General features: G+C 47.4%; 23 protein-coding genes and 1 long non-coding RNA gene across 49 annotated transcripts in view; 11 read left to right on the plus strand and 13 right to left on the minus strand.

Annotated features, from left to right (window-relative positions):
• The first annotated feature begins 6 nt into the window (after positions 1-6).
• Positions 7-28,279, plus strand: LOC116720614 (equilibrative nucleoside transporter 1-like). Of its 3 annotated transcripts, none has more exons than XM_032563975.1 (13): positions 7-144; positions 3,229-3,362; positions 3,630-3,711; positions 4,642-4,814; positions 8,636-8,775; positions 11,474-11,608; positions 11,749-11,846; positions 13,916-13,997; positions 14,066-14,130; positions 27,240-27,348; positions 27,473-27,558; positions 27,633-27,832; positions 27,917-28,279. In XM_032563975.1, the coding sequence occupies exons 2-13, from the start codon at positions 3,337-3,339 to the stop codon at positions 28,026-28,028; spliced, it is 1,308 nt and encodes a 435-aa protein (XP_032419866.1). In that variant the 5' UTR covers positions 7-144; positions 3,229-3,336; the 3' UTR covers positions 28,029-28,279. The 3 variants fall into 3 exon arrangements, with proteins under 3 accessions (XP_032419866.1, XP_032419865.1, XP_032419867.1); XM_032563974.1 differs by having other exon boundaries at positions 27,637-27,832; XM_032563976.1 differs by lacking the exon at positions 8,636-8,775 and having other exon boundaries at positions 11,474-11,604; positions 27,637-27,832.
• A 2,183-nt stretch (positions 28,280-30,462) lies between these two features.
• On the plus strand, positions 30,463-34,341 carry acyp2 (acylphosphatase 2, muscle type). Of its 2 annotated transcripts, XM_032562522.1 has the most exons (4): positions 30,463-30,654; positions 30,734-30,750; positions 32,241-32,350; positions 34,094-34,341. In XM_032562522.1, the coding sequence occupies exons 1-4, from the start codon at positions 30,555-30,557 to the stop codon at positions 34,206-34,208; spliced, it is 342 nt and encodes a 113-aa protein (XP_032418413.1). In that variant the 5' UTR covers positions 30,463-30,554; the 3' UTR covers positions 34,209-34,341. The 2 variants fall into 2 exon arrangements, with proteins under 2 accessions (XP_032418413.1, XP_032418414.1); XM_032562523.1 differs by lacking the exon at positions 30,734-30,750 and having other exon boundaries at positions 30,518-30,654.
• Positions 34,342-34,771: 430 nt separating this feature from the next.
• Positions 34,772-49,731, minus strand: LOC116719805 (signal-induced proliferation-associated 1-like protein 2). The gene is made up of 19 exons (XM_032562512.1): positions 49,423-49,731; positions 47,190-48,315; positions 46,963-47,090; positions 46,702-46,890; positions 46,151-46,304; positions 44,522-44,625; positions 44,294-44,448; positions 43,637-44,222; positions 43,280-43,554; positions 41,067-41,201; positions 40,788-40,900; positions 40,587-40,666; positions 40,269-40,516; positions 39,773-39,946; positions 39,078-39,108; positions 37,055-37,232; positions 36,768-36,846; positions 36,606-36,684; positions 34,772-36,529 (listed from the first exon to the last, which is right to left on the minus strand). The coding sequence occupies exons 2-19, from the start codon at positions 48,148-48,150 to the stop codon at positions 36,386-36,388; spliced, it is 3,813 nt and encodes a 1,270-aa protein (XP_032418403.1). The 5' UTR covers positions 48,151-48,315; positions 49,423-49,731; the 3' UTR covers positions 34,772-36,385.
• Positions 49,732-49,967: 236 nt separating this feature from the next.
• Positions 49,968-71,026, minus strand: cdk15 (cyclin-dependent kinase 15). 2 transcript variants are annotated; one of them, XM_032562513.1, is made up of 13 exons: positions 70,814-71,026; positions 59,740-59,880; positions 59,558-59,652; positions 59,277-59,356; positions 59,075-59,169; positions 58,749-58,896; positions 58,557-58,680; positions 56,458-56,631; positions 56,287-56,380; positions 56,117-56,180; positions 55,995-56,043; positions 51,277-51,419; positions 49,968-50,859 (listed from the first exon to the last, which is right to left on the minus strand). In XM_032562513.1, exons 1-13 carry the CDS (start codon positions 71,006-71,008, stop codon positions 50,747-50,749), a joined length of 1,515 nt encoding a protein of 504 aa, XP_032418404.1. In that variant the 5' UTR covers positions 71,009-71,026; the 3' UTR covers positions 49,968-50,746. The 2 variants fall into 2 exon arrangements, with proteins under 2 accessions (XP_032418404.1, XP_032418405.1); XM_032562514.1 differs by having other exon boundaries at positions 56,458-56,578; positions 58,749-58,811; positions 70,814-71,023.
• A 655-nt stretch (positions 71,027-71,681) lies between these two features.
• Positions 71,682-73,711, minus strand: LOC116719808 (reticulon-3-like). 2 transcript variants are annotated; one of them, XM_032562517.1, is made up of 8 exons: positions 73,523-73,711; positions 72,670-72,820; positions 72,544-72,600; positions 72,338-72,476; positions 72,185-72,254; positions 71,977-72,023; positions 71,846-71,904; positions 71,682-71,779 (listed from the first exon to the last, which is right to left on the minus strand). In XM_032562517.1, the coding sequence occupies exons 1-8, from the start codon at positions 73,581-73,583 to the stop codon at positions 71,731-71,733; spliced, it is 633 nt and encodes a 210-aa protein (XP_032418408.1). In that variant the 5' UTR covers positions 73,584-73,711; the 3' UTR covers positions 71,682-71,730. The 2 variants fall into 2 exon arrangements, with proteins under 2 accessions (XP_032418408.1, XP_032418410.1); XM_032562519.1 differs by lacking the exon at positions 72,544-72,600.
• Positions 73,712-73,825: 114 nt separating this feature from the next.
• On the minus strand, positions 73,826-77,509 carry srsf7b (serine and arginine rich splicing factor 7b). Of its 2 annotated transcripts, XM_032562515.1 has the most exons (7): positions 77,359-77,495; positions 76,551-76,731; positions 76,301-76,480; positions 76,141-76,227; positions 75,923-76,075; positions 75,811-75,855; positions 73,826-74,023 (listed from the first exon to the last, which is right to left on the minus strand). In XM_032562515.1, the coding sequence occupies exons 1-7, from the start codon at positions 77,384-77,386 to the stop codon at positions 73,990-73,992; spliced, it is 708 nt and encodes a 235-aa protein (XP_032418406.1). In that variant the 5' UTR covers positions 77,387-77,495; the 3' UTR covers positions 73,826-73,989. The 2 variants fall into 2 exon arrangements, with proteins under 2 accessions (XP_032418406.1, XP_032418407.1); XM_032562516.1 differs by lacking the exons at positions 75,923-76,075; positions 76,141-76,227 and having other exon boundaries at positions 77,359-77,509.
• gemin6 (gem (nuclear organelle) associated protein 6) lies at positions 77,042-83,029 on the plus strand. 2 transcript variants are annotated; one of them, XM_032562521.1, is made up of 3 exons: positions 77,042-77,210; positions 81,809-82,072; positions 82,215-83,029. In XM_032562521.1, the coding sequence occupies exons 2-3, from the start codon at positions 81,939-81,941 to the stop codon at positions 82,654-82,656; spliced, it is 576 nt and encodes a 191-aa protein (XP_032418412.1). In that variant the 5' UTR covers positions 77,042-77,210; positions 81,809-81,938; the 3' UTR covers positions 82,657-83,029. The 2 variants fall into 2 exon arrangements, with proteins under 2 accessions (XP_032418412.1, XP_032418411.1); XM_032562520.1 differs by lacking the exon at positions 77,042-77,210 and adding an exon at positions 81,348-81,424.
• Positions 83,030-83,445: 416 nt separating this feature from the next.
• Positions 83,446-98,588, minus strand: sos1 (son of sevenless homolog 1 (Drosophila)). 5 transcript variants are annotated; one of them, XM_032562509.1, is made up of 23 exons: positions 98,471-98,588; positions 97,446-97,571; positions 96,606-96,737; positions 96,376-96,540; positions 95,431-95,640; positions 95,211-95,354; positions 95,032-95,142; positions 94,650-94,748; positions 94,220-94,347; positions 91,779-92,434; positions 91,167-91,248; positions 89,943-90,059; positions 89,758-89,861; positions 88,993-89,221; positions 88,803-88,922; positions 86,818-86,980; positions 86,459-86,576; positions 86,213-86,385; positions 86,023-86,139; positions 85,678-85,951; positions 85,219-85,263; positions 84,448-84,569; positions 83,446-84,215 (listed from the first exon to the last, which is right to left on the minus strand). In XM_032562509.1, exons 1-23 carry the CDS (start codon positions 98,555-98,557, stop codon positions 83,751-83,753), a joined length of 3,987 nt encoding a protein of 1,328 aa, XP_032418400.1. In that variant the 5' UTR covers positions 98,558-98,588; the 3' UTR covers positions 83,446-83,750. The 5 variants fall into 5 exon arrangements, with proteins under 5 accessions (XP_032418400.1, XP_032418398.1, XP_032418401.1 ...); XM_032562507.1 differs by lacking the exon at positions 98,471-98,588 and adding an exon at positions 97,664-98,427; XM_032562511.1 differs by lacking the exons at positions 83,446-84,215; positions 98,471-98,588 and adding exons at positions 84,223-84,380; positions 97,664-98,430 and having other exon boundaries at positions 84,426-84,569.
• Positions 98,589-101,187: 2,599 nt separating this feature from the next.
• tmem178a (transmembrane protein 178a) lies at positions 101,188-112,465 on the minus strand. Its single transcript, XM_032563860.1, has 4 exons — positions 109,773-112,465; positions 108,705-108,818; positions 102,826-102,963; positions 101,188-102,518 (listed from the first exon to the last, which is right to left on the minus strand). The coding sequence occupies exons 1-4, from the start codon at positions 110,260-110,262 to the stop codon at positions 102,277-102,279; spliced, it is 984 nt and encodes a 327-aa protein (XP_032419751.1). The 5' UTR covers positions 110,263-112,465; the 3' UTR covers positions 101,188-102,276.
• A 7,524-nt stretch (positions 112,466-119,989) lies between these two features.
• Positions 119,990-122,203, plus strand: soul4 (heme-binding protein soul4). 2 transcript variants are annotated; one of them, XM_032563308.1, is made up of 6 exons: positions 119,990-120,126; positions 120,757-120,928; positions 121,004-121,113; positions 121,183-121,324; positions 121,393-121,576; positions 121,643-122,203. In XM_032563308.1, exons 2-6 carry the CDS (start codon positions 120,775-120,777, stop codon positions 121,818-121,820), a joined length of 768 nt encoding a protein of 255 aa, XP_032419199.1. In that variant the 5' UTR covers positions 119,990-120,126; positions 120,757-120,774; the 3' UTR covers positions 121,821-122,203. The 2 variants fall into 2 exon arrangements, with proteins under 2 accessions (XP_032419199.1, XP_032419200.1); XM_032563309.1 differs by having other exon boundaries at positions 121,028-121,113.
• Positions 122,204-122,341: 138 nt separating this feature from the next.
• eif4a3 (eukaryotic translation initiation factor 4A3) lies at positions 122,342-126,817 on the minus strand. Its single transcript, XM_032563307.1, has 12 exons — positions 126,546-126,817; positions 125,833-125,905; positions 125,695-125,761; positions 125,555-125,617; positions 125,344-125,476; positions 125,194-125,274; positions 124,780-124,921; positions 124,025-124,163; positions 123,024-123,139; positions 122,815-122,922; positions 122,579-122,706; positions 122,342-122,492 (listed from the first exon to the last, which is right to left on the minus strand). The coding sequence occupies exons 1-12, from the start codon at positions 126,697-126,699 to the stop codon at positions 122,476-122,478; spliced, it is 1,221 nt and encodes a 406-aa protein (XP_032419198.1). The 5' UTR covers positions 126,700-126,817; the 3' UTR covers positions 122,342-122,475.
• A 9,296-nt stretch (positions 126,818-136,113) lies between these two features.
• On the minus strand, positions 136,114-140,010 carry LOC116720110 (serum response factor-like). Its single transcript, XM_032563192.1, has 8 exons — positions 139,280-140,010; positions 138,684-138,953; positions 138,442-138,601; positions 138,128-138,256; positions 137,178-137,282; positions 136,917-137,087; positions 136,760-136,839; positions 136,114-136,670 (listed from the first exon to the last, which is right to left on the minus strand). Exons 1-8 carry the CDS (start codon positions 139,685-139,687, stop codon positions 136,584-136,586), a joined length of 1,410 nt encoding a protein of 469 aa, XP_032419083.1. The 5' UTR covers positions 139,688-140,010; the 3' UTR covers positions 136,114-136,583.
• Positions 140,011-140,866: 856 nt separating this feature from the next.
• On the plus strand, positions 140,867-145,515 carry opn6a (opsin 6, group member a). Of its 4 annotated transcripts, none has more exons than XM_032563209.1 (7): positions 140,867-141,416; positions 142,516-142,989; positions 143,129-143,334; positions 143,409-143,508; positions 143,583-143,687; positions 143,752-143,975; positions 144,044-145,515. In XM_032563209.1, the coding sequence occupies exons 2-7, from the start codon at positions 142,848-142,850 to the stop codon at positions 144,527-144,529; spliced, it is 1,263 nt and encodes a 420-aa protein (XP_032419100.1). In that variant the 5' UTR covers positions 140,867-141,416; positions 142,516-142,847; the 3' UTR covers positions 144,530-145,515. The 4 variants fall into 4 exon arrangements, with proteins under 4 accessions (XP_032419100.1, XP_032419102.1, XP_032419103.1 ...); XM_032563211.1 differs by having other exon boundaries at positions 142,647-142,989; XM_032563212.1 differs by having other exon boundaries at positions 142,662-142,989.
• Positions 145,516-145,636: 121 nt separating this feature from the next.
• On the plus strand, positions 145,637-148,286 carry LOC116720133 (wiskott-Aldrich syndrome protein family member 2-like). The gene is made up of 3 exons (XM_032563238.1): positions 145,637-145,931; positions 146,007-146,334; positions 148,126-148,286. The coding sequence occupies exons 1-2, from the start codon at positions 145,748-145,750 to the stop codon at positions 146,177-146,179; spliced, it is 357 nt and encodes a 118-aa protein (XP_032419129.1). The 5' UTR covers positions 145,637-145,747; the 3' UTR covers positions 146,180-146,334; positions 148,126-148,286.
• A 4,373-nt stretch (positions 148,287-152,659) lies between these two features.
• LOC116720130 (protein CXorf40A) lies at positions 152,660-156,902 on the plus strand. Its single transcript, XM_032563232.1, has 2 exons — positions 152,660-154,115; positions 156,479-156,902. The coding sequence occupies exons 1-2, from the start codon at positions 153,839-153,841 to the stop codon at positions 156,685-156,687; spliced, it is 486 nt and encodes a 161-aa protein (XP_032419123.1). The 5' UTR covers positions 152,660-153,838; the 3' UTR covers positions 156,688-156,902.
• A 1,066-nt stretch (positions 156,903-157,968) lies between these two features.
• On the minus strand, positions 157,969-165,218 carry alg13 (ALG13 UDP-N-acetylglucosaminyltransferase subunit). The gene is made up of 22 exons (XM_032563161.1): positions 164,813-165,218; positions 164,615-164,698; positions 164,224-164,396; positions 164,083-164,155; positions 163,927-164,008; positions 163,691-163,856; positions 163,576-163,615; positions 163,027-163,144; positions 162,334-162,398; positions 162,102-162,202; positions 161,916-162,001; positions 161,578-161,845; positions 161,349-161,453; positions 161,132-161,279; positions 160,571-160,736; positions 160,464-160,499; positions 160,341-160,396; positions 159,842-159,910; positions 158,546-158,690; positions 158,359-158,478; positions 158,249-158,289; positions 157,969-158,178 (listed from the first exon to the last, which is right to left on the minus strand). Exons 1-22 carry the CDS (start codon positions 164,930-164,932, stop codon positions 157,984-157,986), a joined length of 2,457 nt encoding a protein of 818 aa, XP_032419052.1. The 5' UTR covers positions 164,933-165,218; the 3' UTR covers positions 157,969-157,983.
• On the plus strand, positions 163,066-187,525 carry aars2 (alanyl-tRNA synthetase 2, mitochondrial (putative)). Of its 4 annotated transcripts, XM_032563143.1 has the most exons (22): positions 168,113-168,620; positions 172,680-172,868; positions 172,946-173,091; positions 173,164-173,355; positions 173,434-173,578; positions 173,674-173,819; positions 173,884-173,992; positions 174,066-174,104; positions 174,180-174,288; positions 174,363-174,490; positions 174,635-174,773; positions 174,844-175,013; positions 175,080-175,193; positions 185,723-185,863; positions 185,932-186,069; positions 186,134-186,237; positions 186,313-186,421; positions 186,509-186,634; positions 186,703-186,813; positions 186,887-186,970; positions 187,084-187,197; positions 187,269-187,525. In XM_032563143.1, exons 1-22 carry the CDS (start codon positions 168,420-168,422, stop codon positions 187,434-187,436), a joined length of 2,922 nt encoding a protein of 973 aa, XP_032419034.1. In that variant the 5' UTR covers positions 168,113-168,419; the 3' UTR covers positions 187,437-187,525. The 4 variants fall into 4 exon arrangements, with proteins under 4 accessions (XP_032419035.1, XP_032419033.1, XP_032419032.1 ...); XM_032563144.1 differs by lacking the exon at positions 168,113-168,620 and adding an exon at positions 163,066-163,175 and having other exon boundaries at positions 174,844-175,193; positions 187,269-187,520; XM_032563142.1 differs by having other exon boundaries at positions 168,111-168,620; positions 174,231-174,288; positions 174,844-175,193.
• Positions 171,527-172,497, minus strand: LOC116720139 (uncharacterized). Its single transcript, XR_004339326.1, has 2 exons — positions 172,351-172,497; positions 171,527-172,308 (listed from the first exon to the last, which is right to left on the minus strand). It is a non-coding gene; the product is annotated as an uncharacterized LOC116720139 (long non-coding RNA).
• A 1,939-nt stretch (positions 187,526-189,464) lies between the features above and the next one.
• On the minus strand, positions 189,465-195,560 carry LOC116720690 (uncharacterized). Its single transcript, XM_032564081.1, has 8 exons — positions 195,479-195,560; positions 194,457-194,665; positions 193,972-194,158; positions 193,918-193,939; positions 193,284-193,433; positions 190,462-190,576; positions 190,256-190,386; positions 189,465-189,977 (listed from the first exon to the last, which is right to left on the minus strand). Exons 1-8 carry the CDS (start codon positions 195,558-195,560, stop codon positions 189,941-189,943), a joined length of 933 nt encoding a protein of 310 aa, XP_032419972.1. The 3' UTR covers positions 189,465-189,940.
• Positions 195,457-206,600, plus strand: LOC116720104 (calpain-2 catalytic subunit-like). 2 transcript variants are annotated; one of them, XM_032563177.1, is made up of 21 exons: positions 195,459-195,798; positions 197,039-197,108; positions 197,973-198,091; positions 198,170-198,303; positions 198,498-198,666; positions 198,792-198,875; positions 198,946-199,031; positions 199,248-199,313; positions 199,388-199,548; positions 199,788-199,957; positions 200,029-200,040; positions 200,613-200,824; positions 201,016-201,052; positions 203,101-203,166; positions 203,237-203,294; positions 203,377-203,441; positions 203,742-203,810; positions 203,896-203,974; positions 206,009-206,125; positions 206,250-206,308; positions 206,377-206,600. In XM_032563177.1, exons 1-21 carry the CDS (start codon positions 195,562-195,564, stop codon positions 206,398-206,400), a joined length of 2,094 nt encoding a protein of 697 aa, XP_032419068.1. In that variant the 5' UTR covers positions 195,459-195,561; the 3' UTR covers positions 206,401-206,600. The 2 variants fall into 2 exon arrangements, with proteins under 2 accessions (XP_032419069.1, XP_032419068.1); XM_032563178.1 differs by lacking the exons at positions 206,250-206,308; positions 206,377-206,600 and adding an exon at positions 205,175-205,190 and having other exon boundaries at positions 195,457-195,798; positions 206,009-206,123.
• A 1,593-nt stretch (positions 206,601-208,193) lies between these two features.
• LOC116720100 (calpain-1 catalytic subunit-like) lies at positions 208,194-226,933 on the plus strand. Of its 2 annotated transcripts, XM_032563171.1 has the most exons (21): positions 208,194-208,433; positions 208,511-208,580; positions 212,093-212,211; positions 212,452-212,585; positions 212,667-212,835; positions 212,965-213,048; positions 213,156-213,241; positions 213,312-213,386; positions 213,460-213,620; positions 213,711-213,880; positions 214,714-214,725; positions 214,802-215,013; positions 215,105-215,144; positions 222,559-222,624; positions 222,712-222,769; positions 224,355-224,419; positions 224,531-224,599; positions 224,702-224,780; positions 225,332-225,445; positions 225,522-225,580; positions 226,194-226,933. In XM_032563171.1, exons 1-21 carry the CDS (start codon positions 208,194-208,196, stop codon positions 226,218-226,220), a joined length of 2,109 nt encoding a protein of 702 aa, XP_032419062.1. In that variant the 3' UTR covers positions 226,221-226,933. The 2 variants fall into 2 exon arrangements, with proteins under 2 accessions (XP_032419062.1, XP_032419061.1); XM_032563170.1 differs by having other exon boundaries at positions 224,531-224,780.
• Positions 226,934-229,056: 2,123 nt separating this feature from the next.
• On the minus strand, positions 229,057-229,771 carry mrps28 (mitochondrial ribosomal protein S28). Of its 2 annotated transcripts, none has more exons than XM_032563229.1 (2): positions 229,206-229,769; positions 229,057-229,169 (listed from the first exon to the last, which is right to left on the minus strand). In XM_032563229.1, exons 1-2 carry the CDS (start codon positions 229,715-229,717, stop codon positions 229,130-229,132), a joined length of 552 nt encoding a protein of 183 aa, XP_032419120.1. In that variant the 5' UTR covers positions 229,718-229,769; the 3' UTR covers positions 229,057-229,129. The 2 variants fall into 2 exon arrangements, with proteins under 2 accessions (XP_032419120.1, XP_032419121.1); XM_032563230.1 differs by having other exon boundaries at positions 229,062-229,178; positions 229,215-229,771.
• Positions 229,772-230,003: 232 nt separating this feature from the next.
• On the plus strand, positions 230,004-234,161 carry sde2 (SDE2 telomere maintenance homolog (S. pombe)). 2 transcript variants are annotated; one of them, XM_032563204.1, is made up of 8 exons: positions 230,004-230,148; positions 231,904-232,006; positions 232,166-232,277; positions 232,353-232,522; positions 232,601-232,706; positions 232,779-232,898; positions 233,356-233,752; positions 233,835-234,161. In XM_032563204.1, exons 1-8 carry the CDS (start codon positions 230,047-230,049, stop codon positions 234,030-234,032), a joined length of 1,308 nt encoding a protein of 435 aa, XP_032419095.1. In that variant the 5' UTR covers positions 230,004-230,046; the 3' UTR covers positions 234,033-234,161. The 2 variants fall into 2 exon arrangements, with proteins under 2 accessions (XP_032419095.1, XP_032419096.1); XM_032563205.1 differs by lacking the exon at positions 230,004-230,148 and having other exon boundaries at positions 231,975-232,041; positions 232,073-232,277.
• The window catches only part of mtif2 (mitochondrial translational initiation factor 2), a 4,329-nt gene continuing 901 nt past the window's right edge, over positions 234,073-237,500 (minus strand). For 2 of the 4 annotated variants that reach the window (XM_032563175.1, XM_032563176.1), the window contains exons 2-14: positions 237,376-237,476; positions 237,192-237,303; positions 236,952-237,123; positions 236,706-236,866; positions 236,444-236,620; positions 236,232-236,371; positions 236,031-236,155; positions 235,758-235,962; positions 235,379-235,631; positions 235,174-235,314; positions 234,922-235,086; positions 234,692-234,832; positions 234,073-234,365 (exon numbers count right to left, since the gene is read on the minus strand). In XM_032563175.1, coding sequence (XP_032419066.1) covers positions 234,196-234,365; positions 234,692-234,832; positions 234,922-235,086; positions 235,174-235,314; positions 235,379-235,631; positions 235,758-235,962; positions 236,031-236,155; positions 236,232-236,371; positions 236,444-236,620; positions 236,706-236,866; positions 236,952-237,123; positions 237,192-237,303; positions 237,376-237,474 — 2,061 coding nt within the window. In that variant the 5' untranslated portion in view covers positions 237,475-237,476 and the 3' untranslated portion in view covers positions 234,073-234,195. Of the gene's footprint in view, positions 234,366-234,691; positions 234,833-234,921; positions 235,087-235,173; positions 235,315-235,378; positions 235,632-235,757; positions 235,963-236,030; positions 236,156-236,231; positions 236,372-236,443; positions 236,621-236,705; positions 236,867-236,951; positions 237,124-237,191; positions 237,304-237,375 lie in introns of all 4 variants that reach the window. The other 2 variants (XM_032563174.1, XM_032563173.1) reach the window with 2 other exon arrangements.

Raw genomic sequence — 237,500 nt, forward strand, 5'->3', positions numbered from 1 at the left:
GCTGAGACGGCACCAAACCATGAGGAAGACCTCGAAGACAGGAAGGTAACAGAGGACGAAGGATTTCACAAGCAGCTGTGCGCACAGAACGATCAACAATATCTGCTGTGATAACGACTGAATGGCTGCTGTCAAACACTGAAGGTAAAACCTGAACCTGGTTTCAGCCTTTTATCCTTTCTGGGTTTCTTCAATCATCTGATAGCTGCTGATCGTGACGGGATACATCGTGTCTAATGAGTTTGATTTGGATTTTCTGGGCAAAGAACTTCCTCTGTGAGGTGGGCCACTAAACGGGCCACAACATTGACAGAATTTTGATTCCCAATATCTGTGACATCAGATGGTGCATTCAGGCACACTCAGGAAATTCAGGTAGCAGGCTCTGCAGACTACATGAAACAATATGAGGCTTGAGATGGTTATTTCTCTTTTCAAGTAATTTCACAAGACTGAATTATCTTTCCTGATAAACACAGGAACCTACTGACAACAATATACTCGCTCTTCAACAGTTAAAATGTCTGATTGAAAATAGGAAGTAGCCCCTTTGCTCCCCAAATGTTCGTTCTCAGGCATCAATCTGTTTTCATAGCTGTGAAGCTGAGTAGATCAACACTGGATCCGATCGATCGTAATGCCTTCCCTGTTGGTTCCAAATGTCTGCCTGTCACAGTGAGGCCTCAAAAGAGGGCAGAAAAACACTTTACAGTTCTACTTCCTGTTGAGTCTCTAACTTCAACTTAGATTTTCCTCGCCTCAGTAGGAATATGAGGATGTTTCATTTTCAGTCCTTTAGAGGACAAATAAGTTTTCACTTGGAGTTTTAACAGAAAAAAATGGCCTTATGAAAGAGCAAAAATCCTTCCTACATGTTCCCACTGTCAGGATGCGATCTGCTGAATAACCTTTGATAAAAATGTTTTTTAGCTAACTTAAATAAACTGAATTTGCATTTTTTGATAACAAATCAATTGGAATGGATCAAAGTGGCTTGCAATCTAGTTCTTGGATTGAATTGACCTTTTTTTTAAATGGATTGAAATTACATGTTATGAATTGGTGCTAGAAAATCAACTGAATCGAAACTATAATCAGATTAAAGGCCACATTTAGGTTGTCACGTTCAGTGCTAATATGAATGTTATGGGTTAGGGTTAACCACTATAATGACCATAACCTCTGGAGATTCTAGGCTGCCCAAAATTGGATGTCCTGCTTTGCCACTTTTGTTGATTCTCAATATCTGAGTCAGATTTATTGAAACTTGGCCAGGACTTAAAATGTTTTTGTCCTTTTGATTGTATGGTATGTAGAACAAAAGATACGCTCTTTGTGTACTTTGAAGGCCTTCTGTCCCATTTTGTGTCATGAAATGGGTTGATTGTGGTGAGGATGGACTGGGCTCAGGTAGTAGTTGGCAAAAATGAATGGCGATCTCAAAAGGGTGAAAAAGTCCAGGCAGCACAGGTGAGCAATGAGAGAAGGTACTCAGACGCTGGTAGCGCTGGCAAACACAACAAAATGACAAACCAAAAAACACAAGGTAAAATACATGGAGGGCAATCAGGGGACCGGAGGGACAGCTGGAAACAATCAAGGGGTAGAAGCAACAACACAGGGACTAATGAACACTCAGAAAACCAAATCCTCACATTTGGGTCCCATTGGTTTCCATTAGAACCACATATTTTGGATGGACAGTTATCCTAGCATTTTAAAATAACATTCCCATGAAAACAAGACTAATCTAAACTTCTGCCTTCAAAATGCTAGAAAAACTAGTTTTAGATGTGATGACCCCCTAAAGTTACCACAGAGCCAGACCCTTTATTTAATCAAGTTTCATTGGGTAAATGGTGCGATTATCTTCCAAAATGCATGACAATGAAAATATTGAACACCACAAAATAGTCCTGTCGTGTTGGCAGTGGCGTAAAGGAGTGGTGTGAATGTGATTGAGAAAATATTTTTATCTGTATGTGTGTGGTCATTTGAAGAAGCTTTTGAGAAAAGCTGATGTGCGGCAAAGCATTTTTTTTTTTATCTGTGCAGCTGGCACTCAAAATTAAAGTTGTTTTGTTTATGTTTCTTTATCAAGGGAACAAGATTCTCCTCTTGGATGAGAGGAACAGCCTGGTGCATCTGCAGTTGGGCCAGTTTGCAGCAGTGCTTTCTAAAATAAGCCATAAAATCTGACTTGTTGTGAGAGACAAATACAAGTCAGACTAGACAAACCGACAACTATATGAACAGCATCACTGACATAGCAAATAGCCAGTCATAGGCGACTAATCAAAAACTGATTTACCTCATGACCAATGCCCCTCATGACGCAGGGCTTGTTGGGGTTAGCGCGGCGACTCACACATCCAACAGCCTAACAGCCGGCGCCCTGGAGAATCCATCGCTCGTTCACACCCGGTGCTTTTATATCTAATGAGCAAGGCAGTACTGCAAACTGGAAGTGAAGGTGGGGAAAAGGGGCACAGGTGTGTTCATGGGCCCAATACAGGTGGGAATTTACAGCCACTTTTACATAAACGCCATTTCAAAACTAATAAACTGCCCGGTTACATAAAAATTTAGAGTAAGTCTGGAAATGTTCTTAAGCTCATAGAAGGCCGACTTTGTAACTGTCTTTATATGTCTCTGAAGGTTCAGGTCAGAGGTCATCCTGTTCTCTAGTTTCCAGCTGGAATAACGAAGTGGAGACACAAGCAGCCCCTCCCAACTGGAAAATGAAAAGGCAGGAAGAAAGAGGAGCAGGTTGAATTCGTCAAAAGGAAAGGAAATGGAGGACAGGAGAGAAAAAAATAGAAAATAAAGAGAAAGTTATTGCAGGATAAAGCCAGAAGAACCAAATGAATAATTTCTGTAATGAGGGGTCAAAGGTGAGTGACAGTATGAGATAAAGCAGCAGGACTACAGCAGGTTAGCAGCCGTGCTACCTGGCTCTATCATCCCGACCCCCACTGGGAATTAGGATGCGTTGAGGGGCCACAGAGCTTTAAAGGCAGCCTGTCAGCAACTTTACACCTCTGATGAATCAACAATTGACCTGCTTGATCGATTAAAATCAATTCATACTGAGCAGGAAAAGGCGCACGTCTTTATTCCAAAATACAACTTTTTAGGAGAAAAACTGAGTTAAAAATAGAAAAGATGGCTCAATACACAGACTAGTTCTCCTCTTTTGTCTCAACATTAATATATATTTTATTCCAGCTCAAGAAACACCCGGAGGTTGTTCTGATCCTCCTCATTTTGCTCCAGTCCAATCCGGATCTCCAGTCCAGCTGCGCCGTCCTTCAGCCAGTTGGTTTCTCTGTGACGATGGCTACCACCTCACCCAAAGACAAGTAATCCAGAGAATGACTTTATTTAGACTTCTTTAAGTAAGATGCTGGAACATGAACAATGCAATCATCAATACTTAGCAAAGATTTGCAAACAATGTGAATGTTTCTATAATTAAGAGAAAAACTATTGTCAAAACGATACATAACCTGACTTGATTAACTAGCCAAACTCAGGATAAATCAGTTTTAACTTTCAGTGATGTAGCAGACCATGTCGAGCTCTCACTGACGGCCATTGATTGAATCATTTAATGTTATTTCTTGCAGATATTTGGCCGTGTGGGTGATCTTCTTCATGCTTGGTCTGGGAACATTGCTGCCCTGGAACTTCTTCATGACTGCTACCATGGTGAAACATCATCTGCTTTTTCTCCACAGCTCCTGTTTCTCTGCACAGTCTTGTTCTGACAGTAGCAAAACCAGGGAACCTGAAACATTGTGGCTGGGTTCTGAATAAATGTCAATGAATGTGACAGAATATAACAAAATCATTTTTCACTCTTCACTGCCATTGTTGCTTTGCCTGAACCCCCAGTTTGGACCTGCAGTGAATCATGGGATATTGTGGACCATGAAAAGAAGAAGACATTTGGAGGAGTCTTTGAATTTGGACTGGCCTTGTTGCCATGCTATGATGTATCACCCTACAAGTGCCACCTTTGAAGGATGCAGCACCTGAATTCAGACTCAGGAGAGACTGGCTGAGTAGAAAGGATGTTGGCATCAAGCTGAGAGCCTGATGCAAACACCTCCTGCCACATGTCGATGTGCCCTTTAGCAAGACACTTAACCCCAAGTTGCCTTTCAATCTGCCCATCGATACATGAATGTGAGTGGGATTGGGCAAATGTGGTTGGAGAGTAAAGCACTTTGAGTGGTTTGTATGCTGAGTGTATTTACTTTTCCATTTAAAGTGGAGCTGGAACATCAAATGACCAACAGAGGTCAGTGCTGTTGTGTGAGCAGCTTTTTGTCATCCCTAAAAGGTCAGGCTGGGATGGATGCAGAGGGTTGAGACTTCCTGTTGCTTTACCACAAGTTACCTGGCGATGTGTGGGAGTTTGTGAGTGTGAATGGCTGAATGTGGCTCTGGTGTAAAGTGCTTTCAGGAGTCAGTATGGCTGGATAATAGCAATTTAAGTTCAGGCCATTTAACATCTGGGTTCACAAGTCCAGTAAAGGTTCTGTTACTGAATCCAAATTCACTTATTTTCCTACTAACAGTCTTCTTTTGATAAAAGCTCTTTGTACGTGAACAGAGGTTTTATTATCCTTGCAGTACTTCAGGAATCGTCTGAAGGACCCTTTGCCCACTGAGGTTTCAGCCAATCAGACTGAAGCAGCAGGTCAACATCAAAGTGTTCTACAGACCAAATTCAACAATGTGATGACGCTCTGCGCCATGTTGCCTCTGCTGCTGTGCACCTGCCTCACCTCCTTCCTGCACGCCCTGTGAGTACTACACAGGTACTACGCCAGTAGTGCACAAAGTACTAGACCAGTACTACACAGGTACTACGCCAGTAGGGCACAAAGTACTAGACCAGTACAACACAGGTACTACACCGGTATGGCACAAAGTACTAGACCAGTACAACACAGGTACTACACCAGTTTCTAGGTCAGAGATGTGTGGTAGTTTAATTCTGTCATGCTATCAGATTCACGTTCAGTTGGACGTTCAAGTTGCTCCAGTTGCAGAAGCAAAGGAAACTCACCATCAGTCACCAACGACTACGGACTTGTAGCCATGACAACTCCCATCATGGAGGTCCTGGAGAGACTCCTGCTGGCCCACCTGAGGAAGCAGGACCCCCTGCAGTCTGCTTATCGCCACGGAGACGCCATCATCCACCTGCTCCATCAAAGCCGCTGCCACCAGGACGGAGCAGCAGCTCTGAAGATCAGCTGATCTGCAGCAGGTGGAGCTTCAGCCTCACCTGGTTCTAGAAATAAATCTGATCTACCTGATCTATATCTATGGCTGCCTCTCTAACAGACTGGGGTCGAGCCAGGAGGCAGCAGGAGAACCTTCTATCATCTACAGAAATACTCAGATTACTCTGTACTCAGATTACTCTGCAGCTGCTGGAGGACCAGAGATGGACACCAGGACAGAGAGCTGCTGGACACACGGAGGGAACAATCAAATCATCTGGAATGAAAACAAAACAAAGGAGATTATTGCTTTTTTCAGGGGAAATCAATCAATCAATCAAATTTTATTTGTATAGCACATTTCAGCAGCAAGGCATTTCAAAGTGCTTTACATCATTACAAACACAGAATCACAATGCAATATAGAATCAATCATTAAGTCAAGTTCCATCCATAAATTTGTAATTGATTACATTTCAAATAGAATCCTAAACAGGTGGGTTTTTAGTTGAGATTTAAAAGAAGTCAGTGTTTCAGCTGTTTTACAGTTTTCTGGAAGTTTGTTCCAAATTTGTGGTGCATAGATGCTGAAAGCTGCTTCTCCTTGTTTGGTTCTGGTTCTGGGGATGCAGAGCAGACCAGAACCGGAAGACCTGAAAGGTCTGGAAGGTTGATACAACAACAGCAGATCTTTAATGTATTGTGGTGCTAAGCCGTTCAGTGATTTATAAACTAACAACAGTATTTTAAAGTCTATTCTTTGAGCTACAGGGAGCCAGTGGAGGGACTTTAAAACTGGTGTTATGTGCTCTATCTTCCTGGTTTTAGTCAGAACGCCAGCAGCAGCAGCATTCTGGATCAGCTGCAGCTGTTTGATTAATTTGTTGGACAGACCTGTGAAGACGCTGTTGCAATAATCAATACGACTGAAGATGAAGGCATGGATGAGTTTCTCTAGATCTGGCTGAGACATTAGTCCTTTAATCCTGGAAATGTTCTTCAGGTGATAGAAGGCCGACTTTGTAACTGTCTTTATGTGGCTCTGGAGGTTCAGGTCAGAGTCCATCACTACTCCCAGGTCTCGGGCTGATCGTTGGTTTTCAGTTGTAATAACTGAAGCTGTGCATTAACTCTAGATCTATAACTCTAGATCTATAACTCTAGATCGTTCCTCTTTAGGTCCAAAAATAATAACTTCAGTTTTGTTTCTGTTCAGCTGGAGAAAGTTTTGGCACATCCACACATTTATCTGTTCTAAGCATCTGTTCAGTGATTGGATGGGCTCTGAGTCACCTGGTGACATCGTAATGTAGAGCTGTGCGTCATCTGCATAGTTATGGTAGCTAATATTATTTCCTGTTATAACCTGAGCTAGTGGGAGCATATAAATATTGAATAAAAGGGGTCCTAGGATTGAACCTTGGGGTACCCCACATGTGACCTTTGACCTCTTTGATGAAAAGTTTTCAATTGAAACAAAGAAATCCCTGTTCTTTATGTAGGATTTAAACCAGTTAAGCACTGGACCGGAGAGTCCGACCCAACTCTCCAGTCGATTCAGTAATATGTCATGGTCAACAGTGTCAAAAGCTGCACTGAGGTCCAACAGAACCAGCACTGTGGTTCTGCCACAGTCCGTATTTATATGGATGTCATTGAACACTTTTATGAGGCCAGTCTCTCTGCTGTGGTGAGCACGAAAACCAGACTGGAAGGAGTCAAAGCGGTTGGTTATAGTTAGGAAGCTAGTTAATTGTTTACACACAGCTTTTTCAATAACTTTGCTGATGAATCAGAGGTCAGAGGTCAGAGGTCGGCCTGTAATTCTGCAGTAGTGATTTGTCCAGATTGTTCTTTTTTATAAGTGGTTTGATTACTGCTGTTTTCAGAGCCTGGGGGAAAACGCCTGATGAGAGCGATGAGTTACTATCTGGATCAGATCAGCAGCAATAACAGGCAGGACTTTCTTAAAGAAATGTTCTAGAGTTATAGATCTAGGACATCCAGACAGCAGGAACTGGAGCTTAGTTGACTTATAATTTCCTCTAAGGTTTTAAAATTAAGTAGTTGAAATTGGGTCATTTTTCCTGTATTTGTTTTGTTTGGGCTCAGCATTGGTTCTGACTTTATAGTGGATGTTCAGATTAATCCTCTGATTTTATGAATTTTCTCTGAAAAGAAGCTGGAAAACTGGTTGCAGGCGGCAATACATTGGAATTCAGGCGGTAACGTCACAGGAGGGTTTGTGATTCTGTCAACTGTTGCAAATAAAGCTGGAGCATTGTTAATGTTTTTGTTTATGACATCTGCAAAGAAAGCCTCTCTTGCATGTTTTAGTGTTAAATGATAGTTACGTAGTCTTTCTTTATAGATGTCACAATGAACGTGGAGTTGAGTTTTACGCCATTTTCGTTCTGCCCTACGGCAGAGTTGTCTTGCAGATTGAACTGTTTGTGCATTTCTCCATGGAGATTTCTTTTTACCAGACACAACCTTCATTTTAATTGGGGCAATGGAATCAACAATATCTGAGACTTTAGACTGAAAATCATTTACCAACTTATCTACATCATTACAGCTTAAGGGTGAGGAAGAAGAGTAGATTTGATTAAAAGTTTCTGCTGTGTTTTCAGTGAGATAACGTTTTGTGATGGTTGCTGTTTGTCCAAGTGGGTTATCAACAATAATTGACAGTAAAGCACTTTGAATAAGGGTCAAAGGTAAAACACCATTTCCATCATCTGTTCTGGTTCTGACTGGAAAATCTGGAGGTGACTATTACAAAGATGGATTCTTCATAAAATCAAGAAAATTCTCTTGAAAACATCCTCTTCCTCAGCCTGGCCTGGAGAGACAGAGGGTCTTCAGTCAGAAGCTTCTTCACTCGCTGTAAAACAGACTGCTACAGGAGATGGATCCTGCTAACACCCATCAGCATCTATTTCAACTCTTTAGAGAACAGTGGATAACATAAGTTACAACAACATTTCATTTCTCTTTGGATTGGATTGAGTCGTACAGAAGCTGTTCAATAAAACTAAATTAAGCCAGATATGTTGTAGAAACCCAGCAATCATCATACCAATATGTATAAATCAAATGAATGTTTTTTATACAACAGGACAAAGGAAGGAATTGTTATAAAAATGTGAACCTAAAAATTAATTAGTGATGAGTTAAAGGAACTGTGATGAAAAATCAGGTCCAAAACAAGTGACAGAAAAGACTGAAGGAACCAAACAGGAACAGGAAAAACATCATGACTTAAAAATCCTTCTGTTCTTTTTATTCCAGAATACTTCACATCTAAGCAGTTTAGTGTCAGCGTTTCATCTACAGAACGTTAGTCCTGCTTCACAAACAAAGCTGGATTTAATTTGTTCTCGTTCTGTCAGCGTTCCTCAGCGCCTGCGTGTGATGGGAAGCCTCTTCATCATCATGTTTGTCTTCATCATCACTGCTGTCCTTGTCAAAGTTCCTCTGGAGCCGCTGCCTTTCTTCTCCATAACCATGGTGAAGATAATCATCATCAACTGTGAGATATTTATTTTATAATCATTTGATGTCGTGTAGCCAATATCTCAATGTTAAACTCTGAGCGTCTAAAAGCGTAAGGTCGTTTCTCGTTGATATTCAGGTACTACACCGGTACTACACCAGTACTACACCGGTACTACAGCGTCAGGTCGTTTCTCCTTAATGTTCAGGATAAAATATGAGTCTTGCAACAAACCCAAGGAAGTGAATGAAGCGAGATCAGCACAGAAATTATGATCTAGTTCTCAAAGTTGAGTGACATGATTGGTGCAAACTGCAAGACAAATATAATTTATAGTTCCTAGTTAGGTCAAAGGCCCCTGGGGAGCATCAGCACATAGTCAGAGTCTTGCCGCCATGGTGGTTTGGTGGTCTTTCCACCTGGATTTGCTTGCTGCAACGCTGCACCATCATTTTAAGGCATTAAGGCTGGGAGAGGGTAAGATGAAGGCTACGTTCACACTGCAGCCTGAAGTGACCCCAATCTGACTTTTGTGATCTGTAGCTGATTTTTTGATGACAGAATGATGATGGAAAGCCAATCACAGCGAGGTGAGCGCCTGGGCGTTGGGTCTGCTGTGGGGATTGGTTGGGTCCATTTGGCCTGGAGGTTCTGAACCTCCCGTAACCATCGGCTCCCATCTTCTTCCACTGCTCCTCTCTCCTGTGGAGTCCCAAAAGGTTCCATCATTGGTTCCTTATTTTTTCTCTTTATTTTCTGCCAGTTTGGTCATTCATCATGAAACACTATTTTTATAGCTTTGTTTGTTTTTGCTATTTTTCTTCCTTTATTATCCATATTGTATTTTAACTTGCTTTTGATATCTTTACTTTTCATTTGCAACACTGTGTCCTGCCAGTGTTGGCCAGATCTCTCTTGAAAAATACTTTTTTAATATATATAAAGATCACACAATAACATAGTTTTCCTTTTACTGCTATTCAGAGGACACACAAATTGGTCTGCCAGTAAAGTAATGAAGCCATTTCTTCTCAGATATTAAGCAGTGATTGGCTGAAAATCTTTTACAATCAATCAAGGATGAAACTGAATGTAAAGTGTTTGTGAAAAGTGGAGTAGCTGGCCTTGATGCTTCTTTCTTCTGCAGTCAGAAATTTTGGTGCACTTTGATTTAAATGTTAAACTTGACAAACAACAAATGTAACTAAGACGAGTTTCTTTTACTTTTGGCTCCTGGCCACAACTAAAATGATTTTTAAATGACAATGACGTTCAAAAGGCTGTCTGTGCTTTTATAACTTTGCATTTGGACCAACTTGCAGTTTGCTTTATTATGGCATAAACAAGTGTTAATTAAGTCAGAATGCAGCTGCTTGTCTCCGAACAAGCTGTCAGAAACCCAATCAAATCACACAGATACATAAATATAAATAAAGATTATTTGAAGCTTTTGCTTGTTTCAGTGTGTAGAAAGTCGAGGAATAAGTGTTTTTAAAAGAGATTTAAAAAGAGGACTTGTCTGACTTGTTCCAGAACTTGGAGCAAACGCTCTGCACTCGGAGTTCTTCTCACTCTTCTTACAACTTTGCACCTGCAGACCCGTTTCAGAAACTGGGATGAGTGAAAATCCTGAGTTAGTTTTGGGCTAAATAGAGTATACGTCTTGGGTTTTCAGTTTCAGAACGATTCCCTCCGTGAATCAGCGCTGCTCTGCAGACGGCCTGTTGCAGCGAATCCTGAGTTTGTTCTGTCGTTTAGCCGAGGCCTGAAACACGGAAAGTGCCAGAAATGGCTTTTCCTTTTCTGGGGGAGCCTGCAGATGTTGGGAAGTAATACTCTGCAGGGTGATCACACTCGATTAGTAGATATTGATTTTTGGTTCAGAAAAACAAAATTATCAACATTTTTTGGATGTTAAATAAATGTAGTGACAACAATTTTACAAATTTTATGCTAACTTGCTAATTTGGCAGCAGCAACAGTGTTGCTGATTTTTGTCATATGTATTGATACTCTTTTCCCCCGTTGCCATGGTGAATTGCGTGATCTGCATTCAGGGCTTCTTCTATTCTCACACTTAACTCAGGGTAACTTGACTCAGAGTTAGTTAACCAGTTGATTTCCCTGAGTGTCACAGAGCTGGATAGGGTTAATCAGAGTCACTGCTTATAGTCAGAGTTAGTTAACCCTGCTTTCTGAAACAACAAACAAATCAGAATATTTGTTGAACTGCAACTTGTGGCATTTCTTACCAGGTGAGAAATGCTAAAACACCCTGACCTGAATATGAATAATGAGAATGACAGAAGGTCACACAAATACAAGTTCCTTCTTCATGTGAGCAGCCTGCTGTGAAGCCAGATGCAGATTTGATTTCAAAGTCAGTCGCAGGAATAAGAAACTCTCCAGATATTGTTTTTGCAGACCAAAGCCGCCGGGCACCTGCTGAACTCATTTAGCACCAACTACTCCAACAGCCACACCCACCCTGCCAGGCTCCCAAATGCAGGCACATTTATCCACCAGTATGCAGATCAGAAGCTAACTTTGGGTTAAAGTGCCTTGCTCAATGACGCACTGACAAGAAGCAGGAATGAAAGCTGGGATCAAACACATAACACTGTGAATAGTACTAGAGCCCCAGAAAACCCAGGGTTAACAAACTCAGAGTTTTCACAGACACTGAAATCCCCGGCGTGCTAATCAGCTTGTTGAACTGTTGGTTATTTTCCAGCGTTTGGGGCGGTGCTGCAGGGCAGTCTGTTTGGGATGGCCGGTTTGCTTCCAGCTTCGTACACCACTCCCATCATGAGCGGCCAAGGACTCGCCGGAACCTTCGCTGCCACTTCTATGATCTGTGCCATTGCAAGTCTGTCAGATAAGCTTTCAATAACTGATTTGCAATATAGCCTTCATTTGAAATAAGTCTTGGTTGATCAAAATGTTGACAATAGGATGAATACATCACAAATGATCAACATTTTTATTGTGTCACTTCCTCCGCTGCAGGTGGTTCTGAGCTGGAGGACGCAGCATTCGGTTATTTCATCGTGGCCTGTGTTGTCATTTTCCTGTCCATCTTGTCCTACGTCTTACTGCCCAAACTGGTAAAGTCAAACCGGAACATCAAACTCTCAGCAATATTCTTTATCAGTTTATTTCAGAGCAGACTTTAAGGGTTTGTCAAACATATTTAGGCGTTTTTCACATGGCAAAAGTATATATAGCCAGAAGTCTTCTGGCTATATATAATTCGGAAACATTTAAAGCAGGCTATGCTTTCACCCTCCTGTGAAAGCATAGCCTGCCCTAGACAAATTCTGAAAAAGTGGGTGGAGCTAAGGGGCCCGGAGGGGTGTGGCTGCGTCACTGACTGGCTTAGTGATTTTCTCGCTAAATTTACTGACTTTTTTAACAACTAGCCACAAATCTAGAGACTTTTCTCTGAGTTAGAGATTTTCACGGTGAAAGCAGGATGACCACAACCTGATCTGTGCACACGCTTAAAGAAACTCTTCCACTACTTTTGTTTCGGTTTGTATTTCATTGCAATTGAAATAGTGCATGATTTAAGGAGAACAAGTTCAATTGCATTTCGCTGCACTTTGACCATTATTTCCTTGAAATAAAAATAACTTATTGCATATGTGCTTGTGTACAATAAGTAATAAAGATGGAGTAATACATTTGATTCCCAAGATCACATGGGCTTTAGTGTTGTAAAAAATGTGTATTATAAAGTTATTCTCTGGTCGGTGTGAACGCGGTACAGTCCAATCAGTCTATATATAATTTTGTACTGAAGTATAATATTTGAACTAAGGTTTTAAGAAACTTATTATAAAAGGACCTAATTATTATTACAATTAGGTTCTTTTATAGCAAGTACTTTTTGCAATCACAGTAATAAATAAATGCTTTGCTTGTTAGAGCAACATTTTAAGAATAATCCAGAAGGAGCAGTAAGATGGTTTCAGGCCAAATATTAAAGGGGAAGTTATCTAACAATCCTAAGTTTTGAACTTTAAAACATGTTCTGTAACTACCTGGAGTGTTTCCTTGGTTCTTTCATGAACATTTGAGAAACGATTAAGGGTTGCCCAAACGCCTACTCTAACAAAGCTCCTCCTCAGAGCAGCAATCCTACTCAGTTCCTCAAGACTAGCAGCAGCAATTACCAAACACCTGGTGGAACTGTGCATCTGCTGAACTCTTTAAACAAACTCCTTCTCAGTTTAAAGCTGGCAACAAAATGCAAACAGCATCACAGAGGAGTGTTGATGTGAAGAAGCATTGAAGGCAAAGTCCCGGACAGAGTAGGAGTTTCTTAAAAAAGCAGAGGCCCAATTTGAAGGCATTAATTGTGAAAATTTTATTTTAAGTTATGTTTGATATATAAAGCATTTTCATAGGAACTGAAGGTAACATAGTTACTAGCCTGGTAGAAACCGGTTCCTTGTTTTACGCTTTGCTTCGTCCAGCGGATCTGGACTCTCATTGAGAAATGATTACTTCCTGGAGGCGTGGCCTCTGCTGAGGTATTAAATTTTACCCAATCGCTAACGTTTCCCTGTGAAGTATGTAGTTCAATGCTAAGAAGCTAACCGGAAATGAACTACACTGTAAACCACCGTCCTCCACTGAACATGGCGGCTTGAACGGCTCCGTTCCTCCGCTGCTAAAACTACAGGCAGACTATGATTACAGATCAGCAGAAAATCAATGTCATCGTTAACACATTTTCCTTCACCTCTGATTGGCTGGCAGATTTTCTGCCAGCCAATCAGAGTGAATGGGAGAAACCCAAACGGTGCTAGAAAAGAGAACTTTATTCGAGTGGAGTTACAGCCACACAGTTACTGACTGTGGTATGAAACTGTGTGCCTGGAAAACTCATAATACTGCAACTGTAAACACATAAGTAGCACCATCAGGTCAATTCACAGATACCCTTCAGAAACAAGTCGATGTGGGGTTTAGTTCCTCTTGAAGCCAAACTCGATGAAGATGAAGGAGATCAGGTTGGTAATAGAAGATCTGTATTAAAAGAAAAACTCAATTTATCATAAGAACTCAAATCTGTTTGTGTCTGACCGTGGATCATAAGTCAAGATGCAATAATGTGAAACTGCTTCTATGGTTGATGATTAATATGTGAAAGAAACTTTCATTTCAGACATTTTTCCAGTTTTATCAAGAAAGGAACAGAAAACAAAGATCAGATGATGAGCAGAATGCCGTCACTCTGATGAACGCAGGTATGGAGCTGAGATTATTGCTATTATTCAGATTATTGTAAGTCACATATGTTGTTGTTTTTGTTCAGAGAATAAAGATGCTGCAGCAGATGAGAAACAACAAAGCATCTCCATGATGAAGATCTTTCAGAAGGTCAGACACTAAATCCACATGAATCTGTTTTAAAGTTCATCAGATTATTATTACCGTATTTTCCAGACTATAGAGCTCACCTCACTATAACCCTCATCCACAGAGATATTTTTAAAAACTGGAAACTTACGTATATAAGCCTCACCGGGCTATAAGCCGCTAATATCCCAGCCACTCTCTGTTTTTCATAAATCTGCTGAATTTATTAGCCCTTATGTTGACAAATTTGTGACGGATTGGGCCGACTAGCGAACACTCAGACTGAGATGCTGTGGGACAGAGACGCAAGTTGGATGCGATTCTTGTTGAGACTCGCAGTCCAGCTGCAGACTAAAACTCTCTAGCAGGAAGGAATCGATCCTGGAGAAGTTGCTAGTTTCGGTTCAGTGGAACGGCCACACTAATTTGGATGATTGGAATTAACAGGGATGTATTGGTGAGACTTTAGGGCAGATTAAAATTTGAAATCTACCCGACATAAAGCTCTCTGTATCTGAACTGGCTCCCCTGTGTTGGCCTCGGCTGGCTGGATATCTCAAATCTCCTGGAAGACATGTGAACATGACGCTCCTGCTCTCCTCACTCCCTTCTGAAATCATCCATGTGACTGTGGAGCAGAGCGCTCCCAAGGACTTCCTCCTAGATAACACCATCATATCAGACTGTTGCCTGGGAGACCGAGTTGCATGGTTTCATGGTCATACACATGCAGCACACAAACACAGCAAACAGATACACTCCGTGATGTCACCGTCTGTCACTCATGTCTTTGTTTTATCTCAATGTAGCTACATGTGCATAGATAGATAGATAGATAGATAGATAGCATTTATTGTCAGTGAACAGAACTTCCCTGATGCATCTCTTCCTTGCCCTGTCTGTCTAGTTTATTTTATTACTTTTAAAAATTGTGGAGTACTCACTATTTAGACCAATACTATACTTTTTAGATTATTATGCAGAGAAACTTCTATTAATTTTTCCAGAAAAACTCCTTCTAGCTTATAATTATGGAGTACTTCTAATTATCTTGTAACTCAGAAAAGGAATTAGAATAAATCTTGAATCCTTGAATCTACTCGTTACCTTAGATCCTCATTTAGGACCATCTACTTTATAGAATCAAACATGGAGAATCAACATTTAGTTTTATGCCTCATAAATTATGGAGTACTTGCATTTACCTAGCAACACAGAACAGAGCATCTAGTTTATATACTTTTTAAACTGTGGAGTACTTATTACTTTAGACCAATATTTAGCTTATTATCATCCAGAGAAACTCCTTCTACCTTATACATTATGGAGTACTCATAACAGAAGATCTAGTTTAAATGTTCAGTACTGTACTGTACTGGTCTGGACTGGTTTTATTTGGGAAACATGGAATGTGGGATGGATGTGGAGAGAAGACAGAAGGCGGAGTCGGACTGCAGATGGACTAATAACTGATTCTATTTCATAAGGGCCAATGAACCTGGGAGAAAGTTTCTTTGACATGGATTTCAAAGGGGTATCTCGAGCAGAAAGCAAAACCTTTTGTCCAGGAGTGTATTGTGGAGCAGGTGTTCTCTTCCGATCAGCATAGTGTTTATTCTGTTCAGCAGTTCAGTTGAGTGCGGAGATGGTCCTATTCCAGATGTTTCTGCAGCCGTGAATGTGATGTTGGACTGAAGTGACTGCGATCTCTCTTTCATCAGATGGAAATAGTGGAGGTTGGTAACCTAAAGAGATTTCAAATGGAGACAAACCAGTAGCAGCAGAAATGTGAGTATTGTGAGCGTATTCTACCCATGGTAGAAACTGACTCCAGTCAGATGGATTGATGGAAGAAAAACAATAGAGGGTGGATTCGAGTTCTTGACTCATCCTTTCTGTTTGGCCGTTTGACTGAGGATGATAACCAGAAGTTAATGTAACCTTTGCTTCTAGGGCTGAACAGAAATGTTTCCAAACCTGTGACGTGAACTGAGGACCTCTGTCATTAAGGATTTCTTGAGGGATTCCATGTAAGCGGAAAACATGTTTGATGAGTAGTTGCGCTGTTTGAAAGGCTGTGGGGAGTTTCCTGAGAGGGATCAGTTGGCAGGTCTTGGAAAAACAGTCAATGATTGTGAAAATAGTTATCATACCTCTTGAGACGGGAAGTCTGGTAACGAAGTCGATAGCGATATGTAACCAGGGACGGTTTGGTATGGATAGTGGTTGAAGAAGACCAGCCAGAGGTTGATGACATGATTTGTTATGAGCACAGGTAGGACAGGTGAGTACGTATCCTTTTACATCCCTGTGAACAGAGGGCAGAAACGACTTAATCAGGAAAGATGATTAAGGTGATTATGGTGCAACTTGTACTGGGATAAGCAGAGAACTTGGCGGTGTGAATCCAATGGATGAGACAGGCTCGGACGGAGGGAGGAACATAAAGTCGATTGGTTGGTCCATTTCCAGGGTCGGGTTCTGACTGCTGAGCTTGGTGAATGATGTCCTCGATTTCCCAGGTTACTGCAGCTACAGTACAGCTGGGAGGAAGGATGGATTCATCTGGTGAGTACACTCTGGAAAGCGCATCAGGCTTGATGTTTCTGGATCTGGGGAGATAGGAAATGGAGAGGTTAAACCGAGAAAAACAATGACAAGCGGGATTGACGGGGGTTAAGTCTCTTGGCGGACTGGAAATATGACAAGTTTTTATGATCTGTCCAGACCAGCACCGGATGTTCAACGCGCTCCAACCAATGCTGCCACTCCTGAAAGGTCAGCTTTATAGCCAACAGTTTACGATCGCCCACATCATAGTTTCGTTCTGCAGAGGACAATCTAAAGGAGAAAAAGGCACATGGATGAGTTTTATTATCTGATTCAGAAATTTCAGATAACACTGCTCCAAACCCCATTTCTGAAGAGTCCACTTCAACAATAAACTGCTTGTTGGGGTCAGGTTGGATGAGAACCGGAGCGTGGGTGAAAAGAGAGTTGAGACGGATGCCGCGTCAGCTTCAGCTGACCACTTGAAGGAAGTTTTAGTGGATGTCAGGGATGTGAGAGGCAGTGCTGTTTGGCTGTAGTTGCATATAAAGCATCGGTAAAAATTGGCAAGCCCCAGAAATCTCTGTAATTGCTTGCGAGTCTGTGGAACCGGCCAATCCAAAACTGCTTGTATCTTTTCTGAAGTAGGCCTTACCTGTCAGCCCTCAAGGATGAAACCCAGGAAAGTTACAAATGACTGATGGAACTCAGATTTCTCGGCTTCGACGTAGAGTTTTGTTTTCAAGGAGGCGTTGTAGAACCAGACGGACGTGTTTCTTGTGTTCTGTGATATTTTTTGAGTAGATGAGAATATCATCCAAATAGACAAACACAAAAACGTTTAAGAAGTCTCGGAGAACATCATTAACCACAGTTTGAAAAAAATGCTGGGGCATTGGAAAGACCGAACAGCATGACCAAGTATTCAAAGTGACCTATGGGAGTTTTGAATTAGGTTTTCCACTCATCCCCCTGGCGGATGCGGAGCAGATGGTAAGCATTACGTAAGTTGTGCCAAGAAAAAACAGTTGCGCCATGAACAGGTTCTAATGCTGAAGAAAGAAGAGGTAAGGGATATTTATTCTTAATGATTTAGACCTCTATAATCGATACAAGGTCTGGAGGAACCATCTTTCTTCCACACAAAAAAAGAACCCCACCCCTAAGGGAGAAGAGGAAGGACGGATGATGCCAGCTGCCAGGGAATCCTTGATATATCCTTCCATTGCCTCACATTCAGGTCGCAAAATGATATGTAGGCGACTCGAAGGTAATGGAGTGCCAGGCAGAAGGTCAATTGTCCAGTCGTAAGGGCGATGGGGTGGAAGTGAGAGAACCTTTGATTTGCTGAAGACGGGAGCCAGATCATGATAATCAGGGGGAATGAGAGTTAAATCAGGTGGATGAGCCTCCCGATGAACAGCCGGTGGTGGACTTGGGGGAACTGCGGAGCGAAGACAAGAAGAATAACGTTCATGTGACCAGGATTCAATGTGCAGCTCAGAACAGTTGACGTGGGGATTATGTTTTTGCAACCACTCGAAACCTAGAACTAAGGAAGAGTTAGCGGTTGGGTAAATGTAGAATGAGATCAGTTTCTGATTGCTGGAAATGAGTAACTGTAGCGGTTTAGTCATGTGAGTGACTTGAGGCAAAGATTTACCATCCAAGGCAGTTACACGGAGAGGAGTTGGGAGTTGAATGGTTTCTAGTGACATCTGCTGTACGAAGGCTGAATCAATGAGACTATATTCACACCCCGAATCAATCAACACAGACAGACTGAGGGAATCGTTAACAAATAGTGTCGTGGGGAGGAAAAGTCGAGAAGAAGTCTTGTCTTTTCTCAACTGGCCCGCCAGCCTCCTCGTTTCTACTGGCGGGCCGGGGTTTTTGGCCAAACAGGACAAGTGGCGATGAAGTGGCCAATGGATCCACAATACAGGCACAAGTGAGAATTCATTCTTTTCTGTTGCTCCTCAGGTGACCACCGGATACGACCAATCTGCATAGGTTCAGGATCTGACTGAGTCTGTGAAGGAGAGGGCAGTTGAGAAGGAGATGGACCCAGAGAGAAGGTAACTTTAACAAATGGACTCCTTCTAGTTTTGTCTTTATTTCTCTTTCTAATTCAATTATCCAAGCGAATAGCAACTGAGACAAGTTCGCTCAGTGTTCTGGGTTCGTCTTGAGTTGCTAATTTATCGTTAAGTGAATCATTAAGGGCGTGGAAAAACATGCTCTTTAAAGATGATTCGTTCCACCCGGATGCCGCCACTTTAATTCTGAAATCCACTGCAAAATCTGCTACCGATCTCTGTCCCTGTTTTATTGTCAAAAGGTTTCTTGAATTTGATGTCTTGTCTGACTCTTGGCTGAGTGTCTGCTTGAATTCAGTGAGGAATGCATCAAAGGTGCATCTCAAATCTGACAGATCTTTAAATCTGGCTTCAGCCCATTCTAGAGCCATTCCCTTCAGGTGTGAAATTATAGAAGAAATCTTAGTACCATTACAAGAGAAACTTTGAGGTGAATGATTGAAGGCGAGGGTGTATTGTAAGAGGAATTCACCACAGCGATTTACAGTACTTCACCTGAGTATTTTTCTGGGTTTGGTGGACGGACTTCCGAACACACGGAAGTCCTCCGGAGCGGACTGGAGGAGCCGGAACGGGATCAGGAGAAGAAGCCTGATGAAGGGTCCTTTGTAAAAGGTTAACCAATTCATCCAATCGCTGGTTAGTTTCTCTTTGTTGGTTACCCAGAATTCTTAATGCTCATTCATGGGACTGAATGAGAGTGTTGTTCAGCTGTGGCTCCCCTGAGTGCTTCAGCTGGGTCAGTTTGTTGGCTTGAGTGATCCGACATGTTGGGAGCAACTCGCTTGACCCACGTGCAAAAACACATACAGGAGAATGAGAATCAGTTAAATAAAAGTTTATTTTGGAGCTAAACAATGAATGTGTGTGGAGAGTTTTCTTGCTGTGGAACCACAGGATCTGGATCGTCTTTGTTCTGGAGGCTGAGAAGGAGGTGAGGTAAGAAGACTGTTTTCAAAGAGAATGACTGACAACGGGTTCCGCTTACTGAGTGTGATGAGGATGTTCCGTCAGGGGGGAGTAGTTGGTTCACTGGAGCTTGGGTTGCTTGTGGGAGTTAGAGGTGCCCAGTCCAGAATCAGATGATTATAGGAGAAGGAGGTCACTGGAGATAGACGGTGGTAGTATGTTGGAGGACGGACAGGTAATCGGCAGACTGGAGGATGGAGGAGCAGGTATTCGCCAGTATGGATTGGATGAACAAGCAGAGGGATCTTCTTGAGGTGGTCTTTGGTCACCGGATTGAGGGACTCAGGCAACTCTGGGTATCTACCAAGGAGCCACGAGGGAATCCTGCAAGGAGGTCAGAGGAAAAGGTCAGAATCAAAATACTGAGAACAGACTCAAAAAGCTTAGAGGGGCTCCGAGTACCAGTGCTGGAGAACTGGCTGCCCGCTCCAATTATGCTCAAGTAGATGACACCGATTACATGCAGGTGTGCAGGGAACAGGCCCTCCAGGCGGCAACCTACTGGCTCCTCCTGGTGGAAAAACAGCAGAAACACACCCCATCAGGTCAAGACTCCAGTTTCCAACAGTTATACTTTTTTCTTCTTTTGCTCCTTTGGTTTCTTGTTTTGTTCTTATTTCCTTCTAATTCATGTAAAGCACTTTGAAAATGTGCTATATAAATAAAACTTCCTTATCATACCTTATGGACCAGTATGGACCCAGTTAAACTCAGGGACAAAGTGTGGAAGAACTTAGTGATTGGCTAAGCCTTTTGGGGATGTTAGCTTTCTCACGCTGTTCAGTTTGCAAAGTTCTCTCAATAATAGTAATAATAAGGAGGACATCACAAAATTCAAGGACGAATTCATAGAGGAGGTGAGTTGAGAATTTATCGGTTTTAAAGAAGAAATTGAGAGAAAAGTGGCACGAAATGATGCGGAAATGCAGAAACAACAAGAAGACATCACCGATGTGCAGGGTCGTATAGCAGAGCCGGAAGAGTGGAACGTGGAAGTGAAGGACGCCATTCTGAGTAAAAGAGGACCCTAACAGCAAAGAAAACTACAAGAGAAGCTAACTGAAGTGGAAGGGCACGATAGGCGCTGTAAAATAAGAATTTACAACGTGGCCGAACAAGACAACGAATCAGTTCGAGAAATGGTGGAGGGGCTCCTGCACCGAAAGCTAGCTCTGCCGGACGGAACCAAGCTAGAGATCCAACGGGCTCAAAGAAGCCTTGGAAAGAAACCACCACCGGGGGCTAATCCCAGGTCCATAGTGGTGAATTTTCTTAAACACAAAACCAAAGAAGACATTCTGGTAAAAGTGTGGAAAAAGAAAATCTAAGTCGAGGGGAGATGGATATTTTTTGACCATGTTTACCCCACCGAGGTAATGGAAAAACGCAAATCCTACTCTGGGATAAAAAAGGCTCTGAAAGATCAAAAGATCTGCTTCCAGACGCCAATGACTAAAATATGGATTCCCTGGTTGGATGGTGCCAAGATTTACAACAATGCGGAGGAAGCTGCAATAGACGCGAGGTGACAAGGGCTGGAGATACAGAGCAAGAACGGCACCGGATCTTCACCCAAGGAGAGGATCCAGAGAGCGCTGCCATGGCAACGGGTCGGGAAGAAGCAGAAGACGAACAGCGGACCTCCGCTACAGATCCTGGCCAGAACGCGGGGAGTCGAGCGAGGGAAAGGCTGCAGGAGTTTCACAGAAGAGTACATTAAGGACACGATGGTAACGGGGGCATAAATGGACCACTAAAGAAGGCTCAAACTTCGCCTGCCTTCAACTTAAAAGTTTAAGAAATTTGAAGACGTTTATTAGGGCAGATGCATCGTTATAATCCCTGTCCCGCCTTCTTTGGTATACAGGGCGGGATGGAAGAGACTATAGACTTCTCTAAAGTTTAAACAAGATTGGACAGTGACTGTTGGACTTACCTAGCAGGTTGGGAAAACTTACCATAGGTTTGTTCATAAAAGGTCACCCCCTCCCTTTCCAGCAGGGGGACTCGGCCTCTTGGGAAAATGACCCAGATTTAGTTGGGAGTTCAGATTTTTTGTTAGTTTAGTTCTTGTTAGTAGTTTGTTGTTCAGTGAAGAAGGTGAAAATCAAACCACGATATATAAATAATGTCTAATGATATAACTGTGGTTCATTGAATGTTAATGGTTTAAATAATATTAAAAAGAGGAATAAGGTCTTAAGAAAAAGTATAGGTTATTCTCTTGCAGGAGACACATTTATCGAAAGAAGGATATGAAAAGTATACAAAATTGGGTTATGACATTGATTTCAAATAATGTAAAGTTTGAAATGTTGAACAAAATTGGGGACAAAGAAGGAAGATACCCAACATAAAGGGCAAATTGGGAAATCAGCTAATAACACTATTATATGCTCCCCCAGAAAGTGACAAGGTACTTTTTAAGAAAATATGTGATCTCATTCATTTGGAAGCAGAAGGAATATTGATATGTGGCGGAGACTTTAATGTTGTATCAAATTATAGGATTGATACAACAAGCAAAAAAAAAAGGAGTAAAAAACCAATCAGTAGGTATATGAACACCATGATGTCACAAATGGTTATACTGGATGTATATACAGGATTATACCCACTATTAAATACTATATGCTGTTTATTCCAGAACTGATTATATACTAATGACTAAGACAGAAAGAATGCAAGATAGGAGTGACATACACTCCTGATCAAAATCTTAAGACCAGTCCAAAAATTGCAAGAATTAGCATTTTGCACCATTGAATCTTAAGAAGGTTCTAAGTAGAGCTTCACAATGTTAAAAGGACAAATCAGTGCAAGAGACAAGAACATTTGAGCAGGGAATTGTCTGAAAACTGCATTTACACTCAAACATGATTTTTTCAGCTGATCAAAAGTTTAAGACCATAGTCTTTAAAAGCCAAAAGCTGTGCAAACATCTGGATTCCATGTCATTTTCTGTGAAGTCTTTACACTGTCAAGACCTCCTGATGGCAAAAGCAAAAAAGCTCACCGACTTTGAACGTGGTAGGATTGTTGAGCTGCATAAGCAAGGCCTCTCACAACGTGCCATCGCTGCTGAGGTTGGACGCAGTAAGAGAGTCATTTTGCATTTTTTAAACGATCCTGAGGGTTATGGAACAAAAAAGTCAAGTGGTAGACCCAAAAAAATTTCACCAGCTCTGAGCCGCAGGATCCGATTGGCTGTCCGTCAAGACACGGGACGATCCTCTACCCAAATTAAGGCCATTACTGGTGCTGACTGCAGCCCAATAACCATCAGACGGCATCTGCGAGAGAAGGGCTTCAGAAACAAAAAACCTCTTCAAAGGCCACGTCTTCTTCAACGCCACAGAATTGCCCGTTTGGACTTTGCAAGGGTGCACCAAACATGGGACATTGAAAGGTGGAAGAAAGTTGTCTTCTCTGATGAGAAAAAATTTAACCTTGATGGTCCTGATGGCTTCCAACGTTACTGGCATGACAGGGAGATCCCACCTGAGATGTTTTCTACACGGCACAGTGGTGGGGGCGCCATCATGATTTGGGGTGCGTTTTCCTTCAATGGAACAATGGAGCTTCAGGTTGTGCAGGGGCGTCAAACAGCAGCTGGCTATGTGGAGATGTTGCAGCGGGCATCCCTCATGACTGAGGGCCCTCGTCTGTGTGGTAATGATTGGGTTTCTCAACAGGACAATGCTGCAGTTCACAATGCCCGCCTGACAAAGGAGTTCTTCCAAGGGAATAACATCACTCTTTTGGACCATCCTGCATGTTCCCCGGATCTAAACCCAATTGAGAACATTTGGGGATGGATGGCAAGGGAAGTTTACAAAAATGGACATCAGTTCCAGACAGTGGATGCCCTTCGTGAAGCCATCTTCAACACTTGGAGCAACGTTCCCACTAGCCTCCTGGAAACACTGGCATCAAGCATGCCTAAACGATTGTTTGAAGTCATCAACAAGAATGGTGGAGCTACTCATTACTGAGTCCTTTTTTTTGACACTTTGTTTCTGTTTTGGGGGGTTTTCGGGGTTTTTTGAGCTATGGTCTTAAACTTTTGATCAGCTGAAAAAATCATGTTTGAGTATAAATGCAGTTTTCAATTAATTCCCCGCTCAAAAGGTTTTGTCTCTTACGCTGATTTCTTCTTTTAACATTGTGAAGCTCTACTTAGGACCTTCTTAAGATCCAATAGTGCAAAATGCAAATTCTTGCAATTTTTTGACTGGTCTTAAGATTTTGATCAGGAGTGTATGTCTCATATCAGTGCAATTTAAGATCCACCTGAAAAGGAAAAGTACTTTGTGGAGACTGAATGAAAGAATTTTAAACAACAGGGGACTAATTGGTCAAGTAAAAGAGGAAATAGTCGGATATAGAGAGGAAAATGATAATGGTGAAGTAGATCCATTAATACTATGGGATGCCCTGAAAGCAGTAATACGAGGGAAGATGAGTTCTTACACAGCATTTATTAACAAAGCTAGATAAGCAAACAAGCAGGATAAGGGATTTGGAACAGCAACATAAAGAAATGACCCAGACATATTTAATTTGATTAAAGAAACCAGTATAGAAATGGATGAGAGTTTATGGGAGAAAGTAGAAAAGATTAGATCTACTAAACAAACATACTAGGAGGGATGGCCTAAAGCTACAAAGAAATCAGCTAGACATATTAAAAAACATTAGGTAACATACATAAAATAAGACAACCACTAACTAATACAATTTTATGTGAACAAGAAGAAATACAAAGAATATTTGAGAAATACTACAAAAATTGATATGCACAGCAATCTTCGGCAGGGGAAGAGGAGGTGAGAAACTTTTTGGATAAATTGGACTTCCCAGCAATGGGCACAAAGCAAAATGCAATACTGACTTCTCAAATTACAGTGGAAGAGAAAACAAAGGCAATAGGTAGGACTAAAACAGAATAATCACCAGGGTCTGATAGAGTAGGAGCTTCTTTTTAGAAAACCTTTAAATGTCATGAATTGTGGTTGTTTGGTGGTGAGGATGGAAGCGGAGGACCCAGGTTATGGTGGATAATGGTTGTTTAATGGAGACAACGAGGAGGCAGCACAGGAGAGCATTAAGGCAAGGAACTAACAAACTGGAACTGAAATAAACCAACGAGGACAGAGACACGACAGTACAGACAAGGATCCGACAAGGAGCAGGAAACGCAGGTGGGATTAAATGCACAAGGGCTAATCAGGGACCACGAGACACAGCTGGGAGCAATCAAGGGCACAGGAGACAGGAACTAAATTGACACACAGAAAAGCAAATCCTCACATTGAAGAGGAATTAAGCAAAAGAAAATCAAGGTTTATATGGAACAGGAAAAAATCTGCGGTCAGATATAAAACACTTCAAAAGACAGAGGAGGTCTGAGTTTACCAGGCCTAAGCGAATATTTCTGGGCCGCACAAATTAGACCTCTGCTCTGTTGGTGCAATGATGATTCAAAATGGAAGAATCTGGAGATAGGTAGGAAAGACAGAAGCTAGAAATTGAATAGCACACAAAAGACTTTTAGGCTAGATTCAATAACAAAGACTACAATTGAAATATGGAACACAGTAATTGATCATTAAAAATTAGACAAGGAAACAATGAGTTTGGTTGGGACTCAAAGTTCAGACTAGGTATTTATGATAAAGGTTTGAAACAGTGGGCAGATAAAGGTATTACAGCAATGTGTAAATTGGTAGAAAAGTTTAAACTGCTGAGTTTTAATAACTTAAAAACAACATTTGGACTGGACGATCAAGATCAGTATCGATCCTTGCAGATAAGAGATTATGAGAAAGAAATAAAAACCAACATAAGTAAAGTAATTGAGATATTTCACAAGGCCTAGGAGGGAAAGAGATTTTGAGTTATGTCAGCACTGTACCGGGGACTGGTGGCAGGCAGGAAGTCATTTACTATGAATATTCAAGAAAAATGGGAAGAGGAACTGAAGGAACATATAAGCGAGGAAGAAAGGTTTAAAATCTGCAAAACGCGGCGCACAGTTGCCTGCTCCCTTTATGGAGAGAATTTAATTGGAAAAATATGGTTAGATTTTTCATAACCCCAAAGATTAGGAACAGGAAGGTGTCCAGCCCACTGGAGACTTTGTGGTCAGAATGGTGTTGGTCACAACTGCATACTGGGATAACATGTCTTACTTTGAAAACCATAACAGGATATGGAATACCCCGATCATGTAAAACGTTGCAGCTTAATGAACAGTTTATGGTTTAACTCTGTCAGAAGCTTCAGATGCTTCTAAAAACTCAATGTTCTGTATCTTATATTTATTATGATTTCTTTCAGTGAATAAAGTCATAAATCATCACTGAGCTTTTGCTTAAAACCAAACTGATCATCAGTTGTTGTTGTTCTCTTGACGTCTTTCTGGACTGGTCTGGATTTCTTCCCAGTTTGTTCTTTTACTGCTGGCACTAAAAGTACTGATGGTATGAAATCAGTAAGATGTCATGTTTGTAGAAAACCTCAAAGCACAATCAAAGTAACACCTGAGCTCTTTGACCCCCAGATGACCCCTGATTGATTTATTTAATGGCATTTCTCAACAGCAACACTTTGTCTGCTCCAACAATCACAACATTATTGAAGTAAATGTTGCAACACTGAACCTCTGACTGTCTGCAGTTAAAACGTTCACAGCAACGCTTCCTCCATAGTTCTGCAATATTCTTATCACCAGTAAACCTTCAACAGCTGCTGGCAGCAGCAGAGACTTACTGCTATTAACGAACTTTATCTCCTAAAACTCAGAAACATGGTTGTACTGGAGTTTATTTTCCAGGGCGTTTGCCCAAATTCTCTGATCATTCCTTTAATATAACGGACAGCGTTCTTAAATCCAGTGGTTCCAGATCTTGAGTTTCCTGCAGCAACCTGGTGCTTCCAGGCCGTTCCAGTCTCAGCACGTGTAACAGTGTGTAGGTTGGAGAATCCCACTTGCTTTGTGTATCAGTGCAATGGGGAAATAGCGCCCCCTTTTTTGTTATGGTGCATTTTTGGCCTGTAGGGCCCAGAGATCCCAAGATCATCGTCTTCAGAACTTGGATGGGCGAGCCCAGGCCCAGAGGACAGAGTGAACCGGTAGATGGTGACCCGATGGTCACTAACCCTGAGACATTGAATGAACATTTGACAGGCACATCGAAAAGACTAAAAAAATACCATTTTTTTAAGCGTGCAATTTTTGTGTATTTGTAAATGTGAATCCACAATATTCACCATCTTAAATTCTACTCTTTCTTATAGACATTGTGTGCTTCAGAATCTTCTGATCAGGCTCAACTTCCTTTACACTTGTTATTAGTCACTGAAGTAAATTAACTTACCTGCCATCTACTATGATCAAGGATATTTGAAGAGACGTTTCTTGTGGGTCACATGTTTCACTGATATGGCTGCCAGCTTCTCTTTAGATAAACCAGTAGCTAAAACCCAACGTCTTTCCTCAAACCTCAGATTTGGATCCTGGCATCGTCGGTCTGCTTCATCTTCACCGTCACCATCGGCACTTTTCCCGCCATCACTGCCGACACGCGATCCACGCTGGCCGACGGAGGGACCTGGGGTCAGTCTTCCATGTTGGCTGCATGACCTCCACATGACCTTCTGGCGTCAGTCCTCCATGTTGGTCACATGAGGTCTGTCTGGCTCTGATGACTCTCCGTGTTTTCTCCGTGTTTCCCGCTCAGAGCGCTACTTCGTCCCCGTCAGCTGCTTCCTGCTCTTCAACCTGAGCGACTGGACTGGGCGGAGCCTGACCGCCGTCTGCATGTGGGTGAGTTTCTGATTGGCCGCCGATTTCCGGTCGGAGAGCGGCGGCCGGTCGGATCTGACGAGGCGTTTGTGCAGCCAGGTAAAGACAGCCGGGTGCTGCCGGCGGCCATCTTGGCTCGCGTTGTCTTCGTACCTCTCTTCATGCTGTGCAACGTTCAGCCCCGCCTCCATCTGCCCGTCTTCTTCCATCACGACGGCTTCTTCATCGCCTTCATGCTCCTCTTCGCCTTCAGCAACGGCTACCTGGCCAGCCTCTGCATGTGCTACGGACCGAAGTAAGAAAGCAGCAAAACACACTAGCCGACGCAGGCGCTCCGTTTCCATGACAACAGACTGTATTTAATTCTGTCGTTCTGCAGGAACGTCCTTCCTCACGAAGCAGAAACCGCTGGAGCCATCATGGCGTTCTTCCTGGCTCTGGGATTGGCTGCCGGAGCCGCCATCTCCTTCCTGTTCAGAGCACTGGTCTGACTGGGACCCTGTACTGGTCTGACTGGGACCCCTTCATTTTAGCATCTAAAGAGTAGCACATATTTAAATCTACTGGAGTTTACTAAGTGTTTTAAATGGAAATAAAATGTAAAAAATCAGATTAAAAACTAAAAATGAATCAAATCCATGAAACTGACAGGACGTTTGGACAAGAGTTGAGACGGTTCTAGTTATAAAGAATTTAATTTCATGTCAGTGTAACCCCCATAAACTCTGCTGGTCTGTCTCTATGTTTAATGTGTTTGTTTTGTTAGTTCTTAGAATGTCCTGTAGAGGGCACTAGACCCACATTTCTCCTGTGTCGGTACGAGAAAAGGAGTAAAGAGAGGGGAGAAGAAAAAAAAGATTACCTAGACCAGTGGTCCCCAACCTCGTTAGTGGCGCGGACCGGTCAGCATTCTGCTGCAAGTTGGCTCAATTTTGACGCGCAAGACGTAACCGGTAATATCCGGTTTATGATTTTCAAAATAAAAGATCCGGAAGTAGTCCATTATTTCTTGCGCGCCCTGGTACCAATTGGTCCGCAGACCAGTACCGGTCCACGGCCCAGTGGTTGGGGACCACTGATCTAGACCACAGGTGTCAAACTCCAGTCCTCAAGGGCCGCAGTCCTGCAGTTTTTAGATGAGCTACAGATACAAAACACTGGAATGAAATGGCTTAATTACCTCCTCCTTGTGTAGATCAGTTCTCCAGAGCCTTAATGACCTAATTATTCTATTCAGGTGGTGCAGCAGAGGCTCATCTAAAAGTTGCAGGACAGCGGGCCTCCAGGACTGGAGTTTGACACCCCTGACCTAGACTAAGCACATTTCACAGAAGCAGAGAAGTTACTACTCATAAGTGCTGCTGGGATACGAAAGAAATCTGTTTATTTTGAACTGGATCATGTACATTCTGTATTGGGATTTCTCCAGTGAGTCTGTTTTATTTTCAGCTGCTTACTTACGCAGAATGGCTACCTAGCTGGAGCTAACGTTGCTCAGTTTTTAAGAACTGCAAAAAAAACAAAAATAACCGGAGTATAAAGTGTCTCTCTGTAAGTAGCATAGCTCTGCGAAATGAGATTGTTTTATGGTGATGTTTTTTAAGTAAGTTATTTATTACTGGGCGTTTTTGGTTTATTTTAAACGCTAATTTGGTTTTCACTGAGAAGTAACTGAAAGATCTTTCTGATTTCCGTATACCTGCATGATCGGTTAACGCTCTGCATGCAGGTTGTTTTTTTGGACGGCCGACATCTGAACGAGCCAGTGGATCCAGAAGCAGGAGTTTCTCGCCGCCATCTCTGTGACTCGGACTGAAGCCCGGAGAGACGGAGGGACTGGAGCTGCTGGAGCCGATATGAAGCTTATTGAACAAGAAAGGGCCCCAATTCTTTGCATTAGTTTTCATTCCACAAACTATTTGTTCATGAACATTTTCAAAACTGACTGACTGAACTGTTATATTGAAGGACTAACTGGAATATGTAATTTCTTTGTTGAAATGAGCTTTAAAGCTACAGTTTAGAAACCCTACCCTTAATTTTCCAAATATTAGATTTTTTTATAAGGGTGGACAATTTAAGTTTTATTCTTAATTTTATTAAGGTAATTAGTGTTACCTGGATTTTTTTTTGTTGTTGTGGGGAAAGAAAAATAAACTTAAATTGTTAAAACTTATATGCTTACCATCCTCCTTTGTGACCCTAGAACAAAAATAACTTTCCTAATGAATTTATTGCTAATTAAATTAAGTAGTGGTTACATCAGATCTTATAAAATCAGTTGTTTGTCTAACAGGAGCCCAGATCGGTTCTTTACCTCGCCGACCAGACTAGAAATCGGAGCATGAATTCCTCATCCAACGACTCGACAGCTGAAATGGGAAATCTGACCCAAGGTCGATCTGACCGAGTGTCAAAAAGCCAATTCATGTCCTGACTATACAAAGATATAAAACCAGGAAATCATAGCCAGTAAAAACAGTTAAACTGTATCAAATACAGGAAATCAACTCTGTTTCCATCTGGAAAAACTGAAGGAAATGTTTTGGCCAATCAGAAGTAGCTGGTCTCCATGGATAATAAGGTGAAGGTCGGCGATCAGGATCGATCGGGTCAGTATTCAGTCCTGAAGGTTCGGCTCAAATGTTGGGAAAACATCAGAAATAAGAAACTGAACTGAAACTGAAAAAACAAAACTGATTCCATTCATCCACATATGAACACATGAATCTGAAGCTTGGAGCAGAAATCGTTTAGCGATCAGAAGAAACAGAGTTTGATCCTGCTGATGATGGTGGATATTTTCTGGCTCGACCCAATCTGAAATATTTCTTCCTTAAAATATTTGTTTATTTGAAACTCAGTGAGTTTTTTTCCTCTAGATTTTCATCTCTTCTCTCTGACCTGTCGGGTTTCTGAAGCTTTCAGAGTAAAATCCTGATCTTTGATGCTTTTATTGTGAAGGCTGTAGCAGGAAGACGCTCTGGGAGAGGGTTCAGGATAAAAATAGCTGCGCCATGCTGCTGCTCTGTGTTCTGATATTCTGCGGCTTTCGCTTCGTCATGTCTGAAGAGAAACTGATTTCAGTCGACTTTGAGATTTTTGGGAATGTGCAGGGTGAGTCACATGACCTGTGATGTCATACATGGCCAGTTTGTGCAGCTTTGTGACTCTGACTTTGTGCTGGTCCATCCAGGTGTTTGCTTCAGGATGGTGAGTTTCTCCATCATGACCACGTTTCACCTTTTTAATTCAAATCTGAAAACATCAGAACTGGAAAAAATAAAGAACAAAATACAATCAATGAAATTGATCAGATGATCTGGAGTCGCTACAAACCCCCAAGAACAGGACGAGTTCCTGAGACGGACATCGACCCGGTCTTTCCTAAAGGTTAAAGGTCAAATAAAAAGCTGCAGTCCAACCTCAGGTCACATTCATGGTTTTTAAAATCTGACTCAGTGATTACGGCCAAAACCAGAATCTGGGCTTGGTTCTTTTCTGGGGTCACCATGGTTCTGTTCGCTCCAGCAGGAGCAGAAACTCAATGCTTTAGGAAATGTTCTGACCCGGTGAGCTCTGAGCATTGGGACTCGGCGTTGCCATGGCTCCCAGTCTTACCGACTGACGTCGGACAGGAGACGCAGAAGCCAAAAACCCCAGAAGTTTACATACGCCGCCGTTTCTCAGCGAAGTGAAGTTAAATCAGACCAAACTTCTCAGGTCAGAATCACCAAAATTATTTCTATTTGTTCAATGAGAGAAAAGAATTTTATTTTAACGTCTTCAAGATCAGGTGGCGGCGTCAGAAGCCTAAGCAGGGACACCCAGAGAACATGGAGCCGGTCCAGAGCCCACCAGGAGGCGCTGCGGAGTGAAACCCAATTACTCTTGGGATATAAAACAGGCTAAAGCTGAAACGAATTCAGACAGTGAGCGACTTTCTGCTCACTTCCTGTAGAACATTCATCACTTCCTGTAGAACATTCCTCAGACACTTTATTCATGAAGGATGATGCACCAGCAGGTTCAGAACTTTACAACACAGATTCAGTGCATATGCAAGTCTTTGCCGTAAATAGAACAGGTTGAGTTAAACTGATACACAGAAATGAATAACTAGTCCAGGGGGGGCAACTCCAGGCCTGGAGGGCCGGTCTCCTGCGTCTCTACTTCAACACACCTGAGTCAAATAATGAGGTCATTAGCAGGACTCTGGATAAGCTGACTGCACTTAGGAGGAGATTCAGCTATTGGATTCAAGTGTGTTGGACCAGGGAGACGCCTAGGAGTTGAGGACACCGGACCTCCAGAACCAGGACTGCCCACCCCTGAGCTAGAGGAATCCAAGCTTGGAATCGTTCACAATCAGTCACAAATATGAAGATTGTGTAGAACCCTAAAAGGTTCACAAGGTATGGAAGTCAGGTGATCTCTGACATCACTTCCTGCATCTCAGACCATGGCATCACTTTTCTAAAACCTCCTTTCTTTAGCATGCACACATCTCCACATGATGGTCTTCTGTCTTCTCCTTCATTTGGCTCAGACACTGAGGAAAAAACATCTGAGTGCTGCAGGTGATGGTCAGAGATCATTTATTGCTTTATTAATCAAGTTGATCGATAGCGATCAATGTTCCTGCAGGTGACTCAGACTCAGTCAGCTACTGGCTGACAGACCGACTGTGTTCTGGTTCCCAGTACACCGAGGATCAGGGCCGCGTTCTGGGACTGGGCGGCTGGGTGAAGAACACCCGACAGGGGACGGTGATCGGCCAGATCCAGGGACCGGCTCAGCGGGTCAACAGCATGTAAGTCCAGACCGACCAGTCAGAGAACGCCTACCTTCACACCAAAGCCAGTCAGGTGACTGCAGGGAAATGCTACACTTCAGCTCCCAATTATTCATTCCTCTCTCCAGGAGTCGTGACCAAATATTTTTATACAGTTTAAAACTCAGAACGTTGACAGAAAACTTTGAAGGCCATCCACCATTTTGACTGATTACACACATCTGACCACTTGCTTCAACTTTATGCACAGAAAACATCACAAAACTCACCAAAATCAAGTAGTAGAAAATCTAACCTCTGGTCTGCAGACTGAACTCCATGCATTTTGTCATTTTAAAAATCGACGGGTAAATTTAGATTGTGATGGGATTTTTCAGTCAAAATGACAATGAAAAAGTCTCGCGCAACTTCTGCCTCCGTCAGACTTTAAATTAATTGAATTCAGCCAAGAATTTATCAACCATGTTTAACATCAAAAGTCCTTTAACTTTCAAGCCTCTGGGTCCTAATGGGTCAGAACAATGTGTGTGGCTTGGAGCCAGAGCTTGATGAAGCGCCTCCCGAGATGTTCAGGAACAGACAGGTTCTACCCTCTGAATATCTGCGTCCTGCAGATGGACGAAGCAGCCAGACAGTTACAAGCTGCTGCTTTGCTAAAGGACCATGTCATTACAATCGCTCTGCAAACCGGCTTGGTTAAAATGTAACGAGTATCATCCATGTGGACCAACAGCATTCATCCTGCAGACTCTGGGACAGATGACAGAGCTGCCATGTTGTCTTTTGTCAAGACGGAGTGACTAATCTACTGATTTTCTTCATTAAATTTGATAGTTTAATCTCAAAATGTAATTCAGGAAGAGCCCAAAGCCTGACTGGATGCTGCTGACCACAAGACAAGAATTACAGAGGGGAAACAATTGTATTTAAATCAGGAGCTAAACCAATTAATACAAATTGCTTATGCAAACAAATCTGCATCAAGAAAAAAGTTTAAAAATGAGAATGAATGACTTTGCATCAGATCCATAATTCAGAGTCCACAGTTCCTACCAACAGGTTTTTCTTCAGAGTAAATAACAAACCGCACATGAATAAGAAATCATCAAAAAAATCTGACCTCGGTTTTTAAAATGGGTCCAAAGCTTTTTATGATGGCTGGCAGCGCTGAGCTAACAGATTTAGCTTTATAGCTGCTAGCAAAGAGGAGAGTTTGGAAAGTGACTATAAAATTGGTTAAATCAATAAGAGGTTTTACTAACAACTAGTGACCATCATAAACTCACCACTGACTGTAGAAAGGGTTGCCAGTCCAAACGCCTTTCAGTCTGATAGAGGAAGTGAGGAAACGGGAAGTGACACGGCTTGTTGTCATGATATGCACTACAGGCAGGCGACAACAATGCTAATGTTGACTTTTGAGAGACTTGGCTACAAATTGAAGAATAAATTAAAAATATATTGTAACCCAAAAATCTCCATAGTAATGAATGGAGAAAAATCGGCCCTTGTTGGCAGGGGCCACTGACCCCTACTGTGGCCCTGGGTCGGCGTCAATGTGTGAATGAAAGGAGTGAAACTCTGGACCACATCAAGTAAAGCCCGTTTACCATTTTTAAATAGACGCAGATCTTCAGAATCTAACTTCAGATTAAAGTTTTTCTGCCTGATATTTCAGCCAAACCTTCAGAGGTTTTTCCAGAGCGATGGTTTCTGAAGCAGTGCGGAGAATCACCTTCTCTTCCTCTGTGTGTTTTGCAGGAAACTTTGGTTGAAGAACGTCGGCAGTCCGAGTTCTCGGATTGACCGAGCCGTTTTCTCCAACGAGAGAGACGTTTCTAAACTGGAGGTCCAGGGCTTCTCCACTCGCTACTGAGCATGCTCAGACTAACAAACAGCTTCATTAGTAGTTATTTAAACTCTGCAAAGGATGCAAAAAAAACAACTAAATGTGTTTCAGCCTAATATGCAAACTGTCAGCAGATTAAACATCAGGATTTATGGATAATTCAGGCTGCATGTGGTCAGTGGAGATGCTGACTGTAGTGTTTCTGTCATGTGCTGCTGTTGTGGTCAGGTTGGTCAGCTGCTCTCATAAATCTCCACAGCATCAGAACAGCAGGAAGATGCTAAAGATCATCTAAGTTTTCATTTCCCGACCCAGAACCGCTGAGAACCAAAGCTGATGGGGTCTGGTTCAGCTTTGGCCAGGTTAACATGTTCTGGACATTTGGCTATTGTTAACAAAAAGGTTTGATGTGTTTGATGTTGAAGACCGTCGGTGCTGAGCTCCAGAGTCCTCGGTGCAAAACAATCAAATCTTCACATCTGTAGTTCAATCAAGATTCTCAACTTGCTGTTCTCTGCCGACCAGAACCTAGAAAGACCAGAATCAGCCGTTAGCTAGAGCCTGACAGACGGCTCTCATTCTGTAGTTCGTTCTTTTCTGGAAAGCTTTTAATAAATTTCTTAATTCTTCTAATACAGACTCATGTTAGTTATTCTTTTCAACATGATTTTACCGTCTGGAAGTCTGAGAACCGGCTGAAGAACTGAAGTCTGCGGTTCTCCAACGCTGCCCAAGGTTTATGACGAGTCTTTGCACAGATTGCCCAAATTTAAACGGTGACCCTGAGTTTAAGGTTTAATCTCTCGTCAACAAACCTTAAACTCATGACGGCCTGGCTCCTGCTACTGAAAACAGGGAGGATCCCATTTGGAAAGCAAGACGCCACCTATCATCCTCGGCTTCGACTCTTTTCTCTGTGGGACAAATTTGGCCTTCAATTTGGAAAATTACTTTAAATTGGATGAACTGATTCAGGCAGTTGTTAAATTTTTCTGGTTTTCTAGAGTCTAGAAATGCTCCAGGATGCCGACACAAAACAGGAAGTTAGAACCTCGTGTCCACTGGCTGCCATCAGCTTTTAAAGCGACCTCTGTGACCTCTAACTGAGACTGGTGAGTCCGATAAGGAGATCGGTCAGAGAAGCTTATTTTAAAGAAACGGCTGAAGACATTTTGTTCACAAATGTCTCCAGCCGTTTCTAAACGACTCCAGAGTCAAAAACAAAGAAGCAGATTCTACAGTCGAGAACCAAAAGTCCGACCCGATGCACCGCGTTCAGGGTCTGCCTCATGGACCCCTGGGCCAGCTGAGGCTCCAAACGGACCCCTGGGCCAGCTGAGGCTCCAAACGGACCCCTGGGCCAGCTGAGGCTCCAAACGGACCCCTGGGCCAGCTGAGGCTCCAAACGGACCCCTGGGCCAGCTGAGGCTCCAAACGGACGATGTTTCTTTCTGTTCCTGACCTGAACAGAAAGGTCAAGAACAGAATTGAAAATGAATTAGAATTCATTTTCAATTGAATTCCATAATCAAGCGGTAACCAGTAACTATGTAACAAAATAGGTCATCAGGTCCAGTAACAAACTGGTAACCAGTAGCAAGCTAGCTGATGCAGAAGTATGAATATGAACCCTCCTGTTCAGCTGAACATCTGGAATCTGATCTGGTTCACAGTCATCTTGATAGACCTAGATCGTCTAGATCACAAGAACTGATGCTAAAATCAGAGCAGTAAGGAGCTCTGCTACTGGTTTCCTGTTTGCTACTGGTGTTCCACTGGTGTCCACATGGGGGCAGTGTTGCACTGACTGATCAGTTAAATTTTTTAATGAAGCTGAAGTTCAGAGAAATTTCCCTTCATGAATAAATGAACCAGATATTCCTTAAAAACAGGAAGTGATGGAAGCAAACAAAATGTCCAAAACACCATCCAGATATTTACATGTCCTCCATCCGACCAGAATCATCCTCTGTCATCAGGTCTGGTTTCGACTTCTGCTCTGATCAGAAAAAAGTTCTGATTTTATCTGGCAGTAAACCAGAACCAGCATCCGGGTCAGAACCGGAGGTTCAGCAGGTGTGATGTCGGGTTTCATCCCACAAACTGTCGGACACCTAAAGAGTTCTGAACAGGTCCGACGGTTCTGGTGTTTTTGTCTGGCAGACCCCGAGCGGCCCGTCCTGACTGCACGGTTAGGTTTGTTGTCATGGCAACGAGCCCCTGCGCAGCATCCATGCAGCGAAGCGTCGCATCTGCTGGGCGGCGCCGCGGCTCTCCTCCTGCAGGCGCAGGTTGTCCCGTCGCAGGTCGAGGATCTGCTGCTGCAGCGCCGCTTTGTCCTTCTGCTCCTGAACGCATCACAGCAACACCTCAGCCTGATGATGTCATCCTCTCACCTGTATGACATCAGCAAGTCAGGCTTACCTTCAGCAGGTCCAGCTGAAGCCGCTGAAGGATCTCCTCCAGCTGAGACACTTTACCTGAGAGGGAAGCTGTGATGTCACTGAGGGGGAGAGGACGATAATGATGACATCATCAATGACATCACAAAGTGCCTTCAAAGTTGCTCCAGGTGTTATTCCTCACCTGTTCAAGGCGGGGCTCCCTGATCTCATTTCCTGAATGTAACGGAGCGGATGGTCAGTGAGAGACGATGGAAACACACCTGCAGTGGTTCACACACACACACACACACACACACACACACACACACACACACACACACACACACACGTTGAGGCAGTGTGACCTTCACCTGTCTCTCTTCCCATGTCTAACTCCGCCCCCCAAACTCCCTGGCCTCAGCCAATGATTTGAGGGCTCAGGAAAGCTGCTACCGGAAGTAGTTTTATTGTGAAAGTCCAGCTGCTCACCCTTCTGAAGAGGTGTAGGCCGGCGTCTGATGGTCGGTGCGCTGTGGTGGCGCCGCATGATGTGGGCGGGGCTCTGCAGAGTCCCGCCGCTGGCAAGGGACAAACTGTCATGTGACCTGCTGCGGGTTAGATGTTTCCATGGAAACGGGGCGGAGACTCCAGAGACTCTGCAGGTGGACTGAGACGGGAACCAGATGAGGGGCCGAGCCACTCTGACTGTGACCTCATTACGGTTCTGACCAATCACAGCCGTGTGAACCCCTCTGAGATCTGATTGGTCAGAACCGACCAGGCCGACCCGGACCTGAGACGGATCCAGCCGGCACCTCAGAACCAAGGAGGGTGTGGCAGAAGTCTGGGTTCTGGAAGTGGAGGTTCTGCCCGTCACCAGAACCTCGTTATTCGTCTGAAGAGTTTGTGTGAAGTCGTGTAAACACCGATTGTTTCCGTCGGTTTCAAGCGGTGAAGCTCCTCCATCTATAAAGTTTTTGTGTTCACTAGGAAACGTTTTTGGGTCAGGGTCAGGGTCAGGGTTAGCTATTGCTGAGTTTCAGACACGTGACCCGGATGACGCGCAAAATTCAGATGGAGGTTCTGAAGTGGATTTCTCTGGTTCAAATCAGAGCAAAATGGACCACAGCTAGTAGCTAACACGCTAAATGGGCTGGAACAGACGAGGGATCTCGAAAAACTTTGCGTATATTTAGAATATGATCCATATTATCTCTGTAAAAAGACTTCCCTTATAATCTTGAGGATTTACCCTCCAGATAGTTAGTTAGATCCACATAACTGACTATCTGGAGCTGCAGACCTCAAATTATACAATGAGCCAGAAGAAAGTTTTCAAAATCATTTAGTTTCAGGTTGGTCAAGCATTTAGGACCAACAGAATCATTAAATGGCTGTGGACTGGTTTCTGCCAGGTGAGTAGTGAGTTGTGCTATTTAAGTAATTAGTCTATGATAACGATGCTACCGCTAACAACAAGCTAACCCAGGTTATTTCTATGAGCTTGGATCTCCTGGTAAATCATTTATTTAGCTTCTGTAAACCAAATTCATGCAGGAGTTGTAGGTTAATGTTGAGTGGTTGTAGGATTCAGGTCCAATGCAGGTCATGGATTCGCTCCGACCTACAGAACCTCCGTGTTGGAGTCAGACATGAACCGTGTGGGGGAACAGTCACAGCTCTCTGTCTGTATGGCTGGGGAGGTTACATTTCATTTATTTAGCTTTTTTTTAGCATCAATAAACATGATCTTTTCTGTCCGGGACTCGGCCCTGAGCTAGCTGCTAACAACATTAGCGCTCTGAGGACAACCAAGCTAGTCCATAAAATAATATCTTACATATGAATGCTTGTCTTTCTAAGGAACTGTCCAGTAACATTTCTGAAAATACTATTTAAACGATGCGATCGTTACCCGTTAGAAACTCGGCGCTGCAAACTGGCGTTGTTAGTTTTCACACCTCCTGTTTTTAGCTGTAGATTGTTGATCCACTTTTCTCCTCTTTTTCCTGAAAGTTTTTAAAATTAACTCCCTTGTGACCGACTACCTTGGAAACAGGAAAATAACGTTTATCTTTCTCTGTATTAGAACGGCTGGAACAACCGTAAGGACTCAGACTTTAGGCTTTTTGAAGCTGGATCAACATATTTCCTTCCTTCTAAAGAAGCGGTTACATGTTTTACAGTCATCTGAAGTCATCTCGGTGGTTTCCAGGCAGCCAACAATTGCCTCTAATAAGCTAAAGTACCTCTCTTATGGAAGTTGGTCCACATGGGAGGGCGAGCTCACAAAGGTGTAGTGTTTTTATTTTTACACTGCATTGCATGACTTGGTGCAGCCCAGCAATATTCTGCTGAAGAGGCGGGGCCCTACTAAAACCTGACCAATCAGGTTACTGCTCATTCGTCTGAGCAACTTCTGCTTCCTGCAGGATCTCAAGTCAGGAAGTTTTCACTCGCTCATTTAGTTCAGATCTTAGTTTTATTACTGACAGAAATATTTCAGACTCACCTTCTGGCCTCTGATTGGACGATGGCTGGGTCTGGAACAGGAAGTCAGGTCAAGTTTATTAGTCTTGAGCAACAAGGCACTTCAAAGTGTTTTACATCAAATGAACATCACTGAGTCACTAATTAAGAAACACTCATTATAATCATCAATACATTATCAATATGTTGGTCAATTATTCATATTTCATTAATCAAACTCCAACCATCTGGATTTCTAGCCTGAAAGGAGCTCAAGGTTTCAGCTGTTTTGCAACAGCAGAACTTGAATCCGTTCAGTGATTTCTAAACTAGCAGCAGTTTAAAGTCTCTTCTCTCAATGAAGGACATAGAACCGGCTGATGTAGAACCGGGTGACATAGAACCGGGTGACATAGAACCGGCTGATGTACAGTTATGTTCATAATAATAGCAGTGTGTTTAAAATGGTGAGTAAACCTCAAAATTCTTCAAATAAGTTGCATTTTAATGAACACAAATGCACTGGGGACACATTCTATTTCAAAGCAAAAATGTGGAAAAGTAATTGAATATTACAATATTTTACAGAAAGTCAAGAAATACAATGTTCAAAAAAATAGCAGTGGTGACATCTTTTTCTGGGGATGGGGGTCAGATGGGGGTCAGATGGGGGTCAGATGCTAGAAGGTGAGCATGTGTCTCAGGTGACGGCACCAAATATCACCTGGTTTTTCTCACCTGCCAGTTTCCTCCAGTAACAAACCGCTGTTCAACCTGCTAAGCCCCGCCTCCCACGGACAGGTATCCTGGCTGCAGAGACGCTCTGCATCCCAGCTGGCATCACCTGGGGGGGTCAAAGGTGAATCTGCCTTCACTCTGTCTGCTGATGAACATCTGGTTCCACAATAGTCTCTGAAAAAAGCAGAGCAGATGTTAAGCACCTGCCCAGCTACTCACTTGTCCTGCCCTGATGGGAAACCATTACAGGCCTAATAAAGGTCAAATAAAGGTCAAATAAACAGACTACATTTGCTCCAACTGCTCGCTATAGAAATATTGATACATAAATGCTGTCAGCTTGTATCAGTTATGGCTGAGCATACACACAAACACGTGGATTAAATGTTGAAACGTTTTTCAGAAATGTTTGTGTTTCTGCTCCAGTGCAGCAGGGGGCACCGCTCCAGGCGACTTAAGGACAATATTCATTTTGAAGAAGGGACTCTTCAGTTACTTAGCAACAGAGCCTCTGAGGTCGGTCACGAGACGGCTCGGCCCCGCCGACTCCTTCCTGTGGACGTCCGTCAGGACCAGTGTTGCCCCAGCGACCGGAGGCAGTGCTGACGGCGAGTACAGGGCGGAGTCTATGCCGCTGTCCACCGACACGCCGCTGAGACAGGCAAGCTGAGGCGTCGAGGTCCTGCCGTCACTGCTGCTGCTGGACAACGTGTTGCTGCAACTCGAGCAACTTGTGGCTGCAAACTGCAGAGAGACGCGTTCAGGCGGGACTGAAAAACTTTAAGAACGATTTCTGGCGTTTCGGTGGACTCACCTGCGGCCGCCGGCTGCCGTCTCCGTCTGCTGGACTCGCACACTGAGGAAGACGAGGAGGAAGACCGTGGAGTCTGGGTTCTGGACGGGAACATGAGCAGACAGGCCGGGTCAGCAGAACTTGCAGAACCCGCAGCTTCATGGGACCGAGCTACGGCAAAAACATCTCAGGAAGCTAAACGTCCAGTCGTTCAGCTCTTACTCTGGAAGCCAAATGGATCCTGGTTCCGGTTCCAGTCACCTCTGTCTCTACTGGGCCGGTGTTGCGTGGACCTGGTGCGTCCATCAGAACCAACAAACCAATCAGGAGGAGCTCTGCAGGGCGGATCAACACACATTGCTGTCAAGGTCCGTTTCTGCTGGGGAACCTGGTTCTGTTCCAATTCGGTTCTGGTCCAGTTCTATTTCACTTCAATTTCCTGAGGGAGTCTTCCCAAAGGATCAATAAAGTACAAGTCTAAGTCTAAGTCAGTTCTAATACCTGATGTCGTTCTTGATGTCAGAAGAAGAGCTCAGTTGGACTGGACTCTGATTGGATGGTGTTCTGGCGCAGGAAGTGACATCAGGGTCCAGTCTGAGCTCCAGCAGGGGGAGCCGTTGGGTCTCAGAGAAACTCCTGAAGATGAAACTTTAGTGAAGCTTTACAAACTGAACCGTAGTTCTTCATCTGAACAAGTTCAGTTCAGTTCACACATCTTTGAAAACAACATTCATTAATAATGAAAATAAATAAACATTAATTCAAAATATTAATTATATTATCATTCATTACAATAAACCTCAATACATTTTCTGGGGCTGCTCAATGATTCACTCCTACTGGCTAAAGGTAGAAAAAGAGATCAGAGCAATTCTTGGTTTTGAAATTGAGCACAATTTTAAAATTATATATTTAAGTAATTTACCAACTGAAGTCAACACTCAAGATAAGTACCTTCTGAAAATACTACTGATAGCAGGAAGGAAATCAATAACAAGAAAGTGTCTCAGTGGGAGCCCACTGACATTGTGTGACTGGTCAGCCACAGTAGAAGAAATGCGTGAAATGGAAATGCTTACCTTCTCCATAAGACTCCAGGAAAACAAAATTCAAAAATATTGGTTAAAATGGTTCATTTATAGGAATGCTAAAGCAAGTTGAGTATCATTAATTAATTATTCAGGGTGGTAATTGAGGTTTGGTGCTGTACAGTTTTGCAGGACTTGGTAACTATGCAAATAAACTCTCACCTGTTTGACTCTTCATGGATCTCTACATACATTGTAACCTGTTCACCTGAAATCTGTCTGTAATTTAATTTTATTTGTGTGTGTGTTGTATTGCTGTCCCCCTCCCTTGGTGACCTTTCAGTTCTGTATGCTGTTCATTGTACTTGTTGTGATTTTTATCTTTTTATTTTATTATTGCTATTATTTCCTCTCCTTTTTTGTTGTGGTTGTATTTTACCATGTATAAAAATCTGATCAAAAATAAAGTATTAAAAAAAAAAAAAAAAAACTCAATACATTTCCTCCTGCTCACAGCTCAAAGGATTGTAAATGTTTTTTCTCGACACCAGAAACCAGATCAGGGACAAATTGTGCTTCTGGAACAAATGCAGATGTCAGGGTCACGTGACCTCTGACCTCTGACCCCTGGACCTTATGAAATGGAACCGTACAATTTCCATTTAAAGCCGCTCTGGTAGATCTACTGCTGCCCTGAAATTTCTCAAACACATCCTTCTTTTAGATTTGACTTCAGGTAAACAATAACATTTCTTTCTCCTCGATAGCTGCAGGTCACATGACAAACCTCTTGGGGTCATGGTTCTGGTAACCCTTCCTGGTTCTGGTCGGGTCCAGCCACCAGGGTGCAGACTAATGTTGACGTCACAGGAAACAAGAAGTGAAATATTTTCTACCTGAGTGATGGACTCTGACCTGAACCTCCAGAGCCACATAAAGACAGTTACAAAGTCGGCCTTCTATCACCTGAAGAACATTTCCAGGATTAAAGGACTAATGTCTCAGCCAGATCTAGAGAAACTCATCCATGCGTTCATCTTCAGTAGTATTGATTATTGCAACAGCGTCTTCACAGGTCTGTCCAACAAATCAATCAAACAGCTGCAGCTGATCCAGAATGCTGCTGCTGCTGGTGTTCTGACTAAAACCAGGAAGATAGAGCACATAACACCAGTTTTAAAGTCCCTCCACTGGCTCCCTGTAGCTCAAAGAATAGACTTTAAAATACTGTTGTTAGTTTATAAATCACTGAACGGCTTAGCACCACAATACATTAAAGATCTGCTGTTGTTGTATCAACCTTCCAGACCTCTCAGGTTCTGGTTCTGGTTCTGCTCTGCATCCCCAGAACCAGAACCAAACGAGGAGAAGCAGCTTTCAGCATCTATGCACCACAAATTTGGAACAAACTTCCAGAAAACTGTAAAACAGCTGAAACACTGACTTCTTTTAAATCTCAACTGAAAACCCACCTGTTTAGGATTGTATTTGAAATGTAATCAATTACAAATTTATTGATGGAACTTGACTTAATGCTGTGTTTTGATTATTGATTCTATATTGCATTGTGTTTCTGTGTTTGATATGATGTAAAGCACTTTGAAATGCCTTGCTGCTGAAATGTGCTATACAAATAAATTTGATTGATAGATTGATTGATTGATTGATTGATTGATTGATTGATACCTGCGTGGCGTCCCGTCTCTGAGAGGCGGGAGTACGATGGCGCTGACGTTCGCCGACGTCCTCAGCAGCTCGATCATCTGCTCATGAGAAAGTGTTGCCACGGCAACTGAGCAGATTTCCACCAACCGGCAGCCGGGGCGAAGACCCGCCTGCCAGGCGAGACCGTGGGCCTCGACGTCGGCCACCACGCCCTCGAAGTTGACGTGGAAGCCCAGCTGACCGAGCCGGTTCCTCCTCAGAGTCACGGCGGCCCCCGCAGCGCCGTGGGTCACCGTCTGAAAGGTCACATGATCGGGTTATTACGCGGTTAAGGAGGCGGTCGGAGAGGGGCCGGGGACCAATGAGAGCCCAGCTCACCTTCAACCGTTGCGTGATCTCCTGGGAGTCCTCCCAGCGGCCATCCCGTGTGGAGAACGCCACGCAGAGTCCGTGTTGGTAGAACACCTGGATGGATCCATGTGCGGTGTTCCAGCCAATCACGTCCCTGCATGAACAGTGAAACACCACCTTTCTGCCCGCCTCTTCTATCAGCGCCAGCAGCTCGCCGGAGACGGCCAGTCGGCAGGCCACTGCCACAGAAGTGCGGGGGTCGCGAACCGTCACGCTCCAGGTGAGGGCGCCTGCGCTCTGCAGGTAGGCCAGCGGATGCGGCGCCAGACGCTCCTTCTTCTTTCCGCCCAGAGAGATGAAGCTGAAGCGGACGCCGGAGGAGGAGGAGTCCAATGGTGTCGTCGTCACAAAACTGTCCACCAACTGCTTCAGCTGCTCCTTGCGAGCACGAGTCGCAATGGTGACAAACGACTCGGACTTGCGGGTGGCGTGTTTGGCGTTGATGATCTTGGTCAGCAGGAAGTCCACGAAGGCAGAGGAGGCAGGAGCCATCCAACCAGATGGGATTGATGGACCGAAGGGCGGGACGCCCCGGGACCTAGACACGGCAAGACTGAAAGACACGGCAACTTCACACCTGGAGTCGGACCTGGGACACCTCACTTCCTGTGGACGAAGTCTAACCTGTAACAGGTGTGCTGGGTGCAGGGTCGGTGAACTCGAACGATGATGAAGACATGCTGGAGGTCGGCACGGATGATCTGGGGCTTGAAGGGCGGAGCATCAGGTTCCTGGAAAATCACGGTGACATCGTTCCCAACGAGGTGTGACCTCAGTACCTGAAAACAAAAACCAACTTCACTTCTCCTGTAGCGCTGTGGAACCCCCCTATAGCTTAGCACCATGCAGTACCTGAGCAGAACCATCGGCAACAGTTTGTAGCAGGGCAGAAACGTGGAACGTCAGCTGAAATTCTTGGAACATCATGGAAACAGTTGGACTTTCTGTTGAGTTGCCTGAAAGGAGACAGAAACTGTTCGCTCTCGGATTCGGATTGCAAAGGGATTTCAGTTGCAGTTTTATTCACATCCCAGAAGGAAATTGGTTTGCACTAAGCATCAAAAATAGAAAAAACAGAAAACATCTCATTCATTCTGTGAGAGCACTTATCAGGAGCAATAACTCATGCCCTAGTGCATTAAGTGCATGGCACTCTCAAGATGATATGAATATAACATGCGCCATATTGCTACCTGCCTTGACTCACATATGAGCTTCAGTGCCATCCCATAATAACCCACCGGGTTCAATGTGTTGGTCTCTCTGCAGCTGGACTAGCTTCAACTATTCTGGCTGTCCTCCAGGTCTAGCCGAGAGTTTATGGGGATTTCTGACCATTCTTCCAGAAGCGCATTTGTGAGGCCACACACTGATGTGGGACGAGAAGGCCGGGCTCTCCATCATGTCTTTATGGACCTTGCCTAGTGCTCTGGTCCATAAAGGGTCCAGATCCAAACTGTTCCCACAAAGATGGGAGCCTGGAAGTGTCCAAAATGTCTTGGTCTGCTGAAGCAGTCAGAGTTCTTAGTTCCAGGAACTAAGGGGCTCCTGAACAACAATCCCACACCATGATCCCTCCCTCCACCAAACTTTACGCTTGGCACAGTGGAGTCAGACGTACCTCCACTGCTCTGGAGTCCAGTGGCTTCCACTTTCATATAACACAGCTGACTGAATATTTAGGAGCAGGAAATTTCAGGACTGGATTTGTTGGACATCCTAGAGCGAAACATTCGTTCTCAAATGTTTGTAAAAGCAGTTTTCATTCGTCCTGTGGCCATGATTGGAACACCTGGATCCATTCATTTGGATGGGTGAGCAAATATTTTTGGCAATATAGAGTATGAATTTCAAAAAACCTAGAAAGCAGCCTGGATATTCCAGTCAAAGCCCAGGGGTTAAGCTGAGCAGTGAAGGAATGAAAGAAACCCGACCACGCCGCGTTCTGGTCCTACCCATCAAACTCTCTTCAGAGTGGATGTTCAGGTTGAGAGTCAGGTTAGCCTTAAGTAACCAGGTCATTTTTCCCACGTCTGTTGGAGCCACTTCTTTGATTTATTTTATTAAGTTAAAGATTTAGTTTTTTTAAAAGTCCATAATTTCTTTTAAGCACAAAAAGAAACCAAAGGAGAACAAAGACCGTTCAGTGCGTCTGTTCTCGTGTGATTTTAGTGTCACATGACCGGGCCGGACGGGAGGCGCCGCCGGCCGCTGGCGCCATCGGCCGCCATCAAACCGTCGTGTCGCTGCCTCTCACTGACAGGAAGCAACTTGGACGGGTTTGTGGAAAAAAACCTTCAGATGATCAATCATTTAGAGAGAAGGGACTGGGTTAGGGGTTAGAACCTTTCGGACCCGGCCTGAGACATTGGGCTCCAACAGCAGTGACCCGGATAGAAGTTCTGGTTTGGTCAAATATCTAAAAGTGGACCTGATCTTGAACAGAACATATTTGGACCATAAGAAAGGAGGTTCTGGTACCAGAGTTCTGCTGGTCTTGGTGCTTGTAGAAATTCTTCATCGGGTCGCTGTGGCCCAGCAAGTTTAGGAACTGGGTCAGGGCAGGACTGCTGGTCTCTCCCGTGTTCTGACCGGCCCAGCTCAGCTGCAGGTCCACTCTGTGCTGGAGGACAAGCTGCGGGAAAACAGGAAGACGGATCAGAACCAGCGCGTCAAGAGCTGTGACGATAAACCTGTCGGTCCAACTCCAGTGTTTACGCCACGTTCTGCTCTGCCAGAACCAGAACCGCCCATCCTTTCTACTTCTACAAGGTCCAACGCCGTGTTGCTTTTAGATGTCAGAACGTGGATCAATCCAGCAACACCAGAACCTCCACTGAACAGAACTGCAGCCTGGGGTTCTGGTGTCCTGGTTCCGGTCCAACCACATTTAGTGTGCTAATAGGGACCAGCAGAACCTTGTCCAGAACCGTGGAGAGAAAGGAAAACCATTCCTGCTTTTCAACACTATAAGGTCCGTAGGACTACCAGAACCACCAGAACAGGCAGTTGGATCAGCAGAACCAGCTCACCTCCTGCTGATCCAGTTGCAGCAGCAGGTCTGGGACTTTGGGGGAACGGCTTGCCGCTCGCAGGTTCTGGATGTTGAGTTCTGGGACCACAAACTCCAGGACATCCTTCAGGGGAAGACCTCGACCCGACCCGTGTTTGGACGAAGAAGGGACCGAGTCCTCCATGATGGATCCTCTCAGGGTGGGCAGCTGAGGAGAAACAGGAAGCTGCTTCTTAGAACATGAGATCTTGCGCTGACCCGGGCTGGTTGGATCGGTTACCTGGCCGGTCCGGAGGATGATCCTGTAGCAGAACCCGATTGGGTTTCCTCCATCATCCACAGCGTCTCGACGGACGCTCAGCGAAATCGGACCGAACTTCGGATCAACGGCAAAATAATTCTGGTGATCTAGAGGGACACCAGCCAGGAAACGGGTCACAGAACCTGAAACAGTTGAACACTGGGAGCAGAACCAGGACCAGAACCAGGACTGGGACCAGGTCTTACCTTTGGTGTAGAAGTATTTCTGGTAGTATGTGGCTCCCAGGTCCAGGTACTCGTCCGTCCCCCTGAGGTCTGCGGGACAGCGCTTGCTTCCTCTGGACGCCTCCAGGACAGACAAGGCAGCATTGGTGCCGGTAGAGCCGTTGGGCCGGGTCAGGTCCAAGTTCTGGTCCATTTCCCCTCCAAGCTCATTCAGGAAGTGAGGACAGGCTAGGACCAGAGCGCTGCTCCGTTCGACACCATCCTGGTCTTCGTGCCCCACTGACGGCAGCAGATCAGGAGCCTCTGCACAGGGACGTCCCTCTGCTACAGTGACGAGGACACTCTGAACATCATAATGAGAGAACCACCTGTGAGGGGTCAAAGGGCAGCTGCTGTCTTGGCGCACCTCAGTGCCATTGGTCCGCTGAGGCCTCAGGCGGCCGAGGACAGACGTCTCCGTCTTCTTTTTGGGATCTCTGTCAGTGTCCTGTCCTGGAATGAAGACGATGTCCCCACGTGCGATCTGGACAGCCGCCTGCAGGCTGGGAGAAAGCACGGTAGAGACGGCGTCAGGCTCAGGGACTGGAGGAGGAGCACTGGGCTCCTGGTCCAGAACCTCCCAGAACCCCGCTGAGCTCAACAGGTCCACGCTGGACGAGCTCCCGTGTCTTCTGGTCAGCGTGGCTGTGGGACCTGCGTCCTCAGAACTGAAGTCACTGATGGTCGCCTCGCTGTTGCTCCTCTTCATCCTCACCAGGCCTGTCCTGAAGACCTGGACGCCGGTCTCCGACCGACCCGACAGGTCCAGGCTGTCCTCCAGAAACTTCCTAGAAGGTCCATCCAACTGGCTCGGTCCCAGGCTGTCAACTCTCGAGGGGGGCCCGGCGTTCCCTATCTCCCGCTTCTTTGACCAGTTTGACACCCGGGCGCGAACCCCCATCTGAGGAACAGCTGGAGATCCCTGGGTCTGTGGAGAACCCATGACCTCCACAGACACTCAGCTGTCCACAGCTCTTCCAATCAATGAGCGTTCAGGAAGTCCACCGAGATCTTTGTCCCAGTCCTGAATCAGAGATCAGAACTCCTCCTGCTGCTGTCTGTGGTCCATCGGGTCCAGTCGGTCCACAGATAAGACGTTCCTTTGGACCTGAAAGACAAAAAGAAGAGTTGAGGAACTGACGGTTCTGAGGTCAAAGGGCAGGACTACAGAACAACAGCGTCAAGGATCTTAGGGTCAAAGTTCAATCTGAACAAACTGCAACTTGTCCTCAGGAAAATTCTTCACTTTTTTACATTAATCTGATATTTTATGGAACTTGGGAGTTTTTCACAGTTTCCAGAAATACAGAGTTAAATCTTCCATCTGTACTTTGGTGAGACGTTCGTCCACCAGGAGGAACCTGTGGACGGACACGGCTCTGTGGACCAGAGGACCACAGAGCTCAGCCTGGGGGTTCTACTGGTTCTGACCCGGTGGGGTGGGTCAGAACCAGCTCCAGGACAACATCTTTCCTGTTTACTGATTCCAATCAGCTGATTGCTGTGTGACATCACTTCCTGTATTTCAGAGCTGGGAGCTGATTTCATCTTTGGATAAACCTCCAGGAAATCCTCTTCCTGTTCTGCTGGTTCTGGTGGACCTCCGCCTGGATGAGCCAGTTACTTAGTTCACCTGTAGTTTAACTAGCTGGTACTAGTTAGTTCAACTAGTTAACCTCTAGTTAGTTTAATTAGCTCGGTCTTAACCAGCTAGCCTCGTTCACCACTAGTTAGTTCAACTTATGAGCCTCGGTTCCGTCTCAGAATCTAGAACCTGGCGGGTTCTGCTCAAGATGGGCCCAAACTGGACTAAATTCAGTCCACAATGTCTGGTACCGAGTCTGGGTTCGGCGGGATGCCAGTGTGCAGCTGGGAACATGTTCTCCAGGAACCGGTTCTGTCAGTCGGTCCAAAAACACACAGAGGTTCTCCGGGAAGCTGCAGAGTGAAACACTTTATTTACTAAGGGAACCCGAACACATCGGAACCGGAGGTTCGGAGTTCTGCTAGACTCTGCGGGAGTTCTGGGAGCAGATGAATCCAGTTTCCATCAAGTTCGGACATTCTGGTGCAAGCTAAACTAAATCAAACAGACCCAAAAAGTTCTGAAAACACCCTCCGAACTCAGCAGAGTCCAAAGGCCCCAGAACCACAACCAGGTTCGAACTTCATACAATAACTTCTGTTCTAAATGTGGTTCGCCAGAACAACTCACCAATAACGCCATAAACACTCCCTGCCGAACCGGAACCACTTCCGGCAGAATCTCCAGTTGGTACCGGGCTGAACTGGTCCCCTGAAAAACTGCTCCAGATTCGGTTCTGTGGTTTCTGGTCCCGACTGGGAAAAGTCTCTCAGCTGTTTCCGGTCGGAGTTTCGGCTGGTGCTGCCTTCACTTACGGCTCGGATTATTAACTACTTTCCTCTTAACATTCGCTCAAAAGTTCTGTTCACCCTTCATCAGAACCAAGCCACCACCACCACCACCATCATCATCATCATCATCATCCCAGCAGCTGCGCTTCATGTGGTTAAAAAAAAAAGAACAAATATGCTCTTTGCTGCCACCTGGTGGAGGCGGAGGGTAGTTGAGGGATTTATTGATCGGTATTTCTAAATTATTATTATTATTATTATTATTATTATTATTATTATTATTATTAACCGTTTTAAAGCCCTGTGGGGGTTAGGGTTGTAAAACCTTCAACAGGATGAAAACCAGCAGTCAAGGTGAAAAAGGCAACAACAGGCTTCAGCAGATTTCCAGAGCACTGAATGTTTTTATTTTAAATTTCTCTGGAAATCAAATGTTTAAACAAATATACATAAATGTACAAACAGCTTCTGGCTCTTGGTCACAACATCAATGGTCAGGCAGAAGTGAGCTTCAGAGAGCAGCTGCTCTCCTCTACCAGAACCCGACTGGTGGTTTTCCTTCCAACTAACTTATTCTGAATGGAATCATGGAAATAGAGTCTTGTTTCCTTATGAAGAGTCACCATGGCAACTGATGCCAATAAAAGCATCGAAATAACTAATGAAAGTTCCAGTGGAAACCTGTCTGAAGCCGATGGACACTAGAGGACAGAAAGACACACAGAGACCCGAGGACAGACTGAGACACAGGAACGCTCTGAGAGCCTGAAGCAGACAGACAGAGACGTGTTGCAACCTGAAGCAAAACAGAACCGGTTACGCCCTGTGGACCAGAACCTGTTTCTGGAGGAGCAGAAAGAGTCTCTGGATCGGCTTCATGTCGATTCAGGAAAAGAACTGGAAGGACCACACGCGCTGAGACGCTCAACGTTTTATTTGGGTTCTCTGCAAAATGTTCTGCAGAGTGTTGATCAAGTCCAGAGGACTCCAAAGCTTCCCCCATCAGTGGCCTCTGATGGGGGAGAGCCACTGCATCGTAGCCGCAGCCACCCTGGACCAGCGCATCAGAACTCCATCCCTAGTTTATGAATCCGTCTACCTAAAGGGTTAGTTTGCCCCTTTCCTTGTCTCGTCAGGTCCAGTTGATCTGATTTGCGGTTTGATCACCAACAGCCGGCAGCAGGAAGCCGGGCAGACTTCAGTTTCTGTCCGGGGTTCAAGATGTCTCTGAACTCTGTCTCCAGGCGAACTCCAGGAACTTTGAAGATGGACACAGCTGAAAAACAGCAAATTTTACTTTCATTCAAGTAATTTGGATTTTCTTCTGTGTATAAAATGTGATGCTGATGTTAGAAGGTCCTGAACATGATCTGGTCGTGGAGAAGCTGCTGATAGTTAACAACTTTCTGAACTCTCAGTGAGGAGACGCAGCCTCTCCGCTAAGCTCCGATTGTCCTGCAGCACAGCCGACAGCTGGAGGTGCTGCCCCCTGCTGGCTTCAGAGACTGGCCAATCAGAGCGCAGCTTTACTTGGCCTGTGAAGCCAACCTGTTCACAGGTGGAGCTTATAGTGGCTACATTTAGCAAATCTGAATCTGAAATCTCTGCACCGTGGTTCCATATTGAACCTTCAGTATTACACATTCATCTGAAAAGAATTTTTTTGTAGCTCGTTAGCAGGTGGTGGTCTTACCGTCTCTGAGGTGCATGATGGGAGCAGGAAGCGTGCTAAAATATGGATGCTGCAAAGCCTCCTGAGCTGAAATCCGTTCTGTCGGAACCAGCCTGAGCATCTTCTGGACCAGGTCATCAGTCTTACAGGACAGCTGCTCCAACCTGATGCAGAGGAGCAGAGACTGAGCATAAAGCCTGTTAGCAGCTCCTCCATCCATCCATCCATTTTCTCACACCGTCGTCCCTCATGGGGTCAGGAGGAGATGGTGCCTCCAGTTTACACCTAAAGCAGGCAGCACAGTGGGGCAGTTGGTAGAACTGATGCTTTGCAGCAATCCTAGCCTGAGGAAAAGGAGTTAGCATATTGTCTCCTGGAATGCCGTGTTTCTCACAGGTACTCCAGCTTCTTCCCGCCATGGTCTCTCTAAATTAACCCTAGCATGCATCATTGTCCCGTCTTTATCTGTGATGGCCCAGACCCCGGTCCAGGGTGTCCCCCTCCTCTCACTTACTCCATCGCCCGGGCCCCTGGCCACACCCCCAACCCCTAACAATGTAAGTATACACTGTTAGGCAGCCAGTGGCGATTAAAGCAACCCTGTTAAACACTTTAGCTGCCAAATATTAAGACTTCAGCTTAGTCTTAGCTTTTTTTCTCTCTAGCTCTTGGTGAAGACTTTTTTCCTCTGCTCCCTTGCTGCCCTGCCTCCCGTTTTTGTCCTGTCTTTTTCTCTCTTTTTTTGAAGCCTTTCTTTGCACATCCTCCAAATCTACAAAGTATGGATCTGGTCAGCTGCTCTCTCAATGCAATTGATCAAATTTTCTCGAGGAGAAGACTGGGCACAGGAGAGCCCTCCTGTCCTACAGGGACACACCGAGAGGGATACATCCTGGGTTTATTCATGACAACAGGATTTGTGTTTGGAGTTGGCGGATACCTGGCATGTCGACAAATTTGTGACGGATTGGGCCAACTAGCGAACACTCAGACTGAGATGCTGTGGGACAGAGACGCAAGTTGGATGCGATTCTTGCTGAGACTCGCAGTCCAGCTGCAGACTAAAACTCTCTAGCAGGAAGGAATCGATCCTGGAGAAGTTGCTAGTTTCGGTTCAGTGGAACGGCCGCACTAATTTGGATGATTGGAATTAACAGAGATGTATTGGTGAGACTTTAGGGCAGATTAAAATTTGAAATCTACCCGACATAAAGCTCTCTGTATCTGAACTGGCTCCCCTGTGTTGGCCTCGGCTGGCTGGATATCTCAAATCTCCTGGAAGACATGTGAACATGACGCTCCTGCTCTCCTCACTCCCTTCTGAAATCATCCATGTGACTGTGGAGCAGAGCGCTCCCAAGGACTTGCTCCTAGATAACACCATCATATCAGACTGTTGCCTGGGAGACCGAGCTGCATGGTTTTATGGTCATACACATGCAGCACACAAACACAGCAAACAGATACACTCTGTGATGTCACCGTCTGTCACTCGTGTCTTTGTTTTATCTCAATGTAGCTACATGTGCATACTTCCCTGATGCATCTCTTCCTTGCCTGTCTGTCTGTCTAGTTCAGAGATGTTCAATACGTCAATATTGATTGATCGGTCGATCGCGGAAGGTTTTGAGTTGATCTCAGCAGGAGGTGACAAATTGAACGTCACCAGGACGCTGAGACCAGCACGTCCTTTGATCACTAAGTTCCAAAACGTTTGTAACTTTATTAAAGACAAAAAAATCAACAAAACATGTTCAAATTAATGACAAAAATAATAATCTCAGTAATTATTGTTTCAATTAGGTGTTGCGCAATTCTGTGCATTTCAGTTTCATTACCTAAACAAAAAAAGGGACTCAAAGATCGACTGACCATCAGAGCAGGAGTTTAAATCAGCTCACCGCTGGGTTTATTATTAATAACCACAAAACAAATATCAAGCCTGATAACCTAATGTCGTAACGGACTGAATGTTATGTTTTTAACGTAATCTCCGCTCGGCTTGTGGAGCGCAGGCGGTTGCCACGGCAACGGGTGTGCTAAACGACAAAGAGTAAAAAGGTCCTCATGGTTTGGAGCTGATCACCTGTTCAGGTTGTTCTGTTTACCTGTTCAGCCGCTTCAGTTTCTGGATGTTCAATAAACAACAAACTTGGACTAATGACCTGGTTCGTCTGCGAGTATAAATCATTCACAACAAAAATATGACAAATGTATTTCATTAAGTAACAAACAAATGACTTCTACCGTAATAATTATGTGAAATTAAATTCATTGTTTAATAGTTTTAAAACCAGCTTGCTGCTCTCTGGCAGCTCAGAGTCTGAGAGGGTTTTCCTCCGTCAAACATGGGATTTATTTTTGTCTCTTATTTAGTGGAAATATTGATGTTGATGAGACTTTCTAAAAAATGATAACCTTTCTAGCTCTGCTGTTGAAAATGAGGAGCAACATTCACAAATGACTGAAATCAAATCCAGTTCAACATCTGAGCTGATTCCTCTGGATCCTGTTGGAGGAAAAATATCTAAACTTCACAAGATGTGCTTTAACCTAACAGAGCTCTGTGGTTCCTGCTGGCAGTCTGATGTTTCTCATATTGAGGTCAAAGTTCAGATCTGCCATAACTGACTGACAGTTGCTGCCTCAGGTTTGTAACCAGTTTCTGACTGAGAAACCAGTAACCTCCTCCCAGTCTCAGAATCTCACTGAGGAAGAAACAGCATCAGGTTTCCATCACTTTAATATTTCTGCTGTAACTGATGGATATTTGCATGTAAAATAAGTCAAAAGAGTTTCATTTATAATTTTTATATCTTCGTGTCGTGGATCTCAGTTTGCTGGTGAAAGAAAAAATAGATGTTGGTCTCAAAAAGGTTTGGGCATCCCTGGTTTAGTTTAGTTTATTACTTTTTAAAGTTGTGAAGTACTCACTATTTAACCCAGTGTTTCTCCATTATTTTCTGCCATGCACCTCTGGGGATCATCATTTTTTTCGCGCCTCCTCCAGAATTGAAATACTATTGCGAATCTGTTCATATTTAATAATTTATCTGGCTCCAGAATTGTATGACCTTATTATCAAAGTTGTTTTATTGTTCCAAGTCTCAAAAAATAATTTCCAAAATCAGTTTATTAATTGATAAACTGATTTTGTGAATAAACATTTATTGGGTAAAAATTTGAAGCAATATTGCTTATATTTCAGCTTGTCAGATGAGAAGAGATGAAAAGAGAAACATTTTGCATTAACAATAAAAATATAGGTTTCATCTATGTCCTGGCCTTTTTCTGTGAGTTACAGTTACTTGCTTTTGATGGAGTATAAGAGCTCTGAGTTTTTCATTTGTTTTAAATAAGAGTAAAGTTGACCGAATTTCACAAAGAGCCGTTCTACTAAGTATTTTAAGTTAATAAATGTCATTGACACATTTTCTCACACACACTAATATATTTGGTAATCAAAGAAATGACTAAAGACAGAGTTTCTAACTTTTGATGTGATTATTTAATTATTTTAGGGGATTTCTGAATAAAGAGCACAATGTTTTAATTTGCTAGAAAAGATTCTGATCATTTTTATATTAACACTGATGAACAAACACACTTTTACAGTGTTTTATTCAAGAACATATTTACATTATTCCATAATTTCCTTTTATTTTTTGATATATTATTGTGAAGACAATAAATTTGATAAATTAGTCATTATCAAACATTAGCTACATATTTTGCCTTATTTTTTTTCTGTAAAATATATTCATTACAGTATGATATGTAAACTCTGCTATGGACAGCATAGACAAGAGTGAAAAACAATCTAACAGAGTAAATTATTTTTATTTTATTACATAAGCTGTCTTAATACACTAATACTTCAGACTGAGATATTTAAAAATACACAAAAAGTGAAAGAATAAAAGTGTGCAATAAAACACAAATGTATTTATTTATATTATACTGGTTTTTAATGCATCCCCCTCTAACAGCTCTCTCTCATTAAAACAATATGAAAACGTTAGCTATGCTAACAATCAGTGGCCAATTTAGCTACATAGGAAATATTCCTCGGTTGTTTAGAAGCGAGTTTCTGGCTGCAAAGTGAAGTAATTCTGCTCTTTCATCCTTACCTGTGAAAGGTAAAGCCAAGGAATCCAGTTTGAATCGTAAGATAGTTGAAACTAGTCCACACAGCGCATGACTGAAGGAGCTCCGATCGCTCTGCTGCCACACACAACATGGCGGCGACGTAACGCAGGACTCAGCGCTCAATGGGGCGTCTAGTATTCATGTCTATGGGCGCGCCCCAGTATTTAAGAAGTACTGATTTAGACCAATATTATACTTTTTAGAATATTATGCAGAGAAACTTATATTAGTTTTTCCAGAAAAACTACTTCTAGCTTATAAATGATAAATGATGGTGTACTTGTAGTACTTGCAACCCAGAAAAGGAATTTGAACAAACTTAGAATCCAGAGGAACTCACCTTGCTACCTTAGCTCAACATTATCAGAACCAGAATCCAGAGAAACCCCCCACTAGTTTATAAATTAGGGACTACTTATTCTTAAACATGGGGAAACAATATGTAGTTTTATACTTTTTCTTCTTTTGCTCTTTCCTTTGGTTTGTTGTTTTGTTTGTATTTCCTGCTAATTCCTTTAAAGCACTTTGAATTGCCTTGTTGCTGAAAATCTGCTGTATAAATAAAATGACCTTATCTTGGCTTAGCTTACCTTTTCCAGACATCTCTAAAAAGCTTCGGCCTGCAGTGAATGAAGCGCTCTAAGGTGAAAACAGAAATGTAAGTTAATGTGCTACGTACCTTCAGCAGGTGAACGCAGACAGGTGAGCTCACCTGGTGTGTAATTAGGCAGCAGACTGACCCCAGGCCAGCTGTCCTCTGACGGGACACCCAGAACCTGCAGAAGACCAGAGGCCGCAACAAAACCAAAGCCTTTAAGGTGGTGCTTAAGGTGGACCTGATCAGAACTGGATCCAGACCCGATCAGAACTCATTGAACTGACCGTCCAGATGTTCTGCAGCTGCTCCAGCTCATCAGAACCTCCTGCGAACGCTGGCGCTCCCTGCAGCATCTCTATGAAGATGCAGCCCGCCCCCCTGATTCAAGCAAAGCAACCTTTAGTCATTGCGGCGGCAAAGGCGGCGGCGGCGGCGGCAAAGGCGGCGGCGCTCACCACATGTCCAGGGCCGTAGAATAGCGGATGGATCCCATCAGAACGTCGGGGGGCCGATAGCACAGCGTCACCACCTCTGAGGAGAAGTTCTGGGCGGGAATGGACTTGGACCGGGCCAGCCCTGCACCATGGAGTCCCTCAGGGTTAAAAGCACAGCAGAGGCCTGTGCTTTTTCTAAAAGTGAAAAAACTCAATATTCTGTGCTACACTGTAAGAAATGAAATGTTGAATTTACTTAAACAAGTTATGTCAATGTAAAGTGTTTCACATTTATTTTCAACAAAATCATTCAAGTAAAGATAAAGAAACTCAGTTCAGTAAATTGAGTTTAGAGGCAGTTTAGGCTTAAGTTTGTTTAACTTAATGCTGAAGTTAAATTTACAGACGTCAGTTTGTTCAACATTAAGTTATAATGAGGGTTTAGTGGAACCAGTTGACATAACTGAGTTAATTAATGGAAACAGTAAAATTATTTCTGTTTCATTGGATTAATTAGATAAATGTAACTCACTAAAATATATTTTTAAAAGTGAAATCTAACAGTAAGGTGAAACCCGGTCAATCAGAAACAGCTTCTTCACTTTCCTTCAGTAAAACAAAAACAATTATTTACAGAGCAGCAAATAAATAATCATAAAAATAATCATTCATTTCACTCATGGTGCCGTTTTGGGAATTCAAATATTAAAGCTTAAATTATTCAATAAGCGCCTCCTTCATGATGAACTGACTGCATAGATGAAGGTTTTGCTTTTACGTTTTAGACTTAAACGACTTAAAACTAATTTTTGAGACAAATAAAAAGTGGTTTAGTTGCTGCTGCTGGAGGCCCAATGCATTGTGGGAAACCTTGCTGGCCAAACCTTACTGTCATAATCGCCTCAACAGAATCAGTTATTGCAACATATAAAAATAAATGAAGTTAAGTTGTGCAATTTAAGTTTTACAAATCTAAAATAACTTCATAAATTTGTTTAGCTGTACAAAAACTAAATATCAAAGACATCTTGACATAAATTATATGTCAATAAAGTATTTGGTCTAAACTTTTCTGTGGTTAACAATATTCTGAAGCTGAAGTTTTATTCTTATCAAATGTATTAATCTGCTTACATAAGCATTATTTTATTAACTTATATTTTTAACACATGATGTAATCAGAGCATATTTACTTTTCAACAATCAGTCAAACAAATATTCAAAACTTTGAGCAACGTTAACCATTCATCAGTACTCACTGCTTTCAAATGCTTCACTTTTTGCATCGACTTAATTTAAATAGATTATGAGATCAAACATTTTGATCCAAAACTTCACATCATACTCCAAGAAATGAAACTTGATGATGCTTGTTTTATGTTCAGATTAATATTTCAAATTCAGTTTTTATGCTGAACAGAAGCGCGTTTCATTGTTTTTACCTAACAACATGTGTTAAAACAACTCAGGCTGAGCAAGTTAATCAAACATAATCCTGTCACTTTAAATCTATTTATGCAAATGAATATTGTCCCTAGTTGCTTTCCGTATTGCGTCATCGCAGTAATTGGGTAAACCTAGCTTACTTCCACATGACTCTTTTCAGCGCAGCACAGAGAAGAACTGCAGAGCAGAAAATGTCACCAGAATCCACAGATTAAGCAAAGATTTTGTTTTATCATTTTAATTATTTTTGGTATTTTTCAGCTCAGACTCCATTTTTACTCTAATTTTTACAGTTCATGCTAGCAGCACTTCATCCTGGTTTGGTGTAAAAAATAAAATAAAATTTTTTAAAACTCTGAAACTGTTTTTTGACACCAAAAGCAGTAAGAAGTGCTGCTACCCAACTGCAGTTGGCGTGATGATGCAATATGGAAAGCAGCTAGGGACAACGTTAATTTGCATAAATACCCATTAGATTTAAAGTGACAGGACGATGTTTAATTGACACTTAGTGTATCTTGTTGTTATGTAAATACAACAAAGACACGCTTATGTTCAGCATAAAAACTGAATTTCACAAAGTAATTTGCACAAAAACAGTTAGATAAAACAAGTAACAGAATTTAAAAAATTTTAGAGTGTAAGCCTGTCAGTCTGTAGGGGGCGCTCCTCACCGAAGTCGGCCAGCTTGAGCTCTCCCAGGTAGCTGATGAGCAGGTTGTGGGGCTTCAGGTCTCGGTGCAGGATCCTGCGACTGTGGATGTAGCTGAGGGCCCGCAGCAGCTGGAACATGAAGATCTGCATGGAAGAACAGCATCAGTGCAACATGCTGTTCCTGCAGCGCCCCCTGCTGTGTGTGCACATACCCGCACGTTGTGCGAATGAAGTCCTCCGGGGTGCTGCGTCATGTACTGGGCCAGATCTGTCTGCTGCAGCAGCAACACAAGGATCAGAATGCTTCAATCTACCACTGTGGGCTGCACTGCCCCCTGCAGGAAGACAGCAGCTACTACACTAACAGACAAATACGAGTCAGCGAATCAGAGCTGCTGGAGATCCCGAAACATCACAGACATCTGCTGCCAGCTCTAAACATTTAGCTCAAATCAACAAGGCCTGATTGAGATTGTATCTGCAGCGCCCCCTCAGGTCAGACTGGGAACTGCTGCATAAGGGAGAAGGCCTTCCTCACCACATATTCAAAGACGAAGGTGAGCGTCTCTCTGGTGTGGATGATGTCATGCAGAAGGACAACGTTGGCATGTTTCAGATGCTTTAAGAGAGAGGCTGTGCGTGTGCACACACACACACACACACACACGCACACACACACACACAGGTGAGTGCAGACACAAATAGACTCAGGTGGGTGGTGGACAGATCTCATTGGTCACCTTCTCTGATGGCGGTGAACGGGATCCCCTCGTCTGTCTTCATACGGATCACCTTCAGAGCCACCAGCTGGCCGTTGATCCTAACAGAAAAAACCAGATGCCACGAAACCTCCATGATTTTCTCCCACTTAGAAATTATGGAGGTCTGAAATTGTCATCTCAGGTGCATGTCTACTACTGCGAGAGACTAAAAAACCATCCGGAAATCACAATGTATGATTTTTAAAAATAAGTTATTTGTGATTTTACTCTGTGATGTCATCAAACATTGACCATCTGACCTGCTTATGCCCTTGTAGACGGAGGCGAACGCTCCTTCTCCCAGCTTCTCCAGACTCAGGTACGACTGGGCCGCTCCGAACTCCAGACCCGCTTTCTGAGCACAGCGCAAACGTCAAGGTTCAGTTTCTGAAGAACATGATGCGGTCTTTACATCACACACGTCATGACATCATCAGCTGACCCAGGTGAAGACTTCCTGCGCAGTCGCTGCTCTTAGTGGGTCACTGTTGCTTCGTCCTCGTGGAATCCTGAGCCGTCGGACCTGCAGCGTGTGGAACCAGTAAGGCTGAGGTCCAGACGGGTCGGTAGCTTCATGATCCACCTGAACACACAGACAGAGTTTACACTCTGCAGAAAAGCGGGTACCTTACAGCTGGACAGGTACAACACAGCTTTAGGACAACCCAGGTACACAAAATGAGGAAATAAAGCTTACATATCGAGTTGATAAGAACCTTCCACCTTAAAACAATGGTTCCACCTTAAACGCCACCTTCAAACAATGGTTCCACCTTAAACGCCACCTTCAAACAATGGTTCCACCTTAAACGCCACCATGAAACAATGGTTCCACCTTAAACGCCACCTTAAAACAATGGTTCCACCTTAAACGCCACCTTAAAACAATGGTTCCACCTTAAACGCCACCATGAAACAATGGTTCCACCTTAAACGCCACCTTAAAACAATGGTTCCACCTTAAACGCCACCTTAAAACAATGGTTCCACCTTAAATGCCACCTTCAAACAATGTGTACTTTCGAATTATGGCAGAAAAATTCCCTCATACCTTTCCTTGCACATCCTCCAAATCTACAAAGTATGGATCTGGTCAGCTCCTCTCTCAATGCAATTGATCAAATTTTCTCGAGGAAAAGACTGGGCACAGGAGAGCCCTCCTGTCCTACAGGGACACACCCAGAGGGATACAACCTGGGTTTATTCATGACAACAGGGTTCCTGTTTGGAGTTGGCGGATACCTGGCATGTCGACAAATTTGTGACGGATTGGGCCGACTAGCGAACACTCAGACTGAGATGCTGTAGGACAGAGACGCAAGTTGGATGCGATTCTTGCTGAGACTCGCAGTCCAGCTGCAGACTAAAACTCTCTAGCAGGAAGGAATCGATCCTGGAGAAGTTGCTAGTTTCGGTTCAGTGGAACGGCCGCACTAATTTGGATGATTGGAATTAACAGGGATGTATCGGTGAGACTTTAGGGCAGATAAAAATTTGAAATCTAACCGACATAAAGCTCCCCTGTGTTAGCCTCGGCTGGCTGGATATCGCAAATCTCCTGGAAGATATGTGAATGTTACTCGTCTCTACTTATAGTGACAAATATAACAAATGATGTTTTGTTTTGTTTTTCCGTTTTTTTTTCTTCTTCTGAAGACTTTCTGCTTTCCCTTGATCTTGGAGAGCCTGTAATGACGAACAGTCAGTGAGAGAAAGAAAGGACAACCGCCGTCTTCTTCCCCAAACTCTATCTTTATTACAAATTATTGAAATTATGAAATTATTAACATTTCCTAGAACAATCACATTCCTGTGTCCTTTCTTCTGCTACAAAAAAAACACACACAGCCTTCACCTGTGTAAAAAGGTATCAACTCTCACCAATCAATCCAGAGTGCAGCGATCTACATTAAAAAAACCATTTCTCAAATAAGAGGATTAATTATGTTGAATACTGCAAGAGGGAGATGTAATAATGGACAAAACCTTAAGCTCGCTCTAATGTGTTTTCAATAACTACTGTCCGACTGAATAAACTACAGTTTAATTGATTACATAGCAAGGGAGAAAAAGTAAAGTCTATAGTAATAATAATAATAATAACAATAATCATAATAATAATAATAATAACTCCTTTTTAACAGATAAAACAGCACAACGTATCTCAGGGTACCAATGTTTAATCGGGGAGTGGAACGGAGCTGAAAAAAAAGATACATGTAGCGGTCTTCAGAACGACCGTTATGCGACCGTTGTAGCTAAAATGTAGCTAACCGCGATCCTAACGAATCCTTTTTTTCTTTATTTATTTTCAATGTTTCAGCCCAACTATCAATCAAATTACAAATCATATCCAAATATACATTGTTACTCCACATTTTTAAAGGGGGGGCGGCCCTCACCAGCTTCACACTACTAACCTGTAATGACGAACAGTCAGTGAGAGAAAGAAAGGACAACCGCCGTCTTCTTCCCCAAACTCTATCTGAAGAGCGAGGGGCGGGGCTCCTCAATTCCGGTCTCCTGGTGAGACGTTGCCCGAACCTTCGTTACCCTTTTTTTTTCTTTTGTTTTAAAAACCCATATATGTAATTAGTTGCAATACTATTAATTTATGTGTGGTGGCGTATATTTTCTTAAACAGATTTTCTGGACTATCACCAAGTGATAATTAAATTCTCCCACTTTATGGTGTATCACACACTCCCCAACAAACAAAGGTGGCTCCTGACACTTAAGTCTCCAAAATAACTTGACTGAACATACATTTCTTTCAAAACATTGCAAAACAAAAACATGTAGTGTTTTGTGTTGCAGGTCGCTCAAGGTGAGTATACAGTGTATGATGTATATTTTACAGTAGATGGATATGTAATGTATGGTGTATGTGTGGGTCAGGTATGTCACTATCTTTCCCAAGTGTTCTATCTACAGTGTATTGGGCACATAACAGGTAGGTAAGGGTTAATGGGTGGGGGTTGGATAGGATGGAAGTACGGTGAGGGGAAACACTGGTGCATACACTGCATTGGTTGGGTTCCAACTGCATTCACCATGGGGTGCGGCTGGTACACTGGTTGACCCAGAGTCGTGTAAGTGAACATATGTCTTGGTCGTCTTTCTCTTGTAGACCGTCTCAGGGGGACTGGGTGTTCCATGTCAACAGTTGGGGTATTATCCTCTTGAGAGGCAGAATGTATGTCCTCCATGAATGTGGGCTGGAGCTCCTCAACATATTGTCCATCTCCACTGCTTGACCCCTGCCTTCCACTCCTGACACATTCTCCTTCCTGTCCAGGTTCGGTTGGGATTGCTTCCATCAAACTGGTTTCATTCTCTTCAGCTATCTCTTGGAAAGCATCGGTAGTATTTTGATCAGGTGGGTGACCGTTTGGCCTGGGTCTCTCCACAGGTATTCGAAGCCAGTAATGAGGTGTTCCCTCATCCTCCTCTTCATCAGAGTCATCTGTGTTTGAGTACAGTACAGCATGTCTGGCCTGAAGGTCGTTTGAACTCTTTTTGGCTTTCCTTTGTGACTCTGCTGTACTTGTGGTCAGGTTCTGGACTGGTTCTATAGGTAAGTCGTTTACCTGTAACAGTAGGTTTCGGTGTAGAGTGCGTACTGGCTGACCTCCTCGCTCAGGGCTGACTTTATAGACAGGATTGTCACCCACCTGCTCTCTGACGATGAAGATCTGTTGCTCCCAGTAGTTTCTCAGCTTTCCAGGGCCCCCACGTTCACCGAGATTGCGTACCAGTACTCTGTCTCCAGGCTGAAGGACGACACCTCTGCTCTTCTTGTCATAGTATGTTTTTCCCTTTATGCTGGATTGTTGGCTGTTTGCATTGGCTATCTGATATGCCTCAGTCATTTTTCGAGCCCACCTCTCGGCATATCCATTTGGCTCTTTAAGTTCGGCCTCCTGGTCTGTGATGAGACCAAAGAGGATGTCAACAGGGAGGCGAGGATGTCGACCATACAACAGATAGTACGGGGAGAACCCTGTGGCCTCATGCTTTGTACAGTTGTAGGCATGGAGCACATGAGGTAGGTGATCCTTCCAGTTCTCTTTCTCTTTCTCCCCCAGAGTCCGGAGCATCTGCAGTAAGGTACGATTTAGTCGTTCGGCCGGATTGCCCTGGGGGTGATATGGGGAGGTTCTTGAATGGGCCACACCAGCTAATCGTCTGAGATTCTTAAAGAGCTCATTCTCAAACTCCCGACCCTGGTCATGATGGAGTTTGGCAGGGTACCCAAATCTCGGGATGAAATCATTGAAAAGCCGGTCGGCTGCTGTCTTACCAGCCTTGTTCTTGGTGGGATAGGCTTGGGCAAACCTGGTAAAGTGGTCAATCACGACCAGGATGTACTCGTACCCACCCCTGCTGGCTTCCAAGTGAAGGAAATCGATGCATAGCAGCTCGAGGGGAGAAGTCGATGTAATACTTCCCATTGGAGCTCTTTCATTTGTGACTGGTTTCTTCTGTTTGATGCATGAGCATTTCCTGGTGATGTAGTTCTCTATATCACTTTTCATGAAAGGCCAGTAGAATCGCTCCCTTGCCAAGCTCAGCACTTTCTCAACGCCAACATGATTCAGGTTGTTGTGGAGGTGAGTCAGAACTGTTTGTTTATATGTGGCGGGCAGAACCAATTGTTGTCGACTCACAGTTTTTCTGTAGAGCAGGTCATTCTCCAGGTATAATTTGCCCCACTCTCGCAGCAGCCTCCTCGTGTGTCCATCAACTTTATTTCTTTCTTCCTCTGTTAGTGGTTTGTCTTGTTGTTTCAACTCCACAACTTTCCCAATGGCGGGGTCTTTCCTTTGTTCCCTCACCAGCTCATCATGACTGACTGCCTGCAGACCCTCGAACTGGGTTTGGCTAGGGTGTGACAAGTTGAGGGCTGCCACCCAGGCCACATCTCTCTGTTGAGCTCTCCGGCTTCCTTCCCATGCAGCACCGACTGTGTCCTCTGATAGTTCTTCAGAGCATTCGACCATAAAAGTGTCTATATCTAGGGGCCATCGTGACAAGGTGTCAGCATCAATGGCAGTTTTACCTGGTCGGTATTTGATGTCAAAGTGGAAGTCAGCTAACTGCCCCACCCACCGGTGACCCACTGCATTAAGCTTGGCAGTGCTCAGGATGTATGTGAGTGGGTTGTTGTCCGTGAAGACTGTAAAATGTGGGGCATAGAACAGATAATCACGGAACTTGTCACATATCGCCCACTTCAATGCCAGGAATTCAAGTTTGCCACTGTGTAGGTGATAATTCTGTTCCGCTGGTGTCAGTGTGCGTGAACCATATCCAATCACCCTCATTTTTCCATCCTGAACTTGGTAGAGAACCGCACCCAGACCCTTTTGCGAGGCATCAGTATGAAGTGTGAAAGGGCGGTCGAAGTCGGGGTATGCCAGCACTGGGGGTTTGGTCAGTCGGTCAATGAGCTGCTCAAGGACCTGTTGATGTTCTTTGGTCCACTCTATTGGGGTTCGAGAGGACTGCTGGTGGCCTTTTGTTTTTCCCTGTGGCGATTTAAGCTGAGAAGTGTCGGCCTTTGACTGAAGCAGGTCATACAGGGGCTTGGCTATACGTGAAAAATCCTGCACATATGTTCTGTAATAGCTCAGGAACCCGAGCATTTGCCTGATGTCCCCAACTGTTTGTGGTGTCTTGTGTTTCAGTGTTTGTACTGCTTCAAAATCTTTGGGGTCCATCCTTACTCCATCTGCCGACACCAATCGCCCAACGTACCTGACCTCCTTGCGAAAGAGCTCGCATTTCTCTGGTTTCAACTTTACACCATGACGCTGTAAGGCTTGGAGGACTCTGCGTAACACCTGCACATGCTCTTCAAACGATCTGGAGAAGCACAAAACATCATCGAGGTAAGGGATGCAGCACTCATCTCTCAGCTCGTCAAGCATCCCCTCCATGCTCCTTTGAAAAGCTGCTGGTGCGTTTGACAACCCAAACGGTATTCGGACCCACTCGTACAGGCCCCATGGGGTTATGAACGCAGTCAGGTACCTTGACCCTTCAGCAATGAAGCCTTGATGGTAGGCTTTCCCTTGGTCCAGAATTGAGAACCAAGCATATCCTCCTAGGGAGTCGGTGAGGTCTTGGATTCTAGGGATGGGGTGGCGGTCAGGTACGGTTTTGCTGTTGAGGAGCCGGTAGTCGACGCAGAGTCGTAAGGACCCATCTTTCTTCCTGACACATATGACAGGGGCTGCATATGGTGACTGAGATTTCACAATCCAACCTTTAACCAGGAGTTCCTGGATGTACTCCTTCACTTCTTTGTAGAGTGGCTTTGGAATGGATGCATAGGCTCTTTGGACTGGGATATCATCCTTAGTCCTAATTTCCATCTGCAGAGAAGGGATGCATCCAATGTCATCACCGTCACGGGAGAAGGCTCCACACTCCTCACAGAGCACTTTCTTCACCACCTCTTGTTGTTCGAGGCTTAGGTGACTGACCTCGACAGGAGGGAGCCAGGAGTCAGTTGGAGAGCTGCTGGAGGATGCAACTCCATTGACCCTAACTGCAGCCATTTCTTTTTGGTGGGACCCTGGAGTGCTGGTCTCCAGGACCTTTGTGACATGTTGGATGGTTCCCAGGGGGGTTCTTTTGGGTAGGGTGACCTCATGTTTTGAGTGATTGGAGATGGGCACTTTAACATATGGTCGCCTGGCCTCATTGACTTTTAAGAGGCCCTCCCCCACACCCAAGTGTCCTAAAGCAGTGCTCCCCTCTGCAGGCTCATATAGGACAAAAGGGTCAATGATGTTAAAATTTGGGGGTACCCTGCACCACACATGAACTGTTCTCCCAGGGGGGATAATAGTGTGGTCTCTACCCACCCTTATTGTGACTGGATCATCATAGGCTCTGGGAGGCACCTGGATGAAACTCACAATGGCCTCCACCTGTTCCTCCTCTATCCCAAATGCATCACGGAGGAGACTGACCACTGTGGTAACCGCCTCACCCGAGGACTCCTTCCTTTTAATGATCTCTTCCAGTACATTGGCTCCAAGAAGGGGCTGGGGCAGGGGCAGCTGACTGACAAGAAATGGAGCCTGTATGGTCAGGTTGGGGTCATCGTTTCCTGCTAAGTTGACAGTGAGCTCCACCCATCCACTGTACGGCACTGAATGACCTGTAACTGCATAGACACTAAGTTCCTCCTCTAATAGCTCAGAAAGGGGTCTCACTGTACAATTTGAGATGTGAGTGGCAGCCCATTCTTGGTCAATTATACTCACTTGTGACCCTGAATCAAATAGGGCTGTAATTGGGTAGCCACCAAGCAGGCATTTCAGGAGGCTTTTCTTTCCAACGAGGGGTGCTTTACAGGTGACTGTTCTCTGGCTGAGAGGTGTATGAGGCTCCTGACGTTGTCTTCGTTGGAGGCGTCTGGCTATTTGACTTGAAGCTTGACCTACTGTTCGGGACTGGAACTGCTCACCGGTCTCTGGGTGTCCCTCATCAGAGACCGAGTCCCGTTTCCCTGTGGCTGGACTCGCTTCAAGCACCCAATCGCCCTGTGCCCTGCTTCTCCACATGTAAAGCAGTGGTTACACACCTGTGAGTTCTGCTCGGTACACACAGGGCAACGAGCCATCCTGCCCCTCATCTGAGCTGCGGGTTGCCTCAACAGAGGTCGTGGCCAGCTGCTTGAGGATGGTTGGTAGGGAGGGTGTGGCTGCATGTGGGCTGACCTAGTTAGAGGCAGAGACACTTGTGGGTTAGCTGTATGCAGGTCCATCAATGAAGCCACCATCTGAGTCAAGGCTTCAACTTGAGCACTGAGCTGTCCTATTGTCTGGAGATTCTTACTGTCTGCTGCGGCATCTTGTGACTTGTTGTAATCACCTCCTGTTTCAGCTTTGGTACTGTGTGCTTGTGTTGTCTTTTGTCTAGGGAGTTGGCCCAGCCTGCGTTGGTGCTCATTCTCATCACTCATGATTTTCATGACTTGGCTGAGGATTTCCTCATCTGTAACTTGGCTGTTTGCGATCAGGGGCCCCAGTCTCTGCCGGAGGTATGCATGTTTCGTTCCTAAACCCTGGTATATGGTGTGGAGAAAGACTTTTTGGATGGTCTTGGGGTCATATGTGATGTCTGTACTGGTGTGCCGAGTTTGAAAAAGAAGTTTCTGTTTTAGCCCAATCATGCGGTACAGGAACTGTTGAGGTGGTTCTTGGTCTGATTGCCTGGCACACATCAATTCTTGGAACATCTCAGTCGATGCTTTCTCACCGAGGTGGGACCTGAGGAAGCCTTTGAGCTCAGAGACAGTGATTGAGTCTTTGTTTACGAGCATGTCTTTAAAGGCTCCTGGTTTTATAATCCTCAACACCCCCCTGACCACTTCAGTCTCTGTGAAACCCTCTTTTACTCCCTCATCGATTTGTTTACTGATGTTGTTGTAGCTTAAATCAGAGTTCTGATCTCCTACCTGACCACCGTGTACTTTGAAATCTTTGCGCTGCAGGTAGGAGAGGTCCTTCAGACACACAGGTTGATCCGGGGTCATTTGTGGCCTGTTATATAACTCTGACTCAACTTGGTGGAGAGAAACTGGAATTGGTGTGGTCACACTAGATTCATACTGCCTGAGTTTCTCGCCCAGTTCTTCATACAGCTGTCTCAGACCTTCTACCGACCCCATTTTTGTGTTGGGTTGGGTAATAGAGTCAGGCTGGGACTGCATGACTGTACTGTTAAAGTGAGCATGGGGTTGTAATGTGGAGTGTTTGATTGTTATAGACTGAGTGTGACTAGGTTTAATGCGTGCACAAACATCATCTAACACACTTTCTCCAGAATTATCAGTAGCATCAGCATTCGTTAGCTTATATATCAAATCATTCAAATCCAGCAACCAACCCATACCTTTGTCTTCCCTCTCGAGTAAGGCATCAGACTGCAAAAAGGAGATGGCAAAGTCCATGCAGCTTTCTTCATCGTTTGGGTCCAGTTCACCTCCATACTGGCGATTAGTAGCAATGTCTTTTGCCACCTGATAAACACTGTCGCTTGGGAGTTGGAAAAGTTGTTTCTTAATGTTCCATATTAACCCTTTGCGAACCTCTGCCATGGTGTCTGGTTCTACTACCGATCGGTCCTCCAGTTCAGTGAGTTGACTCCTCTGAAGATAGCGTACGTTGTCCACTGGATCAGCAACGTGGCTCAGCTGCAGCTCGAGTGCGCTGTCTTCTGAATCGGCGATGTGGCTCCTCGGCGATCAGCTTACGTTGAACTCAGGATCAGCAGTGCAGTTCCGGTGGAGGATCGCGGTTCCTTCCCACTCTGATCTTCCACTTTGGACACCCACGGGTTGACTCCTGGCCTTCAGCTGTGTCACCTTGGTCACGTGGTTCTGGTATCTCTGGATCTTCTCCCAATATTGTTGATGAGGAGATCCCGGACGAGCCCCCACAGTTTGTTACTCGTCTCTACTTATAGTGACGAATATAACAAATGATGTTTTGTTTTGTTTTTCCGTTTTTTTTTTTCTTCTGAAGACTTTCTGCTTTCCCTTGATCTTGGAGAGCCTGTAATGACGAACAGTCAGTGAGAGAAAGAAAGGACAACCGCCGTCTTCTTCCCCAAACTCTATCTTTATTACAAATTATTGAAATTATGAAATTATTAACATTTCCTAGAACAATCACATTCCTGTGTCCTTTCTTCTGCTACAAAAAAAACACACACAGCCTTCACCTGTGTAAAAAGGTATCAACTCTCACCAATCAATCCAGAGTGCAGCGATCTACATTAAAAAAACCATTTCTCAAATAAGAGGATTAATTATGTTGAATACTGCAAGAGGGAGATGTAATAATGGACAAAACCTTAAGCTCGCTCTAATGTGTTTTCAATAACTACTGTCCGACTGAATAAACTACAGTTTAATTGATTACATAGCAAGGGAGAAAAAGTAAAGTCTATAGTAATAATAATAATAATAACAATAATCATAATAATAATAATAATAACTCCTTTTTAACAGATAAAACAGCACAACGTATCTCAGGGTACCAATGTTTAATCGGGGAGTGGAACGGAGCTGAAAAAAAAGATACATGTAGCGGTCTTCAGAACGACCGTTATGCGACCGTTGTAGCTAAAATGTAGCTAACCGCGATCCTAACGAATCCTTTTTTTCTTTATTTATTTTCAATGTTTCAGCCCAACTATCAATCAAATTACAAATCATATCCAAATATACATTGTTACTCCACATTTTTAAAGGGGGGGCGGCCCTCACCAGCTTCACACTACTAACCTGTAATGACGAACAGTCAGTGAGAGAAAGAAAGGACAACCGCCGTCTTCTTCCCCAAACTCTATCTGAAGAGCGAGGGGCGGGGCTCCTCAATTCCGGTCTCCTGGTGAGACGTTGCCCGAACCTTCGTTACCCTTTTTTTTTCTTTTGTTTTAAAAACCCATATATGTAATTAGTTGCAATACTATTAATTTATGTGTGGTGGCGTATATTTTCTTAAACAGATTTTCTGGACTATCACCAAGTGATAATTAAATTCTCCCACTTTATGGTGTATCACATGAACATGACGCTCCTTTCCATCTCCTCTCCCCTTCTGAAGACATCCGTGCAACTCCAAGGACTTGCTCTTGGATAATAGCACCATCTCAGAGACTGTGCCTGTAAGAACCGGTCACTGCAAACATCTCCTGGCCACAGATACTCCCTGACATCTCTGCCTTTTGCTGGCTGCTACCTAAATGTTGCTACATGTGCCTGTTTTTCATGATGTGTAATTTCTTTGCCCTGTCTGTTTAATTTACTACTTTTATAAACTGTGAAGTATTACCTTATTTTCTACCTAATTTTTCTGACATTACTCGAAAGTACACATTGTTTTAAGGTGGCGTTTAAGGTGGAATCATTGTTTTAAGGTGGAACCATTGTTTTAAGGTGGCGTTTAAGGTGGAATCATTGTTTCATGGTAGTGTTTAAGGTGGAACTATTGTTTTAAGGTGGAGCCATTGTTTTAAGGTGGCGTTTAGCTTATATTTTTAATATCGAAGCAAGACCTAGAAAAAGTCCTGTTAGTTTACTAATCTAGAACAAAGATAGAAAGTACCATCTACTTACCATCCCAGAACAAGAATCAAACATAGAAAATCAACATTTAGTTTTACCAGAACAAGAATCCAGAGAAACCCCGACTAGTTTATAAACTATGGACTATTTATTCTAACTCTTAATACGTTTATCTTTTTGGTTTGTTGTTTTGTTTGTATTTCTTTCTAATTCATCTAAAGCCCTTTGAAAATGTGCTATAAAGATAGAATTACATTACCTTTAAACAATTCATCCACCTTAAAACAATGCATCCACCTTTAACATCACCTGTTTGTGATGGTGTTTAGTGACACCAAAGTTTCTGAGGCCCAACAGAACCAGAACCTTTGGGGTGAGGAAGTTAGTATTTCATGTGAAGCATGTGGTGGATCTGGACTGGTACCACAGAAGGCGGGATGGAGGTCCAGTTCCTGCAGCTCCTGGGACTGTCCTCCTCCTCCTCCGGTCCTCCATCTTCCTCCTCCTCCTCCTGGCAGCAGCAGCAGCTCCTCAGCCAGCCGCCGGCCTCCGTCACACAGCGGGAAAACTCCTCCATCTTCCCTTTGCTCCGACTCCTCTGCTGCTTCTTCCTCCTCATGACTCACAAGGATCAGGAGAAGCAAACTCGTCCCATGACCCCCCTCCTCCTCCTTCAGGTCCCATGACCCCCCCCCCCCCCCCCCCCCCCCCTCTTCAGGTCCCATGACCCCCCCTCCTCCTGGGAACAACAGTCTCCATTCAGACTGAGACGCAGGGATCTGCTGCCCCCTGCTGGCTGCTCTGATCCCAGCAGAGCTCAGCATGACTTCCTAAAGCCTGAAGTGGACCGGATCTGCCGGGTCAGAACTGCACCTGTTCTGTTCTGACCTCTTATCAGCTGGAGGTTCTTCAGGGGAAGCAGTAAGACCACAGCTCTGACTAAGCACTTTATCAGAACCAGAACCTTCTGTTGGGTCGGGCTCAGGCTGCAGCTTCAGGCCTTCAGAATTCTGGGCTGACTCCATCTGGTTCTGGTTCTGTCTCTCCAGCTGCAGCTCCTGAGCCCTGGAAGACGATGGGTAGGTTGTCTGATCAGAACCAGAACCAGTCCAGACCAGGTTCTTTACTGTGGACCCAACTGGTCAGATGTGCAGAGATCAATAAATCTGATGATTATTCTGGACCGGACCGGACCCGACCAGCTGAAACTAAGTGAAGCGTTGGTTCTGGTTCTGAAACGGTCTCTGCGGTTTTTCTTGGTTCTGCAGACATGAATAAAAACGGCACAGCAGTTTATTTATCAGAACTCTTTATTGGGCCGGAACTGGGCCGATCTCAGGTTCACTCCGCTTTGCTCCTCCTCACAGCTCCAGGCAGCCGGTCCTGCAGCCTGCGGCGGCGACACCGTCAGGTATCACCATGGAAACGGTAACCAGGCGACAAAGAGCAGACTCACCTCAGCAGAACCTTCTCCAGTTTGGACCGAAGCAGAACCAGCTGCCGATCGATCTGAGTCTGAAATCACAGAGAACCGGGTCGGTTCGGGCGGAGGAGGGGGGTGAAGTGAGGAAGAGGAGGGTGATGTACCTTCTTCTTCTGGTAGATCGGCGGCGCGGTGAAGAAAACGACATCGGCTGCAAACAGAACAATAATCAGAACTGAGGAACGACCATATTAGGATAACAGGGTGGAGCCAGAGGGTGGAGGCGCGACTCAGCGCCTCTAGTGGTGACTGTGGGTATTACAGTGGGAGTTGATCAGAAGATGGACCAGAACCAGAACCAGAACCACTCACCCAGGATCAGAATGGTGACGCCGTTGAACAACGCACCGACGTACGTCATCAGCCACATGATGGCCGCCATCTGCAACAGAACCAGAACCCAGCTGAGACCGGGCCACCGAACCGGATCCTGCCCTCTGACCGGACTGGATCCTGCCCTCTGACCTTCAGCGAGTCCACCAGGTCCTCCACCAGCAGCAGCCTCCTGGTCTGGACGCTCAGCCAGTTCAAGCGGTTCCGGCACCGCTCGGCCAGCTGCTGGGCCGACTCCGGGGAAACGGAGATGTCCCGGTCCAGCTGAGACCTGGCAGAGGACGGGGGACGGGGTTAAAGGTCAGGGAGCCCGAAGACCAGGCGGTTCCGTGGCCTACCTGAAGGGGTGACCTTCGTGGGACTTCTGGACCGCCTGGATCACGGATTTATAAACCCTGGCGGCAGGAAGCAGAGTCGTCATGACATCACCGTGACATCATTCCTGTCAACTGAACTCCACCCACCTGAAGGTGATGGTGACGCAGAGACAGGCCAGCAACAGGTAGGACACGACGCTGATGACCGACAGCGTCGCCATGGCAACAAGGACCGTCAGAGACGAGACGAACGCCGCCAAGGACTTCCTGGGTTCCCTCCAACAGACGAGCTGCAGGGCTGGCGAGATCGGCAGAATATGAGGCATTATGGGTAGGACCTGGTTCTGATCAGATCGGAACCTAGAGCATCTGGTCCGTTTCTGGTCCAGTATAACAGTTTCATCTCCAAACACATAAATCCAGAACATGGTGTCTTCCAGGCAGAACCCGAATAGGATCTCAGCCTGACTGCCGTCCCGTTTGGACTCGCTTATGAAAACTGGTTCTGAACGAGTCCAGAACCAGCAGAACTATCATTCTTTCACCTGCCAATCAGACCCAGGCTGATGGACCGGTTCTGACCCATCTCCTCTCTGGGAACTGCACTCGGCATCAATGAGGTCTCCATGAAGAACCGCAGAACCCAGATGGAGATGTGGTCCAACCGACCTCCAGAACACAAGATCTACCAGAACCTCCAGGACCCGGTGGGTCAGGAACAACCTGCCTCTGTTCTCAGCGCTGATCCGATCAGGTGACCGACGCCACGCAGCAGATTAGCAGATCCGAGGTCCAGTTGGAGGTTCTGAAGCGGCAGCTCGGTTCTGTTGCAGACTGAGGTTCTGCAGAGTTCTACCCTGGATTTGGCTCAGTTTAAGGTTCTGTACTGGTTTAACTGGCTATAACTGGGCATACAGACTGGATTAGAGCCAATCAGCTCACTGAACACAGCTAGTCTCCATGGCAATCACATAGCAGCAGGTGTTCAGGTGTGTCTTACCTGCCTGACAGAGCTCCATGGGTGAAGAAGAGGAGTGGTTGGGTGAAGAAGAGTCCTCCATCTTCTTCTTCTACAACTTCTCAGACTCCAAGAACACTTTAACAGCTCAGGGGGCGGGGCTTCAGTCCCATGACTCAGTCTGATTGGTGGCTCGGGGGGTGGGGCTTCAGTCCTATGATCCAGTCTGATTGGTGGCTCAGGGGGCGGGGCTTCAGTCCCATGACTCAGTCTGATTGGTGGCTCAGGGGGCGGGGCTTCAGTCCTATGATCCAGTCTGATTGGTGGACTGAACACTCACACATGTTTGAATGATAAACCTTTATTAACAGATCATTGCAGGAAGTAAACGGCTGAGGAACCAAAGCAGGCTGATCAGAAACCAATAGTCACTAATTAATAATCAATAATCACAGAGCTGCTACACAACAGAGTGAGTTCGTACAAAACATCAGAGAGCAAACAGGAAGTCAGTTGTCAGCAGGAGTCCTGGAGGCCGAGCGACTGGAGAGAGAGAGAGAGAGAGAGAGAGAGAGAAACCATTAAAGCCGTTATAGATTTATTGATTATTGATTATAGTTTCTGGATCTAGTGCTCTGCCTGAACCCAAGGTTCCAGGTGCTTCTGACCTTTGATCCCTTGCTGCCTGACAGAGGACTGAATACCAAGCTATGCTAGGGCCTAAAGCAGCAGCTGCTGAGGCTGACCTCCATGACCTCCATGACCTCCATGACCACAGACATGAATATGCAGACGCCTCATTGGAAGCTGAGTCCTACGACGATCGGAGCTCCATAACTTCACGTACTGCTGGATTTGTTTCAATGGTTTTACTTTACAAACTGGATCCATTGGCATCACCTTTCACAGGTAAGAATGAAATAAAATAATATTTTATGAGTAGAATGAACTCTGCAGCCAGAAATTTGCTTCTAAACAACCAACAAATGTTTCCTATGTAACTAAATTGGTGAGAAGTGATCCACTCTGGTTGTAGTTTTCTAATGAGGGACAGGAAGTTCATCAGAGGGTCAGACTGGAGGCATTTATTCTCATATTTTGGTTAAACTGAAAATGTATGTTTTTCTGAATGTGAAGGAGGAATGCATTTTCTATTACACTGTTAGCCTGTGAAAGAACGCATCAGAAGTCACTGGACTCCTCCCAGTTTAACCAGCAGACTGAACCTGACTGGGTCCAGTGTCACCGGTATAACAATCTGTGTTTTATTTATTTATTTTCATTTTTTGTGTATTTTTAAGTGAAATATGTCAGTCTGAAGTGCTGGTTATTAAGACTTTATGTAATGAAATGAAAATAATTTAGTTTGTTATAATTTATTTCACACACATTGTAGTGTAATACAAAGGAAAAAATGTATATATACAGTACAGACCAAACGTTTAGACACACCTTTTAATTCAATGAGTTTCCTTTATTTTCATGACTATTGACATTGTAGATTCACACTGAAGGCATCAAAACTATGAATAACACATGTGGAAATATGCACTAAACAAAAAAGTGTAAAACAACTGAAAATAGCCCTTATATTCTAGTTTCTTCAAAGTAGCAACCTTTTGCTGTGATTACTGCTTTGCACACACTCTGCATTTTCTTGATGAGCTTCAACAGGTAGTCACCTGAAATGGTTTTCACTTCATAGGTCAACCTGCCCTGTCAGGTTAATAAGTGGGATTTATTGCCTTATAAATAGTCATGAAAATAAAGAAAACCCATTGAATTAGAAGGTGTGTCCAAACTTTTGGTCTGTACTGTATATATAATTAATATTTGATAAATGGCTGATTTATCAAAGTTTATACAATAAAATACCTAATTTTTATTTCTTCATATCTTGAAATAGCAAATGCACATTGAATTATGAAATTATGTAAATATGATTATAAATACATCCCTGTAAAGGTGTGTGTGTTTATCAATGCCAATATAAAAAGGATTGATCAAAATCAGATGTATCAATTAAAATCATTGTGCTTTTTGTTCAGAAAGCCCAAAACAATGAAATATTCAGAACAAAAAGTTAGAAATCTTGTCGTTAGTGACCGTTTGATTCAAAGATATATTAGAGAACGTGTGAATGAACTAAAAATAGAACGTGGCCGGGAGATATGCCCCATCCAATATGGCGGACGGTGTGACGTATCGCACGGGCAGATCCGCTCAATAAGGCTTCTACAAATTCATGTCTATGGACAGGACCGCCCTCGATGACCTCTATGACCCCCTCGATGACCTTCATGACCTCCATGACTCCCCTCTGGTCTCACCTTCTGGCTCGAGATCCGGAATGAGACCGGCCCATGGATCCGGACCTGCAGAGACAGAACCGTCGGTCAAGGTGAACTCAGCACTGAGCGTGCTCAGAACAACCACACCCACCTGCTGCGGCACTTTGACACCGACCGGGACCGGGACCTCCCAGGAGAACCGGACCGCAGCCTTCTGGGTGAACCGGACCTGGACCTTCTGGGTGAACCGGACCTGGACCTTCTGGGTGAGCTGGACCTGGATCGCCGAGGAGAGGACCTGGATCTGATGACATCACAGGGTCAGAGCCCGGCACCGTGGTTCCAGACCGGCGGGTCGACAGAACTCACCTCCTCCCTCGACTCCGGCTGCGACTCCGGCTCCGGGAATACCGCCTCCCCCGGGACCGGGACCGGGATCGGGACCTGGACCGTGACCTGAAGCAGATCGCATCATGAGACCAGAGCGGACGGGCGGCGTGACCTCAGGGCGGCGGCGGCAGCGGCGTACCTGCTGCGGTGGCCGCGGCGGCCGTAGCGGTGGCAGTCATAGGCATAGTGGCCTTTCTGTCCGCACTCATAGCACTTGTCGTCGGGGTCAAACGGTCGCCGTGGCGGCGGCCTCTCGTAGCGGGAACGCCGCGGCATCCCGTTGGACGGCTCCACCCGGACCCGGCTGCCGCAGATCACCCTGAAACACGCCGACAGCCGGTCAGTCCGCCGCCGCGCCCGGCTCACCTGTGCTCCTGCGCGGTACCCACTTCCCGTCCAGCCCTCGGACAGCATCCTCGGCGTCCCTGGAGTCCTCGAATTCCACGAAGGCGAAGCCCGGCGGGTTCCTGGCGATCCAGACGGTTCTGAGAGGCCCGTAGTACCCGAAGGCCCGCTCCAGCTCGGCCTTCCCGGCGCCGGTTCCCAGGTTCCCCACGTAAACCTTGGACTCTGCAGACAGGAGGCAGCGTCAGGGGGCGGAGCCAGCAGCTCCAACAGCCAATCAGAGCACAGGAACATCCTGAGGCGGATGGAGCTGAGGCCACAGACATCAGAACCGCCAACAGAACCACCATCAGAACAACTGACAGAACCACCAGCAGAACCGCCACCGGAACCGGCATCAGAACCACAGTGTGTAATAAGCTATAATAATTTGCACTAAGGTTAATCACTCTGTATTAAAATCAGTATAATAAATCTGAAGGTATGTACCGGTGGGCGGGCTCAGCTGCTCTCAGCTTGTTGCTGTAATTTCCGGTGCGCCACAAGGGGGCAGCATCCTGTCACCTGTTGGCTACTCACTGAACCAGACTCCGGATATTTCCCGCTAATTTAACAACTTCCGCCAGTTAATCAAACCCATTGATCTATGCCTGTGATCACACGAAACAAACACCACGGACAACACCTGATGACACGTGCAGCAGGTACAACAGTGACGTCACAGACGAATGTTAGCAGTTAGCTCTACTTATAGCTCGCTAGCTGCGAAAACTCTCCGCAACTATCCAGTGAGAGAGTACCGGACGGTTCTACGGACCGGTACCGATTAAGAAGAAAGTCACAGCGGGTTACCTCCTCCGTAGCGCCCGAAGCGGGACATTCTGACACCGGACGGTTCTGATCGGTCCGCGATCAGGTTAGCTCTGCTGCTAGCTGCACACTGATCCGGCGCCGGAAACAAAGCAGGTCTTTTCCGGTTGGATTTCAGCGTAAAAGTTTGGTTGAATTGAGCTTGTAATTTGAACGGTTTGTTGTTCAGTTCCAGGAGTGTGTGCTATGGCTCTGCTTATTAAAATTTCTGTTCGCTTTAAATCAGTTCATTAATTCTGATTTCATCATCTGTGTGTATGGGGCTGTGGAGCCGCTCGACTGGACAAACATCTCTTTTAACCGTCAGCTTCACACAGAGCAAAGTTTTGATCTATTCAGGGCGTCGTCTCAGTAAACTGAAGGATCTGACTCCCATTCTCCTGCTGGAACCTCCAGAACCAGTAGAACCTGCAGTCTGGTACCACCAGGGTTCTGGTAGGTACATCTGGACCAGTCAGATCTCTGATGGAGCTGATTATTATGGCCTCTATATGTGACAAGCAGAATCTGAGATTATAATCTTAATTAACAGGGAGCCGATGAAGGGAAGCTAAAACAGGAGAAATATGATTTCTGTTTTTTAGTTTTCATCAGAACTCTGCTGCAGCGTTTGGACCAGCTGAAGTAATCCTGGCCTGCTATGAAGGAGCTGCAACCATGAAGTCGCCCTTTCATCCCCTCTGGGACTTGAGCTCAGAGTTCAGGGATTATGTGGACCTTTGCTGTTTCCGTTTGCAAAAACAATACCTTGTTGCCATGGTTACATACAAGTTTGGTAGGGGAAGGTTTTTGAATGAGAAGCTTAAATACTGAGGAGGTTTAATGCTGAACTAAAGACCTGGGCTGATGTTATTATCTTTGGACCTAAAGAGGAACGATCAACACACAGCTTCAGTTATTACTACTAAAAACCAGCAATCAGCCCGAAACCTGGGAGTAGTGATGACCTCTGACCTGAACCTTCAGAGCCACATAAAGGCCCGGTCCAGGTGCTCAGTTTGCCCTACGCCCCTATGACGTGTGGACTTAGTCAAAGTCACATCAGGGGTCAGGGGTCAGAGCTGGGACAGAACGGTCCTGGGTCGTAACGTCACATCCAAAATGGCCGACTGGTCCCTGTTTAGCGTCCTGCTGCTAAAAACTACAACAAAACAGATTCTTTTAAATGTACAGTAAAGGTATTTCTGCTTCCTGAGTCATTGATGGAGAAATATGTTCTGTTATGATGATGTTGAATACAGAAAATTCAATATAATCCCTCATGTTCAGCGAAACAAAAATCATTTCAATACTTTTGAAAACTGATTATATTCTTTATTTTTTGCGACAGTTCACTCTGTGAACTTTACCATATTTCCAAGATGGCAAAAATACACATTAAAACGTTCTAATAATCAATTTATCAGTTTATTTGACTAATAGAGACGTGATTTTTACCCATAAAACCATCTGTTTTATGCAGCTGGCAGTTAGTTTGGTATAAATCTTCACAGGTCTGTCCAACAAATCAATCAAACAGCTGCAGCTGATCCAGAATGCTGCTGCTGGCGTTCTGACTAAAACCAGGAAGATAGAGCACATAACACCAGTTTTAAAGTCCCTCCACTGGCTCCCTGTAGCTCAAAGAATAGACTTTAAAATCCTGTTGTTAGTTTATAAATCACTGAACGGCTTAGCACCACAATACATTAAAGATCTGCTGTTGTTGTATCAACCTTCCAGACCTCTCAGGTTCTGGTTCTGGTTCTGCTCTGCATCCCCAGAACCAGAACCAAACGAGGAGAAGCAGCTTTCAGCATCTATGCACCACAAATTTGGAACAAACTTCCAGAAAACTGTAAAACAGCTGAAACACTGACTTCTTTTAAATCTCAACTGAAAACCCACCTGTTTAGGATTGTATTTGAAACGTAATCAATTACAAATTTAACTTGACTTAATGCTGTGTTTTGATTATTGATTCTATGTTGCTTTGTGTTTCTGTTTGTAATGATGTAAAGCACTTTGAAATGCCTTGCTGCTGAAATGTGCTATACAAATAAAATTTGATTGATTGATTGATTGAAAGTGGAGCTAATAAACATTACAGTTTAAACATTATAGCATCATAAAAGGCCAATCTTTTTTTTTTTTTTACCCCTCCAGGGGGTCTTTTGTGGCTCTAGTGTCCCTTCTATGACAGTAGGCTGACAGGAAACTGGGAAGGAGAGGGGGGAAGACATGCGGCAAATATCGTCGGGTCCGGGAGTCGAACCCGCGACGGCCGCGTCGAGGACTCAAGGCCTCCAAATATGGGTCGCGCTAACCGCTACGCAACCACGGCACGCCCATAAAAGGCCAATCTTTAAACCAATATCTTAAGATTTGAAATTTGTTGTGCATTTGTGACATTTTTATTTTCCTTAGTTAGTTTGTGGTTATTTTTATTTCTTCTTTTTTCTGCTCAGTTTATTAAATCAAACTTTTTTATTACTAATGTGCCTTGTCATGATATTTTCTTTGAATTTTCTATAAAGACGGAAAAAACAAAACATTTCCATACATTCTCCTTTTAACTCAAAATGTCACATGCAGCAATGAATTGTGGGTAATACACTTCGCCGAAGTCCGTAAAAATGCGGACTCAGCGTAAGGGCGGAAATAGAACCCAAAATGGGCCAAGGGCGGATGTGGAGAATGTGGGACACACTGCGACCTTTAACCTCCAATATGAACAAGGGAGGGAGAGGATTTGGACCGGGTCGAAGCCGGTTCCACAGAGGGCCTTCTCCCAGCTCCAGAACATTTCCAGAACCAGAGACTAAAGTCTCAGATCAGAGAAACTCATCCAGGCTTTGATTCCTGCAGCAGCGTCTTCACAGGTCTGACTGACAACCCAACGGTCCAGAACGCTGCTGCTGGAGTTCTGACTAGAACCAGGAGGATAGAGACACCACCTGGTTCTACACCACCCAGTTCTACACCACCCGGTTCTACACCACCTGGTTCTATAGTCCTTCAGTGAGAGAACAGACTTTAAACTACTGCTGGTAGTTTATAAATCACTGAACGGTTCAGCACCACAATACATTAAAGATCTGCTGTTGTTGCATCAACCTTCCAGAACTCTTGGGTTCTGGTTCTGATCTGCATCCAGAACCAAAGATGGACAAACAGCAAAATTGCTGAAACACAGAGACTAGACTAAAAGCCCACCTGGTTAGAGTCGCCTTTGAAATATAATTGATTAAGTAGAATGATGGCATTTGACTAAATGTAATATTTCGATTGTTGATTCGTTGTTGCGTGACTTTGTGTTTTTATGATGTAAAGCACTTTGAAAGGCCTTGTTGCTGAAATATGGTGAAAAGCTCAGGCGGGATCCAAACGGCTCTTAGAACTACGGGAGGATCAAACTCCCTCATTCACTTTTAGCTCACAGAAAAAGCAAACTGACCAATCAGATTCAGGCTTTGGCGTTCCCACAACAGACTCGCTACTACAAGATGTTTTCACACAAAAGATCATTTTTCTAAACAATTTTGTTAATAGTAAACAGGGTTAGATAATAAAAAAATCCAAAAACTATTCTTTTCTTTTACTTGAAAGATAATCTGCAGTGCGCAGAGCCGAACTGCTGCTGCAACACATCATCATCATCATCATCATCATCATCATCATCATCCTGATGGAGGAGCCGCGCTCCCACTCAGGCTGCTCACGTCTTCCAATCATCATTTAAACTCTACCTTCTACATCACAGGTGTCAAACTCCAGTCCTCGAGGGCCGCTGTCCTGCAGTTTTTAGATGTGCCACAGGTACAAAACAGTGGAATGAAATGGCTTAATTACCTCCTCCTTGTGTAGATCAGTTCTCCAGAACCTTAATGACCTAATTATTCTATTCAGGTGTGGTGCAGCAGAGGCTCATCTAAAAGTTGCAGGACACCGGCCCTCGAGGACTGGAGTTTGACACCCCTGTTCTACATGGAAACATGCAGGCTCTGCATGTCACATTGATTTTGACTCTGGGAATACAAACACGTTTTCGCCACAGCATGCTGGTAATGTGAGTAGCAGCCATATTGGATCCGAAGTTTCATCTACAAATTGAACACATACTTTGAACCAATAACTGGTGCTGATAAATAAGATAATGTTGATTTCAATATTTCTGGAGTGATCTGAAAGTTTTCAGTTTTTTATTAAGATGCAACTTCAACTTTTCTTTTTATTTTATTTTTTATATTATTCTCTATAATCTTGGAGATGATAGAGACAGTTTCCCACCTGGACAAACGTCTTCTTTTCTTTTTCACCTTGTCTTGTTTATAACAGATCGCTGCTCAGTTGTAGAAAAGCTGCACCTCATGTTTACATCTAAAATCTTTAGTTTGAACATTAATTTTCCCTTCAAAGGAAATCAAACCGTTGTTTCTGTTCCGGCCTGCAGGGGGCAGCAGCGGCTGCTTGAGGAGCATAAAGCGGAACTCTTGTGTTTGCCGTGTTTCCTGCGGACGCCTGCAGAGTGGGACCGGTGTTCAGAAGAGGGCTGATGACCGACTACTGATCAGAGGACCGTGATGCAGTGCGGCTGGCTTCATTCAGGTCCGCAGTTGTGGCTCCGGTGCGTCCACAGACAGGTGAGGGTGACGGCGGGAAAGCAGCGGGAGGAGCACCGCGGCTGGCTACTGACCGTGGACCCGGTCTCCCACAGGTGAGACACACGTGATCACTATTCACACCCTACAGACCTGAGGGTGTTCTTCCGGCCCACGTAATGCTTCAGAAACAGCTTGTGGTTCTGGTTCCGTCTCCAGTGTGGTTCTGATGTGGTTCTGGTTCTGTTCTGTCTCCAGTGTGGCTCTGGTGAGTTTCGGGGAGGACGGTGCGTCGGTCCGGGTGGTTCTGGGTCACGCTGTGGAACACGTGGAGGTTCTGCAGGAACCGGACCCGGACACGGAGGAGCGGCTCCGCTCCCTCCTCCCGCCTCCGGAGACCGGCGGCCCGGATCCGGGCGAGCGACGCCGGAGGAGGTCCGGAGTTCGCCGCTGGCTCCAGCAGAACCGGGTTCCGGTAGAGGAGGATGGGAATGAACTTCGGGTCGCCCGTGTTCTGACCATCCGGGCCCCATATCGACCCGACGACTGCAGCAGCGCCAACCAGATCATCCTGGACAGGGTCCAGAGACTGCTTCGGGTCCAGCCCGACCCGGTTCCTGATTCTGACCCTGTTCTGGAGACCAGCCCGGCTCCAGAGACTGCTCCGGGTCTAGATGGACCCATTCCACCTGGGCATTGAGACGGATCCAGAGCGGTTCTGGTTCAGTCTGGATCCAGTTCCTGTTAAACTGGCTTTAGATGAGCCATCTGGTACCAAACAGGTTTCTGGACCACAGTCTGGATCTATCAGAAGCTCCTGAACAGAACCAGGTGGAAACGGGTGTGCATGGCCCTTTAAATCTGAGGGCTGAAGCCCCGCCCCTTCCTGCTGGTCTCCTCCAATCAGCTGATCATGAATCAGTTTAGTTTGAATCCTTTCAAACCAAACTGACTTTCTGTTCCGGTTGTGTTTCTCTGGACCTCCTGTCAGCTAGCTGGGTTTAAAGTTCTGCAGAACCGGGCCACGGACAGTGCGGTCCTGATTGGTCCAATAAATCAGATTCTACCATTAATCAGTTTGTCTCGTTTTTTCTACAACAATAAAATCTCCTTACAGCGCCCCCGGTGGCTGACACCAGGCTCTGCGTTTGTTCCTGGCAGCTGGCGCTGTTCAACATCCAACCACTTAACATCCAACCACTTAACATCCAACCACGTCCTTCGTCTCATTTAGAAAGAGAACTCTGGTCCGACCTGAAAAACACGACAAGCAGCAGAACCAGGAGGAGGCAGGACGGGTCCAAACCAGAAGCTTGGGGAATCGGTTCTGTCGGGTTTGGCTGGTTCTGTAGAACTCTTGGGGAACAGGACAGGTCAGCATGAAAAACCACCAAAGACCCAGACCTGAACCCTGAGAAGCACCTGAACAGGTGAGTCAGACTGAGCATGCTCAGTGGGACCATGGAGGAAAATAAAGAGCAGCGCCGCATCAGAGGCAGAAACATTTATTCCCTTTGTTTACAACAAACAAACAAACATCACCAGAACCAGCATCAGTACCTCAGGTCCTGGACCAGTACCTGCAGGCTGCGGACCACAGCTCTGGTCCAATCAGTTCTCAACACACGCGACTGGTTCTGATCCGGTTCCCACAGCTCCCAGATGAGGACCAAAAATGAAATGACCACGAACAAACTTCCAGGACCGGAAAAAGAGACCACTTGGATCCAGTTTCAGTTTGGTTCTGACGGGTCAGAACCTTCTCATGGGCCAACTCTTTGTTCATCCAATCAGCTATAGCGTTTCCAGCTCCGCCTCTTTCACAAGATGTCCAACCGCAGAGCAGGGGGCGTGTCCAGCAGGGGGCACGTTGCTCAGAGACTCCCTCTTGTACGTCTTGGGGGGCAGTTTGGGGACGCTGTGGCGCGGCGGCACCGGGGGGCCATCTAGAGGCGGGGAGGGGAAGGGCATCTTCCTTCCTGTGGGGGTGAGTGGCGGTGAGGAAGTCAAGGGCGCGGGGGCGGAGCTCAGAGATGAAGAGGAGGAGGAGGGGAAGAAGGCCTGGGACAAGACTTCGCAGCGAGAGCGCCCCTGTGGGGGAGGGAGGAGGTGCAGGGGGGAGCTGAGCGGCTCTCGGGGAGGCAGCAAGGGGGGGCTGTCTGGGGGAGACGAGGACAGCGAGGAGTAACGAGGGGGGAGGAGCTTACAGGTGGGCTGGCGAGGAGGCACAGCGGGGGGGCTCTCCAACGCTGACTGGACCTGGAGAGGGGGCGGAGTCAAAGGGGAAGGGGAGGGGCAGAAACAGGAAAGGGAGGGGCAGAAACAGGATGTTTACCAGTCGTGTTGCTGTCTGGTCGTGTTGCCTGGTTGTGTTGCCGTCTGGTCCTGTTGCCGTCTAGTCGTGTTGCTGTCTGGTCGTGTTGCCTGGTTGTGTTGCCGTCTGGTCCTGTTGCCGTCTAGTCGTGTTGCTGTCTGGTCGTGTTGCCGGTACCTTGGTTGGGGAGGACTCAGAAGGAGCCGATTCGGGTCGTCTGCGCGGCGGAACCGGAGGGGGGATGGCAACGTCCTCTGAAGTCCGACTGAAGCTCACCATTGAAGAGACGGAGGACGACCCTGAGACGAGACGGGTCAGAACCGGTTAAACATCCAGAACATTTGCTGGACCGGGAAGAACACAGACCGGGTTTCTACGGAAGGGAACGGGTTCAATGAGGCTGAGATGAAGGAATGATTTAAAGGAAACTCGACTACAGTCTGGTTCCGAAACCAGCAGGTAGACTGGTTTTAGACTGGGGTTCTATCCGGTAAACTGGTTCTAATCCATGACCTGACTGGAACCTGGAGAACCGGGTCAGGGTTCTGCCAGGCTGCAGTTTTATGGAACCTGAAGGCTAATGCTCCAGTAGTTGTGTTTCCTTCCAACACCGTCAGAGGTGAGCTGATGGTTTCCATGGAGACAGGTGTTGACTAGGTGAGACAGGTCAGTGCTGGGTGGGTCCGTGACGGATCAGCAGCAGAACCAATGGCCCAATTATTCCAGGATCTGAAGAAATTCCGATGGTTCCTAAGTCCAACCAACAGAGATGACTCAGATTCGAAAAACAGTTCTGTGTTGTTTCAGAACCAGGCCCAAATATATTCATACACCCTACAGAACCCGGATGCAGACCCAAAGTTTCCCGCCCAGCACCGGCCAGCCTGAACCTAGGCGTGCGCCAACAGGTGAGGTGTGATGACGGAGAGTCCGGAGGGTCATACTAACGTGGGCCGTGAGGCAGAGAGATTACAGCAAATATGCTGTCGCAGGCTGCAGGGCGAGCAGAACAAACGGGTCAGAGGAGCAGAACCGGCTCAGTTCCGCTGTGGAAATTGGTTCTGAGATGAAGGTTAGTGTGGATCGCAAGATCAGAACATCAGTGAGCAGAAAGGAATATCCTGCTAATATCGTACCGAGGGGCGTCTGGTGGCCCTCAGAGGGCGGAGTTAGGGTGATTCAGGGGTCAGAGGGCGGGGATGTGCTTGACGCCAGTATTTGTGGGTGGAGTTACGCTTTGCAAGCTAGTCAAAGTCAAATTTATGTCTCACAACAGCTATTGGCCTCAAATACTAGTCTGTGGGCGGGGCTTGTGTCTGTGGGTGGGGCTATGGTTTGTGGGGTTAGTATATGGGCAAGTTTTGGCGTGGCTAATGTTTGCGGGCACAGCTACAGATCAGGCCTTACTTGAGTGGAAGGGGCTGCTTGGACCCTGAGGCGAGTCGAACACGCTGCCCACATCTGTGGAGCTGGACGCGGCGGAGGCTGGGGGCGGAGTCAGCGGCGTGCGGGGGGAGTTGGGAGCAGAGATGACGCCGCCTTCGGACTCGCTGTCGGTGACCCGGTTGTAGCTGATCTTCCTGGGCTCGTTCTGCAGTGGGGTAGGATGTCTCATGCTGCCCACCCTTGCGGACGTGGGTCTGATCCCCGGGGACTTCAGAGGACAGGTGTACCGCTTCACCTGGACCAGGAATGAGAACGTGTCATGGAACAAATTAACATGTGACGAACAGTTACTATGGCAACACTTACAAAACGAGGCAACGACCGCGTGTTTCGAGGTTCGATCTCCAAGGACTTGTTGAAGAGATGATCGGCAAAGTCCTTCTCGGACAGGTCCTCCATCGGGTTCAGGTTCTCCAAGAACTTCTGCTCCACAGACACAACAGATTACCTTCAACCCTACTCCATGACACAGGAAGTGACATCAGCAGCGCCTCACCCTGATGTCGGGCTCCACGCTCAGGCAGTAAGGCTGGTTCTGGTACTGTTGGATCTCTCCAGTGATCTCTGCCACTTTCCGCCTCTTGCTGAAGTTGATCAGGTCTTTGCCGTGTCGCCGCAGGAAGTCCGGGTTTCCCTCCTCCGTCTTCAGTATATTGGTCAGATAGATCCCTACAGCACAAACAGCACCATCAGAGCGGAGTTCTGCCGGTACCAGCACCAGCAGGCCGCGGCCAGGTTGTACCAAAGAAAGGGACGCAGGGCGGGTTGATGGAGCGCAGCTTGGCCAGGTATTTCTTGTAGTGATCTTCACTCAGCTCATGAGCTTCTTCCAGGATCTTCCTCTGGCGACTTGGGATTTGCTAAAACAGAAGCAGATTTGTCAGAATTGGTACCAGTGGTTCTGTTCACCAGGTCCCACAGGAACTTTAGCCGATCCCCACTATGGCAGTCATCAACATGCATTCTGTCTGGTTCTATAAACAAGATGGCAGATCCAACAAATCCCAGGATGCATCTAAGACCATGTGATCTGGACCTGCCAGACCTGTTGGACCATGTTCTGTGGGTCAGGTGGATGGGTGGAGCATCAGGGGGCTCTACCTCGAAAGTGTGGTCCAGTCTATAGACAGGTGAGGAGTTCATGGCGCTGACCACTTCCAGAACGCCGTTGAAGTTATTCAGTTCCTGGAAAACCTGCAAGATCTCAATGATCCGAGAAACCACAGCAACCCGCTCCTCCAGGTTCTCCGTCTCAACAATGCACCTGCAGAGAGAAGGCAGCCTGAGTGGACGTCACCTTGAGGACACCAAAGCCCTTTTTGCACTGCAGGGTCTGGCCTGGCCCATCCCAGCTCCGTTCGACCCGGTCCTACTGGTCCTATAGCCCTGGTCGTTTTGCATTGAGCGGGATCGAATTCTTGCTAAAGCTACCGAGGTGATCTCCCCAGCGACCGCAGAACGGTTTTCTTCTTGGGTCTCCAGTCCCATTTTTTCTGTATGCGCTCATGAGCGAGGAAGCAGAGGGAAACATTTACCTCGGCTCGACATTTAACGGAAAAAAAATCTCATCTGAATGTGGTCTCTGAGCTGAACTACCGCTGAGCCAGGAGGGATTTCCCAGATGGAGCGACGGCAGATACGGAAATCCCCTCGTTCACAGCCTTGCTGACTTCTGATCGGTTCAATTGGAGAAATGTTATTTACATTTACCATTAACATCTTTGGCCGAAGAGGAGATTGTAATCCCAGTGTAGGGTAAGAATAGATTATGACGGGAATTTATTGATGCAGCATATTGAAATGACAGACAGAGAAAGTCTAGTGCTCCTCTGATCCAGAGATCTGGGGCCTCATGCATAAAGCCGCGTGCGCACAAAATATGTGCGGCGCCATATATTACGCACATATATTACGGCATGTATAAAAATTTACTTTGCGTCAAAGTTTGCGTAAATATACACACACTTTTTCTCTGGCGTGAAAATGTGCAGCAGCCAGGAAAGGTTTTCTGTGGACAATAATAAACTACAAAGAGTCAAAATTCAAATAAATCCACTGAAATCTGACGACATTCAGTTATTTAGACCAAAAAGCATCAAAGCCGATGATTTCGGGTGTTTTTCAAGATTTTAATATTTTATTTTACTATGGGGGCGTGCCGTGGTGGCGTAGGGGACGGCACGACCCATGTTTGGAGGCTTTGAGTCCTCGACGTGGCTGTCACGGGTTCGATTCCTGGACCAGGCGATATTTGCCGCTCGTCTTCCCCCTTTCCTGTCAGCCCACTTTCATATAAGGGACACTAGAAATGATTCCTGTATTTAGAATAAACGTCCATTTTCCCACTCAGTGACTCTGTGTCTTTAAATCCAGCTGAACGCTCTGATGTTCTAACAGGCATTTGCAGAATCTCTTTATTTTCTTTTTATTATTATTATTTGGATTTTTTCTCTCTTTAAAATGTATTATTTTTATTTTTGTGAGGTTACCTAACAATTATTATTATTGTTATAAATATTTATACTGCTACAAACAAGGCCGTTGCCATGGTTACTGCTTCACGTGGCAGCGGACTTCTGGGTATTTATACTGATTTATATTAATATGTATTTATGGAGGCGACAGGCGGAGCAGCAGCTGCTCTGTTTCCCACAAATCAGGATTTACAAAGGAACGGTGCGCGGCCAGGTGGTGCGCACGGCTTTATGCAGCTGTATCTTTTTGTGTGCCGCAGTTTTCTAAATTTTTCCGTAGGCCAAGTTTTAGTGTGAAAACTGCGCTCTGTTTTATGCGTGAGGCCCCTGGTCTTTGTCCCGCCCCCGCAGCCAATGAACCAATCAACAGCTAACTCCACACCGACCCGGTCTGGCCGGCCCGATTGGAACCGCAGCTCTTGAGGTTCCAGGGAGCGGGGTGGTACCGGGCTGGAAGAGCTAATGCAAAAACAATCCCGGGTCAGAGATGCAGTGCAAAAGGGGCTCTGGAGCCCACCAGGTGTCCTCCAGGTACCACCAGGTGTCCTCCAGGTACCACCAGGTGTCCTCCAGGTACCACCAGGTGTCCTCCAGGTGGGCTCCATGTCTTACTTCTCCAGCCACAGGGTGAGGTTGGTGGTGTGCCGGATCATCCTCAGCAGATTGGGCGAGTGCAGCTCCTTGTCCTCCTTGGTCCAGACACTTCCCACAAGCTCTGACGGACGCACCGCCCTGAGGGCCCAGGTCAGAGGTCAGGGGTCAGAGGTCAGACGGGCCCGGTGCGCTGGGAAACGTAAGTTACCTGTAGAAGTCAGACTCGAGCAGCGTCAGCTGGCGGGCGATCTCGATGGGATGAAGGGTCATGAGGTCAAAGGTCTCAACGGCTCCTTGCCTGCAGAGGTGCCACTCGATGGGGGGGGGCGAGTTCTGGAAAGTGATGCTGGGGGGGGGGCTCACCTGGCTCACCTGCACCTGCTGTTTCCTCTGGATGATCTTAGTGATGGACTCCACCCATTTCCTCATGGCCTTCCCTGCAACACAACCAGAACCGCTCACCGGACCAGACCGGGTCCACAGAACCAGGCACCAGCAGTCAGGCTGAGAACCACCAACAGAACCAGCTGGTGGTGAAAGTCTGTTATCTAGAACCAGCAGCAGGTTGGTGTGGCGCCCAGCAGGGGACTCTCTCCCACTGCCTGCTGACCAATCAGGATTCTGAAATAAGACCCAGGAAGTAGAGCTGTCTTAAAGGGACAGCGTCTTCTAGTACAGGTACAACCTTTGGGTTCTGTGCAGGTCCAAGTACAGGTCTAATCCAGTCAGGTCCAGTTCAAGTCCAGGTCCAATTCAGGTCCGATACAGTCCAAGTCCAGGTCCAATCCAGGTCCGATACAGTCCAAGTCCAGTCCAAGTCCAGGTCCACTCCGGATCCAGGCCCGTTTCCTGAGTGGATCCAGGTAAACAGGTCAAACCTGCAGCAGGAGGTGGGTCAGCACTGTTCTGGATCTGGTTTTGGTTCTGTAGGTGTTAGTGTTGGTTCTGGATAGGGTATTGGACCGGCACCAACCTCTGACCGAAGCGATGAAGTCCTCCAGTCGGCTCAGCAGACCCGGGTCTCGCTCGAAGTCGTAGAAGTGATGCTCCACCCAGTGGCGGCACACGTTCAGAACCCTGCAGGACGACACGGGCCGTACATCAGAACCAGAACCAGGATTATGACCAGGACCAGGACTGCCAGCAGGAGCTCTGTACCTGAGCTGGACCGGCTGAACAAACTCTTTACGGAATCGTTTTAGGTCGGCGCTGAGTAGCTGCTCCAACCCGTCCGTCGGGTCCGATTCGGCCGGCGCTGGCTCAGGAATGTCGAACCTGCAGACACAGACCAGCTTTAGAACCGGGCCAAAACTAGAACCAGGTCCAGAACCAGACTTAAGACCAGAACCAGAACCGAGTGTTCCTCATAGGAGGGAAAGTTAGCACTCCAAAGGCCTGACCACTAGGGGGCCCCCCCACAAAAATGTATTTTTTTAATACCAAAAGGCCCTTTTGTCACTAATCCAATAAATGCTATGGTTGATTTGACTTGTTTCTAGCAGTGAGAGTTAAATGTTCTCCCTCCCAGACCAGAAAGCCAGCGTCCATATTTAGTGACCCCCCGTTTCTACATGAAATGGTTTGTTCCTGCTGAGCGCGCCGGACGGTGACGGTGTTTAGCAGTCAGTAGAGAAAGAGATAATAACCAGCTGCCCAAAAAATAATAATAAAACCAGGGTTAGAGAAGAAAGGGAGTCAGTCAATTTGTAACCCTGTTTTTCTTCAAGAGGTCGGTGGCTATCGACCTGTTAGCAGTCTGTAGCTAAGCTAACTAAGCTGTTAGCCTCTAATTCACCATCAGTGAAGAACAAATATTTATTGAAAATATATTTAACTTGTTGGTTTTACCACTTAACAGCAGACGAGTCAGAGTCAGCAGCCCCCCAAACCAGCCTGACTCCTACCTGTGAAGAAGGTGAGGACATGCTAGGCTAGTTAGCTCCTGGTGAGTCAGGCTGCGCTAGGCCCAGATAGCTGGCTAACAGGGAACAGTTTGGGTTTCCAGGTTTGCTCTGGTTTTGTCCAGTTTTCATTACTTTGAGATGAACATGTTCATATGTTTATGAAGTTAGAAAGTGATGTTAGTTACCAATCTGTCTTTGTTTTTTATATTTCAAGAATAATCATGTGCAGACAGTAAATGTTGTGTCAGTAATGGACCAAAGGAAACAAGATGGCTGCAGACCTTTAAAATTGGTCCTGTAACCCTTTAGATGGGCCGGGAGTCTGGACCAAAACCAACCTAATCCAGAGTCTGGACCAGAACCACTTCAGAGGAAGACTGGGTTCAGGCTCAGCGTTGACACCTGCTGTCTGTGTGATGTCACTTTCTGGTCTGAATTGTGGAGGTTCTGATTGGCCCATGAGGCCAGATGAGCTCACCTCTCCACCAGCAGGTCCAGCAGCTCCCCGGGCCGGCAGAAGGACCGGTACGTGGTCAGAAAGGTCCGGACAAAGTTTGGATCTGTGGAAACAGGAAACATGACTGAGTGGTTCTGGTTCAGAGAGTGTACCGAGGACCGGGTTCAGAGGTTCTGGAGAACAGCTCCCATCTGGGGGTCCTCCTACCAAGCCTACCGACCCGTTTCCAGGCTGAACCAGGTCAGGCAGGCGGACCGCTCCCAGACTGGGTGGTGATGCATTCAGAGCCCAAAGGTCATTAAAGACACCCCGTCAGCAATACTGCATCAATAATTAATACGATTGATCAATGAAAATCAATCAACATTGCCGAAAGAGCTCATGTCTTAATAGTAATAGTAAACATTTTAGGAGAAATATAACAACTGAATCTTCAGACGGTGAATCTCAGAGAAAGCAGCGCTAAAGTTGCTACCGCTAAAGTTGCTACCGCTAACAGTTCCTGGGAGTCCAGAGACACTGCTATGGCAGAGGAAGGTTGGCAGGTGTTATTTGGTTCCATAGCGGATTATGACCTGTATAGTCTTGGTTGGTCCTGCGCCTCAGTCCGTGGAAAGTTCTGCCTATACTCACCTGCGTACAGGTGGAAGGTGAGCCTCTCGATGAGCTTCAGGACCGTCCCGGCTTTAATGACGGGGATACCAGACTTGGACTGGACGCTGTCCTCAAACACAACGTTCTGGTCCGAGTCGGGTTCGGCGAAGCGGTACCGCTGGACCGACGGCAGCCGCATCTGCTGCTCCTCGTCCTGCAGCAGCGCCTGGTCCAGCATGCGCTCCAGCGTGCCGCGGTACTGCAGCGACACCAGCGCCGCCATCCAGCCGTTCTTCTCCTCTGCTGACTTGGCGGCGAACAGCACGCCGCCGCCGTCCTTCGGCGCCACCTCGAAGGCGTGGCGCCACTCGCCGTCCCGGTCCTCCCGGTCCACCACCCGGACCTTCCGCATCAGGAACTTCTCCTTGAGGCGGAACTCGGCAGCGGCGGCGCCGGGCAGCCGCGGCGGCGCGTGGCCAGCCTTGCAGCTGATCATCAGACCGTCGAACAGGAAGATGTGGCGCTCATGCTTGGCACCGACGCGGCTCAACGTGCCCTCCATGATGAACTCGTTACAGCACTGGACGATGTCCGCCCCCTCCCAGCCGTCGATGCTCCGCTGGACGTCCTTCATCCTCCTGATGGCCAGGTGCTTACTCTTTACCTGCTGGCTGTGGAGCCGGCAGGCCGGCTCGCTGAGGAAGAGAAAAAAGAGACAGGTCAGAGGCGGAAGAGGAAGCGGGGGACCAGAGAGACATGGGGACTCGTGGTGTAATGGACATGTTGGACATGTCCATCACACCCTATAATCTGTACAGTCACTTAACGTGTGGTGCACATTAACTGGACCTAATAACACTGGTGCAGCGGTCCGCTGTGTTTTCCCACTTTAGCTTCAATGCTAATGCTAATAATAATAGTTAATACACACACACAGAGGACTACACAACAGTTTTTAACATATTTCATCCAGATACATTCGGTATTTTCCACGCTTAATGCCACTCGACAGAGGTGGTTAACGAATTCAACATAAAGACAGGCGAATATTAAACAAGCCTAGTTTATGCACTTTCCCTAGTGCTAACATTAGCTAGTGCTAACATTAGCTAGTGCTAACATTAGCTAGCACGATATGCTACCGGGGATCACGGCAGACAAAATATGTGACTGTCGTCATAAGTTGTGTAAGATTTCTTCTTTGAAACAGGATGGACACTTTAGTAGCTGCTGAACGGTGTAATTTTGTGAAGATTACTAACCATTCAGTCACATTCTGTGTCCCGTAACAGAAGCCCTGCAGTTCGGGACAGAGTTCTGAGATCGCAGGGAGTCGGAGGCATCCGCTTTAGTCAGCGCTAACCAATAGGAACACGTCTTACATCGCTCGTAACCAATAGGAACACGTCTTACATCGCTCGTAACCAATAGGAACACGTCTTACGTCGCTCGTCTTTATGCCCCGCCCAGGATGTTCATGTGAGAATCGCAAGCAAAAGAAGGAGCATCAGAAAAAAAACTTAAGACTCAACCAAAAACTTAGGCTGTTAAGTAAAATATTCCGATATGCAAAAATAAGTTTCAGACAAAAAATTAGTGATTTCAATTTAAAAAAAAAGCTTTGTAAACATTTTTTTGTTAAATAAAATTTATTCTTACAATTTGATTGAGATAATTTTTTTTTGTTTGACACTTTTTTTTAAATCCAAAAGTTTTGATCACAACTCTATTTTTTGTTTGACATGATTTTTTTTGATTGAAAATTGTGAAAGAAATTCAACTCCATACACAAGCGTCAGACGAGTTTCGGTGTGAACGCTGCTGCAAACTCCTCTAGAGTTCAATGACCTGAACTTATCGAAGCTTCGGCAATTAACTTTTATAAGAAATGTTTTTTACTTATTTATTAGAAAATATTTATTCAAACTGTTTCCATGTTGTAACAGCATAATCAGAGAACAGATTAATCTCCAACTTTGGTGAAGAAATGCACCAAAAACAACCAATCAGAGACAGGAGGAGGGGCTTAGTGCGACCAATCAACCCCATGTACTCACTGCTAAATATGCTAATGGCAGAGAAACAACTTACCACTACACAAAAACCGCTTAGCCACCATTGTCAGTGACTATGCTAACTAGCCTTAGCATCCATAGCAGGCTATGCTAGCTGCAGCGTAGCAGAGCGCTAGGGGTTAGCTGACCCGTCCAGCTGGGCTTCACCTGTGTGGTTCTGTTTATCCAGAGAAGTTAGTCAGGGCGAGTAGTCGTCTTGACATAGGAAGGTTGTAGGTTCGATTCCAGCTTCCTCCTGCCACATGTCGATGTGCCCCTGGGCAAGGCACTTAACCCCAAACTGCCTACCCATCTGCGTATCGGTGTCTAAATGTGTGTGTGCTTGTGAATGCGACTGTAGTGTTCAGTGTTTTGTGGTGAAGATGAGGCCTGAACTTGGATCCAAGTTCAGGAAGACGTTCCTACCTGAGCCTCCGCTTGGCCAGGCTCCTGGAGCAAATCCTCTCCAAGCTGCTCTGCAGGTTCAGCAGCGCCGTGATGGCCTGACGAAGACACTCCTTATCCTCCTCATCCTCGCTGCGCTCCTCCAGTTGCTATGGAAACACAACCTGAGTCAGGGCACCTGCACAGGTGCAGCATGGGGGGCCAGCAGGACCAGAACCACGAACCAGACCTGCAGGGTTCTGGCTCGACTGGAAACCAGAACCAGCAGAACCCACAGGATCACTGACTGGTTCTGGACCGGTTCTGACCCAGTAGCTCAACAGAACCTAGTTCTTTGTCTTGGACCTGGGTCCATCTGCTGTTGGACCCTGAGAGAGAGCAGGTGGAGGAGAAAGAGAAAGAGAGAGGTGGAGGAGAGAGAGAGAGGAGGAGGTGGAGGACGGTGTGTGACCTTGAGTGTGTCCAGCAGGTGGAGGCAGTGGTAGACGGGGGTCAGCAGCAGCCTGGGCAGGACGTAGCGGACGGCTTCTTTAAATCCCTCGCAGATGGACTGGAACAGAGGATGAAGAGGTCCATCTTCATCAGTCATCATCATCATCGTTCTGTATTTAAAGGGACCCTGACCCAATAAGAGAAGAGGAAACCACTGCTGGCTGCGCTTCCGTTAGCGCTGCTAGCTCCACGGCCTCTAGACCGGTTGCAGGCATGATAACGTGCCGGTTCCAGAGTCATGGTCGGTCGAACTGGGGGTCCGGTTCTCACTCATGTCAGAACTTCATCTTCACTGTGGGACCTGTCAGGTGAAGCGCCCCCGCAGGTGTGACCGGTCTTACCTGCAGATGGACAGATGCTCCAGGTTTGGTCACTAAATCCAGGAAGTGATCGTGGAAGGCAGGATGCAGGACTTCCTGAGCATACGCCTCATAGGGGTCAAAGGCCAACTCCTGCCAATCAGAGGACAGATTGGCAACCAGGTGAGCGGCTCCAGGTGAGCGGCTCCAGGTGAGCTCACCTCTGCCAGGTCCTCAAAGCAGCTGCCCACCAGCGGGTGGGGGCTGCCCTCGTCCGTCATCTCCACCGTGTCCTCCAGTAGGCCCAGCAGCTTCACCGTCACTTCCTGGATGTCTGCCAGGCGGCCAAAGATGCTGTCCACGTCCTGGGGAACAGGGAACCGGGTCAGAACCCGATCCGGGTCAGAACCTGAACACGGACCGGAACCGACAGAGCCGTACCTGTGTGGAGAAGAGGGCGGGGCAGGAGGCGAAGGGCTCCCTGAACACCTTGAGCAGCAGGTGCAGCTGCCTCAGGTACTGGTGTCCGTCAGCCAGGAAGCTCCGGACCAGGTCACAGTATCGCTGCTCCTCATTGGCTGACGGCTCCTCGTCCAGCAGCGGGAACAGACCCATGTCCTCCTCGTCCTGGTGGAACATGTCCATCAGAACCTGCAAGGTCGCAGGGAGGTTAGAGCGGCCTGAAAGTCCGACCCGATCCGACCCATTAAAACGTTGCTGCTCTCCTTTGTTGTAGCTGCTGAGTCGCTGTTTCCTAGTAACTGGGTCAAATGCCGGCACCGTCTAGTGACATCATCAGTGTAAGTCAAACTACGAAACGCTCATGTCTCATTCGTTCTTTGAACACTAATTATGAATTCCGTTTTATATGAAAATTTAGTTTTCGGAAAACTCTGTCGAGGTTTTACACCTGCGCCCTTCGTCACCATGGATACAGCAGGGCAATGGTGGGTAGCCATGGCAACAGGGGTCAGTTTGTGCAGTCAGCTTCCAAAGTTCCACCATGTTTACAAATGATCCTTCTGTATTTTATTAATCTTAGTTTTTAAATATTTGATCACTTTTGTGCGAATCTCTTCACTACATTCAGTGATTTGGAGGCGACCGATGTTCAGCTCTTCATCGTTTCTTCTGCCCAGAAACGCCGGAGTCATCGTCACTTCCTGTCTGAACGGATCAATAAATAATGAATATGGCTGCCGTCCCTCAGGATAACCAGCTCCCTCCTCTTCATCACTCCATCCAGCTTTGTCTTCTTCCTCCTAAACTGCTGAGAAATCGCTTCGTCCTCCCCGACTCCTCAGTCGTTTATGTTCTTATCTAACCTTTGACCTTTGCACCACACAAGCCCGAAACGAATGTCAGGTCTAAGTTTCAACTGCTCACCTTGTCGGCGCACATCGCCACAGTGATGTCCTGCTTGGTGATGTCATCATGGCGGATGTTCCTGACGTAATTCCCCGCCAGCTTCAAGATGTCTGCCGAGATATACTCCAGAACGGCGACCATGTAGACGCAGACCTGATGGTCGAGTTTATAGCCCAGCACCTCCTGCAGGGGGAGGAGGAGGATGAAGAAAAGGAGGATAAAGAAGAGGAGGATGAAGAGCAGCATACCTTGAGCAGGGGGTGGATCTTGTCAACAGGAAGTGCCAGCGGGTTCTTCCTCTTCTTCTTCTCGATGGCGGCCAGAGCATCGGCGATTGCCCACTTATCGATGGGGTGAGGAAAACTCCTCTGGACCCGCTCCTGAAGAGAGACAGGTCAGAACCGGGGCCAGAACCAGAACCGGTCCTCTGGAGTCCAAGCTGGAGGATCTGATAGTCCTCAGGAGGGTCAAAGGTCAACAGAGCAGCCTGAGGTTCTGTATCTGACACGGCTTTTTGGGTCGCAGATGATGAGTTTACTGCCCCCTGCTGGCCGTCCCTTTACTCTAAGAAAGTTCTGCCAGGTTCTAGCTGAAGGAACCCAGCGGGTTCCATGTTCTGGCACCGTGAGAAGAGTCCAGCAGTGGGCCCAAACGTCTAAAAGAACCGGGTCCGGCGAGTTTAAAGAGGTTCTGGAGAACCATTCACCTGCAGGGGCCATATTGGACCCTGGACCCGGTGATGCTTGGTGGACTCCAGCTGAGCATCGGTTCTGGTCCGGTTTCGGTCTGGTTCTGGCTCAGGCCATCTGGCCATTCTGAACTGGTCCCAGTACTGTCAGCTCCTAGCTCTGAACTGAACCTCTCTGGAAACCAGTTGCCATGGAAACAGCCAATCAGCAGCTCTGTGAAGTCCTGACGATGACATCACAGCTGCAAGCTGCTGATTGGCTGGCAGGAAGACAGAGGGACTGGGCAGAGCCAGAGTGCGTGAATGAAAGGCCACGCCCATTGCATGACGTCATCAGCTTTAGTTAAACCCACCATGTTACAGACAGGTGTGTGTGTGTGTGTGTGTGTGTGTGTGTCACCTCCACGTCCTGCACGGTGCGCGGCTGAGCCTGACACAGCATGCTGAGCAGCTGCAGGATCAGGTCCTCGATGTACTGCAGCGCCTCCTGCTGGGACTTCAGGTTAGGATGCACCTGGTACAACACCTGTACACACACACACACACATGGCTTCCATTGGTTTTAGTTGCGATTCATGGCTAACCAGACATGTTGCCTAACCTAATTCCCCCTCTGACCTCTGACCCGGCTTTGGTCCCCAGAAGGTTAGTAAAGGCCGGAGCAACACAAACTTCCGGTGCTTCTCCGAATCGGACTGGGAAGCGCTCACTCTGACCCGATTCATCTCGCCTCAGGACCCGGATCAGAACCATAAAGCTTGAGCTTGCTGTAGGGTCAGAACCGGATCTGGGCTGGTTCTGGTCAGACAGATTTCCGTTTGGACCCGGTGGGTTCTGGTTCTAAAGGGAACTTGTTTTCTCTGGAGAGTCACCTGAGCTCACCTGGTTCCACCATGACGAGCTTCATGTGGGCGGGGCCAGTTCCAACAGAGCTGCTTCCTGGTTGGTTAACCCACAGCGCCGACCTGAGGTCCAGCTGCAGAACCAGAACCAGGAAGCACCGAGATCACCTGAGGAACAGGTGACTGCTGCAGCTCTGGGGTTATTCACTAACGAAAAGGGTCAGTGATTGGCCGGCTGGCGATGATGTCAGCAGGTGTGGAGCAAAGGTGAAATCTGACTGTCCAGGTTCTGACCCAGACCCAGAACCACCTGAAACCGCAGCTGCTGGCTTCACGACCTCTCTGTCTACCTATGTGACGTCATACAGAGATCTGACATCACCGGTTGTCAAGGAAACCATTCACTGAACAGTCCAGGAGTTGACTATGGTACAACCTGAGCGTTACCATAACAACAGAGGACGGGTCAGAACCTGGACCGAGTTGGACAAGAACTCCAGGGTGTCTCTGTTGGACCTGATCTGCTTCTGGTCCTATCGTCTCCCTGACTGAACCGGGTCAGAGCGGTTCGGTTCGGCGGTACCTTCTCCAGGGCCGGAACCAGCAGGCCTCTCCACTTTCCGGCGTTGTCCTCGCTGAAGAAGTCGTACTGCGGCTGGGCGGCCTGCATGTCTGCGGCCCGGGCCGGCAGCTGGAGCCCCGCGGCGGGCCGGACCGGCACGGCAGGCCGGGCTACATGAAGCGAGCCCCGGGTCCGGCGGGGCCGGGACGATCCTCCGAAGCGGACCCGGTCCCCGCCACCATCCTTGGCCGTCCCGCGGTGGAGCCGCGGAGGCTTGGCTGGAAGTTAGATCCGCGGTCTGCAGCTGGGAGTCGCTTCGCTGGTTCGGGTCAGCGGGAGGAGGGCATGGTACCGTTAGCCTGTTAGCTGCGGCGCTGCTAGCGGCGGGGATCCCCTGATTCTCCGGGAAGACGGCCCGCAGCTGCCGGTGTCTGCCTCTCTGGACCGTAGCGGAGACTCTGGGAGCAGCTGGGCCGGTTCGGTGGACTCGGCTCGGTACCGTCGGGTCTCATAGACGTGGATGCGATCATGCAGCTCCTGCTCTGGGTGTGAAAGCCTGACCGGGTCTGGGTCTGGCTGCGGGGCGAGTGGCGGGCGGACACTCGCCGACCAAACGGCGGCTGTTGTTGTCACTGTGGCGGTGCCGTACACGGTGCTCACCTGCGCATGCGCTGTCTGCAGATCACTGACGTACATTAGCGGGGTCACTGATGAAGGGAGCGCGCGGCCGGCCGGCCGGCCGCGGTACTGCAGTCAGGGGAAGCTGCGGGTCGGAACCTTGGTTCGTTTGGTACCGAGCTGCGGCTCGGCTCCCAGTTTTCATCCCTGATTCGGTGTTAAATACTGATTACCAGTAAAGTTTTAGTTTAATCTCAGACCTGCTCCCTGCTTCACTCTTTAGACCAGCGCTGACAAACTCCTGCTCATTTTAGAATATACCAAGGTTATGGATATTCTCCCAGGATTTAAATGTTCAGGACCTCATGGAAAGCTATAGTGGGCCGGATTTGGCCCCCAGGCCTTGAGTTTAACACCTGCTGCAGCCATAAGGCACTGAGAGTTTTAACCTTTGAGTTCAGTGGATTCCTCCATAGATCTTCATCAAACTGGAACAATCTGACCCACGGTCAGTATCACAGGGTATTTGGATGGAGGCCTCCATCAGGTCTCCATCAGGCCTCCATCAGGCCTCCATCAGGTCTCCATCAGGTCTCCATCAGGCCTCCATCAGGTCTCCATCAGGCCTCCATCAGGCCTCCATCAGGCCTCCATCAGGTCTCCATCAGGTCTCCATCAGGCCTCCATCAGGTCTCCATCAGGCCTCCATCAGGCCTCCATCAGGTCTCCATCAGGTCTCCATCAGGCCTCCATCAGGTCTCCATCAGGTCTCCATCAGGCCTCCATCAGGTCTCCATCAGGTCTCCATCAGGTCTCCATCAGGCCTCCATCAGGCCTCCATCAGGTCTCCATCAGGCCTCCATCAGGTCTCTGGATGCAGCAGATGTTCCAGCGTTGAACTGGTCGTAGCGTCAGACCGGTCCTCCTGTCTGCGGTTTGGTTTCCGCAGCAGAGAGAGGAAGAGTCGGTGCTCATCATCCTCACAGCAGCTTCTAGAAACCACGTTTCTCTGAAATCACACTGACTGACTTCACACATCTGCAGGCCCAATGGGGGAACAGAACCCGACCTTCTGCAACGTAGCACACAGGCCCAGAAGAACCGGTCCGGTCATGGGCATCTGAAGGTCAAAGGCAGTTACTCACATTTTAACTGTAAGAAACAAAAACATGAAGCCACATGGAGGCGTTACATCGTTTATTTACAGATACATCTCAGAATGACATCAGCGGATACAGAGGCACCTCCAGAACCCAGTGGGGCAGCAGAACCCAGCAGGGCAGCAGAACCCAGCAGGGCAGCAGAACCCAGTGGGGCAGCAGAACCCAGCACAAGGTTCTGTAAGGGATCGGTTGCGGCTGACATTAACAGGTCAGAGAGTCTCTGGGCAATGAGGACAGAAACCTGGACGGCTGAGATGGACTTGAGGCATCTTGTTCTGATCCAGGAGTTCCTGACCCGGCTCCACAGGAACAGAACTGGACCGGTATACTGGGTTCTGAGGAAGTTCCATCTGGGAAGCAGCTAGATCCAGACCCGGGTTCTGGAGCAGATTCTGCCATAGATCAGGCAGAACCAGGGTGGTCAGTGAAATGCACCTGGTTCTGTTTTTTCTGACCCATAAACTCTCTGACCTGGAAACTGGTTCGGTCCGGTTGGTTCCTTCCAGTTTGTGGCTCAGTAGCTGAATGAAAAGAACTATCAGAACACGGCTGCAGAATAATACCAGATCAGAACATTTACAGTATTTACATCCAGGCTGTGGTCCAACGTTCACAGAACCAATCTCTGGGCTTCTCCAACCAGAACCAACCAACCCATTGACCCGGTAAGGTCCGATTGACTCGCCTTCACGTTCTGATGGAACTGGACCCAAGCAGCAGAATTCTGGACAGGAGCAGCAGAGTTTCAGGTCCATTCTGCAGGTCCGGTTCTTAAGCAACCACTGGCCCAGTTCGTCCTACAGACTGAAACTTCTGAGCATGCTCAGTAGAGACGTTTGTTTCATCCAATCAGATGATCACCTGCAGTCACCTGACCTGGCCTGGAGCAGAAACACCTGGAATCCACAAATTTATCAAGCTGAGAGACGAGTCCAGAGAAATTAACTAGTCCAGAAACGTTAACGAGTCCAGAGACGTTAACGTGTCCAGAGATATTAACTAGTCCAGAGACGTTAACGAGTCCAGAAACGTTAACGAGTCCAGAGACGTTAACGAGTCCAGAGACGTTAACGAGTCCAGAGACGTTAACGTGTCCAGAGATATTAACTAGTCCAGAGACATTAACGAGTCCAGAAACGTTAACTAGTCCAGAGACGTTAACGAGTCCAGAGACATTAACTAGTCTAGAGACGTTAACTAGTCCAGAGATGTCAACGAGTCCAGAAACGTTAACGTGTCCAGAGATATTAACTAGTCCAGAAACGTTAACTAGTCCAGAGATGTCAACGAGTCCAGAAACGTCAACGAGTCCAGAGACGTTAACGAGTCCAGAGACATTAACTAGTCTAGAGACGTTAACGAGTCCAGACATTAACTAGTCCAGAGACGATAACGAGTCCAGAGACGTTAACGAGTCCAGAGACATTAACTAGTCTAGAGACATTAACGAGTCCAGAGACATTAACTAGTCCAGAAACGTTAACGAGTCCAGAGACGTTAAAGAGTCCAGAGACGTTAACGTGTCCAGAGATATTAACTAGTCCAGAGACATTAACGAGTCCAGAAACGTTAACGAGTCCAGAGACGTTAACGAGTCCAGAGACGTTAACGAGTCTAGAGACGTTAACGAGTCCAGAGACATTAACGAGTCCAGAGATGTTAACAAGTCGAGTTAATGAGTCCAGAGATTTTAACGAGTCCAGAGACGTTAACGAGTCGAGTTAACGAGTCCAGACATGTTAACAAGCTGTGATTTTTAACAAGTCCAGACCTGGGCAGTGGGGAGCCCAGTGGAATGAAAAACATTCCTCATCCTCCAAAATAAAACTCTCAGGAGAAACTGTGAGGAGCCGCGGTCCGTGTGGCCACGCCCACCTGTGATATCATAGCAGAACACCTGAAAATTTGCAGTGGTCAGAGCCCAACTGGATTCAGTTAACACTTCCTTAGTTCACCTCCACCAGGGGGCGCTACCTACACAAAGGATCTACAGACAGGTGAGTCTGTCCACCTGAGGTCCAAAGTCGCGCAGCCGGTACCGGCAGGTCACACGGAGGATTCACGGGCTGTTTTGGATCGGAGCGCGCCGGCCCGGCTGAGGAAAGGGAAGGCGGTTCCGAGGCAGCCGGAGGCGACGGTCAGACCCAGGCTGGCCCAGGCGCAGCAGATGGACCAGCCGTAGCCGTGGTCCACGTCGGACGGGAGACCGTAGATGAAGGGCGGGTTCCTGGAGAGGTCGTAGGTCACGCTGGCTGCATACGTGCACAGAGAAATGGTGCAGAAGATCCCTGAAGACAGAAGCAACGCTGGGTCAGGACACACAAAGGATCCTGGGTTCTGAAAGCAGAACATGAACCAGTAGAACCTCAGTGGGTCAGAACCTCAGGACTTTCAGCAAATCAAACAGAACCGAGACCCAAACAGGAAGTTCTTCCTCCTGGCTGGAATCACACCTGCTGCTTAGCCGCCGTCCGGTTCTGAACAGATCACTCTTTAATGGACCGTGTATAATCGTATCTGTGGTTCTGTGTCTGGGTCTGATCGGTCCGGTGTGTGCTGCAGCGCCTGGCTGCCCCAGCAGGGGGCGCCCCCTACCTGCCATAAGGAAGAGCAGGCCGGAGACGTGCTGCGTCAGACTCTCCTCCCAGAAGAAGCCGACCGACGCCACGATGCTGCCGCACAGCAGGACGGCGGCCGCCATGCCCAGGAAGCCCGCCGTGATGCGCCGCAGATCTGAGGACACACACACAACACACACGTATGTGTGTATATATATATATATATATATATATATATATATATATATATATATATATATATAAAAAAAAAAAAATTCCCTTCTCACCCACCGCGGGTGGTTCTTATCCTCTGAGCTCGGGTCCTCTACCAGAGGCCTGGGAGCTTGAGGGTTCTGCGCAGTATCTTGGCTGTGCCAAGGACTGCACATTTCTGGACTGAGATGTCTGACTGAGATGTCACAGTCATCTATCTGGACTGAGATGTCAACATCAGACATCTCAGTCCAGATATATATATATATATATATATATATATATATATATATATATATATATATATATATATATATATATACATATATATATATATATATATATTCCTTCTACGTATATATATATACGTATATAAATATATATATATATTTATATACGTATATATATATATATATACACACACACACAGCAGTGAGCATCTGGACCTGTGCTGTCAAACTACATGAGCAGGCAGGAAGTTCTCAGAGTACCAGGTCCTGGTTCTGGTTCTGGCTGAAGACCGGGAAAACATCTTTTCTTCAGTTTCTAATGTGTCTAATGAGGCTCAGAGACCCATAAATTGTTGCCGTGGTAACCGGCTCCTGCTCACCCCCCTCTGTTACATAACCACCCTAGCATGTTTCCATGGCAACTGGCAACACACAGTAAGAAGGAACTAAGGAGCTCCAGTACAGCCAATGGGAGGCTGACATCACCTGAGTGACATCACTCAGGTGATGTCAGCCTGCAGGTAACCTTCACATTGTGTGTGTGTGTGTGTGTGTGTGCCATGTATTTGAAGCATTGCAGGAATAATTTTCCTGTGTGTCAGGAACCTGTTGGTTCCTGTGGGGCCAAAGCCTACAGGAACCAACAGGAACCTACAGGAACCGAAAGTTACGTATGTAACTACGGTTCTATGAATCCCTACTGACCGCCAGAGGGCGGTGCTGAAAGCACTGAATGACTAATACCAGCGATGTCACAAGGAATCCTGAGCACATACCTCACTGAGAAGGCCCAGAGGACCCGTGTAAAAGAACCTGGTCCAGAGGATGGGAGGAGGCCACATTCACATTGTAAAATCTAGTGAACGTGCTTGGAGAAGCCCATGACGCAGCAGCACATATAGCTTCCAGTGGAACTCCTCTCCAGGCTGACCAGGAAGTGGAAACGCTACTGGTAGAGTGTGCCTTCACGCCGACTGGCTGGGGGCGGCGCCCTGCAGCATAGGAGTGGCAGATGACATCCACAATCCAATGGGAGAGATGCTGTTTGGACAGAGGACAACCTGATCTAGGGCCCCCATAACACAACAGCTGGTCTGAGAGTCTTATAGCAGCAGTGGCTGCAATATATGCCTCCATTGCCCTCACTGGGCACAGTAACTCAGAACTATCACCAGTTTCCCTCACGTAGGCTGAAAACGCACCAATCTCAATGGTTGGTTACAATGAGAATGAGAAAACACTTTAGTGACAAACGCCGGGTTTGGGCACAAGGTAACACCAGAGCCATCTGAACTCCATTTGAGACATGGTGGGCTGGCAGAAAGAGCATGTAGCTCACTGACCCTCTTAGCTGAGACAATAGCCAACAAAAAAGCAGTCTTATATGACAACCATTTGAGGTCCGCCTGAACCAAAGGCTCAAATGGAGGGTGGCACAGAGCACTGAGGACCAAGGACAGGTCCCAAACTGGTGCTCGCGGAAAAATTGGCAGGTGCAGTCTACGAGCACCACGCAAAAAAAGAGAAACCAGATTATGGCTCCCCACTGTACAGCCATCAGTGTCAGCATGGCTAGATGATATAGCTACTACATATACCTTAAGCGTTGAAGGAGAGCGGCCCTTATCTAGAAGAGCCTGAAGAAACTCCAAAATAGTGGGTGCCGCATAGGTGACCGGATCATCATTACGGGCAGAACACCACCGGGAAAACAGACGCCATCTGTTTTCATATTGCTGACGAGTGGAGAATGTCCTGGCACTCAAAATAGTGTGCCTGACGGGAGCTGAACACCCAGTCAGCTGCTGGTTAAGCCTCCCAGTGGCCACATCCACAGCCGGAGGCATTGGGAATCGGGACGCCCTGTCCGACCCCCCAACTGAGACAGGAAATCCCTCCTGGCCAGAAGACACCATGAGACCCCGTGACACAGATTCCATAGAAGTGGGAACCATGGCCGTGCCGGCCAATACGGAGCCACTAGCAACATCCCGTGGCCCTCCTGAGAACACTCTGAAGAGTCGGCCAAATCAGGGAAGGGGCGGAAAGGCATATGGGAGGACCCCGGGCCAAGGATGGCCCAAATAACCGATGTTAGTTTGCCCAGCACCTGCAGGAAGGCGATATAAGGAAGCTGCCTGCCCAGCCTGAATCGACTCACCAGCTGGAGAATGTCGTCCACCCTCCGGACAGATGGCAGGCTGTCATGGAGGGAGAATCCAAAAGCAACTCAAGAAAAGTGGTTGTCTGCGATGGAAACAGACAGCTTTTCTCCAAGTTCACCTTGAGGCCCAACCAAGACACATGAGCAAGCAGGCGACTCGTATAATGAGATGCATGCTCTCGAGACGGGGTGCAGAGAAGCCAATCATCGAGGTATGGCAGAACCTTCATGCCGCAGGCCTGCAGAGGAGAGAGCTGCCTTCATGCACCAAGTGAACACCCTTGGGGAAAGGGAGAGGCCAAACAGGAGCACACAGAACCGTCAGTGGCGACCCCGATAGGCAAACCTGAGGAAGTGGCGATGTTCCGCTGCAATAGGTACATGAAAGTACACATCTGTGAGGTCAATTGATGTAAACCATTCTCCCTTTGTCACAGCCCAAAGAATCTCTGCCATCACGAGCATGTGAAATGGCAGGACTTTTAAATACTGATCAAGTCCCCTGAGATCAAAAATGGGAGGAAATCCGCCTGTCTTTTTTGGCACGAGGAAATACATTGAATAGTAGCCTCTGGGTTGCCGCAGAGGATCCACTGCCTCGATTGCACCCTTGGCCATGAGTGCAGAAAGCTCCTAGTCCAGGGCTTGAGCTTTCACCGGGTCGGTGATGACGGTCACTCTGACCAGGTGTGAGATGTGAGGCCGCCGTCGGAAATATAACCGGTAACCATGGGTCAGAGTAGCAACTACCCATGGATCGGCAGTGAGAGCAGCCCAGTAACTGAGCTGCTGATGAGAAAAATATCGGACGGCTGGCCTGGCAGCCTCACTTTCTCTCCCCACGACCCATAGGGATTCTGGGGGGGCGGCGACCAAAGTCTGTGGCCCGGGTGTGCCTGGTTGGTTGACGGACCGGCACACAAATGTCCCTACTGGGTCTCTGCTGTACCTCCCCTGGCACCCCTGGCACCACAGGAACGTTGTGGAGGGTCCTGCAGCATGTTTCAGTCAATGTGGACTGAGCCAGCCAGACTTGTCGGCGAGCCTGGACTAGAAAGGACATCACACGCCCAAGCTCTCTGGTCATGAATGCAAAGGCCTGAAGCACTGCGTCGCTAAAGCCGATAGCTGTATCTGCCCTACTGGTATTCTGAAAGGGCAACCATGAGGTGTGTCAAGGAATTGCCAAGGTGGCCGGCATGAGCTCCAACATTATACGCTTTACAGAGGAAGCAATCTGTAATGCGATATTGAGCCCACGGGCACTGAACATCATCACGCAGGGCTTCATCTGGGGACACAATGAGCGAGGCAACAGCAGGTTCGACTGCAGGCATATGATCCAAGCCTGCCTTGACCGAATCACGCATAGCTGCCAATACCCGACCATCTGTGGAGAGACGTGAAAAGGCTCTAGGGTCCCGCCAACAAGCATGCAACTCCCTGAGGTACTCCTCTGATGGAGGGACAGAAAAGGGAGTAGGGCCTTGTCCGCGCCTGAAAAAGGCACTGCCAGGAGCGGACTCCAGCACTTGCGGGACATCCAGCTGCAGCCGTCTCAAGGCCATATGCATGATGTACTGCATGGAACTGTCACCTGAGCCACTAGCCGCACTCTGAGACGAAGAGTGTGAGCCAGTCTTCGAAGCGCAAGACGTCTGTGCCTCCTCCTCCTCATTCCCAAAGTGAGAGGCAGAGGCAGCCAAATACAGCACACCGTCCTCCACAGCTAACACTGGCACAGGTGGGAAAGAGAACCCAGTCATGGGAGCACCCACCTGAGGTGCCTGAAGAAGGGATTTCATCTCCGCTAACTCCGCAGACAATCGTTCAACCCTTGTGGAAAGACCCCGATCAGATTTAGCTCGCCTCTTCTTAGGAGGAGCCACAGAGGTTGTGGTCTCAGTCCTGCGTTTAGAGCGTCTAGGAGTGGCCACCTGCCCAGAAGGTGGAAGGTCATTGCCACATTCAGGGCGTAACTGGGCCAGTCGAGCCACTTTCACTGCATGGGGCATGTAGCTGCAGTTCATGCAAGGATTTTCTGACAGGGCCTCAGCCAGGTGATCATGCCCGAGGCAGGCAGGGCACAGGTGGTGACCATCATCTGCCTGAAGCACAGCCCCGCAATCCGCACAACAATGGGAGCTATTCATGTCCAAAACTGAAGCAAGTCAAATCACAGGCAGACAGAGCAGACTACGATTGGGAGACGGGGCGGAGAACGCTGCCGTCACCAATCACAATAAAAGAGCAAAATGAGGCTGACACCGTCAGCTATGTCCAGAATAAAGGGTGGAATAATAAAACTGGGAGAGGGGGCGAAAATGCTGCCGTCACCAATTGAAGCGAAACGTCAAATCTTAGAAAGGCTAACACCGTTAGCTAAGCTCCAACATGTGTACAAACACAGTGGTTAGAAGCTGCGAATTGGGAGAGGAGGCCCAAACGCTGTCATCTCCAACAAACAGTACCTTGAACGAAGATCCGTCGCAGCCCTAGGAGGGCGATACACTGCTACTCTGGCCAACTGGCAGTCGGGCGTCCAACGACGGAGAAAGATCCAGAAATCCAAAAGGCCGATGCCATACAAAGCCAACCGCATGTGAGAAGAAAAGAGGAACAGAGCATCGGGTGACGTCAGGCTATATAGCCTCTGATTGATCATCCGATATGTCACAGGTGTGACTCTGTTGATATTATTACTGAACGGCGCATGCGCGAAGGGAACATTCAGTGCTTTCAGCACCGCCCTCTGGCGGTCAGTAGGGATGAAATAGAACTACAGGAGCCTACAGGAACCTACGGGAACCCACAGGAACCAACAGGAGCCTACAGGAACCAACAAGAGCCTACAGGAACCTACAGGAACCAAAGGGAACCCACAGGAACCAACAGGAGCCTACAGGAACCAACAGGAGCCTACAGGAACCTACAGGAACCAAAGGGAACCCACAGGAACCAACAGGAGCCTACAGGAACCAACAAGAGCCTACAGGAACCTACAGGAACCAAAGGGAACCCACAGGAACCAACAGGAGCCTACAGGAACCTACGGGAACCCACAGGAACCAACAGGAGCCTACAGGGACCAACAGGAGCCTACAGGAACCTACAGGAACCAAAGGGAACCCACAGGAACCAACAGGAGCCTACAGGAACCCACAGGAGCCACAGAAACCAACAGGAACCTACAGGAACTGTTTTCAGGTTCATATTAGAAATGAATGGAAGTCAATGTTTAGTCCCTGCAAACATACAGAAACAAACATACAAGTGTGTGTGTGTGTGTGTGTGTGTGTGTGTACTTACGCAGCAGGTGCCACTCGTCCTGCTGGATGGTCCTGGTCAGGTTCAGAGGGATGTTTCTTAATCTGATTGGCTGAGAGAAGTGGTACTTCACAGCCGTGCAGCGATCTGCGATACCTGCAGACACACAGGTGAGACACACCTTTGATGATGTCATCAACCAGCAGAAGCGCCCTAATAACCTGCCAACCATCAGGGTCAGAGTGGCAGGTGCATCATGGGAAATGTAGTGATGCGGCATGGCTTTAACCTGACTAATGGAGGCTGATGTAATCTGTGGTTCTGGTTCTGCCAGGTCCAGAGCGGGTCAGAGCATTTGGTAGGACCCAGTCTGCTGGTCTCAGGTCAGCAGGACCCTGGTTCTGATCCGTCCTGGCCCACCGCTGTTGGGTCGGGTCAGAGCTCAGCATTATCCAGCTGCACGTCTTCAACACCTGGACAGGATCTGGAACCCAGATCGTTCTGGAACCTGCGTCTGGACCGCTGGATGTTCTTCTAAGAGTTCTACAGGAGTCCGACTGGGATCAGATCCAGAACCCGAACAAACCATCCAACCAGAGGAAGCTCTAGGGGAAACCGGGTCACAGCAGGAGGCTGGAGGAAAGCTGCAGGTGGTGTGTCCAACCAGAACCAGTAGAACAAGAACCAGAAGAACCAGAACCAGCAGAATCAGAACCAGCAGAACAAAAACCAGAAGAACCAGAACCAGCTCTCAACTGCTGACACCATGGACAGGTTGCCAGTTCCACCAGTCCTCCCAGTTCACTGGTACCGGCAGGTATTGGGTTGAGTCCAAACTGAGCTTCTTCTCACTCCAGTTCAATTTCAACACAGACTGATGACCTCATGACGTCACCAGGGGACCTTTTGACGTCCTCGCAGTCAGCTTTCTGTTCTATGACCTCCTGTGATGTCATCATGCGTCACACCTACAGGAAGCTCAGGTGTCTGAACGGAACATCCGCAGCAGTAGATCACGTGATTAACCATTCCCATCCATCCCTCATCGGTGGTGCATTTATCAGTGTGTGTGTGTGTGTGTGTGTACGCGCGCGCGCGCGGTTCACGCACCCCGGTCGATCAGCTTGTCGATGTCCGGGTCCAGTCCCTTGAAGTAGCATTTCCTCCAGAGGCCGGAGTGCGTGGAGAACAGCGGCCTGCCGCACTCCGTCTCCAGGATGCCCATCCCCAGGATGGCCCGCCAGTTCTCCAGCAGCTCCTCCTCCCTGCTGCCCACATGCACGGGCTTCATCAGCGCCACGTCCCGCTGCCGGGCCGCGGCGCCGCCGGTGTCCACCAGCGGCAGGTGGTAGATGGGCATCTCCCGGTTCTTCTGGTCGTTGGAGTCGGAACCGTCGCAGTTCTGCTTGTGCCTGCGGGTGTCGGTCTGGTACCAGTGGTCGGTGGAGATGGCGGTGACCAGCAGCAGCAGGGACAGCGAGCTGAGCGCCAGGCTCACCGCGGACACCTTCACCGTGATGGGCCGCGCTCTCTCCATGGCCGGCAGCTGGACCGAACCAGCGGCGGTTCTGCTGTCTGCGCGGGTTCCGTTACTGGACATGCTGAGCTGCCATCCTCCTCCTCCATCAGCTGTTCCCGGTTTGCCCTGGAGAGCGCGTTGTCATGCCGACTGGCCTCTGAGCTGCGTCAAGGTGCGTGCAGGTGGGCTGCTGCACCGGAAGCCGGCCCTTCACAATAAAAGCCCAGCGTCATTATTGTTCTAGAAACTTCCAGTGACTCCCTTCCTGCTGGCATCAAAGAACCAAAGTGAACTTTGACCTACACCTGTCCAGGTGATGCTGCAACAACACCATCTGATGTCATCAACAGGTTCTAACCACCTGCTGGTTCTGAGTCCAGTCCAACAGAACGACAGTCCCTCTGATTACGCATCATCATGTTCAGTTAATCTGGATTATTCAGATTATTATTTAATTCTTTGAAGAGGAAAAAACAAAGTCATATTTTCAGAGACTGCGCCGCCTTTCTGCGTTAAGTTATAAAGTTTCAGACTAAATTTGGATTTCGCTCAGAGCAATAATCCCAGTTATTTAGAAATTAGAGGATTAATCTCCACATCCACCCTAAATCCAGCACCACTGTTTATCCAACATAAACCCAATTTCAACTATTTCATTATAAAACCCCAGAAGAAATAATGAATCATTAAATCACTGTCTGGATGTCCTTCATCACAAACTCATCTCACCTGGTCAGGTGTTTCAGAAGCAGCAGGTACCAAACCTGGTAGAATCCGTCTGGATCTCCAACCTGCAGCTGTTTCCGGTAACCTGGTTTCCATGGTTACCGCAGCACTGAGACCGGCCTAGTTAAAGGTCTAGTTTATCCATATAAACACAGACGGTGGAAGAACCACAGATCTGGTTCTGATCATGTTACCTAACCGACTGGAAAACTGGGTCAGACTTTCCAGTCCAGAACTCAACTGGTTCCAGTCCAACCTGAAGAACTGGGATTTCTGTTTCAAAAGGTCAGAGGTCACATGTGGGGTTCCCCAAGGTGGATCCTGGAACCCTCGGATTCTACACCAATCTGTTCTACACCACCTAGTTCTACATCACCCGGTTCTTCAGTACTTCACTGGTTGTTTATAAATCACTGAACGGTTTAATAATTTTTCGTTGGGACTAAATGGAAAGTTTCGATTCTTTGTTCTGTTGCTGAAATGTGATCAACAAATAACATTTGATTGATTGATAGCTAAATATTCATCTCCAAACTAGTCAGTTAGCTCAGAGCTAAATGTTTAGCCAAAATAGAAATTTACTTTGAGATAGGTGGAGGGAGGGGGACTTTCAAAATAAAGGCTGAGCCAACTCCTCCATAAGTCCTGCTGGTGAGATGCTGAAGCATCTCGACTCGTTCTGTTTTCAGCTGAACGATGATGATTGGAGACATGACGGTTTATGAAGACCCATCTTTTTATTTTGGTGGTCCACTTCCGGTTATCAGCAAGTGATTTAGTGTCAAATCTAAATATTTGGCTCAGAGATAAATAGGGCTAGCACAGGCACCTTAATGAGCAGGTGATATAATCCAGTGGTTTTATTTTGAAATTCGGTTGTGAAGGAAACTCCAGATTAGCGCTGAGTCTGCAAATCGATGGAGGGATTAGTGGGTGGGGGCGTCCGGGTGTGTTTTCTTGTTGGAGAGAGTCAGGGTCATGTGACTCGACTGGACTCATCTTCGTCCTTGTCAGCTTTATCTTGTTTCTGTGGCGACCGGGTGACTGAGGCCTCCTGGGAAATCTCAGGTGAATGCTTCTGCCGTCATCCCAGGAAGAAAATAAAAGCTATGAGAGCGATCAATAATTCAGGAGCGTCCCTGCTGGCCTCTGCTGCTTCCTGTAACTCAACACCTCCCCCCAAACCCGACCAGATAAAACAGAACCGACAGGAGCTTCAAGAACAGGAAGTGAGGAGAAAACCCCACACTCTCCAAAATAAAACAGGAATCTACTAAAAGCAGGAGGCTTTGAAAACAGGAAGCTCTACTGGACACAAGGGCGCCGCCAGAAATCTTGGGCCCCATGACAAAAAAATAAATTGGGGGCCCCCTGCGGTTACAATTTCTTCAGTCTATTTGACCCATAAAAGGAATCAAATTTTAAAGGTTTGCAACGGCCTCGCTTTCTTTGGATACTAGCACAATATTTACTTCTCATGAATTTTACATCCAACAGTCTGCATGCTGTTTGCAAGTAGGCTGCTTACATTTTTTAAAATTAGTTTTAGATTACTGAAATGTCTCTCCCCACGAGGAACCTCATTCACTCACTGCTAAATGTGCTAATAGTGGAAAAACAACTTATTATTACAGGAAAAATGTTTATCTGCTGTCACTGGTAGCTATGCTAACTAGACTGAGCATTTACAACAGGCTGTTCTAGCTATAGCATAGCACAGAGCGATGGGGAGGAAAGATGAGCAGCTACATGAGATCGTGATTGACGGCACTAAAACCCGCCTTGTTGCCTCTAATTGGTTGTTTCTAGAGAACACTGGGAGAAGGCAGAGGAAGTAATTTTTTCACAAATCATCTCTCATGCCATACTTCGACAACATAATGACAGTTTGAAAAAATATGTAAAAAAATATGTATTTTTTATAAAAGTTACATAGTGCAGCTTTAATTTCACTCAGGAGAGGACGTAGTAACATATCTATAATTTAAACACAAGTTAAGGTAAAACTGTTTGGACTGCCTCCAGTCCAGACAGGAGGCTGTTTTTATCATCATTATATAAAGGTTGTTTGAATTTCTGTCAGTAATAAATATATTGTTTTTGTTGCGTCATTGTAAAAAGAACAAAGACAGAGAAATCCCTATAGACTCACTGGAGTGATGCTAACTAGCTTGTCATTGGACACAATGTTGCTCACCTTTTTCACTGGAACAGGGGTTAAAGGTTATGCTGGTATCGGGTTAGAGCTGCTGCTGACCGACTCAGCTGTTGTTACGTGGTAAAAGGTACAGGGACAAGTTAAATATATTAATATGTTAGTAACTTTTTCCCCCCTGAATTCATTAAATGCTAGTGAAATGGAGGCAAACAGTCGTCTGTAGCTAAGCTAACTATGCTAAATGGTTGATAATCTCACACAGTCTACTCACCTCTGGGAGAAAAACTGGGTTACAAATTGACACTCTTGTCTTTTTCTCTCTCCCTCTCTCTATTTTTTATTTTTTGAAAACCTGATTTTATTATTTTTCTTAGCAGCATAGAAACTGCCACAGTTGTTCTTGTTTTCCACTGACTACTGCTGAACACCGTCACCAGGAACAAACCATTTCATGCAGATCCAGGGGGGTTCAGGGCAGGCCCGGCGGCATGGGCGGGTATTGGGGGGCATTGAGGGGCATTGAGGTTCATTGGCCGCCCACATAGTCAGCCGTGCCCCCCTGGACTTCAAGCTGTTTGTTGTTTTTACCTATAAGTGGCCAACTGTCTGTTATTCCTGTATGGATTTGATACAGTAGGGGCTTCTGCACTTCCCATATCTGTGTCCTCTGTCACTGTTTTCAGCAGTCGGCTATTTTTCCGAGCCGCCTTTAAACGCAACATGAGCGCTAAGACGCTGCACACCTGTGCAGAGCTGCTCAGGTGTGTTAGAATCACAGCAGCAAACCAGCAAAACGCAAAGAACTTTGGACAGTTTTCCCCCCAAAGTAACAGAGTGAGTTGGGTAAAGCTGTTCAATACAGCTAATGCTAGCTGAAAAATGACTAGCTAATGCTAGCTAACAGATGACTAGCTAATGCTAGCTGAAAGATGACTAGCTAATGCTAGCTAAAATATGACTAGCTAATGCTAGCTGAAAGATGACTAGCTAATGTTAGCTAAAAGATGACTAGCTAATGCTAGCTGAAAGATGACTAGCTAATGTTAGCTGAAAGATGACTAGCTAATGCTAGCTAAAAGATGTAATAGCATTGGCCTCTTTAGAGGTGAACAAAGGTCATAACATCTCCAGTTTGGTGCAAATCAGATGGCTCATGTATGATTTACAGACAACCGTATGCAAACGGCGAGGGATTGAAATTCGCCATGCTGCCACGCCCACATGGTTCAGTTCCTCCCTGGTGGTGGTAACTTCCTCTTCAGCAGGTCGATGTTCTTCTAATGAGTCACCGTTGGATGCAGCTGAGTTAAACCCGGGCCTCCACTTGGGACACCACTGGTTAGAGATTCATCATCATCTTATTGTATGTCACTTGGCTCAGGTTTAAACTTATATGAATGAAGAGAAAAAGACCGAAACTACAGGTGACTTCCTTTTGGAAGGGGGCGGGGCTAAGGTGATGTCACCAAATGACCATCTAAAACTGGTCAGGATTGGAAATCCTGTCAGTTTCATTCTGATTAGGTGAAAAGGGTCAGACAGAGACCGTTCACAGTAAAACATGACATTTCCCATTAGCAGGGGGCGTGGCTTAAGCGATGTCATCATTTGACCACTGGGCATTGTGGACAAGCCTAACAAATACAGCACATAATATTGTTTTGTGAAAGAATCTATTCCACTTGATTGATAGAATAGTCATGAGACTCCAGTCCGGGTTTTACTCCCCACAGCATGCTGCATGCAGAATAGGGTTAGGGTGAGAAGGACCTCTCTGCAGCAAACAGGAAGGGCGGGACGGACCGCTGTCAGTCTCAGACCTTATTTGGAAATGGGACCGTTGCACTCCGGAAGTGAAGGGGGCGCTATTTCCTATATTGTCCATTTCTCCCGTTTTTATTTTCTTTTGAAATCTGTGATATATCTTCATCTTTAGGAAGGATTTTCACTCTCAGCATGTATTTGAACTTCTCTGTTTTATTTACTTCAGTGCAGCTCACAGTTTTTAACAAATTCTGTAGCTTTCTGTGAACTTCTAAATCTGCTGCTTAGTGGCATCTTTTCAGGTCTGATACTGCCTCTAGTGGCGTGGTGATGGTAACACAACTAATCTAATTGCATTACTAAATCAGAGACCACAACGTCTTTATTATTTATTATTAATTCTGGCATTAGTGGAACCTTAAAAGATAAAGTCCCTCACAAAACACCATACATTTTCATTTCCTTTAGGAAGTAGAGCTAATTAAATGATAAACAAAACCTGAAAGTGGTTCCAGTTTCACTCGATGACCAACCTGTTGAAACTGTGGCTAATTTTAAATTCCTCGGGTCATTCCTGGACAGTCAGCTCAGTTTTGCTGAAAACACTGGTTATATTTTTAAGAAATGTTCTCAGAGACTTTATCTTTTTAGACCCAGTGATCTTTGGGTTACCCAACCAGACGTTGTTAGGTAGAGGTTGTTGAGTTAAAATGTTAAAACTTAACATTTTAACTTGACTTTTTACTCATCTCAAGTTTTAACTGTTGAGTGTTTTAACTTTTCATCTTTTCAGCTGGTTTGGTCACATGACCTGCAGACTAACAGAGAAACTTTTCAGAATATTTTCAATGGCAGGTAAAATAATAAGTAATAGTTTGAGCTCATGAAGGCCTTATTGTTTTCCTCTGGTAACTATAGAACATCTATTAGAAGGGATTTATTGACAGAGCAATAATTATTCTTAGCCAAAAACCTACAAATTACAATAAAATACTGCTACTTCCGGTGGGCGCCGGAAGTAAGATTAATAATCGTTTCCACAGTAAGCCTCCCAGGAATAAAGTGGATAAACTAAAAAATTGCTGTTTGTGACAAAAAATGTACCGTGTTTCTTTTGTTATATTTTTCACCCATAGATGTCGCCATTTTTTCCACCTACTGGGTCCAATTAAAAAGGCTAATAACGTTGCTCTTAGTTGGACCATTAGACGTCATTTACCCAGAATACTTTGCAGCGTGAATAATGTGGCAATGTTTGTGTGACAATATTTTATTAAAATTTATAAAAACTAAATAAACTACAGATGTATTACTGTATAGTTTTTACCAGTGTTGTATAAAGTACTGAAATCTCAGAGTCAAGTAAAAGTATAAGTACCTCTCCAAAATATGACTTTGGTAAAAGTCCAAGTCACTGACTGAAATGTTACTTGAGTTAAAGTCTTAAAGTATCTGAAACTTCTTGTACTTAAGTATGGAAATTACTGTAAAAATGGATGTACTCAAGTAATGTAATGAAAAGTACAAGTAAAAAGTAAAACAAAGCAAATGCAGTTTGAATGACATTTTTTATATTTTGGTAAACTTGTCAAATACACTTAAAATAATGTACACAACCAAGTGCAGGCAAAATTAAACCTGCTAATAGATATACCTGCAGGCATCATTTAGTTAAGAAAATTAGGTGCTTTACCTATAGCACAAGGTTAACTTAACCTGCTTTACAACTGAACCAGCTTCTTAGTAAACCCTCCAGGACAGAAAATACAAAGTTTTTGTAAGCCTTAAGTTTTCCCTTCAAGTAAGGTCAGTGCTGAAAATGAGAAAAATAAATAGTACAGAAAATGCGGCCAACATGAAGAAAAAGATCTGTTACGATTACTCTACTTCACAAATCAGTGAATCAGTCAATGCTACAGTCAGTAGGTGGTGCACACAACTGGTCATTATGCAAAAGAAAAAAAGAATTGGGAGGGAAATGCAGCTTATTGGCATCTGTAAACCTGGTTTTGAACTTGCATGCCTTTCCTATATTCGTTAAATTTAGTCTAAATTGCTATTGCTATGGCTTCTGTCCCCCCTTGAACAGAGGAGTCTAGGTAGCCTGCTACAGTCAACATTAGGCCTAAGCTAAATACACCACGTATGGAACTGAAACAATGCCAAACAAAGTTCATTTATGGTCAAGATTTCACAATAGTGCCTAGTGACCAAGCTATAGTTACTGAAACAGGAGGATTATAACCATTTCATAAGACGTTACCTCGATGTGTTTCTTCAAGTTGGACGGGGAGTTTTTGTAAGATAGAATTTCCACATCTTCGGGCAGGAATAACATAAACTGCATGCGGTACGACGAATCTTTAACACCCACAAAAGAGTGTATTGTGTTTAAATAAGGCCATGGGCTCTCATCACCAGCTGGTGGTTCCCCTGGAGCCGTGTCCGACGTAGTTGCAGTCGTTGTGGTCTCCGTCTCCTCCTCCATGTGGCTGCTGCTGATTGCGAGACTTGCTTTGTGTTTAATGGGAGAAGCGAAACAGGTGTATCCTATTGGTGGTGATGAACCAGCCCAGGCAAGCAGGCTACCCACTTTGTTCGGTAGCCTACTTGCTACTTGCTAATCAGTAGGTGGGGTCAAAACACTTGCGTTTCTCTCGCGCTTTTTTGTAACGAGTAACTAAACCACACATTGAAAATGTATCGGAGTAAAAGTACGCAATTAAGTTCGGAAATATAGTGAAGTAAAAGTGAGAGTCATCAAAAATTTTCATACTCGAGGAAAGTATGAAGTACTCCAAAATATACTTAAGTAAAGTAGTGAAGTATTTTTACTTCGTTACTATACAACACTGGTTCTGACATCTACAATAAATATTTCCAAAATAAAGTTGATTATTAGAAATAATTGTGGATCCTTTAACATCCAGCTCCACCCAGTTGGACCAGAACCTCCACCAGCCCCAGAGCAGCTCAGGTTCCACCGGGACAGAAGCTGCCTCCTGTCAGCTCTCCCTCCTCTTCCTCTTCCTCCCCATAGCAGGTATTGATCATCGTCCCGAAGCTCCATCAGCTCAAATCGACCCGCGGGTTCAGATCACCTTGGAGGGGGGACTGTGTGTGTGTGGGTGTGTGTGTGTGTGAGTAATACTTTGTGAGGACCATTTTCTTGACATACTAATACCAATTGCGAAGCCTGGTCCCCACAAGAGGGTCAAAGGTCAGATTTAGGACTAAGATGTGAATTGAGTTTTGGTTAGAGTTATTCTGTAGAAATGAATGGAAATCAATGGAATGTGTCTCTGTGTGTGTGTGTCTCTGTGTGTGTGTGTGTCTCTGTGTGTGTGTGTGTGTGTGTGTGGGTGTGTGTGTGTGTGTGTGTGGTTAATTAGCACCCAGTCAGAGTCGGCCCCCCGCCGAGGTGTGACATGGTGATGAAGCAGCAGGATGGAGGTCACTGAGCTGGAACCACCAGGTGAGGCCACTTCCTTATGGCACTTTCAAAGTAAATGTCTCCCACATCTCAAGGACGATGTTAATGTGGCCGGACACAGTGGATGGTTGCCATGGTGACTGGTATAACTGCAAAGAGGAGCAGGTGCTGTTGACACCAGAAGTGTTTCTGCAGCTGATTATTGATAATGAGGATATTATTGATCAGCTGTGACAGGAAGTGGTCGTGTTGAGCCAACAGAGCGCACTCAGAGCGGCCCGGTTCTGCTGACGCTGTTCAGATCTGAGCTGCATCAAGGTCAACAGCCAGGAGCCTGCTGCCATGGCAACAGGCTATAAAAACAGCAGCGCAGAGAAGCGGACACCGCCATGTTGTGAGTGGCAGCTTGGTTTAAAAAACTGACATCTAAAAATTAGAGTTCAAATTAGAGTGCTGGTGACCGACACCAACAAGTCCACCTTGGTAGCAAGTAATAATAACCGATAATAACTGATAATAATCGATAATAACTGATAACTGCATCAAAATAAACATTTATGTTGCAGGAAAATCGTGTTTAGTGATTTTACTGATATCAAGCTGAGGTTCTGAACTTTAACCCGGTTCTGTTTGGACCAAAAGCAGCAGCACCTCCTGGAGAAGCTCCTCCCACCAAAAGGGGGCGGAGTCACCGCCTTATTGGATCAGGTCCGACCTGCTCTCTGGTACCTGCAGGAAGTCTAACGGGTTCTGAAACCACAGATGAGCAACTGAACCAAGATCTGGACCGACCCACAACCAGGGTCGTGTACCGGTTCTGGTTCGGACAACCGACTGATGTCGCTCCTTCTGACCATTTGGAATCAGAACCAGAACCCAGCATGAATATCACCTCTGGTCCAACAGAACCAGAACCTGCAGATGTCTCCTGGGCTTCCAGAACCATCACAGCAACTAAATGGGTTTAAGTAGCTGTATTATGGGTCAGAACCAGTCCAGAACCAGAACTTTCCATTTCCCTCCAGCTTCAGTTTTCATCTAAATATTCCAGATGATGAATGTCAGCCGGGTCAGAACCTGAGAACTCCTGGTTCTGGTGGACCCAGTCCAGAAGGAAACAGGTCCAATCATGATCATCTAGAGATGAGCAGGCAGTACCGGTACCAGTCCCAACCCGACCACCAGGGCTCTGCAGGGTTATAAAGCACCAGGTTCTTCTGCAGGCAGGACCGCCCTCTGGTTCTGGTTCTGGTCGACCCAAACTGAAATTGTCTGTAACAGAACCAGATGGATTCAGTAGAACTTCCGACCCGTTAAAGGTTCTGGAGAAATAAAGGTCCAAAAAACAAACAAACAAAAAAATCAGCTGACAATGTCTGAAGCCCAAACAGAACCAGTTCTGGATCGGTCCTGGTTCTACAAGGTCGGCTGCAGAGAGGAGCTGAGCTGATTGATTATTCGTGATCCAAGATGATGAAGAATCACCCGTAGCTTGTTGTCGTTAGGTTCTGATTCGGTTCTGTTGTCTCTGCAGAACCGCTACTGGAGTTCTAAACAGCAGAACTTAGAACCCAGTTCGGTTCGACCTGCAGAATCCCGAGTAGGTTCTGGTTCTGAGCAGTAAACAGTAAAAATAAAAACAGGATTAAAGTCTTTATTATTGTTGCTATGATATGACGTCATGTCTACAAACGGGTCGCTTGGTTCGGTTCGACTCAGATCAGTTCGAAACTCAGCTGCTGTCATCAGGCTTTTATTCTGAAAGTCTTGGCGCAGACCAGTAGCCGGAAGAAGAGAAGCTTCTGAACTGTTTGGACCGTCGGAGCTCCGAACTCACCTGAGGAACAGGTGCGACCAGAACACGGTAAGCCATCCCGCCCAGGGCCGGGCTCAGCGGCGGTCCGGTTCGGGTCGATTCGGTGCTGCCGCTGATCCGAACCTGCTACTAACAGAGCTAATCTGTACAGAACCCGCTCCGGTTCGGTTCCGTTCGGGTTTGGACCGGCTCTGTCTGCCTGTAGAATCAGGAGGGGCAGCAGAATCTCGGAACCATCACAGAACGGAGTTCGCAGCGAGTTCGGTTCTGTTTGGACCAGTTCCGCTCGTGACCTACTTTCTGTTTCGATCCAGTCCGGCTGAACCGGTCCAGGTTTTGTGCTGACATAGTAAACGTGTCACGGGCGAAACTACGGTACCGGGTCAGAACCGGTTCAAGCCGGGAGGGGGGGGGTTACATTAAAGGTCTGAGTGTGACGTCAGAGCGATTTACATTAAAGAGCGTTTCATATCTCGTGACGTCACAGATTATTGTGCTCAGAACTCAAAAGGTCCTTTCAGCAGAACCGATCCAGAAGTTCTGGTCCAAACGGCTCACAGAACCCAGAGGTTCTGGTCCTGGTCGTCTGCATGGCGCCCCCTGTTGGTCAGGTGTTCTGCAGCAGGTGGAGGGATCTGATTGGCTGCTCTGATGGTTCTGGTTCTGTCCGGTCCGCAGGTCCGGTCCGCTGCCGTCATGGCTTTGATCTCACTGGATGACCTGGAGGGATTGGACGACGAGCAGCTGGACGATGACATCACCGACAACACCGAGCCAATGGGGGACGAGGAAGGCCTGCTGAGCCACTGGCAGGCGGTGGCCAGCACCCACCAGGTGTCTGTCCCTGCAGGTGAGGGGGCGGGGCCAAACACTCATCCAATCAGAGGCCTGCTGAGGGGGCGGGGCCAAACACTCATCCAATCAGAGGCCTGTTTTCCTTGCGTTCCAGAAATGACTGGGCCGATCCAGGAAATGACCCGGAACCGCCAGCAGAGGGAGCCGCTGCCCTTCGTCCTGATCGCCCGCCATGAGAAGGTACAGGCCTTAACGGGAACCCCTGGTTCTGAGTAGCTGTTGCCATGGTGACGGCCTGTGTGTGTGCAGATGGGCGAGGTTCTGTACGAGGAGCGGCGGTACCCAGCCGGGTTCTGGGTGGGCTCGCGGAGCGGCGAGGATCTGTACGAACAGAGCATCTCCCTCGCCTTCATGAAGCTGATGCGCTTCATCTGCAAGGAGAACTCTGCAGGTGAGGTCCCGCTTTCACACCTGTCGGCTGGCGCGACCGATGACATCACAGCGTCTCTGTGGTCGCAGGGCGCTACCTGGGCATGACCGTACCTGTGGTCAGCAGCATCCAGGTGATGGAGGACGGCAAAACTTTTGAGAAGAGTGTGGAGACGGCGTTCTTTCTTCCCTCCGAGTTCCAGAGTAGCGCACTGCGCTCCCTCGATCCCGACATCAGCGTCACCTACCGGGAGCCAATTAGAGTAATTGCAAGGTAAGCCCCGCCCCTTCTGCAGCGGGACGTCAGCTGACCCGCCCCTGACCCTCTGATTGCGTGCAGGACGTTCTATGGGACGACCACGGAGCAAACGGTGGGCTGGCAGATACGCGTCCTGCGGGAGCTGCTCGACCCTGGTGACCCCGGCGTCCACGGTGACCGCTACATGGTCGCCGTGTACGACAACCCTGGAGCGCCGCAGCGCCGCAACGAGATCTGGTTCATCCGCAGAGAGCCGTAGGATCCGCCCACAGAGCTCACCTTGTCGATGGACCAATCAGAACACTTTTTTGTAAACCGTTTCTGGTCATTGGCTCACATACAGGAAGTTTCATCTGATCGGTTGCTGCTGGAAGCAGCTCTAACTTCCTGCGCCCAGACAGTCTGACATCACTTCCTTTTCTCCAATATTGTGAAGTCACTTCCTGATTGATGTTGGGTTCTACGTCCCTCCAACACAATGACATCACTTCCTGCTAGCAGCACGTTGCTTCTTGTCCTGTAAATGAAATACTCAAGTTTGTATTGTTTTTACATGTTAAAATGTTTGGAGGCGAAGCCAAATCCACGGAGCTCCGCCTCTCTGATGCATTCAATGTTTCTTCATAAAATCTGAATTTTTGATTGTTTTCTTTCTGTTTAAAAATATTTCAACAAATTTGGCTGTGCGTCGAGTTCCTCTTCCTGCAGTCAGGGGGCGCTGCTGCTAGCCCACAGCGGCTGTGGAGCGTTTCCATGGAAACAAGATATCAGCAACATACATGAATCCAAAGCAAATTTATTTACAAAAACGGCTGACGTTCAACAGCGAACGTCACCTGGACAGGTAAAACAGAAAGCAACTGAGAGGCCAATGAGGAGTAAACAGGAAGGGGTGGGGCTGTGACGTCATCAGGTCAGATCAGGTCAGCCACTGCAAAGAAAACCAGATAAAGTGTTAACATGGAAACAGGCGACGGGAGCAGAGCCATCATTGTTGCCATGGAAACGGGCAGGTACCATTCATGGGCATCTCATCGATCTGGGTCGAGTAGTACTGCTCGATGTCCCGCAGGATCCGGATGTCGTCGTTTTTCACGAAGTTGATGGCCACGCCCTTCCTGCCGTAGCGACCCGACCGGCCAATCCTGGGAGAGACGAAGGGTCAGGTGACCAATCAGAACGGGTCAGAACCTCGGACCTGTTCTGCAGCGGTCATAATGTTTTGTCCAGGGGGTCACTGCGCCGCGGCCTACCTGTGGATGTAGAGCTCTCGGTTGTTGGGCAAGTCGTAGTTGATGATTAGCGACACCTGGGGGACGTCCAGTCCACGCGCCCACACGTCTGTGGAGATCAGGACCCGGCTGGGGATACAGGGGACACGTGTCAGTGGGGACGGGTCTACAAGTCTCGCCTTGTCTGCCTCATTCTCCCCCAGTCTCCTCCCAGTCCCTCCCAGTCTCACCTGGCGCCGGACCTGAACTCCTTCATGATGGACTCTCTCTCTTTCTGGGGCATGTCTCCATGCATCGACGACACGGTGAAGTTCGCCTCCCTCATCTTTTCCGTCAGCCAGTCCACCTGCAGCAGAAACAAGCTAACTACATTTCCCATCAGGCTTTGGCCCATACTGATGCTGTATGCCGCTAGAACCTGCAGGGGGCACTTCATTAGTATTCTATGGATCCGTTGCAGCGTGAGGTCAAAAAGCTGCTGGCTAACAATGACTAGCATTGGTTTTAAATAAATATCAAAGCAACGGGATGCAGCGCTTTGCTACAGTATGACAACTACTGTAGCAAAGCGCTACAGTAGTTGTCAGGAAAAACTTAAGGAAAAATATCAAGGGAGAGGGAAGTAGCTCAGTTATGCTAGCTTGACTTTGACACCCACAATGTGTAGACATGCTGTGGAATTAGGTTAAAAAAAAAAATTTGCTAATGCACCACAGTGTTAGCTTAGCTAATAGCACCAGTGGCTAATGCACTACAGTGTTAGCTTAGCTAATAGCACCAGTAGCTAATTCATCACAATTGCAATATAAACATCAAACCTGAAACCCAACAGACTGAATATTCTGTTCTTTGTGTGGAAATGGTTCAGTGTTTTGGTGGCGTCAGTTGCTATGGCAACGAGTCTGCCTGTGGAGTAGTCTACATACACAGTGAGAAAAAAGTGTTTTTCTTGTTCAACGTTCAGCGCTTTGATTTAATAATGCTGACATCTCCAGATGTTGCTCCACGTGTCACTAGCGACTCTGCTAGCGACTCTGCTAGCGACTCTGCTAGCGACTACGAATGGGAAGGTAAACAAAAGTCTTAATGAGCCCAATTTCTGGATGAAACAGGAACGTGGCAACCAGAAATGTTTTAGCTTCTGCCTCAGTGAAATTCAGCTCTTCCCCTCTTTGCTCTCTGGTCGCCATGGCAACCACTAAACAACAACAGCAGCGTGTGTGTGTCTGACCTTCCTCTTGGTGTTGCAGAAGATGACGGCCTGTGTGATGGTCAGCGTGTCGTAAAGGTCACACAGGGTGTCGAACTTCCACTCCTCTCTCTCCACGGCGACGAAGAACTGCTTGATGCCCTCCAGGGTCAGCTCATCACTGGGGGAAAGGAGGTTGGGTCAGTCCAGTTTCAACAGAACCAGCAGGTTCTGATCATCTCAGGTTCTCAGTTTGTTCCAGAACCAGAGGAGCTGGAACCGGTTCTGGGTCAACAGTAGGAATAGCAGCTTTCTCGGCTAACCGCCATGTTGATGGAACGACCGCCATCGCAGCAGGAAGCAGCGCGGCTCAGAGCTCGTTACTAAGGCAGGTCCAAAAACATCAATCACTTGGACCCGGTTCTGGTTTGATCGTCTCACGGTCAGCAGGGGATAAAAGCGCGCAGTAAAAAACTTTTGGGATTTAATGACCTCTTAAGACCACGGGGTCAAACCATCAAACCTGGAGCAGAGAAATAATCTGCAAACTGAGTGAAACAGAATCCTTTTGTTTTACAGGAAGCAACTTATTGTTTTTACACAGATATTTTTCATTTAACCAGATTTGACCCCATCACTCATCTACAGATTCCAACTGGACCAGAACCGGTTCTGGTCTGTATCAGAGTTCAGCAACAACCCAGCTGCAATAAAGACAGGAAGCAGTTTTTCTGTTTTCTGTCTGGACCCAAAGTTCTAGTGCCAAATCATCGAAACCGGCCCGGTTTCAGACTCACCGCTTGACCAGGATCCGGATCGGGTCGGTCATGAACTTGTTGGTCATCTCCAGGATCTCGTGAGGCAGCGTGGCGCTGATCAGAACCACCTGGGTGGCAGGAGGCAGGTAGCGGTACACATCGTAGATCTGCTCCTTGAAGCCTGCCGGGACAGCCGCCGTTAGCATGGGCTAGCATGGAGGGGTTAGCTGCGGTTAGCATGAGGGGATAGCCATCGCTAGCATCGGTTAGCATGGAGGGATAAGCCGCCGTTGGCATGGGGTAGCATGGAGGGACTAGCTGTCGTTAGCATGTATTAATATGGAAGGATTTACGTGGGGACAGCCACCATTAGTATGGGTTAGCATGGAGGGACAGTCTCAGTTAGCATGGGGTTAGCAGCAGTTAGCGTGCTAACGGCTCTCCCTCACCCACCTTTATTCAGCATCTCGTCGGCTTCGTCCAGAACCAGCATCTTGATGGCTCGGGTTCTCAAGCTGCGGCGCCGGATCATGTCTGCGGGAAGAGGTGACGGGTCAGAGAGGGCGAGGCCTCGGCCGAAGCTCCGCCCCCTCCCAGACTCACCAAAGACGCGTCCCGGCGTGCCGGCCACCACGTGCTGCCCATAGTCCAGCTTCCTGATGTCCTCGCCCACATTGGTGCCACCAATGCAGGAGTGGCACTGGACGTTCATGTAGTCGCCCAGCGCCAGCAGCACCTGCGCAGGTGAGACCGCCAGCCAATCAGAGCGCGCAGCAGACAACACTCACCTGGAGGACGGAAGAGGCGGAGCTACCTTCTGGATCTGTCCGGCCAGCTCCCGAGTCGGAGCCAGGATCAGAGCTTGGGTCTCCCTCACCTGCAGAGAGAGCAAACGGGTCGGAACCGGGTCGGAACAGAACCGGAGCAGAATCGGGTCGGAACCCGGCCGCTCACCTGGATGTCCAAACACTGCAGCACAGAGATGCAGAAGGTGGCGGTTTTCCCCGTCCCAGACTGAGACCTGCACAGAGTGGAGAGCGGCGTTAGTCACCATGACAACGGGAGGCGCCGGTGATGAGCTGGGCGGCTTACTGAGCGATGACATCACGGCCTTTGATGATCTGCTTGATGGCTCTCTGCTGGATGGCCGACGGCTTCTCGAAGCCTGGAACACAGAACCGGGTCAGAACCAGGACCAGAACCAAGACTAGAACCAGTTAGGTCCAGTCTCTGGTCCACACCGTGCTCTAGCATCTTTTAACATCTGGACAGTAAATATTTTGTCGCTGCTAACGCTAGTTAGCACCAAAACAAACAAACTCCGCCAGTTTTTCTCCTTTCAAGCTGAAACGGCTGAACGCAGCGTTAGCTCCCAGCGTCCTGATGCTAGCTGCACCGGGAGCCCCGCTCTGCCTCCGTCTGTTAGTGCTGCGATGTTCCCGCCGGACTCCGTTTAAATTTCTGCCAGTTTCACAGCAGCGACGCTGGTCCCAACATGCTACCGGGAGTCGGTCCCTGATTATCGGCAGAAGCAGCCCCTGTTCTCCGACCCCCAGGACCAAACGGCGTTTTGTCCGAACCGCGATGTTAGCGGAGCGAGTTTCTCCGACTCACCCTCCTCCTCAGAGGGTCCACACAAATTAATAACTTTTCCTTCCACCAGAATATCTGCGGTTCATCCGTGTTTAACCCGGTTCCTAGAGGTTCGATTTCCTGTAGGTTGACCAATTTCACCAGAGGAAGAACATTAGCATTAGCATCCCGAGCTAACTCCACCGCAGGCCGCAGGCCAGCCCCGATCGTACCGTAGGCGTATATCCCGCGGAGCAGGTCCTCCCGGAGACCCATCGTGTCGAAGGTGGGGGTAACATCCACCTCCTCGCTGGTCTCAAACTCCACCTTGGTCATGTCCTCCTCCTTTAGGAGCCTCTTCCTGCCCTGTACCCCGGCAGCAGCCATCGTTATGCGGGTTTCTGCTTCGGCTGAAATTCGGTGAATCAGGTTAAAAGACGAGCAGCCACAACGGTCTACTAACTGCTAAGACTAGCCCGCGTGTCGCCTAGATGACGTAATACGGAACGTAAAGCAGGATGCTCTTTCTTCTTCTTTTTGTTTTTAATGGCGGTTGGCAAGCAACTTAATGGTGTGCATTACCGCCACCTACTGGTATGGAGTGTGGATCAGAACGCAACTTAAAAAAAAACAAAAACAAAAACAAAACACTAAATCCTTTCTATCAGTTTAGTTTCCTTAAGAAATTTTATGACATAACATAAATATTCAGAGGAAGAGGAATATCCCAAAATATCTGGTATTTTTAACTGTAACTTATTCTTTAGAAGCCTATATTCTAATTTCCTTCTCTCCTCGGAGTACTTTGGACATATAACAATAAAACATGTTCTACTGTCTCTTCTTGAAGACAAAGATCACAATTACCTGATGGATGTTTCCCCATTTTAAATAGTGTACTGTTTAAACCTGTATGACCAAATCGTAATCTGGATATAATGTTTTCTTCTTTTCTACTTCTTTCTGTTGCCCTCATTGCACCAACTGACCTTTGAATACAATAAAGCCATCTACCAGTTCTTTCTTCTTCCCACTGCTTCTGCCATCTTCCCTTAACCTTTTGTTTTATAATAGATTTTATTTCCTCTTTACTAAAAGGAATCAGTATCTCAATGGAACTGTTTTTTGAAGCTTGTTTTGCATATTTGTCTGCCAACTCATTTCCTTTTATTCCTATATGCGATGGAACCCATGTAAAAATGACAATTAATCCCATGGCCTGAATTCTATAAAGTATTAACTGAATCTCAAATAAAAGGTCTGGCCTACTATTAGACTGATTATGTTTAATTGAATATAATGATGAACTTGAATCAGAACAAATTAAACTTCTCAGAGGACGAACCTCTTCAATCCATCCTAACGCCAGAATTATTCCCATCATTTCCCCTGTAAACACTGAGACGCCATCAGAAATCCTCTTACATTTTTTAATACTAAATCCTGGAACGATAAACGACACCCCATTGTTGCTACTTAAACTTTTAGATGCATCTGTATACACTTGAACATAATCAAAGTATTTATTTTCTAAATATGATTGCACTGAGTATGATTCTGAAATATTTCCTTTTTTCCTCTTCTCCAACAAAGATAAATCCACAATGATTTCATGAAACAGAGATGGATGGACCGGTGATAGTGGAACTGTTTCACTCATTTTTATAGATGATAAATCAAAATCTTTCACGTCACACTCTATCTCCCAACCAAAGGATTAGGCTGCTCTTTCTTCTTCTTCTTTAGATTTTAACGGCAGCTTGCATCCATTATTGTTGCACTACTGCCATCTGTTGGGTCCTAATTTCTATACCTGAAATTCTCATAATGATCCCAGTATTATTTTAAAAACGAAAAATCTTCTTTTTCTCCTCAATACTATTTAACTGATCAACCACATTCTCAATTTCAATTCCCTATTAAAACCTAATTCCGTTTTTAATAATCTTCTTTGATTTACATATTTTCTACAACTAATAAAACATGTTCCATCGTTTCTACAGCATCGTACCAATTACATAAACCAGTTAGATGTTTCCCCATCTTAAAAAGAGTTCCATTTAAAAAACTGTGACCGGTTCTTATTCTATTTATAATTATCTCCTCCCTCCTGTTAATTCTTTTAATCTTTACTACATCAACTGTATTTTGTATTTTATATAAATGTCTTCCCTTTATTTCATTATTCCACCTAATTTTCCATATCTTCTTACTTTTTTTCAAAACTAAACTTTTGCCTTCAGATTTAGATAACTTTATTGGCATATCAATATCTTCTTTTTTAATAGCCTCCTTAGCCAACCTATCTGCTCTTTCATTACCCAAAATACCCACATGAGCAGGAGTCCAAAATAATATTACATTTTTATTTTGTTCACATAATCTATGATGAACAGCCATAACCTCATATAATATATTTTGATGATTATTTGTACTTCCTTTTCCAATATTCAACAATGCAGATAATGAATCCCTACAAACTATTATTTTATTTATATTAGTATCCTCCACCCATTCTAAAGCCAGTAATATAACACATAATTCTACTGCATGTATACTGAGATAATTAGATGTTATTTTTGAAATATTAATCTTTAATTCAGGAATCACTGCTGCTATACCAGTCGCTTCATTTTGGGGGGTTTTCTAACCATCAGTATAAATTTGCAAATAATCATTATATTTATTCTGTATTTGATTATAAAATTCTTGGCAAATATCTGTTATATTTCTTTCCTTAATATTTGATAGTGATCTGTCTATATTAATATATTTCCATGTCCATGTAGGTCTCAAAGGCCACAAAACTGTTGGACTAAATTCTTTGTTATATACATAAAATGTTTTTGCTCTGTCATCCTCAACCCACCCAAAACTATTCATTTGTTCCTTTCCTCTTTCCCAACAATTTTCTAATACTTTCTTAAATGGATGATCTTCATTATGTCCTTTTAAATGTATCCAATAATTAATGGCATTTCTCCTGATTCTACTTGTAAAACACATACTGGAGTTGATTTAATTGCCCCTAAACTAATTCTCAATGCTCTAGCTTGAATAAAATCTTTTTTTTAAATCTAGTTTTAGCCGCTGAACCATACACCACACTCCCATAATCTATTCTTGACTGAATTAGTGACACATAAACATTTTTAAGTGATTGAAAACTTTCTCCCCATGTCAACCTGCTAAACGCCTCATAATGTTAAGAACCTTTTTATTTTTCTCCATAATATGTTCTATATGATTTTCCTAAGTTAGTTTCTTATCAAAAACTACTCCCAAAAACCCAAAACAGTCGACCCTTTCTAACTCTTTCCCATATAAATACAACTTTTTACCAAGCCCAATTTTTTTATTTGTAAAAAACATTACTTCTGTCTTCTTGATTGAAAATTTAAACCCCCACTTTATCTATGCCTTCCTGAAGTTTTAAAATAAGATGTTCTACATTTTTTCCCTTTCCATTTTGCTCCATCATCAGCAAAAAGTGACTTGCCAAAACTAATTGATAATTCTTTAAAAATATCATTAATCATAACTGAGAATAATGTTGGGCTTACCACACTTCCTTGAGGATTTCCATTTTCTATTTTACATGATTGTGAAACATGAGATCCTATTTTGACTTGAATATCACATAAAAAATCCCATAACAATTAAACATATTACCTCCTATACCTATCTGATGTAATTTAATCCTTAATCTTTCTCTCCATAACATATCATATGTTTTTTCTACCTCAAAAAACACAGCAACAACAGTTTCCTTATTAATCTGAGCTTTTCTAATATCATCTTCTAAACATAAAACAGGATCTATTTCTCCTCTTTCTCTACGAAAGCCACTCAGATAAGGAGCAATTAAATATTTTGACTCCAAATATTGTATTAATCTCATTCACCATCCTTTCCATCAGTTTAGACGTTAAATCAGTCGGTCTGTAGTTTCCAGGATTACTAGGATCTTTCCCAGGTTTCTTTATCGGAACAACAATGGCTTCTTTCCACTTACAAGGCAGTCTCCCCTCTTTCCAAATCTTATTATACAAAATTAATCATTTATTTAAAACGTCGTCACTCACATGTCTTAGCATAATGTAACACACTTTATCTTAACCTGGAGCACTATTCCTAGTTCTACCCAAAGCTCTTTTCGGTTCTCCAATAGAGAAAGGATAATTCATCAGATCATCAGTATTACTCTCCTTCCTTCTTAAAACTTTAGCATTTTTCCTTTTAGTTTTCTATCTTCCTTGTATTTCATTAACTGATCAATTTTTCCCAATGTTTCTCCACAAACGTGCTTACTAAAATATCAGCCTTTTCCCTGTCGTTTATTGATACTATATTGTTTTTATTAAATATCAGATAACTCCATTCTCTTCTATTCCTCCATTTTTAATCATTCCTCAAACTTCCCCAATCTTTGTACTGCTACCAAGTTTGTCAGAAATCTCTCCAATATATTCTTTTTGCTCTTATTGTTCTTTTTACTTTTGCCTGTGATATTTTATATTCAATTAAATGTTGAAAGTTAAGAGATGTTTTAACCAATTTAAATGTTTTATTTCTTTCTCTGCCTGCTGTTCTACACTCATCTTTCCACCATGGAAATAACTTTCTCCTATTTTTCCCTGATGTCTTTGAACTCCTCAGCAGCTGCTAAAATATACTGACTGATCTCTTGATTCATACTTTCAATACTCAAATCATTTTGAACATTTCATATCTTACATTCACAGAAGTTATTCCATTTTCCCCAAATATCCATTTTCCTCCTCCTATCATTTCAGGACTCTGTACTGACCCATCCTTATATTGCTGGTTATAATATAATGATCACAACCAAAAGATTTATTTTTAACTTGCCAATCATAAAATGGAGCCAAACAACTAGAAACAAATGATAAAGCCAGTACAGATTCCTTACCTGAATTAGTATCAATTCTTGTCTTCTTACCATTATTCAAACATACAAGATTATTACTACCTGAAAAATCTTCTAAAACTTTACCATTATAATCAACTTTTCCATCTCCCCATAATGAATGATGTGCATTAAAATCTCCTCAAGGATTTAATTTCTCCAACATGCGCTTTGTTAAGTGGATCAATCTCCTGAACCCCTTCTCCTTCATTACTATAATATTCAGTTGGATTTTTTAATTCTTCTGAACTTTCCTCAATTCTCTTTCTTTCTGCTTCTCTCCATCCTTCCCCACCTTTTCTTCATTTTGACCACCCATCTCTTCCTCCTCACTACATTCCTCACTATTCCAGTCACTTCTTTCTAAATCCATCGTTGCCATGTTCTGATTTAAGTAAAGTTAACAGCAGCTCTTTCCTTGTTCGCCTGAGTCGCTGCCAGGCTACTTTTTAAAAAAACTTTATTTTAAAAAGTAACGACAAACAACTAAGCTAATTACAACAGTTCAACTCTGTAGAGGCAGATTTAGAAATGGAAATACAAGGTAATATTGAAAAAATAAATAATAAAATAATAACTAAAATAGCAACAAGGGGATTCATATGTTAGGATTAATATACATTGGTGGGCAATTCCATTAATCAGGTATTCATATGATTCAATACATTTCAGAGATTTCAAATATAACTGGAATGCCGTAAAGTAAAGCCGTACTTGGCTCTTAAAGGGACACTACCCATAAAGTAAAAACAATACAGAAAAGCAAATAACACAGAATAGACAAATACAGCTGGGTTACATCTTCCTCCTTTTGCTCTGTTAAGCTGTTAATGCGCAGATTAAATCTTCTTTTATAGCTCTGGTTCTGCCGCTTTTCTTTCAAAATCTTGGACTTTTGTCAGCTCGGCGTTTGTGGTTTTAAGTTGTGCGAACTCATTTTCCATCTTTTCATTTTTATTTTTACAATCTTGAATTGCAGCGCTAATAAACTCCACCGCTTTAGCAATGTTAGCAATGTTAGCGTGTTCCGTTTCATTTCTTCTCCAAAGTTCGGCATCATTTTCTGTAGATTTTCAGCTGCTTCTAAAATCTTGGCACTGGATGTATTTGAACTAACCTCCTCGTCTCCCTTCGTCTCCCTGTGTGGTCCTGGGGCCTTACATGGTGATGTTGGGGCATTTTTAGTCCCGTTGGCATCGGTGTCCATATTTTGCAGTAGTCGTGTTAGCAGAGCCTTGTTAGCTTTGCTGTTAGCCATTATCGTCGTTGTTTTTCTCTTGCTTGACGTTATCTTTACCATTATCACTGGACGCTTTAAGTTGTTACCTTTTTTTGTGTTAAGTCCGGACTTCATAGACAGGGCCGGCCCAAGCCTCCATGGGGCCCTAAGCCAAATGTGGTTTTGGGGCCCTCTAGTTCTGCTAACAATGTGGACCGGCTGCAATCAGAAGCCGATCATTAGGTCATTCACACACCTGCTATAAACTTATTACATCTCTGGCAGTGCTGTTTACATTATATACATGTTTAATATAAGATACATTTATTGGCCAACTGATTTATCGACCAGTTGATTTATGGGAGCCGATTTCCTTCATTTTGGGGCATCATTATCGGCTGACACTTGCACGTGGATCTGATCTTATCTTCGTCAGCAAAGGTTTAAAAATCATCTCTGTCCTCTTCTGCTCTGCAGTGAGACGTTTGACTGACAGACCGACCCACCAGGTCTGAACGTTTACAGCTAACAATATTCACCTCACTGTTACCAACTCAGTGACTTTCTTGCTACATTTAGCAACATTTCAGACAAAAAAATATTCATATCAGCCAAAATCAAAATCAGCAGGTCAGGCTTTTAAAGATCGGTAACCAGGGATCGGCCAGAAAACTGCAATCGGTGCAGCTCTACACACATTCATGACATTCTTTGATTAAATTCATTTCTCTTAAGCGTTACTCCAATATCTAAAATGTAATTTATACCAGGTGAGTCTTTCTCCCCTGAGAAAGTGGACCGGTACCGGTACCGGACTGATTCTGAGCCTTCAAATGATTTTAACAGAAGTTTCTCATAACTTAGAAGTTGATGTAAAAAATAATATTTTTTTTAGCCACTAAATGATTTTGCTCAGCAGCAAACAACATAGAGCAGCTCATCATGTAGCAGCTTGTAGCCTGACGGAAAAACATTTAGCTAACAACGTCAAACATTGACAAGTTTTAATTATTCTTATTAAACACGGTTTGAAGCCAAAATAGCTCAGAAATATCCAGAGCCACCATGAGAATCAACTCATTTAAAGTTTAAACTCTAGCATAGAGACCCTAGCATAAATGTTTGGCTGCTGAACTGGACCGGTCCAGGCCGCTATCAAGCTAATGTTCTGTTAGCAGCTTTACTAATCTTTACATTACATTACATTAGCAAGGCTCATTAAAACAAACCTTTATCTTGGCTTTTTCTATTCTTCCTTTCTTTTCTCCCTCCCTGAAGGATCAGTCCTTTTCTGAGACATAGTTTTGCTAACTTAACTTCTGACCGGAGCTTTGGACCTTTGGACCTTTGGATGTTCTGATCCGCAGCTCGATACCGGCGAAGCGTGCGGTACCTACCGCGGCCACCAGGGGGCCTCAAGAGCAATTTCCCCCCCTTCTTTTTAACCATAAAATAATAATTTCTACATACATTATTGTACAAACAAATCACTTCATACTGAAATTGTGTGTTTTTGATATTACGACATACTGTAGAAATTATTATATATATTAAAAAAAAAATCAGCCTGGGGTCCTAAGCAGCTGCTTAGTTTGCTTATGCCTTGGGCCGGCCCTGTTCATAGATGTTCAACTACTCAAGGGCGTAGGTTTGGTCTAAGTTTTGGTGGGACCTTACAACTTACTGACAATGAATTTGACATCAGGCTGGTACGGCGCACTCCCCATGTCCAGGGAACTGCTGCCTTGACTTCCCTGGTCACTGGCACTCACACTGACTGCCTCCTATAGAGCAAACAAAGCGTAACCTGGTTTGTATTCACACTAGCTTAACTTAATTTAAGACTAACACTTCAAATGCCATATTTACTGAGATAATTTCACAGTATATTACATATCTGAGAACTAACACCTGAAGCTGCAGCCACCTCTCCATCGTTCTGCTCTGCTGTCTGAGCATCCTATGTGAAAAATATTACATAATTAACAGACCTATTCTACCTCACATTCAGTGCTGACCTAAACACCGGACTTTACAACAAATGCGTTGCGTGATAGATATCTAACTTATGGGTCCCCTCACTGTACTTACAGCCGAGGTAGCGAAATAACTTCTAATGTCTGTCGTCCTTTTCTTTTTTGGTGGCGACATGGAGACTCATAATAAATGTGAAACTCAGAAGGAGACGCGTTCACTGTCAGCACCATGGACCAAGCTTCCGCTCCGCGTGAGGCCAGCTGGCCGCCGCCTGTTGCAGCCAATCAGAGAACGAAGATCCAAGTTCTGTGAGCCAATAGCGGGTCGTCATAGTTCATAACAGCGAATTTTAAAATGAATGCTACCACTGCGTAGTATATTGAAATATTAAACTAATCATGTAGATTTTCGTTTATGTATTTTGTTTTTGTTAAAAAATACATATGTTTTTTTTTTTTTATTAATATGGCAAAAATTGGTCGGGACTATTTTATATCCCTTGAATATTGGTCGTGACATGTCACGGCCGTCCACACCCAAACCTACGACCATGCAACTACTTATTTAAGGAACTTGCCACACAGAGCTCATTATCCATTATCAGGCAGCCGCTCTCTCCACCATCTTGCCGCCAACTTTAAGCAGGCTAAATCATAACGCGGCTGCGGGACGTACGAATCGGCCATATTGGGAAGGAAACAGAGGCTTGTGTAACACTAAAATAGAAATAGCTATTTTTGCCCAACAGTGGCGAAATTCTGGTCAGATATAAGTTCACACAAAGATCAAAGAGTGTACGATGTTACAACTTAAAAACACTGTACAGTTATCAGAAATAAAAATATCAAACTCAAGGAATGTGCTACCGGGTGGGATGACTTAAATGGACACAATGTTCATGTGTAATGAACATTAAAAAATACATACTGGTTACAGAACAGCATATAAGTGTAGTACACAAAACAGATATGCAATAACAGCAGAAATGCTTAAAAAATGAGCAAATAAGAGCAAATGACAGAAGGGATGTAAAGTTATTGATTTTGTTGGGAGCAGTGATGGTCCAACAGCTGCTGGCAGGAAGGATCTGCTAAAACGCTCCTTTGTGCGCTTTTATAATGAAAAATACATCAAAGCAAACAAACTGAACATCCATCCATTTTCTAACACTCTGGTCCCCAGTGGGGTCGGGAGGAACAAACTGAACATTTCACAATTTAAAGATTGTTTCTGCAATATTTCATATGCAAATCTCAGGATGTTTAAATCAACTAGTCTCTACCAGTTGAATAATGTAGCTTTCTTTATTAAATAAATATTAACCCGCTCCACAGATGTCTCCTAATGAACTATTACAAAAGTTCATTATTATTTACGCTGACTGACCAGAGCAGCTGAGCTCCATCCTGGGTCTTTACATCTAGAATGCAAAGTTCTTCATCTGCACAGCAAATCTACCTGGTGACTATCTATGTTAACATGTCCGCCTGTCCGGGGTCGGATCGCCAGGACCGGTCCAGCACTGAGTTCTGCCTTTGGTGTTCCTCTAAATTAGGTCAAAGGTCAACATTAAGCTAGCTGAGGCTAAACTTTGATTAACCGAGTCAGAGTTCTCTGGTAACCATAGTAACAACCAATCAGAGCCTGGAAGAAGAAACAAACAGAAGAGCATGAATAAGTTTCCAGAAGCAATAAAAACTTTATTCGTTTCAGTAAAAACACAACAACAGTCTTCATGTAAACCTGATCAGCTGTTTGGGTCAGAACCGGGCCAGAGAAGAATTATCAGAACCATGCACTGATCCATTCTGCTGCATCATCAGTGAAGCTGCTCTTCTTCACTCAGCAGTCAGAACCGGATCAGAACCGTTTCCTCCCAGTCCCTGAACCAGTTCTGAACTGGGTCGCTGCTGGTTTCAGGCATGTTGTCCGTCAAACAGCAGTGTGTAAATAAAGTTTGCTCACCTTCAGGTCTGTGGCGGCCTGACATCATGATGACATCATTTTCCAGCCTCTATCGAGGCTTTTATTTTGAAAACTTCCTGTATAATTTACGTAGTCATCAGTCCAGTGGAAAGGATTCCTTCAGATGGAACCTGCATCATGTGACACTAAGGAGCGACGGGTGATGAGGTCACATGACCTTCAGTCCTCCTTGGACTGATGAACGTCCAGACTGACCACCTGCAGCTCTGCCAGACCGCCGCCACCGCCGGGCGCACCGATCACCATCTGGACAAACAAGCAGCCGTCAGAGTTCTGGTTCTGGGGTCAGTTCGACCCGGTACCACAGGGGCAGAGAGTGTGTGTGTGTGTGTTACCGGGTGCAGCTGCACAGCAGAAACCGGGATCTGAGCAGCAACCGGAGGAAGAGATGTGAGGAAGACCTGCTGGACCGCACCTGTCACACAGAACCGCAGGGACCAATCAGAGTTCTGGTTCTGGTTCCGACCCGGCCCAAACGTGAACGGATCGTACCTGGGTCATGGGACGGGGTGTGGCCGGCGGGGAAGGCGTTGAGGACGGCCAAGCCGCCGTCGGCCAGAGAGGGGCTGGGCGTGGCGTACATCACCGTGGGACCACCAGGATACATCATGTGACTCGCCGCGGAGGAAGTGGAGGAGGAAGAAGAGACCACAGAGAGACCAGCTGCCAAGACACAGACAGGAAGCAGGTCAGAGCCCTGTCACAATAAAAGTCTTTTCGTCTATGAACACCTGCCTGTGGGCGAGGGGTTACCTGTGGAGGAGGCGGGGCTGCATGTGTCAGAGCCGCTGTGATTGGATGTTTGCTGACTACTGGGCTGAACCTGAATGGTCTGCAGCTGCTGAGAGACTCCGCCTCCTGCAGAACAGACAGAACCAAAATCACACTTGAGTCCACATGGACCAGAGACAGCAGGGCCAGAACGGGTCAAAGGTCAGGAGCCTACAATAATTCTAACACTAGAGAAGTACTTTATAATAATACATTTTAATAATCTGACAACCATAAACAAATCCCCAAAGAACCTGCAGGACCTGGTACTCTGTCTACCAAAGTTACACAGGTTACCAGGGTTACCAGGGTAACTCAGAGTTACCAAAGTTACCCAGAGTTACCAAAGTTACCCAGGGTTGCCAGGGTTACCCAAAGTTACCAACGTTACCCAGAGTTACCAGGGTTACCCATAGTAACCAGATTTCTCCCTTTGTCTTGAACATGTATTGTTTGGCCTCACTGACTACCCAATAACAAAAAAAACCATCTTTATATTCTTAATCTTATGATATTCTTAGCCAAATGCCACATTCACAATGCATTTATGCTAATTAAAAACCATTTCTTTCCATGTTTGAAAATGAGGTCAAACAATATATCAGAACTATTGAAAATTCCACCAATACCAAAGCTATTAAAACATGCTCTTTATGTTATTTATGTAACGTTATGGTGATGTATTGTCTCAATGTTTGTAACCCCTGGCGGATATTATACCACAATTTGTACTGTTACGTATTCTGTATCTCAATAAAGATCTGCAAAAATTTTTAAAAAACAAATACCAGAAGAAAAAAAAACTGCTTCAGCAGATGAGAAGCTTCTGGTTCTGATCCAAATCCTGCGACCTCAGCTGGTTTGGACCGATAAGAACCCTTTAAGCTGTTACCATGAGCCACTCAGAGAAAAGGGGTGGAGCCTGTGCTGACCTGTCAGAGAAACGGTAGCGGGGAGGCGGAGCAGCGTGGTTGGCTGAGTGGGCGGAGCCTGGAGCGCGGGGGCGGGGCCCTGCAGCTGGCTGAGGGGGATGGTGTGGGTGCCAGGGGGCAGCTGGGCACCTGTGGACAGGTGAAGGGAGGGGGCGGAGCCACAGAGCGACGTTAACAGCAGAGAACAGAACCCTGACGCTGAGAAGACAGGATCTGATCCAGAACCTGACAGGAGTCTACCCGCATCACTTCCTGTCTAATGTCTCAGCAGCCAGGCTGCTTCTGATTGGTTAGAAGAGACTACACCCTCCTACCTGACATCAAGGTGAGTCCTCCAGGGAGAACCACTCCTGCAGGAGTCTTCAGCACCGCGCCGTTGCTGGAGGAGGCCGGAGGCTGCCAGGAGGGGGCGCCGCTCTGCAGGGGGCCGGAGGAAGAGGAGGAAGGCGGGCCGAAGGCCGGCTTCACCGGATCCTACCGAGACAGAGCAGACGCCGTGAACAGAACTGGGGCCCGGACGGACCCGGACGGACCCGGCGATCCGTCTCCCCCGTACCTTGGCGCCCTCGGCGGCGGCGTCCGCCTCGGCCACCTGGTAGGTCAGGTCGGTCTCCTCGAAGCCGGTGGCGCTCATGCGCTGGTCGCCGGACGGGTCGGCGCGCGGCGGCGAGTCAGGCGAGTTGAGGCAGGTCTGGATCAGCGCCTTGCCCGTCTCCGAGGTGATCATTGGCTGCAGCTTCCTGGTGGCGAAGGTGTAAACGTGACCCGTCTCACTGGCCACCAGCAGCAGAACCTGGGTCCCAGTCAGGGTGGACAGTTCGTAGGCCTGCAGACGGGTTAGAACCAGAACCGGGTCAGAACCAGGGATGGGTCAGAACCAGAACTAGAGACGGGTCAGAACCATAGACGGGGCAGAACTTGACCCGGTTCTGATCAGCATTATTTCTTGATTTATTCCCAACCCAGAACCGCCACACACCTGTCTGTTTTTCCTCAGGTGTCTCTGGGTTGGACAATCTGGTCACCATCTTAGCTGACGGTGACATGACCAGCATCAACGAACTGGTCCAGAACCGGGTTCTGAACTGGGTCAGAGAACCGGGACCGATGTGTTGAACTCCGGGGGTTTCCCGTGAATTCCTCCGGACTCACCTTCTTCATGATGCCGGTCTTCCTCTTGCTGAACGTCGTGTACCGCCGCAGCTTGTTGTCGATGAACTCCATCTTGATCTTGACCCGCCCTCGGGTCTTCTTCCCGGGTTTGGCTCCTGACAGCGCGGAGTTTCCGCCGCTGTAAGCCCGGTTCGGGCCCCCGGAGGACCGGCCAGATTGACCGTGCTCGCTCCGCTCCCGCTTCACGCCCCTCCGGTCCCCGCCGGAACCCACGGCGTCCTCGTCGTCCCCGGACTCCGAGTCCTGATCCGAGCCGCTGTAGACCACCTCGGTGCTGAACTCCAGGTCCTCGAAAGGTTCGCCGTCCGTCTCCTGTCCAGCGGTCGGTTCGGGTCCCGCGGAGCTCACCGCAACACTGCCGTTACCTGCCCCGGTTCTGGTCGCCATCACGGCGGTCAGCCTTCCTGCCTTCGGTAGTCCTGAAGCCACGATGGGTGTAGGTTCTCCCAAAAGCTCGACGCTCTCTGGCCGGACGGGATCGGTTAAGTTCCCCGGCTCAGAGCCCTCCGGCTGGGCAGAGTTCAGGCAGTCTCCCGGGACTCTCACCTCTCATTCTGGACAAATTCAGTTCGGTTCTCCGGCGCTCCAAGTTCTCATTCTGGACAGATTAGGTTCGCTACCCGGGGCTCCGAGCTCTCGGGCCGGACACCCGTAGCTAACAACGTCGCTAGCAACAGACCGCAGCACTTCCTGTGTGAATTTTCTTCTTCGTCTTCTTGTGGTTGACAAACAACTTAATGCTGCATTACTGCCACCAATAGGTGAGGAGCGTGAATCAGTTTTTTTTAACATCTACTTTACATAACCAAAAAAATAAAGTTGTAATAATAAATCAACGAATTTATTATAACTATGATACATTATTGTAATAGTAATAATTGTTATAATAAAGAAAGTCCAATACAGTGAACCCTCGCTATTTCGCGGTTCACTTTTCATGGTCTCGCTGCTTCGCGGATTTGCATCGTGCATTGTGTTCTGCATTCTGATTGGCTAAACAGTCTCTCAGTTTCTTGTCTACCTGTGTGTCAATAACTTTGCGGGTAATATGTACACGTACGTAAAACAGCTTGCCAGATTTAAGTTAGCAAATTCTCTTGCAAATTTCAAGTTTCTGTAAAACCCATAATGTCGACAAAATGTTCTGCACCGACAAAGCACTTGCAGTCGGGCCCAAAAGGCAGAGGAAGATGGTCACTGTCGCAGAACCTTTTATAAGAACCTTTTTGCCCAGAAGAAAAAAGAGCAACAACAGCTACTGTTAAAAAAGAGATAATTTAATGCTAGCTTTGGACAAAACGTTTGGCTCCTTCTTCCTCTTTAATTTTTCCCGGGATCCTCGGCGAGTGACGTTCTCCGTGGGCGACGTGCAGCGACTGCGTGCTGCTAAAACGAAACAACAACAAAGCGTGTTGACGTCACAGATCACAGAGTTTAATTCCATACAAAGCAATGAACAACAAAACTGCAGAGGAACAGAGATATGCATTTTTCTCATAAAAATAAAGACAGACAAAGGGGAAGACAGACAAACACGAAACAAAGACAAAAAGGCAAAAAATAGCGGCCGCTCTCTCTCTCTCTCTCTCTGCGTGCTAAAGTGTACGTAATCTTATAGCAAATAGGTGTTTCCCTATTTAATTTATGCAGCCAAGGCGTTCCGTTCTTTGACCTATTAGAAACTCCCTCAGCACTCAGAGAACTTGGAAACTCCCCTCATTTATGGCCAAGGTGTCTGGTTTTTGTCTAAGCAAAAGGGCGGACCACTTAGTGCTCATCGCTGTCTGATACGGAAGATCCCTGGCGCCAAAAAGTCTCTTCCCCCAATCGGAATGTAAATTTTATTGCCTTGTGTGCCAGCGGGGGAGGAAAAGGGCCCTGCTTGTCTGATGCCTGCTTTTCAGCTCCCACATGCTCAGAAGAAACCTGTTCCAAATAAGAGTATTGAATATAACTGTTACACATGTCGTAGATTAACTGTATTAAGCACTAAAATTAATCATTTTCCTTAACACTACCAATAACTATGTTCTTCTCCCGAACAAACACACCTGCACCGCGGGCTATAGGAGACAACAACGCGACAGAGCGGAGTCAGAAGAGCAGTGAAATGCAGGTGAATCACTATTTGTCCAACTGCACTTTGTATTTTTTTTTCATAATCATTTTTTTTCTCGTTCTAGTTCAATGACTCGGGTCGCTGTGGGGCGGTGCTGATCTCCGCAATTTGAAGCCTTCACTTCGTATTGATGATTAAAATTATTATTTTTCAGTATAGTAGTTATTTGTAAAAAAAAAAAAAAAAAGAAAGAAAAACGTTTATACAGTACTTTTATTTGTTAAAAAATGCTTGGCCCTGTAAAAAAGGTTTTGTTCTTTGTTTTAAATGTATTATGGAGTATTTCATTGTGCAACAGGTGGCATCAATGAGTCTCAGAAGTCGTTCAGGTGGGTCTCAACCAGATATTTATTTCTTTTATTCTGGGGGAAGAAGGGAAAACAAATGAACAACCTCCTCAACTCCTTCTCCCTGCACTCCGGCTCCACAGCAGCGCGGAACAACGCTCTGAGGGAAAAGGGGAGGAGCTACGAGGGCTGGAATAAACTACGGAAGCCCAGGAAACACAAACGAGGCGGAGAGCAGAAGGGCGACCCCCGCAGGCAAAAACAACAAAATAAATAAAAATAACTGAATAAGATAAAATTCACAAATTCTCAATATAAAATGAATAAGAAATAATAATTTAACAAAAAAACACATTTGTAACTCTGTTACAATTGTATAATAATTGTTAAAAAATAAAGGTTCCTACTTCGCGGATTTCGCTGATCGTGGGATCTTTTTGGAAAGTAACACCCGCGAAAAACGAGGGAACACTGTATAAAGGGAGAGCATTTCTTTTCCTCCAACTCTTCAATTTGTTTCTCTCTTTAATCTTTTCAAGGTTTTGATAATGTTTCATAATATGCTCTACTGACTCTTCATCATCCCAAAAATCACTGCTTCCTGTGTTATTATGTTCTAAATATTGTATCTGAGTGTTGATATTATTGATCTTCTCTCACCATCAAATTTTAATTTTAATCAGTTTAATCTGCATGAATTTTCTTCCTATTATTATTTAATGGTGGTTAAGGTTTGTGGAGCATTAGCTTTACTAACTGGAATGGATCCTGTCCCTTTACCCGCCTCTCCATCGTAACCCTTAACCCAGTGAACCCGGTCGGTCCGAGGGCATGGCGGTGCAGATAGAAGTCATGGAGGAGGAGGAGGAGGAGGAGGAGGAGGAGGAGGAGGAGGAGGAAGACGTTTCAGCAAAGTAACCTGCTGCTGATCTGAGTTCAGGTGTTTCTGAACCAGACAGGAAGCTCCACCTGATCATCCAGCCAATCAGAGATTGGTTTCCATGGTGACCTGACCTATGACCTCCCCGGCTGGGCGTTGGTTCTATGCCAGCTGGGAGCTGAACCAGGATCAGCCGCTAAATTTACCTCAGATTACCAGCAGAGCCGTTGCTGAGAGGACCGTCAGACCGCAGACAACAACATGTCCCTTAGCAACACCGCCGGACCTGGACCCGGAACCGGACCCGCCTGGAAGAATCACAGCTTTAGCACAGGGGGGGGCAGGGACCCCCCTCTATCTGACCAGGGAGAGACTATCATCGGGGTCTACCTCCTGCTGCTGGGTGGGTTCTGGACCAGAGGAACCTTCTGGACCTTCTGGAGGTTCTACAGAACCTTCTGGACCTTGGTCCAATATTCACTGTCCTCTGCAGCGTGCTGACTGACCCTGATCGGTGGGTTCGCTGTCCTCTCTGTCCCCAGGTTGGATGTCCTGGTTTGGGAACAGCATCGTCCTCTTTGTCCTCCTCAGACAGAGAGCGTCTCTGCAGCCCACTGACTACCTGACCTTTAACCTCGCCGTCTCCGATGCCAGCATCTCCGTGTTTGGCTACTCCAGAGGCATCATTGAGATCTTCAACGTCTTCCAGGACAGCAGCCACCTTGTCTCCTCCGTCTGGACCTGCCAGGTATCTCTACTGGAGCAGATGGACTCCTCTGTCCTGCTTTAGGTAGAAAGGGCTCCTCTGTGGTTCTCTTTCAGGTGGACGGGTTCTTCACGCTGGTGTTTGGTCTCAGCAGCATCTACACCCTGACGGTGATCAGCTTCACCCGTTACATTAAAGGGTGCCACTCCACCAGAGGTCACTCATCTCGGTACTTTCAGAATCTCGGTTGGAAGATGCTTCTGACCCTGTAGCTCTGTCTTGTGTCTCAGCTCATCGCATCACCAGGAGCTCTGTCTTCGTCTCTCTGCTCTGCATCTGGGTCACGGCTGTGTTCTGGTCTGCAGCGCCGCTCTTAGGCTGGGGCAGCTACACAGGTAGGAACCCGGTTCTGATCCAAACCCACTTCCGGCACTGCCCCTCACCGCTGCTGCTCTGCAGATCGGGGGTACGGTACTTGTGAGATCGACTGGTCCAAAGCCAGCTACTCTGCCGTCTACCGGTCTTACATCATCTCCATCTTCGTCTTCTGCTTCTTCGTGCCGGTCCTCATCATGCTCTTCTGCTACGTGTCCATCATCAACACGGTGAAGAGGGGCAACGCCCTTTCTGCCAACGGAGACCTGACCGACCGGCAGAGGAAGATCGAGAGAGATGTCACCATCGTGAGTTCCCACCAGCATCCGAGTCTCTGTGAGTCAGCAGGTCTAACGGCTCCAGTTTCCTCCTCCAGGTCTCCATAGTGATCTGCACGGCCTTCATCCTGGCCTGGTCTCCCTATGCAGTGGTCTCCATGTGGTCCGCCTGCGGTTTCCATGTACCCAACCTGACCAGCATCTTCACTCGCCTCTTTGCCAAGTCCGCCAGCTTCTACAACCCCCTGATCTACTTTGGCCTCAGCTCCAAGTTCCGTAAAGACGTGGCCATCTTGCTTCCCTGCACCCAGAACGCCAAAGATGCCGTCAGGCTGAAGCGCTTCAGACCAAAGGCAGAAGGTCACGGCCGCCGTGCTGCAGGAGGAGCCAGACTCAAAGGTCCCCTGAACCGCTCTGAAAAGAAGTACTCCCCGATGAACCAGAGCCCTCAGGCTGCCACCCCGGGCAGTGGCAAGGAGACGCCACCGCCTGGCACCGCACCAGCTGACGCCAAGGAAGTGTTTTTCATCAACATGGCCGCTGCGCACGAGGCCAGCTCTGAGTTTGAGTGTGTCAGACTCTGACCAAGCCACCTGAACTCTGATGCTGCAACTCTGTCTGACCTTAACCGACCATGATCCAGGAACATTTCCATCCTCTGGGCCTTCAAAACAGAAGAACCAGGTTGCTTTGACCTTTAACCCCATCTAGAGAAACTCTTGTAAAAGTACCAAATAAATTGAAGAGGTCAGGTAAAGATTTATCTCTAGAGTCTCAGATTCAGGTTCTCTGACCTTTAGACTGAGTTTTATTGAGAAGCTTTTGATAATCAAATGATGATTCGATTCCCTGCTGAGGGAAGTGACCAGCTGCACTTAAAGGGCCGGTATCGTGTAAAATTGTACCTTTCCAGCATGTTAGAATCAAACCTGGAGTGTTCCCTTGATTCGTTCATGTTTGAGAAATCCCTTCCTTCAGCTGTGCAAAACACCAAGGTGGACCTAGCTCCGCCTTCAAGGCGCAGCTCCTCTCCAGAGCTGCGGCTCCTTCAGACTAGCCAGCAGCAATTAGTAAATATCTGCTGAGTTTATTGCAGGAGCTGCTGCTTAGAGCAACGCTGGTAAAAAATGTTAAACGTTGAGGAGAGAAAGAGCAGGAATTGTTAAACAGACAGAGGCCCAATTTCAAGGTGCTAAATTATAAAATCAAATTTCTCTCAAGTCATTTGGGATCAATGCAACATTTTTATACCAACTGAAGGGAACAACAACTGCATTAGGCAACAAATGGCACCATGTGGCTGGAAAACACAGAATACTGGCCCTTTAAATGTCTTTTCTGTCTGGTTAGATCAGTTTTCCTCCTCTGAAATTTGGGGTACCCCAAGGTTCCCTTTTGGGACCCAAGCCCTTCTTATGCTTCCTCTGGGGCCCATCTATAGAAAACACAATCCGTCATTTCACTGTCAGGTTCTGCTGCTTCCTGTTTCATTGGGTTTTAATTCTTTTATTTCACTGCTTTTGCCTGTTCTTGTGTAACAGGGCTATAAAATAAAGATTGATTGAACGTAGGAGTGCACTGTGTCTAAAGTTTGGTGGAGGGATGATCATGCAGTGGGGCTGATTTTCAGGAGCTAGGCTTGGGATCTTCATCATCTTCATCAGTGAATCTTCTGCTCTGCTATTGAATCAGAAACACACTGAGCTGTAAAATCTCTGATTTCATCATGAATATTTCTCCTCCGCCTGGCTCCCCCTGTCGGTCAGAAGAGGAACTGCAGTGGAGCTGATGGTGAAAACGAAATGGATGAGCTCAGCTGGATGAGCTCTCTCCACCGGAAGCGACGCGGAAGTCTGACATCATTTCTCCCGGGAAGCTGGAAAGATCAGAGACGCCGGAGTTTACCGACCAGCTGGAAAGAGCCGAAACCGAGAGGAGCCGAGCGGAACAACCTGGCTGCCATCATCAAGCAGCTGGGAGGACTCAGTGAGTGGTTCTGACCCGGTTCTGATTCTGACATCTCATCTTGCCTTGTTGACCTTTGACCCTGGTGCTGACCAGGCCGCCATGCAGAGGACATCTTTGGGGAACTCTTCCTGGAGGCCAGCAGCTTCTACCTGAGGATGAGCAGGCTGCAGGAGAGGGTGGAGACGCTGGGGTTAAAGGTTACGCAGCTGGACTCCACCATGGAGGAAGGTGGGAAGTCCGGGGAACGGCCGGGGACGCACACCTGAACACATCATCACCTCTGTCATCAGTGTCCAGTGTCCCTGAAGGACATCAACCTGAGGAAAGCTTTCAGGAGCAGTACCAGCCAAGACCAGCAGGTGGTGTCGCGCTGCTCCATCCTCACACCGCTGCTGGAGACCTACCTTCGCTGACCCTAAAGGTCAGTGTAAGCCCCGCCACTCTGCGTCTAATAGGCCACCTGGTTCCAAGTCCACCTCTCTGCAGCAAACAGGAAGGGCGGGACGAACCGCTGTCAGTCTCAGACCTTATTTGGAAATGGGACCGTTGCACTCCGGAAGTGAAGGGGGCGCTATTTCCTATATTATCCACGGTCTCCCGTTTTTATTAATTTTTTGAAATCTGTGATATATCTTCATCTTTAGGAAGGATTTTCACTCTCAGCATGTATTTGAACTTCTCTGTTTTATTTACTTCAGTGCAGCTCACAGTTTTTAACAGATTCTGTGGCTTTCTGTGAACTTCTAAATCTGCTGCTTAGTGGCATCTTTTCAGGTCTGACTGCCTCTAGTGGCGTGGTGATGGTAACACAACTAATCTAATTGCATTACTAAATCAGAGACCACGTCTTTATTATTTATTATTAATTCTGGCATTAGTGGAACCTTAAAAGATAAAGTCCCTCACAAAACACCATACATTTTCATTTCCTTTAGGAAGTAGAGCTAATTAAATGATAAACAAAACCTGAAAGTGGTTCCAGTTTCACTCGATGACCAACCTGTTGAAACTGTGGCTAATTTTAAATACCTCGGGTCATTCCTGGACAGTCAGCTCTGTTTTGCTGAAAACAGTGGTTATATTTTTAAGAAATGTTCTCAGAGACTTTATCTTTTTAGACCCAGTGATCTTTGGGTTACCCAACCAGAGGTTGTTAGGTAGAGGTTGTTGAGTTAAAATGTTAAAACTTAACATTTTAACTTGACTTTTTACTCATCTCAAGTTTTAACTGTTGAGTGTTTTAACTTTTCATCTTTTCAGCTGGTTTGGTCACATGACCTGCAGACTAACAGAGAAACTTTTCAGAATATTTTCAATGGCAGGTAAAATAATAAGTAATAGTTTGAGCTCATGAAGGCCTTATTGTTTTCCTCTGGTAACTATAGAACATCTATTAGAAGGGATTTATTGACAGAGCAATAATTATTCTTAGCCAAACTAAATGATAACATTTACCTGTAGCATGCTAAGTGTTTTACTTGATGCACAAATTGTTGATATTGTGATTCTAGAAAGAGTTTTATTTTATCGTTTTAGAGTCAAAGAAAAATGTCCACCTTGGAAGACTAAATAGTTTAACCAGATTTTTTTCTAAATATAAAACTCTACCAACAAAAGTCTCAGAATAATATACATGGCACCGTAAAAATAAAAATGTAAATTATTGCTTGTATCTGTTTAACAATCCTGGTTATTCTTCTGTGAACCTAATTCATTTGTTTGTTATTGACTTTTGCGCAATTAAATTTCTTATGTATATATTGTAAATGGTATTTTTATTATAGTTGATCAGGTTGTTTTTCATGTCTTATTTCTTTTGTTCCTCCTATAATTGAGAGATACAGTATATAGATATTTATAATGTATAAAGGTTTTGTTTATGTCATTTAATTAGCTCTACTTCCTAAAGGAAATGAAAATGTATGGTGTTTTGTATCTTTTAAGGTTCCAGTAATGCCAGAATTAACAATAAATAATAAAGACGTTGTGGTCTCTGATTTAGTAATGTAATTAGATTAGTTGTGTTACCATCACCACGCCACTAGAGGCAGTCAGACCTGAAAAGATGCCACTAAGGAGCAGATTTAGAAGTTCACAGAAAGCTACAGAATTTATTAAAAACTGTGAGCTGCACTGAAGTAGGAGACTTGCCTGGTTCTGGTCAGGGAGCAGAACTTACATGAACCTCAGCCTTACCGTTTCCGGCCTGCAGAGGGCGACACCGCCCCGCTGATCCGGGACGGTGAGAAGAAGAAAGCAGCAGGACTACTTGGGACTACTTGGATCGATTCTGAAGGAGGCTCGGCATCGGTTTGCGGTGCTTTGCGCATGCGCTTGGACTTATCACGAGGTTTCCTGCAGGCTGACGGTCAGGTGAGGACTTCCGGTCGGGTTCGAAACCATCAGGTAGTTATAATCGGGTCCATTTCGGGGGTTCTGGATCCTCAACTTGCAGATGGTTCTGCTGAGCATCAACTCCTCTTTCAGAGAGACTGGACCCGACCAGAACCAGAACTGGGTTGTTTACAGTGTTTCCTTCTCCTGCTTCCAGCTGCTGGCTGATGAACAGCGAACAGCCCGGTTCTGGTTCTGGTTGTATGAAGAGAAAAATCCGAACCTGAAGTCAAAAGTCGAGACTAAGGACCGGAGAGAAAACTGATCAGCTATCAATATTTCCTTCAGTTCTAATAATTCATCAGTATGACGTCATCAGGCGCAGTGAGGTCATTCTGCTGCAGTGAAGGTTTTTTATTTATTTATTGCATACACAAAGAAAACATCAAATGGTCAATAACAAAACAAAAATGAAACAAATCAGCAAAATGAATAAAAATCAAATAAAAACATGTTTTTGTAAACATTAACTCACTTTGTTGCGTTTCTGATCAGATTTGTTTTGAAAAACAAAAGTTTGTTTTTGACAGCAGCGAATGAGCCGAGCGTTTTGCACATGGACATGTATGACATCATATTTTGTTACAATAATTCACTAGAAATGTAACATTTTTCTTTGACTAATTAACCAAATTGAATATTTGGTGTTAAAACAAAATCCACATTTATGGTTTTAGAAGACGGAATGTTATGAAATAGTTCCCATAAATTTAGTTATTCTTTACATTCATTAAACAAATGTTTAGTTGTTTCCGATTTATTCTATAAATCTGTTTATTGTAATTAGATTTGGTTGCATCACTTTTAGTTAATGTTTCACCAAAATATGCCAAATCTTTGAAGCCAATTATCTTTCTATATTTATCAATTATTTTAGTCATTTTTCCTTCACATTTAATAATCCACATTTCTCAGTACTTACACATGTGAAAAACAGAAACAACTCGAATCTGACAAACGTAATAATGAATTCAATTTATGAAAGTCAGACGTTTCTTTTCAAACGTCGTTCAACATTTCAAAAAGAAACGCATCAAACAGGACAAACGGTTCAGTCAGCCGGGTCTCCTCCGCTCCACATGTCAGTTAGGAACCTTTCCCAGATGTTTCAGCTCCTTCCAAAGATGCTCAATAGGATTCAGGTCAGAGGTCACAGGTCAGAGGTCACAGCAGGCCACTAGTCAGGACTAAAGGGATCTGCAAGGTTCCTGTTGTCTCTTAGTCGCCAGTTTGTATCTGAAGAGTAGAAAACCTGCAGGAAAAGGTTTAGGAGTGAAAAACCCTTAACAGAACCGTCCAGAACCGTTAACCTGCATCTCTGTCCTCAGCTGGAGAAACATCTGTGATGCGTCCACCACCGACGGAGCCCAGCGGCCGCCAAAGGCCGCGTGAAGGCCATGGGCATGAAGGCCATGTGAAGGCCGTGAAGGCCATGGGCATGAAGGCCATGTGAAGGCTGTGAAGGCCGTGAAGGCCATGGGCATGAAGGCCGTGTGAAGGCCGTGAAGGCCATGGGCATGAAGGCCATGTGAAGGCCGTGAAGGCCATGGGCATGAAGGCCATGTGAAGGCCGTGAAGGCCATGGGCATGAAGGCCATGTGAAGGCCGTGAAGGCCATGGGCATGAAGGCCATGTGAAGGCTGTGAAGGCCGTGAAGGCCATGGGCATGAAGGCCATGTGAAGGCTGTGAAGGCCATGGGCATGAAGGCCGTGTGAAGGCCGTGAAGGCCATGGGCATGAAGGCCATGGCCGTGAAGGCCATAGTGGCTGTGAAGGCCATGAAGGCCGCGTGAAGGCCATGGGCATGAAGGCCATGTGAAGGCCGTGAAGGCCATGGGCATGAAGGCCATGTGAAGGCCGTGAAGGCCATGGGCATGAAGGCCATGTGAAGGCCGTGAAGGCCATGGGCATGAAGGCCATGTGAAGGCCGTGAAGGCCATGGGCATGAAGGCCATGTGAAGGCTGTGAAGGCCGTGAAGGCCATGGGCATGAAGGCCATGTGAAGGCTGTGAAGGCCATGGGCATGAAGGCCGTGAAGGCCGTGAAGGCCATGGGCATGAAGGCCGTGGCGGCTGTGAAGGCCATGGCCATGAAGGCCATGTGAAGGCTGTGAAGGCCGTGAAGGCCATGGGCATGAAGGCTGTGAAGGCCAAGGCCGTGGCGGCTGTGAAGGCCATGGCCATGAAGAATAGAATAGAATAGAATAGAATTCAACTTTATTGTCATTGCACTGTCACAAGTACAAGCAACGAGATGTAGTTTGCATCTATCCAGAAGTGCTCTACGAGATATAAATATTTATTCACAGATGTACAAGACTATGTATGTATGGACTATAAGGGGTTATAGCAAGAGATATAGATATTGTGTATAAATATAAATATGGGAGCTATATGCACAGATTATACAGAATATACAAGAATGTTAGGGAATGGATTATATATGTACTGTATATAATATAATACAAGATAAATAATGGCAGATAAAATTTACAGGTTGTATGTGTGTGAAGAAAACAGTCCGTGATGTGTGTGTGTGTGTGTGTGTGTGTGAGGATAGTCCATGTGTTATTGTTGTATGAGAGGATAGGGGAGTACAGTCCTTATAGTTTATGTTTTATGTCAGGAGGCGTTCAAAAGCGTGACAGCTGTGGGAAAGAAGCTGTTCCGGTGCCTGGTGGTTCTGGTCCGTAGGCTTCTGTAGCGCCTCCCAGAGGGCAGGAGGGAAAAGAGTGTGTGTGCTGGGTGAGTGGAGTCCTTTGTGATTTTCCCGGCCCTTTTCAAACACCGCTTCCTGTAGATGTCCTTGATGGCAGGGAGCGGTGCCCCGGCGATATACTGGGCAGTTTTCACCACCCTCTGCAGCGCCTGCCGGTCGGAGACAGAGCAGTTCCCGTACCAAGCTGTAATACAGTTGGTGAGGATGCTCTCGATGGTGCAGCGGTAGAAGTTCCTGAGGATCTCTGAGGACAGGTGGTTCTTCCTCAGGGTCCTCATGAAGAAGAGGCGCTGATGCGCCTTCTTAATGAGTTTGGAGCAGCTGGTCGTCCAAGTCAGGTCCTCGGAGATGTGGACTCCCAGGAACTTAAAGGTGTCCACACGCTCCACCACTGTCCCCTTAATGTGGATGGGTGGATGTGGGTCAGCGTTCCTCCTGAAGTCCACGATAAGCTCCTTGGTCTTCTCGGTGTTCAGCTGCAGGTTGTTTTTGTCGCACCACTCAGCCAGACGGTCTACCTCCTCCCTGTAAGCGGCCTGGTCATTATCTCTGATGAGGCCGATCACCGTGGTGTCGTCTGCGAACTTGATGATGGCGTTAGAGCCATGGACAGGTCTGCAGTCGTAGGTGAAGAGGGAGTAGAGGAAGGGACTCATCACACAGCCTTGTGGCACTCCGGTGTTTATGATGATGGTGGATGAGAAGTGGTTGCCCAGCCGGACATGTTGAGGTCGACTGGTCAGGAAGTCGAGCAACCAGTTACACATGAGTGGACTGATTCCGAGGTCTGTGAGTTTGGTAATGAGTTGTGATGGGATGACAGTGTTGAATGCTGAACTAAAATCTAAGAACAGCAGTCTGGCGTAAGTGTTCTTACTGTCCAGGTGAGAAAGGACAGAGTGCAGCGCTATAGAGACTGCATCCTCTGTGCTCCTGTTCTGCCTGTATGCAAATTGGTGGGGGTCTAGTGTGGGGGGGAAGACAGGATCTGAGGTGTGCTAGGACCAGCCGCTCCAAGCACTTGGTAATGATGGGGGTAAGGGCTACCGGGCGGTAGTCATTGAGTCTGGTTGGGTTGGGATTCTTGGGGATTGGGACGATGGAGGTAGACTTGAAGCAGGTCGGTACCACAGCGCGGGCCAGGGACAGGTTGAAGATGTCCGTCAGCACTCCTGCCAGCTCCCCAGAGCACGTTCTGAGGACACGTCCAGGTATGCCATCAGGACCCGCAGCCTTGTGGGATTTAATCCTGCTCCTACGTCTAATCCTACGTCAGTGGGGAGGAAAGTCAGTGGCTGTTGGCCTGGGGTGGTAGCTGCTTTGGTTGCAGTTGTGGTATTCCCTCTCTCAAAACGAGCATAGAAGTTGTTAAGTTCGTTGAGGAAGGAGACATCAGTTAAAGCGGGGGTGGTATTGGGGTTCTTGTAGTCTGTGAGAATCTGAAGGCCTTGCCACATACGTCGGGGGTTGGTGTTAGAAAAATGATCCTCCACCTTCCTTTTGTAGTGGTGTTTGGCCTTCTTGATTCCCTTCTTCAGCTCAGCCCTGGCTGCACTGTAAGTCTGTGCATGCCCTGACCTGAAGGCGATGTTGCGGGCCTTCAGCAGGAGACGAACGTCTCGGTTCATCCAGGGTTTCTGGTTGGGGTACATGGTAATGCGTTTGCAGGTGGTGACACGTTCTATGGTGGTGGAAATATGGTTCAGTACAGATGAGGCGTACTGATCCAAGTCTGTATGGTGGAAAATAGTCCAATCTGTATTCCTGAACCGGTCCTGGAGCACAGCGTCTGAGCCCTCTGGCCACACCTTTACTGTCCTCACGGTAGGTTTCACATGTTGGATGAGTGGTAAGTACCGAGGTGTGAGGAACAGGGAGAGATGGTCTGATTGTCCGATGTTGGGGAGGGGTGTCACATTGTAGGCTCCAGCCAGATTGGAGTAGACATGGCCCAGGGTCTTGTCTCCTCTGGTGTGGCAGGAGACATGTTGATGGACATGAAGGTTGTGAAGGCCGTGAAGGCCATGGCCATGAAGGCCATGAAGGTTGTGAAGGCCATGGCCATGAAGGTTGTGAAGGCCATGAAGGCCACGAAGGCCGCTGCTTTCCTCTGTGCAAACAGGAGACGTTTAGTATTCCTCCAGATGTCGTCTCGCCTCAAACAGAATGACTTGTCTCACCCTGTGGACTGCTCTTCACTGATCTTTGTCACTGAATCAGCAGCAGTTTTGCACAGAAGCGCCTCCACTTCCTCTCTGATGCTTTTTAGCAGAGGCTCCACCGTCTTTTCTATCTTTCACTGTTAGGACTCTTTCAGCTGCAGGCTCTCTTTGGAGAACGAATCCACTTGTTTCTCCATTTCTGTTATTTTCTTCTTAAAGTCTTTGAGCTCCTTCGACTGGAGCAGAACCGACTTAGCAATAGCCGCTAACGTAACACTGTGCTGCTTCATTTGTAAGCCAATTTCTTCTATGCGGTCATCTGCTTCCTTCTGCCCCCAGGAACTTACAGCTTTAACATCGCCTCAGTGTTTATTTCTTCCTGAGACCTTCGCTTTTCTTTCGGTCGGGATTCTGGCTTCTCTCCAGTTTGCTAGCTGCCTTTGTTTGCTAGCCGTAGCTGCCTTTGTTTGCTAGCCGTAGCTGCCTCCGTTTGGTAGCCGTAGCTGCCTTTGTTAGCTAGCCGTAGCTGCCTCCGTTTGCTAGCCGTAGCTGCCTCCACAGCCACAGTGAAGTTGCTCCCGGAGCTTTTAGGATGCAGAGTTTTGACCACAGGTGGTGTAAACTTCTGACCTGTGAGTCCTGAAATCTCCCATGATGCTCCTCTGCAGCATGACGGTCCAGCTGTGGTGCCTGTCGTTCCGGCAGCCGTACGCCGGTCTGGTTCTGGACGGGGTGAAGACCGTGGAGAGCCGCTGGCGCCCCCTGCTGGCGCCGCTGGAGAACCGCACCTTGGCGGTCCACATCGCCCGGCGGGACTGGGAGGGGGAGGAGTGGAGGGCGGTGTTGGGCGGAGCCTGGGGGCTGAGCGCCGCCGGCGTCCAGGAGCTGCTGGAGTCTGGGGAACGCTTCGGCCGCGGCGTGGTGGCAGGTAGGCAGAAACGGCGTAGTTAAAAATTAAACTGGGTTTTTCCAATACTTATGGAATCACCATTTATTTTATAAACATCAACAGTGTGTCTCCACTTATGAGGTTGAACTGAAGAATAAATTGTTTAATGGTTACACAGCCCCCCAAAAAAACCTTTGGTAATTTTTTGTGTTTTTCTTTGTTCCACTGTCTGTAAAACTCTAAATAGGATTTTAGAGCCCCTTGCAGCCCCCTCTGGGTTACGGCCCTGCGCTCCTCCTGCGGCTCCACCAATCAGATGGCTGCACAGCTCAGTGACACTTATCTTAACATTAATGATTAGAATGACGTTCAGTTGTGTAACTTTAGGAACTCGTTCATTCGTGGCTGTTTTCACGTTTATCAATCTGTTCATATTAGTCTCCATGTTTGAAGTTTTCTGGAAGCTCGACGCCGTTCCGGGTCATATAAATATTATAATGATATATATTTCTATTACCTGGACATAAAGACACAGCGGGACGGAACATCAGTCAAATTCTGAGGTTTATTGTCTCTTCTTATTTCTAAATGAGCAGCTTCACGTTCAAAAACAAGCCCAGAAAACTGAACCCGACTCATTAAATTTGCAAGAAACTTTAGAAAAAACAAGCCCAAAGTCGTTTATAATAATCGGACTTGATGACAGAAACCCAAAGTGGCGCCTGTTTTTCCAGGAATAAGATGTGCGTCTCCTCCACAGTTCAGCATAGAAACGGTGGCGAGACGCACAGAGGAGATGAAAATGAATTACCTGTTTCTGAAAACACTGGCTGATTAACGCCTTACTGACATCACGGCAGGTAATCATCCCACAGCATCTGGCAGGAAAACTGGGACACCTGGGCTTCAGCACCCCCCTGCGCAACTGGCTGCTAGACTTCCTCACCGACAGACCTCAGTCAGTCCAGATCGGACAACACATCTCCGATATCATCACCCTCAGCACAGGCTCCCCTCAGGGCTGCGTCCTGAGCCCTCTGCTGTTCACTCTGATGACACACGACTGCGCCCCCAGGTTCGCCACCAACCACATCGTGAAGTTCGCGGACGACACAACGGTGGTGGGCCTCATCAGAGACGACAACGACCTGGACTACAGAGAGGAGGTGGAGCAGCTGGTGGACTGGTGCAGAGACAACAGCCTGATCCTGAACGTTGACAAGACGAAGGAGATGATCGTCGACTTCAGGAAGAACCGGCCCAGCCACGCTCCACTGCTCATCAGCAGCTCGGCTGTGGAGGTGGTCAGCAGCACCAAATTCCTGGGGGTGCACATCACTAACGACCTCACCTGGACTGGGAACACCACGTCTCTGGTCAAGAGGGCACAGAAACGCTTGTATTTCCTTCGGAGGATGAGAAGAGCACACCTGCCCCCGCCCATCCTCAAGACGTTCTACAGAAGCACCATAGAGAGCATTCTGACCAGCTGCCTCTCTGTGTGGTGTGGAGGCTGCAGCGCCTCCGACTGGAAGAACGTGAGGAGAGTGGTGCGGACAGCAGAAAGGATCATCGGGGCCCCCCTTCCCTCCATTCAGGACATTTCATCCCAGCGCTGCGTGTCCCGAGGCCGAAACATCGTCAGTGACCCCTCACACCCCCACCATGGACTGTTCTCCCTGCTGCCCTCTGGAAAGAGGTTCTGCAGCATCCGGTGCAGGTCCACCAGGTTCCGAAATGGTAAATGGACTGAACTTATATAGCGCTTTTCCAGTCATTTTTGACCACTCAAATCGCTTTACACTAGAGTCACATTCACCCAGTCGCACTCACATCACATATCAACATGTGGCAGGAGGAAGCTGGAATCGAACCTACAACCTTCCGATCACAAGACTACTACTCTACCAAAGAGCCACAGTCGCCTGAAACAGCTTTTTCCCACTTGCCATCAGACTGCTGAACTCTTAACTGGACTGACTCAAACACTGGTCTCCACTTCATACCTTGCACATATACAGAGCTAAATAACTTCTATTTTACTGTCATTCCTGCACTTTATATTTTATATTTATATTTTATACTGTAATTTATTTTATTCTGGAGTAACCTCATAACATTGGAACCTCAAAACATTGTCCTGAGCCGAATGCAACGAAATTTCATTCTGTATACACCTGTGCATGCAAAATGATAATAAAGTCAGTCTAAGTCTCTAAGTCTAAGGTAGGTGACCCTGAACACACCACCAGTCAACACATGGTAGCAAGTTGTGACCTGCGACTGGCGAGCATTACACGCCGCCCTGAACGCGTCACTCACCTGCCAGACCCTGAATGGTGGTGCGTTCAGGGTGGCGTGTAAAGCCCGGTCATAAACGCATCTCCATTTGTTCCTGCCAGGCCTGGTGGATGTGGGCGGGACCTGGCAGTGCCCCACCTCCCTGCCAGAGGCGGAGTTAGCAGAGCTGCAGCGGTCGGCCGTTCTGATTGGTCTAGAGCAGAAGCACCTGACCCGGCTGTCCAATCCCCGCTGGCTGAAGGGGCCCCTAAAGACCCCTGGGGGTCGCGACCTCTGGACCCTGGAGATTCCCGCGGAGCTGTTGCCATGACAACGCTGGCAGTAACTCGCTAGTAACATCAGGGTCACCATTGATCTCCATGGCAACAGAAATCTGCTGAGACCCGGCTTCCTGTGTAAGCTCCGACCCTGACCAGTCGGACCGGAACCAGACAGACGGGTTCCGGTCCGACGTCAGCTTCCATCATGTTTGTAAATATTCTGTGTTCATTTTTGTAATCAATAAATTTCTACTGGTTGAAAATATTTATGCTCATTTCCAGTTTTATTAACAAGTGGGGGAGGGGCTGAGGTCGCTCACTTTAAACCAGAACTCCCCCTCCGGGTCCGGTACTGGTACCAGGGAGTCAGGCTCCGCCCCCTTAAGCCCAGAAATGAAAAGGACCCGGTTCTGCTGTGGAACGAACTTTATTCACTCAAAACAAACCGGCACCAGAACTGAACACAAAGAAATCCCTCCAAAGGTGAGGGACTAGCCCTGCCCTTAGCCCCACCCCCCACTCTGATTGGCTGCTGTTCAGAACAACCCGGTTCTGATTGCTCCATCTTCTGAACATGAAGTGACTGTGGCAGACATGTTGGAGAAAACCAGGCTAGCAGTTAGCCAGCTGCTAGCCTAGCACATCTCAGTCATGTGACTTATTTTAGTTTGAACCTGAACCAGCTAGCGCTGCCCATTGAAAATAAAGGGAGCCATTAGCCACAAGCTAACGTTCACATGGAGGGGGGCACGTAGTGTGTGGGGGTGTGGTGAGGGTGGGGGGCGGTGATGTAGCCAACCACATGAGGACTGGGGGCGGGACAGTAGACCCGGGGGGCGTGGCCTGAAGTCGACAGCGCCCCCCAGTGGGCAGGAGGAGGAACACAAGGATGGTAAGAGGAGTGGGGCAGGTGGGCAGGGTGAGGAAGAGGAGGGTGAGGCGCTGCTGGCAGGTAGCCAGCAGGGGGCGGAGCTTCGAACGGCAGGTGCAGCAGAGTAGGGGCAGGAAGGGCAGTCTGATCCGGGTACAGCAGTCCTGAGGGGGCGGAGCCTGGAGACGCTGGGGTCATGATGGAGGCGAGTCCTTCTGCGGAGGGGGCGGGGCCTGAGAAGTGGGAGGAGCATCAGAGGTTCAGACTTCCTGTCTATCGAGTTCCTACCGTCAGAAGGTGGTGCCGGTACCGACCGCTGGCCTGGCCATCCGCTGCCCTGGAGGATTCTGGGTAGGAGGAGGGGGGCTGCTGGGCCCGGCCGCTCTCAGGGAAGGGAGGGGGGGCCGCTGGGGGCAGAAGCACAGGAAGGAGTTATCACATCCCAGTTCAGACTGGTTTCAAACCAACTCTGGTGTCAGACGGTTGAGCTCCGGCCCAAACGACCCGGTTCTAGAGAGGATGTTCTGTCGATCAACTCTGGACCCGACTCACCGTGGGGGGGGGGCTCCTGGCCCGGGTAGGGGGGGTAGTGCTGGTAGGGGTAGGCCAGCTCCGGCAAGGTGGGGGGGGGGTAGGCCTGCTGCTGCGGCCAGCAGCTCTGGTGGAACCACTGGGAGGCGGGGGGCAGAGGGTTAATGTGGCAACAAGCCAGTTGCCCCCAGTTACCCCCAGTTACCCACCTGCACTCCCAGGTTGTAGTAGTACTGGACAACCCTGCAGTCTGAACACAAACATCATCAGATCTAGAGCCGACCCCAGGGGGGCCAGACAGAACCATGTGACCTCTGACCTCTGGGTAAGTCGCTGCCGCTTGGGTCGTAGGAGTAAGAGGGCGGAGCCAGTACAGTGCACAGGGGCTCGCCTGACTCGCTGACCAACCAGGGAGCGGCAGCGGATATCATCATGGAAACTGAGGAGAGAAAATCAATCAGATCTCCCGGCTGACCGGCGGCCCCGCCCACAGACGGCAGGCGTACCTGGGCGAGTCTGAGCGTGTGCGGCCGGCAGCAGGTGAGGGGCGGCCGGCAGCAGGTGAGGGGCGGCCGGGACCCGGGACGGCGAGGGAGGCGAGGAAGAGGAGGAGGAAGGGGAGGAGCAGATGACAGGCAGCGGCTTCACCACCTGGAACAAACACATCTGAGGCAGTTCAGCCACCTGCGCCCTCTAGAGGTGAACGTCAGGGAGTTCAGGTTACGAGCTCCGAGTCGAAACGTCGGCACCAAAATGGCTGACAGGTCGCATTTAAAAGGACAGTAAAGATATTTCTGCTTCCCAAACTCATCGCTGGAGACATCGGAGCAAAACGCCATACGATCACAAGTTCAGACAAAAACTATTTCAATGAAAACTGATTTTTTGCAACAGACGGCTAACTGAAAAAAATAAAATAAAATAAAATGTTCAAATACTCAATTTAACAGTCTGTGGTTTGACTAGCTTCATATTTTATGTGGCTGAAAGTTAGTTTGCTGTAAAGTGGAGCTGATGTGCCGACAAAGATCAAATTAAATATAAAATTTATTTTTAAAAAGCCTGATGCTACATTTAAAAAATATAAAACTAAAGTAACTTTAAGAGAAACTATGAATGTTCTGATTTTATGAACCAAAAATGTAACAATAAATTCAGTTTTCTCCTCTAGTCTGAGAAGAAAACATTTGTTTAAAAATCATGATAATAAACCCAAACAGCTTTTTATTCCACATTACTATAAAGACGGAAAAAACAACAAAACATTTCCATAAATCCTCCCTTTAACCCAAAAGGGGCGGGGCTAAAGTAGGAAGTGGAGAATTTGGTAAGCACTACGACCTGGAACCCTCCTACATGAACGAAGTGACCTCATTTGGTGAACGTCTGAAGCTGCATCACTCCCACCAGCCATCTGTCTAGTCAAAGTCCAGTTCTGTTGGTGAGGTGTGAACGCTAATTGACCTCTGGTCCTCCAAACCTCAGTCTGGGTTCAGTTTGAATGTGAACACCAAGCAGACCAGAGAGGGCATTCTGGGTAAATACAACAAAAGCTAACATGCTAGCCTAGCGTTAGCAGCAGAAATGTCTCCTGGTCTTTAGCCAAAGACTAAAAGAGAAATCCTCCAACCGCTGAAATCTGACGCCTCCATCTTGTTTCCATTTGGTGAAGAAGGAAGTTGCTCTCAGTGTCCTCAGAAGTTTGTGTGTCGATTCTTGGTGCAGCGCCCCCACAGGCCAGTAGGGGAACAGGCTGCTCAGAGGGTTTAGGGTTAGCAGGAGGCAGAAGCAGGTGTGCTTACCTGAGGAGTGTAGCTGTAGGATATGTCTGATCTGCTTGGAGAGTTGGTGGGACCCCTTTCCTGTACGTCCTTTCACAATAAGACAAAATCAAATATATTTATTTATGAAGCATATTTCCAACATGCAGCAGCAAAAAAGCTTTGCAAAGAAAAACAACCAAAAAATTCAAAGACAAGATCAAAGAATCAAAGATCAGACAGAATAAACAGCCAGAAAGACTGGAAACCTGACAGCCAGCCACAAAGGTCAAAGGTCATAAAATGAAACGTCTGGGTGCTGCAGAGTTGGTGAACTGATGGCCATAATGGAGGAAACTCTTAGGTGTTTGTGGGCGTGTCTGTAGTGATTCATGCTGAATGTTGAAGGGCTAGCGTTAGCCCCGCCCATCTAACTGGAAGAAACAGGAAGTAGGCAGGGCAGCTGCAGTTTGATTGGACCAATCAGGAGAGAGGAGCTGCAGCCAATCGGGTTAGCAGTGCCAGGTGTGAGCGTCGTTACCTGAGTGGCGGCGGGCTCATCGGCTGGGTAGACACCTGGCATCTGGTAGCTTTGATCTACAACACAACACGATGTCACTTCCTGTCCCAGCAGGAAACATGGCAGCAATGTCCCGATCCTCACCCGGGGCGCCGAACACGTACTCCTCCGTGTACTCGACTGAAACCGATCACATGGTCGTCACACGGCACGTTCACCCAGGCTTTTATTCTGAAAGGTCAGCCACTCACCCTGGTCCTCCACGGTGCTGGCGTCCGCCTGGTCATCCTCCGAGGAGCAGGGAGGCGTGGCGTCGGGCGGGGAGGCCGGCGGGCGGCTTGCCGCGGCCCGCTGCACCCGGTAGGAGGAGCCTGAGGGCGGTGAGGGGGCCCCGATGGGCGGAGCCACAGCAGGGCCCTGTGTGGGAGCACCATCAGCAGGATTAACCAATCAGGAGCCAGTAATGGACTCAACCTCAGCGCTAATGGCGGCGGCTAGCTCTACTAGTAAATAAGGTTGGGGCTGGTAAAAGTTGCTCTAAAGTTCTGAAGAACTTTTGGAAAGTATTCTACAGTACAAATATTTCCCGATACTCCAACGTACGATATCGGTACGTTGCCCCGACGATAACATGTAGCAGTTCTGCTACGAAGCGTCGACACCTGGAAAAACCTCAGCCTGAAGGAAATTAAATGACAAACTCATCATTTAAACACGACCGATGGGATCCCCGATGGGATCCCTCCCGTTCATGATGTTCAATACTGCGGCTGTGATCTGGAAGCAACCCGGTTCTGGTTCTGGTTCCTCACCTGCAGGGGGGGGAAGACGGCGTCGCCGGCGTCCTCCAGCTGGTAGAAGGTCATGGGCGGGTCGAGGTCGGCCGCTTCCTCCACCGCCTCAGCGGGAAACCCGAACTGACATTCCTTACTGACGGCCAGCAGGTGGCGCCGACTGCGGCTGGCGACACAAAGACATGAAGGAGAAGGCTCTGAAAGACCCGTTCTGGTTCTGGTCGTGTGGGCTTACCGGGACCGGAAGGCGTAGTTCTCGTAGTCATGGTAATATCTTCTGCCTGGGTGGTAATAGGTCAGCTGTGGACCAATCAGCTGACGGTTCAGGAACCGAGCAGGACTTCAGAGCAGAACCAGAACCCCGAGGTTGGGTCGGAGAGAAGAACAGAAACCAGCCAATCAGAGACATGAAGCAGCTGGGGCGGGGAGGCAACAGACGGCGGACATGTTGGATGACGTTCTACCTTGACACGCCGTAGCGTGGGGCTCTCGCTGCAGGGGAGTGGTGGTGTGGGGAGGCGTAGGGGTCGTAGGTCATGGCCCCTGGTGACGGGGGGAGAGGTGGGCGAGGGTGACCCGCGGGTTGGAAGCGGGGAGGGAGAGGTGAAAGGGCGGGGCCTCCATAGGAGACGGGCGGTGGCAGCAGTAGCTCCGCCCCCTTTGCCCCACTGCTACCGCGGGACTTCCTGAAGTAACGATGGCGGTGATGGCGTTGACCTCGAGACTCTGGGTCTGCTGAGAGAACAGAGGGGTCACAGTGTACCCCAACAGAACCAGAATCCAAACAGAATCAGAACCTCACCCGGATCTCCTTTCCTGGGCGGCGCCGCCACGTTCCAGGCAGGCACTGGGTTGACTGGTTTCAGATCGGTCAGTGGAACCAGGTGTCTGCATCACATCAGCAGGAACTTCAATCTGCTGCCAACAGCCAGATCCAGAACCAGGTACTAACAGGGTTCTGGTTCAGACCTGGTACTGAAAGGCTTACTTCTCTCCCAGCTCCTCGATGAACACGGTGACGGCCGTCGAGTGGGTTCCCACTTCCTGGATGAAGGCGTTGTAGAATTTCCCTTTGGGCTCCAGGCGGACCTGAAACCAGGAGACCGAGGCTGATCCTGGTTCTGGAGCCTCCAGAACCAGAACCGGTCCAGGTTCCCGATCTGGCCCTCGACCAGCTGCAGAAGGTCTGGAGAACAGCCAATCAGGAAGTGAGTCGTTACCTGGCACTTGTCTCCCAGGAAGTACTGTCGCCCCGCGAACACCATGTAGTCCGTCTTCTGCATCTCTGTCACAGTAATCAGATTACTACAAACAACCTGACTTCATCCAGGTGTGTCTCACCTGTGATCAGCTGACCGGTTTACCTGGGACCAACAGTTCAACACAGAGCAAAGTAGGGCTGGGCGATGTTTCGAGTATACTCGATGTATCGCGATATTTTCAATGTACGATAGTTAAAATCACTATATCGCAACCATCTAGTATAAATTATCGTTCAAATAATAAATTTTTGCCATCAAATTTACTGAGCGTATGGTTTATCCGACACCCTATGAATGCATCACTAGTCCCTCCCCCTCCCAACCAGAACATTTTCTGCCAATCAGCTGCGCAAAAAAACAAACATGAGGCGAGTGATGAATGGAGACGAATCAGATGAACCGTCTAGTTCTGAAGAGAAACAGCAGGATCAATAATCTGGCAGTGGTTCAGATTTTATATGAATGATGTCCAACAAAATGAGGTAATTTACGAAACCTGTTATCAAACTATTGCCACAAAAGGTTGAACCACAGACCATGAGTCCTGGGTTCCATCCCCAAACCGTCAACCAATCAGAGCTCTACTGATCTGATTGGTTGATTTCTCTGTTGGTCTGAACAACTGCTTGGCCGGGTGACTTCCTGCGTTACCTTTGCAGGTGTCCTGCCACACGTCAAACTCCAGGTTCCTGTAGATGTCACCGTCCAGAGACTTCAGGACCTTGTAGGGCAAACAGAGTCTGGAGGTGGGCGGAGCCTCAGCAGGCGGCTAAATGACAGCAGACACGACATCACCACAGGTATAGCAAGGCCGCCATTTCACTGTCTGACCTTCCCGATGCGTCCGAGTGAGCCGGACGCTACGCTTCGGTCAGACTGCCAGAAAAAAAAGAACACCTGACAGTCAGCAGGGGGCGCTACATTGCAGGGCTGAGGGGGGCTTCTCCAGGTCCGGTCCTCCAGAACCGGTCCGATGGAATCGCCTCATTGGCGCGTTCCCGGTTCAGCAGAAACCGGGCCGGACCTGCTGATCCGGTTCTGGAGACCAGACCTGCAGAAGCTGCCATCTTTATTTCTTCCTGCATTTAAACAGTGACATCATCACTCCTCCACCATCTTCTTCAGACTTCAGTGCCTTGTTTGTTGTCATGGAAACGTTGCTAGCTATATGTGGGCGGAGCCTGAGGCTGGCGGCCTCACCTTGGTCTCCTCTGCTGCTCCGCCCGCCTCCGCCTCGTCCCTGCAGGTGAAACCAACGCACGCTGACGTCATGTGACCGCAGACGTCCAATCAGGAAGCTGGAAGGTCGGCTCACCTGTGCAGCCGGTCCTCAGGTGCGTCGTAGCCCACGTCAACGTCGCTGCACACAGACAGGCTGTTTCTGTAGCGACGACCTCCAGCCCTGAAGGTCTCCATGGCCTGCCAGAGCTCCACCCCCTCCACGCCGAACACCTGAGTGTAGAGCAGCTCGTAGAGCAGAGCTGCACACAGAGACGCACCTGAGCAGGTAGACACACCCACAGCCCCCCGCCTGAGGCCACGCCTACTCACACTGGCACAGCGCTGCTGAGGCTGGGTAGCTCCGCCCATAGATAATGTCATAGTGACCGTTGATGGAGCAGCACAGGGTTACCTAGACAACAGGAGGTCAAGGTCACTGGCAGCCAATCAGAGGCCAATCTGAACACCTGACCTCAGTGACCCCACCTTGTCCTCAAAGTCGTTCTCTGAGATGACGGTGGCCGGTTTCCCGGGGTAACGGTAGATCAGGAAGCACCGCCTGCAGGTGGACTGGAAGTTACCTGCAGCCAGGTGACCATAAGACCTGCAGCAGTCATGTAACCTCACCTGTAGAGCTGAGACAGAGCCTTGATCTCCACCTGACCCACCGTCTCCTGGAAACACACACACACACTGAGCTGGTGGGATCCAGGTGAGCTCAGGTGAGACAGAAGCTCACAGGGACTCACCTTGGGATCCTCCAGACGCTCCAGGTACTTCTCAAAGGAACCCTCCACAAACTGCAGGGACAACAGACAGGTGACCTGTCAGGGGGCGGGGCTCCGGTTCTGTCAGAACCACTGATCCCAGCACTCTTTCAGCCCAAACATGTCCAGGTCAAAGGTCACCAAGGTTCTCCATTTCCAAAAGCAGAACACACCGACCTGGTTCTGGATAGTACAACTCCCCCCAAAGGTTTGCCCCAGTAGGAGCTTCGGTTCGGTTGGACCCAACTCACCGGCTCAAAGTTGCACCTGTTGGCCCGCATGAAGCTCGCGCAGTCCAGTCGGATCTTCTGATGGTAGTTCTGGGAGAAGTAGAGCTGCGGGACAGAACCGAACCGACTGGGTCAAATCGGAACCGTCACAGAAACACTCTTCCTGTTCCAAACCTATCATCTCCATTCGGTGACCTCTGACCCCCAGCACCGGCTTACCTGCTCGGACACGGCCCGGAACAGGCTGGACGCGTCCCGCGCGACCATCTTCCGGTACAGACCCAGACTGGACAGGTACTCATCCATGTTCACGAAGTACTTCTTCAGGCCTTTCTGCATCCCGCCGAACCGAACCGCCCTCCGCGTGAACGTAACAGTTCCTGACCTCAGTGACTTTCGCTAAAGCGGCCGCGCGCTCCTCCAGGTGTTTTCAATCAGGTTTAATGAGCGCCAGAGCGCGCGCTGTCTGCGAGGCGTTAACGGACCGAGAGGGGATCGGAAAGAACCGTTCCCTGGCTCGGAACCGCAGCACAGAATGAAGAGGTCTGTGAAAATCTGCCCCCCTGTGTCGGGAGCGCGCATTGCAGCCGGAGAGGCGGATCTGACCATTTTCACGGCGCTTCTGATCGATTTCTCGGTAAAAACAACTCAGTTAATCATGTCAAGCTTGTAACATTTAGTTTAATCTGCAGCTGTTGTTTACAAAATTGTAAAAATAATTAAATAAACGAGGTTTTTTTACGCTGTTTTGTGTTATTTTAAACGCCAAGAGAATCGGTCTTTTTCCAACTTTTGTCACTTCCGCCTGACAGAAATAAAAGTCAGTCACCAAAACACAGTTTTCCAACACGTAGTGTGTATTTATAATTTTTCATTGCTGATATAAGAGGATGGCTGAAAGCATGGCACAAAAATGAAGACTTCCTGAAAAGACGAGAGTGTAGACTTTCTGGTAAATCCCGTTCTAATGTAAAATATGGCAGATTACTGTAGTGAGGACATTTCTAGTTTACTACAGGCTATCACACATAACAATATTTGATAATTTGGCAACAGTTGCTCTTTATTCCCAAACGTTATGGGGGGAGGAGGAGAGAATGGATATTTCAGCTGCCTGAAATAATCTGTTCCCCTCCATAACATGGGAACAAATGAATTCAGCAACAATCTTTAACTCTGTTTATTCCTCTTATCATCAATAATAAATCCTGCAAGTTTGAAAACATTTGATCATTATTTGACAAAGTTATGAGGGGGGACCATTCTGGGAATCAACACCACCACAGACGTTAGTGGTAATAAATGTTTTTAAACTCTAAAAACAATCTATATCATACTTATCTCATAAACAAAAACCACATGTAAACTGTAAAATTCCCACTTTCCAGGTGATCTACCCACAAGAGAAAAAGTCTTTGTTCTTGAATCCACTGGGGGAATCAAAACAAGACATCCAGAAATGTTTGCAAATCACAAGGTATGGTTAAAAATTTAAGTTTAACTCAAGTAAGAAAATCAAATAAAGTTGTTATTAATATATCTGTAGGAGCCATTTATCCTTTTCTGTGTTTATCGCCACCAGGGGGCGAATTTCATTTTGAGTTCTGTGTGTCTGATGGGTATTTAAGGTCAATGGTGATTCTGTTCAGGTGTTGTTAGTGGGAAGAGGCAACAGTTTTCCACTGTGTTTGGTTTGGGTTTGATGTCGAATTTACGTGTAACTACATGGAAGTAGCAAACAATGGACATTGTTCTGTTCAATAAATGACCTTTTTATAAGTCAAACTAAAGATCGGCATGATGAATCTCTACTGAACGCACGTAAGAACAACGCCTTTCAAGCATAACAACCAGTAGCCTAAAATATAGGATTTTAGCCGCTACAATATCTATATTTACAGGGCATTTATGAGGAAGAAGGGGTGCAATGTCTCACGTTGGACATGTGACCCAGTCAAGCATCCAAAACAACAAGATAGTTCATCATGTGGTGGATTTTCACTGAAGGTTTCAGACATATTGTCACACAGTGTATGACTTTAGGATTTTGATATATATTTTGAGACATGTACAGTGAATTACTTTCTTTGTTACTTAAATTTAAAGACATTAAATGAAGCTGTTCATTTCAGTTTGCAGAGAAAATCCTATCAAAAGAGGTTGTGGATTTTCCTGTTTCCAGAGAGGCGTTGCACCCCTTCTTCCTCATAAATGCCCTGTAAATATAGATATATTAATAAGAACAACTTTATTTGATTTTCATACTTGAGTTAAACTTAAATTTTTAACCATACCTTGTGATTTGCAAACATTTCTGGATGTCTTGTTTTGATTCCCCCAGTGGATTCAAGAACAAAGACTTTTTCTCTTGTGGGTAAATCACCTAGAAAGTGGGAATTTTACAGTTTACATGTGGTTTTTGTTTATGCGATAAGTATGATATAGATTGTTTTTAGAGTTTAAAAACATTTATTACCACTAAAGTCTGTGGTGGTGTTGATTCCCAGAATGGTCCCCCCTCATAACTTTGGCAAATAAAGAGGAAATGCTACCAAACTTACATGATTTATTATTGATGATGAAAGGAATAAACAGAGTTAAAGATTGTTGGTGAATTAATTTGTTCCTGTGTTTTGGAGGGGGAACAGTTTATTTCAGGTGGCTAAATTATATGGTTCCCCCTCATAACTTTGTCAAATAATGATCAAATGTTTTCAAACTTGCAGGATTTATTGTTGATGATAAGAGGAATAAACACAGTTAAAGACTGTTGCTGAATTAATTTGTTCCCATGTTATGGAGGGGAACAGATTATTTCAGGCAGCTGAAATATCCATTCTCTCCTCCTCCCCCCATAACGTTTGGGAATAAAGAGCAACTGTTGCCAAATTATCAAATATTGTTATGTGTGATAGATAGCCTGTAGTATACTAGAAATGTCCTTAATACAGTAATCTGTCATATTTGACATTAGAAAGGGATTTACCAGAAAGTCCACACTCTCGTCTTTTCAGGAAGTCTTAAAAGACCTCGTTTATTTAATTATTTTTTACAATTTTGTAAACAACAGCTGCAGATTAAACTAAATGTTACAAGCTTGACATGTTGTTTTTACCGAGAAATCGATCAGAAGCGCCGTGAAAATGGTCAGATCCGCCTCTCCGGCTGCAATGCGCGCTCCCGACACAGGGGGGCAGATTTTCACAGGGGAACAGAATTTCGCACAAGACCTGATCTTTATGACGTCAGAGGAATCAACCATTGTTGCATAGAAAGTTACAAAATTCACAATATGTTCAGATTAATGACGTTAATTCTGAATTACTGAAGCTTCGCGTTTGGGTTCTAACCACGACCCAGAACCAAAAGACACTCGAGCTTCAAGAAGTTCTTGATGATTCAATTCAGGTTCTATCTATCTATCTATCTATCTATCTATCTATCTATCTATCTATCTATCTATCTATCTATCTATCTATCTGTCTATCTGTCTATCTGTCTGTCTGTCTGTCTGTCTCAGATGTCACGGGATAATTATTATTTATTTATAAGTTTATCACTATTATTTCTGATCACTCTCAACCTCTCGAGGACTGAGCGCCAAATCCTGACCTTGTAAATTCTAGCAGAACCGAGCCGAACCTCAGTTTGTTTTAGCTGCAGTAGCTCCACCCTGACAGCAGGCGCCGCAGCAGCGCTGACTGTTCAAATTGTCTAAGGTAGAAGTAGAACTGCGTCGCAGTGCGCATGCGCCGGGAAGCCTCCTGTAGTCCTTGAGGCTGTGCGTGGTTCTGGTTCGACCTGGTTCGGTGTCGCTGTGATCCAGATGATGCGGCTGCTGCTCCGGAGGCTGCGGCGGCTCTCCCCCGCCTCGGGACGCTCCTTCAGCGGCCTGCCCGCCGCGCAGGTCCGTCGAACCTTTCTGGACTTTTTCCGGGATCAACACCAACATCTGCTGGTTCCGTCCGCTCCGGTTCGGCCCAGAGGAGATCCCAGCCTGCTGTTCGTGAACGCTGGAATGAACCAGGTCAGCCTGGTTCTGCGTGTTTTGGTCCGGTTCGGTCCAGTCAGGATGAACGAGATGTATGTTCTGGTTCTGACACAGTTCTGCACGGAACTGTCCTGTAGCTGGGTCAGAGACATCAGAACCAAATATAAGAAATGATACCAGAAAATAACCTTATCGGTTCCGATCGGCCAGTTTGGTTCAGCTCAGGAGAAGACTGAAACAGGATAGATGGTTCTGGTTCTGGTCCAGTTCAGCAGGGATTCATCCAGAATCTGCAGGGAATCCGGCCCAAAGAACCAGAACCGGCTGATATTTTGGCACAGCAAATTATGAGCTGCTGATTTTTACAGGCCCCGTTTTTATTTGGTCTTATGAATTCATGACGTCACAACACAGGATAAAACAGCAGGAAGTGGAAGCAGGTTGATGAATGTGAACTTAAGAGTTAGATTTGAGTAAAGTGGGTTTTTATGAATATTTCCTGCTGTGTTGTGAAATAATGAAGCATAAGATCAGATAATCCACTGACCGGTGAGGAAGGTCACCAGGGTCACCAAACGTCCCTTGGCAGAAAATGCATGTCCTGCAATTTGAAGATTTTGGATAGTAATGTGTCATATAAAATGTTCTAGACCAGGGGTCCCCAAACTTTTTCCCTTCTCTGATGGGAAAACGTTCCCATCAGAACGTTTTCCCATCAGGGGTCAGTTTGTAACAGAAAAAGTGTGACGATTGCAAGAGTGCCTAAACGTAAAAATGTATTGTTTTCCAGAAAGCACAATCAAATAACCCTTTCTGGATTCTTCACAGAACAAAGTCAGGAAATAAATAACACTATTTATGAAATAAATAATAACCAAATAACCCTCTCTGTGCACAGTCTTAACAGGTCCAAGTTCAGCTTAGTTGTCAGAGCAGAATCTCTTACTTCAATGGTCCACATGAGCAGGTTCTCAAAGTTCTTGTGTTCCTTTCTGATAACCTTTTTGCAGGTTCCAGTAGCTTGTAGACGTCGCTGTTTGCAGCTCATCAACTTCCCTGTGAAACCCACAAAGCAAGCAGGCTGAGAAACTGAACATAACCTCCACAGCACAACCAGTACCACTACCAGTATGGCTGTGGAGATGGATTTTATCCCAGTAGATTTTATTATGATTATATTTTTATACTCAGAATGACTCATTCAAATCAGAAAAGTGATTTTACCTTTGTACGTTCATCAGTGTGAACTGTGGGCCTGAATCTAGCTGGTGAGAAGTTGAATGTCGGTTTTCCATTCTAGTCACTGCCAGTCTCCAACATGTTCATCTGTCAATCTTGATCTCATTGAAGTTTTCAGCAGTTTCATACGGGAAAAGGTTTGCTCGCAGATATACGTGCTGCCAAAAAGTGTGGACATCTTCATTGCGTGTTTTCTGATGTTGGGGTTCGTGTCGTTTGGGAGGAAGCCATAGAAGTCAATGAGACTGTTGGGCTTGAACGCATCTTTCAGAACATCACAGTTCTGTAACTCGGCCAACTCAAACTGATGAGAAGGCTGGGCTTCATTGATGTCGGCAACAAAGGGCTTCTGGAAAAGACGGATTTCTTTTGCATAAACATGTAGTTCAAGAAATCGCACACCGAACTCCGCCTTTAGCATTTCCAGTGCTTCCACACACTTTTCAGCTGGAAAAGGGACCGCTGGGTTCTCTGCAGAGAGATTTTGTGTAGCAGGGAGATGGATAAAACTGTGTTTTTCACTTGTCCCAGAAGCAGCTCTAGTTTCACCTCAAATGCTTTGATGTGGGAATACATTTCACAAATGAGTTTCCCCTGGCCTTGTAGCTGCAAGTTAAAGCTGTTCAGCATTTCTGTCATGTCTGTTAAAAATGCGAGATGCCATTTCCATTCTGGGTCTTTCAGCTCTGGCACAGTTTTGTTTTGTGAATGAAGAAATGCGTTAATTTCAGGTAGCAGCTCGTAAAAACGCTTCAGAACTCTGCCCCGGCTCAACCATCGGACCTCTGTGTAGCACAGCACATCCCCGTGCGCAGATTCCAGTTCAGACAGGAATTCTTGGAACTGCCTGTGTTTAAGACCCTTTGCTCTGATGAAGTTTATGCATGACACCACAACCTTCATGACAGAATTCCACGTCAACACTTTGCAGCACAGTGCTTGCTGGTGAATTAGGCAGTGGACTTGTAGCGGTGCGGTGAGACCTCGTTCTTCAATCTCCCGGTTCATGCGTCCTATTAGACCCCGAGACATGCCCACCATACTAGGGGCCCTGTCAGTTGTGATGCTGGCCAGCTTTGACCAGTCCAGGTCCAACTCTTCCATGGTTTGGTACACTTTGCCGAAAATGTCCTCCCCCGTCGTAGTCCCTTTGAGACTTTGGAGGGCTGCCAGCTCCTCGCACATCTCAAAGTTTGCAGTAACTCCATGAATAAAAATGAGCAGCTGCGCGGTGTCCTGCACGTCCGTGCTCTCATCCAGTGCTAATGAAAAAAGTTAAAATTCTTTCGTCTTCTGCTGCAGCTGGGTATATACATTACCCCCGATTTCTTCAATGCGTTTGGTGATTGTACTGGCTGATAGACTCACGGCATTAAAGACGTCTTTCTTCTCGGGACACACCTCCTCCGCTACAGCTCTCATGCATTTCTTGACAAACTCTCCATCAAGCAGCGGCTTGCTATCAGTTGAGCAACCCGAAAGCTGGCCCGAACAGATGACTGGTTCAGCTGAACTTGGCGTACAAATGTATTCTGCTGAGCTAACAATCCACTTTTTAGCTTTGAGAGTTTGTCTGCTCGCATTTGGCCTTGCAAGCCATCATACTTGTCTTTATGACGGGATTCATAGTGTCTCCGCAGATTGTATTCTTTGAATACCGCCACCGTCTCTTGACAGATGAGACAGGCAGCCTTTTCTTTGCATTGAACAAAAAAAAAATGTTTTTCCACTGCAAGTTAAATGCCCTGCATTCTGAATCAATTTTTCTCTTACCTAATCTTTTTGCCATTATTCCGTTCTCTCTTTGAGAGGGGCGGGGTTACGATTTTTTGCTGCGGGTTGCCAGATAGGGGCACAGACCCCAGAAGGGTGGAACAGAATGTCACATTATATACGTGTATGAAATAGTTACTAACTAATAGTTAATAATGAAAAAAGTTCATAACTAAGGAACATTTTATTGCAAAAGTCCAACTTTATTATCAAATACAAATATATTTTGTAGAAGTAAGCATAGCATATATGAAAATACCCTCTGGTATTGTTCAGGGGCCGGACCAAATGTGGAGGCGGGCCGGATGCGGCCCGCGGGCCGTAGTTTGGGGACCACTGGACTAGACAGTTAAAGATTATATAAAATGTTCTACATAACGGGATTCTGCTTTGTAATGCTTTAAGCTATTATTGTGTTAAAAGAAAAATCGGGGAAATTCAAACCGTCTGCGGAGAACATTTTCATCAGACACTGAAAAACGTTTGACTCATGTGTCTCAATAAAGCTATAAAAACCGGATTTATTTCAATTAATCCGCGAAATAAAACCCACCGTTTTATTGCTTACATGGTTAAGAAACGTGATCATGTTACGAATAAAAGTTTTAAAAGTTTCCTCTTCGGTCAGATTTCAGTCCGTTTTCTCATCAATATGGAGAGTTTAGAGCGATGCGCGCTCCCGCGACAGGGCGCGCGTTTCTCAGCATAACACCTGTTAGCTAGCTGAGTGAAGCTGACACCCCACGTGCGCGACAGCTCAAGACATTACGGTTCCCCCCATTTACGGGTTGTTTTCACAATAAAAGCGCACATCCGGTTCATGTTTGATCTACGGCAAGTAGATTATTTAAAAGAAATAATGTGTCGGTAATAATTGGGGGAAATCTACTTGCAGTACATGAAACATGAACGGAATTTGATCCTTTACTCTGAAAGGAGCTGGTAAATTAGGGAGCCGTAACGTCTTGTGCCGTGGCGCACGTGAGAATCGAGTTTGGGCTTTACTGTCATTTTCAAAGAGGCGGCTAGCTTTACCGCATTCTGGTTCTGCTCCAGTCCTAACCGGTTCTGGTTCTGACTCAGTTCAAGCCGGTGCTGCTGGGCACGGTGGACCCCCGCAGCCAGATGGCGCTGTGGCGCCGCGTGGCCAACAGCCAGCGCTGCGTGCGGGCCGGAGGGAAGCACAACGACCTGGAGGACGTGGGGCGCGACGGGACGCACCACACCTTCTTCGAGATGCTGGGCAGCTGGTCCTTCGGGGACTACTTCAAGGTGGGCGGGGCTTCCGCTGCAGGGGCGGGGCTTCCGCTGCAAAGTGGGCGGGGCTTCAGCGTGTCTGTGTGTGACAGGAAGAGGCGTGCCGCATGGCGTGGAGCCTCCTCACCGAGCATTATGGGATACCGGCAGACAGACTGTACGTGTCGTACTTTGGAGGAGACGCCGGCTCCGGTCTGTCGGCGGACCGGGAGACCCGGGACATCTGGCTGGACCTGGGGTAGGTCCGAGCGGGACTGCGGCCGGTTCTGGGCCACGTGACCCGGTTCTGACCTGGTTCTGTGCTTCGCAGGGTTCCTGTGTCGCGTGTGCTGCCGTTTGGTCTGAAGGATAACTTCTGGGAGATGGGGAACACGGGCCCCTGCGGCCCCTGCACCGAGATCCACTACGACCACGTGGGCGGCCGGCACGCGGCGGCGCTGGTCAACGCAGGCGGATCCGAGCTGGTGGAGATCTGGAACCTGGTCTTCATCCAGTACAACAGGTCTGGCTTCGCACCACACTACCTCAGACCAGTTTAAACCAGCTCAGAGCCGTGTAAACTGGTCCCAGTCTGCCTCAGGGAGGCGGACCAGAGCCTGCGGCTGCTGCCCCAGTTCAGCGTGGATACTGGGATGGGACTGGAGCGACTGGTCGGCGTTCTGCAGGGGAAGCGCTCCAACTACGACACGGATCTGTTCACGCCGCTGCTGGACGCCATCCACCAGGCGAGTCGGTCGAAGGGCGGCCTGTCGCCATGGCGACCAGCCTGTCGTCATGGCGACAGGCCTGTCGTCATGGCAACTTGTCTTTGCATCCGCAGCGGTCGAAGGCGGCTCCTTACGGCGGCAGGATGGGCGCGGCGCCAGACGCCCAGGTGGACCGGGCCTACCGGGTCGTGGCCGACCACGTCCGGACCCTGGCGGTCTGCATCGCCGACGGAGTGCATCCTGGGATGTCTGGCGCCGAGTGAGTGTGCGGCCCATCGGCTGGCGGCGCCGTGATGTCACGCTGACCCGTTTGTTCGGTCCAGGTTGGTGCTGAGGAGGATCCTGAGGCGGGCGGTCAGGTTCTGTGCCGAGGTTCTGCAGGCTCCGCCGGGTTCGCTGGCCAGCCTGGTGCCCATCGTGGCTCAGACTCTGGTACAATACATTTCCCATCATCCCTCTGGCTGGCAACCGCGTGCTTTCATTGACCTTTGACCTCTGCCGGCAGGGCGACGCGTTTCCGGAGCTGTCCCGGGAGGCGGACCGGGTGAGTGTTGGTCCACAGGAGCAGCACATGAATGATGTCACAGGAAGTGGTCACCAGCGGTGGCGTCTCTTTCAGATCGCTGACATTATCGATGAGAACGAGGGTCACTTCCTGTCGTCCCTGCAGCGTGGCAGCCGGCTGATCCAGAGGACCTGCCTCCGGACGGACGGCGGCCCCTTCCCCGGTCCGCCGCGCCACGCATGGTGATCTGCAGGCGTGGGTGTGCAGGTGAGCTAACTTCCTGCTGCTCGTCCGCAGCGGCGGCGGCGTGGTCGCTACACCGGGACCTGGGCTTCCCTCTGGACCTGGTGGACCTGATGTTGGAGGAGCGCGGCGTCCAGGTGGACCGCCAGGAGCTGGACCGCCTCGTGTCCCATGACCAGAAGGTGAGGGACTCCCATGATGCACCTGCTGTCAGAGGTCAGACTGACGCTTCCAGCATCATGGCGGTTGTTTGGCTTCCTGTGAAAAGCTACATGGGAGGTTTTATTGTGAAGGAGCTGATGTCAGTGGTGATGTCACCTGTCCAGATGCGGGCGGAGCAGCAGGTGGACGCGCGGCCCCGCCTTCTGCCGGACGTCCTGAGCCTGGCGGCGCTGCGGCACGCCGGCGTTCCTCACACCGACGACGGCCCCAAGTACCGCTACCACCTGGAGAACGGCCGATATGGTAGGCGCCGCTCACACAGATAGGCAGCCTGTGATAGGCCGACGCCGTAACTCCTCCCGTCTCCTCCCAGTGTTCCCAGCATGCCGAGCGACGGTCCTGGCTCTGTACGACGGCCGGGCGCTGGTTCCGGAAGTCGGCCCGGGTCAGCGCTGTGGAGTGATTCTGGACCAGACCTGCTTCTACTCGGAGCAGGGCGGCCAGTCACACGACCGCGGCTACCTGATGAGCGGCTGTCTGCGGGTGAGCCGAGCATCATGGGAAACGTCCGCCGAGTCTCCATGCGACTCCAGGTGTTCTGTCCCCCAGGAGGTTCTGTTCTCAGTGGAGGCGGTGAACCGGGCCGGAGGATACGTGGTCCACCAGGTGACGGTTCCGGACCACCTGAGAACTGGAGACCAGGTGGAGCTTCACCTGGATCAGGTACCAACAGAACCAGAACCAGAATGACTTTACTGTCACCGTACTGAAGTTCAGCCACAGGAAGCTCCGCCTCTCTGTTGGCCGTGAAGAGAGTTTGTGTGTGTGTGTGTGTGTGTGTGTGGCGGCCTTGGTCAATGTCAAATTTATTTATATAGCACTTTAAAAAAGTGCTGTACAAAAATGATAACAAAATAAATTGATGAAAAGAGAAGTAATATCCAGGTTTTCCTGCTCGGCCCGGCAGCCCGGCGCAGAGGCGATCCATCGGGTTTTTGCATTAAAACACGTTAAGTTGACAGGAAACACAAAATATTACTGATTAATTATGTTACTGGAAGACCATGCCAACACTTAAACCCGCAACTCTACAATCTTAAAAACAATATGTCCATCCATCCATTTTCTTCCCTTTATCCGGGGTCGGGTCGTGGGGGTAGCAGCTTCAGAAGGGAGGCCCAGACTTCCCTCCCCAGCCACTTCTTCCAGCTCTTCCGGGGGAATCCCGAGGCGTTCCCAGGCCAGCCGAGAGCCATCGTCCCTCCAGCGTGTCCTGGGTTTTCCCCTCCTCCTGGTGGGACCTGAACTCCTCACCAGGGAGGCGTCCAGGAGGCATCCTGACCAGATGCTCCTCAACTGGCTCCTCTCAATGTGAAGGAGCAGCTGCTCTACTCTGAGTCCCTCCCGGATGACTGAGCTTCTCTCTCTAAGGGAGAGCCCAGACACCCTGCAGAGAAAACCCATTTCGGCCGCTTGTATCCGCGATCTCGTTCTTTCGGTCATGACCCAAAGCTCATGACCATAGATGAGGGTGGGAACGTAGATCGACCGGTAAATCGAGAGCTTCGCTTTTTGGCTCAGCTCTCTCTTCACCACGACGGACCGGTACAGCGCCGCTTCACGGCAGACGCTGCACCAATCCGCCTGTCAATCTCCCGCTCCCTTCTTCCCCCATTCATGAACAAGATCCCGAGATACTTGAACTCCTCCACTTGGGGCAGGACACCCCCCCTGACCCGGAGTAGGCACTCTACCCTTTTCCAGCTCAAGACCATGGCCTCGGATTTGGAGGCACTGATCCCCATCCCGGTCGCTTCACACTCGGCTGCAAACCGCTCCAGCGAGAGCTGCAGATCACGATCTGATGAAGCCAAAAGGACCACATCGTCTGCAAAAAGCAGAGACGAGATCCTAAGGCCACCAAATCGGATCCCCTCAACACCTTGGCTGGTCTAGAGATTCTGTCCATGAAAGTGATGAACAGAATCGGTGACAAAGGGCAGCCCTGGCGGAGTCCAACTCTCACTGGAAACGAGCCCGACTTACTGCCGGCAATGCGGACCAGACTCTGACACCGGTCATACAGAGACCTGACAGCCCGTATCAAAGGGCCCGGTACCCCATACTCCTGGAAAACCCCCCACAGGGCTCCCCGAGGGACACGGTCGAATGCCTTCTCCAAGTCCACAAAACACATGTAGACCGGTTGGGCGAACTCCCAGAACCCTCCAGGACCCTGCCGAGGGTGTAGAGCTGGTCCAGTGTTCCACGACCAGGACGAAAACCACCCTGCTCTTCCTGAATCCGAGGTTCGACTATCCGACGGACCCTCCTCTCCAGGACCCCTGAATAGACCTTGCCAGGGAGGCTTAAGAGTGTGACCGCCCTGTAATTGGAGCACACCCTCCGGTCCCCCTTTTTGAACAGGGGGACCACCACCCCGGTCTGCCAGTCCAGGGGAACTGCCCCCGATGTCCATGTGATATTGCAGAGTCACATCAGCCAACACAACCCTACAACATCCAGAGCCTTAAGGAACTCTGGGCGGATCTCATCCACCCCCGGGGCCCCTGCCACCGAGGAGCTTCTCAACCACCTCGGCGACCTCGTCCCCAGAGATTGGAGAGCCCAACCCAGAGTCCCCAGGCTCCCCAATGGAAGGCATGTTGGTGGGATTGAGGAGGTCTTCCAAATATTCTGCCCACCGGCCCACAACGTCCCGAGTTGAGGTCAGCAGCACAACATCCCCACTATAAACAGTGTTGGTGGAAGGAGTCACGTGGGACCGCCGAGGAAGATGGCAGCACGCTAAGAGAGCTCCGGAAACCGACAATTTTCTTTCACATTTATCTGGAATATACACCTCTCAATTTACCCGGATATAAATACTTCTGTCAAGCTAAATCCTACAGTCTTTCTAAGAAGTCAGATATTAATAATTTACCGACGAAATGTCAAGCAACAACAGAGCTAACTTTTTCAAAGGTGCAGCAACGAGAAGCAAGCTAGCAGCGAGGACCAGCCCCACACCTGAAAGCACTTCTGCTAACCCGCTAACAGAATTAAGCTGTACTGAAGGGAAACATACCGATTCCAACTTCATGGAAGAAATACGGAAAATGAGCGCAACACTACAAACTGTTGCAGCAGATGTTGTCTCGATTAAAGAAACAACTAAAGAGCTTAAAGACTCCGTGGAAAATATCCTAATTAGGCTGGGCGAGGTTGAACCGCGGGTGTCCGATATTGAGGACATAAGTGCTCAAATGGAGAAATGTGTGGAGGTTTGTGACAAGAAACTGGCGACTCTGTGGGAACGAGTCGAAGACTTGGAGAACCGCAGTCGGAGGAACAATGTAAGAATGGTGGGACTGAAAGAAGATAAAGAAGAAAGAGGAAACATGCGTCAATATGTGGAAAGGATTGTTGCTCAAGGGTTCGGCCTCACGGGCAGCGAGTTCGAAGTGGAGCGGGCCCACCGTTCACTGGCGCCCAAACCAGACGTCAATAAATCACCCCGAACCATCCTGATACGGTTCTGACGCTCATCGGCCCGGGACAAGGTGCTACAGATGGCCAAAGAAAAACGTGGGCTGGAGTGGGAAGGCTGCAAATGATCTTTCTTTGAGGTCCTGTCAAGGAGCTGGTGGAGAAAAGGAGAGCTTTCAACACCGTAAAGAAATGCCTCCGGGAAATGGAGGTGAAACACCGGCTGCTGTTCCCAGCAACGCTCATCTTCACCTGGAAGGGAGAAAGGAAGACTTTCCGGGACAATTCAGAGGCTGGAAGGTTCCTGCAACAAGCTAAGTGAAAGGCAAGTGTTACTATTTGAGGTGTATATTTATCAAAAATAGTTTGTAAAATTTAAGTTGGTTGTGTGTTTCGGAGTTCGGATGGCTGTGTTGCCCAAGGACAAATTTCAACGCGTCTCACGGACCAAGTTTAAATAGAGGGGCTAAGAAAAGGACTGAAAGCGGCAGCATGTTCTGTGTTGCTTTTCTTTTCTTTTTTCTGCACCAGGTCAGTGTACTTCAGTTTGCGCATGTTGTTAGTATTAGTTATTAAGCTGTTGTGTATGTACCTCGTTAAGTGGCAGATCAAATCACGCAAAGTGTACCAAATAGCAAAAGATGTCTAAGGGATATATTAACATAATTTCATGGAATATTAATGGATGTGGGCACCCAATTAAGAGACAAAAAGTTTTGACTTACCTAAAATCCAAGGGTGCTGATATTGCATTCATCCAAGAATCACATATAATTCTGGATGAAGAAGCTGCTAAGTTCAAAAGAGGCTGGGTGGGTAAAGTGTACCACAGCTCATTTTCAAGCAAACCAAACCGTGTAATGATCCTTGTTAATAAAAACATAAGTTTTGTTATGCTTAAACAACATAATGATAAGGAAGGGCGCTTCATATGTGCTGAAGCCTTGCTGAACGGAATTAGGACTGTCCTCTGCAACATTTATGCTCCTAATCAGGAAGAACCCGACTTCTTTCATGACGTTAATAGCATAAACACCGAGGGCCAGATTATTCTGGGGGGCGATTTCAACCAGGTGATGGATGGATTTATTGATAAAAGCACGCCAAGGGGGAAACCAGCACCTAAGGACTGGGCCGCAATCCAAATGCTGGCACAGGACTGGAATCTGGTTGATATATGGAGACTGGTAAACCCACGAGAGAGAGAATATACTTTTTACTCTCACAGTCATAAAATATATTCTAGAACTGACTTTTTCTTAACATCTAATAAGCTAGTGGAGTCCGTAATGGGCTGTGAAATAGGAACAATTATTATAAGTGACCATGGTATGGTGGAGTTACATATAGACTTCAATGTGGAAAAAGAAAGGAGAGGACATTGGAGACTTAATACTATGTTACTTCACAATGAGGCATTTAGTAACTCTATTCTGGAGGATCTTCATTTTTTTCTCCAGGTAAATATTGGTTCCACGGATAATATAGCCTCTGTGTGGGAAGCGTCAAAAGCATCGATACGGGGAAAATTCATTGCATATGCATCAAAAATTTAAAAAGAAAATAATGGGGAAAAAAAACGTTGGAAAAAGAAATTTGTTTGTTAGAGAAAAAAATAGCACAGAATTACTCAAATCATTTATATCAAACACTTTGTAATCTTAAATATCAGTTACATGATTTATATAATAGAAAAGCTGAATATGCCTTATTTAGACTTAAAATTAAATATTATGAAGGTGGAGAAAAAAGTGGCAAATTACTAGCGAGACAACTTAAACAGCAAGATAACTCTAATAACATCCCTCTAATTAAAAAAGATGGTAAAACATTCACCGCAGCCAAAGAAATAAATGGGATCTTTGAAGAGTTTTATAAAAACTTTTACACATCCACTAACAACCTGACCCAGAAGAAATGAATGTTTTTTTCTCATCATTGAAGTTGCCCACCATCTCCAATGAGAAAAGAGAACAATTGGATTCTCCTATCACTTTAGAAGAAATCAAAGCTACAATCTTGTCTATAAAACCTGGGAAATCGCCGGGCCTGGATGGCTTTCCAGTTGAATGTTATAAGAAATATATTGACACCATTGCCCCATTACTGCATGATGTATATAGAGAAGCCTTTGAGTCAGGCTCTCTACCTGGCACTCTCAATGGCTCTCATATCACTTATTCCTAAAAAGGACAGAGATGTTTCAGATCCATCTAACTTCAGACCCATTAGCCTCATAGGAGTAGATTGCAAAAACAAAAACACTAGAAAAAGTACTTCCAGATATCATAAATGAAGATCAGGTAGGCTTTATTAAGAACAGGTCTGCAGTCGATAATATGAGAAGACTTGCTCATCTAATACATTTGAATCACCCTAACACAATCTCTGTTGCATCATTCTCTGTAGATGCTGAAAAGGGTTCGACCGCGTGGAATGGGGCTTTCTTAAAACAACACTTTTGAAATTTGGATTTGGATCTACGTTCTGCAAATGGGTGGAAATGTTATATTCTAAACCAAAAGCAGCAGTTATGACGAATGGTCAATTGTCCAATTTTTTTCATCTTTCCAGAGGGACAAGGCCAGGTTGTGCCTTATCCCCATTGCTTTTCACGCTGGTTGTAGAACCGTTGGCAGTAGCAATAAGAGTCAATCCAAGAATCAAAGGAACTTATGCAGGAGGAAAAGAGCACAAGTTGCTTATGTATGCTGATGACATCTTAGCCGTTATAGCAGATCCAACCGTCTCTGTTCCAGCTCTACTACAGTGTGTTGAATCATATTCAAAATTTTCAGGATACAAGATCAACTGGAACAAATCCGAGTGTATGCCCATATCACAAGCATGTCACTCAAATGAAATTACACAATTTAACTTTAAATGGGTTCCCTCAGGTATGAAATACCTGGGTATACGACTCCATCCGAATCTAGAGGAAATAATGCTGCTGAATATGGAACCGCTTCTTCAGAAAATAAAAACTAATCTTAATAAATGGGCAAATTGAAGCTCTCTTTATGGGGAAAGGTGAATGTAATAAAAATGGTGATAGCCCCATTGTTTAATTATGTGTCCATGATGGTGCCTGTTGACATCCCATCACAGGTATACAAACAATACGAGACTTATGTTAAGGACTTTCTTTGGGACAAGAAGAAACCCAGAATTAGCGTTAGGAAAATGTGGTGTGTAGGGGACATGGGGGGCGTGGCTCTCCCTAATGTAAGGCTATATAATCTCGCCTTTGAAATGTCTAAGTTGTTCAAATATTTTGTAAAGGGAGAAACAAAGCTGAGTTGGATGAATATTGAAGAAGAATTAGTGAATCCTTTTAGACCAATAGATGTTCTTTCTCACGGTAAAACGTATAATAGACATCCTCTTCCCACAAATCCAGTATTGGCACATTCTAAATTAGTATGGAAGGAGATGCATAAAATATGTAGGATGTCGCATTTTAAACAGTTGTATTCTTCATTGTGGTTTAATCCATCCATCTGTATTGGAAGGAAAACTGTTTACTGGAAACAATGGCTTGTGAAGGGAATACACGCTGTGGATGATTTGTATTCAGACGGGGCTGTAAGAGCCAGTTAATGGGGAATTCATATAGAATAATAAGTTAGATTAAAAATGTATAAATATGCTTAATTTAATTTTAAGAAATTCATGATGAGTATATTTTCTGGAATGTATAACTTAGTTAATATAAAGGGATACTTTTATTGTGAAAAGTAATTTTGGCTTCCACTACGTAATGCATAACATTAACATTGCCCGTGTGCACGTTTGAGGTCAGATTGCAGTTGGATACGGTGGAAGCAACACAATTTTTTGACCGATCTGTACCGAGCCTTTCATTTCTTCTGTAAGTTGGAGTTCTTTAAGTAAACATCATAAAAGAAGACTTGGTTTCAGTCGAGTGATTCAAATATTGGTTGTTAGACAAACTGCAAAGGTGGTACAACGAACTTTTGGGACGCAGAGTGCCACTACAGGGGTTTTTATGTCTTTTTCAGATCTCATGCTGAAATATAACTTAAAAAAAGAAAGTTTCTGGAGATATTTACAAATTAGAAACTGTATTATTAAAGACAATTTCACACATATGGATAATCCAATACAGGAATTTATGGGCTCAAGTAAAATCAAATATAAGGCATCCACATTTTATAAATTATTTAACGGCATCCAAAAGGATATATGTAAAAGTCTGGGGATTGTCTGGCAGAGGGACCTTGGCTGCATTTTTGGTGATGAAGAATGGTTGAAAGTACTTTCAAATAACGGGAAATATATTAAAGAATCGAGAGGCAAATTTACGGACTATAAGATGGTACATAGATTTTATTTCACCCCATCCAGGCTCCATAGAATGGGCCTGCTCGCCAATAACCTATGCTGGAAATGCAAAACGGAACCAGGAACTTTTATACATGCGATGTGGGAATGTAAATGCATCTCCCCATTCTGGAAAGAAGTAGTACAACACATTGGAAAGTGGATAGGTGTGGGGATCCCATGTCACCAAGACTTTGCTTATTGGGAGATCAAATAGTGATGCCTAATATGTCAAAACACCAAAGCACCGTGGTGCAGGTGGGGCCGGTCACCGCTGCCAGAACAATCCTCAGACTATGGAAATCTGCAACTGTTCCGAATATTAGAAACTGGTTGGAGTTGATGTTGGAAATAGTGTCATATGAACAAATGCTGGCTAAGCTAAACAATGACATAGAAAACTTCACGAAATCCTGGAACGGTTTTCTCTCCTACAATATTGGGACGAGTAAATTTCTGTGATGAACTGCTGTCTTTGAAAGTACTGACAAGTGATTACTTCTGTTTACTGTGGCTTTTTTCTGTATTTGTATATGCCAATTTTTTATTTTTTAGTGAAACTTTATTGATTAGATATGCGCTGACCTGGTGGTTGTGTTTTGTTTTGCTCTGTTCTATTTGTGTTTTTTTGGGGGGGGGGGGGTTGGGAGAGGTTGTATACATGTGTGTTCTAAAATAATAAAAACTTTAATATAAAAAAAACAAAAAAAAAACAGTGTTGGTGCCTTACTGCCGGATGGTGGACCAGAATCGCCTCGAAGCCGTACGGAAGTCTTTCTCCATGGCCTCTCTGAACTCCTCCCACGCCCGAGTTTTTACCTCAGCAACCACCCGAGCTGCATGCCGCTTCGCCCGCCGGTACCCATCAGCTGCTTCTGGAGTCCCACAGGCCAAAGAGGCCCGGTAGGACTCCTTCTTCAGCCTGACGGCATCCCTCACCGAAGGTGTCCACCAACGGGTTCGAGGGTTGCCGCCGTGACAGGCACCGACAACCTTGCGGCCACAGCTCCGATCGGCCACCTCGACAATGGAGGAACGGAACACGGTCCACTCAGACTCCATGTCCCCCGCCTCCCCCAGGACGTGTTCGAAGTTTTGCCGGAGATGGGAGTTAAAGCTCCGTCTCACAGGGGATTCCGCCAGACGTTCCTAGCAGACCCTCACAACATGTTTGGGCCTGCCAGGTCTGACCGGCTTCCTCCCCCACCACCAGAGCCAACTCACCACCAGGTGGTGGTCAGTGGACAGCTCTGCACCTCTCTTCACCCGAGTGTCCAAGACATACGGCTACAGATCCGATGAAACGACGACAAAGTCGATCATCGAACTGCGGCCTAGGGTGTCCTGGTGCCAAGTGCACATATGGACACCCTTATGCTTGAACATGGTGTTCGTTATGGACAATCCATGACGAGCACAGAAGTCCAACAACAGAACATCACTTGAAATCAGATCAGGGGATGGTGTTCCTCCCAACCAGACCCCTCCAGGTCTCACTGTCATTGCTCACGTGAGCGTTGAAGTCCCCCAGCAGAACAAGGGAGTCCCCAGGAGGGGCACTCTCCAGTACCCCCTCTAAGGACTCCAAGAAGGGTGGGTAATCTGAACTGTTGTTTGACTCGTAAGCACAAACAAGAGTCAGAACTCGACCCCCCACCCGTAGGCGGAGGGAGGCTACCCTCTCGTTCAGCGGGGTAAACCCCAACGTACAGGCACTGAGATGGGGAGCAACAAGTATGCCCACTCCTGCCCGACGCCTCTCACCTTGGGCAACTCCAGAGTGGAAGTATGTCCAGCCCCTCTCAAGGAGACTGGTTCCAGAACCAGAGCCATGGGTCGAGGTGAGATCGACTATTTTTACCCGGAACCTCTCAACCTCACACACTAGCTCCGGCTCCTTCCCCACCAGAGAGGTGATATTCCACGTCCCAAGAGCTTCTGCAGCCGAGGATCGGACCGCCAGGGTCCCCTCCCTCGGCCGCCACCCATCACGCACTGCACCCGACCCCTTTGGCCCCTCTCATGGACGGTGGGCCCATGGGAGGGGGGACCTATGTTTCCTCTTCGGGCTGAGCCCGGCCGGGCTCCATGGGAAAAAGCCCGGCCACCAGGCGCTCACTGTCGTGCCCCCCCTCCAGGCCTGGCTCCAGAGTGGGGCCCCGGTGACCCGCATCCTGGTGAGAGAACACCAAGTCCAATGTTTTTATTCATCATCAGGGTCTTTGGGCTGCGCTTTGTCTGGTCCCTCACCTGTCAGCCTTGTGTGACCCTACCAGGGGCATGGAGCCCCTGACAGCATAGCTCCTAGGATCATTGGGGCCCTGAAAGCTCTCCACCACAATAAGGTGGTAAACAGTACAATTAAAATTAATGTCAATTATTTGCTTTTCTGTTAAATCCAAATTAAGTCATCAGTCACTGGATCTAAAAAATAATGTCATGCTGGTCACATTTTGAGCCGGCCCAAGGCATAAATGAACTAAGAGATGATGAATGCTGCTGAACTTGACTTAATGGTTTCAGCATCAATCAATTAAAAGATTTTAAATTGTTTAACATTTAAATTTAAGATTTTAAGGACCTGGCAAGTTCACTTTGTAAAAGTTCAAAGAACAATCTTCACAGTTTGGTTTTGTTACCATAGCAACAATCTGATGCTATGAGTTAAATCTTTAAGTTGTAGCTGTTCATTAATGCATCTTAGTAAACTACAATTATCACTGACTGCTTTAAAACAATTAAACTACATCCATGGTGAAATGCTGCTGGTGGTGCTGATGGGGCCCCTAGGAGCAGCAATGGAGGAAACCCGATCTCTTTTCCTCTGAAGTTCCAGTCCCAGGGATTATTGGACCTGAAAGTTCTGGACACAGAATGAAGTTTCAAAAGAAAAGGAGCAACTAACCCATTTAAAGTTTTTAAGTTGTTAAAGTCTCTTGGATATGAAACAGGAAGCCAAGTCGATCCTGATCCGGTCGGCTTCCTGCTGAAGAGTTCACCTTCGCTAAAATCCACAAGTGATAAAACTTGATCTAACGCGGCGCTGGCGGCGGTCCGGACTCGGAGCCAGCGTTGTTTCGGGCCGGTCCATCTGACCCTCCGAGGTCCAGTCCGTCCCACAAGAACCTCTTCCAGCTGGTGCTCCGTTAGCATAGCATACTGTTAGCATAGCATGCTGCTAACGTAGCATGTTAGCGTTCACACTGGTCAGTCAGCCCGACCAGAACCAGAACAGCTGCTGACACCTAACAAAGTTCACAACATGCCAGGAAACACCAGAGAAAACTGATCCTGTTATTGACTCGTCCCGGTTCTGCTCTGGTTCTGCTCTGGCTCGGTTCGGTTTGGTGTCTCTGTTCTCTGTAATAGTCTGTGTTTTCTCCGACCCGGTCCGGTTCTGGTTCCGGTCCGATCCCCAGGCCCACCGGCTGTCCTGCATGGTGAAGCACACGGCGACCCACGTCCTGAACTTCGCCCTACGGTCGGTTCTGGGTCGGTCCGTCCAGCAGAGAGGTTCTCGCATCTCGGCCGACCGCCTGCGCTTCGACTTCAGCATGAAGGTTCTGACCCGATCCACGGCCCGCCGAGCGGGTCTGCCGGTTCTGAAGGTTCTGTTGCTTCTCCTCAGGGTTTGCTCAGCTCCGCCCAGCTGCAGCAGGTGGACAGGTGCGTCCGTGACGTCGTCTCGGCCAATCAGGACGTCCACACCCTGGAGGTTCCTCTGCGGCTCGCCGGCGCCATCCGGGGCCTGAGGACGGCGGACGAGGTGAGCAGAGACGTCGTCCAGGAACCACCTGGCGTCCCGGGTTCTCATGCTCAGCCCCCTGCAGGTGTATCCGGACCCGGTCCGCGTCGTTTCGTTGGGCGTCCCGGTCTCTGAGCTGCTGGACGGCGGGACGGACAGAGAGACGTCCGTGGAGCTGTGCTGTGGGACGTAAGACGGCACACACCTGTTCTCCTGCCCCAGGTGAACCAGGTGAACCAGGTGAACCTCTGGTGTCTCTTCCAGCCACCTGCTGCAGACCGGATCCATCCAGGATCTGGTGATCGTCTCTGAGAAGCAGCAGGTGAAGGGGATCAGCCGGATCGTGGCGGTAACGGGTCAGGACGCTGTGCAGGTGGGATATGGCTCAGGTAATGGTTCTGCTGGACTCAAGCTGAGATTCTGTGGGACTGGACTGAACCGGTTCCGTTGGTCTCTGCAGGCGAGGGACATGGGCCGGGCATTGTCCCAGGAAGTGGACTCTCTGTCAGCCAGACTGTCAGGCTCCGCCCCCTCCAGCCTAGGCTCCGCCCTCCAGTTCTCCAAGGAGGCCAGCGCCCTGTCTGACGTAGGTGTCCTTCCCATGATGCAGTGCAGCAGCGAGGTGACCGTTTAACCCTGAGCTGTGTCTGGCAGGTTGTGGACAACACGCCCGTCCCCCAGTGGCAGCGCCGGGAACTGCAGGTCCGGCTGCGGGCCATGCTGCGCTCCATCGGCGCCGCCATCAGGAAGCTGGAGGCTCGGCAGGTGAGAACGCACCTGGACGGCACGGCGCCCGGAGATGCCCGCCGCTCACGCTGTCCCATCATGCTTTGCTCAGGCTGCGGAGAGCGCGGCGGCGCTGCTGCGGCGGCACGGACAAACGGAGCTGCTGGTGGACGCCGTGGAGACGGACTCGCCATCAGTGAGTAGAACCGGGCCCGACGCGTTCTGATCCGACTGGAACTGGGTCTGGTTCTGGTTCCGGTCCGGGATCGGAGCACTAACATGACCGAATCGGTTCTGGTTCTGTTCCAGGTTCTGATGAAGACCGTCAACCAGCTGAGTGCCGCCGCCCCCCTCAGTCACGTGATGCTGCTCGCTCACCAGAGGCATTCTGGGAAGGTTTTCTGTGCCTGTCAGGTTCCCAAGGTAACTGCTGACATCATAGGGGGCGGGGCCGTCACCGGCCGCCTCTGATTGGCTGTGCTTCTCCTCCGCAGGACTCGCCGGCCCTCGCCGCCTCTGATTGGGCGGTGGCCTTGTGCTGCCGCCTGGGGGGGAGTGCTGGTGGATCGGCGCTGGTCGCCAAGGGAACCGGAAGCAGCGGTGACATCACAGAGGCCCTGAGGTGGGCCGAAGACTTCGCCCGCAAGAAGGCAGGGCGATGATGTCACAGGCTCCGCCCCCAGGAGGCGCGCTGTGATTGGACCCAGAGATTTCTTTGTTTTAGAAGAAATAAAAGCAGAACTGAGTTTTTGATTCATTTATTGATTATTGATTACATCAGTTTGTTTACAAATAAACAACCAAACACCAAAAGAAACCAGAACATCTGCTGCCGTCTGGGTCGGAACCAGAACTGGGCCGTTCTTCAGAGCAGAGACACGTTGAGCCACTGCAGGAAACAAACATCCGTTACATCAGAACTGGACGACTTTCAAAATAAAAGCTTCACACAGAGCGCTCTAAAGCAGCAGATGGGACCGGGCCGGCTCGGTTAGCGGGTCACAGCAGAACGTTCCAAATCCAGAGAATATTTAAAATATTTACCGAGAAATCATTTCAAATGTCAGATTAATTATTAGGTTTTGGTTTTGGCCATTTTGGGCCTCCGTACTCCTCCAGGGGTCACATATCTACCGCCCTGAAAATCATTCGGCCCCCTCCCCCACCTGCTGCTACGCTGGCTGAAAGGAGGAGCGCCACCATCAGGCCGATGAAGGTAACGCTCTCTGAGCCGGTTCGGTTCCGACCGACTTCCTGTCAGAGGAACACTGGACCACAGAAACATTCAGAACCAAAGCCTGGTACCGCCATCAGGCTGAGCTCCACAGTTCCGGACCCGTCCTTGTCCAGTCCGGCGAACATGTCTGAGGACGGGTTCGGGTCGGGTTCGGCCCGTCTCCCCGGCGCCGGGTCAGAACTCACCAGACATGTTCTCCAGCCGCACCAAGCAGCTCACAAAGTTATTGAAGTCGATGGTGAGGTCCGGTTCGCTGTAGCCTGTTCTGGGCCAATGGAGCCGGAACCAGCGGGTCGGGTCCCGGACCCAAGCGGAGCCAGAACCCGGGCGGACTCACCGGCTTCGTCCACCGCCATCTGCATCTCGGCCGAGCTCGTGGTCCCAGAATTATCCGCGTCTCGGTTCTGGTAGATTTTCGGGAACCCAAAGGTGACAAGTGAGTGCGGGGTCAGGAGTCAGAGGTCAGAGGTCACCGACCAACTGCCAACTCACCAAGAAGTTCTCAATCTTGGTTCACAGGATCTTGAACTCGACCAGACCCAGTTTCCCACTGCCGTCCTTCTGTGGCCCGGTTCAGGATCTGCTCAGAACCGAAACCATGGAAACCACCATCTCCCACCGCAACCACCAACTTCCCTAAACTGGTTCCTGTACACTCAGTGTTTTCACAATAAGAGCCCTGTTACCGCCTCTGTCTGTGTGGTGGCGTTTTATTTTGAAGGACACGTCCAGCAGGTTGACCATGTTGCGGTTGTGTAGAGGCTGAAGCCGCTGGTCCGGATGTCGGAACCTGTGGAGGACAGAGCGGAGGCTAAACCCTCAGTAGCAACTGCAGGTGAAACAGAGAAGGGGATCCTGCTTGTTGAGGATCCTGCAGAGGATCCTCAACAAGCAGAGGATCCTTGTTGAGGATCCTCTGCAGCTCGCCTGCGGGGAGAGTCATCGGTTGGACCGGACCGTGGCTGTTCCGATCGGCCAATCAGAGACCGGCTCACCTGTCCCGCCAGCTGTCCAAACAGACGTCTGAATCCGTCGTCCTCGTCGATTTCGATCTGCGTCAGAGCAGAGCTCGGATCAGCCGCCACGTTTCGACCCGTTGAGCCGAGCAAACCGGGTCAGAACTCTCACCTCCTCCAGCCGGTCCTCCAGCGCTCTGCAGGGGAAGAAGCAACCGCATTAGCCACGCCCCGAACGGCTGGTGACCCGCAGCCGAACGCCCACTTGGAAACGTCGTCGTCACTCAAAGCGTCTGGCGTCAGGTTGCAGATCTCCAGGTGGGAATAGTGAAGCAGAAAGACATCCTGTAAGACAAATCTGAGGGTTTAGCTAACTGACGGCGGCCCAGGTGGACCGGGACAGAGAGGTTCTACCAGAACTCGCTGTCCTCTGAGCGATGGCTCAGACGCTCTCTGTCCTCATCGCTGATGCAGCGCCACAACAGACTGTTGTCGTGGTTACATTGGATTGATGGGATTTCTGGTTCTGACATTCGGATGGAGACCATCAGAACCTCTGAGGTTCTACACCTCTTGTCGCTCCAGGCGCCGGTCCACTCCACCTGACCCCAGGGGTTCCGGATCCAGAACAGCTTCTCCATGTCGCCCTGGTACTCCACCTGCAGGCAATCACAAGCAGAGTTACTCACCTGGCCCACCTGGCCAGGGCGGGGTCGATGTGGGCAGATCCTCACCTGGTCTGCACCTGTCACAGAGTAGGCGTGGCCTTTGACCGGCATCAGAGTCGGCCGAGCTGGTGATCTGAAACAGAACCGGGTCTGACCATGGGTCCGACAGACAGGTGGTTCACTCACGTCGATGGAGCGGCCCATCAGCGACCCTCGGCCCAGAGCTTTCTGGATGATGTGGAACCGGGTCGGGTCGGGCCGGCTCATGGCCCTCCGCGATGCTGCCGGTAAAATCCTCAAAGTCCTCAGTGGTGCTTCCTCCAGACAGAGCAGCCGTTCAACCCGCGGGGTCAAAAGGGGCGGGGTCATAAAGGAGGAGGTCAATGGGGCGGGGTCAAAAGGGGCGGGGTCATAAAGGAGGGGGTCAAAAGGGGCGGGGTCACATGATTTTAACTGATTTGTTCCTGAATCTGCAGAATGAGAACAGAATCATCTGAACATAAACCACCAGAACCAGGAGGCTCCTGTCCAGAACCCGGTGTCCTCTGGAAGCTCCGGGTCAGACTCAAAGCCTGGATCCACCTGGTCCAGGACCAGCTCTGGTTCTGATGGGTTCTTACTTGGAGTAGGCCTTCTCCAGCAGGGCGCTCCAGAACTCTCCTCCTTCAGTCGAATGGACGAACAGCAGCTCTCCGTTTCGGGTCGGCAGATGGTCAATCACCACGTCCGCCCACTCACCAAACTGCCAGAACTGAGGACAAACAGGACCAGAACCGTCGGTGGACGGACAGAAAGACGTCCTCTGCCCGGTCCTGGCCACTCCTACCTGGAAGTGGAAGAACCCAGCGTAGTCTCCGTCCCTGAAGCTCGAGTCGTCCGGGACGACTCGGGCCAGAACCTCCTGGTTCAGGGTCAGTGAGGCGATGACAGCTGGCAGTCGCCTAGGAGACGCACAGGAAAGAGGCGGAGCCAGATTCATTAATCACAGATCAGCTTGGATCAATGATCTAATGAGACCACAAACTTTGGATCTGAACTTTGCTCTAACTGACCCTGACCCAATAACAGGTACAGGAAACACCTCACAGGATGCTCTGGGCTCTGATTGGCTGCTCTGGGCTCTGATTGGCTGCTCTGGGTTCTGATTGGCTCCTCTGGGCTCTGATTGGCTGCTCTGGGCTCTGATTGGTTGCTCTGGGCAGCTGTCAAGAATTATCACATAATTTCCTTTTATTGTCTGATTTTATCAAGTGCTAAAAACAACATGAGATTCAGTAGCATTCAAAATGTTATTAAACATTTCAAAAGCAGAATAATAACTTCTGTAAACCAAATGAATCAAACTTTGTATTGTATATCATGTGTGTTTAATACAGCAAATATTAAAGACGGAAAAAATGTTTGTGTCTGGTTGGTGAATAGATTTATTACTGGATTCTATAAAATGTGGCTTAAAGCTGAGATGCTGATGTTTGGATGTAAAAATATATATTTTCTCTGCATATAAATCTATAAATATTTAGGTTTCTGTCATGGCAAGCAGTAAACAACACAGCAAAGAGCAAAGATTAGTTCAAGTGCAATACTAAAAAAACACAAAAACATTTCCCACACAAAAAAGTACGAAAAGCACCAAACAGAACATCTTGTCCGATGCAGATTTATGTTTTTGTATTTTCATTTTGCATCATTAGGAAGGACTCAGGACGTTGTGGGCCGGTGGGCAGAATATTTGGAAGACCTCCTCAATCCCACCAACATGCCTCCCATTGAGGAAGCTGAGCCTGGGGACTCTGGGTTGGGCTCTCCAGTCTCTGGGGCCCTGCCACCGAGGTGGTTAAAAAGCTCCTCGGTGGCAGGGGCCCCGGGGGTGGATGAGATCCGCCCGGAGTTCCTTAAGGCTCTGGATGTTGTAGGGTTGTGTTGGCTGATGTGACTCTGCAATATCACATGGACATCGGGGGCAGTTCCCCTGGACTGGCAGACTGGGGTGGTGGTCCCCCTGTTCAAAAAGGGGGACCGGATTCAAGTGGCCGAAATGGGTTTCCTTCGTAGGGTGGCTGGGCTCCCTCTTAGAGAGAGAAGCTCGGTTATCCGGGAGGGACTCAGAGTAGAGCCGCTGCTCCTTCACATCGAGAGGAGCCAGTTGAGGAGCATCTGGTCAGGATGCCTCCTGGACGCCTCCCTGGTGAGGAGTTCATGTCCCACCGGGAGGAGGGGAAAACCCAGGACACGATTCCCGATGTTTTTCGCTGGCCTGGGAACGCCTCGGGATTCCCCCAGAGGAGCTGGAACAAGAGGCTGGAGAGGGAAGTCTGCTGACCCCGCGACCCGACCCCGGATAGCTGGAAGATGGATGGATGGTTCATTAGGAAGTGATGCCTGAACACTCTGTGGCTGTTTAGCTCATTTAAACACCTGCTCTTCTGATTATCTGTCAGAGAATCTCTGTGGGTCGCCTTGTTTTGTGTAAATTGAACCGAAATACTCTGAACTGCAGCAAGTGTACAAGTTCAACCAGGAAGCTTTAACCAGGAAGCGTGACCATATAAGGCCCATACTGGCCTCTTTACACTGGCTGCTGAATAGATTTTGACTTATAAAGTTTTAAATGGTTATCTCCGCTTTATCTTCGGGACCTTTTAAAAGTTCAGTCTGTGTCCAGAACCCTAGGATGTTACTGACCGTTCCTCGGACCCGACTAAAGAGGAAAGCAGATCGGGCTTTTTCTGTTGTTGCTCCGATTCTATGGAACAACTTACCTTTCCAGATTCGATCTGCCCACCGCCTGGATCATTTTAAATCGCTTCTCAAAACTCATTTTTATTCTTTGGCATTTATTTGAACTAGTGTTTTGATTCTCTGTTTTTATTAATGTGTGTTTTTGTGGTTCTTGTACAGAACTTCGGTGCAGTTTTATACCTGTTTTTAAAGTGCTATATAAATAAATTTGACATTGACAAGTTAAGGTGATAAAAGTTAAGTTAGCATAACTAACCTGCTCTCCATTTTTCATTTAAAGCTTTTTTCCGACCTGTGAAATCAGATCCCTTTGTTATCTTGCTATCATGTTAATAATTCATCTCAAATCTTTGCGTCTCCTTCTCAGATTATTTGCTTTCATTTTCCTGACCATCGATATTCGGACTCCATGTGGCTCACAGTGAGTCACATGACCTCCGACCCACTGGGTCACTGAGCGACTTGCTATTTATGTTTTACAAAGGAAGTTAAAAAATCGTTTCCTGATGCTGTGAATAGAAGCTGCAGCTGCTGCTGAGTGACAGAAATGCAGGAACATAAAGAAAAAGGTTCCGCTTGTTGGGAACCATCATGTCCGGACCGGGCCTTCAGGAAGCTACGCCTCACAGCAGACTGAAGGACGGGTCCAGACTGCTGCAGAGGCCCGGTTCTCCCTGGACCGGAGCTGATTAGTGGTGGAGGCCATTCCAGGGAGAACGGTATTCCCACCAGAACCAGAACTCTGGTCCAGTTTCAGCCGACTTCAACAAAAGGGGAAGTGTCTTCCTCTGACGGAGGCAGCACCGATTCCTCGGGAATCAACGGTCGGTTTATTTGTTTCGGAGCCGTTCCCAGTAGAACCGGTTCTTCCGGTTCGCCTGGTTCTGGAAAAGCTGCGGCTCTCACCCAGAGTTGGCAGACGTTGGTTCTGGAGGCTCCGGAGACCAAGAACTCCGGCTGCCGATGGTTCTGACGTTCAGAGAGGACGATGGTCCGGGTCCGGTTCCGGGTGGTCTGGAGCTCCTCTCATCCCAGCAGGTCCAATTTGACCCGGTCCTGTTTGAGTCCAGATCAGATTCAAACTGTTACCGGCAGGAAGAGGTTCTGGCCCGGTTCAACCGGGTCGGGAAGAACCACAGTGGGGTTCATGTTTCCAACAGGCCCGGTTCGACCCGCAGAACTCCCCAAAGGTTCTGAAGGAACCGGGGAAAACCAGAATATGACTGGATCAGGTTCTGCTGCAGGACGGGTTCTGTTAATTCTTCTGGGTTTATCAGAACCTCATCAGAACCAGAACCTGTCTGTCTCCGGCCCACTTAATCTGGTTAATCCGGTTAAACTGGTTTAATCTGGTTGTATCTGGTTAATGACCGCTGTGGTTCTTTTCAGGTTCTGGTCCAGACTGATTTACTTGGACCGGTTCTAAGAGAACTTGATCTCAGATCTGTCAGCTGGGTCCAGTCAGGCGAAACCAGCCAATCAGATCAGAGCATCACCTACCAAGCTCGGTCCGGATGAACAGAACCGAGTCAGAACTCACCGTGGGTCGCTGCCAGGAAACCCCTCGAACCTTGTAGGAGTTCGGGGCCAGTTCGTTGACGCCCAGAAAGCCCAGCGCCGGGAACAGGCGGCCCGTCTCCAGGCAGCGCCGCTTCAGAGCCTCGTAGTCCTGGCCCAGGTACCGGACGGCCTGGAACCGGGCCGGGCCGGTTCCAGGTGAGTGATGCCAGGAGCGCGGGGCCACCTGCTGCCAGGTGAGGGAGGGCCCTCCAAAATAAAAGCTATTTCCTTCTTGATTTGGAGAAAGGTCAGAAAGCCTCAGGTCCGAACCGGAATCAGAACCAAGGTTCTGCATGAAGAAGTGAACCCAAGGAGGAACAGAAAAACCAGAACGACCCCGAACCAAAAGTCCAAGAGGTTCCGACCCAGAAGGGCTTCTGCTGCGCGCATGCTTTTATTGTGAAAGGCACTGGCAGCGAGAAGAGACTTCCTGTTCCCAAAAAACGGCCTCATTCCTGCAGCCTGAGTCACGGCGCCTCCACCCTGCTGTTTACACCATCATTCCCAGTTTAAACCCACCATCATTCCCAGTTTGTTCCTCCGTGTTTCCCAGTCTGTTACTGGGCTCCATCGTTTCGGACAGGCTGAACAGCAGGGGGCGCCCTCGGTCCAGGTGAGCCGCTGGAGAAGACGAGGAACGTTCTGCTGCGGACTGGGAACGTTCTGGAGCAGAAAGTGGCTGCACTGCGATGACCTTTGACCCTTCACCCCCAGGAAGTCTTCACAGCCTGAATCACATCAGTTTCAGATCTGAACAGGAAGTGATTCATTCGGATCGGAGAGTTCTGGTTCTGATCTGGTTCTGATATTCATTATTTTGGTTCCTTCGGTCCGTTCTGGTTCTTCAGCTGCTTCCTGTCCGGTTCTGCCATGCGAGGCCGAGGTTCTGCTGGGTCAGCATCAGAGAGTAGCAGCAGTGTGTGTGTGTGTGTGTGTTGGGTAAACAACCTGCAGAGCAAACAGAGCAGCTGAAAGAGGTTCTGTTCGACCCGACCCGCTTCAGGAAGCTCCTTCATGGAGACACTGGCGACATCTGAGGGATGCGGAGCAGAACACGGTTCTGGTTCTGGTTCTGATGCAGAAACATGGAGGAGCAGCATTCAGCTTCTATGCTCCACAGATCTGGAACAAACTAAACAGCTGGTTGGAGTTTGATTAATGATAAATGAGGAATCGACCAACATATTGATCATGTATTGATGATTCTGTGACGTCATTTGATGTAAAACACTTTGAAGTGCTCAAATGTTCTAATAAACTGATTGATTGATTGATTGATTGATTGATCGGTCATGCTGCTGCTGCTGCTGATGTTTCTTTGTGGAAACTTGGAGCATCCAACCGGTTGGATGCTGGATGGATGAGCCTCGGTGTTCTGATTGAACATCAGACTTGCTGGTTCTGGTCGGGATCATAACTGGACCGGGATGAGATAACTGGTGGTGATCCGGTTCTGGTCCCGGTTCTGGTCCTGGTTCTGGCTGTTTTGACTGCCAGTGAGCAGCAGAGATAGGCTCCTCCTCTCAGGGAGGAGGTCTCACTCTGACTCAGACTCCGAGTACAGCAGCAAAACTTTTTCCGCTTAGTTGCGACCCGGTTCGGTTCTGTTCTGTTCTGCGCCATCATGTCCGGAGTCGCCTCCACTCTGGCCAAGAAGCGGGCCCTGGCCGCGGGGTTCGGAACCAACTCCAACGCGATTCGGTACCTGAACCAGAACTTCGAGGCCCTGCGCGCGCAGTGCCTCTCCTCTGGGAAGCTCTTCTGCGACCCCACCTTCCCGGCCGAACCCGAATCTCTGGGCTTCAACGAACTGGGTCGGAACTCCAGCAAGACCCGCGGAGTCACCTGGAAGAGGCCCACGGTAAGAACCGAGCCGAACCGGGGCGGATGGGAAATCCGGGAGGGATTAGAGGGGTGGGGCCGGACCCTCCCTGCATCGAATCCGACCGAACTATCCGAATGGGTCCGGGTTCTGGTTCCGGTTCTGGTCCTGCCGCAGAGAAAATGGGAAGACATGAACTCCGAGGGTTTTTCTGCGGATTGGACCGGAACCTCAGAGAGAGTCTGAGCAGGAAGTCAGACAGAACCAGAACCGGGTCAGATAGACACACCTGGGTCAGCAGCAGTTCCAGGTGGCCCAGTTAGCTATCTGATCCAGAACCGGAACCTCTCAGAACTGGGTCAGGACTGTAGAGACATGGAGAACCGGGTCGTTCAGAACCGTCCAGAACTATGAACCTGCAGCAGCAGGTCACTGGTTCTGGTCGGGTCCATTTGGAAGCAGCTGGAAGTAATTAAGAGGCTGACCCGGTCCGGCTTTCAGAACCGATCCGGTCTGTTCCAGATGAATCCTTCAGATTCATTCCTCACATGTAGAAAATGATTTGATCAGAAGTTTATTAATGTTTAAAGTAAGAGGAGCAGCTCTGCTCTGATTGGTCCAGATCAGGGCAGCTCTGCTCTGATTGGTCCAGATCAGGGCAGCTCTGCTCTGATTGGTGCAGATCAGGGCAGCTCTGCTCTGATTGGTCCAGATCAGGGCAGCTCTGCTCTGATTGGTCCAGATCAGGGCAGCTCTGCTCTGATTGGTCCAGATCAGGGCAGCTCTGCTCTGATTGGTGCAGATCAGGGCAGCTCTGCTCTGATTGGTATAAGTGGAGGTCAAAGGTTAGCCTGTCTCCGGGTGGGTCCACTCGTTATGGACAGGTTGGACAGAGATGTCCAGCCGGTCGTCATGGCGACAACTGTGACATCACCTAACACAAACAGGAGAAAGGCCCCGCCCACACGACCTCCAGCTGATGGCAGATGGGTTCTGATCAAAGTGTTTCATCCTGTTGGACCTGAACCAGTCGGGCCAACAGGGTGAAGAACTGCAAGGTTCTGTCCACCTATCTGACCCGGTTCTGTTTGTCTGACCCGGTTCTTGTATATATTTACTGTATATATTTGACCTTTTGCACCGGAGCTGCAATGGAAATTTCGTTGAATTCTGTTCAATGACAATAAATGCTATAAATTCTATCTAGTCTGTTTGTCTGACTCGGTTCTGTTTGTCTGACTCGGTTCTGTTTGTCTGACCCGGTTCTGTCCTCTTGCAGGAGCTGGTCTCAAAGCCAGAATTCATCGTGGGCGGTGCCACCAGAACCGACATCTGTCAGGGAGCGCTGGGTGAGTTTTCCACACTGGCCCTGATTGCAGAGGTCAGAGGTCACCGATTCCTCCGCTTGGTCCAGTCATGTAGAACCGGGCCACGGGTCCACAGAACCAAACCGGCAACCTTGCAGGGGGAACCAGATCCAACCAGCAGAAGCTCCACCAGGTTCTGGAGGGTCCGATTCGACCCGGAGCATTCCCATCTGACAAAGACGGTTCTGCGTTGGTTCTGATCCGACCCGGCCCGGGTCCAGAGAGCAGCCAGTGACTGCTGGTTCCGGGGCGGACTCAGCATCAGCTGCAGGCTGCGCTCCGATTGGCTGGCAGGGAGGAGCCGCACAGGAAGAGAAGCGGCATGAGAGGAGCGCGGTCGGCCAATCAGGACGCGCCGTGTCACGCACTCAGTGACTCACGCTGCAGCCAGAAACCGCAGCAGCGCCGCAGCTTGTGCAACCAGAGTTCTGTTCCCACAAGCTGCAGCAGGAATTCACTGCAGAGTGAGACCTCTCGCAAACTCTCTGTGTCTCTGTGGTGGAGGAACTGGACCAGAACAAACATGATGTTAGGGTTAGGGTTCCGGTCCACCACTTACCATCCTCCTGTCTCTTTAAGAAGCTCTTCCTGCTCTGATTGGTCAGGAATGATGGAGATGTTTGGGAGAAGCTCTGAGAAAACCACTAAAAGACTAAAAACCCATCAGAACCGACCGCATCGCTGGCGGGCAGGTTCTGATCCAGAACAGAACCCGGCTTCAAATCGAATCCTAAGTCAGAAGCTATGAAAGCCGGGGGCCAGCAGGGGGAGACGGAGAGCCTGAATGTGAGGGGTGTGCACTTCCTGTAGGGGGCAGCAGTGAGTTATGGTCTCCTTTCTGTCCAGGTGATTGCTGGCTGCTGGCTGCCATTGCCTCTCTGACCATGAACGAGTTTGTGATGGCGCGAGTCGTTCCCACAGACCAGGGGTTTGGAGACAACTATGCAGGAATCTTCCACTTCCAGGTATTCCAGGTGTTTGGCTTCTTCCGCCATCATAGGAAGTTTGTGTTGTGTCTCAGAGGTCTTCCTGTGTGTCCTCAGTTTTGGCAGTTTGGGGAGTGGGTGGATGTGGTGATTGACGACAGGCTTCCGGTTAAAGACGGGAAGCTGCTGTTCGTCCACTCGGCGGAAGGTCGGGAGTTCTGGAGCGCCCTGTTGGAGAAGGCCTATGCCAAGTAAGAGCACCCAGAACTGACAGAACAGAGCTGGTTCTACTGGAGCGGATGGGAGGACATTGGGTCCACAGGCATCTGCTGGGGGGTTGTTCTCCTAGCTGAGTCCTTCTTCCATCATCTGCATAGAAACAGCTGAAGGAATGAAACCTTGCATGACACGGTGTCAACCCGTGACTTTACTGCTGCTCCTGCAGGGCGAATGGCTGCTACGAAGCCCTGTCTGGTGGCTCCACCACTGAGGGCTTCGAGGACTTCACCGGAGGCATCGCAGAGAACTATGACCTCAACCGGCCACCGTCCAACCTGTTCCAGATCATTAAGAAGGCGCTGGAGGCCGGCGCTCTGCTGGGCTGCTCCATTGACGTGAGTTCATTGTCACTCCCACTGTGAACCACCAGGAGGGCTCCTGAGAGTCGACTTCCTGTCAGCAGAACATCAGCTCTCTTCAGCTGAACCCTGGCATGATGATTTGCTTTTTGTTGCTGCAGATCACAAGTGCTGCAGACTCTGAGGCGGTGACTCGACAGAAGCTGGTGAAAGGCCACGCCTACTCGTTGACGGGGGCCGTGGAGGTAGCCTGAAGTCCTGGAATGGAGATTCCATCAAGCAGAAACAGGAGAAAACTCTATGTTCTGGTTGCAGGTGAACTACCGCGGGCATCAGGAGAAGCTGGTTAGAATGAGGAACCCCTGGGGTCAGGTGGAGTGGACCGGAGCGTGGAGCGATGGGTAAGCAACCAGAACCGGACTGTGAGATTCTGAAACTAGCAGGTGTTGTCTTCAAAATGAGTTCAGATGATCAAGAACTTAAGAACCAGTTGATCTGGACAGAAGGTAGCTGGTCTAACTAGTTTCAGGACAGACGCAGGAGCCTGACCATCGACCAACTTGACAGTCTTTGGTCCTGCAGCTGAGTGTCTAACAGCAGCATCTCCTTCTATGCAGGTCTTCTGAGTGGAGCCACGTCCAGGGGGACTGTCCTCACGCCAACTCAGAGGACGGAGAATTCTGGTAGGACAGACAGAATGTCCCATGAACTGACCTGAGGATGGAATTAGATCACGTCTCTGTTCCTGTCTCTGCAGGATGTCGTTCAGTGACTTCCAGCGTCACTACTCCCGAATCGAGGTGTGCACTCTGACTCCCGATACGATAGAGGACGACTCCGTCAAACACTGGAGTGTCAGCAAGTTCGACGGCACCTGGAGGAGAGGCTCCACAGCTGGAGGATGCCGGAACCACCCCTGTTAGTACACACGCACCACTACAGACCTCTTGTGGTACCGATGGACCGGATGGTCCTGACTGTTCCCTTAGGAAATGATATGAAAAAGATCAGCATCCTGCCTGAAGCACATGACTGGACCAGAACCAGAACTGCTCAGGACAGGTTCTAATGGGAGCAATGACTTTCATGACCCACTAGATTCTATTGAGTCAGAGGGAACCAGAGGGTGATTCATGTCTGCTGGTTTTTCTCCTCAGACACTTTCTGGACGAACCCTCAGTTTGTGATCAAGCTGGATGAGGAAGATGATGACCCTGATGACGGTGAGGTGGGCTGCAGCTTTGTGGTCGGTCTGATCCAGAAGAACCGCAGGAAGCTGCGCCAACAAGGCGAGGACATGCACACCATCGGCTTTGCCATCTACGAGGTCTGAAACCTTTGATTCCAGCTTCAGACTCCAACACGAGTCCAGGATCTAACTCTGCTTTGTTCCTCCAGGTTCCCCGGCAGGTGAGTCTACCTGGAAGCCTTAGAAACATGGAAACCGGCTGACTGGAAGGGACTCAGTTCAGGTTCTCCCTGGCCAGGGTTGACCTTACAGCCTGATAGACATGTTTCACTGGTAATATCAGGGTTGTTTGCAACCTCTGAGTTCCTGGAAAAGCAAACAGCATTGTTGATGACTCAACCTGCCCTGCAAGCTAACGGCTGGTGGGCGGAGCCTAATTAGGCTACAGGAAGGGAGGGAACGCCCGGCCTGGCCTGATCCAAAAGGAAACTATTAACATCTTAGCCAAACACAAGGTTTCTCTTTGTTAGAAAGCATCACTTCCTGGTTTTAGAGCCTATTTTCAGTAAAACCTGATGAGATCACAGCAGGTTGGTTTCAGCTCCGATCCATGGGTCTCACTGAGGTTCTCCTTGAAGGTCTTCAGGTTATTGAACCCTCAATAGGATGAGTCTGCAGATCCTCCTGAAGGTCTTCTTGGACGTTCTTGCCTTCATCAGCTCATTTCTGAACGCCGCTGCTGGACAGGCACAGGTGACTTTAAGAGCTTTCCTGATTGGCTGTCTGTCTGCAGTTCCACGGACAGAGGGAGGTCCACCTGGACAAGAACTTCTTCCTGACCCACGCTCAGACGGCGAGGTCAGAAACCTTCATCAACCTGCGGGAGGTGAGCTCCCGCTTCAAGCTGCCACCTGGAGAGTACCTGGTTGTCCCGTCCACCTTTGACCCGCACCAAAACGGAGACTTCTGCATCCGAGTGTTCTCTGAGAAGCAGACCGAGACCGTGTAAGTTCTGCTGGACCAGAACCTCTTGGATTCTCTGTCTGACCCGTCCCCCTCCTGTAGACTCTGTGTGAGGTTCCTCAGAGACTTCCTTCAGTCCAGAATCCCGGTTCTGTTCTGTGGAAGGTGCAGAGGAAGGAGGGGAAGAGGTTCCGGATCAGAGAGTTTGATCAGAGCCGTTTGTTCTGTTTCAGGCCCTGTGATGACCCGGTCAGCGCCGACCTCAGTGACGTGAGTGATGATCCGCCCACATCTGGTAGCTATAGCATCCCAGCTGCTAGTGAAAGTGCTACAGCTGTTAGCTTCCAGGTGTAGCATGTTTTTAACTTTGAACATTTTAACCTTTAAAGTTCTGTTAAAATACACTGCCTGGCCAAAAAAACAGTCACCACCAAAAAATGGTCACACTCTCTAATATTTTGTTGGACCGCCTTTAGCTTTGATTACAGCCCGCATTCGCTGTGGCATTGTTTCAATAAGCTTCTGCAGTGTCACAAGATTTATTTCCATCCAGTGTTGCATTAATCTTTCACCAAGATCTTGTATTGATGATGGGAGAGTCTGACCACTGCGCAAAGCCTTCTCCAGGACATCCCAAAGATTCTCAATGGGGTTAAGGTCTGGACTCTGTGGTGGCCAATCCATGTGTGAACAAGATGTCTCATGCTCCCTGAACCACTCTTTCACAATGTGAGCCCCATGAATCCTGGCATTGTCATCTTGGAATATGCCCGTTCCATTTGGGAAGACAAAATCCATTGATGGAATAACCTGGTCATTCAGTATATTCAGGTAGTCAGCTGACCTCATTCTTTGGGCACACAATGTTGCTGAACCTAGACCTGACCAACTACAGCAACCCCAGATCATAGCACTGCCCCCACAGGCTTGTACAGTAGGCACTAGGCATGATGGGTGCATCACTTCACCTGCCTCTCTTCTTACCCTGATGCGCCCATCACTCTGGAACAGGGTAAATCTGGACTCATCAGACCACATGACCCTCTTCCATTCCTCCAGAGTCCAATCTTTATGCTCCCTAGCAAACTGAAGCCTTTTTTTCTGGTTAGCCTTACTGATTAGAGGTTTTCTTACGGCTACACAGCTGTTCAATCCCAACCCCTTGAGTTCCCTTCGCATTGTGTGTGTGGAAATGCTTTTGCGTTCACAATTAAACATACTCCTGAGTTCTGCTGTTGCTTTTCTTCGATTTGATTTGACCAAACGTTTAAGTAATCGCTGATCACGATCATTCAGGATTTTTTTCCGACCACATTTCTTCCTGGAAGACGATGGTTCCCCACCATCCTTCCAGTTTTTAATGATGCGTTGGACAGTTCTTAACCCAATTCTAGTAGTTTCTGCAATCTCCTTAGATGTTTTCTCTGCTTGATGCATGCCAATGATTTGACCCTTCTTAAACAGACTAACGTCTTTTCCACGACCACAGGATGTGTCTTTTGCCATGGTTGTTTAAGAAATGAGGAGTTCCTCATTGCATCAGCTGGGGTTAAATAACTTGTTGCCAGCTGAAAGATAATTGCCTATGCAGCACTTATCCAATAGGAGGCTTGGACCAATTTGCTTAGTTAAATCCAGGTGGCGACTTGTTTTTGGCCAGGCAGTGTATGTTGCTGTACATTTCTGATGCTTCGCCCTAACCTGGTGAAACGGAAAGAACCTCGCACCATTCTGACCTTTGAACCCCAGCTGGCAAATTTGAAATGTAGATTATTACATCCTGCATAGTGGTTTTAACAGTATTTCCTGATCATTCAGGGTCGTGCAGCTCTTTGAACTCAATCTGGAAATGTCGGTTCCTCTGGATCTACAAACGACCGCCAGCCTTTAAACCATTTCCTATGTTTATCCCAAAGTAATGACTGATATTCCACAACATATAAAGTCCATGTCAGTGCTGGTTCAGAAGGACATGGCCTCACTGGGAATGGATGTCTGCCTTGTGTGCTGCATATTTGTGTATTTCTACGTTCTGCTGCCAAGCTGCAGTTATGCTAGACTCGTTTTAAAAATGTAAATAAAATAAAATCTATAAAATATTATGTAGCAATTCTGATTTACATCACGTTTTATTATTTACAAAAACTTGTAATAATAATATTATTGTTCCTTTAGAATTTAAAACCAGTAGAAACAGGAACATTAATACTGGCTGGTGTTGCTGGTACCAGTTGGTACCATGATAGCCCATATCTTTGCACCGTTATCCGTTTGGTCTGTTGTGATGCTTTATGTGTTGCCATGGTGACTGTGTCTAGGAGACGGTGTCGGACAACGAGGTGGACTCCGGGTTCAGGAACCTGTTCACTAAACTCGCGGGAGCCGTAAGTGTCGCCGTGGCTGGCCCCGCCCAGCGGCTGCGTCCTCCCTGCTGATTGGCTGCTTCTGTTTCAGGACATGGAAATCTCCGCCTACGAGCTCCAGACCATCATGAACAAGATCGTAGCCAAACGTGAGCCGACGCTTCGCCACGTTCAACACGCTGCCATGGAGCGGCCGCAGCCATGACTTCCTGTCTGTTGTTGTTTTCACAGGAACTGACATCAAAACAGACGGATTCAGCCTGGAGACCTGCAAGGTCATGGTCAACCTGATGGACGTATCCTTCACCGCCTGAAGGGCGGAGCATCAGGGCAGAACATGTGGGTGGGGCTTAAGAGGGGCGGAGCCTGTGAGGGTGTGGGAGGTTCTGCCATTGTCAGGAGGTTCTGGAGCAACACTCCAGTTCTGGTTCTGGATCTCTGGATCTCTGGACCCTCAGCAGGTCTCAGAAGGTCCATGAGGACCCAACCAGTTTCAATGTGTTTAGATGATCTGTGATTGGTCAGCTGATCAGTCAGCTGATTGGTCGGTGGTCCCACCTGTCCAACACCTGTGAGTGACCTTTAACCTGCAGCAGGACAGCGGGAACGGCAAGTTGGGCATCGGAGAGTTCGCCACGCTGTGGAAGAAGGTGCAGAAATACCTGGTGAGCTGTGACCTTTGACCTGTGACACCCGCTGTTTTGTTGATGTTGGAATTGTGGGAAATCTCAGGGTTTGCTGTTCCTGCAGTCGATCTACAAGCAGAACGACTCGGATAACTCTGGAACCATGAGCACTCCGGAGATGAGGGTGGCCTTTAAGGACGCAGGTGGGTCGCTGTGGTCAGAGGGGAAACTTCCTGCCTGCTGCCTTTCTACTTCCTGCCTGCTGCCTGCCTGCCTGCTGCAGTGGCGCTGCCAGCTTTAACCGTCTCAGTTTGATGTTTGGTGCCGCTGGCAGACAGATCAGCTCTTGGTTTCGGTTCTGCCTCCCCACTTGCTGCTGCAGTGCATGATGGGACAGCGCCATGAGGATGCTGAGTTTTCTCGTCTCGCTGTGACCAGCTTCCTCCTCTTCTGTCCCATAATGCAACACTGTGATTGGTCAGCTGATCGGGCCAGGTCGGGCCGAGTCGATTCGATGACAGTTTGGAGCAAAACGGGTCGCTCTGAACACGGAGCAGGAAACCGTCACCATAATCTGAGAACATGTGGGATTATCAGATCGGGTTCGAAACCGGAACCAGTGAAGCGGCCAGTCGAACCGTCAGCAAAGATTTAATCTGCTAATCTACCTTAATACTGCTGGACCCAACAGAACCAGCAGAACCTGCAGCTGGGTTCTGGTAGAAACCTCTGGACCAGTCAGATTAAGTGGGATTATAATCTGGATTTCGTATCCGAAACTGAAACAGGAGAAATGTGATTTCTGATTTTCTGACTCTTTGATTCCTGATGTTTCCTGAAAAACCGTCGAGATCAGAGAAGCTCCAGTCCTGGAGGCTTTAGAGGATCTGCTGCAACGCCTGAGTGACATCATCAGGTCATGAGGTCATCAGCAGGACTCTGCAGACCTGCTCTGAGGCGTGTTGGACCAGGGAGACACGGAGTGCCCCCCCGTGTCCTCCCCGCCCTAATGCAGGTGGACAGGTGTCTCCGTGTCTCTTTGTCTGTCCTTGTGTCTCTGACGTTTAGCTGCTTCCAACATCTGCAGTTTGTCCCTCTGATGGAAACGCTTCCAGGATGGAGGCAAACAGCCAATCAGCTGTTAGTGGGCGGAGTCAGAGTTCCCTCTGTGGAAAAACCCCGGCTGGGTGGGAGGGGCCGCTCCCCCTGACATTCCTGGGCCAGGCGGCGCCCCTCGGTGGTCAGGATGAGTCATGGTCCGGGCATCCGGCCCGAGGTGCTGCTGTGTGTGTGTGTGTGTGTGGGTGTGTGTGTGTGTGTAAACTGAGGAGAACTTCCTGTTTATCTCTAGCTTCTTCTGCAGTGTTTGTATCTAACGTGTGTTTCTGTTTTCTGCTGCTCAGCCTGCTGATGGCGACGGTACGTCTGGTTCTGGTTCTGGTTCTGGTTCAAACTGTCTTTTATCTGTGTGTCTTTCAACATGAAGCTGGGTTCTGTTCAGGTTCTGATCAGCCAACAGTGAGTCGGACTCAGGCTGGTTCTGTTTGTTCAGCTCCGTTTTACAGATGTTTTCAGAAATAAAGACCATTTAAGGATCCAGAACCCTCTCCAGAACCTGCTCCAGAACCCACTTCAGCTTTGTTTAGATCATTTTAAATGGGTTCCTGACTGTTTAATTTAATTTACCTTTATTTTGAAAGGCCAGTGAAAGGCTTTTCCTGTTTGGACTTCAGATATTTCTGAACTGTATGAACTAAATTCTGCAGAACCAACCCGGTTCTGGAACTCAAGAAGTTCTGATCTGGGAATGCTGCGGTGGCCATGATGGATTAATGTCAGCAGGAAGAATCAGAAAGTCAGTGGTTGCCATGGTGATTCCCTCCCTTTCTCAGGAGGAGGCGTGGTCTGTAGTATGACTGGTTTCATTGGCTGGGCCGACAGAACCGTTGACCCGTCTCTGCGGTCCGGCCAGGTCCAACAGGAAGCTGTTAGACGTCCTCCAGCCGGCCTTAACGTGTCCTGTTGGCGCTACATTTGAAGCTAGCCCAATTAGCTTCACCAGATGTTCCAGTTTAACCATCAGAAATCTTGACATTAAACTTTATCTGTAACTCCATCATCTCATTTTAAAACTGGATTATTTTCTCCTGTTGTTCAGTTGATAACTCTTTATGTTAGCGTCCTGTTAGCATTGAGTTAGCATGCTGCTAGCTAACTGCTTCCTGGTCCTTCTGAAGGTTTCTCCCTCAACAACACCATCTACCAGCAGCTGGTGGCCCGGTACTCGGACCCGGACATGACCATCGACTTTGACAACTTCGTGGCGTGTCTGATGAGGCTGGAGATGATGTTCAGTGAGTCTGATGATCAACGGCGCGAACCAGAACGCCTGAAAACCTGAACACGCATCACTGTGGTTCTACATCCAGAGTGGTCAAAGATCCGAGCAGAGACGCTAACCTCCGTCTTTTTCCTCAGGGATCTTCAGGAAGCTGGACGCCCACCAGAGCGGCTCCATCGACCTCGACCTGAACCAGGTGAGGCAGGAAGCTGAATCAGTTTATTATCAGAGTTCAGGAAGTGATGCTCTGTGTTTGTCTTGCAGTGGTTGAACTTCACCATGATCTGAACCAGAACCGCTCTGCTTCACGCCATCAGCTGCAGCTTCTCTCTCGTCATATTATAATCTCTCCTCCACCAGCCGACTGTCCCTGAACCCTTCTGCTCTGCAGGTCCATTTGGACCGGCGCCACACAGAACCTGTTAGTCAGGCTTTTATCTGCCGGCTGCTCTTTACCGGATCATTAAAGTGTTTCCATGGCGAACGCACTCAGAGTCTGTTTTGAAGTTTCATTTGAAAGACATGAAGAACCCGGAATCAGAAACGGAATATAATGTAATAAATAGAATATAATAGATATAATAAATACAACATAATAAATATAATGTAATAAATTAATATGATAAATATAATAGATATAATATAATAAATATGTAATAAATATAATAGATATAATAAATATAATGTAATTAATATAATAGATATAATATAAATATAATATAATGTATGTAATGTGATAAATATAATATAATAGATATAATAAATACAACATAATAAATATAATATACTAAATATAATATAATACATATAATATGATAAATATAATATAATAAATATAATCCTGTTTCCATGAAGTTTACAGTAAACAGTATTGTAGAAAATAAAGGAGTAATTTCTAAATAATCAGTTTTCTGCAGCTTCACGTTTCACTGGACAACAGGAAGTTCTGAACTTTCACAATAAAACTTTACCAGAACACAAAATAAAGCTCAAAGTTCATATATTAAATAGCATTAAATATGTAAATACACCTTATTAATCCTCAAATCACAAACACGGTTCTGACCCGGTTAGAACCTGGAAACTAACCAGAACAGGTTCTGACCCGGTTAGAACCTCCACCAGAACCTGAGCGGACGGTTCTGTTCGTGTTTCCAGAATGTTCTTTTTCATCTCAGCCGGTTCTGATCTGATGCTTTTGGACCAGAACCCGCCTTCTGAGTCAGAACCAGAACCAGATGTTCGGTTTGGACCGCTGTCCTCCTGCAGGGGGCGCTCTCTAACCCCCCCTCCCTCCGTGGCGCTGTGACGTCATGCGGAGCCCCGCCCCTCCCGCCGGGCGGGGCCGGTGCTGCAGTGAAGCATCCTCAGCATCATTCGGAACCAGAACCAGACTGCAGAACTCAGAGACATCCCGACATCGAGCCGCCGGAACCAGAACCGCAGGTGGGTCACACTTCAAGCTGCGGTCCGACCCGGTTCGGACTGGGAGTTCTGGTCCGGACCAGTCGCTAAACTGATGAAAAACATTTGAACCAATCAGAGCCGTGCTCGTCACAGCGTCCCGGGCGCGCGCACAGACAGGTGTTACTGTGGGTGGCGAGGTTCGGAAGGAGAACCCGGTTCTGGTTCCGGTTCTTAGGTCAGTGTAATTGAATCAGCAGCAGAGTTTGGTCCGGCCCGGTTCGGTTCGAGCAGAACACCGAGAGCTGGTGAGCTGAACTACTTCAGAACCAGCCGGAACCAGTTCAAGAACTCTGGTCCACTAAGCTGTACTGGGAGCAGAAGGTTACTGGTTCGGACCATGTGCCTGAACTGGACCTGATGGTTCTGCTGGTCCGGCCCAATTAATTTGTTACTTTCCACTTTGCTCCCTGATCAGAACTGGAACCAGAACCAGCTGATGGTAGAACAGGCTTTGACCCGGTCCAGCTCATATCCGGGCCATTCAGTCCAGAACTTTGACCGGAACCACTGGGTCCAGTTCCGTGTCAGAGGCTATTTCAGACAGCAGGGGGCGTCGCTGCTGGTTCTGATCCGGTTTTGGTCCGGTTCTGTGTTTGGTTCTGGTTCTGCTCAGGATGTTCAGCAGCGTGTCGGGTCGAATCCAACACGAGCGGGACCGGGCCGAGGGCCTGGGCTCGGTCCAGCAGGCGGTCCAGTACCAGAACCAGGACTTCTGGGCCCTGAGGGAGGAGTGCCTGCAGAACGGAACCGTCTTCCTGGACCCGCTCTTTCCGGCAGAACCCGGCTCTCTGGGCTTCAAGGAGCTGGGCCCACTCAGCGCCAAGACCCGGGGCGTGGAGTGGCGCCGGCCCACGGTAAGAACCGGAACCGGAACCGGGCCGGGAATCGAGGACGTGTCGGTGACGCAGCTCTTCTCTGATTGGCTGGTCAGGAGCTGTCGGCGGAGCCGCGGTTCATTGTGGGCGGAGCCACCAGGACCGACATCTGCCAGGGGGCGCTGGGTGAGTTACCATGGCAACCTGCCCACATCTACACCTCATTCAGAACCTTGCTGGTCCTGATCCTGTTGGGTTTCCTCTGCTGAGGCGGGACCAAGCCGGGTCAGAACCTGAAGCTGAAGGTCCTAAGTTCCCAGCATGCAGTGGGGCAGATGCTACCTGTCTGCGCAGCTCTGTGGGCGGGGCGATCCGGGGTGGGCGGGGCCAGTCAGTGTTTGGTAGAAAGTTGCCGTGAGGCTGATGAGTCAGTCAGGAGGAAACTGAGTGGTGGCTGCAACCTGCTGCTACAGCTGCAGCTCTCTGAGGGGCGGGGCCTAAACGAGGGGCGGGGCCTCCAGTGTGTGCTTCTTTTGCCTTTCTGGCATCGTCATGCCCCCTCCTGGGGACCGGTTGGCGTCATGGCAACCGAAGCCCCGCCCTCCTGTTTGTGTATATACAGTATATATAAATATATATGACAGATAAACTAAGGATGCATTCACACCAGCCCCGTTTAGTCCATCCATCCATCTTCTAACACCTGGTCCCTAGCGGGGTCAGGAGGTGCTGGTCCATCTCCAGTGAACGTTTCAGGTGAGAGGCGGGGTCACCTGGACAGGTCACCTGGACAGGTCACCTGTCTGTCGCAGGGCAACACAGGGACAGACAGGACAAACAACCACACACACTCAGACCTAAGAGACCAATTAACCTGACAGTCATGTTTCTGGACTGGAAGGAAGCCGGAGAACCTGGAGTGCGCCACGGTGCGGCCCTCCGTTTAGTCTCTACTCTGATTTGTTTGTCTAGAAAGTCCGATCCGTTTGGGGAGTGTGAATGCAAATTTGAATTCCAATCCAGACTGAAACATCGAACTCTGAAAACCTCGGTCTCGGTCCGGCTGTAGTGAACTCTGATGCAGTTGGGAGGGAGTGAGAAGGCAACTGGACTGGAGACCGACCCGGTGATGTCCCTCAGAGACATCACCGGGTCGGTGATGTCCCTCCATGGGTTCACTGACCCAGACCCATGGAGGTTCGGGTCGGTGGTAGAGTCCGGTTTCGCCGTTACCACCGACACCGGACTCTACACAGCACAGCTGATGCCGAACCGGACACAGCGCTACAGACGCCGGGGTTAACGTCAAAGGCAAGCAGCGCTAACGGAGCTATTACTACTGGAAATGCTAACGGAGCTAGAACACCGGTACTGAGTGTACCGAACCACTACCAACACCGGACAAAGTTCGGATCCTAAACTTCTTTTGCCGAACCGGATTCAGAGCTACAGAAGTACTTACCGGCCAACTCTTCCTCTTCCTCTGTTTGCTCCTCCTCCTCATCACCTCTTGTTATTTCTAGTTCTGATCGGTTTCAGTTCGCTCCGGTTCAAATTAAAAAGGCTTAACAACGTTACTCATCACTGTTTTGGCTGGAGGAGCCAGGCAGTTGGACCGTTACACGTCATTTACCCAGAATGCATTGCAGCGTGAACAACATGGCGACGTTCCTGTGAAAATATTTTATTAAAATTGATAAAAACTAAATAACCTACAGTATTATTACTGTATTGTTTTTACATTAACATTAATACTTCCCACATAAGGTCTATTTTTATCACTAGTGGTTCCTTTAAAGCAGGGGGCCCAAAGTGGGTCCCTGAGGGCCGGCATCCTGCATGTTTTATTCCCTCCCTGGTTTTACCAACAACCTTCTCAGCAGGTCCATGTTCCTCTCAGGCCTCTGATGAGCCATAGTTGGATCCAGGTGCGTTAAACCAGGGAGACACTAAAACATGCAGGATGCCGGCCCTCAGGGACCCACTTTGGGCCCCCCTGCTTTAAAGCATCAGAGTCCAGCTCATGGAAATCTAAGTGAAATCTTGGCGCCCCCTGCTGGTGAAGTGACATGTGGAAGATGATCAAATCGGAGCCAGCCTTGAGTATTTCCTGACGGCTTTTCCAGCCTGGCAGCGTTTGACAGATTCAGCTGCAGAGAAAAAGTCAGAGGAAAGAGCAGACGTTTGTTTTTCAGATGTGAAATCTCGTTACTAAATCAGAAGAATCAAACCTCAGGAAAAATATGTTGAACTCGTTTAGTTATGAGAATGAGAACCAGGAAGAAGCACCTGATCTTTCTCCAGCCTTTCCTTGTACTTCTGTTTTTCTGTTTTTATTTCATACTTAATTTCCCTTTTAATCCTTTCATGCATGAATTATGATCCTTTGTGTTAGGATGTTTTTCCAATTTTTTTTATTTTCTTAAGGCATTAAAAAAAGGTAGGAAAAATATTTTGTAAAAAAAAAAAAGATTTGATCTTTTCTAGGTGATCAATTGTAATTTTCTCCCAAATTAAAGAAGTTATTTGAAAAACACATCAGTAGTTTTGTTCTTTAGGGTTATCTGATGTCACAATATTTCTAGAGGAGAGACAGCATCAAGAGTCGTCTACAGTCGGCCATATTGGATTTAACAAAAATAATTTCTTGCATTTGCAGCTGATGGCCAGCAGTTGATGGTGTATTTTATGATGCATTAGTGTCCACTTCAGTGGTCTGTGTGCTTTTATAACATAAAACTCCACAAGAAGCAGAAGAAAATGGCTTTTCGACAGCTGTCCACTGTAGTGACCACTATGCATGAAAGGACTCAGCAAATTTCCTTTGCAGAATGTCTTTCTATTCTGGTTCAACAGATTGTTGCTCTAAGAAGATTTTTTATCCCTCAGCTACTAATAATATCATCAACATTCCTTAAAATGTCCCAGAATTCCTCAGTGTCTTCAGTCTCAGCCGCTGTTTCACAAATACAAGCAACTCAGTCACTTTGGAGCTGCTTTAGCCCCACCTGCTGGACAATCCTGGTGACACACTGGCCCAGACTCAGGGGCCCCTAACCTCCATGGCCCCTGAACATAAACCTTTTATAAGAGAACAGACAGAGACTGTTGTGGTTAATAATTAATGTTTCTCAATAATCATAAATCATGCATCAGCCGCTTCCCAGCAGGAGACACTTCCTGTTTACCTGCAGCTTGAGGCAGTCAACATCGAGAAAGTCAGGATTACAGAGGACACCTGAAGGCAGCATGGAACACAGGCTGATGGATGGATGGATGGATGATGGATGATTGATGGATGGATGGATGGATCCGGTTCAGTCCAGAGTCAGAATGAGGCTTGAATTCCTGCTACCATCCTGGAAGGAGCTGCAGGGATGAGATGGTTCTCCTGGCTCAGTGGCTGGTTATACTGGATCAGAACCAGGACCTGGAACCTGGATCAGAACCAGGACCTGGAACCTGGCCAGTCCCTTCTCTCTAAATGCGTGATCATCTGAAGGTTTTTTTCCACAAACCAGTGAAAGTTGCTGCCTGTCAGTGAGAGGCAGCGAAACGAGGGTTTGATGGCGGCCAACAGTATCAGCGACAGACGGTCTCTCCTGGTCTCACCTGGTCTCTCCTGGTCTCACCTGGTCTCACCTGGTCTAACCTGGCCAAGTGAAGCGTCAGCTGACTCCTCTCGCTCTGTCCTCCAGGCGACTGCTGGCTGCTGGCTGCTATCGGATCTCTGACTCTCAACCAGCAGCTGCTTCATCGGGTGGTTCCTCATGGCCAGGACTTCAGCCACCTGTACGCCGGCATCTTCCACTTCCAGGTGAGATTCTACCCGCCAGCAGGCCACGCCCCCTGACATGGCCTAGTAGGAGGAACCAGTCCTTCCTCCAGGCCTGGAGGGCCGGTGCACTGCAGGTTTGTGTCTGCTTCATCATCAGGTCATTAGCAGGTCACCGGCCCTGCAGGCCTGGATCCTTGGACTAGGCCGTCAGAGTTTCACTGCTGATTCTACAAATCTGAGTTTGGTAGACAGGATTGGATTCATTCTGTCTGTCCTCAGTTCTGGCAGTTTGGCAAGTGGGTGGACGTGGTGATTGACGACCGGCTGCCGGTTAAAGACGGAGAGCTGCTGTTCGTCCATTCAGCTGAGGGAAGCGAGTTCTGGAGCGCCCTGCTGGAAAAGGCCTACGCCAAGTAAGAACTGGAACCATCCATACATTTGTCCATCCACCTGATTATCCATCCAACCATCCATCCCTGTTTGTGTTTTCTGAGGCTGAATGGCTCGTATGAGGCCTTGTCCGGCGGCAGCACCACTGAAGGTTTTGAGGACTTTACTGGAGGCGTGGCGGAGATGTATGAGCTGAAAAAAGCTCCCAGAGATCTCTACCGGATCATCGGCAAAGCTCTGGAGAGAGGATCGCTGCTGGGATGCTCCATAGACGTGAGTCCCTGCTGGACTTGTTCCAATCAGCCTCCAGGAACTCCCGGACTCCAGAGTCCATCGGGCCTCCTTGTAGAAACAAACTAAGTCTGAGTGAGTTGAAGATGACTGAGTGTTCTCTGTCCTTAGATCACCAGTGCCTTTGACATGGAGGCCGTTACCTTCAAGAAGCTGGTGAAAGGCCACGCCTACTCAGTGACTGGTGTCAGACAGGTGAGCTCAGAGCGGCTCTCGCTGTCACGGTTAGACAACCTGGTGCTATAGTCTGGATGCTGGACCAGAGCTCACTGATGTGTGTTGTCTCCTGGTTTCTCCTGCAGCTGGAGTACCGCGGGCGGCAGGAGCGTCTGATCCGGATCAGGAACCCCTGGGGTCAGGTGGAGTGGACCGGCGCCTGGAGCGACAGGTCAGTGCTCCACAGAAAGGAAGAACAGAAGGTTTGAGTTGGATCATTGATGGGAATCTTGATGTTTCAGCTCCTCAGAGTGGAACGCCATTGATTCTGCAGAAAAGGATGAGATGCTGTGTAAGATGGAGGATGGAGAGTTCTGGTAGGTTGGTACTGGGCGGTCCAAGTCCTTGAACTCCAGAATGTCCCAACGGGTTGATGTTCTTCTGTGTCAGGATGTCCTTCCAGGAGTTTCTGCATCAGTTCTCACGTCTGGAGATTTGCAACCTGACTCCAGATGCACTGAGTCAGGATGCCACCAGCTTCTGGACCACCGTGACGTACGAGGGCAGCTGGAGGAAAGGAAGCACAGCTGGAGGCTGCAGGAACCACCCCAGTGAGGATAAAGGCTCTAGAGCTTTCAGCCGCACCACTGTCATGGATCTATCTCTGATAAGACTTCATTTCCCATGATGCCTATCTGCAGACACCTTCTGGATCAACCCTCAGTACAAGATCACTCTTCTAGAGGAGGACGATGACCCTGAGGATGACCAGGCCGCCTGCAGCTTCCTGGTGGCTCTGATGCAGAAGGACCGCCGCCAGTTCCGCCGCCACGGCGAGGACATGCACACCGTCGGCTTCGCCATCTATGAGGTCAGAGCTGCTAGAGTATTGCAACATTTCTTCCACTGCCACAAAAACCACCACGTTCTCTGAGAACTGCATGAAAACTAGAAAACTAACCACCTTGCCAGAAACGCTGTGCTAAAGCTGTTTTCCTCCTGATGGTCCGGTCGACCCGGTTCTACTGGAACCAGAACGTCATCTTCTGCTCCCTCTCCAGCTGCTGTGGTTTTCTTCCTTTCTGCTCTGAGTCAAACCAACTTGTTCCCCTCCTGGCCTGTGGGGGCGCTGCACCAAGAACCACTGAAGAAGACGGAGGTTTGCAGGTGGACCAGAGTTTGCTCTTTTCAGATCGCCCCTAACAAACGGGATTTTCCAGGCCAACGATCTAGAGTTTGATTAAAGTGGTCTAAGCGGGTCGTGTTGGAGTACCTTTTGTTTCCAATGGCAGACTGTGGAGAAACTCCGGATCCAGGTCTGGTTTTCCCTCCAGCAGCCTGGAAAATTCTTGATCAAATGGGCTTCAAGACACCAAATGCAGCAGTCAGAGTGAATCAACCTTCTTAACGAGTGCAGGAACAGTTGCAGGTTTACCCACAGGACAGGAAGTCCTGGGTGTTGGGTTGACCATCACCTGGTGCCTTTGGTACCTTTGGTGCTCCGAACACAGCAGGAATATCTGCAGGTTCATTGTGTTTGCTGGTGATTGATTCGATCACCTACTGTAAGATCAGATTGAAGCAAACATCAGAACCTCTTGTCAGTCCTGTAGGACGGCACTGAGTCCCGGTTCCTCACTTTCGTCACTACAGAGCGTTCTGTTGACTCTGTTTCAGGACTTCTTCTTTCTGTCTCATTCACAGATTCCCAAGGAGGTCAGTTTTTATCATTTATTTCATATGTACTGTCTCTGGGAACGACGTTGACGCTCTCCGTCCGGTCATCTGGCAGTTCCGAGGTTCTGCAGGTGTTCACATGAAGAAGGACTTCTTCCTGCGCCGCTCCTCCTGCGCTCGCTCTGAAAGCTTCATCAACCTGCGGGAGGTGAGCTCCAGGTTCCGCCTCCCGCCCGGAGAGTACCTGATCGTCCCGTCTACGTTTGAGCCCTCGAAGGAGGCAGACTTTGTCCTCAGGGTTTTCACTGAGAAACAGTCCGAGACCGAGTGAGTCTGTGAGAAACCTGGAGAAGGTCTGGTTCTGGATTTCAGTCTTCTCTGATTGGTGCTCATGTGAATCTCATGTGAATCTCTGCAGGGACATGGACGATGTGTTGGTGGCCAACCTGGATGAGGAGGTGAGAGATGACCGGTGGTGGCATAGTTACTTTGAAAAAGTAACTTTAATCAGTTTACTGATTACTTGATTTGGAAAGTAACTAAGTGACATTAAAACATTTAAGTTCCTTTCAGCAGCTGCTAACAACAACGCTGTGAAAATCCCATTGATATTTGCCAATACTTATTGTAAGCTATTTTTGTAATTATTTTTTTATTTAGAAAGACAGATTTCCATCACATTCATTAATTACAGCTTTACCCATTTAAGATCGTACATGAGTTTACAACCGGAGAGTCCAAGTGATTTTGTCCATACTGCCTTTCTGGTATTTTCTTTTACAGACTATTACTAATTTTAGTTGTGAACGATAACAAAAATGAACAGAATTGAACAATAAAGGGGAGTGCACCATCTCCATCAATAAAAACCACAAGAACATAAAAGTGCAGGACACATAATTCAAAGTACAGTCAAATGAAGTCAGATCTAACTGGTTTTACATACTCAGTCCATTTGGTCCTGATCTTATAAAACTTCCTTTTTCAACTTGGAGGGAAAAATAAATCTTTTCCATAAGATAAATCTGGTAAACAATTTCAATCCATTCGTCGATGGTGGGTGGATCCGGTTTTAGCCATTTCCTGGTGATGGATTTCTTACTGGCTGCCAGTATAACCAGCAGTTTTTAGTCTTTGTTGGTCCATGTGTCCAACTGTAAGTTGCCCAAATACAAAGATTCACATTTGAATGAAATTTTTACATTAAATATATTTTCAATGTGTTTGTGGAACTTTTCCCAATATGGTTTTATTACTTGGCAGTCCCAAAAACATGGAAGTGGTTTGGCTCTGTTGGACCCACAGAGTCTCCAGCAGGCGTCCCTGTTGCTTCCATATCGTCTCTGAATGGGTGGAACAAAAAATGGTTTTTCCAGCAAAACTCCCGCCATGTGTTTGATCCGGTGGAGACCCACTGCAGCTGACAGATTTCCTCCCAGCCTTCTTGTGGGATTAATACCTTCATTTCCTTTTCCTCTTTATGTATTCTGTTTTCTCATGTTTAGATAGCTGTATGGCATTATATAACTTAGAGATAATTCTGCTGTCTGATCTGGGATTAATTAGTGATAGAAATACCTCCATGAAACTTGAATCATTTTTTCTCAACACCTCTTTAAAATTTCTATTAAAATAATGTCAGGTACCTAAAAAATCATCTTTTCCCAGTCCATGATCCGTCTGTAAGGTTTCAAAACTCTGAAATGTCCCTTTGTGGACAAATGAATAATAGGTAGTTAATCCTTTTGAGATCCATAACTTGAATTACCATATCAATTCTATTTGGTGTAAAATCTGAATCATTTTGCATAATTTTAGATATTTTGGATGCATCTCATATTCTGCCAATTTTAGCCAATTCCTGCCAGGACTTGAGGAAGCTACCAGTTATAGAGTCTTCTGGGATCTGCTGTTTTTATCATTTATAATCACTAAGTAGGGCTGTTAGTGGGATTCCTGTTATCGTCGTTCCTTCTCTTTCCCTCCACGCTGCAGTATATGATGGTGAACAGAGGCAGACTAAAGGTCTCAGCTGGGCTGCATGGTTGTATTAAGGCCCATTCCACCTTTTCCTTTTTTAGTTGCAGAGTTCTAAACTTAATTTTTTACCCTGCCACAGATACTGTACCTCGTTATTAATCTATCCCACTCTAAGAACCGTTTAGATGGGATTCTGACTGGTAGACATTGAAATAAGTACAATAACTGTGGAAGGATATTCATCCTGATGGATTCTATCCAGGAGCTCAAACTTAAAAAGGGAATAACTGTGTTATACTTATCAATAAATCGTCAGCGATCAAGGATAGCTTTTGCTCCCCAGATGTCGTTGTGACCTCTGACCTCTGCCTGATCGGTTGACTCATGGCTCAATAAACAAGGCGAGGAGGAGAGGTGACAACAGCCCTGTCTCCTTCCTCTCTCCAAAGTGAATGAATCGGTCAAATCTCCATTAATTTTAGTTCTAGCTGTTGGTTTAGTATATAATGATTTAAATGTGTCGATTATCGTTGTATGAAATCCAAATTTTGAAAGCACTTTATATAAAACGACTGAATCAAATGCTTTCTCTGCATCTAGACTTAATATCAGTGCCTGTAGTTTTTGCTGAGTGACTTTTCTCACAATGTGTTTTTCTAATGTCTCTGAATATGATCAGCCAGTCTGACCTTTATGTATTAAAGCTGGTAATATGACTTCTATTCTTTCAGACAGTATGGAGGTGAAGAGTTTATAATCATTGTTTAGAAGACTTACAGGACGATAACATTCCAGTTTGTCTTTCCCTTCCTTCAGTATGACTGAAATCACTGCTTCTCTCCATGAGGGCGAATATTTTGATTTTCTAAAACCCAGTTGAAAGTTTTCTCTAATGTTGGGATTAGTTGGTCTTGCATAATTTTGTACCATTCTGTAGTGAATCCATCTGTCCCTGGAGACTTTCCCTGTTTAGTTCTCTTGATTGCTGATTGAATTTCCTCTTTTGTAATTTTGGATATTAATTTTTTATTTTGTTCATCAGTGATCGTTGGAAGATTGGTCTTTTCCAGAAAGGCATCGATCTGGTTGTCGCTGCTTGTCTGTGACTGGGAATATAGTGTTTTATTTTTGAAAGCAGTTTTTGATTTTCTCCAGATTGCCTTTGTTACGTTGTTTCTTATTTTATGTATAGTTCTGCAGGCTTGTTGTTTTCTTAACCTATATGATAAAAGTTTCAGGGATTTCCCACCTACCTCATAGTATTGCTGTTTTATAAAAATAAGCTTTTTTTGGATTTCCTGAATGTTTATTTCTTCTATTTCTTTCTTTAGTTTTATAATCTTATGTTTGGTGTTGTCATCTTTGGGAGATTTTGCATGTTCTCTCTGTAATTGTTTCAAATCCTCTTCTAATTCCTGGAGTTTGTTTTCTCTGATTCTCTTCTCATATGAGGTTATGGATATAATTTTACCCCTAATCACTGCTTTTAACGCGTCCCAGATTATAGGAGGAGTCACTTCCTCATTATCGTTATTTTCTAAATATAAATTAATTTCACGTTTTAGTTTATCTCTAATGTCCAATTTGTTCAAAATGTTAGAGTTCAGTCTCCAGATTGGACCTCCTGTTGTTATTCAGACGGATTGAGATGTAAATGGGTCCATGACCTGAAAGAGCATCAGGTCCCATTTCACAGCTGTCTGCCCTAAAACGATGTCCCTGAACATAAAGCAGTAATCTAGTAGAAGACGTTGTGAGCATGTGAGTAGTGAGAGTAATCTCGACTCTTTGGGTTTCTTTCTCTCCAAACGTTCACGACTCCACCTCACTCATCCTGGTATTTAATCTTCTGCTAATGTTTTTTGCGTCGGGTTTCCCGTTTGAAGAGCCGATTTTCAGATTTAATCAGACGTTAAAGTCTCCGCTGCATATTAAAATCCGCTGACTTTTTGTTGTCATTATATCGACTGTTTGTTTCTAAAAGGACCAGTCAGGAGAATATACACGTTAAGGAGAGTTACCACCATTTATTGCAAGATACACTGCCTGGCCAAAAAAAAATTCGCCACCAAAAAATGGTCACACTCTCTAATATTTTGTTGGACCGCCTTTAGCTTTGATTACAGCCCGCATTCGCTGTGGCATTGTTTCAATAAGCTTCTGCAGTGTCACAAGATTTATTTCCATCCAGTGTTGCATTAATCTTTCACCAAGATCTTGTATTGATGATGGGAGAGTCTGACCACTGCGCAAAGCCTTCTCCAGCACATCCCAAAGATTCTCAATGGGGTTAAGGTCTGGACTCTGTGGTGGCCAATCCATGTGTGAAAAAGATGTCTCATGCTCCCTGAACCACTCTTTCACAATGTGAGCCCCATGAATCCTGGCATTGTCATCTTGGAATATGCCCGTTCCATTTGGGAAGACAAAATCCATTGATGGAATAACCTGGTCATTCAGTATATTCAGGTAGTCAGCTGACCTCATTCTTTGGGCACACAATGTTGCTGAACCTAGACCTGACCAACTGCAGCAACCCCAGATCATAGCACTGCCCCCACAGGCTTGTACAGTAGCCACTAGGCATGATGGGTGCATCACTTCACCTGCCTCTCTTCTTACCCTGATGCGCCCATCACTCTGGAACAGGGTAAATCTGGACTCATCAGACCACATGACCCTCTTCCATTCCTCCAGAGTCCAATCTTTATGCTCCCTAGCAAACTGAAGCCTTTTTTTCTGGTTAGCCTTACTGATTAGAGGTTTTCTTACGGTTACACAGCTGTTCAATCCCAACCCCTTGAGTTCCCTTCGCATTGTGCGTGTGGAAATGCTTTTGCGTTCACAATTAAACATACTCCTGAGTTCTGCTGTTGCTTTTCTTCGATTTGATTTGACCAAACGTTTAAGTAATCGCCGATCACGATCATTCAGGATTTTTTTCCGACCACATTTCTTCCTGGAAGACGATGGTTCCCCACCATCCTTCCAGTTTTTAATGATGCGTTGGACAGTTCTTAACCCAATTCTAGTAGTTTCTGCAATCTCCTTAGATGTTTTCTCTGCTTGATGCATGCCAATGATTTGACCCTTCTTAAACAGACTATCGTCTTTTCCACGACCACAGGATGTGTCTTTTGCCATGGTTGTTTAAGAAATGAGGAGTTACTCATTGCATCAGCTGGGGTTAAATAACTTGTTGCCAGCTGAAAGATAATTGCCTATGCAGCACTTATCCAATAGGAGGCTTGTATCTATTTGCTTAGTTAAATCCAGGTGGCGACTTGTTTTTGGCCAGGCAGTGTATTTTATAATGTTAACATCAACAATGTGTCTCCACTTATAAGGTTGAACTGAAGGGAAGATTTTTTACTGGTTACTACAATACAAAAAAAACTTTAGTAATTTGTGCGTTTTTGTGTTTCTATTGTCTGGAAAACTATAAGAAGGATTTTAAAGCCCCCCGTCTGCCCCCAGCCTCCAGGCTGTGTGTTACGGCCCTGTGCTCGCTGTCGCAGCGCAGCGCTCCTCCTGCGGCTCCTCAGCACAGATTAGTGACACATATCTTAATATTAATAATTATAATGCCGTTTAGTTGCACAACTTTACGGACTCGTTCATTCGGGGCTGTTTTCATGTTCATTGCTCTGTTCATATTAGTCTCCATGTTTGCAGTTTGTTGTAGCGCAAAGCGAAGCTCCACCTCATTCAGAGGTCATATTTTAACTTGACATTAACAAAGACGCAGCAGGACGGAAACGATGGACTAAAACTACCTGGATGTCAGACACATTCTGGGGCTGATTATGTGTCTCTGATTATTTCCAAGCCCAAATCAGTAACTTCATGTTCAAAAACAGCCCAAAACTGCAGCCAGTGATTCATTAAATCTGCAAGCGACTTTAGAAAAAGACAAGCCCAAAGCTGCTTATAATAATCAGACTCCATGACAAACTCAAAACAGTTCCTGTTTTTCCAGCAGGAAAATGCTCGTCTCGTTTCCATTGTTGGTTTCTGTCGGTGCTGATGCTGTCGCACAGAAACGGCGGTCACTCCCCAAGACGCGTAGAGGAAATGAAATGAAATTACAAAAGAAAATAGTAACGCAAACTGATTTCGATAAGTAACTGTAGTCTGAGAACTGGATTTGAAAACGCAACGCCTTAGATCAGGGGTTTTCAAAGTATGAAAGGGTGAGCCCCCCTCCAAGGAGCACAATGCCTGCTGCCCCCCCCCAAATGCCACTACAAAACAGCTTCTAATTGCTTTTATTTTAGAACCATCTCATCTTAAATGACACTTTATCTGAATGAAATTTAACACATGAACATTTTAAAACATTTCCTCCCATTTTAATTATTTTATCAGGGCCTTTGTATGGCCAATACGCCCTTTTTTCATTTTTCTAATGATAAGAACCCCAAACTCATTTTTAACCGTTTTCTCAAACAAACGTTACATCTGAGATTCTGAGTTTAATGTTTGAGATACCAACTGTGACGGACGTGTACGTCGATGGCTAGTCGCCCCCTCACTGACTATGTGCTCCGGTCAGAGAACAGCTGCGACTTTAGGTGATGTTATGGGATTTATTGATAAGCATATGTGTATGTGTGTGTGTGTGTGTGTGTGTGGTCTCTGCAAGATAAACATATACAGAAAGAGTAATTAGAATATTTTACATCTAAATTCCACGTATGCATATACAAATTCTAACGTATGCAAAATATTCGATTTCAGGTAGAATCAAATATACACATCCAGTTACATTAACAATATATATAATTGTAATTGCAATTCAGTAACACTTCAGTAACATTAATATAACAAGGAAGAGAATTACTGCAAGTAACAAGTAATAACAGGATAGTATAGGTGAGAACTAGGCACTCAGTGTTAATACAGAGCATATAGATGCAGTACACTTAATGACCACAGGGTGGCGCATAAAGACCACGAATGGTAGAAGCGGTTCTTCCCGCCGCGAGATCGAGAAAATGATTATCCACTCGAACATACCGGCTCCATAAGCGCTCGATGCTACATTTGGAAGCTAGTTTACCGTCCGGAACATCTTCAGAACAGTAGAAATAACACTACAATTCAGAGTACTGCCAGACAACTCTCAAACTGAACTATTCTTGTAACGTTAAACCAAGAAATGAGCGTTTAGCCAGGCATTTAAGAAATAGGCATTTCCTCATCAAAATACGTTGGAGCTCGCGGTAACCAAGGTTACACGGTTGCCGAACTAAACAGCATGTAAGAAACATAAGCGGATGAAATGAATTATGTACTTACATTGTCATCAACGCACACGTACACACAAAGAATTCAACATTTTAGTGAGGAACAGAACTGCATGTGTCTGCTAGCGAAGCACACTGAAAGTCAAGAGTCATGAATACGCGAAGGCGCGTGGTACATCCCCAATAATGTCTCTGACGTCACGACGCTGGCTCCAGCAGGGAGTTTTCCACAACAACAGTGTTTTCACATCTTAACAAAAACATTTTGATCAGATCTTTGGAACACATCTGTAAATGTTGCACATTTCCTTGAAATTAAAAAATAAATTAAAAACCTAAACAGTTGCAAAATCGTGGAGCTCTTTTTGTGGCTCATCTAAACAATTGATCTGGAGCTAAAAGAGCGTGCTGTATGAAAGAGCGGAGGCTTACAAAGGAAAAAACGATTACTCACGCTATGCACAAGACAGCAAGCAGATATCTTCTTTTCCGGTTTATTTTTTCCCTCGCACCGCGCCTCCCCTAAAGTGCTCTGGCGCCCCCTAGGGGAGGCGCGCCTCACACTTTGAAAACCGCCGCCTTAGATTATTAGTTACTGAAGAAAGTGGCCTCACATCAGTAACGCCTTACTTTGTGTTCACAGGAGGAAATCTCTGAGGGTGACATTGACGACTCCTTTAGGTCCTTGTTTGCTCAGCTGTCCGGAGACGTGAGTTCAAATCCTCAGGCTCTTTTAGTGGCTGCTCAGCTCTGAGCATGCTCAGAAACCTGCTCACTCTTTGCTTTCTGTCCTCAGGACATGGAGATCTCAGTGCGGGAGCTCAGAACCGTCCTCAACAGGGTCGTCTCCAAACGTGAGTCTTTTTGAAATCTGCACATGTGGGGCGGGTCATCCATGTTTCTGCAGCCAATCAGGTTCCACACAACAGGGTTCCCCCAGCAGTATCTACCAGGTGTACACTGGGTGGAGATGTTAGGGTCTGCAGGGTAGAGCAAGAACATCACAGTCTGAAGGTTTCAGGTTCCACTTCCTGTAGGTTTCAGGTTCCACTTCCTGAAGGTTTCAGGTTCCACTTCCTGTAGGTTTCAGGTTCCACTTCCTGTAGGCTTCAGGGTTCCACTTCCTGTAGGTTTCAGGTTCCACTTCCTGAAGGTTTCAGGTTCCACTTCCTGAAGGTTTCAGGTTCCACTTCCTGTAGGTTTCAGGTTCCACTTCCTGAAGGTTTCAGGTTCCACTTCCTGTAGGTTTCAGGTTCCACTTCCTGTAGGCTTCAGGGTTCCACTTCCTGTAGGTTTCAGGTTCCACTTCCTGAAGGTTTCAGGTTCCACTTCCTGAAGGTTTCAGGTTCCACTTCCTGTAGGTTTCAGGTTCCACTTCCTGAAGGTTTCAGGTTCCACTTCCTGTAGGTTTCAGGTTCCACTTCCTGTAGGTTTCAGGTTCCACTTCCTGAAGGTTTCAGGTTCCACTTCCTGAAGGTTTCAGGTTCCACTTCCTGTAGGTTTCAGGTTCCACTTCCTGTAGGCTTCAGGGTTCCACTTCCTGAAGGCCTCAGGTTCCACTTCCTGTAGGTTTCAGGTTCCACTTCCTGTGGGTTTCAGGTTCCACTTCCTGAAGGTTTCAGGTTCCACTTCCTGTAGATTTCAGGTTCCACTTCCTGTAGGCTTCAGGGTTCCACTTCCTGTAGGCCTCAGGTTCCACTTCCTGTAGGTTTCAGGTTCCACTTCCTGAAGGTTTCAGGTTCCACTTCCTGTAGGTTTCAGGTTCCACTTCCTGTAGGCTTCAGGGTTCCACTTCCTGTAGGCTTCAGGGTTCCACTTCCTATAGGTTTCAGGTTCCACTTCCTGTAGGCTTCAGGGTTCCACTTCCTGTAGGCTTCAGGGTTCCACTTCCTGTAGGTTTCAGGTTCCACTTCCTGTAGGTTTCAGGGTTCCACTTCCTGTAGGTTTCAGGTTCCACTTCCTGTAGGCTTCAGGGTTCCACTTCCTGTAGGCTTCAGGGTTCCACTTCCTGTAGGTTTCAGGTTCCACTTCCTGTAGGCTTCAGGGTTCCACTTCCTGTAGGTTTCATGTTCCACTTCCTGAAGGTTTCAGGTTCCACTTCCTGAAGGTTTCAGGTTCCACTTCCTGTAGGTTTCAGGTTCCACTTCCTGTAGATTTCAGGTTCCACTTCCTGTAGGCTTCAGGGTTCCACTTCCTGTAGGCCTCAGGTTCCACTTCCTGTAGGCCTCAGGTTCCACTTCCTGTAGGTTTCAGGTTCCACTTTCTGAAGGTTTCAGGTTCCACTTCCTGAAGGTTTCAGGTTCCACTTCCTGTAGGTTTCAGGTTCCACTTCCTGAAGGTTTCAGGTTTCCCTTCCTGTAGGTTTCAGGTTCCACTTCCTGTAGGCTTCAGGTTCCACTTCCTGAAGATGCTTCTTGTTTCTTGTGTCTGTTGTTGCAGACAGAGACCTGCAGACGGATGGATTCAGCATGGAGTCCTGCCGGGCCATGGTCAGCCTTATGGACGTATCCTCCCTCTGAATGACAGGGTCGGTTCTGATCCGGCCTGAACGAGGTTCTGGCCTGGTCAGAACACATTACCGGGTCTGGATCAGGTACACCTTAACTGAAACTCAGAAAGACGGCAGCGCTCGGCTCGGTCTGCTGGAGTTTCAGATCCTTTGGAACAAGATTAGGAAGTGGCTGGTGAGTCAGTGGAGTAGTCAGGCTGGTTCTGACCCAGACGGGTCAGGGTTAAGAACCTGCTGGGTCCAGTTTAGGTTTTCAGGAGATTATGTTGTGTTCCAGGGGATCTTCAGAGAGTTTGATCTGGATAAGTCCGGCTGCATGAACTCTTATGAGATGCGTCTGGCGCTGGAAAACGGCGGTGAGTTTTATGTTCCCGGAAGAAGTTTAGAATAGAATAGAATAGAATAGAGTAGAATTACTTTATTCATCCCAGCAGGGAAATTATTTCGCAGTTACAGCATAGAGACAAGACACAATAACATCCACCACTGAGTAGCAATGTAGACAAGATAAAATAAGAATAAAATATGAAATGCTGTCAATATAAAAGCAGCTAAGAGCAGTCCTTGCAAGGATTTAAACAAAATGCAGATATGTATATGTAAATATATGTACAGCAAGTGTGCCACAGTGCAGTTGTGCAAAATTGGACTGATTAGTGCAGAACAATGATTTAGCTTTTATTGTACAGTGAGATGGCCTGTGGCAGGAAGGATTTCCTGTATCTGTCCCTACGACAGCGGAGCTGGAGCAGTCTATGTGAGAAGGTGCTCCGCTGTCTGTCCACTATGTGGTGGAGAGGGTGCTGTTTATTGTCCATAGCCCAGACAATAAATTGTCCAAGCCCGGTCCAACCCATGGACCGGGCTTGGTTCTCCGGACCTGACCCGTGATGTGCTCCATCTGCAGGGTTCAAACTGAACAACAAGCTGTATCAGATGTTGATCGCTCGATACGCCGACAGTGAAATCATCGACTTCGACAACTTCACCTGCTGCCTGGTCAAACTGGAGACCATGTTCAGTAAGTCCACACCCTGATCCGTGAGCCGGTTCTGTTCATGTGGTTCTGAACTGACCTGTTGGAGTCTGTTGGTCAGGAATCTTCCAGGGCCTGGACAGAGACGGGACTGGAACTGTGGAGATGAACCTCATGGAGGTACCAAACCCTGTTCTGTCCTTTTACTCTACAGCTTGGTTCTGGTCCTCTGGACTTAAATATTGCTAGCTTACTTCTCCAGCATCAGACTTTCATTTCTTATCTAGTTTCACCAGCTCTCTTAAGTGAGATACACAAAATCCTTTTTGTTACTGGAATAATGAGAAACTTACATAAGTAATTTAAAACAAAAAATAAATAATTAAAAGACGATGTTACTTAGCATTACCGTCTTGAAAATGGTATGAACTTCATATTTTCTTATACATTTTAAAGTGGTCACACCGATGAGTGATCAAACTGAAGCGAATCACTTCACTTGCTGAGTCATTCTCAGTTTTCGATGAGGTCGGCGTCCTGCTGAGTGGGTCTTCCGGGTTCTGGTCATGGCGGAAACGGATCGGGTTCTGAATAATGACGTACGCAGATTGTGCTGGAGGAGGCGCTGTTCTGTAGAAATGAACTGAGACCTGATGAACGGATCATTCTAATGAACTGATTCTAGATATCCAGTGAGACTCAAATGAACTGACGTTTCCATGACAACAGACAGGAAGTGCAGCCACCAGGGGCGCCTGACATTCACTGTTTGTCTGTTGCTTCTTCTCCACAGTGGCTCTTTGTGACCATGTGTGGCTGAAACCCAGAGCGCCCCCAAGAGGACAGATGAGAGCAAAACACCCAGACTGAGAAGATGCTGCTGCTCCACCGAGCTACAAAACGTCCACAATACTACAGAGTCACTATCATAATCATAATAATTATATAATAATTACTGGATAGGACAGCAAGGCTACAGTGTTGAGCCTCAGTCTGATTTTAAGTGTATTTATTATATTCACTTGTATTTACCTGTTAATTATCATAACCTTCACTAACATGCATGAATCCACCAAGCTCAGCTTAACCTGAGAGGACTCACCTGGTCAGGTGAGACGGCTCGTCCATCAGCATTCTCTCATTGGGTACTCAGAACTGGTTCTGGTTCTGGTTCTGGTGTTCAGCTGCAGTCAGAAGTCATTCACTATGATCAGCTGCTTTCATTTCAGAAGTTATTTAACAAAACGGATCATCTAAGAAAGTTTCAAACTCAAATTGAGAACACACATTCATTCATTCATCCATTCATTCATTCATTCATTCATTCATTTCTACTGACCTGCAGCTGGGCTCCACCGGGTCGTCTAACCCAGAACCGACCAACAGTCCTGCTGTTCCTGAGCTCTTCCTCCCTCCTGCTGTACCACTTTGACCTGATAGAGGGCGCTGTAGCTCCTCGGTATTTATGCCTGTGAGAACCTGCTCAGGGTTTATTGAACCCACAGCTTTAATAAAGTGAAGCAGATCAGCTGACTGTGTGTGACTATCTACATCCTTTAACCTCCTGGATCAGAACCTAAAGCCCGGTTCCCTCCAGGTTCATCAAACGCTTTTTATCCTGAAATATTCCAGATCCAGACAATAAACCGGGTCAGAACCAGAAGGTCACTACAGGTCCAAACCCAGTCCACAGGTTCTGGTGAAATTCATTAGGAACTGGTCGGGTCGGGTCGGGTTAGCTCGCCACAGAACTCCCACAGATCAGACCCGTTAACCGTCGTTCTCATTTTCACAACATTCTCTTAAAGTTTGGTTAGGATTTAGAGTTTTGGTTTGTAAATCTCAGAGGAGAAATTTTGATCTTCTCCTTGTTTTGCTAAGCAACCAGTAGTTACACCTTTATTCACTCAAACACCCTGATTAGTTACAGCCATCAGAGGACTGCAGGGTGACACACAGAAAGTCCACCAGTGACTGTTTGCTCATTTAATGGGTGAGGGGTTAAGGTGAGGGGTTAAGGTACGGGTAGGGTTAGGGGGTCACCCAGAGTTCAGCAGTAGCAGGAAACAGATGCAACCATCAAATCCAAGAGACAATAATAAAATCAACTTCAATCCAACACCTCTCAGCCTAACCTCTGTCACTGAGCGCTGGGAGAACAATTTGCAAGACAGACGGAGAACTGAACCACAAACTGCAGCCCAATGTGTTGACATAGGATCTGTCCCGGCAGAGTGAGGGGCCCCTGGGAGCCGAGGCCTGAGGGCCCGGATGCTGGAAGAGTCCCGATTCAAAGCTGCAGGTGTTGGATCTTGGGGGAATTTCCTCTTGCATGTACAGGGGCTCTGCTGCAGACTCTTCCTGGTGGATCTGTGGCCCGTTGATCCGACCTGACAGGAGGAACAAGCCGCCGCTTCTCTCCTCCTGCAGACGACTAATGATGCTCAGAGGTCACTCTCACGTCACCGTCTGCCTCTTCCATGGGCTGTCTGCTTGAATAGATGATCTCAGATCCACCTTTGCTTTGGAGACATGATGTCACGTCTGTGTTCTTGTCCCGGTCAGGTCAAGGGTCACAGTCCTTTAGCCTGTAAACTTTCCTTCAGTTTCCTGCAGTTTCAGTTCTTTAGGCCGATCATCAGCACCGGCTCGCCTCTCAGACATGTCAGCAGCCAGTGTTCAACTTTACTGAGGTTAAAGGTCATTTCTGATTCACATTCAACATGATTATTACTAATTCTCCTTTTCCTGACCTTTCACCTGGCAGCTCCCTCCAACACACATCAGTGATCTTTGATTGCAGTTACAGTAATAGGATCAAAGCAAAGCTTGCATGACACAAAACATAAAAACACAACAATATAGATGTTACTTCATATGATTCATTTCATGCACTATTACTGCCAAACTAAAATGTCCAGCATGGGGAAATGGGATGATGTCCAGTTATCCTGACAGTTCACACATAAAACATTTTGTTTTCATTTAAATCGGGGAACATTTTCGATCCTGGGTTTCTAAAAGCCGAGGGGCCACAAACCTCTGGGGCCTACAAAACATCCTTTACTGGAATATAAGCTCCTAATTTTGGATTACATAAAATGTCATTAGCCTGTTTATACATACAAGCTTTAAAATAAAATAATTCAATTTCTTCAAAGTTGCCTGAATTTATTTCTGTAAATGTACTGAAAATCTGCTTCTCCATCTGTCTAGTCCAAGTATTTCTGCTGGATAAATCCAACTGAAGATGTTTGTTAATCTCTGATCTGCCGGATTATTGAACCAGGAAAAGGTTTAATAATGAACACATTAATGCCTGGATATTAATGAACACATTAATGCCTGGATATTAAAGGAGCCAGGTACTAACGGGTTCATTCCAGGTTCGGTCCAAGCTGCTCCAGGTATTAACGAACCTGTTCCCAGTCGGTCTTGGACCACAGAACAGGAACCGTTGGTAAAAGTTCTGGATGATCCACATCGTAACAGTGGTGGGTCCAGAACTTCAGTCTTGGTATCCCTGGATCTCAGTGCTGGGTTTGACCCGGCTCATCAGAACATCCTGACTGATGGACTCTCTGGTTCTGATCTTATTGGCTTAGTTTGGGCCAGACTCCAGCGAACTGGGTCTCAGAAACTGCAGACAGAAACACTTTAATACTTTATAAATATTTATTCTGATCATTTTACACAAACTTGATTTAAAAGATTATTGCAATGATTCACTCAGCGGTCCAGACGCTGAACCAGAACTGTTTTTGGTCCCGCTTCTGGCTTCAGCCATTGTTCCGGTTCTAGTCCTGCTTCTGGCCCCCCCTGGGCTTCCCTTCCCTCCAGCGGACCCAGCAGGACCGCCTGGGCCTCCAGCAGGGTGGTGTCGGTCTTGGCTCCCAGGAACCGGGCGGTGAGCTCCGGGTCCAGGACCCTCAGCCGGACCCTGGAGCCCCGCTGCAGCCTCTCTCCTCCGGCCGCGGGTCTCCGGCAGACGCAGTGAAACTTCCCTCCGAAGTCGATGTACAGGTCGTCCCGGACCACATGGAAGATGTTCCCAACCACAACCTTGTCTCTGACCGGAACTGCCTGGAAGAGCGAGGCGAAGGTCTGCTCCTGGCCGGAGATGGAGGCACTCTGATCGGGCGCGGAGGTCTCTGCCTCCCGCTGGAGCTCCGCCTGCCGCTGAAAGGCTGCCGCGAAGCCGGCCCCGGCTCTGGTTCCGTCCTCACTGTCCGTGCTGAAGCAGGCCCGGACGGAAACGCTCGAGGAGAAGCGGAACGCGGACCGGCACCCGAACCTAAGTCTCCACAAGGCTGCCATGTTGTCCTCCAATACCGGAAGAAGACGAGTTCCCTTTGACTTTCCTGTTGGGCCACAGCGCCGTCCCCGGATGATTTTAGGTTAATGCAAATCTGGACTGGAAATCTTAAATAGCTTCATAAACTTTTCAAATTGTAAAAGTTTATTTGTTTATTATTGTCTGTTTGAAATAAATAGAAAATTAAGTTTATTATTTTATGTATTTACTGGTTCGTGTTTCGCCCCAAGAGCATCGATTCTAATCCTATGCACCAGGGGGCGCCTATGAGACGTCCTTACAGAGTCCTGCGCCTGCGCAGTGCGTTCAGCTTGTAACAAACGGAGCCAAGATGGAGGTGTTTGTTGTTGCTCCGAGCTTCAGGTGCTCAAGCTTCGAGTTTCCACCTGGTTCTGTTGTCAGAGACGTTCTGGAACGGTTCATCCCGCACCAGGTGAGTGATTATATCTAACAGAACCGGAACCGAACCTTAGCGTGGGGTTACAGGGTTTAAATCGGAGCTGGAAGCCTGTTAGCTGCTGAGCTACCGAAGGCTAATATAGGGATAATAAAAAAAATCTACGCACTTCAACATGCTATAGGTTGACAACAAGCTTTAACATAAATCTCCTATTTTGCTATAGAGCTGTATTAAAGTTAGTTTAAGATGTTACAGTTTCCAGGAGGTGTTCTGATGGATGATTTGTTTTCTTCTAACCCTTTATTGTTTGCACGATTGTAAAGAAGTACATATGGACCTTACCACAGGGCCGCTTTTCATTGGCTGATGCCCATTCTACCTGGTCACGTGCGTGGCCGTCTCACAAACACACTTAGCTTCCCGTTAGCTAAGTACAGCATAACGGCAGAACTGATACAACTTGTACACCTTGAAGCCTGTCTGCTACACAGTCTGACGTTAGCTAAACAGATCAATATCCAATGTGTCTGTATCTGACATACACTAAAGATTTTATTTTAGCAGAAAAGGCTTTGGACTAAACGGTTACTCGTGTTAGCCACGTTAGCACCAAGTACAGCTAGTCAATCAACCATCGCTGTGTTCAGGGAAGCGCTGATTAATAATCGATAAATAAATATCAAGCCTGGAAACTTGATATCGTAACGAACTGAATGTTATGTTTTTAACTAATCTTTGCTCGTCTTGCGGGGCGCAGGCGGTTGCCACGGTAACAGGTGTGCTTAAACTACAGAGAGAGAGAGAGAGTAAAAAGGTAGGAGTGGTGTTGAGTTGATCACCTGTTCAGGTTATTTTACCTTTGTTTCCCTTTGCTGTGGCTCATTACAGCCGCTGTAGTTTCTAAACGTTGGACTAATTACCTCGTTCGTTTGTGAGTTTACGTCATTCACAACAAACATCAAATAGAACAAATATATTTCATAAAATTTTAACAAACAAATGGCTTCTACTGCGGTAATTATGTGAAATTAAATGAATTATATCCCAACTTCAGAAGATTTGCCTTTACCTTTACAGAGCTCTTTGGTTCCTCCTATCAGTCTGTAGCTTCTCATATTGAGGTCAAAGTTCAGATCTACCATAACTGACTGACACCTGCTGGCCTCAGGTTTGCAACCAGCTTGTGACTGAGAAACCAGTAACCTCCTCCCAGATGATGACAAGAACTTGTTAGTTCCTCTGTCCATTTAGTAGCTGAAATATTGTGAAAATCCGCTAGAAATGTCATGTTTCTATGTAAACATGACATCAGTCATGTTTACATAGAAACAACCAGGCTTTGTTTGTGAGACTTGCGGTCACGTGGGTCGTTGTGGGCGGAGCTTGGTAAGGTCCATTGTGACAGTAACAGAAAATAACTAAATGCAAAAGAAACATTAAATGAGCAAAACTAGTGTTCAGATATAGTTCCTGCTGGAACCGCCTCTGATACCAGTATTTCCAGTTTCAATGGAACTGGGAGTTAAAACGGTTCTCAAACTCTGAGAGCGAAACTCTGAACAAATAAAGTTTTGTGTTTAGAGAATATTTGTATTATTCTAAATAAATGTATTTAATTTAGATTTATCCACCATTTTGTGACAGTGTCCCACAGCGCTGTGTGACCTTTATATTGTCAGAAACTAAAAATCCGAACCAGAGGTCTCACCCTGAAGTGGTGACGGGTCGTTGGTTCTGTCTCAGGTCCAGTTTTGTAGGAATCTTTACTGATCCAGTATTTCCTATCAGGACTGGTATGTCACCACTAACGGCCGTCTGTCTGGGCTGGAGGAGCGGCTGCAGGATGGGGCCGTCTACCGCCTGGAGCCCCGGCTCTGTGGAGGGAAGGGAGGTCAGTTCCAGGAAATGCACCGATCCCATGACCAGGTTTTGGCTCCATGTTTCATTGGTTTTCCAGGTTTTGGCTCCATGTTTCCTTGGTTTTCCAGGTTTTGGCTCCAAGTTTCCTTGGTTTTCCAGGTTTTGGCTCCATGTTTCCTTGGTTTTCCAGGTTTTGGCTCCATGCTCCGGGCTTTGGGAGCGCAGATCGAGAAGACGACCAACAGAGAGGCCTGCAGGGATCTGAGCGGCCGCCGCCTTCGAGACGTCAACCATGAGAAGGAGTAAGCTCCTCCTCCTGCTCTGGATGTTGTTTTGTAGTGAAGAGTCCAGATGGGTTCTGGTTCTGGTTCTGGTAGGATGGCGGACTGGCTGAAGAAGCAGTCGGAGCGCGAGGCGGAGAAGGAGCAGCGGCGGCTGGAGCGTCTGCAGAGGAAGCTGTCGGAGCCGCGGCATCAGTTCGCCGACCCGCAGTACCAGCAGCAGTGCCACGACCTGAGCGAGCGTCTGGAGGACTCGGTTCTGAAAGGTGACGGGTCACCGGAGCTGCAGTGGGCCGACCTAGCTGCAGCTCCGGGTCCTTAAGGTGTGTGTGTGTGTGTCACAGGCCTGCAGGCGACCTCCAGCGGTCAGGTGAAGGTCGGAGCCGACCCGGATCAGAACCGAGCCCCTGCGAGGAAGAGGAGGAAGACTGCAGCGGCGGCCGGGTTCTGGTCGGTGTGTGAAGTTCTGACCCGGCGAAGGGAGCACAGCCCGGCTCTGACCCTCTGTTACCATGGTTACAGGACGGGTCTGGACGAGCTGCTGAGCTCTGAGGATGATGAAGATGATGAGTCTCCGTGCAGCGGAGGCGCTGTTACCATGACAACCCAGAGGGAGGAGGCGGAGCCTGGACCCAGCAGCAGGTCTGTTGATTGATCTGATATTGATATCTGGATCAATATTCAGGTTTCAGTGAGAACATGCCTGATCCCCAGAGGTCAGAGGTCAGCGTTAGATCAAAATGTTTTTCCACGTCTGACCAGCTGGAGGCGCTGCAGGTTCAGAGACCATTGATTGGACCGGCCGGCCGGTTCTGGACCGATCCATGTTTAGCTTCAGGATGGGTTCTGTTCCTGGGAGCGCTGGCTGAACTGGTTCTGATGGTTCTAACTGGTTCCTCATAATCCGGGTCCAGATGGTCCAGCTGCAGAAACCCGTCCAGCGCCGGTCCAAGCAGCTGAAATATTCTCACTTCTAATTCAGAACCAGCTGTTCACTCTAAGCAGAACCGATCCGAACTGGACCAGTTCACCATCAGAACCAGAACCAAACCGGTTCCCATGACCCGGATCCAGCCTCAAGTTCTGCTGTCTCCTCCAGCACCGCTCCAACCGCCAGAACCTCAGAGGTCCAGAACCCCGGGCTCCCGACGGAACCGGCTGTTGGACCGTCAGGGGACCAGAACCCTCCTCAGGGCTGCAAAGAACCGGCCCAGGTCCAGAACCACGGGCTCCCGACGGAACCGGCCCAGGTCCAGAACCCCGGGCTCCCAACGGAACCGGCTGTTGGACCGTCAGGGGACCAGAACCCTCCTCAGGGCTGCAGAGAACTGGCCCAGGTCAAGAACCCCGGGCTCCCGATGGAACCGGCCCAGGTCCAGAACCACGGGCTCCCGACGGAACCGGCCCAGGTCCAGAACCCCGGGCTCCCGACGGAACCGGCTGTTGGACCGTCAGGGGACCAGAACCCTCCTCAGGGCTGCAGGGAACCGGATCAGGTCAGAACCAGAATCTAGATGCTTAAACGTGATTTAGAGCAGAACCCTCTGCTGTGTTCTGACGGTTCTGGTTCTGCCTCAGCAGTTGGACCTGTCCTCGGTGCCATCCGTCCAGCAGCTGGAGTCTCTGGGTCTGGAGGTTCTGAAGGAGGAACTGATGCGCCGCGGCCTGAAGTGCGGGGGAACGCTGTCGGAGCGCGCCGCCCGCCTCTACTCCGTCAGAGGCCTGAGTCCAGACCGGATCGACCCGGCACTGCTCGCCAGAACCAGGAGGAAGTAGACCCAGCTGGGAACTTCCTGTCTGGAATGAAGCTTCCGGGTCTGGATGTTGGAATCGTTTATTTGAACATGTGAATCGATGATCAGATTTTGTTTTTATGAAATATTAATAAAATGTTTCAGAACCAAACCGAGTCGTTTCTCAGTCTCAGGGACCGGTCCGGTCAGAACCCGGGGTCCCAGGAAGTGACCCGAGGAACTTCCTGCTCCTCAAAGCATTCGATGACATCACCGGTGCTGAAGTCCACCTCGCCGTCCGCCGACACGCCGCAGTCCATCCCCGCCTTCACCGTCGCCACGTCGTCCTTATGGTGCTTCAGCGCCGACACAGAACCTGCACCAGAACCAGAACCGGCTCATTAAAGCTGAAGCATGTAACTTCTATACCCTAACCGTCTCCACGGTGACGCACTGCTCCCGATATGTCAATCATCCTTATGCATGTGCTGCCAAATGTTCTATTGGCAGAAACGACGCCTTGCTGCTGGGGAGGCTTTGAGCAGCGTGTACATGAGCATGATTGGGAGCGCTGGTTTAATGAAACATTTCACTCTGCAGCTTTAACTGGATGAACTGGATCCCATCAGAACCCGACAACTTAAATCCTCAAGGTTCAAGTTCAGAACCAACTGGATCCGGCCCGGTTCTGGTCTCACTCACCCTCCCACACCGTGTCTCGTCCTCGGATCAGCCTAAACTTCAGCCGGCGGTCCAGCTGGCCCTTCTGGACCCGGCAGCCGGCCACCAGAACCTTCTTCTTCCCCACAGAGACGTCGAAGACGGCGAGGACCGTCGCCTCACCTGACAGGAGGGGACAGGTGGGACGGTTCTGAGAACCTCCAGCAGTCCGATCTTACCCGGTTCTGCTGTGGTTCTGGACCTGGACTCACCCACGGTGCTGCGGTGGCGCTGCGGCGGCAGCTTGCTGCTCAACTCGTGGCGCAGCTGCTCCACCAGCTGGTAGATGACGCGGTGCAGCCGCAGGGCCACGCCCCTCCGCGCCGCCAGCTGCGTCACGCCGCGGCTCGCCGCCACGTTGAAGCCGTACACCGACCCTGAGGAACGGAACCGGAACCTGCTGCCGTTACCAAGACGACACCGCTCGGCCCCGGGTCGCTCCAGCACCAGAATGTCGGACCTACCTCCGAACGCGGCGGCCATGTTGACGTCGTTCTCCGAGACGTCGCCGACGCCGAAGTGGATCACGTCCAGCCGGCACTCGTCCTGGGCGTCGTAGCCGTCCAGGACGTTCAGCAGCGTCTCCACCGACCCGTCCACGTCACCTGTAGGTCAGAGGTCAGAGGTCACCAGTCAGCGCCGTCACGCCGGGTGGAGCGCCGTCCCCACCTTTGATGACGAGCGGCAGGCCGAGCTCGTCGCTCTCCGTCCGCTCGCTGGGCCGCACAGAGAAGCGGATCTTGTGGGCCCGGTACAGCTCCGCCCTCCTCTGGCGCCAGCTCAGGTGGGCCAGCGGCTCGCGCTCCCGCCGGTACTCCTCCAGGTGGCGCTGCTGCTTGAGCTGGATGGCGCTCTGCTCCTCCAGCAGCTTCTGCTGCTCCGCCCGGTGGCTCCTCCACTCCACCACCTCTCTGGCCCGCTGCTGCAGGCCACAGGACAGGCTTTTACTGCAGCGGTCCACACAGGAAGTAGCTAGCACACAGCTGGGACGGGACAGGTTGCTCATTCACTGATCACACACCGGTTCTGGCCCGGTTCTGGCCCTCACCTCTGACTCCACCTCCAGCACCGTCTCTCCGGCAGACGGCAGCTCCTTCCATCCGACCACCTGGACCGCCGCGCTCGGCGCCGCCTCCGGCACCGCGCGCCCGTTCTCGTCGAACAGGAAGCGGACCTTGGCCCAGCAGCGGCCGGCCACCAGAACGCAGCCGCGCCGCAGCGTCCCCCGCTGGACGATGGCCGTAGTCACGGGGCTGTGCACAGGGAGCGGGCCAATCAGCGGAACTCCTATCGGAACCGGATACGGTTCCGGAGGACTCACCCTTTGCCTTTGTCGGTCCGGCTCTCGATAACGACTGCCTCCACCGGGCCGTCCGGGTCCGCCTTCAGCTCCAGAACCTCGGCCAGCGCCACCGTGGCCTCGGCCAGAGCCTGCAGGTTGTCGCCCTGGAAACAGCGACATCATCGGTGAGGCCGCGCGCGGGTGGGCCGGACCGCGGCGGTCGGGTTTGGGTCGGATCACCTTCAGAGCCGAGACGTGGATGGCCTGAACGTCGCCGCCGAACTCCTCGCAGACGACGCCGTGCGCCAGCAGCTCCTGCTTCACCCGCTGGGGGTCGGCCTGCGGCTTGTCACACTTATTCACCGCCACGATGACGGGGACTGGGCCGGGCCGAACCAGAACATCAGAACCAGAACCTCGAAACCACCCGGCGCCCCCCCCCCCGCTCCTACCTTTGGCGTTCTTGGCGTGCCGGACCGACTCCACGGTCTGGTTCATGACGCCGTCGTCGGCCGCCACCACCAGCACCACGATGTCGGTGGCGTTGACGCCGCGGGCCCTCATGGAGGAGAAGGCGGCGTGGCCCGGCGTGTCCAGGAAGGTGATCCGCTCCCCGGTGGGCAGCTGGACTGGAGGTCAGAAAGACAGAGGTCAGAGGTCAGCAGCTCTACACAGAAGGATGTGGGGGCGGAGCCTCCCAGCTGGCCCCGTTACCCAGGAAGGCTCCGATGTGCTGCGTGATGCCGCCGGCCTCCATGGCGACCAGCTGGCTCTTCCTCAGGCTGTCCAGCAGCGTCGTCTTCCCGTGATCCACATGACCCATGATGGTGACCACCGGGGGGCGACTCGCCAGGAGCGCGGGGTCAGCGGGGGGCCTGGGGTCACAGGAGGGTCACAAACAGGTCAGTTGGCTGATCATCGGGTCCGGTCCGGTCGGGTCCGGTCCGGTTCTGCCGGTACCTCCTCTGGGCGTCTCTGTTGGGCCGCTCTCGGCTCTCGCTCAGCTTGGCCCATCTGAACTTCATCCCGGACCGGATCACCGCCTCCTTGATCCAGCTGTCTTCCAGAACCGAGTCGGGCCGGAGCGAGTCCAGGTCCGCCGGCGTGTTGAGCAGCGCCTCCAGAACGTGGTCTGTAGCAGAACCGGGTCAGTAGAATCTGCAGGAGAATCGGGTCGACGGCGTTGATCACGCTGCTCACCAAAGTCTCTGTTCATGGCCGCCGCCAGCGCCGCCGCCGTCATGCCCTGTCTGATCTCCACTTCCTGTTTGTCCACTTTGAGCTTCTTCTGCTCCTTCCTCTGACCTTTGACCTGAACCAAGTGAGTCATCAGCCTTTACTCTAGTCCACCAACCACAAGCTAAGCTAACATCCACAGCCTTACCTGCTTGGAGGCCAGTCGGCTGCTCTGAGGCCAGGTGAGCAGGGGGGCGGAGCTCCGAAGCAGCCGCGCAGCACGCATCACTGATGACATCACACTCATAGCTACAGAGGACACAGGTGGAGGAC

This window comes from Xiphophorus hellerii, chromosome 5, assembly GCF_003331165.1.
Source record: "Xiphophorus hellerii strain 12219 chromosome 5, Xiphophorus_hellerii-4.1, whole genome shotgun sequence".
Classification (NCBI taxonomy): Eukaryota; Metazoa; Chordata; class Actinopteri; order Cyprinodontiformes; family Poeciliidae; genus Xiphophorus; species Xiphophorus hellerii.

Bases quoted from the DNA above. Each gene is read 5' to 3' on its own strand.
- LOC116720614 (XM_032563974.1), top strand. From the start codon at position 3,337: ATGGCTACCACCTCACCCAAAGACAA. The intron at 11,847-13,915 runs GTAAAGTCAAAC...CTTTCATTTCAG, and splicing joins ACGTCTTACTGCCCAAACTG to ACATTTTTCCAGTTTTATCA. The intron at 27,349-27,472 runs GTCAGTCTTCCA...TTTCCCGCTCAG, and splicing joins GGCCGACGGAGGGACCTGGG to AGCGCTACTTCGTCCCCGTC.
- cdk15 (XM_032562513.1), bottom strand. From the start codon at position 71,008: ATGAGGAGGAAGAAGCAGCAGAGGAGTCGGAGCAAAGGGAAGATGGAG. The intron at 59,881-70,813 runs GTACCAGTCCAG...CTGTGTGTTCAG, and splicing joins CCTCCATCCCGCCTTCTGTG to GTGGATCATGAAGCTACCGA. The intron at 56,381-56,457 runs GTGAGCGCCGCC...TGCTTGAATCAG, and splicing joins TCTACGGCCCTGGACATGTG to GGGGGCGGGCTGCATCTTCA.
- LOC116720690 (XM_032564081.1), bottom strand. From the start codon at position 195,560: ATGGCGCAGAACAGAACAGAACCGAACCGGGTCGCAACTAAGCGGAAA. The intron at 194,666-195,478 runs GTGAGACCTCCT...GATGTGATTCAG, and splicing joins TACTCGGAGTCTGAGTCAGA to GCTGTGAAGACTTCCTGGGG. The intron at 193,434-193,917 runs GTGAGTTCTGAC...GGACTCAAACAG, and splicing joins TTTCCTGGCAGCGACCCACG to GACCGGGTCAAATTGGACCT.
- LOC116719808 (XM_032562517.1), bottom strand. From the start codon at position 73,583: ATGGAGGACTCTTCTTCACCCAACCACTCCTCTTCTTCACCCATGGAG. The intron at 72,821-73,522 runs GTAAGACACACC...CGATCTCGCCAG, and splicing joins CATGGAGCTCTGTCAGGCAG to CCCTGCAGCTCGTCTGTTGG. The intron at 71,780-71,845 runs GTGAGTCTGCTC...TCGCCGCCGCAG, and splicing joins CTGGAGAAGGTTCTGCTGAG to GCTGCAGGACCGGCTGCCTG.
- srsf7b (XM_032562515.1), bottom strand. From the start codon at position 77,386: ATGTCCCGCTTCGGGCGCTACGGAGGAG. The intron at 76,228-76,300 runs GTACGCCGCTGC...GATCTGCTTCAG, and splicing joins CGCCGCGGCCACCGCAGCAG to GTCACGGTCCAGGTCCCGAT. The intron at 74,024-75,810 runs GTGAGACCAGAG...CTCTCTCTCCAG, and splicing joins TCCGGATCTCGAGCCAGAAG to TCGCTCGGCCTCCAGGACTC.
- LOC116720104 (XM_032563177.1), top strand. From the start codon at position 195,562: ATGTCCGGAGTCGCCTCCACTCTGGCCAAGAAGCGGGCCCTGGCCGCG. The intron at 195,799-197,038 runs GTAAGAACCGAG...GTCCTCTTGCAG, and splicing joins TCACCTGGAAGAGGCCCACG to GAGCTGGTCTCAAAGCCAGA. The intron at 201,053-203,100 runs GTGAGTGATGAT...GACTGTGTCTAG, and splicing joins TCAGCGCCGACCTCAGTGAC to GAGACGGTGTCGGACAACGA.
- soul4 (XM_032563308.1), top strand. From the start codon at position 120,775: ATGGCTTTGATCTCACTGGATGACCTGGAGGGATTGGACGACGAGCAG. The intron at 120,929-121,003 runs GTGAGGGGGCGG...TCATCCAATCAG, and splicing joins CCAGGTGTCTGTCCCTGCAG to AGGCCTGTTTTCCTTGCGTT. The intron at 121,325-121,392 runs GTGAGGTCCCGC...CTGTGGTCGCAG, and splicing joins CTGCAAGGAGAACTCTGCAG to GGCGCTACCTGGGCATGACC.
- sos1 (XM_032562507.1), bottom strand. From the start codon at position 97,798: ATGGTTCTGATCCGGGTCCTGAGGCGAGATGAATCGGGTCAGAGTGAG. The intron at 95,641-96,375 runs GTGAGCAGTTGA...GCGACCTTGCAG, and splicing joins TGGCGATGTGCGCCGACAAG to GTTCTGATGGACATGTTCCA. The intron at 85,264-85,677 runs GTAAGGCCTGAT...CTCGCCCTGCAG, and splicing joins AAGCAGCCCCTTCCACTCAA to CCTGCGACAGCATATTTGCT.
- LOC116720133 (XM_032563238.1), top strand. From the start codon at position 145,748: ATGGATGAGCTCAGCTGGATGAGCTCTCTCCACCGGAAGCGACGCGGA. The intron at 145,932-146,006 runs GTGAGTGGTTCT...GGTGCTGACCAG, and splicing joins CAAGCAGCTGGGAGGACTCA to GCCGCCATGCAGAGGACATC.
- LOC116720110 (XM_032563192.1), bottom strand. From the start codon at position 139,687: ATGGCGACCAGAACCGGGGCAGGTAACGGCAGTGTTGCGGTGAGCTCC. The intron at 138,257-138,441 runs GTAGGAGGGTGT...ACCTGTCCACAG, and splicing joins AGGACTCACCTTGATGTCAG to GTGCCCAGCTGCCCCCTGGC. The intron at 137,088-137,177 runs GTAACCCCTCGC...GTGTCTTGGCAG, and splicing joins CAGCCCCGCCTCCTCCACAG to CTGGTCTCTCTGTGGTCTCT.
- aars2 (XM_032563141.1), top strand. From the start codon at position 168,420: ATGATGCGGCTGCTGCTCCGGAGGCTGCGGCGGCTCTCCCCCGCCTCG. The intron at 168,621-172,679 runs GTCAGCCTGGTT...GTTCTGACTCAG, and splicing joins TGAACGCTGGAATGAACCAG to TTCAAGCCGGTGCTGCTGGG. The intron at 175,194-185,722 runs GTACCAACAGAA...TCCGATCCCCAG, and splicing joins TGGAGCTTCACCTGGATCAG to GCCCACCGGCTGTCCTGCAT.
- LOC116720100 (XM_032563170.1), top strand. From the start codon at position 208,194: ATGTTCAGCAGCGTGTCGGGTCGAATCCAACACGAGCGGGACCGGGCC. The intron at 212,836-212,964 runs GTGAGTCCCTGC...CTCTGTCCTTAG, and splicing joins TGCTGGGATGCTCCATAGAC to ATCACCAGTGCCTTTGACAT. The intron at 225,581-226,193 runs GTACCAAACCCT...TCTTCTCCACAG, and splicing joins TGGAGATGAACCTCATGGAG to TGGCTCTTTGTGACCATGTG.
- tmem178a (XM_032563860.1), bottom strand. From the start codon at position 110,262: ATGTCCAGTAACGGAACCCGCGCAGACAGCAGAACCGCCGCTGGTTCG. The intron at 108,819-109,772 runs GTGCGTGAACCG...GTGTGTCTGCAG, and splicing joins CGACAAGCTGATCGACCGGG to GTATCGCAGATCGCTGCACG. The intron at 102,519-102,825 runs GTAGGGGGCGCC...TTCTGTCTTCAG, and splicing joins CCTGCTCTTCCTTATGGCAG to GGATCTTCTGCACCATTTCT.
- opn6a (XM_032563209.1), top strand. From the start codon at position 142,848: ATGTCCCTTAGCAACACCGCCGGACCTGGACCCGGAACCGGACCCGCC. The intron at 142,990-143,128 runs GTGGGTTCTGGA...CTCTGTCCCCAG, and splicing joins GGTCTACCTCCTGCTGCTGG to GTTGGATGTCCTGGTTTGGG. The intron at 143,976-144,043 runs GTGAGTTCCCAC...TTCCTCCTCCAG, and splicing joins TCGAGAGAGATGTCACCATC to GTCTCCATAGTGATCTGCAC.
- acyp2 (XM_032562522.1), top strand. From the start codon at position 30,555: ATGCTGCTGCTCTGTGTTCTGATATTCTGCGGCTTTCGCTTCGTCATG. The intron at 32,351-34,093 runs GTAAGTCCAGAC...TGTGTTTTGCAG, and splicing joins GCTCAGCGGGTCAACAGCAT to GAAACTTTGGTTGAAGAACG.
- alg13 (XM_032563161.1), bottom strand. From the start codon at position 164,932: ATGCAGAAAGGCCTGAAGAAGTACTTCGTGAACATGGATGAGTACCTG. The intron at 160,500-160,570 runs GTGAGTGGCTGA...GATCGGTTTCAG, and splicing joins CAGCACCGTGGAGGACCAGG to TCGAGTACACGGAGGAGTAC. The intron at 158,479-158,545 runs GTACGCCTGCCG...TTCTCTCCTCAG, and splicing joins ACACGCTCAGACTCGCCCAG to TTTCCATGATGATATCCGCT.
- sde2 (XM_032563204.1), top strand. From the start codon at position 230,047: ATGGAGGTGTTTGTTGTTGCTCCGAGCTTCAGGTGCTCAAGCTTCGAG. The intron at 232,007-232,165 runs GTCAGTTCCAGG...TTGGTTTTCCAG, and splicing joins GCTCTGTGGAGGGAAGGGAG to GTTTTGGCTCCATGCTCCGG. The intron at 233,753-233,834 runs GTCAGAACCAGA...GTTCTGCCTCAG, and splicing joins GCTGCAGGGAACCGGATCAG to CAGTTGGACCTGTCCTCGGT.
- LOC116719805 (XM_032562512.1), bottom strand. From the start codon at position 48,150: ATGGGTTCTCCACAGACCCAGGGATCTCCAGCTGTTCCTCAGATGGGG. The intron at 43,555-43,636 runs GTGAGCTGGGCT...GTGACCTTTCAG, and splicing joins AGATCACGCAACGGTTGAAG to ACGGTGACCCACGGCGCTGC. The intron at 39,947-40,268 runs GTAACTGAAGAG...TGCTTTTTTCAG, and splicing joins CTCAGAGGCTCTGTTGCTAA to AGACTATTGTGGAACCAGAT.
- LOC116720130 (XM_032563232.1), top strand. From the start codon at position 153,839: ATGATGCTCCTCTGCAGCATGACGGTCCAGCTGTGGTGCCTGTCGTTC. The intron at 154,116-156,478 runs GTAGGCAGAAAC...TGTTCCTGCCAG, and splicing joins CGGCCGCGGCGTGGTGGCAG to GCCTGGTGGATGTGGGCGGG.
- mrps28 (XM_032563229.1), bottom strand. From the start codon at position 229,717: ATGGCAGCCTTGTGGAGACTTAGGTTCGGGTGCCGGTCCGCGTTCCGC. The intron at 229,170-229,205 runs AGGACTAGAACC...GAAGCCAGAAGC, and splicing joins GCCCAGGGGGGGCCAGAAGC to GGGACCAAAAACAGTTCTGG.
- gemin6 (XM_032562521.1), top strand. From the start codon at position 81,939: ATGCAGTGCGGCTGGCTTCATTCAGGTCCGCAGTTGTGGCTCCGGTGC. The intron at 82,073-82,214 runs GTGAGACACACG...TTCTGTCTCCAG, and splicing joins GTGGACCCGGTCTCCCACAG to TGTGGCTCTGGTGAGTTTCG.
- eif4a3 (XM_032563307.1), bottom strand. From the start codon at position 126,699: ATGGCTGCTGCCGGGGTACAGGGCAGGAAGAGGCTCCTAAAGGAGGAG. The intron at 125,906-126,545 runs GTACGATCGGGG...TCTGTGTTCCAG, and splicing joins CCGCGGGATATACGCCTACG to GCTTCGAGAAGCCGTCGGCC. The intron at 125,618-125,694 runs GTGAGCGGCCGG...CTCTCTCTGCAG, and splicing joins TGCAGTGTTTGGACATCCAG to GTGAGGGAGACCCAAGCTCT.